Source organism: Copidosoma floridanum, unplaced genomic scaffold (genome assembly GCF_036245765.1).
Source record: "Copidosoma floridanum isolate Cflo_tuat_1 unplaced genomic scaffold, Cflo_Japanese_pri ptg000019l, whole genome shotgun sequence".
Classification (NCBI taxonomy): Eukaryota; Metazoa; Arthropoda; class Insecta; order Hymenoptera; family Encyrtidae; genus Copidosoma; species Copidosoma floridanum.
In genome coordinates, this window is record NW_028321896.1 from 3,208,140 (window position 1) to 3,445,877 (window position 237,738).

General features: G+C 43.3%; 6 protein-coding genes across 13 annotated transcripts; 5 read left to right on the forward strand and 1 right to left on the reverse strand.

Moving 5' to 3' along the window:
• Window positions 1-1,234: 1,234 nt before the first annotated feature.
• Window positions 1,235-213,026, forward strand: LOC106636987 (dipeptidyl peptidase 4 omega). Of its 3 annotated transcripts, none has more exons than XM_089592866.1 (15): window positions 1,235-1,248; window positions 130,669-130,900; window positions 141,150-141,244; window positions 143,652-143,726; window positions 163,307-163,359; window positions 166,001-166,200; window positions 176,108-176,274; window positions 182,588-182,821; window positions 183,002-183,237; window positions 191,454-191,679; window positions 194,574-194,761; window positions 203,797-203,991; window positions 211,248-211,408; window positions 212,530-212,741; window positions 212,873-213,026. In XM_089592866.1, exons 2-15 carry the CDS (start codon window positions 130,675-130,677, stop codon window positions 212,969-212,971), a joined length of 2,367 nt encoding a protein of 788 aa, XP_089448992.1. In that variant the 5' UTR covers window positions 1,235-1,248; window positions 130,669-130,674; the 3' UTR covers window positions 212,972-213,026. The 3 variants fall into 3 exon arrangements, with proteins under 3 accessions (XP_089448992.1, XP_014205083.2, XP_014205081.2); XM_014349597.3 differs by lacking the exon at window positions 1,235-1,248 and adding an exon at window positions 29,432-29,633; XM_014349595.2 differs by lacking the exon at window positions 1,235-1,248 and adding an exon at window positions 76,229-76,373.
• Window positions 213,027-213,741: 715 nt separating this feature from the next.
• Window positions 213,742-215,397, reverse strand: RpI12 (RNA polymerase I subunit RpI12). Of its 2 annotated transcripts, XM_089592867.1 has the most exons (4): window positions 215,304-215,397; window positions 215,014-215,194; window positions 214,114-214,333; window positions 213,742-214,034 (listed from the first exon to the last, which is right to left on the reverse strand). In XM_089592867.1, exons 2-4 carry the CDS (start codon window positions 215,177-215,179, stop codon window positions 214,010-214,012), a joined length of 411 nt encoding a protein of 136 aa, XP_089448993.1. In that variant the 5' UTR covers window positions 215,180-215,194; window positions 215,304-215,397; the 3' UTR covers window positions 213,742-214,009. The 2 variants fall into 2 exon arrangements, with proteins under 2 accessions (XP_089448993.1, XP_014205003.1); XM_014349517.3 differs by lacking the exon at window positions 215,304-215,397 and having other exon boundaries at window positions 215,014-215,275.
• A 2,822-nt stretch (window positions 215,398-218,219) lies between these two features.
• LOC106636948 (uncharacterized) lies at window positions 218,220-220,091 on the forward strand. 4 transcript variants are annotated; one of them, XM_089593047.1, is made up of 3 exons: window positions 218,220-218,282; window positions 218,392-219,163; window positions 219,444-220,091. In XM_089593047.1, exons 2-3 carry the CDS (start codon window positions 219,099-219,101, stop codon window positions 219,997-219,999), a joined length of 621 nt encoding a protein of 206 aa, XP_089449173.1. In that variant the 5' UTR covers window positions 218,220-218,282; window positions 218,392-219,098; the 3' UTR covers window positions 220,000-220,091. The 4 variants fall into 4 exon arrangements, with proteins under 4 accessions (XP_089449173.1, XP_089449175.1, XP_089449176.1 ...); XM_089593049.1 differs by having other exon boundaries at window positions 218,225-218,282; window positions 219,000-219,163; XM_089593050.1 differs by having other exon boundaries at window positions 218,234-218,262; window positions 219,000-219,163.
• A 720-nt stretch (window positions 220,092-220,811) lies between these two features.
• Window positions 220,812-221,850, forward strand: LOC111642847 (uncharacterized). Its single transcript, XM_023389378.2, has 3 exons — window positions 220,812-220,831; window positions 220,963-221,296; window positions 221,519-221,850. Exons 1-3 carry the CDS (start codon window positions 220,812-220,814, stop codon window positions 221,726-221,728), a joined length of 564 nt encoding a protein of 187 aa, XP_023245146.2. The 3' UTR covers window positions 221,729-221,850.
• Window positions 221,851-223,160: 1,310 nt separating this feature from the next.
• On the forward strand, window positions 223,161-227,831 carry LOC106636936 (uncharacterized protein C05D11.1). 2 transcript variants are annotated; one of them, XM_014349495.2, is made up of 15 exons: window positions 223,161-223,288; window positions 223,366-223,542; window positions 223,636-223,877; window positions 224,116-224,284; window positions 224,355-224,518; window positions 224,621-225,130; window positions 225,202-225,456; window positions 225,533-225,706; window positions 225,784-226,020; window positions 226,099-226,279; window positions 226,392-226,641; window positions 226,715-226,901; window positions 226,989-227,132; window positions 227,194-227,504; window positions 227,581-227,831. In XM_014349495.2, the coding sequence occupies exons 2-15, from the start codon at window positions 223,371-223,373 to the stop codon at window positions 227,639-227,641; spliced, it is 3,057 nt and encodes a 1,018-aa protein (XP_014204981.2). In that variant the 5' UTR covers window positions 223,161-223,288; window positions 223,366-223,370; the 3' UTR covers window positions 227,642-227,831. The 2 variants fall into 2 exon arrangements, with proteins under 2 accessions (XP_014204981.2, XP_014204980.2); XM_014349494.2 differs by having other exon boundaries at window positions 223,161-223,266.
• A 214-nt stretch (window positions 227,832-228,045) lies between these two features.
• On the forward strand, window positions 228,046-228,815 carry LOC106636880 (microtubule nucleation factor SSNA1). The gene is made up of 3 exons (XM_014349428.2): window positions 228,046-228,094; window positions 228,298-228,497; window positions 228,597-228,815. Exons 1-3 carry the CDS (start codon window positions 228,064-228,066, stop codon window positions 228,813-228,815), a joined length of 450 nt encoding a protein of 149 aa, XP_014204914.2. The 5' UTR covers window positions 228,046-228,063.
• The last annotated feature ends 8,923 nt before the right edge of the window (window positions 228,816-237,738 follow it).

Sequence of the window (237,738 nt, forward strand, 5' to 3'; positions counted from 1 at the left end):
TTTTAACCGTTAAAACAATAGTTTTTTGCCAGCTTGCATCCGATTTACCGAAAAGAATGGTAATTTGCTAGAATTTCTCTATAATTTTTATTATTATTATTTTTTTCTCCCAGTGAACGATAATAATAAAATTGCTGTTTCCGATGATTATTACAAAACAAACCCACACGACATTGAACACGTACCTCTCGGATAACAAACATGACGCAAAAAGTAATGGAAAAAAAAAATCCAGCAATTTTCCCCGTCAACTTCCTGCCCTCTAGCCGCGCTTTTTCTCCTCTACCCACGTTGTCGCTGTCGCAACCTCGAAAACATCCTGTACTCTCCCACCGAGCGGGTAATTAGCGACACGAGTCCTCTCCTCCGCACGCGCATCTATTTTCTATAAAAATAAGTTTCCATTAACGAAGCTCCCCTCGCTTGTACGCGCATTTGCTCGATCCCATGTGCTTCTTCGCCGCGTGTACTCAAACCCGCGCACAATAACATGTAGTAACTATCAGGACACTCGAGTAAACAACAGCTGTAACAATAGCGGTAGCGTATACGCGCGTGGGTGCGTATTGTGTTCTACTCCTCCGCGGCTCTATAATCCCCCTTCCACGAGCTTTCGTATTTATACAGCTAAACCGGTACATTGCACCCAAGTGGGCGATTATGCTCCTCCACTCCCTCCTTGCACCAAAAATGCTCCAATGATTGTGTGTAACCACAAACATTAATGATAGAACAGGTCGACGTACGCGCGTGGTAAGTCGAGGTTTCAACGATAAAAGAAGCCCCGGCCCCCACCTGCCTTCGATCCCTCGGACCGTACGTACATGCATGTATACTTACATGTAAATACTGGAACATGGGTGAATAAGAAGCTTTATTCGAATAGGTATACGCAAAGACACGCGATGCGAGCGAGCGAGGAAAGACGGACGACTGCATCGATCGGTGCGGTTTGAGAGGTATAGTGCTGAGGGCGTTCCATATGGTGATATGGCAGTTGAAGGTGCTGCTGCGTCCGATCGGTACGCGCGACTGCTGCTCCAGACGAGGAGAAACGTCGAGTTGGGGCGCAAGGAGAGCGGTGCCGAGGACACCGACGAAGACAATGGACAGGAGGAGGAGGAGGAGGAGGAGGATGACGAGCAGCAGGAGCTTGACACTTTGCTTGGCTCCCTGATCAATGGGAAACGACATGATAAGCGGTACGCGCGTCGCGGCAGAGTGACGCCGATTATGGCACGGCGAAAGGTAAGATCGCGTCTATCGACAATGTGATATGGTGTTTTACCTGAGATGTCTTCTTCTTTTTTTCTTCTTTTTTTGTATTTGGCATCAAATACAACTGTGGGACGTTTTCAACAGTTTCACTGAGAATTTATTCGGGCGTGTAAAAAACAACGTCGAAAGGATATCTTCAAAATCAGTAGTAGTTTTGTCATTATTTTTTATCAACTTCTCGAGCTTACATTACATGCGAATTTGAGATTATTTCTTTTTTTTACGATAGGTCGTAGTTTCGAAATGACGTACAGAGACAATAGGTTAAATATATCTATGAACATTACTCTCTTCGAAATTTTGACTTATTGGAAATTAGTCACTTGTGACAAATTGTACTTACAAAAATAATGATTTAGATCTTATTTAGTTGTTAACTGAAGACCTCTGAACTTTTTTCAATTTGGAAATTTAATTTTTCTTACAAAAGACATCCATCCCCTAAAATTCAGATAAAATTTTTTTTTAAATTCATTCACTTGTTATGTATATTTTTAATAAATGATTATTATTATTTATCTGAAGTTACAGTTAAGAGACGTTAAATATTCCTGCATTGTTAATATTATTTTACATTTTTAATTTAATTTTTAACAATAGTAATAATATGAATATAATATACAGATATGTGGATGTTCAAGTGTTGAAAAATCAGTTGTGTAGTTAGGTTTTTACTGCGTTTAAAAGATTTTTCAAAGTATTACTTTATGAACTCGTGGCTGAAAGCTGAATAAGTAACTCGTAACCACGAACCATTTAAAAAAAAAAAAAAAAAAAAAAAAAAAAAAAAACTTATAGTCTACGCGAGCTGTGCATACATCTCCTTATAACTTATTTTATTAACTTATTCATCGAGTAAAGTATGGGTTTGAAGCTTGTTGCCTTACATTACGTATTAAACCCAGTACCGCTGGATCTCGAGTAAATATTCTACTACGTTTGAACAATTTTCTTTTAATTTTTAGTTTTGTGGGAATAGTCTGCGCAAGTACTGTAAAGCTGCATCCAAGTGGCGTTAAATTTATCATTAGCAAGTGAAAAAAATTATTGTGTAGCGTTCATATATTATTGTAACGAGCGATACGACACGTGTTGTATCGGTTGCACAAAAGTAATCGAGAATATAATAAGAATCAAATGACGGTTTGGATTTAATTAAAAATCAACCAAACAGTTCAATTGCTTTACATTCATCAAGTTAAATGAACAGCACATTTTTTAATGCTACGTAAGTGTGAAAATCTTCCAGTAACATTATATGACGAGTACACAGCTCAAACGAAAACAATGGGCATGAAGTTTCAAAGGGATGAAATTTTGACTCGTGATTGATACACGATTCCACGCCGAAAGCTTGAATTTTGAAGTGCATCGAGTTACTCGGTTGGAAATTGGAAAATGGGCGGCTCTTTTTGAATTGCTCGAGAGAAGAGCACTTTGGATGTGTATGTGTGTTTTCGTACGAACGGAAGAGCATTTTATTGAAAATCCCTCGCACAGGAGAATAATCACAAAAAACAACGTACTCTCTCTTGACAACTGTTTTTCCAACGACGCGCCTTCGCTCGAGTTTTCGTGGCGCGACAGCGCTTCAACAAAAATATCGAATTTTATTGGAAGTATGAAAAGTACACCTCTAGGATCTTTATTAGATTTTTTTTTGGGAAGCACGAAAGCGAATAGAATTTCGACGGAGGAGTTTTAAAAGGACAGGCGCACAGGTATATACAGCAATGGAAAGCCGAAGCAAAAATATATAGAGGGAGCAAGAGAGATGCACGATTTTTGCTCAGGTTTCAAATCGATTGCTCTTTCTCGTACTGTACAACAGCAATCGCTATTTTATCGTCTATGCTCTTCGAACAGACAATAACACGTTTTATCTTGCGCATGTGTTTGTAAGCAATCCAAAGTCTATGGAATTTTCAATGTTTTTTTATTTTTATTATTCGTTTTCCAAGTAGAAGATATGATAGTTATATACTCAAGGTGGCTCTACAGGTATACCCTCGAAACCACGGAGAGAGAAAAAATTCATCGAAAAATCTTTTTGGAAGTTGCAACCGTGCCATGGCATACTTTGACTCAGATATCGTTTTTTGTATTTGCCTGAGCCGTGAATAATGACTTACTCATAAAAAAAGCTTAAAATTTATCCAATGATAAAAGAAATTAAACAAAAAATCAAAACATTTATTTTTTCATATTTTTGTTCAAATACGACAATGCATCGGACTGCAACTTCAACAATAATGTTTGCACAATATTATACGGTAAAAATCAAACAAATGTGTTTCCAGCATCGCACACTTTACTGTGTTTGGTTTCCTTTTCATATCTCAAGATAAAATACATCGCTAAACTTATAACGCATAAAAAAAAACTAAGACATATTTAAACACGAAAAAAACACAACAAAAAAATATACACGCTACATTAAAAAACTGCCACACAACTTTTTCAAAATAGTGCATGTACACAGTGAAATAGTAAATTTTACACAATTTAAATTAGTTGGTAAACTTATTGTTGGTACCACTCGAAGTAGTAGATGTGTATGGGTTGTATACAATTATCTTCACTTGGATCAAGATAGTTCGTTGGATTACTGATAAATGTTTAGAATTAAAATTTATATCGACCGGGTGGGAACGAATGACCTCAATTTTTCACTATTCCGCCAATGAAAATGTTGCTAACTTGTGAAAAAAAAAAATGAAAATTTTAAGTTCAGCCAATGGAGATGAACAAGAGGCGGAATAATAGGTGATGCAGGGATCATCAACGCAAAGGGAAGGAGCAAGACTTGGGGGGGGGGGGAAGAAAGGGTTTGGTCTCCCACGGCGGAGACAATAAGTCTCTTGTTAGCTCATGCCTCCAAATTCCGTTTTACTTAGGTTCAATTTATCGTTCGCGAAATCGAACGATTTACGCGAGCAGCATGAAAGCTCAGGGCGCGCACAGGTGTGCTTTCTCCCGCTACCTGCGCACAACACCTCGAACCAAGTAAGAGCTACGAGGCAGCCTGGCATAAATACTTGATGAAAAAGCCCAAGTTATCCAGCGCAGCCACTCGGGGCGGGGGGGGGGGGGTTGAATTAGGGCCTCCCTCGCGATAAATTTGCATTTAGCCCCCGAACTTATGGCGCGCCTATAAAGAAATTTGGTCCACGTAAATAAAGGTTACACCTACGAAGTACGAGCCGGCAACTTGCCCTCAACCCCTCCGGAGTGTGCGCTGCTCTCAACCGAACCGCAAAGCTCAACGTTAAGCACGTAAGGCGCGTGCACAAGGCGTTTTAGAGGAGCTCCAACGCGAGGCCAACTTTCGAGTGCACGAGCTCACTTTTTCGAGCTCCCAGGAACTTTCGTCCCTCCCCCCCCTACCTAAGTTCCCGCTTACATTTATTACATTGTATACAAGTTGACATGGCTTGTGTCTGTATAACGAGACGAAGAACCCAAAGCCCCAATGAACACCGAGAGGTACGTGCGATCAAACGAGCGTCGAGAAATGGTAGTCGCTCGATGAAAATTTTCGCACCGGATGAGGAAAAACGAGTTCCCGGCTTTCCGTACTACTTTCGGGAACAATTCAGAGGGAAGGGGGGGGGGAAGAAAGACATTCTCGCAAAGTCAGGAGGAGCAAAGAGCGGCCAGACTTTTCGTGCGCGCATCGTTAGACTAACAAGATGTATACGCGCGCCCTTCCTCATACCTTTTGCTCGCGAAGCAGTTTTGTTTCTCCCCTCGCGTCTGTATGCATAGCAAATAAAAATACAAGCACGAGATTATTAGACCCTCGGGCCATGAGATATACATATGTATACCCTTACACTTTGTTCGGTATACTTGGGATGGTTTATCGAGTCCTTGCCACACACGGCGTCACATCTCTGTCCGCGTGTTTCGAAATTCATTAAACTTTGTAGCCCTTACGAGCGTATGTTCTTGCCTCACTTTGTTCATCGGCAAAACTCGATGACCCAACGAGGGACTGTCGTACTTTCACGGCGATCGCGTGTTGTTTTAATTTATCACATCCGCGTACGCGCGTGCCAAGGAACGAGAGAAACATTGATCCGTGTTCTCGTTAAAAGCGAGAAAGTTTTTGCTCCCTCGCCTCCTTCCTTGGTCCTTTCACTGGGGGATATGTATTTTATGGGCACGTCGATGGCTCCCCTACCATTTTCTTCAGGGGGAAAGGAAAATGGTATTGTTAGTGTAGCGACAAAACTACCCCTCGCGCTCGACTACCCTCCCGATGTCGCGCATACCGATACACGCACACACCACATGTATACGTTTGGAGGGAAGCGCTGGCCCGGGCTTTGGCATTTCTCTCACATCTATGAAACTTTGGGAGAAAAGTTGTCCATCTCCACCCCGATCCCCCCCCCTCTGTACATCGAAAGAAAGTTGGAGAGTAATTTCTCGACCTACTTCAAATTCAATATAGCAAAAAAAGTTGCTCTCCCTCTGATCTATACTGATCTGTGTAAGAGGGGGGGGGGGCAGCCGTACCCCCAAAAGTTACGCCGAGCACGAAAAATCAGTTAGCTCCCTGTGTTATCTACACGTATAAAACGCGAGTTGGCACGTTTCTTTTTTTTCCCATCTTCGGCCCCACTGCTTGAACTTGTTGAATCCTTTACTTTGGAAAATAATGGGAGAATTTTTCCTCCCATCCTCGATATAAAGCATGTTAACCTTGATTAGACGTATGGTGTATCGAACGGCTCACTTGATTGAAAACGCCATTCAAACGAGTAACCGTGTCACACTCTTTACCGGTTGCAACAGAGAGATTCGTGAATTGCTAATTTGCACGGGAGGAACACCGATAATCATCGAAACATAATTAACCAAAAAAAAGTTGAGCTGATAAACAAAGTGCAGGACGACGACAAAGACACGGCCGGTTTCTCGGAAAGGCGTGATTTACACGAGGTCAAGCTCGTAAACTCGAGAGCGCAACGAGCGATGAAAAAAAAAAAAAAAAAAAAAAAAAAGGTGGGCCGGGTAGCGACGACACCCGGTATAATTGACCGTAAGGATCTCCAGCCCAAGGGGATGGCGGAGCATTATACGCCGAGATTAATAATGGCTCCCTCCCAGGATTCGTTAACACTTTTAATTTCCCAGCCGAGAGAGAGAGAGAGACTAACGACGAATCTCGAGGCGGTGGCTCCTTAGCCAAGGGGTTAAATTGAAATTTTTATGAGCCCCCACCCCCTCCTTAATCCGCGGCGACGACGCCGCGTACCCTTTCGCGGGCAGGAGAAAGTTAACCCACCCCCAAACTTTTCCGGTTATACGCGCTCGCTTCGTCGTTACAAAGTTTTGCCCCCTATCCTATATCCACTTTGCCATAATGCGTAATAAACATTTTTGTAATTAATAACTCGATAAATATATATGCCGCACCAGGTGTATAATGGACTCAAGAGTGGCTGTGGGTGTCGCTTTCTACGCGCCGCTGTTATTAGTGAATGAAGATTTTGCCGAAGGGATTAACTTTTGAGGGATGATCCGTCACCGCCTGTGGACGATCATAAGTATAAAACCGAGGTCGTAGCGATTTTGATAATCATATATATATATATAAATGTATGTATAAGAGTGATGATAATTATCAGCGTTAATATACGAGGAGGTATGTATATGTAAGGTGATGGGCGAGTGTATACGCGGGTGGCACCCGGTAATTGACTTTTGATTGATGGTGATCCACACGGTTTAACCAAGTCTTGGAACTTTGACATAATTCTCTCTTTTTCTCTTTGTACCATCACTTGTTACTTTCTCTCGCTCAACTCCCTCTGAGCTCATCCCTTAACTTTTCGAAACTCTTTTCCCGACTACGGGCACTCGAAGGGTTTCCAAATTAACCGCCAACATCCGATATTCGATTATGTACAAGTATGTGTACGACAGCCACTCGTTGTCGAAAACCAAATGGGCAAGGCGTGAGCAAGGGTTAAAATACAATACTTCGAGGGTGGAGGATCGAAATTGTAAAAACTAGTTACCCCTTTTTTAATTGAATAACGTGGACTATAACTCACGTCGCAGCATCAAGCGGCTCCTTGAGGGCTTGCCGAGGGTGGACTCTATGGTCTGTGGGTGCTTGGTAACGGTGTTGGGTCAACGTTAGGTGATGTATTGCGCCTGCACAGCAGCTCCTTCAACCGATTATCTATAGTTGGCCATCTTCCTTGTTGTAGTGGCTTGCGCATTGTCTTGGACGGGTCGAGCCATATCCTGTGCACTTACTCTTGCACATACGGGTGATTAATATTCAATCGGGTGGTCTTGCGCCCTGCTCGAACGATTTATAATGGATTTTATGACTTTGCTCGATGGCTCGAGGGATGATTGGGTCAAGTGGAAAAGACATCCAGCCAAATTGGAGATCCGTAAGATCCGATCATCGGGGAGGGGCCATCCGATTGATGGGCTTAGAAAAACAATTTGCATGAACCAGTACCTATTTGGTCCATGAAACGACTCAGGAAGTAAGGCACGAAGCATCGTGAAAACCCTACGACTGTACCATAATTTTCAACCACCAGTTGTAAACCTTACGCATGCTTATGTATATATATATATTATGCGTGCACTCCAGCGAGAGGGGTAGGAGGGCCCTTCGCAGCCAATCCGCAACATCCTCCGGGGCGAGTCGGTATCGTGAAATCGTCCGCGAATGAAAAATGCAATATCGATCGTAATCCGGGGGCAGCACGCAAATCGCGTCGTACAGCGCGGGCCGAGAGTAAAAACGTTACTTTAGATAGCGCGTATTTTCCGGACCAGATAAAATCCACGACGCGCACGGCTGCGTATGCAGCAGGGTGAGAGAAAAGATCGGAGGGTCTGCACGGTTCTTCCCTCCTTCCCCGGGGCACCGTTAGCCCCCCATCAGCTGCCAGTTGCAGAGTCCATGAAAATGCCAGGTGCACTGAATTATTATGGCACACGCCAACGACGCATCCCTACGGAGGATTATGAAAAAAAAGGGACTCGGTGTGCGTATGCAGAGAGTACACTTATACTCTCGGGGCATAACGTGCAAGACGTTGGTGCGCGGCGCGATGCTTACGGAAAATGTGAAAAAAACACGGGTCTATTAGCGGGAAATAAGCTTTTCGCGATACTCACCGGTGGAGGGCGCGATCAAAGTGCGGAGGCCGTCTCGCTTCGCGCCGACGTTTTGATCGATCTCCATACGGCTTCGTTTGCAAGCCCGGCTTTTTTTCCCGCTGGCTCCGTATAATTTACCCTGTAAGCGCTCTTGGCGTCTCTCCCCATGGGGCGAAACTTTCCCGTCTCTACCTCCCGACTTTTCGACTTTGACGAATCAATCTCACCCCCCTCCTTTTGTGTGCGCGATACTGCGCCGAACCACCCCCCGCGAGGAACACGTCTCAGGTTGGCGACGAGTAAATTTGTTTCGCCGGAAATTCAATCCAAGTTTTTGGTGCTTGCTTCTCCGTGCTCGGCCACGGGAACAGTCATTGTATGAAATATACGCCATGAGATCCCGGGCCTGTTTTTTCGGCGCTGGAGGCTTCTGAATCGACGCACTGCGCTTTTTGTTTGCTCGCGAGTACGTATACAATACACGGGCGCGAGTATTATCTCCTGTTTCAAATTGTTTCTCCGATTGACGTGGGTTTACTCTTACTTTTTTTTTTCTCCATCGCTATATTCTCGCGCCCATTTTCACCTGCGCTCGCGGACAAATTTTCCGTTGCTCTCGATAATTCGATCCTTCATTTCGAGCTGCCCGCACGCAATGATACGATCCAAAGTAATTTTTATCAACTTTTCTTCTTTCCACCCCGATTTTCAATTAAAACGTTTAATTACTTACGATTTTATAGTTTTCATTCGAAATTGACACTTTGCGCAAAAGTAATTTCGAAAAATAACCACTCGTTGATTAATTTTTTAACTTTAAGGGGGTAGATAAATTTTACCGGCAGAAAGAAGAAACAAACCGCGCCTGTTACCTAGTTAAATTAACATGCCCCGCAACTTTCGAAAACGCTCGCACAAACCGTTCGGCGTGAGCGAGTTGTCATTAATTTTGACGCCAGACTGTACACGCGTTGTTGAACGACGAAAGAGAGGACGCGCCGCTAAATCCCGGGTTGGTGTCAAGCTTTACACGACTCCTGTAAATATAATTGTGCCCTCAACGAATTCGCCCTTTGCCGACTCGAGTTTGCCTATAAATGTGCTTCGGAGGTGGGGCTACCCATCATCGTCTCCAGCGTCAGCGTAATCACACCGCACCTAAAATAATTAACGTGTAAATTTGACAAATCTCCACGCGTGCAACATTTAAATCAAAATGCCACGAAATTCACGTGATTCAATACCCAAGCAAATCTCCCGCTGTTTTATCACAATGAAACTCGCACGCCAACGCCAGCCTACTTTTGGGCCGTATAATTTCACCCGCTCGATCAAAAGAGTTAATCACACCGATCTCATATTTGCCATCTCCTCGCGGCTCAATTATCGCGTTTCAGCGTTTATATACATCGAACAATTAATTCAATATCCGCGTCCTCGTCGCATTACCGGTCCCTGTAATTTTGCCCAAAGCAAACGGCAATTGATCCAAATAAACGTCCCACCACCCGATTTTTTCACCCCACTCCCCCACCCACCCACCTCTTTCTTCTCGTGCAGTCACAGTCTATAATTCAACGCGAAATTAGAGAAGCACGCGCTCACCAGGTGTATGGGACAACAATTTCCTCGTTTGCGCTCGTGGACTGAAATTTCCCTCGCGCTAATAGCATCGTTGGTGACCGCAGTTCCGTGTGTACTTTGTATATTGGACAGAGTTCCCCAGCCTCTGGGATACGCCGTATCGTGACGGACACCCGCGAATGACTCGAACCTGATTGCAAAATCACGCAAATAATGGTGTAAGTGCTGGTACAGGCATTATATGAGCCGTGCCCCGCGTCGGCACAATGGAGCGCGCGTGTATAGTGTATTGATAGCGCGAGGATGTATCATAAGCGCGCCATATGTAGGCCGAGAGTATGTAGGGGGGGGGTTTGTGTCCGGGGGACCGGCGCATATCTCGGGTGTACGGCAGCGGGTATTGTGCCAGCAGCAGCGAAATCCAAGGCTCGCGTAATGTGCCGACGCGCCGAGAATGCGAACGGGCGAGCTCCACTGACTTTTCGTCCGCTGTGCCTATATTATATACTCGTGTATGGGTATAGCGCGAGGTGCCATGCTTATGGGGGATGATTTAGCTGGTGGTGCAGAGCATGCTCGTCCTAATGCATCTGCACTGTTGTATAGGGCTCGAATTGAATTTCTGGCCAACGACGGGACGACTCGAGTTTGCGAACCATGTACATTTGTCTGTGCGTTACTCCATGGTAATGGAATAAAGGATGTTGAGAGATTTTTTTTTTTTTTTTTTGTTGTGTTTTGTACTGTTTTGTCAAATTTTTTGAAGAAATGAGCCCATTTTGCAACATCTGTGTACATTCTACAGAATTTAAATAAAATAATTCCAGTTTATCCGAAATGCCATTCCAAGGTTTTTCTATCCATCCATTCATCCATAAAATAAGCCTACGAGTGAGAGTAGTAGAAAGAACCCGTATTTGGTCAGACGCGCAAGTAGAAACAGCCCGAAAAGAGCAGACGGTTAGCCTGTCGGGACAGTAATTTTATTCTCACGGGTGGAAACGAAAACAAGAAGAAGGAGGACGACAATATAAATCAATCAGTTGATTTTTTTTTTCTCACTTATTGTCGAGACGCATGGGATACAAAAGTTGCGAAAAGTGTCTCATGTGTAGGTACGTGTACGAGCGCGTGAAATATCGCGAATATAGAGATTCTTTCACGAAAAGGGGATTTATCAACACCAGCGAGCGCGCACGTGCGTTTTCTTCCACCCCCCCTCCCTCCCTCCCCTTTGTTTGCGGACAAAGAATGAAACGTGCGAGTATGCACTACGCGCAGTTGAGGGAAATTTAATGCGGCGCAGCATTGTGCGAGTAAACTTTATTGTACCGGTGTTATTTCGAGAGAGTTAATCTTTTCGTAGTTGATAAATTAGAGAATTAGGCGCAATTGTTTTCGGCAAAAATTACAATATACAATCAATGCGCGTGCAGCGCAACATGTAACGATGTAAATTGTAAATGTGTACATCCCTCGTTCTGAGATGGTTTCGGTTATAGGCATGTAAATTTCACGAGGTGAACGAAGCTCGGACACAAAAAACATTAGACTATACGGCATCATGACAATGGCCATTATTAGATTCAAGTGATACTATACGCACATCGATTCCACCTTCCTCTCCGTCACACCTTCACGGGTGCAGCCTTCAGAGTGTTGCGAGAATATCCTGTCTCGCTGTTGCATCTGCTTCCCTCCAGTTGAATTTTTTTCCTCTTCTACGCACGAGCTGCACAGTGAAACATGAAAATAGCTGACCTCATACACCTTTCTCATCCATGGAGGTTCGGTTGAAAAGGAAGAGGAAGCACTAAAAAGCGACCCATACAATCGTTTCTCTGATCGAATATTGTGGGAGCGAAAATTCGCTATCGAGAGGTGATTTTGCTCGACGAGTCTCGCGCAGCGCTGTTGTTGCTATTGTTGTTGTTGTTGTTGTTTAACTCGTGAAATCAATGACAGAGCCATTGGTGAAAGTTTCCGATGAAACATATGCAAGAGAGAGTCTCTCGGCGAATAAAGGCGGGATTAAATTTTGGAGAGCACACATTCGCGTTGGTGGAAATGGATGGATGATCCCAAAGTCAGATATGCACGTAAATTCATGAAAGTTTATTCGTTGAACCGGCTCTACTTTTAATCTCTTCCGCAGCAATTACATGTACATGCATGTTTCGGAGCACACAACGAAAGTTGAAAATGAAGATTTTAAATGAATTAAAAATTCCCGTTGCTATGGTATAGCCATCATGTGTATTTTATTCATAGTCACGAAAGCCAAGTTGACCCTCCCACCTGAATTGGACCGCACATGTGCTGGATACCTCTTCGAGCGTTTTCTTGTCGTATAATTAAATGTTTACAATATTTCTGTGAAACTTCATTCATGGCATGGATCGACATGTTTATGCGGGTGTAATAACTCCTTCGAGTACAACCCTTGATTGGGTAACGATTTTTGGTTGGAACAAATTTGTGTTGGATGTAGATGGGTCGGCCCAACTTTTCCGGAACAGCCCGCGCAAGTCCACGCAAAGTACCAACGGGCTGGTCGAATTTGGCCATCGGCGAAGCGCAGCCGAAGCCAGGGAAAATCGTGCACGAGGTTGAAAACAACAACACTAAGTATCCTCCCTCCCGAAAACGCCGGCCGCACAAAGGGGCCAGCTTCCACTTGCGTGATACCGTGTACGCGGTGCGCCTGTAATCTCTCGGAAACATGCAAATGTCAGGCTCTCGATGGGCTCTACCCCGAGCACTTACTTTTTGCCGCTTACTTCCCCCCAACCCCCACGTACCCGGTATCTGGAAGCTTCTCCATGAATGTGCAATTTCCGGTCATGATGTTTGTTCCCGCGTAAAAGCTTAGGGTTTTTCTTTTTCCAAGGAAGAATGACAAAACAACAAGTTTGAAAAGCCGCATGACTCAACATTCAACATTTTGAAACTATGTCGGTGCGTATATATGCAAAATAAATTCTCCAACGTGTACAGCGATTCAAGAAAATTTGTCCGTCAACTTTTTTCGTGATTTTTCATAGCTCTTCTTGGCACATGTGTCGTAGTTATAGTCGGCGGCTGTGTTTCGATCGTGTGCGACATTTGGCACTTTGTTGCCGTATACCCGTGGAAGGCCCGTAAGGGAGATAACGAAATGCCATTTGGCGCTACAGTGTCCGGAAACCGGGGAGTATCGGCGATTGCACGTGTCCCTTTGGTGCAGCGGATGTAGGTGCGGGGTTGGCGGGGGGGGGGGTCAGAGGGTAGAACGTGATGCGCGTTTCGGCTGTGCCGACAAACAAGGTGTAGTGGAAATTTATGCGCCCACTGTCAGCCGTCGAGAGCCAAGTCTTACTGCTATACGTGCCCCTCGAGTGAACACTATGCGCATGCACTGATGCGACAAGGTTTCCTTTTACATCTGGTTTCATTGCTCCTTCTGATCGTCTCGAATGTGCCGTAATTGGGGAGAAAAATCACGCAACTGCGTGCTACTTTCCGTTATTGTATTTTTTAAGTAATACATATCAAAAGTTTTCCAGATGCGTATGATTGTAAGCTCGACAGAGCTTTGAAATCGAACGTGACTCGGTTCAATGTGTACATTTCTCTCGTTGGATTATTTTGATTACATAAAATATCAATGCAAATACTCTCAAAAGCTTTTGCTATGTAAATACGTACACTCATCTACAAAAGCAAAAGTTACTTAAATCTTGCTAAGGGCTATTCGTAAATCGATGGTTGTACAATATAAAAAAAAATTTTTACATAGCATATTTCATTTAACAGCTGGAAGTACGTTGAAGCCCGTGAAATTTCGTAAACGATTTCTCACGCGTTAGCAGCAAAAATAAAACGTGAATATAATGCTTGAGTTTATTGCCTTTGATTTTTCATGATAATTAATCTTTGATCCGTAAATGTACGGTAATTCCGGATCCACTCGACCGATTTCGAAAGCTCACCACGCATTGTTGTAGTTATGGAAACGAGTTACGTAATGAGGGTCGAGCTCGTACGGCAAGTGTGAAATACCATTTGGATTATTGGTATGAAATTTCCGGCGATGTAGTGCCATTGTAGAAATTTGCAGGTATTTTCAGTTCATCCCACGTCGGAATGTTACCCAAATTTGTTTTATCCTCCCTCCACTGCATCACGTACAATATATAAATTAATAAACCTCGAAACTCGATGGTAGAGTAGAAAATCCCTGACTGAGAAAAAGTCGTTTGTATGAAAAACAAAAAAAGATAAGAACCGCAAGCTCGACAAGGTCCATACAGCGTCCCTCGGATGACGATAAATAATCAAAAAAGCTCTTTTCCGGGGCACGTCGTCTTTGGCGTCCCGAGCGTTCCCGATCCAAAGTGACGGGCCACACGCGGCATCTCACGGGCCAAAGTAAAATCTTCACGTAGGAAAAGCACCTCTATTATTCACGCTTTCCATCACCGGGGAACGAGCAGCTCCTCAACAACCGCCGGGAAGAAAAGCTCGAGTGAGCCGCGGTGAAAGCTCATTTTCTCCCCGACGCGCGCCCCAAGGAAAAAGAGAGCCGCGAAAGCTTAATGACAGCAATACCAGCTGGGGTGCAAGCTCTGATAGAAATCCGGCTTTTATTTACAGCTCCGGGGCCAAAAAGTACAGGGCACCGCGATCGCGAGAGAGAGATATCGCACCCACACGTGTGTTGGGTGAGGTCGAACGTACGGAGTGACGGAGGATCGAGAAACCCAGGCGTCGATTATTAATATTCAGTGGAGGGGGACGGGGATAGGTAATTCAAATTTATGGGACTGCGCCAATAGGTGCTGCCTCTGCCGTTGCTCTACGTATACCCCCCCCCCCCCACCCCCACCCCTACTGTCACGGCTCTGGTGAATTATTGCTTGCTGCAGCTTCCACTAGCTGGACACCCACCCACCCCCTCTGTGTGTGCACGTATGGGCATGCCACGCGTTATTACGGTGACCACTACCACGCGTGCGAGCTTTTCCTTAGGCAGCCTCTCTTCCGTTCGGAGCTTTTTCTCTACTTTTTGAAAGGGAGGGCGGAATTCACGGAGCAGCTGCGCAATTGACTACCGATCGCTGAGTTGTCCTATCCGCGGTTTGATCTATTTCTCTCTGTGTGTGTGTGTGTGCACGAGGGGGTTGGGGGTGGGGGACGAAAGTTGCTTTGCTCACGTTTTACGGGAAAAGAGTTCGCGAGTCTTTTTTTTTTTTTTTCGCGTGGCCGTGTCGTGGCGCGCCATTCGTGAATAGGCCGTAATACGCCGTGAAATTTCGAAATATCATACGCCGGGCCAATTCGGCTGCCATGTATACACATATATAACTCTCGTGCCTGACTTTTTCGCTATTTGTGCGTTTCGTGCTGTGATGTGTTTCGTGCATGTACGACGCGCGGGCAAATATTTTCGTATGCACCTCCACGAGTTGGGTGTTTTTTTTTTTTATATATAGGGGCAAGTAGGTCACGGAGCAGCGAATAGAACGGGCGAACTGGAGGGGGGAAAAACAACGTTTGAGATACGCTCGCGGACGAATTTTAAATTTTAAATATGCGCTCATTACGGGAAAACAATGCGCCTTGCACTACCTCCGATAAAATTATTTATTTTTCACCCCCCCCCCGTCGTCCTCCCGCCCTTTCCCGTCCTTTATCCTGAATGTATACGCGTACCAGCTTTGCTACGAGATTTCGCCTCGAGAGCTTTTGTACGTCCCGACACTAGGAGAGATTTATCCCCCTTTTTTTCACAACTGTTTTGGGCAATAGTGTTTTTTGGATAATTTAAGCCCCGGGTCTGGAAGTACCTTTTCGAAAATCTTGAACCATTTTTAAACAATAGTCGATTTATATACCTACTTCGGCTCTTGGTAGGTGCATGTATCACGAGTTCTCTCGAAGCCTCGATCGGATTTTGTAATTTGTTTTCATTACACGGGTTCATACACGAGGAGAGTGCAAATGCAGAGCAGGAGAGGGTGGGGGGGCTTATAAAGGCATACGATAAACACCATTATAACGCGGTACTCGATTCACATTGGTTGCCCGATCATAAATCCAAAACATGCAAATGTACCGATAAACGAGATCTACCTATATGTATACGTTTATTTGGAAGCAACGCAGCTGTTTAGCATACGTAGAAAGTTCAGTTTAATATTCGAAATAACCAAATTCGCTGAACCCCCGATTCCCTTTAATATTTGCATTTGATCGTGATGATTTCTCTCGATGGTTGAGACAAAAAGGAGACTGTGGCACGAGCTTCTTACCACCTGCAATTGCAACATATCAGTGTAAGGAGCTACCAAAAAGGTCGAGTCGTGGGAAAAAAAAGGCACGAAAGCGCGTATATGAACGTCCATCATTGACTGCGTCCGAGGCGAGAGGGAAGCCTCGGTGAAACGAGTACCACCTTCATACCCTCTCCTCTTTCTCTCTCAACCCCATAGAGAAAAAGATCCTATGGAGCGTAATAATACAGTGGTGCCTCATTAAAAATAATGAGATGCGGAAGTACGGCAAATGACCGGGTACAACGCGCGGGGGTGGTTCCGTATAAAGGGTGCGCGCTAGGGCTTACCCGGCTGCAGCTGATAACTGATGACTCCTGGAAAGTAGCGACTTGCGCGGCTGAAACATCATCATCATCATCATTTTCCAACCATCGAGAAGCTCTCGAGTTGCCAACGTACGGGGGAGCGCTCGCCGCGGATACACGTACCATACCCTGTCTGCGGGTTCGGCAGACGCGGCAAGACGAGGCCGCCAATAGACTGTGCCACCGCATTTGCTCTCGGCGCAGTTGTATACGGCACAGCGAGGTGTATAATACACAGACGCCCCCCCCCCCGCCCTCTTGTTCCTTTAGGTGCCGATGCGACACGATTCTCGCAACCACGAACTTATGCTCGGGCCATAGTGGCAGCAGTGTTTCCGATATCTCACGTGTATATACCCTCCCTCTCTATTTCCACTCGCACGGGTGGATGTGTGTATGTATATGCGGTACTTCCCAACAGACCACAAAGCACGTCTCGAGCTCCTTGTACCTAAAAGCATCGTGTCTCTCCTGCTCTGTTAGGATTCTATGTGGTTGGCAATAGGGGGGGTGGAGGGAAAGAGGAAAAGAACATATTTATACCTAAGGGACGTCATGCACGTCCCTTTGCTGTCTTCACAGCTCTATGTGTATTTTTGTTTCGATTTCTATTATCCTTTGACAAGGTCCTCGTGACACTTTTCATACGTGTGCCTCATCTTTTTTCTTTTTTTTTTTTTTTTTTTTCTCCTTTTTTCAAGGGATACCGGCGATTTATTTTTCATCGGTCTGTCACGTACGTGTTTTTTCTCGTTTTTCTCCCCTCGTGGTGTTTACAACCTTGGAGTTTTTAGCGTATGGGTGCAGTAGTACACAGCGACGAGGTCACTGAAATGATGATCCTGGAGAGGTGCGAATCATCCATCAGAGCAGTAGCTACCACATCAGAGGAAGCATAAGTATACACATGCTATGGTAGCGAAACAGGAAATAACTAGGCAGCTCCTTAAATAACATGTCAATTTAATGTAATACACCTGTATATACATAATATTCATACTACATAATATACATATATAATGTAGTTAGATTTACACGTAATTACAGTTTCTCAAAAATGCAAGAGAATACGATGCAATGCGCACAGAGTTTGGAGTATCGTTACAACAATTGTGTTCATTAAATTCACTTAGAATTGACTTAATACTCAACAAAGATAATCAAGTTGGTACGAAAGGGTAGTAACCATCGAAGGTATACTTGTACGCTTCGACTCGCTCAAAGACCGGCGCTTGTATCATTTACAAGACGGTACTTACGGAGCCTCGAGAAAGCACCCCCTCGACGTTGAATCGCTCATAGCCCCGACACACGAGTCGAGACGTCAGAGAAGGTTCAGCTCGCAGTGGGCCCAGAGCTTGCAAGGGAGCACACGGGGTGTGCTTGCGAAGAACAAAAAAAAAACAGCCAAACACGAGGCTCTGCGGTGTTAAATGGGAGCCGTTTGCAACCGAGAGCCAAGTACGACGATGGCGAGTTTTTTCACACGCGCTCGCAAGGATAACCGAGCAAGGAGACGAAATGAAAGCCGAGAGGCATCACCGTGGAAGAAGAAGAAGAAGAGAAAACCGAGAGCTTGCAAAGACCATGGGCACGCGTAGTATGGCAGCAAAGGCATGCACGCTTTGTTTACATAAGGAACGAGAGAGCCACAAGCAAAGACAGTGTGTAGATACGGGAGAAATACCGGTAGGTGTATATATTAACATAACCGCGTGTGCCGCTCGGGTATGTTCGAGCTTTGAGAGCTTGGTGCACTTACCCCGTGGAATACGTAATGTTGCACGCCGAGCATCAGCTAAAAGGACGTCGAGGGGGGGGGGGGAGAAAAACAGAGGGAAAGAAGAACGGGGACCCACGTCGCAAGGATCGTTCGTCCGTCTTTACACGGATGTATAATGCACATGTATATATGTACACGCGAGAGAGCGAATGATGTCCGCAGGAGTTTATGCCGAGTCTTTCCTCCCGGAGTGTGCGCGGGGGTATATGCGGAGTAGAGATGCTCCTTGCCAACTTTTGCTCCTTCTATCCTCCTCCTCTTCTGCTCCTGATCCTCTGAATATTTCACCGAATCTCGACCTTTACTCGCGTGCGCTACCTATACGTATAAGCGATGGCTGCACGCTACCGAGCTCTCGAGAGAGCAGGGGGGGTCGCGCAAGTGGAGCTCCATCAGCGCGGCGTTTCTCGAATAAAAATAAAGTGTATCCTCGGCCCATCCCCCGCGGAAAGGCGCGTTTATCACTCGGCACGCTCTGCTGACTATTTGGAAAATCCCCTTCTTGTATGCCTCGGGGCGAGCTCCCCCGTTGTATACATGCGACGACGCGCGTCTCCGAGCACCACTTGGCACAACTCTTCTTCCTTCTCTTGCTTGTTTTCTTTCTTCTTTTCATAGCTCCGGCCAAGGGGATAGTAGATACAGACCGAGAGTGTCCGGCACCGCTACCATCTCCCAAGGATGTGGCTTTACGTATGTACCACTAGCCTCTTGCAAAGACGAGTGTCGTTCCTTCTCTTTTCCTTGGTCTATGATTATATTTCTCTCTCGTTTTCCGCCCCATTTGCTGGCTTTTGCAATCCGGGGTAAAGTTTTATTTCACCCGGTCCATCGGAACGACTTTCCGGTACGTTAATTGGAATACAATTAAAGGACCCGAGGTCGTTAGTGGGCACGTTGTGCGAGCAAAAAAAACCAAAATGACATCCAAATTACTCCCCGTTGATTAATTTCGCTCCGGAATGCGTATACTCTCTTTTTTTTCTCCCTTCAAAGAACCATAATTTAATGACCGCGCACTACCGTGTGCAGCCCACCCCCCTTTTTTTCCCCTTAGTTTCGACACTTCATTTTCGGGTGAGGGGGAGAAAAATACGCACTCGCGACCCCATCAAAATTCATCGCGAGCTCTAATCAGCGAGTCATAAATTTGAAAGTGCCACCCCGGAGGAGGAAAAAAGGGGTCTCTACTTTCAATCCTCTCCCAGCGGTAGGTACACGTATCGCACCCGCCGAGGGTATACAAAGGCACATGGGGGGAGGGGGGGCACTCGAGAAATGGCAAATGAGCTAAACAGCCGTGGGCTGCGAATTTTCGCGTGCCCCGCCTCAAAGGCTCCCTGCGCTGCACTGCCGCTACGACAAACACAAGGCGTACATGTATACGTGGGTGTGCGCGATTCTCGTTGCCCCAAGGACGGGAATTAGCTTAGCCGCTCGATTGCCTCTCTCTTTCTTTGCCAGTCAGCGGCCCTTCCGGTGCTCTCCTTGCAAATGAGGCCGCAGCGCAACATGTAGACCATATACTCCCTCGAGCGACTTGGCTCCTTTTTTTTTCCCACCCACCCCCCGCCTTGTACGCTCGCGCCGTCCCTTTTCGCTCGCCTTTCATTGAAAGGCAAAGAGCGTTGTCATCGCCGGCAAAGTCACGGAGATGGAGAGAGAGAGGGAGAGAGGGCTTTTGAAGAAAGAAAAAAAAAAAAAAAAAAGGGTAAGCGACTCTAGAGCCAATATTAACATCGAGGGCGTCCCCCCTCGCCGCGGGGCACTTTGTCATGCAATTCGCTTCGCGGCTATCACGTCATCGTCCTCGCGAATATAATCTTCTTGCAGCTGCAGCGGCGTATTTATATACGTGCGGACGATGATGTACACCGCAAGAGGAGATGAGGAGAGAGAGAGGGCTGCCTTGCTCCACGGCTGCATTTAACGAGTTTCGGGGAAATTTTTGCAGTCGATTTAAAAAAGCTTCCGATGGTTTTTACCACGGCTTTGTGGGGCCACCCTCGTTTTCGATCAACCTCAAATTGATCGTCCTTGTCGTTGGAGTGGTGAAAAATTCGCTGTCTGCTGATGACGCTTTTTCGTTTGGAGGGGTCTCGTTTCCTTTTTTTTTTCCATCACCGGGATTTTGGGAAATACTTTTTTAAATTTTCCGTACCACTTTCCTACTACATGAACAGGATTTTTCATTTATAATAAAAGGAGGTAAGGCGTTTGACTCGTTCGAAGAAATTCAAATTCAACATAATGTTCCGTAAACTGTACTATGCACGTGCATTATCCTATGTCCTTGCCGTTAAAAAGAAACCCAGTATGGGTACTACTGTATTTGGTTTGCCATCGCATACATATAGCAAATGGTTCTTTGTTACTTACAAAAAATCTAAAATAGTATGGCGCTGGACATTCTTATGATCTGACATCAAAGGATAATTTTTTGCTTGTTGCAATATACTTATATCTAATATTTTTACTCTATTGTTAACGATTGATCGATCCATTGAGATGTTCGGATTAATTGAGATTTATGAAAAACCTAAGAGTAGGGTCAGGCTCCTTGGCCAATAATGGCCCATCGATGGCAGCTCGTTATTCAGTCGAGTCGCATGCACCGTTGCAATTACTCGAAAGTGTGTGCGAGTGTTGGTACCCCATTTTCTCACATGTACAAGCTATCCGATTGTTTGTGCTCAAACGTTTGTCTATATGGTTTATACGCCTCCAATAAAATAGACTTCTATAATCTCGATCTGAAAGATATGTACGCGGGTGTGTTTATGGATTGGCCTATAATATTTGTTATCGCCCAAAAAAATACACGAGAAGTGTTTTTGCTAACGCAGAAGTATTTCCCTCAACCACGTTGTTTTTTTTTCCGAAAACTGTAAAATTGAAAAAAATCCAAAAATTGAAACGAAAAAAGTGTGTCGTAGGGGAAAGAACAAAAAAAACCCTGCGTACACACACACACACATACGAGGAGGAGGAGGAGGATCGATGCCCCAGTACCGAGTAGGTACATTACACTACACGAAACAGAGCAAAGGTATCAATATATACCTACCCATCGTCCACTTTCGGATCCATACTCCGTCGCTTACGGTATTGCCGGGATGCAGGGGCAAGAGGGACGGCTGGGATCTTCTTGTAGGGGCCCTGCTATACACGCCCCTTCCGCGAAAAGCACTCAAGATATTGCGCATTACCCTCCATCTCGGCTCATCCAACAGTGGTAGCATAATCGATATTTGATTCAGCCGTCCTCTCTCGCAAGGCCACCTCTCAAGAAGGAGGAGGAGGAGGGTACATAAAACAAGGGCTGTGCCACCCCATCTCTAGATGCTGATCAACCGAGCGACGTGGGTATACACCTCCCATGTATATATTATTACAATAATGCGTCGGTCGCGTGCGCTAATGCACTTTGGGGCAAAGTTTTTTCACTCGACACACACACACACACGCATTATTACTCGCTCGTACATCGATCCTGTAGGTGTATGTGTGTGTGTGTGTGTGTGGATGCTCGTGCTATCTCTTTCGTCCCTTTGAGTACCAAGTTTGGGTTGCAAAAAAGTTTGTGAGTTATTGGGGTACAACGTGCACACCGTTGAATCCAGCACGCGCGACGTGGTTTATGGATATTTAGCGTTTTTATACAACAAGTCAATTACGGAAACGTAGAATTGAAATATTATAAAACAATGCTCATACCTACGGTGTGTGTATACGGGCGGTTGATGGATGCCCCACCGATAAATCACTCGTTTGCGGCACCACCGTTGACTTTTATGTTCCGTTATTTGTTCAGGATTTGCATAACGCCGGTACGGGATGTTTGAAATATACAATCCAATGGCAGTATAATATACATGGGAAAAGAGAAAAGAAAAGAAAAGAAAAACCAATATACCACAGCCAAAGACACACGCGTTTTACCCCCCCCCCCCAATAAGAAATATACATTTATGTGAAAAAAGAGAAAACGAAATAAGAATGGCGCTGCCCGATTTCGCGTGCAATTTGATCCACGCGCGCAAACGCCGAATCAGCATAAGATTGATAAATACAGGCTCTGCGAGATTGCAGGAGCGAGGGGCACGAAAAATGTGTCACCCCCCTCGGGCATTCCGAAAAATAAAAAACTCGGCTCCCGCAATAGCTTAGTTCATAAATACACAAAGAGCAAAGGAGGGGTAGGAATATTACACGTGTTTCTCCCTACGAGAGAGAGAGAGAGAGGCGCATACGTGTGTGTGGGGAGGTGCAGCTTGCATACGCTCGGATATTCCGTGCACGGGTAGCCGGCTTATTGCGCGCAATTTTACACGATCGCGCGGAAAAAACCGCGGTTACGGCCACATCTTCCTCCTTATATGTCGCCGCAAGCTGTGCTCGCTGTACTACGTGGATTTTTCTTGTTGCCCCTCCACCACCCGCTCTTTGGTCAGAGGGAAAAAAATACAGCGGAATGGAGAAGGGGGCGGCTCGCTTCTCGTGTCGCTCTCGCCCCAGGAAGAGGAAAGTTTTCGGATGTAGCGGCGGAGCGCGGTAACATTCTGTTTACCCGCCTCGGGCTCGTAAAGTTCTTTCCCCCCCACATCTCCGGCTCGGCATCAAGATTTTACCCGTGAAAAGTGCGGAAAGCCTTCGGGGCACCCTCCCCACCCCACCCGCCTTTTCATTCTCTCTAACCGAGTCGAGGGAATGTGTAATGGCACATCTCTATATGCGAGGAGAAGAGGAGGAGGTGGAAAAAAAAATATACATAAAAGGTCGAGTGGGATGCGGAGGAAGGGGCGATATGGGCGCGCTACGAGTTGTTAAGTGATGAGCCGCGGGCCAATAATGAAGAGTTACGCAAGTTTCTGGCAGAGGGTCCGGGGAGGGGGAGGGGTAATGAAGACAAATGGAGGTGCGGATGAAGCTGCCAGCGTGCCCCGTAGGGAAAGCAGCTGATCGTCGGACAGCTCGGGGCAACGGTAGCCACCCAGCTCCGGGGCCAATTTCATCAAATGGCTCGTTAAACAGTCATTTGTTACGCGAGTACCAACGAATATCTCCCCCTCCCTCTCTTCCGGCCGTGTGAATCGTAATGAGCCCCAAGGCTTTTCAGATGTGCCACGCACGGCTCGTTTTTCCCGTGAAAGCGAGCCGACCACCACACGAGCACCTCGGATGAATATTCATCCTATAGCCCGAGGGATGATGTATATGCTGCGCCGTATAGTTGTTGCGGAAAAAAAAGATATCAAATATGATAATAAAAAGTACGAGCAAGTGCGGTTAATAACAAGCGATAATTCAACCCAGTGTGGGGGGGGGGGGTGGGAGAATTCTTGATGTCGCTTGGAGTTGGGGGGCCAACCTTGCATTGCGTAGGAAAATCAGAAAATATATAAGCGAGTGCGTGTGACATATATATACACGTCTACGAATCGATTCAAATGGGGCATCAGCAAGAAAGTGGATGGCCTTTGGAGCGCGACGTTGAAAACTCGGCGGTTTTATCGAACGGGGCAAACTTGATACACGTATACATATAAATGTAGGCGAGTCTACGAGTGTGTATGTGTGCACTTACGGTCGAATGAAACCCGAGAGGATCGAGTTTGCCGGGCGGCCGTCGCGAGCAATTACAAATCCAGGCTGTAATTATCGCGGGAGTAAATAATAACAAAGCGCTGCCCGTGAGAAATTAAGGCTGTATTGCGTTTTTCCTTGCCCGTGATGGCCTCGTGACTTTTATCGCCGTGGAAATAAAAGGGTTGGAACATTTACGGTCTACTTGGGCCTCTACGAGAGTAAATTAGGCGAACGCATCATATTTCTCTCTCATCTCTATTGATGGTGGATGAATTTGGAACGTGGATGTACACAATTGTATAACATCAAAGTGTCCTCCGGTTACATTCATTTCGAGATTTTACGTAGGGTTTCGAAAGAATCCGAAAATTCAGAGGTCGTTCAGTCAACCGTACGATGTACACGCGGATGAATTTATGTCGAACTGACACTGGGACTGTATAATATTAAAACAAAAAGTCGGAAAAGAAATCTCGAAAAGTGGGCGCGATATAATTTTCAAAGAAATCAAACCTCAAAGCTTCGATTGTGTACTTTCGTCGATGATGGAAAAATCAGCGCCACGCACTGATAAGCAAGAAACTCCCGCGCTACACTGACCCCGAGACAGGTACCTCGGCACGGAGCAAAAAAAAAAAAAAAAAAAAAAAAAACACGAGTCGTGCTCTTTCATACAAAAAAAACTTTCAAGGCGTATGTTACTACACGAACCTCCTCCTTTCACTTCGACCCACTAATTTTCGGCAGCAGAGCCACGTCGCGCCGAAAGGAGTCGCAAAAGCACCACAACGCGTATAATATATACTCACTCGGAAATTGAGAAAATGAAATGGTTATATATATATAATATACATGTATTGGTTGGGAACGTTTTTCCTCTTGCTCTCTATGTACGCGTACGGAAGCTGCGTCTTTTCTCCCGCCTCGCGCGAGAACACAATAAAATCCCCCTTGCTTTTTCGGCTCCGCGGAAATTGAAGGCTCCGCATGTATACAGGCCCAACGTATAGGCATCTGCCATTCGGGAGGCCCGCCAATGTCTATAAAAGCAGCTGCAGGGTCTATACATGGAATGCACCAGTGGCGCGAGAGTCCATACACTTACATACAAAGAGGGGATTTTCAAGTTGGGCGTACTCCGACCCACACCAAAAACGACCTCTTTTCCCCGCCGCCCGGAGCCAAGGCCCCAAGCTTCGAGGTCAAAGTGGCATATTATGGACTACATGTACTCGCACCTCACTCGTTTAATCGATGTATCCTTTCGCTACCTCGGCCTTTCCCTCCGACACGCGTGACGTTTCGCAAATTACGTAACACGCACATCAGCTGCCGCAACTGCGCTACTAACGCCGAAATTTTCCAACATGCTCCCAGTTTTTTTTTTTTTTTTTTTTTTTTTTTTTTGCCATTTTCGCTCCGGTTACACGCGCCACGTGGATACAAGCGAATTTATTCGCCCCTTTGAAAGGGTGGATGCAAATTTATGACGATGCCGCGAAATTTAGCCCAAGCCCGCGAGGCACTGATTTGAATGAAAACTCGTTGCGCGTATACGTGTACACGCACATGTGGACTTGCAGGTGTGCGCGTTGATTTACGAATTGCTCTGTTTTCACGTGCACGCTTCCTTTTTTTTTTTCTCTTGGGTCCTCCTCGAGTGCCGCTCCATCATATTTTGTTTTAAAATTCCATTTGCAACTCTCAAGGTGTGTCTACACAGCGGAAAGTGGGGGCTGAGAGCCGGCAACCGTATATTATACGTATACGAAGGCACAGAAACAGATAGTTAATGCGTAACGGCGTAACTCTGTCTATACTCTCTATCCTCCATCAGGGCTCGCGTACGTTTTTTTCCACAAGTCCGGGAATTTTGTTTCCCTTTGAACTTGTGGGAGTATAGGATTCGCGTGTAAAAACCACCGTCTACCCATGTCCACGATGAAAAATTGTCACTGGTTACGTCGAAAACAACATGGGAAGAGGAGAAAGACATGAAACCTCGAGAATATATAATTGCAACCGCAAACTGTTGTGTACACTTTTGTTAACGAATAAACTGCACAGAATAATAGAAGAAGACGAGGGCACAAGGTTGGAACGAAGAGAGCGAGAGGCGTCGCACGAAGTGTGATCGGCGTAAAAGTCGAGAGGCCAAAAAGGAAAAGTTGAATAATGCACGAGGAAAGCGAGTGCGCCCCGAACGGCAGAGGCGGCTCGCGAAAAAAAGAAAAAAAAAAAAAAAAAAAAAAAAAAAAAAGACAATGACTCTCGCGCGCTCTCTTCGGTGGGTCGTTGGCGGTGAGCGAAGGAGGAGTGGAAAGTAAAACGGGCGACCGCAGTCGTTTTCTCGGGACGGTTGAAACCGTTGCGGCCCACGGAGCGTCATCCTCGAGCAAAACAAATTTGAAAAAACATCCCCCGCGGCGAGTCCTGCAGCCCCCTGGTCTACACATATACATATATGTATAGGTACTATAGGTACTGGCTCCCTTGTTCCTTACTCCCCCTGTACGTATCGCTCTCGGTGTGCTGCAGGGAGCATATCGGACATGCAACAGGTGTGACGTTTCTCTCGCTTTATCGCACGGGGAGACACACGACCGAGAGCCAGAAAGAAAGAGAGAGAGAGCGGCGCAGCGTAAAGGGCACACGCGTGTGTGAAAAACATAGACACAACCACGACGAGGACGCTCTGCAATGCGCAAGACCGAGAGAGATTCGCGGGGGAGTCGTATATATACGAGAGAGAGAGAAGGAGCCGAATGAGAGAGCGCGCGCCGGTTGGCTCTATGTGCCGCATCAGGGCCAGAGAACAGCGCCCGATCGTTTCAGGCTCCGTCCGTCAGTTGAGCGCCGACCGCCGTCCGGATCGCGACGTCGGTTCTCTCCGTTAGCTCGTCTCTCTCTCGCGTCTATACTCGTCCTCGAAAGGACAGACTTTTTTTTTTCTTCTCTTCTCTCGATTCTCTCGATTTTCCGCCTCTTGCTTGTTTCGCAGCTGACTCGGTGTTTTGGTGGGCTCTGCTGTACGCGAAACGCCTCGACAGAGGGAACAGGACTGTGTCGGCTTCGGTGGCAGGACAACAGCAGCAGGACCCCGTACACAGGCTGCAGCTCATGCTACGAGGTTCTTATATATTGTACTCTTCAACCGTTTTTGGGCCACGGTTTTTTTCCCCCCCCCCATCCTTGCTCAATGTGTATACCCCCAAAGTGTCATTGCATTGTTCGCGAGCGCGTTTGTTTGGTCCTTTGTATACAAGGACGAGAGGCAAGGAATTTTGGGCTCGACGATCCTGTTGGTGAGCCGGGAGAAGGACGGGAAGGAGGAAGGGACCGCGAGGACTCTCTGACACGAATCCGCGCACTTTCTCCTTTCGCCGTCACGTTTTAATTTTCGGAGCCTATAATGTGTACGTGTACACGAGTACACTGATGATAGGCCGTTGCAGCTGTCGTGCGCACGAATCGATTGCGGAGAAAACAATCTTTCTTTTTTTTTTTCTTTTTTTTTTTTTTCTGTCGATTTCTCTTTCTTCACGTGTCAAGTCGTTTTCTCCCTCTCGTCCAACAGTGACACCCGAGTCGTGCATGAAAATTACGATAATGGCAATGCACTTGTTGGTAAAACCAGAGAGCGAAATCGGTACTGGTCGTTGAGAAAAAAAAAAAAAAAAAAAAAAAAGAAAAAAAAAAAGAAAAGGATTCAGTCGGATGGGCGGTACCCAAATGTATTTTATGACTTTGGACGCGGCACTCTGCATACCCCGTGTATGGGTTCATATAATGTATGAGCTTGTGGTAACAACTCGTTGTTTACCGCGCGGTTGCGCAGCTGGCCTTCGTTTACGTAACCACGCGCGTACAATAGCGCCAGGCGTTTGTCGCACGATCCGCACTAAAATGTGACATATTGTATATATGTATATGTACAACCGCGGAAAGTGTGCGAGTCCGTATAATAAGAGCCGAGGAAAAAACAGAAAAAAAAAAAAAAGTGTAAGTTGGTGTATATATGGCTGCGTGCATTGTGAAGCCGCTCCGTGTCGCCTTTCTAAATTCGACGGTGGAATAAGTAGGGAACAGGGCAGGGGAATGCGCAGCGAGAGTGTGCGGATAGTGTATACATTGTCGGAGTGTACGGGCCCCGCGGAGCCGGTTCTCTCGACACTGACACATGCACGCGGGAGAAAGAAGGAAATAAAGAGCGAGAGAAAGCACGTGGTGTACCGCCGCTTAACGACTGGCCGCTACATCCGTTCTCTCGGGCTGGTTTATCGGGATGTATTTAGATTTATTTAAATCAACTTCGATCGGCCGAGCAAATCCCTGCGCGCGAGCCATTTTTGCCCCGCCAAAGGATTATCCTTAAAAATATATGAATCTCGTACTCATTCAACTCGCAAATCTCAAGGACAATTGTAAAAATTCTCTCGATCCAACGATATGATGACGGTAATGTGTGTGTCCCAACGCCGATACACGTAAGACGCCCCAACAATCATCACATAACGATTTTGCCACCGATTTACACGCATACCTATATTTTATGTTTCGTCAACGTGATCACAGGTGTTATTGAGTCGGTCCAAGAAGCTCAGGTTTGCCCCGGTGGCTGAAAAACACTATGTATTCTCGTGGCTGAGGCTCATACGGGCGATGATAAATAAAAAAAGTACATATCAATTACATCGTACGAAATTGCATTATTTTGTCTGATCATGTTGTCTTCAGCACTGCACGCATGCAATCATATTCATCCTTCGCCCAACCAATTGTGTCTATATGTATATTTTTTTTTATTCCCTCCAACCCGTCTCATCTCAAACATACGCGCGCACGTGTCCTTGCCACGGAGGGACAAACCACAAGTAAAACGCTCGTCACGTTATTCCCGCAGGTATACGGAGCAGTAGCGCAAGAGGCACACAAGCACGGTATAATATACATATACAGTTAACAAGTGTACAGCCCGTAGCAGTGCAACGGCACACGCGGACTTGTGTACCTGGGTCTGCGAGATAAAGTATACATACAGTGACTCCGCTCGCAGATTTGTATACGCGGCTGCAGTGCTCCCTTTCTTCTGCACACGGGGGCACAAACGAGACTGCAAGGGACCGAAGAGGGAGCGAGTCGATAAAAAACACCCAGAGCCAAATTGCCGATCGTCAACGCGGATGCTCCGTTTTGGACGGCGCCGACCTCGCCGTTACTTCCTGCACTTTTGGGCCCGCCGTGCCACCCGGATGAAGTAACGCCCAACGAGCTCCTCTGCGCGGGTACACCACCCACGAGTGCGGTGCGAGCTGCAGGTCGTGGAAGAGCAGGGGGGGGTGGGGGGCGCATAGGTCAACGGCAGGAGGGACGGGAGCCGGCATCGACGTGGCGCTGATTAGCTACGATCTGTTGCTGGAGCGCAAGTTGCCGCGTCACAGCTGCTTTTGCGACCACGACGAGCCGGACGGGGATCGGGGGGAGAAGGCGCGCGAAGCTGCCCACGATACCCGCGACGCTAGAACAGGCCCTCTTACTCCTCCCCCTCGTGCAGGTGACAACGCCGGGGACGAGGGGGGAGGCAAACCCAAGGGGAGGAGGACCATCATGAGGGACGGCGTGTTCGACGTCAGCGTAAGTTGTCGCCCGATATCTTCCTTATTCGCTCGTTTGTTGCCTGATGCCTTTGTCTTTCGCACGGTTACTGTATAATTATGCCTATACATGGGTGTGTATATTTATGTATGTGTATGTATGCCATCACGCACGAGAGGAGCATTGTCCAAATGTACACACGCATGGTCCTATACTCGCGTAATTGATGTTGTGTCTGCGTAGATTAGTGAGATCGTAATCCGGTCGCTCCTCTGCCTACATACATTACTCACATGGCATGTCCCAACGGCATGCGTCCGTGTACGTTTCCTTGTGCATAATAACACATACGCACATATATATATATATATATATATATATATATATATATATTGATACGTATATGTATATAACCAAGATATTCGGAAAATCCCATGAGCAATCGAGGTGCATTACTACTACCTCCTGCATGTGTTGTATATGTATGTACCTCTATAGGTACACCTGCACTCCTTGCCGTGTGTGTACATTGTGCATTTATGCAAACTATAATGTACAAGGGTGCGTCACGTTGTCTACCAAAGTTATATATATATATTTATGTATACATAAATACAGGGCTACTGTCCTGTTTCGCCCAACAGCATCATCGGCAGGGCACGCGCTTGTATATACGGTTCACGTGTTCTATATTAGGTGTATGCATATACTCACCTAATAAATTATTATGTACGTATCCATAGTGTTGAGCAAAATCGGTTGAGAAATTTTCCGCGGGTTGCCTATAATTAAAGTTGCCGACGAGGCGACGCCAACTTCTCATTGTCTTTTACCGTATATTTTGTATGCGTATATAGTTTCCCGTGCAGCGTTGATTGTTTATCTTCACTCATCGTAGTGCTTCCGAGAAAATTTGTCCATGCACCAGCTGTGATGCAATTGCAATAGTGATGGATATTGTTTCCTCCCACGTGTTTATCATGTATATTTTTTTAAATGGTACTTTGATTCGCGATTTCGCAACGATCTGTGTATAGCTCGCGCTGGTTAAAAATCATAGAGCAGATCGATCGGATGTATGTGCGCGATGCCGCGTTTCGGGGAATCATATATAAATCAACAATCAATCATTTTTACGGTCGACTCAAACGCGCCGCAGCTCTTGTTTTTACAATTTCGCTTTTTTTTCCGATCCACGTTAAAACGAAAAACTTTTCTTATCTTTTGCCAAACGCAACGGGGGGAGGGGGGAAATGTATATTATCGCAAGAGTACAGCAGTAAACAAAGCTAATTGCACGGCGCTCGTGTATACGTGTATGCGCGTCGTTCAATCGCTTATCTTTATCGTCACGAGTGCATTAATGGTACGGAAAAAAAAAAAGAAAAAATTTAAATTCGATCGGTCGCAATTTCGCGATGCCAATCTATATATATGCGTAGACGTTTTATTGCACGGTAGTAAAAATAATAAAAAGATAATGGCACGGAAGAGAGGAGGGCTTCGCATGCACGATTTTTAATAACTTTCGTCAATCTCTGTGTTATACATGTTTGATAACGAAATATATGCGTACATGTTTGCAAAGCTCCTATATATTGTACAGAAAAAGTAATAATTGATGGTTCACCATGCACGAGGCGCTAAGTTTCAAAAACCCTGAGAAGCTCTGGAAACAACGAAAACTGTACATTTTGATACACGTATATGTGTGGAGGAAGTAAACGGGGAGGAACGATAAAATTGAGGCGCAACAAACCAATAAATCCCCCCGTTTTTTTTTTGTTGTTTTATCGCACGGAAGCGCAGGTGCCGCTGTTCCGTGTATGAAACGCGCGGAAGCAAGGAGCATTAATTCGACAATTGGAAAAAGTTCTCCGATGCATACATGCAGTTGTGTATAGGTATACGGCCCGGAGCATCATCTCCCGCGTGTCCGTTTCTACTTTTACTCACGAGCCATTACACCGACACGGCAACGCTCGTAGGTAGGTAAAGGTACTCTTCCGACTTTTTGCGGAAAAAAGAGACTACGCATCCAGTATACGTAATACCTTATCTATCGCCAAAAGTAGTGCGGCCTCTCCACGTATGTGCGTTGCACACTACCAAGGCTATACTGTTGTCCTCTTGACAGTGATCCCCCGGACACGCGCTGATAGGGGTAGAAAAATCATACGTAGGTACACGGAGGGAGAGTATAGGAGGACTGTTATTATTTGGAGTTTTCCCCTCAACGGTAACTTGGACAATGTCAAAGATCAGCTCGTCCGCGCGATATAAAAGCTTTGGACAAAACCGTCGGCCGGCTGTTAGTCCGATGATCCGGCCAAAGGCTGAGTCGGGGAATAGGGGAGTGCCGAGCGCAGAGGGAGGCGGACCGATGTTTGGTGTAATTAAATTAATTCCAGCATCCATATGGATGAGGCCGCCCCGACGGACAGAGAACTTTGGAGCAAATGAGAAAGTTGGTGCGCCGAGCTTGACGAGAGAGAGAGAGAGAGAGACTGGCAGAGGACAATGGGGGGGGGGGAAATACGCCACCCTTCCGTTGGCAATACACCGTGAAGGTCACAAGTACACCAGCTCCGTACTCGCATCGTAGTTTACACAATAACGTAAGTAGGTATAACCCAAGGACGCAGATGTGGCGACTCTTACGGCCACACGGGACACGCATTTGCATGCATCGATGTTAGGTATACCCGATGTGCGTATAGGGGCGAGGGAGGAGGAATGATCCTTGCTCTTTAGGAGGCTCGAGCAGGATTGTACGCCGCGTTACGCGTATTGCACCTCCGGAATACCTGATGGGTACATGGCCACGCGCTCGCTGCTGTTTTCCCTTCCAGTTTCACCCCCTTTGTGTCGCTGCAGTGCCGTGAAAATAGTACGCCCCCTCCATCCCTTTTCCGTTCTCGAAAACTGCAGGATCATTCAGTGTTTCGAGCGATTGATCCATCTTGATTTTTGCCATGCTTGCAAAGCACGATTCAGCCTTCCCTCCCTCCCTCTCTATACACGCGAGCGTTTATACCCTCGTCCCTTTTTTTCGCGCCGTTCTTGTATATGTAGAGCGCTTTGCGTTCGGTGAAAACTATATATGTGTGTGTAGTTTGGTCCAGTGTTTATCAACAATCAAATCCGATTGCTCGCGTGTTGGTCGGATTACACGAGCCTTGTTCGAAAAACCGAAACGCGCGTGCAGTGTGTATGTTCACAGGTATCGCCGATGATGAGGCTTTCAGGACACGCGCGTTGTTGATGCTCCTTGACAATGCAGTGCGCGATTTCATGCACCGACTTTGGTGGGAAAATTAATTACCATCCGTATATATACTATGCCGTTGAAATGAAAAACTGATACCTCATACATTTTACTGGACACCCAAGGGTACAATGACTTCTCTCTTTTATACGTGTACTTACGTGTGAAACTAAATACAGACTTATTTCTACGCCGTACTTTGGCATTAATTGAGTAACAAGAAAGTAAGATTGAGGCCGTAGTGGCGTCGAATTGCAAATTATGATGATTTACTTCGCAAGTATACGTGTCAAAGGTAAAGTTGCAGGGGGGGGGGGCGGTGGACGTGAACCACGAACTTTGATTTTCCATCCGCACCCAACGAGGGTGGGTATGAGAGTGCGAGCCGTACGGAATCGCAAGTTAAAATAACGCGACTAATAAGATATATCACTCGGGGTATGCAATACAGCCCCACTCGATCCACATCCGCACTTATACATACTTTACGACCGGAGTAATTCCTTCACCGCGCGCCCCGATAATTACGACGCGTTCATCGGCCCGTTATACTTTAACGAGCATTAAAAGAATATTCCGAGCGCCGACGTTCCTCTCGGCTCTTGACGCGTAATAAAGTGCCGAAGGCGGGTGCAGAGTACGGGGTGCCGGGGAACATGGCGAAAGTCCCTTTGTTCCATCCCTTCTTCGTTTGGTGTATAACCCCGAGACGAGGAGGAGGTGGGTGGGAGATATCAAATTATTTTCGCCCCTTCGCGTTCATCTGGCGCATCTGCCGGGACCATCGCGGGGATGGAGGGTACCAAAAACGAACGAGAGAGCGATAGTGCATTTGGATGATTGCTGCAGTGCCCCCTCCCGCATGCATTTGATATCTAGCTTGTGAGTCGCTTTCGTGCAGCGCGGGCTCTCCCGACAGATGAGATTTTGAATATGTGCATCCGCTAGCCGTCGTACGTAGCTTACTTTCCCCTCCATCTCTTTCCTCGGACGGCCCCTTGATGGGCAATCTCGGCCACTGGAAGGGCAAATTGTATTTCCACGGGAAAATGTTTTTTAATTGCGTCCTCTATACGGGCGGCTGTATTGGTTTTTAATTGAGATATGCCACGTGTATGTGGCTCCAGAGATCGATAAAGTATGTACGGTTATGAGGGCAGGGTGCGGAAAAGTGGGTCAGGGTATATATAAGCTTCTCCTTTGTCCTCGTGGATCAACAATATCATCCCTCGTGCGAGCGAGGGAGGGAAATACGGCTCCGAAAGAAAATAAGCCGTAAAAAATTTTCATGTCTTTTGGGATCTCGAGATTACGGTGTATTTTTTTTTTCGTTCAATGACTGGCCACTGGTGCGGATCTTTGCACCGTGGAAAGCTCAATTTTTCCATCGAGAGATGCATCTTCTTTAATAATTTTACATTTGAAACGGTACAAAATCAAGCTTTGTTTTTGTCCCGGTTGATCACCAATAAGGGGTTGTTTTCTTTCTTTTTTTTTTCACTCTCCATCTCGACTGGTTCCTCATGTGTCCAAATGAAACACGTTTTATTTGTTTGACTAGTGACTGTGGAGGATTTTTAACTCAAGCGCGTGGGAGATGATTATTTTTCACCATTCGAGCGTCGAAATTTTTCGCAAACGTTGCATTTGCGTGCAACGCTTTAAATCTCGTTGATTCTGCTATTGTAACAACGGGTTATTGGCAAATTAGCCCACAAACATTCTACTGCTGAGCTGTCGCAGGATACAACAATTAACTGTATGACTACGCGAGTCCTACTTAATTTACAACACTCCCGAATCCTCTGATTTTTCGACTCTGGCATTCAGGAAAATTCATAATGGCATTCTGGAAAATTCATAATCCTTAAGTACCAATGAACATCCGCAAACTCATCACCCGTTGCAGGATAATTTTGGAATTATCGGTGCAATCCCGAGGCGACCCGCCATATATTAGTGTTTCCCAAGAACCGATCCTCTCGACGAAAGCGTCCCGACAGTCCAAGGAAAGCACGATATCCTGCAACTCCTGCTCGGCTGCGTATCTCTCCGCCCACTCGGGGGATAAAAGTACCCCAGGAATAAGAAAACACACACGCCGAGGCCCGGTACCCATAAATCCACAAGATTGGTCGGCGCTACTTAAGCAAAGACAGGCCCCCCCCGCCTGTTTTTTTTCTTCTTCTGCGCTCACTTCACTCCCTATACATGTACCCCCTTTAGCGCGCCGAGTGCACACGGGCCATCTCGTTCTCTCGCAGAAAGGGAGAACTTAATAGCGCAAGAGATGGAAAGGGGCGCCCAGCCAGTGGAAGCCATCAACCGACTGGCCTCTCCTCTTATGAATAGCAAATGAAATGGCACGTGTATATATACCAACGCACTCCTGTACACGGGAGGGGGGGGGGTAGACGAGAAGGGACCGCTACTATATATACCTAGGGGGTTGGGGGGAGGAAGAGCGTCGTTCACCTGTGCGCGTCCGACCCCATCCCTCTCTCGGGTGCTCTGAAAATTTCATCGGCCCAGCCCTGGCTGCAGCAGCGTGTGTTTAATGCGCACATGCTCCAGGACAACGAGGTCCCTCGATCCTTTTTTTTTTTTTTTTTCCGGCTTGCATCATTGCCACATGCATATGCACCACAGGTAGTACGTCTGACTGCGCGCACTGGGATTTGACGTGTTACGCTGAATTTTTTACCTCGAGCCGCGCTACCGCTACTCCCCGAACGAATCGACCCGAATTCCCGCTCTCCTTTTTTTTTTTTTTTTTTTCTTTTTCGTCCCTAACACCTACGCGCGTTACATTCGCGCACAAGCGTGCCCCGGACCGTCCCCCCGCTCGCCTGCGTGATGCATAAATACACTTAAATCCGCGCGCGAGAGCCCCTCGGAATGTCGAAAACGCCGCTTCGGCTGCGAACCAACAAAGATCATGTCTCGTTTAATATCATATACTCATGCGTGCATTTAGAGTTGAATTTTCAAAACGTGAGGGGGGGGGGCGTTGTATTTTTACCATGACCCATTCGTTGCGTTTACAAACAGGGGTCGGAGGGCGATGTAAGGGATCACCGGTGCACGTGTACCCGAGGAGGCATTACCAGCCAGAGAATTGGGGTGGTGAAACGGGAGGACGAGTCCCCTTGTCGTGCTTGTTCGGCGTTGTTTACACGATGAGAGAGGAGGGGTGGAGTAAACACAGGGCGACGAAAGGGTAGGGAATTCGTCTCGCCGTCAACGGGGGGGGGGGTTATACTGTTGTATCGATTGTTTCGAGAAGGAATAACAATAGGGAGTTGTTTCGGGGAAAATGGATGTAGGTGTGCGTCGTTGGCGTTTAATTGGCATTTATTGAGCCATGTGGCCTTGGCTCCGAACGGATGCCGGAAAAACCTCCCTCCCCCGTAGGATGGATGAGCGAATCGAAGAGAGAAAACACAACGATACGTCCAGTGGGAGCTGGTGCCCTTGAAATTTTTGTTCAAACATCGCGAGACGAGCACACGGATGGCTCATATTATTTCTCGGTAAACAAGGTCTCTTCGATGTATATGTATGTATGGAAACTGCTGCGCAACTTGGGTGTTTACAAGGGAAAAGGAGAAAAAAAAGCAATATACAAAAGTATACTTGTACCTGTTGGTATATATACACGATACGTGTAGACACGTACAAGTTCTTCGAGTTTCAGGAGCGGCAGTTGTGTCGGCACGTCAAAGGAGAAGCGCAATTACACGCTGACGGCAAATCGTCGGAACTCCATTATACCCTCGTATACTTACTTTGAATTGTTTCAACAAGTTGTCGCGGCCCATCTTTTTCGGGAGTACAGTTTCTCTCGAGCGCTCGCTCTTCAAATGCTCATCCTTTGTTTCACGTAATTGCACGTCTGTGAATTGACTTTATTAAAAAATACCCTCGTTACTTGAGGCACTTACACAAAAATTCAGTATACGAGGTACTTGAGCGAATATGGCTATGGAAGCATCCATATGATTAATCAGTGCTTTCACAAGTTGAATAAACATTCCAGGTAATTTCCAATGAAAATATATGTGTAAAGGACATACATTGCGGGTAAAAATTTAGTGGCCAACAATATTTGTATCAACGTAGATTCCATTTCGTGATTAAAGAGCTAAGAGATATTTTTAATTAAAAACACAATTTTGACGTCTAGTTGAATAATCAGGAACGTAATGGACAGCATAAGTAAACATATAAATTAAAAAATTAAAACGCAGACGTGCACCCTTGATGGTGACTGTAAGTACTTTCTTTGGGGGTATAATTAAATGAACCCGACTTGAATTGGCAAAATATTTTGAGCTCATGATTCGAGCGGAGGACAAAGGGCTGGTGAAAAACAAAAGGCAAAAACCGCAACAGAGAGAGAGAGAGAGAGATCTGCTCGTTGTCGTATAGTCCCTGTTAATTACAATAAATTTATAAGCTTTGCGAGGGGAGGGGGGGGGTGAGCCGAAAAGGACGAAATTACAGTGGCAAAGGAAGTCGAGCTCTTCCGTCAATGAAGCCAAGAAACGAGAGAGAGACACGGTGGATTTAATAGCTCTATTGACTTTGCGTTCCCCGGGTCCTTCACCATCAACCCCTCCCCCACCCCCTTTTTCTCTCTTACTCCAGCGACGGCTCGCTCTATCAAGTAACAGCTCCTTCCCTCTCGCACCCATGGGTTATTACGGCAATAGCTCACCAGAGGACGTATATATACACCCTCTCGATTTTAGTCCGGAGGAGTCGGTCCTCATCTACCTACCTCCCCACTATCACCCGGGGGCGCTGCTCTTTTTCTCCCGAGTCCCTCCCTTGGGCGCTCCTCTTCCTTCAAACGCTCGCGAGCATAAGAATTGAGTTGGCACCATCTCAAATTGCCGTAGAAGCAGTCTTGGGATGGGTATGCGCGTGTGTGCCCCCCCCCTCTCTCTCACAGTCACTGTAAAAGAGACGCCAAAGGAAAAGAAGAAGGTATAGTATTATACGGGCGCAGTGCTCCGCTCTCCCCAAAGGTGTGCAAGCAGACCTTGGCCCAGCTCGAATTTTAAGCGTATACGGAAGTAAGGAGAGGGAAATTCGGAGAGAAAAAAAAGTATCGTGTTTGTGTGTATGTTATGTAGACCCTTTTGGAGTGTATGTTTATGCACTCGGGCAGAGGAGCCGAGCTCTCCTTTTGCCAGGCGGGCGTGGTTTTAGCGCGCCAAAGCGTACAATATTAAACCCGCACCTGATGTTTTCATACGTCCATTCGCTTCGATACAAAGTTGGAGCAGTGCAGCTCGTGGTGCCCCCTCCTCCTACACGCTACTTTTGCAAATCCGTTTCGACTCGCTCGTCTGAGCTTGCGAGCGGTCTCTCCCCCGATCGCACCGCGTTATATCTCCAACTTTCTTCTCCCTCGAGCTTTTCATGTACAAGTACGTCCCCGCCGAGAGAGCCTCGAATAAATACTATTACCACCGCCCACAAAACTCGATAAATCGGATTACAGCGCCGGGGTTCATTATTTATATAGGTATAGCTCGTTTGGCCCTTTTATACGGACATCGGGGCCAAAACCACCAGCCACAAGGAGTACTATACACGCGTACGTCCTTTTAATTAAGCATTCTTTACGATCTTCGGGGGTTGTCGTGGGAGAATTTATAGAAAAAGCACGGCGTATCTTTCCTATCAATAAATTCACGTAATGACCCCCTCGGGGACTCCCGGCGATATTATTTTCCGGCCTCCTACTGCGTTATGTGTGTGTGTGTGTGTACCCTCGTTTTCCTGCCTTCGGCCATCGCACTCGCAAACACACTGTATGCGCGTGTATGGTTGCTCCGCGCCGTGTGTGTTTTCACTTGCACGGGCGCGGTGTGTTGTTAAAAACAGTGGACGAGTTTTACCGCAAGCTCGATCCCGTACAATGGAATCGGGGACAGGATGGAGCCGATTTTTGGGAGGAAAAACTTTATTGCGGTGACGAGCTGCCGGGTAAGTTGACGTGTCCCCCGCTTCCTGCAACTTTTGCGGGCGCGTGAAAGTCAACCTCTGCTCGTACCTATACTATAAGAAAACAAATTGCTGGTGCTTGACTTTATTTGTTTTTTCTCCTCGTTTCGTGTACAAATGTCCTTTTTCAGAGATCCAACAACGGCATGAATGTATACACATCTTCGGCTGGCAGGTCTTGTTTGTTTTTTTTTTTTTTTTTTTTTTTATCGCCCTGCAGTAATAAGAAACGTGACACTTCATTTGCGTCCCGAGTTGTATAGTCGCAAAGCGTGAATAAGCAAAAAAAAAAAATTACCCCGAGAAAAAGAAATACAAGAGCGCAATCGGGCCAAACTCCCGCGAGATGAGCATGCAAAATCCCTCTTCTCGCATATACCCTTATTTTCGCGCGTCTTTTTTTTTTTCTCCACCATCCCCCCCTCCTCGTGACAGACAGAGGCTTGCTCCCTCGTTCTCTTTCTTTATATTTCGCGGGCCGAGCTTTTCTCGTCCTTTGTCTTTCCCTCTTTTTCTCTTATCCCTGGGACTCGGCTGTCCCGCGGCTTTATTCACGCGCACAGCCGCACGCCCCGACGTGCATTTTCGTACGCCACATCTCGAAGTCTCTCTGTTTCTCGCTTGGCGTGGCAGGAAACAAAAACATAAAAAGGGGAGAAAGTTCCTGCATCAGGCGACGGCGCTCTTTCTTTTCCGGGTTTATTTTTCCTTTTTTTTCGTTCTCATTTTCAACGGTATCTTATTTCATCCGACAACCTGCTCTGCCGCTGAGAGGGGGGGTTGGCCGCCACGCCGGGCACCAGTTTATTCGCGCGCAGTCCTAAGAATTCCGACCTACATCCTTTGACGCGAGCTTTCGCGTGTAATATAACGTTTGCTCGCCACGCGAGGGCTCTGTTTGACGCTTTTTTGTTTCCTTTTTTAATTTTCAGCTTGCAACGCGCGCACGTTTTTTTTTTTTTTTTTTTTTTCATCCCGAGGAAGAAAAACACTAAAAGCTCGATATTGCAAGTCTGGCAAAAAAACTACGAGCCAAACGACTGTGCCCGAGCGACGCGAAAACAAAGCAGCGTTTAAACTCGAAGCGTTGAAATGTGCCCCATTGCGCGTTAAGTAAATCATACGAGTGTTAAGAGAAGTAAATAAAATAATCCGTATAGAGGCAAATCGAGCTGGAGAGACGCTCGCGCGTCTGGCATTGATAACGACCTCCGACGACTCGAGAGCCACAATCACGCGAAATGGTTTATGCAACAGCACGAGCGTGATATAGCCGTGGTGCGCCTGACGCGCTCGATGACCGTGGCTGTGACTAGAGCTAGTATAAGTAGGTACTATGTGATTTATAACTCAAACGAGTCGCAACGACGTCTCTAGCGCTCGTACGTGCAACCATTCGGCTTAGCTCTTGAAAATATTTCATTTGCACGGTGGAGGAGGGAAGAAAAAAAAAACAAAAGCATCGCCTTCCGAAAAGTGCAACTACACAACAACCGCGCCGTACAGTTTGCATGAGCCGGGTTGGCCGCACAAGCAGCCCGTGTATGCTCGTTTGTTGCGCGGTGGCATATATAGTACGCCTGCATACTTGAGCGGCCCAAAAATAACGCGCAACAAACCGCAAAAGCAACGGGCCCCCCCCCATCTCTCTCTCTCTCTTTCTCCTCCTGTTTATTTCGCAAAGCACAAACTTCTCATTCCGTTTGGCCGCCCCCGTAGGAGCTGGGCTTTGCGTGCGTGTGCCGAGCCAAACGCGAGAGCTCCTTTCTCTCTCCGCGGACTTGCGGCAAATAAGCCGCGTCTCGCCGGCCGCGAGTTAAAAATTGCCTTGGCAGACGGTCAAAGTGCAGTTGCGCCCCTTGAGTTCACTTCTTTCTTTCCCTACACGTATACGGCAACTTTTTTCTTTCTTTATGCTCCGTCCTCCTCTTCTTTTTTCCGTTGCTTTGCCTCGCTATCATTTACTCCTCGAGAGAGTATACACGCATCGCATCTGATGGTGGGTCCGAAAATGCCCGTTCGTCTTATCTCGGCTTGCTGGCTCGTCCCGGCGATTTCCCGCGAGATAAGCGCGCGCGCGTTACCCCTGTCTGGGACCGCGATCGCCCTCTCTCGTATTACCGCGTGATCATGATTTTTGAGGGGTCACGGCAGCTATGGGGTACCATATACTTTTTGACCAGTGAATTTTTTAAAACCCCGAGTGCTCCGTGGATGATGTTGTATTCATCGAGTCGATGCATTATTTACCCAGCTATGGACTGAATTGTTTACTAGATAGAGTCACGGAAGATTCTCTAGCTGATGTGGGTGCGTCATCATCAAAAAAGTTGGTGACCGCATCGATTTGTGTGTTGTATTTCGTTGGACTAGGAATATCATCCGCCTGTTTTGTCTGTTAAAATTTCATTACGATTGCCAGTGTACGTGGTGTTTAAGGAGGTGCAAGTGCAATTAAAATTTATACAAGTTAAATTTTTTTTCACGACAAATCGTTTCCTACAACTTTGGTGTACATTGAAAGTCTTTAAGGATGAATTTACGCCAATGCACTATAATTAATGTGGAAATAATTGATTCACCCTTACCCTCAGTGGCTCGTTCAATTATTCAATGTCCTTCAGCACACTTGGGAAAGTGACACAATATTAGTTTCTATAGGGATAACAAAATTAGTGCGGGTCTCTTGAAAACGCTCGAGTTATTAAAATGAGAAAAAACAAGAAGCAACGGACAACAGAGCGGAATATTCGGATGCAATTTTCTTTTATTACGGCGTATTGTCGCGGGACCCTGAGCGCAAAGTACGCGGCGCCGCACAAAAGTCCACAATCGCGCTTTGTTTTCTCCGACAGCTTCTTCCGCGCTTGACGAAATGAATAGGACTCGTTAAAAGAGCGCGAATGGCCGTCTTCATTTTTTAAACCGTTCGGGGTAAACACTCCCATTGCATTAGCGCTCGGTTGAGCTGAAGCACTTTTCATCCGACGGGAAACTTTTTTTTTTTTTTTGTCGCCCAAGTTTCTGGAATAATCGCTTTAATTGGAGAGAGAGAGAAAGAGCGCGCCCGTCACAATTCGATGTGAAAGAGATCATCGGTGCTCCGTCGAAATTTACGTATACACTTTTTTTATAAAATACAACGAAAATTGTGTTTTTGACCGAGAAAATCTTTTGATTCAATGGATTCAATGAGCACGACGCCTGGACTTTGTTTGAAGTAATCGTGTTTACGTGTGCCAAATAAACAGCACGTATTTGCCTTTGCGCGAGCTGTATTTGGGTAATTGTTTTACATTTGGCATGTACGGGCTTGAATAATTAATTCATCTATTTATTTAATTTTTTTTCATTGACTGTAAGCTTTAAAAATTGTTGGTGCAGGTATCTTCGTGAAACGCGTACTCGCGAAAAATGCCCTGGTTTATTGCGTTAGAAAGTTTTTATGAATAATGACCCGAGCGAAATTTCCGCGAAAAATAAAAGTTCATTGAGGCAGGGGAAAAAAATTACCCACCTTGAAATTACAGAAAAAAAAACTACCTCTGGCATCATTAAAGAACAACATAAAATAAGACGTGTGCTCTTTTAGTTCATTTTTATTTTTTCTTGTTTCTTTGAGCTCTGAGTGGTGCAAATGGTCCTCGATGCTTTGAAATTTTGTTCGGTAAGAATTGTCGAGTGGCTCTCAAAATGTCTCGACAGGTACACAAGTACTTTTGACAATTGGTACTGCAACTCGTCCCGTAAAGAGCCAAACGTCAAAACTATAACGGCAAAAGCGTTTGTATACCTTAGTAGTACTACCAGCTCTCAAGATAGTCCAAAGCGCGGTATAAACATACACATTTGAATAACTCAGTTCCCTTTGAAAAACAATTATTCCAAAGACAAGAAGCACCGAGGAAAACATTTTCTATCGTTATGTTGAACGACTGCCCAACACAACACGCGGATAATGCCCGCGTACACGAGTCAGTTATATAAACGGCGCACATCAGACAAGCGCAAAGAAAAGGTACGATGAGAATCGCGGACGAGGCCACCGATGGAGCTCAAACTCTGCTTTCATTCACTCGCGCACGCGAAGACGAGAATTGTTCACGGCACCTGCCTCGCCCAGATGGGGGATTCCCCGTAACGACTCCCGACGGCTCCGCAGGAGTACGCATACACGCAATTTCGTAAAATCAAAAGCTCCTCCAGAGCACTCAAGGGGCAAAAGCGCGGACTGTCACTTTTTGGTGCGGCCCCTTGTTTTTCCTCTCAATTAGATCACTTTACCCGGTCCAAGTTCAAGAAGCAGCTCTCCTTCGCAGGGCTGCTGAAGTCTCCCAGCTATGAAAAGTTTGAAAAATCACGCGATACTTTGGTCCTCCTCCTCCTTGTTTCGGAGAAAACAATTAGGTTGGATTACGGAGAGCACTCATTTGAACGCCCGTTATGACGAACGCGAGTGATAAATTTTTCCGAAGCGCCCCTCGCGACGAAGGATAAAAAAAAAGAAAAGTGCGCGGGAAACACATGCCCGGGCTGTCCTAATGAAATCCCCTCTGAAAACAAAAATCCTTTTTTCGTTCGGTGGCGAAGAGGAGGTAGTGGGGGAGGGGGGCTTAAAAGGATTTCCTTCCTCGCCCGCGCTGCGGCTCCCCATAAATCTTGCAGCTTTCCTCGGAGAACACCTTCGCGTCCGTACAACATAAGTACCAGGGTACTTTTCCGGGTAGAGACGCGCCCCACAAAAGAGGAGATCCGGAAAGGGGAGGCAACGAATCGAGAACGCATCTGTTGATAATTGATGAGTCGCTCGGCGCGGGTGGGGGCAATTACTTTTCCGCCTAATTAACGTAGTTGCGTCCTTGCACGCACGGGTAAACCGATTTATATGTACAGGCTCGGCGCAATCGGTGCAAATGGCCTTTGGGAAGGAAAAATATCGTGGGCTATTAATAAGTAGGTATACTAGTATATATACCAGCGCTTCCCGATACACTCCCTGGCCCGTAGCTGCTGACAATAGAGGAGCAAACAACAGTCGATCGTTTCTCATTCTCTCCGTGTGTGTACGTCTGCTCGTGCGCACACGAGCGCAAACTTACTCGGCCAAAGGTCGAATCGCCCGAGACAAAAGGCGATTGCTTCCTTTATTCTTTCCTCCCCCCCTCCCTCTTTTCTTGCCTCATTCCTACTGCTAAATAAATCGGCAGTAGACCGGCGAGCCGAGATAATTGCACGGGAGAGGGAGGAGGACACAGCTTGCGCCAGCCGTAACTGCCAACCCCGTGTCGTTTGTCTTTCGAAATTACGGAAAGAGCGGGACGGGAAGAATATCCTTTTCCGCGCTCTCTCCTCCAACTTTCGTGACGCGCCCGGCGTTTGTTTGCGCGGCTTCGATCCGTGGTTTCGGTCAGATCCCAAAAGCGACGGTGGACGCAGGGACACGCGCGGCAGTTTACATACATACCTATGTACACATACACACACAAACAAGAGGGACAAGGGAGGAGGAGGGAAAGAACGGCAGAGACGTTCGTTACGGAAATTCAATTATCCGGGAGACAGCTCGCGAGCACGCGGTTGCAGTGTATATACATACAATGTATCGCGTCAGTAAAAATCGCTACCTTCCTTCCGAAATCTCTCGTTTCCCCCCGTATGATACTCTTTGTATGCGTGTGTCCCCGGGTCGGTGGAGTGGATGGTGCGCTCGGTAGGTCGGGCAATCGGTATCGTGAATGAATGCCCCGGCGAGGCTTATCTTTGGCCCTGCGTTGCCAAGCAAGGGAGACGCCACGGGGAAAGAACACCCCTCAACCCTTGTGGGGCCGTTGCTCGGGTCTAATAGAGTCCACGAGCTTTGCAAGGGTACATTGGCCAACCGGTCGAGAGCTTGGAAAATATACAGGGCCGGTCAATCGATTCTTCCTTAAGTATATTTTACAACACTTTTTCTCTCTTGTACGGTAAAACGGTCAATATATATATATACGTTGGATCTTGTTCGATGGAGCCACCCCATCGCGCGTGAAAATCACGGTGCTTGTACTTGAATCGGGCAGGTTACGGAAGCTCGGCGTTGCAGTGAGGGTGCGTATACAGATATAAATATGAGCATCGACGGAACGGTAATGGAAATTAAACTGATTCCTCGCTTCCTCTCTCGAAACGTTTGCCTATACCGTACTTCGATTACCTTGTACCACGCATCATTTGAATAAAAGTAAAAACCGTACGCAAAGATCGTCCATTGGGGAATGATCGACGAAACTGCGAGCGAAGCGTCCCTCTGCCAAAAAAATCAACTAGTTGATTAAAAGCGTGTAAACATTTCGGCTCTTCGGGTGTGCCAAGCTGATCTACAATATCATCCCACCGTTCAATCGTGGCAACGCCACTACCGAGCTATCCCGGATTCTCGATATCCTCTCTAGTGTACTCCCCTCATCGCATGGAAGCCCATTGAATTTTTCATCGTCCAATTACCGTGTGCGTTAGAAATTCAGTTTCCACCGATCGTAATTCCCAACTTTTCCCTATACTCAATCGATCAATCGATCAATCAAAATAAAAGGTATTTTCCTATACGAGCTAAGGACACGGCGCCTCTGGCAATTAGAGCTCGCCCGAGCAGTGCGTATATCAATCGAATGGAAGAAAACCAACGCCCCGTTTATTTTTAGCTCCACGCAGATATACATGTATATATGCTATGCCTGTATCCGGGCATCGCTCACGTGCGCCCACTCGTTGTTTTATGCATCCATGGGCTCGAGCAATCAGCGGTCCTTGGCGCGTCTGTGTACCACGCAGCTGCGACATCAGCAGAAAACTCTCGAGAGGACGAGTAGAAGACGCCGGAGAGGAGGCGAAGATACAATCGACCGAACTCTTGGCTGGGATGTACTGTCCGTCCCCTTTCTCGTGCCCCCATGCACTCGCCAAGACCGTGTGTGTGCATGTACAATCGTGTACGTATAAATAAATATACATGGCACCAACAGCAGCAGAAGAGAGAGAAGAGGAGTATAGAGGATACATATTATATGTTTATTGTTATTTCTCTCATTATTATTATTATTATTATTATTATTATTATTATTATTATTATTGCCACTGCTGATGCATATAGAGTTGTTTCTCTCTCAGCCTCCCATCTCTGTATACAGTATTCCTTTCATCTCGCGTATGCTGATGTATACGTACGCGTGCAGACAACACGCGCTGATTAGTCGACGAGCTGCCACTCGATGGTAGCGTTCTGATTAGGTGCCTACGTACCTACCCTTCTCCAGCAAGTGTGGGCGCGCTTCTCCTCTTGTACGGGGTACTGCGGTTCAGATGGGGTGTACTTAGGCACGAGCAATGGAGCTGGGCAAAAAAATTGACGGGAGGTGACAATGGGCAAAAGCTCAAGCTCCGAGTGAGTACGTTCACGCGGATGATGCCATGCTTGATTTTCTCAGCACTTGTCGCTCGCCGTCTAATATTCTTCATTCATTTTTCTTTGTCATGAACATTGTCATCACCCATCACTAGCTTAAAGCATCGCTTATTCGCTATCATTTTAGTCAAACGACAATAGTTGCCGTGGCAAGTGTGAGCCGTAAACTCTTTGCCGTAGGTGACGTAAAATCAAGCAGGGTTGAGCGAATATGGTCGGAACAGCAACGAAGTAACGCTAGTAGAGTTGATGATCAATTTTTCCGCAAAATTTTTAAAATTTCAAACAAGCACGCAGAGCTGCAAAAAACATGTTTAATGACGATTTTCAAACAGCTCTTTCGTGTACTGTACGCCTAAACATCAAACCCACTGTAAAAAAAAAATGTGGGAAATGTTGCAACTTCAAAGGGCTTTTGTCTCGCGAAATTTCCGCGTTTATTTTTAATTTAAAGGCCCAAGTTTGTTCGAGAGCAAAGAGTAATTGCGCAATCAAAGGCCGAATTTTTTTCCAAGTTACGCGCACTTTGCCGTCACAACGCTGGTCACGATTTTCAAACCCATTTTCACTTTGATCGGCGCAATTTTCTTTCCAACTCATACACAGCCAAGCTGGCGATGCAACTTGTCTCGCCACTTAACTTTTTTTTCCCGCAAAGAAACAAAAAAAGCACCACATACGAAAAAGCGCAGCGACTGCCAAGGTTTTGAAAAATAAAGGGGGATTAATATTTTAATTGAACAAATAAATTAACCCGAGTAAATTCATTTGCCCGCACATACTCGCTCTCTCTCGTCGAGTCCGGGCCGATGATTAAATACTTTTTTAATGCGATTCGCGGGTCGGCAGCTAATTAGAAACTTGGTTCCGCGAAAGGCTGGGCTCGACTTTTTTTTCCCGCCACCAACTTTGCTACCCTCTGCCTTCCTCCCCTCGTCTTTCTCCGTCAATTCCACTCGAACGTAAAATGTGTACGTGCGTGTGTGTGTGCTCACCAAAAGCGCAAGTCAACCGAGAGAACAGCGCACCACCACTGTAGCACCACATACTACAAGGGCGAGTTATTGCGCAAAAGTAATTTGCAGCAGTGCTGGTGGACGTGGTCGGCGCCACCTTCATTACGCGGACGGCAATTACGGCGAAATTCAACATTCATACAAACTGACAAGGTGTTTAGTGTGAGCGATTTTTTTCCTCCCCTGCTTTCTCGATGGTTGAGGCAATTTTTGCCACCACACGCGTGGTGGTAATTGGAGGCTTGATGCTTTTTTTTGTTGCATTCGTGTCCGTCGAGCTGAAGCTCCATCGTGCAGGGGCTATCCAATCTAAGAAACAAATAATATCCACACGAAATTGAAAATGCACAGGTACACTGCCACTCTCATTCTCATTGCGTCATATTGCCCCGGATCAGCTGAATTAGTGAGCGACTCATCGTTACTCGACGCAATAATTCACGATTATCGGAACTCACTCGCGAGCTCGATGTTTTCGACAGCCATCCAGAGCTTGTGAATTTTGCAGAAGCAATTACCAAGGGCTGCAATTCCGGAGATCTGCGATTCGAAAACTGGCGTGTCCGATAGCTTGCATTTTTCATTTTACCGGGACGATTCGGAATAGCCCGAGTCGAGCGAATCGCTATCGTGGCGAGCGGGGCGGGGCAACGGGTTCCCAGCTCAGGGGTGTAAAAAGAGCCGGAAGGACCGTAGCGAGCGAGTCGGCACCGTTCACCCCGATCGCGTTGCGTTATTTCGATGGAGGGAGCTTTTTTGTCGCCCTCCGGCGTTGCTCGCGTTGTCGAGTCCATTAGGTAATTACATCGCCTCGGTCCCTTTTCATCTTCCACTTTGTCTTTTTACTCGTGACAGTGGGACGCCAAAGAGCATCTCTCCTTTTCGCTATCGCAAGTGCCGATCGCATATCGAAAATAAGGGGGCGAGCACCGGAAAGAGAGAGATGTTCGCGGCACACGCGTGCTAAGCCCGGGCTGTGGTCGGGATATTGCCCGGAATCGCCCTGGACCGCACAGTCAGATGAACCGCGGAGATAGGCTTATCCCGATATCGCTCGCGTTAACGATGAGCTCGATCGATCGCGTTTGCGCTGGTACCGATTTTACCATTTACCATTAGCTTTCCATCCGTGATAATTTTTAAAGAATTTGCAAAAAAAATAAAAAAAATGGGTCGTTACTTTTTTCTTCGGGTTACAGGATTTTCTGGTTAATGTGGGGCGTGTTTTAATCGATGGCCGAGTTTAACTAAAAGCCGATAGCCGCGCGGGTGAGGGACTAACGGTGGGAAATATAAAACTGGCCCGTCCAGCCACCTGAAAAATGACGAGCTTTTCAAACTCGCATAAATCTCGCGCTCGAAAACGGCGAAATTTCAAACCAACAGCAGCAGGGACAGCGGCTGGTTTTAAAGCTAGTCGTGTCTCTCCATATTTGGAAATGAATGTGTCGATTTGCGACAGGTGCCACTTTCTTTTTTTTTCTATCCCCTGGACCGAGTCGTACATAACACGTTTGAATAATTTCCAAAAAAAGAGTAACAAATTAATCCAAACTCACGGGTTGTCATTTGATACAGTGCCCATGTCGTTTTTATCTCGTCCAATTTTTTTTTTTCTTTATCGTTCACTTTGCTGGCCGATCGTGCCGGCCCGTTAGATTTTTGCAAAGTTTCCGAACTGCGTCGGAGTATAGATGGAAATTCGCTCCTTATTTACGAGAATACAATTTCATTCACTTTCGACTTGATTCATCGTCTCGAAAAATTTACGGTCTCAATGTTTTGACGGGGCCTTTTTAAACTAATTGGGGGCAAAGTTTGATGAGTTTTATTCCAGCTAATTTCGAAGCCTCCGTAGAAAACATTGTATCCTACCCTCCAAACTTTGTTACTGTCGCTGATAATTTATACCTGCATCACAAGTAAACGAATTTAAAATTTGGTACGCAGTAGGCCGTAAATTAATTTCCTTTCTGTAAATTTATGCTGAATTTTTCATTAGGACAAAACAGTGGAATGAGTGTTTGATTGGTAAAAAATTTAAATCAGTAAATAACTCGTAAGTAGTACAACCACGATATAGTCAGCCACGTGCGCTTAACTTGGTATTAATTAACAATCAAAAAATAATAATGCTTGGAAAAACTCGTGAGGCAATATAAATTGTAAGTAGTGTAAGCACTACACGGTCAGATGTGTGCGTGATACAACATATTAGATACAAATTGTACTGTAGTGATGTATGAAAAGCATTAAATAACTTACAAAAGTAAGTAGTATATCCATGACATACTCGGCCACGTGCACAGAACACCGTGTAAATTGCAATCCATTAAAAATATTAAATTTAAAAAAAAAAAAAAAAAATAGCACATCCACAATACAGTTAAACGCGTTTGAAAAACCGAGTATCAATTGCAAATTGTTACGTAACAATGTTTGAAAAAAAGTGGATTACATTTAAAAAGTTATTGTAACCCTCACTTGGCCAGTCATACAAGTGAAATACTGTATTAATTACAAAGGTTAAAAGGTTTGAGCATTCAAAAATCGCTAAAAATATTGTAAGTAGTATAACCGAAACATAGTCAGGCGTGTGCGATATTCGTTTCAATTTTGAATCGTAGTGAAAGAATGTTGTAAAAGTATCATAAAAAAATAAGTAGTACAAGCAACGTATGGTCAGACACGAATGAAAAATTTAACACAAGCTTTGAATCGTGAAAACTTACTGTAGTAAGTAGTATAACCATTGTATGGTCAGACATAAGCGAAACCAAGTACTATTTTCAAGTCGTAATTTTTTTTCTTTTTTACAAAGTGGTAGATCACTTATTACAGTAAGTAGTATACCCCATTGTATGGTCAGACGTTGGCACAAAATGTCTTAGTAATTTCAAATCCAAATATAATGATGTTTGAAAACAAAGTTAATCACTAAAAATAAGAATAAGTATAGTATATCTGCGATGTATCCAGCCACGACAATAAATAAGTTTTGTTTTGTTCCAATAAAAAAAATTTATCATCTCTAAACAAAGACTTGGGTAATCCTATGCAGCTACTCAGCCTCCCGAAGAATCCGAGGTCACTATATCAGTAAAGAGCATCGCATCGTGTGCCAGCCCATAACACATTTGCGTCTATCTCGAGTATAACGGCGGGTTTTTTTTGCTCATCCAATTCTCGTAGCTAAGGAAGAAAAAAGTCAGTTGTTTTTCTTCCGATAGCCCAAGCGTAGAAAAGCGGGTACTTAACCGACGTGGAAAATCAATAAATCCCGATAGGCTAAGGCTCCGTGGGTGATCGAGTGTATTTCTCGGTCGAGCTCATAATTGTCGGTTTTCGAAGATATATATATATATATATATAGATATAAAAATAAGGAAAAAAGCGACCAAAGTGGCCATAGCAGCTGATGTCATCGAGATAGCAAGGGCAAGGGGGTGCACCTTGGGTGGATTGTAAGGGGAAGGCGGCGGTGCTTTCCTCACTCCTGTCGTGCGAGCGTCATTCTTGCGTTAAGTGGCTGGAGAAGCTTAGTAAGCGATTTCTGTAATCGGAGGCCATTCACCCTCTCCTTTTGGCCCGAGACTTTAATGCAGTCTACCGCGCCGGCAGTGCATATATAAACTGCGAGGAACGAGTTGGCTGCATTTAGGAGCTCCGAGGAGATCTTTTGCTGCAAAGGGGATTCACTTTTCATTGAAAATCGTGAATCTTGATTTTTTCCTTTTTTAAAATTTCTTTCGAAACACGGGATACCAAAGGGCAGCTTCCTTTCAAAAAGCATTATTGTACCCTCCCGAACATAAAGTAAGGGGAAAAAAAATTCCATCGCGGATTGACCTATTTTTCGAACTTTTTAACCTTCGTAGCCATTGAAATTAATTCTTCTCGCAGTTATAAAAGTCCTGAAAATAGTACGGTTCAGTTTCGACTGAACTAACATTGAAATGGACGACTCGTTACATGACTCGTGGTGAATAAACTGGACCAACGGGGGAAAACTGATCCTCAAGTTGAACCCACGCCACGCGTAAACTGCCGTAGGTGAAAAAATTACCATTGGAAGCCCGCAACGCGTCGTACGGATGAAAATCCCGTAATACCGCGTTTAATTGGATCCGATGGTTTTTCACTCGAGCCTCGGTGGATCGTAAACAAGCGCGATCAACTGGCGCCGGTATACCACCGTACACCTCGCCAACGGCCATCTACTTTTCGCTTCGCAGCTCCTCTATTTTCCCTCCTTCTCCTCGCTCGAGTTTCCCGCGTCGCCGTGTAGTCCCGGGGAGAAAGAGAGCGCTTCTCGGGTCATTGACGTTTTCGGAATTTATCGCCGCGTGACATACCTACATCGGGCGGGGAGCTCTGCTGCTGCGACGGACGAGCTTTAACGCAATCACGTACTATTTGACTCGTAGAATTACGCATATCTCGCGTATATGTGTGTGTGTGCAGTTGATTTCCATCCGGCAGATAACGTACGGCTGGATTTTCTTTTTAGGGAATATTATACGCGATGAATGGCGCGACGATTGACCGTGGATTATTCGCTTCGAGTGGATTTAAATTTCACGCTGTGCGCTAAATTTTTCTGGGCTCAATATTTTCGAGGATCCCTTTTGTCGCGCGAGACGATAATGACGGGGGGTGTAGGCGCGTAATCGAGTTAGTTAGCTTTGGCCTTTGTGACCTACTCCGTTCCATCAAAGTATGGGCTGCAACTACTTTCCCCCCCCCCCCTCAAAGTGATGGCGTGTGCTCGGCCACGGAGCTTTTAGAAATTTAAAAAGGCAAACACGAGATCTGCCGATAAAAATAACAAAATGGCATATATATGTACCGTGCGTGCGCGAATAAATTGAAAAGCGAGGAGGAAAAAAAAAACAAATAATAATAATCGTAAAAAATGTTTATCAGGCGTCCGACGCCGTTTTTCTCACTTATTCCGTTTCATGAATTCTCCCTCGCCCGCTATTCCTATTATATTAGAAAACACGCGGCGAACGAGTACACGCTGTTCTTTCGCTGCGCTGTAGCGTATCTATAATTCATAAGTTGAAACTATGGTCGAATAAACCTGTGCGGGAGATGCAACTTTTCTTTTTTTTTTTTTTTTTTTCAAAGAATCATTAAATTACGGCATTTAAAAGTTGCAACGACAAAAGTTACGCGTGAATTCGAGGGCCGTTGATTTATTTCGAGCGCAAAAGTCGTAAAAACAACAAACTTTGCTCGCTGCGTACATGGAAAAGCGGCATTTGACAAAGTTAAAGTAATTTCCAAAAGTGAATGTAAGCTTTGAGGACACCGATATATTTTCCAATATTTGCGATGGCGAAATCAATGATAAATAGACACTCCAAAAGCCATTTGTCCCGATAAAAAATACCTCATCGAGCCCAAGGGTGGCTCCTCTCGCTCTGCACGACGACTCTCGAGCAAACTTGGCAGCGCGCTCATTTGAACATTCTTCCGTCTTTCTGTTACGTTACAACCGAGCGAGCAACAGAGCAGCAGAAATCGGCAAACTTTTTTCCCCTCCCCGTTATTCGCCTCATCGCTATCGCACCCGTTTATGGATCGTCCGCGTCGCATTATTTCCCATCTCCGTACTCGTCGCAAAGAGAAAGAGGGAACACGAAAAAACTCGAGCTACGCGCGAGGATGGCTCCAGGCGTGTACGCGCGAAAAATTCGGACGCTCGGTTTATTTTTTCCAAGCACACTTTGAGTTTTTGCGCGCCGCCATTCCGAGCACGCGCTTCGTTAAGTGCACTAAATAAAATCCTGCTCCTCTCGGGGCCTCGTTTGCGGGTGCGGGAAAAAAGCAAAAATCGTCATCAAAAATCGATAATCGAGTTTGGGAAACTTTTTTCAAAGCCAATGCGGTCCCCTCGTGAACTTTGAACACCCCCTTCTTTCAAACGATTGAAATTTACGGCCGAGCCCCTTGGAGAAAATTCTTCTTTCCCCCCCCCCCGAAAATAAAATCATCCGCCAAACTTTGAGGGGAAAATCCCTCGTTTTGCGGGATGAATTATGAGCCGGGAGACCCTGAATTTTTTATTTTTTCCTCAAACCCCATCCGAGCAAAAAAAAAAAAAAAAAAAAGGATCCTTAGACGCGGTAGATTATTCCCCCAAAAAAACGCAAACACGCGACAACGATGTGGTGCAAAGGCACATGCGTGTACGTATAATCGCACAAACAGTAGCATCTCGTCTCCCAGCGGGAGGTAAAGGAGCTCAAAGGCGCGAAGAAGCCGGCTGGATGATAGGAGGGAGCTACGTGGCGCTCGTCAAACTGCCGGTGGCGATAAGCTGCCTAACGAACGCTCTTTCACCCTCCCCCTGCGTGTATATATATACGGTATTGGTGGGTGCAAAAACGTCGAGGAGCGCGCGAGAGCGTTTAAAAGCTCAGAGGAGGAATCAAAGGTGGTATATTTTGGGGGGGTACGGAGGAGTGGGTGGGGTAGATAGTGGCACAGCGCGTACACCAGGGAAAGCACGCAAGGGCTCCGCAGAGCAATCGATACCTACACCCACCTACGGTACACCTACGTACCGCAGGTCTGTCTGGCAAACGCATCGGAAGGATTTGCCAGAGGAGAGGCTGATTCCGGGGGGAGACTATGCTTGCCCCAGGCTTACCGCGTGCCCGTACACGCGTGCTGCTTCATGAGGCGCGCGTTAATGCCACGGTCTCTAATTGCTCCTGCTCGATTCGGCCCCGCCTTTCTCTCCGCGGCGAGGCGGTTTTGTCAAGTAAGCTCTCCATTGCACAAATATTGCGTGGACACCGGTAGGTATACACAACGCGTGTGAAACGTGCGCTTTCCCGGAGAGACACAATTTTACGGCTACCCGGAAGGAGAGCTGGGCTATTACGGGAGGCTTACGCCTGCCGGGGCTTATTTACGATCGCGCAGCTGCTAACTTTACGGGAATAAAGGCGAGCGGGCTGGCGGGGGAGGGATCGATTTCGGGGGTGGTTTACCCCCTTTTTTTCTCCGGACCGGCGTTTTTGGGCGATCCTCAGCTGGCCGATGACGTTCCTTGGAGATCATTAAGCGCGTAGCCAACGACAGGGATGATAATTGAAAACGATAGCCGATTTGATGTCTGGGCCTCTTGGAATCGCCAAAGGGGCGAGCGGGGGGAGATTTATGGGCGGCTTCTTTTAACTCGGCTGGTTTTAGAAAATGGATTAAATTAAAACGCGGGGTATTTTAATACGGAGGTATGAGGATAACTCGGCCAGTTGGATCGGAAGGGAGCGACGAGGAGCAAAGTAGTCTTGGGGCGGGTGGACAGGAGGAAAAGATCCGGGGGTAATGAGATTGCGCGGTAATAAATTTTTATCAGACAGTTTGTCGATTTACCGAGAGCTTATCCCTTTCTCTTTTGCGAAATGCATTATGAATACGTAATGCGGAGGAAAAATTTATAGGCCCCCCTCCCCCTCCGGGGCACTTATTATCCCGTCACTCATAAATTTCGTTTCGTTGACGGGCCACTTGAACGAAAGAACGAGAAAAAGAAGCTATAATCGCAGACTGGCCGGTGAGGGAAGGGGTAGTCAATTAAAATACAAGAACAACATTTTATTCACTTCAGAGTATGCTTATAGGACGCGCCGCTGGTGTGTAAACGAAGCTCTAAAAAAAAATTGTAAGCTGCAAGACGATAATCGAGAATTTTTTTCTTTTCTTTTTTTTTTAGTTTCAAAAGCGGGGGGAAAAAAGTAGGGACGTGAAAGTTGAGGTAACAAGCAGACAAGCAAGAGGCTCACGTATCCGGTATAATGAAAGGAGCTGCATGGAAATCTTGGCCACGGCTGGGGAGCCGAGGAGGCATCTTACAACCCCTGTCCGACATTAAGCTGTCTAATTTTCGTAATTTGTAGGGGCAAAATATTTCACATGCTCTAACAAGAAGCCCATTTCATCGCCACCTACCGTCCAGGCGAAACGAGAAATTTTTAGCCAACCCTTTCTTCTCCTCCCACGTATACAACGTGTGCATATACATAGTTGTAGATGAGAGCGTCTGACCTGGTGAGCTTACTTACCACCACCTTCCCTCGCGCGCTCTATAATTAAGGGCACATCATGCTTTTAATGCCTCCATAAAGCTTATCTGTCAGCTGGGGATTGCTTTACTGTGGTTTTTATTTTTTATATTTAAAAAAAATTTTTTTTTAAGTAAATTCACCAACCATCACACGTTGTGAACGCCTTCTAAAAAGCTGTATCGTCATTAGACCTGTTATTCAAACTCTGATACACTGTATGTTACATTTTTCGATATTACCTCAGGTGCGGGAGTTGCAGTGCAATTCTACAAACGAAATCTCACATTTCAATATTATTTTGTACACAATGAAATTTCGTAAGTACATTGAAAGCAAACTCCATACCGTCAACGAAACTCTGGGTTGATTGGATGTACAGGATTTCATTACCCAACGAGTATCGTCAAAATTCATTCATTAAAATTGATCACTGAAGTGAATTCTGTAACGGTAATTAACGTTGCTTACCAGTGAAATCTTATTGGGATTCACCAACAATCATACCAGGCCAAGAAAAAAGTCCAGATCAAAAAAATTAATCTTTTTAACCCATTCGTTTTATCGGTACCTAGGGCACGTGTGTTCATTACTGCAGAGTTTAAAGACAACGCCAAGGCGTTTACGCTCATGGATGTATTGTTTTCTTTTTTTTTTTTTTTTTTCCAACAATCGCGATGTCAACAAGGGAGCCATTCAGACTTTGGATTTCTGTGGCGGTGACCCGAAAAATGATTTCCAGTGCCCAATAACGCGTGGTATTTTCTTATGTCCCGCTTTTAAAACGTCCACACAAAACTCGAGGGGTAGAAAAAATTGATAATTCAGCTCTGCCAGAAGTTAATAACTCAGTTAACAGAAAACTCTTTGCTCTCTCGGTCCGTTGGCCTCCACCGCTACCCCCCTCCCTCCCCCTGGTTTAGAAGAAAACTTCCTTTTTGCGCGACTCCAGCGAAAAAGTTTATATTGGCCTGGTCCGTTGATAGCGCGATAAAGCTCCGGTACAAACGCGCCTCATAATTCGCTCGCGCTCGAAAGGTAGACATATACACCAGTCGGCACGCACATACACATAGGCCACGGAGAAGATTCAACTTTCTTGTGAAGGATGGGGGAAAAAAAGTGGGGAAGGGGGTGGGCACACGCACAATCAGCGTCGAGCAGAAACTTTTCTCATTGGCGCACGCAAGTACGAGACGTCTGATCGCTCTCTTTCAAGCCACCTTTATTGGGGGGAGAGTTATTATTCATTCGCGCAATCACGAGAGAATAATTTGTGATAAAAGTGACGAGTAGAAGCGTACTTCGTACAAGGTTTTTTCTTTTTATTTGTCAATCGCAAACAACTTTGAGGAGGCGAAAGCCTGATTGCGTATAATTCCGCCACGGCGTTGAATTTCGATCACTTCCAAAGGATTTTCGTCCACTTTTAGCTGAAAAAAATGTGTCGATAGCTTACCGATACTGTATTGGTGTAGGATGTTGACAACCCGTAGGAAAAAAATCTTTATTACGAGCCTGAAACTTGTTATAATAATGTTTTGGTGAAGAAAGGTACCATTTCAAAATAGAATTGAAAGCTAGATTTGAAAAAGAACTTTTATTCATTATAATATACTTGTATAAAGTTTATTTCTTAATCAAACTATAAGTACTAAATTTCTTTTTTAACTCTTGCAACGTTAACTTTTCTCACCCAAGGTAAACAACAATTTATCATATACGCTCGAGCCGTTCTACAGGGAAGGGATTTATTATAAAAATTGTGGACTTTCGTGGCCGATTGTTATGCACTGCATTAGGTATTCACTGTTACCGATCAACTGTATATACCAACTCATAAGTGAACGTGTCCCGTTAAAAATGAACAGTAAAGCTTGCACGCAAATGGCAGCAGTAACCACGCACGGCTCGATAAAAAAATACGCATGCCAACCTCTGAAACCCCCCAATTTGATTTCTCGCAGTCGTAGCCGTCTCTGCTCATGGCGTAATTTCGTGACGCGCACATTGTCGTGCACACATATATCCGCTATACCTACACCACGGCGTGAACATAAAACACATCCATTATTCGAGCACGCTCACACACACACGTGGAGCAGGGCTATTAATCTGCTTTTTTTCACGACGTGCACTGGCACGCGGGTGTCACAGGTTTTGATTGGAATATTCAGCGAGTCAGCGGCCACTGGCTCTCGCCGTGCGTGTGTGCGCCATATAATACACTCGTAAATTATGCGAAATTTATGACGTGGTCCTTCCAGCACTACATGGGATATTTAATTTTTGCTCCACGCGTTTATTATGAATTTTTCCGTCATTATATTCCTTCCACTGGCAGTGAGATTATTTTTTTTTGTTTTTAATTCTATATGCCTATCACTTTTGAGCACTACGTGTATACGCGTCGGTCGATTTTTCTCGCGGGTCGAGGAGCCCCCGTGAAACGTTCCCGAATGGGATTTTTATCGTTTCTCGTGCACCTACTAAAAATGCTGATTTTCATATCGCGTGATGCGATAAATCATAAATTCCATTTCCCGATGACAATTGGCTTTCGAAAGAATTGTCGCCCGCACGTTTGGGGTGCACCCACGATTAGGCAGTGTATAAATGCACTTTGTTGGACAGGCAACCCCCCCATGGTGTAATCGTCGCGATTGTCGAGCCTAGAGTTGAGCTGATCAAGTAATTGTGAAAAAATGCTTAAAAGATTATTTGATGTTCCCACACACATGTTCCCTGCCTTGCTGCAGCGTGACTCCGCGTTTGTTCAAAATCTCCTGTTGGCTTTTGCGAATGTGTACTTCTCCGGGAAGTGATTCTCACCCCAGAATTCGACTACAAATAACGTTTGAAGGATGGTGCCGTTGTGCGGGGTGTAAATAATTATTACATAGTCCGTGGCTTCTAAGCGGATAATTTTTCTTGCCCGTGCACGAGTTGGTTATTAATTAACAGGGTATTTGTACGTGTCTGTTTCAAGGAGTTATTTTGCACTTTGGGTGCACGCCCAACTTTGTAATTGGGTGGCTCGATCGTTTAAGCTTCCCCTTTCCCCCCACTCCTCTTTTCGCTAGGCTGCAAATTTACCCTTCACACTGCGCCCCGATCGGTCGAAAAGTGCGGGCGCGGTGGTTTTATGCTGCAAACCTGGGGTTCGATGTGACGAATGAAAAAGTTGAAAGTTTTCCACTTGCTTCTGCTGCATCTGGGGAAATTCGTTCTTTCGGTGGGTACCTTCGTACCACACCCTGATACCTCCACCAGACGCAAAAGCTCGCAACTTTGGCGATTACCCCGCTCATGAGCGAGCTCGATGGAGCTTTTTTTAGAATTTTAAACGATTTATATCGAGAATCAACTAAATATAACGGGCCCTAAAATTTTTCAAAGTGAGTTTTAGTAGTGATTGGTCGAAATAAAAAAAAAGTTTTTTACTCTCTTAATTGAAGTCTCACTTAATTCAACTTCAATTAAGGAAATTCGCGTGATTTTTTGAGCTGTGACTGATCCAGAGGTACACATAACTGTTTGCTTGTTTCTCTGAATCAAATTACACGAGTGTACTCGCTTTTTTTTACAAAATTTACTGATATGCTGAAAAATTGGGTCACAATTTTTAATTAATACCGTACAACGCGATACTTCATTTCAAATAACGAGTGAAAGAGATGAATATTATTGAAAGCACAAACGAAATTACTCGCAACGAAAATACGAAATGGTTTGTAAATGAAATTATGCGCGAGTAAGGATGAATGATAATTTCAGTGAGCTTCTCGCAACTTTGAACGACTCGAGAGAAACTAAGACGTCAAAAGGACGCGCGATGATGTGCGCATCCTCGAAATTGAATAAAAACTTGCCGAGGAGCTTTCGTCTTTGAGCGCAAACGTAGAAACGAGGGTCGGGAAACTTGCCCCGACTGCAGGTGTAATGCACGCGGGGGTGAATTACACATGCACAGTAGTCGCGATAAGTTAAGGCGCAGCAGGATAAATTGCGTCAGAAACAGACCCGATCAAACATTAAAATTTTCCGTCGGACTAACAAGCTCCAAGTTTTCATCCCCGGCGTATAGTATACTGCCGCTTGCATCCCTTCCACGGGGAGGCGCGCACCAATCAGGCAGCCGCAAATGGGAGAATAAGCCGATCACAACTAGTTCGTACGGGCGAAAAGTTATAATGCGATTTTACGTACAAATTATTTGCATAAGCGCAAATTCAGACCTCCCACCCTCCAATGCTGCTGTTTCACGACGCGTTTTCAAAGCCGAGCAATATATTTCAGTCACTCGCGGAAAAATTGCGGTTTCACAGCCACCTGGGGTGGGGGGCGACGAAAAGGACGTTTTTCATCTTCGCGACGCCCCGGAGTGGTCGGATAATTAGCGAAGGCCCATTGAAAAAATCTCACCTCGATACCCCACCAGGAGCGCGTACACGTTCGCGGGGAGGCAATTTCTCACTCACAATAACCACCAGCAAGTGGCATGGAGCTCCCTGCTTTTGGCTTTGACGGGTCGAGCTCGATATTTCTCGCTCGAGTAATTTTTCACCCGCGTGCATGCGAACCGAGTAAAATAACAAGATTTTCCCACCCCACGGAGAAAGGACGAACAAGAGCTAATCGATACATACGCTTTGGTGGCGGCTCTCGTTTTTCATGCCATTGGCCGTAAGGAGCAACCCGCGGAGCCGTATTTTACTCGTCGAGGGCGATACAAGCGTGCAGTGCCCACGTAGAGACTGTCGCTTTAAAATTATCATACGGAGTGGCTATCGACGCCGAGTTTTACTTGGACGGGAAAAATATCTTGGGGCGTTTTGTTTTTTGTGTTTGTTCGACCTCGTGGTAAATAATGGGTAGAAAAAAAAAAAAAAAAAAACCCCACTTAAACTGTTGGGAGATGTAAATTTATCCGTATAGGGTGTGGGGGCGAACCTAATGTTTCTCACTTGAATACTTTATGGTGCATTGAAATGGTAAAATGTAGAAACGAAAAAGATAATACGATCAAAAGTCGGAACAACGTCAATAACTAACTAGTTGGTAAACGTTCGCGTATACGAACGAGAGTTGACAAAGCTCTGGTGAAACAAACACGCAGTCCCGCAGGTAGTGGCAATAATTTGTTGCCAGATGGCGCAGTGGTTGACGGAGAACGTCAATAACTCGACGGGGCAGTCAATTATTTTGGGTTGAAAGGCAACAAACGGATGTCTTTTTTAAAAGGAGCTTTGGATTCTTCATCGTCGGTTGCGCGTGTTTGTTTTATCGTTGGTCGGGGGGAGGGATAAAAGTTACGCGAGCCAATATGTACGAGTTCCGGCATGTGGCCAAACAAATAAGCGTCGCTTCGGTCTTTTCCTCCGGGGATCAATTTTAATGTGTGCCGAGGCACGGCTGTGACTCATTCGCTTTTACTTGTCAGTCGTGTGCGACACGGGGAAAAAAAGTGATTTCACTTGCGGGTCAATGTGTTTACATCGCTCTATTTCTGGCTTCACGCGAACCCCATTAGCACCGAAAAATGTGTCCAAATATATGTTTTTTTTTTTTTTTTTTTTTTTTTAAATTGCTATTAAAACATCGACGGAACGAAAAATCTCTGCAGTGATTGGTTTCATGACTTGGGAAAAAAAAAAAAAAAAAAAAAAAAAAAAAAATAAGCACGGCTTTTACTTACGGAGTCTTGGAATATCAAAGCAGGCATATACTTTGAGTTTGAAAAAATCGTTTTACGGCCTTATTTACTCCGTCGTAGTGAAAAGTTTTTCTATTTCAAAGTGTAGTTAATGCTCTTAGGCGCAGGGAGTAGGGAAGAAGTTTGGCGAACGAAAAAAAAGTCAGCGCGCGAAGAACAAGCCAAACTTGCAGCGAAAAAATCATATTCTCGAAAAAAAAAAAAAAAAAAAACAAAACAAAAAAAAAACTATCGTCACTCCGAGCGTGGAAAAACCCCTTCGATCCCGTTGTACGACGGAGCCACACTGCAAAACCGCGAATAATTAAAGCCGCTCCCTGGCGTTGCTCTACCATCCATATTACACACACGCACCGAGGCTGCTAATGGAAAAGCTCGGGAGGCATCACCGCGCGCGAATGCAGCGCTTAATCAGCTCTCAGACGCGTCTGGTTACGAATTAACGCGGCCCCACCTACGCGCACAAGGGAGGGAGACATGAATCTGGGTTAAGCGAGAGACGCGCCCAAACATCACGCGACAACGCTGTCTTTTTAAATAGCCCCCCCACCCCCCCGCTGATGGCCTGCCTCGTCGTACAACGGTATGATGGCGTAACAAGGCCAGCCCGGCTGTTTGTTTTCCTTAGCGCGTAATATAGCACCGCCAAACACGCGCAGCCTTCTGTCGTCAATAAACAACGCGTCCGTTGGATTTCACAACCACGAGCTCTCGTGGCTCCGTTTTTGCACGATCGTCTCGAAGACGGGGGCGCGTGCGACGCTCAAGTACACATCGACGGAGAACTCGTGGGGCTTATTAATTATTAACCACAGGGGGCTGACGAGCGCAGCGGGGGGAGACGTGGCACGTGGCCACTTTGGACGCCTGAAAAAGAAATAAGCCCTTGGTATGAGGGGGAGGACCTTAAGGGTGAGCTGACAGAGGGTAACGCAAAAATGGGAGGAATGTCCTTTTTTGGGGGGTCTCCCGATGGTTGCGGGCGTTTGTACTTTTTTCTTTTTTTTTTTTTTCTTTTTCATCCCCCTTTTGAAGGGAGAGAAATTTGTTGTCGTCGAGCGACTCCTTTTCCGACGTGAATTTTTGAAACGCCGCGCGAGCTCCTCCTCCGTCTTCTCTGCGTGATGGGATCGTACATACGAACGGCACGAAGGCATGGAACGTGGGAAATCTGCTCTGGCTGTTGGAAGAATCTTTCGGGAGGATGAGCAGCACACGCGCGGGGGGAAGTTTGGGGGGGGGGGACTCGGGTGGGATCCATCCATCCGTACACGGCGGGATTTATGGGGTCGAACTAATTGCTTGATACATCATTGATGGCGCGGTCGAATAATAACTTGAATATTTCAGCGCGTGTAGCTGAGAAGTAACGACCGGGCGCGCTTGCAGAGGGAAAGGAAAATGAAAAAAGTTTCATCGTGTCTCGAAGTTTCGTTGCTCCGTCCGAGCTCAGCATAAATAATACTTTTTTGACGGGCTATTGAAATTTTCATTCTTTTTTTTTTTTGTTTTTTTTTTTGTTTTTTTTTTCCATAGGCATGTATCATGACAAATCGGCGTTAAGTAACTTTTCATCAAAAAAAAAAAAAAAAAAAAAACAAAAAACAAAAAACAAAAAACAAAAAACTTAAAAAGAGTGTATCAATTGTCGAAGACAAACAGTAATCGTGCCGACACTCAGAGCCGAGAGTTACTCGTCAACATGCAAATATTGCCCGGGTGTGCTATGTCTCGAAACTCATCAGCGTTAGAAAGGAGGCAGGGTTGCAAATTCAGCATTAGAGGAAATATACAAGCCAGGGGCAATCTAACGGTGTGCCGTATAGGGTGCACGGGTATATACATACGCGCAATATTTGGATGTATTACGTAGCTCTTACCTTCCTCTGCTGTTGTTCCATGGATACCGGCGCTACTCCCTTCTGTCGCTCCATGTATATACACGTGCCACCCGTGCTATGCTGAGTTTGCGGAGCACCCCGACCATATCCCGCGTATGCCCCGCACCAAGAATTACCACCGTCGTTTCCACCACCCCCCCCTGCTCTCGCTGTACTCCCCATTCGCGCTAGTTCTTCGAGGATTGTAACTCTGCATGTATGGGCGCGACCTCACCACCCGTCCAATAATATATACCAACGAGAGCTTCCGAGCCGACTGACTTCTCCGCTCCTTCTCAAGTGTTTCGGGGTAGGCTCTCTTGCAAGCTTCCTGGTCCTTTTCGCTTTTGTTCGGAATTCACGGGAATCCACTTCAGGCCCCACTTTCGACTGTAGATTATACGTACAGCGATCCCAGAAAGTGGTCGTCTTGCAATTTATTTCTACACCCCACCTGAATTGAAAACACACCGGTGAATGTCGCACAATGCCATACAATATCTTGGGACGGTGGGCTCGGCTTCTCGAAAGTTTAAACTGCTGGTGGTGGTCATTCTTTGGTAACTTGAAATGTGTGCTTTAGAGTGAAATTACAGATACTTTATACTCCATTGCGGGAATGGTTGATTCATTATCGAAAAGAACAAAGTTTCCGATAGTTTCGGAATAAAATTAAACACCATGTACATTTTTTCTTTTGATTTGATGCTGATGCCATTTGGTTTTGGGGTGCAAAAACTTCCCTCTTAAAATATGCGAAGTGATTAAAAGGTTTGGAAAGGTTTGAATATGAACCTCATGGGGTTTGATGGTTACAATGATAGGACAATTTCGTAATCCGGATCTCTTATTCACGCTTTGGTGTACAAATATGATTTTTGTTATTACCTAAAGTTGCGCGAGTGACGTGATCCCAATCCGTCCTGATCCAAATCCAAATGACAAAACGCACAATCCTCGGGGGCAGGCTATTTTCATAAAAAATCGCGGGAGTGAGGGAAGGGGGGGGAATTCGTAACAATCATCCGGCAGCGAGAGAGAGTGCAAATTATAATTGGATCACGAGTCGCGTGCGGAATCGCAAGAGAAAATACCAGATGCGTGCACCGGAGCTCACGTTCGGTCGAAATCATTGCCGCGCGCATTGGTGATTTATCAATTACCGGTCGTAGTTGGGGTAGTTTCAGGTGGAGGGGAAGGGGGTGTTTGTCGTAAAAAAAAGTGTCCCTCCCCTTGGTCGGATTGCTCGGAAGCGCGTATTGATTCAACTTATTATTCAGTCCCAGGCTGCCTTCGTTGCATTATTCCATCGTTTGTTTGTTGGCACCAATTCTGCCGATTGTCATTTCATCGAGTGCTCGGCGGTAATTATGTTGCCTTTTTTTTTACCTCGTGTTGTTTTGTCAATTCGGGGGAGAAGGACGTGTTACTGCGGTTTTGGTTGGTAAAGCTTTTTTTTCCCTCGGTGTGTACTATGAATTTTACACTCGAAATGACAGCGAAATTGCGTGAACAGGAAAGTATTAAAAATATTGTTTGAAAATTGCTCCCATCTGGACACTCAATGGTTTCGTGTGGTGTTCGGTGTTCATTGCAGGCAATTCTTTTGAAAAGTACTGAGCGGTAGAAGCCGCAATAAAATTTAAAAAAAACGTTGAATGTTCAAACTTTGCTCGAGTGTATTTTTTGCAAGAGATACAATTTTTTTTTTTGTAAACGTGCAAAAAAGATTATATACGTTGTCATCCCGTTGCTTCAGTAATTTCAATTCACCAATTTATTTATTATTTTTGTGGTAAAACAATTCTTGAAAAACCAAAAGTTACAATAAGAGGGGAGAAACACGATAATTGAATCGTTAGGGAAAAATCCGTGGGTGGCTTTCGGTTCAATTTCCTCGAGGCCATAAATGCGCAACATCCGTTGTTTTTCCGGCAGCCGAGGCAGTAAACGAGGAAACGTGCGTTTCCTTTCTCTCGAGACGCTGCGAGCGAGTGGGAGGGGGTACACGAGGAGGTGATTTCGTCGCTCTTTTATGCAGCAGCGACGGCAGTCAGAGCAGCGCAGGAAGAAATGGGAAAGGAGAAAAATGCAGCGGAAGTGTATACATTACGTGCAAGCTCGTACGGGTGCGCATGTATACGTGTGTTCACCAAAAAGCCCAAAGACTATTATAGCACAAGAAGGAGAGGCTCGCGTGCCGGTGCACAATTGGCTTTCTCAAACTGTACGCACAAACACATGTATATACATATATGTGTATGTATACTGTTAAGGGGTACCTTGGACCTTGGCCAGTTTGCGCCTGCAGTGCTCATTCTCATTGGCGTTATTGTCTCATTCGTTACAACTCCCCGTTGATGTTGTGTTTTTTCTCAAGTTTCAAGCTGCTCGGAAGTCGCTGCGTGTGCCGTGCTCATTGCTCCGTTAAGTTTTTTTTCCCTCAAAATAAGAGCCAAAGGCTTGGATTACCAATCAAACGGTTGTGCGAATTTTCATGAGTAACGTGATTCCAAGTGATATACACGAAGTCGATCGTTCGAGGCGGGCTTCGTTAGTTAATTAACATAAGATACGTTTATTGTATTCAGACTCTATCGATTTATTTACTATTATTATTATTATTATTATTATTATTATTATTATTATTATTGTTTCTACCTAATAAAAATTCGCACGCAGTGCCAATATTGTAAATTAAATTAGAAAAACGGAGGGAAAAAACAAAAAACCTCGAAACGATAAGAAATATATTCACGTACGCAGCTTCCCTCCCTCCCAGACGTGGTGAAGGGGGTTCTTTCGTCCTAATTCAATTCCTCCGTAGAGCCCCGCAAGTTTCTCTGATGCGCTCCACGAGGGTACATACGCAAGACCATCAGACACCCGCGCAGCAACTTCCCTTGTCCTTTTGTCTACGTGATTCTCCTCTACATTGCGCGATCCTCCCCTTCCTCTTGTGCGCAACACTACGAAAATACCTGTTCATGCGTAGTCGGGGGCACAGTATAGCCGACGAAGAGCAGCAAACGAGAATTAGCGCCACGTCCGAGTATTCTCGGTTCTCTTGGCCCATCACCCATATACTTGTCCCGCTCCATCCTGGAACGCATAAACCTTTATACTTTGCGGGCTGGTGTCGTTGCCTCGAATAATTACCCTCCCACGCGTGCCCTCTACGACCCAACACACCGGGACGCAGGTATCACGTATCCGCGCGCGAGCAGTCGAGTGGGTCGCGCCGAGAATTGTAATTCCATACCTCCGGCGAGGATGAGCCGCGCGCGCACTCCCTCGTTGCTCTCCCCGGTCGCGCCTCAATAATATGCATATGCAAGAAACAACTGCAATGGGGCGCATGTGTCGTCAGCGTACGTGCCCGCGTAATGTGAAATCCCGTCGTTTGCGCTATATGTGGACCGCACGGCTGCATTTTAATACCAGCGCCACGAGTGTGGGAAATCGTTGGCGAAAAAGACTATGCACTGCACTGATTTTTCTTCGCCTACGCACTTTTTACGTGCTTTTCTTTACAAAGAAGAAAAAAGTAATCAACATAGACGAGGAGACAGAGCGGCCAATCCGGCTGGTGGTGCAGCGGAAGCCGTCTCGATTCTATATAACCAGCCGCGCCGCGTAATTGCGGGGATATCTCGTAAAGGGCGCGCGGCTGTTTGGTCCCCGTTTCTCCGGGCGGTGGCTCAATTACACCAAAGTAATAGCCGGGAGCGAGGCTATGGCTTTTGCGGCCCCGTCTTTCGCGAAATGGAAACTAAGCGGTTTTTGGTACCCACGCACTCGAGCACTCGAGTTATTCTAATGCCTATAACGTGAGCTCTCATCTGCGCGCTGCTCCGGAGATTAGCGCTATCGGGAATCGCGGGTCTTGCGAAATCACCCGGGGGTTGCTGCGGTAAAAAAAGACGCCAACTGCACCGATCCGTGGCTTTGATTGTAGCTGTACGCAGGTACACGTGGTTTTGTTCTCGTGATTTATCCTGAGCATGGGATGTATATCTTATTGTTATCGTTCGCGAGAAAGCATCGTTGCGTGAAGATAAATGGCAGTTGTACTTACGTATGAAACATTCATATGAAGGTCACTCAGATAACATTACAGCGTTTATACTGTGAGTGTCCACGCGAAACAAAGGAAAACTAAGTTAGTTTTTAGGTTGACTTCCGGTCGCTTGGTAAATTACATCGGTGCTTCCCAACGAACTTGTCTCTGAAAGAGCCTCCCAGCGCACTCATTTCGCGAATTACCATCAAAGATATACAAAGTGTAAAAGCCCGAGCTGCGTGTGTGCAAAAAATATAGGGAGGAAAGGGGAGCGGTCAAAGACCTTTTAAGCGAACAAAATGGTAAAACGCGCGCATAATGGGAGAAAATTTTCGTTGCGGCTTCCAAGCCATGAAATTTCGTTGAAATGTAAAATTGCGAAACTTTGGTGGATATTTATCGTGGCACAAAGCTTTGGCAATATCATATTTGAAAAATTTTCATACAAATTTCTTTTTTTTTTTTCCTTTCCCCATCCCCGAGCCGTAATGATGAATGACGCCACGTCAAGTTTTATCGAAAAATAAAAAATGCCACAGGAGTTACAGCGCAAGCTCATGCGAAATTTTATTCAATAAATTAGCAAGCTTTTAAGTTTACTTTCCCATCAGGGTGTACGTGAACAAATACGCGAACGAAAAGCCTTTCAGATTCTCATACATTAATTATAATGAACATTGTACGAAGCCATAATACATTTAATAACGCAACAAAATGACGAGGAAAAGGGTGAGACATTGACTGTTTTATCGTAAAAATATTGTTGGTTGTCTTTGCTCGGTATAATTTCGTAGCTGGTCGCAAATCCTGTTAGCTGCAAGTTCATCGGTATTGCATTATGCGCCTGTGGTGAGAAGTGAAACCAATGAGATTCATCAATGGCAGATACAAACGTCAGCAGTGGCGAAACCTGCCCTGCCCTATAAAAGTCAAAATACACCCCGGCGCGCTCACGCGAGAGATATAAACTGCAGGGGAGCATTAAAACAATAATATCGCGAGGCTGGGTAAAACTTTGGTCCGCTGTTTGTGCTCGCCCGGCAAGCCAACCGGACCAAACTTCCCGGCACTGGCGCGTACAAGAGGCTTCTTGCACCGCCGCTTACTCACTCGCGCGGGCCCAAGTGTGGGCCAAGAGTAACCCCCCCCCCCCAACCCGTTCGACGCACGGCTCTACATCTGGACGGCCCGCGGCTATGGGAGTGCACATATACACAACGCTGCTTCGACCGAATCTCCTCGAGTTTATATCGCTTTTGCAAACTATGGCCCCCAAGAAGAGGGATACGAGTGCTGGGGAGGGGGTATAACTGAAAAATGCTATAGAGCCTTATTCGTGGAACTGCCGTTGAAGGTACACAGCTGCCCGTCCTTGTAAACTCTCTCTCCCTGTATCGAGCTGTACTCGCACTTTGTGGATTAATCGCTGATCATCCTCTTCTCCTTCCTCGATGAGGATGTCTTTCGACCCCGTTGCAACGCTCGCTCTGTTTACAGTACGGTCCCATCGATGCATTTTTTTTTTTGTCTATCCTTTACGTAGGTACGAGCTTTTGCTCTCTCCCCTTCTTTCGTTCGCCCAACCCCTTTTTTCCCAAGAAAAAGTCCCCCTCTGGATTTCCCAGGTGAAAAGCTGAACTTGCACGATGCTAATTTTTCGAATCCCGAGTCCCGTGAACTTTCACGACACTCTCGGCACAGCATATACATGCTCCCATTGGCCCGATTACACGCGAATTCTAATTAACGCGGTTGTCGGGCGCTCAAAGAATTGCTCCGGCTGGTAACTGCACGCAATTACGCAACAATTAAGAAAGTTGCGTGTGCTCGTCTCCTTCCGTTGTTCCCGCGAAAGCTCGTCAGCCACTCGGACGCTTGGGGTTGTCCGGGGAAGCGCGTGGGAAACCTAGTTTCCGGAGTATAGGGTATACGCAAACTCCGCCGTCGAGGATGACGGGCTCGGACGCGGGGGAACTTTGACAGATTTTCCACGTATATTCCGCGTGCAGTGGCCAAGGGAAAAGTAGGCTCTCGGAGACGAGACGAGGAGACACACCACTCGTTTTTGTTTCTTTGTTCTTCTCGTGGTGCGCCTCGGGCGCTTGCCTCTCTTGAAACTTGTACGGAGAAATGGTCCACTCGGACTCGAGTTTTGCCGTGGAAACACGAGGACCACCAGAATTCTGTTTGTACCTTTTCTCTTTGTCGAAGAAGCTTCGGTGCATCGTTAACACGCGAGTATGGATGATATGGTATGCAAACTCGACCAATTAGGGCTCTGCTTCTATCCATCCCCTTCAACTAGATTTTTTAATTTCAAACTGGATACCATACTTTTTGTTTTGATTCCATTTTTTTTGTTGCACCGTTGCTCTACGTCTCGTGATTTTTCGGAGATTGCGGCAAGTAGTTCCGGAAAAAATGTCCAAACAAGCGATTTCATTTAATTTGACTCGCGAGGGAAGATCCTTCGATCAATTTATCCGAAAAGTGTAGCTGGAGGCAATATCCGCAGGCATTGTGCTCAAGGCCAGTGAATGGGTGGGGTGTATGTATATAATGATGTTGCGATGAGATGGTGGCCCTACTAAATGTATATACAAGAATCGGGGGATAGTACAGTTGGCCGACAAAAGACGAGCCATGGATGAAGGGAATCGCAAAGTTTACTTTGTACCTTCTTTCGTTCTTCTCTTTCTCACTTCCAACTCGTTGAGCTTATACCCCGCCACCGCGGCACACGGCCGATTTACCGCAATCCGATTCCCAGTGCCTCCCCCCAATGTATCCAAAGGTCCTATCATGGCCCTCCATTGTTAACTTTTCAACTCGCCCTGCTGCTGCTCTTTTATACCACGGCCCGGCGCTCGCCTCCTTACCTCGTGGCCCCGTGCCTTCTTTTATTCCACTCCACGCTCCACTCCAGCTCCCCCTCGTTTGGCCTATCTACTCGCTTTTCAAGATCCACGGGAACAATGCCTATGGATCTCCTTCTTACTTCCTTTTTTCCCATCTTTCTTTCTGGTTTTCTTCACTTTTTTCTCTTCCGTAAGATCTCGTGATTCGAACGACTCCCGTAACCGATGAGCAGACTAGCTAGTGAATCAACAACGCTTGGCCTTTTTATCAGCTCGGGCATCGCGCGCAAAAAAAAAAACCTTGGGGTGGGAGTATTCCGCAGCATCATCCATTTTAATCGCACTGGGCTGTAGAGTCATCTGACACGTGGCCATTCAATTTGACGAATGTTTAATGTGATTTTCAGGAATTTTTCTGGTATGAACATTTGTAGGGCTTTGATAGCAGGGATGATGAGAGAGACTAAGCGTTTTATCAGACAAAAAAGGGTGTGTCGAAGCTGGCTTCGCCGAGAGCCACGCACTTCCTTTGTGAAAAAGGTACTTGTCCGCGTTACAACTTTTTAAACGTTTATCTGGATTATTTAGGTATTCCCGAACTTGATTCGTTATTTTCCTTTGAAAACTATATTTTTTTATAAAATAAGTTTCACTGAAGATCTACTGGTATGAAAAATGAGGAAGCTTAACGACAAAAAATTTGAAGAAAAAAAAAAAAAAAAAACCAAGTAATACTTTGCTCCGTGTATTTATTTTTTGAATCTCTAATCCTCTCATTTGCGCTAGAGCTCTTGAAACATACATCGACAATCCGAACAGCTCATGAGTCCCTCACAGTGAGCTTTGCTCTCGTCAAAAGAATATTAAGCAGTATTTTTTTTTGCACCCATGTTACTTCGCGATTCGCAAAACATCAGTAAAGTCCTACTTTGACTCCACTCCTACTCCCGGCTGGGGTGGTGTGTGCAGTCAGGTGGACTCGGAGCCCGATAAATTAGCGGTGTGCCGCTTTCGCGAGAAGGACGAATAAATCAAGCCGGTCACTGCTTTCGCCCGATGGGGGAGAGGGAGCAAGCTGCGCTTGATGTATGCAGCACGGTATCGGGCAACTTTTCGCTGCACCGACTTTCCCTTTTTCTTTTCCTTCCTCTCTTCCCCCCCCCCTTCAAAACAGTTTCCCGCTCTTTTTTTATATCTTCGTGCTTGCCCGTCCGACCGTCTTCTTATTCCTCTTTGTTCTCGGCAGTTTTGCGTCACTGCAGCAGAATCGCGGAGAATGTACCAGAGGGCCTCGCCTTTTTGGCTTGCTTTTGTTTTTTGCCCCACTAAAAAGTTATAATGTTAGTCCAGCGAGCAAGGGTAGATAAGAGGAGGGGACGACTATAGCCCGCGGCACGACCTTGCCTACCATACTCGTGTACGAATGCGGCATTCGTTTTCCTTTTATCCGTGTCTGCGAGCTGCAGCGCCAGTAATGCCAAGCATTATTTTCATTTCTCGGATTCCCCGCGTGACTCGGCGCATAGTTACTTAAAAGACCAGCGTCAGCAGAGAGACGGAGAAACATGCTGGTTCAACTGCTTACGCAGAGTAAATATTATTTGCGGTTGATGATAGAGTGCTCTAATTGCTATTAATTAACTTGCTCAACTATTCGCTAAGAGTAACAAAGTATCGCGGTTTTCCCTCAACTTCGCGATACGTCGTTTGGTTTGGGGGTTTGAATTTAAGAGTGTCCGATCAAACACTGACTGCAAGTACTACTTTTTTTCTTACTGCGAAATTAGATGTATTCTCGTAGTGTTTAGTTAGCAATCATGGAATATTTTTTGTCTTGTTAGCTGAGAAACAAAAATTGTGCAAAAAAGCATTTATTTAGTTTACAAAAATTAATTTTCACAGCATGATTTAAAACTTACAAAAATTAAACATGGATGGATATGAAAGATTAAAGTTTTATAATTTTCGAGAATCTATTTTTGAATTCGAGCCTGATATCTTGCGCCTGACTATGCTTTGACTGTGACCACTTGATAGAGGAGCTGATTTTATCGAGCTTGCAACTGATTTTGTCTGACTAAATACTGACTGTGACTACTTACAACAATTATTGGATCGGAGTACTTGTGCCTAATCAAATCTTAACTGCAAATTAGACCTTACGCATTGTCTGACTGAATATTGACTCTGACTACTTGATGAACAGAATAATGTAAAAAACTTGTGGCTGACCGAATGTTGACTGTAACTACTGGACAATTGAAATTGAGCCTAAATAAAGATGCCTGACCAAATACTGACTGTTTCTACTTGATCACTTAAATGGGATACCTGAGAAGGTTATAGTGTGTGACTCGATACAGACTGTGACTACTTAACAAACGGTATCGTGTACGGATACTTACAGCTGACCGTATATTGACAGTGACTACTTGGCAAACTAAATTGAGTCCAAATTATTTAAAGTCGACTAAATACTGACTATCACTATTTGTCTAATAAAAAAAAAAAAAAAAAAAAAAAAAAAAAAATGTACTAAACCAAATGTATTTAAACTCTGTTCACGATTACTTTATTCGGAAAACTGGATGAATCGAGAAAAGTAAAAGAATCGAATTGCATCTCGTAAGCCGTGTGCAGTGAGAACGGCCGTTATCAACAGGGGACTTTAGGAGGAGAGTTACAGTATAATACATACAACTTTACGCCTCTTCGCAAAGTTGGAACGGACGGATTTCTCCCGTATCTATTCCCCCCGTCCCCCCGAACCACCGCTGTGCTTTCCTCCGCTACTGGAAATTTCTCTCTCCAGTCGGCGAGGACGATAAATTCAGTCGCGAGACAAATATTTTCGGGATAAATTGTCCGGAAGATATCTTGATACTTTCTCCTGGGTTTCCATATCGAGAGAACACGAACACACAGTGAACGAACGAACGAGGCGAGGCCATCAGTGCACAACTACTCTCCGAACTCGTACGAGCCCGCGAACGCTCAAGTGCGTATCGAATTCGTCTCCCCACGCCCTACCTCTTCCCTGACTTTCCTTTGCTTCCTCTTTACTTACGCAGGTGTCTATACACACTTTTCTCGAGATGCCGAGAGAGACAAATTTCCATCGCATCTGCCTAACCCGGTACCATATTTGCAGTCAAGTCAAGCGTAAATCTGCGCCCTTCGATTATTCTACTCGGAGTTGCGCGCACTTTCCCTCTGCTATGCTTGTCCCGCCTCTTCGTGGTGGCATTTATTCTAGTTTTCCTCTCTTCCCCTCCTTGCCGGTCGCTTTTCTCTCGTGCCCACCGTCTACATTACCATTCCGTGGAAGAAATGGAATCTCGAAAACTACTTCGTGGAACGGAAGCGGAGCGATAAGGCTAATTCCATTATTATTCCTCGGTGCGCAGTTCGCTGGTTCAATATTTTCCAAACGATTTTGGAGCACTTAGTGCCAAGTGTACCGCATGAATTTCGGTCGCTTTGCCACACCACAACAAAAGGGAACACGTGTTATGGAAAAATTTCGCAGTATGCGCGACCTTAAGTTTGCCTTTCACTGGGGATTACTGTTTTCAATCCAATAGGTTCATATAATATTTGTCAGCACTTTGTATAGGTACATAGATTAAGTCAGGCAGGGGCTAAATCAAGTTTTCTTGACAAGTTTGAAAGAAAAAATAAAAATTAAAAAAAAAAAAAAAAATAACCGTAGAATCACCTTTTACCTGAATATCTTGAAGGTTTTGATTCAATATTTTTCAAGTACCTACTTTTAGAAGTAATGCACTTGCCCGCGCATAAAGCACTTGTGTCGCTCTTGTGCGGGTGCCGAGTAGACATTTGTAGTACCAGCGCTGTTCGTCATTTTTATGGTTACGGGGTAGCAATTTTCAAAATTTATGATTTCCCGAGTCTTTCAGAAATTTTTTGAGCAACTTTTCGCGAAGTAACTTTTCAGTTCAAGGATGAAAACTTCAAGCACGCCGTTTTTGCTTAGTTTACATTAGGCTTAACAACAAAAAGTCGTGGAAAATAAAAATGCAGAGTTTTCACGCTCCTCCAACTAAATTATCATCTTTTGCCGTATAAGGTGTGGGCAGCATCGAAGGCTAGTAGCTACTCACGCGAGGTCCCCTTCACTCCTGCGATCCTCGAGTAAAGGAAATTGGGTAGCCTCCTCATCCTCCCGCTCGTGTACCGCACTCGTCGTTAATAGGACAATGGGCGATGCCACGAGTCCGCACAGTTCTCTCCTATTCTTCTTTCTCTGCTCTGCAGGAGAGTGCACTCGCTCGAGGGTTCTCGTCGTTCTAGTTGAGCTTCGAGAACACGGCAAGTCAACGCGGTCGAGAATTGGGAAAAATCAAATCGCTCGAGAGCGCCTCGCGACGCTAGAAAGCAGCCTTGGACCGGGTAAAACGAGACAAAAAACAACACGCTCTCTCTCCCTCTTCTTCTCTCGCTTGCATAGCTTCCTTTTCCGAAAATTCTCAAAGCAGCCCCCCCCCTTTTGGAGCGTCGTGTCCTGTATCTCCTCGGCCCGGAAAACGAGGGTGCCATAGATAGACGGACACACGACGGGAGAGCTACGGGTGGGCAAAAAGAGGAGGGTAGTGTAGAAGAAGTGGACCGGCATAAAGGAGTGATGGAACAAAAGAAGAATGGCCCAGAGCTAGCTGTCTGGCGCGTATCAGAAGATCGAAAGGAGAAAGAGAGGTAGGGATGGGGCTGAAGAGCGGAAAAAAGGTCGCTAGCGCCGGCGGCGGCTCTTCAGAATAGCCGATGACAGCCCGGAGCGCAATAAAGCTGTGCAGTGCCTAGTAATAAAAATAGCAGCAGCAACTCAGGAGAAGGAAGAGCAACGGGGAGGAGCAATAACTGTGAGTGTGCACACGGGCATCAATTTTCCCGGCGAGTCGTCAAAGCGGACAACAAGGACGGGTCTGCTCATTTAGGGAAATCCGCATTAGAGCCGCGAGACGAATCCCGGAATAAACGAGCTCCTGCAACTGCTCCGGGGGGTGAATCTCTCGACGTACGAGCGCTTTTATTCATAAAATCAAAGCGCCGTGCCTCCCTCCTTCTTTCCTGTCAAAGAGAAAAGGGAAGTCCTTTCGGAAGGGCAGGAGGAGCTCACCTGATACTGCGTGTGCCTGACACCGGAATAAATGGGAGGATATCGATTAACAATTTGGCAGACGCGCGTTGCACGGCGCCGTTTCAAGAAGAAGAAGAGGAGCAGGAAGTGATTGCCTCGCTATTTTCCCTCTCGACTGGCTTCGATAGCCGGTCAATTTTTCGAACTACCCCGTGCGTGTGTGTCTCCACGTGCCAGGGTGATCTGGGGTAAATGCGTTTCAGATTTTACTCGGAAAAATTGGTTTTCTTTTCTCTTTTTTTTTTATCCTCGGTGTACCGGTACATGTTTATACACGCACGGTATATTTCCAAGGTGTAGAGCGAGGGGGTGGGGTGAAACAGTGTATTTCGCGCCCGATTGCGCCTCACCATGGGAATCGTGAATAATGCAATGACACGCCGTTCCTCCAATGTTTTACTGCATAAAGTTTGCGATCGAGTGGAGGTTAATTTGCGATTTATGCGCGACACTGTCGTGAATGAAAATCAAGCACAATCCCTCATTACGTATTGAAGCGCGTGTCCCAATTGCATTGGCACACCGCAGGTGTATGTTTATATATATATTAAATACCAATGCAATTTCGGCTCGGCTGATTTCGCGCACTTTAATTTCAGGTCGCGTTGCGTAATTTGTACGCGTTCTCGATTGTTTGATCATTGATTTTCATCCGCAGAGTATCAAAGGGACAAACATCAGTCGCTTCGGACTTCGTTGATCAAGTTGATGCCACGAAGTCAAAGTTTCTTGCTTGTAGTGAGAAACTCAACTGGCGTTGGCGTGTACAGTTCAGTTAGGTGGAAACTGCACTTTAACGCGAAACCAAACAGATCCAATGTAACCTCCACTCGTCTCCCTTTCCCCTGTCCATTTGTGCATAAGCATAAATTAGCAAATGGAAATTACAGCAGCCCCGGCAGTATACATAGTTGTAAAATCTCGAGAGCTACGAAGCACAGCAAAGTGAGGGGGGGCGGCGGTATCAGCCGGGGCTCGCAATCGATATTCTTTGGCGGTGCTCTCGCGTGCGGAGCAGAAATTTATCTCCCGAGAAAATCGGCCAATAAAACGAGCGACGCTTTTTTTTCCTGCGGGTATTGCAGTGGCTGTCGAAGACGAGCTGGTGGTCCCCCACTTCGATGCAGTGCAGCGCGAGTCGGCGATAATTGCCGTCGAGGAGCCGAGGAGTAGCTAGCGTTTGGTCTTGGGGAGGAACAGAGGACGAAAGGTAGAGGAAGAAGATGGCAGTGGAGACAGCCAGTGGGATAGACATCTGCATGGCGAGCCAATCCAGACAGGTAATCCATACGGTGTACATGTTATACTGCATAAAGGGGGGAACGATTGGTCTCTGATTTTTCACGAGCTTTTGCAAAAAAAACATTTTTTTCCGTCGATCCTCCCGTTACGTCAGATTGAAATTACTGGTTAAAGTACATCGAGGGTTTTACGGTTGCATTCAGAGCTTCACGAAAGTTATCTTGGTATTGCATTTTAAGAGCACTGTGTTAACAACAACTTTTGTTTCTTTATATTTTTCAGCAGGGCATAATATTAATTTATAGTTTTCAATTGATGCTACACCACTAAAGTGTAATATGATTTATCGCTAATTATCATAATATTTTCTTGTTTTTACAAAACATTGTTATCCTTAACTTTTCGTAAACAGATTTTATTACCACACGTTAATACTATCAATTACAATTTTGTATTACATTAATTTGTTGGGGCTTTAAATTAATCAATACCAATTGGAGCGAAGTACTTGTGGCTGACCAAATATTAACTGTAAATTAGATCTTACGTATTGTCTGACTGAATGTTAATTTTAATTACTTGATAAACAAAATAATGTCAAAAAAAATTGTGTCTGACCGAATATTGTCTATAACTACTGGACAACTGAAATTGAGCCTGAATAAATATGCCTGACCAAATACTGACTGTTTCTACTTGATCATTTAAATGGGATACCTGAGAAGGTTATAGTGTGTGACTCGATACAGACTGTGACTACTTAACAAACGGTATCGTGTACGGATACTTGCAGCTGACCGTATATTGACAGTGACTACTTGGCAAACTAAATTGAGTCCAAATTATTTAAAGCCGACTAAATACTGCCTATCACTATTTGTCGAAAATTAGACTTGAACACTTTCGTTGGATCGAATACCGACTGTAACCACTTGATTTCCTAGTTTTTACAAAGCGTTATTATTGTTAAGGTACTTTATAGTAGACAATTTATAATTTAGGTACATGTCAAAAAAATGTTGAAACTTTTCACAAACAGATTTTATTACCACAAATTAATGCTATCAATCACAATTTTGTGTTACATTCACTTGTAGCCGCTTTAAATTAATCAATATCAACTAAGATTGTTATCTTTCATCTAATATAATACTCGTCAAGTTTAACATTAATTGAAACAGTCGTCACAATATTTTTGTGAATAAAATTTTTCACCTACACGCGGCAATGCAAAACACTTGCGACTCTGAACAGCGAAGACCGTATTCATCGTCTCTTTATTTTCTTCCAAGACAACACAATATTTCTATCAGCAAATGCGTGTCTCTATTCGTTCACGATCCGAGTTAGGGCTCTCAAGGTATCTACGGACGAACCAAAGTTTTCGTCACCACGAGGCTTCCCCCGGGTCTTTACGAGAGGCCGCAAAGATTTACAGGCACGTCACACTGGCCAACCTCTCGGTACCCCTGGACTTTTTTGTTCACATGCAGGGCCGTTCTCGCTTTACTTTTCGCGCATTTTACGACGACGAGGCGGGACATGAATTTGGTCGCAGGCCGGATATTGGCGCGTCCATCACGGCCCATGCAGGCGTATGACGCAAAACCGCGATAAAGAAATGGAAGGCGGGGGATGAATTTGAAAATTTTCCGTGTTCCCCGCATACATGAGCTCATTCGCGTGATGTACAGCCACGGAGGTTGGATGCAAGGGGCTCGCAATCGGCTCTTCAATTATCCGGGTCCTGTAGGCATGTAGCCTCCTCGTAGGGGAGCGTGACGGAGGATGACGGAGGGGCACAGATGGAATGCAATTTAGCGATTGGGTCGTTCGCTCTCGGCAAGCTCAAGAGGAATGGCCTCCGAGGAGACGCTTCTGGTATAGGTAAGAGCGAGTGTGTCAAAAGCACGAGGCGTACGTGCGCCGGGGTCTAACGGAGGAGTGCGAGCTCGTAAAGCTCCGGTACTTAATGTCACCAGTATCGCGGGGCTCGTACGTAGAAGCCGTGCAAGAAGTTACGGGGGTGTACGCGTGCCTATACCCGTCTACTCTCCATTGATGGGACTAAGTGTGGGTTGTAAAAGATCGACTATCAACGTATGTGGGTCATTTCGAGGAAACTCTTAATGCTGTGGCGGCCCATAGTGCTGTAAGCAATTTTGGAAACGAAATGGGTGAGCTTTGGATGGTTCAAAGATAAATCCATCATTGTTTTACTATCAAAACTGTTCCGTAATAGGATACTTGAGATCTGACTTGTTTATTTTAATAACATGCAGGTGCAGTATAAATTTTGCAACAAGTATAAAATATTTCCATATGACGCGTTGCAATGGAAAACCATCAAACGGAACCCTTGGGACTTACAAGTAAATAAAAATAGTCAACAAATTCAATTTAAACGTAGCAAACAGTGACAAAAACTAAATTGCTTCTAATTTGAATTTCCGTGACACCCGAGTAAAACTTGTAATGGCATCGCGTTGGGCCAAACTTTGGATATAAAATGTACCAGCTCGAAGAATACACTTGGGCACTCGAGCGCTAATATGAAGTGAAGATTAATAATCCTGACAAGGATCCCACGAGGTTCGCAACGAAACTTCACCCTCATCTGCGAAATTCACTCGGCACGAATCAAACTTTCAAGCTCTTGCTCATGACCACCTATTCCTTGACTCGAAATTGTGGAAATAAAGCCCACATTACTCTTGTACCAGTATAGGCTGATGATGAGGGGCGTGTATCGCGTCTCGCCTGTGTATTACCAAGACAGTATAGGTACGTTAGGTAGATGCGGGGGAAAAGAGAAAAAAGCTCTGGAAATCGAGGAAGAAACACGGACACAACGAGTAAAAAAGAGAAAGAGCAAAAAAAGGGGGAGGGGGAAGAAAGATAAGGCTCATTGCTTTGGCGTGTGTCGTTGCTCCCCCGGAGAAAGGGTAAGAACCACAAGCGCACCCTTCCCGAAACTTTGTTTCATGTATATATATACAGACGTATCCCAAGTGCGCACGAGCTAGCAACGTTGATCTCGCTACCACACGCGGGTTATCAGCTTCTCGTCCTTCGCTCGTTGTTCTCCCCCTGCTACTTGCACGCCAGAATCCAGGAGCATCCCCGAGTAGTTTTACCAGATAAGCAAACTACTCCCGATTCGCGTAGGGCAGCCGTCAAAATTTCGCCTGACGTGCCGCTACAGCGTACTTTGCTTCCACGTCGCAGAGTCCCCGGTCCTCCTTCGGGAGGGTGAGTTTGCGGGAGGTCGATTAGTTTGCCGGAACAATTAATCACCTTAACGCGTTTGCGCCTATACCCGTCCCTCGAAGCCCCCGGACGTGCCGGTACGTGCTTTATCTGCCCACCTCTCGAGCGTGTACGTACAGGAGGGACAGCTTTGTGTGGTCGGCTTTTCCTTTTTCCCTCTGTCCCCTATTATTTCTTTCGCCCGTCTGATGCCCGTCTGTCTGTTTGTGGCTCCCCATGCGGGAGGGATAAGACTCCGCGTGACTTTGGCTCGCGGCGGAGTCGATGGTAATTTCTTACTTTTTTTTTCTCCCCCTCCTTTTATACAGACGAAAGTTGTTGCTGTTTTATGATAAACGACTCGAGGGGCTGCGGGATGATTCTTCACGCCCCCGGCGTTTATGCTGATCCGTCCCGCGTAGCGCATAATACAGAGTCGAAGGTCGCATCGATATGTGATAGTTGTTATGCAGGAGGAGACTTTTTTCTTTATAATTGACCTGGTACTTGCTATCTTCTCCCAAGTATGTGCTTCCATGATGACTAGCGTGTCGCACCAGCTCGTTTATTCTTTCAATTAGTTCGTTTGAATCCCCTGCTGTCGCGCGTTGGATCGATTTTTAATTACTCAAAAAGTTCTGATGATATACGGTTGTGCCCAGTTACAAGTTGCGCGAGAAAAGCCGAAGAAACACAGAGAGCAAAGTCATAAGGAAAAAGAGAAACACGAAATGAATCATCCTCTTGGGATAAAGTATATACACACGCTGGCTTCTTAGCATTTTTTCCGAGTCCCCGTTTAATTGGCTCATCCCCCCCGCCCCTAATCCCCCGGAAGCGCAGAAGCGAATGTTTATTTCGGACGGTAAATCTTGGTAATTCGAACGGAAAATATCCTCGGGACTCTCGAATTAAACATTTTCCCCCTCGACTCGTGCAAACGGATCGTAACGAGCACCTTTCTCGAACGCAAACGCCTCTTGAAAAATTCCAAATGCGCAAGTAGATCAAAAATATTTTCCAAGCAAACTCTCGCGGAAACTGGGACTAGAGCGCGACTCCGCGATTTCCAACGATTATTTCCTCTTGCTATGAATGCACACACGAGAGAACGCACAACGCACGTCGGTGCGCAAAGAAATGGTTCACCGAACGACAGCATAGAAGCAGCAAAAAAAAATGGAGACAGTCCAAAGTTACGGGAAAAAAAAAAAAAAAAAAAAAAAAAAAAAGAAGGAGATAAGTGTAGTAGGTTTCATCGTGAAAATCTGTGCGATCCGCGTGCACGCGGAGAGGACCTACATATACGCGCATAAACACACTCACACGATGCTCACACGCGCGACAGTGAGAAAGAGGGAAAAGTAGAGCGAAACGGTCGTGGGAAAATATGTGGGGATAAAGCACGTCGCCGAGACGGCAAGAAGCACTTGGTACACACACGTATAGGGCAGACGAGGCTCGGAAAAGCGCTTTCCCCGTTACTCTCGGGAATCTCGGCACCGGCTATGGATTTTCGCTACGTGACTAATACCGAATGCCGTGGGCCTCCTCGCTTTTACCCCCCCATTGCCGTTATACGTTATAGTTACGTACATACGTACGCCCACGTATGTATATATCATAGAGTGTCATACTCACGGGTAATGCGTACACGTATATACATATATACAGCTACGTGTGCGTGCATTAGACGCGACTGCAGCACGCGATACACCGAATGGATGTTTTATGCATCGCAATATACCACTGATGTGTATACCTATGCAAATACCACGTATATGTATATACATATCGATGACGATGGTGGTGTTGACGTTTCGATTGCGTGAGAGTGCGGGTAGCTTTTCATGCAGCGTTACTAGGCCACTGGGCCTCACTGCACGTACGTATCGGCTTACTCACCCTTTGATTTTTGCTCGACTCTATACCGTCATTTCCCCCGTCTCGTCACCCCACTCCAGCTCTTTTTCATCCCACTTTTATCAGCCTGTACTAGAACGTTACGAGCCCAATCTCCGCCACCATTTCTCTCTCTCCAAAGACTCAATTAAACGTCCTCGTATCATCTTTCCGAATGCCAATGTCCTCCAGTCCGTTGAAGCGCGTAGGCTTTTTTTTTTCTCGTCGCACTACACGAGACATCGGCCGATGTATTATTCAAATGAGCTCGGAGTTTTTGCTCGCGTTTTTCCTACCGGGGGCATGTATATACGATGCAAATGATCCCTCCCCGACATAGGCACGAGTACTTGGATGTCAACAACGGGCGAGAGGTCATTTTTTAGCCACTTGAGTTTTTTCGAGCATCAATATACACGTGACCGCGACTGCCGATCGAGTACGTCCGGCTGGTTGATATTATTTTCCGCTCAAATAACGATTCGACGATGAACGGGAATAATCGTGGGATGAGGATTAAACGGATTTTGATGGCACGCAAACGCATAGTTATCCTTACCAATTACCTATGAGTCTCGATCGAATGGCAGGATAGTTGGTTATGTACTAAAAACTGGCAGGCGAACTGGCACAAGTGAAAGGGGGTAATTAGCTAAGCCGGAACATTACGCAAATCAAGCGGCATTCGTCAACTGTATGTCCATGCATTTGTGTATTTGTTGTTATGCAACGTTTAATTAATGATGGGTTGTATGAGTGCGACGGGGGGAAGACTCGGTCACCACCAAAATGTTTGATGAGACTCTTTGCCACGTACGTACACATAGAGTTTTTTTACTTTTCTCAATACCCTTTTCAAAACACGATGTGTATGTTTGATCCTTGATGAAAATAAAACTTGCAAAAATCCATTAGTGGTTTCATGGAACGGATGTACTTATATCGATTGTTTGATCAGCACGACCCGTCAAACAGCACATCACACACCTCGGTAGTACAATCTCCAGCTGTCACGCAATTAACCAGGCCTCACACGCAACGAAACATCGTTGGCGTTTAACGCGCTGAGTACAACACAAACGAGGGAGTAAGTATCGCCCGTCAGTTCCCGAAATGACACGGATAGCGGCGGAACGGGAATTGGGGTCAAACAACGTCAACGAAGCCTTTGTCGTTACAAGTACACATCGGAATGTTCGTGCGCGATCGATACCTCACGCGCACTGCAGAAGAAGGGGGGGGGGGAAACATCAGTATGTGCTCGCGTGACAGGGTAATTCACAAAGCCCCATCATACTAATTGATAATCGGACTTGTAACTCTTACGGTAGAGCCCGAGCTCGAGTGGCCCATACGCATACAGGTATAGGTATATAAGGGGGTTGGGGGGTAAGGGCTGGTTTTCAAGTGCCAGCAGAGCGAGGAGCTTGGACAGGATGTACAGCCCCGGCGTCGATTAATTAAGTCGTCCATTCGAGGCGCGAGCCCGCCAAGCAATAACGCAACTAATAACTCTGGCCCCTGCCTTCCCCCCTGCTGCCTCCCTTGGACTTCCGAGGCTCCTGCAGCACCTCCCTCATCCGCCACTTGTACGCCCGTATATCACGCGGGCACACACGTGCGCGCGCGGGGGTATAACAGAAGAGAGGAGGAATTGCAACAGCAGCAACGAGACCAAGAGCGAACGAGCGACGACGTGATTACATCCGGGTAACATGCGTTGTGCTAGGAAACCCCTCCACCCCGTCTCTGTGGCCCGGTGATGTAATGCCCGTGCTTGCTTCAGTGAGCGCAGCAATGACCGCCCCGTCCATCTCACCCCCCCCCTCCCACATTGGATGACGTGATTTTGTTGCGGCGCATCCGAGTTTGGTCGATCCAATTTTTCCTCTCTCTCCCCCGTGCGCCCCTGTAAAGGAACAATTCACGGTGTTGTTATTGAACGGGGGCCACGGGGGCCAACATAATGAAGCTGGAAAGGAGTAATTAACGGTATATCATCGACAGCGCTCGATCGGCCACTGATTCCAAGCCTCGTTTCGAATAAATCAGCCGCAGAGAGCTGGCTAAGCACGGATAGCCCGATCCATCGATATCGGGGGTGCGTTTGATGTACGCGTGTTGGCCCGGTATCTCCTTTGCGGCAGAAGCAGCTATTGCTCGCTGTGTCCACCGAATTGCCATTAAAGCCGGGACTTGATTTGCGCGCCTGGGCTTTTGATGTGCGTCTCCGATCGGTGGCGTTTCCAGGCAATTGCCGAGATTGACGCAGCCAAAAGGGGGGCACCAATCGACGCAGTTGGTTACGTTTTTTCCTTCCCTCGTCAGACATTGAACGCCACTGGGGAGGGGGGGTGAAGCGATCGGTCGAAGGGAGCCAATGGTAATTTTAGAAAAATGTTGAGAAGACAGGGGGGTGGCGAGAAAGAAAAAAAAAAAAAAAAAAAAAAGGAAACAACTTTCTCCAACGCAAGCGAACCCCCGGATTTAATCGCGAATCAATAATTATGAGAAGCTGAGGAGTGGGGGGTGGTAAAGTTAATAATTAAATTTTCAGCCAAGGGAAGATTGAATATCGCCGCGAGCTTTTGGGTACACGAATCATTTGAAACACGAGGCAATTTTTCAAAGCCATCGGGAGCGCCGAGAGGGAGGAGCAAAAAGATTAACGATGATAAAAACAGGCGGCGGAATTAATTTTCGGTCGACTCGTGGAGAGACAGGCAATAGGCCCTTTTGCATGCGTGTACACTGCGCGCACATCAACTGCAAACGCAGCACACACACACATCGTTAACTCGCACATATCCAGATGTATCCGATGGTGCGATATCCAGCGTCAATCAATCAAATGCACGTGATTCCATGTATGTGTACACACACGCACACATAGAGATTCAGACACGCGTGTTTATAATATAGTGGGTGGTGTGGCGGTGATTAATCGCGCTTGAGAAATCGTGGGTACGGAATCTCTCGCCTTCTTATTCTGCTTCCGTAGGTACCCCTCGTTTTTTTTTTTTTTTTTTTCTTCCCTTCACCGGAATGTCGGCTCTTGCGGCTTAAAACCATACACCCACCAGCTTTTTTGCCACGCCACCACCGGCCCCTAAGTGCATGCGGGATCAACGAGGTCGGCTTAATTAAAGCACATGCTCCTTGCAGCACTGCCTGCACGAGCTCGCTGAAGCCTACACCACACACAGAAAGAGCGTACAGGTATAACCTACGCATGGGTCCTTTGACTTTCAGACCCGTGACCTTAATAAGGCTCTTTCTTTCCCTCATCCTGAAACATGTGGGGTAGCAGTATATTGGGTATGGAGCATTGAAGATCGATTTCGATGACTAGCTCAAAGTATACATATACTATATGCGGATTAGCACAGTGGCTCATAAGCTGCAGTTATTATACAGCTCGGGGGCTTAAGATGTATGCTCGCGAGTCAGAGACGGGGGCCTCATCACCGACTTGGGCTCGCACCTCTGGGAAGCTTATTCCTCGTGTGAGTTTTTCCAACTGTGGTTCCATGGTTCGGAAGTCGTGTAGGATGTATATCGGCCGTTGCTGTGTAAGTGATTGATTCCAATGACGGTAGCGCATGTACACAGCAATGCAAATTCGCTGTAAAATTAAAAAAAAAAAAAAAACAAAAAAAAAAAAAACCAAACCAAGTCAATTAGGAGTAAGTCCCATGACTCATGAGGATATTATACATGCTATAACGTGTATTTAGTAAGACTCGTTTGTACGACACAAGTGTATATATATACATCAGAGTAATTTCCAAAGTAGATATGTTATACAAATGTTAAGCTACACAGCGCGTGTTACATTGGCCCTGCGATTGCAACTAGTTTGTATTTATGCGGGATCTGCGGGGTCCGCTCAAACGAAACAAACTACCGGACTTTCCGACTTACCTACTTCATGCTTCCTTGGCCGTTTTTAAAGCTTTCCCCCGTATCGAGGTATTGTGCCCGTGTATATAATTACATGGTTTTGCAAAGGGCATAGGTATAACGGGGTTAATTGGTTTTTTGAAATATACCCACATACGCGGAAAAAGGCAAGGCTAAGCAGGAGCTGATAGATTATTTAAGTTGGCTCGTAACTCGATACAGGTATATATAATAGCGGATACTCGGTCCGGGGGAATCAAGTTCCAAAGCTATTTGCCCTGTGCTGCAGGGATCCAAGTTGTTTTGGGCGTGGCTCGTTCCGATTCTCTTAATTGGCGGTGAGACTCGATTCGCGGGACATGGTAAGTCTCTCTGCCTCTACACGCATCATTCTCATTTGGTAGTTGTGGTACCCTCTCTGTATCATTTGATTCGATAGTAGTGGTAAAAGGTCGATGGCTCAAAGTGGAAATAAGGTCGGACTATTACGACAAAGTGAGCCCATCCACAGCGAGACGTACGCGAGAGGGTAAAGAAAACTTTGGGATCTCGGCTGGGAAAATGAAATCTAGACGGCTCGATAACTGTGAGCCGTAACAACAATTTTCATCGCTGATCCTGTTATTGGGAATTAGTACTTACACCCTGTAAATATATGATGTAGCAGCAACGTGTAACATTGTCCCACGGGCACGTTGAACATACCATTGTGTAAACGACAAGTTTCAGATGTCGGGCTAAAATTACCAGTCCGTCATTTGCTCCCGGTCGCAGTTGCTACTGTTTACGTTAATTAAACAAAGTTAATTCAAATGACCAGCTGGTCCGAAAACTGTAATTGCACGAGCGTATATGCAAATCACCCCGTTGTGCGTAACCGCCCGTATCAACCGGAAAAGCATTTGCACTGAAACACACACAGGCTCGCTTGCAGTGCTCCCGAAATGCACTTACCGATTTTTTACTAGCAAAACTTTGCTCAGGGCCGATAAAGTTTTAATGTACCTTCGAAAATCTGGGAGCAAGACGTAATATAATTGCGAAGGGTAAAAAAAAAAAAAAAAACACCTTGCTAAGTGGCGGTGGAAAATTACCTCGTTCGGAATTCCCGAAGTGTAATTCCGATTGTACGGTAGTGCGAAGCAGATATTTTCGGCAGGGGAATAAAACAATCGGCGCAAGTATGTTTGTACTTGTAGTCGCGTTGGGGCTTAATGGGCTACGGAGGTGCAGTGTTATACGGTATAGAGCCACTCCTGCGAGCAAGGGCATCGGGGAAATCAATCGAATTCAAATGTGTAGTGTTTCCCCTCGGCCAAATTAACTAATTGGTCCTATCCTATTGACCAAATGTACACATCCATTGGGAGTGATTCGAGTTACGTATCGATAATTTTAAAGCAACACGATACTCCAGCGCGCTCGGCGAGAGCAGAATTTAAGGATCGAGACTCCGTCGTTGCCGTCAGCCAAACAATATGATTCTCAAAGTAGTTTTTACGTGAAGAGGTTGTTTGGAAATGACCGTGTCCATATAGGCGCGACCTTCTCCGATGGAGGAACGAGACAGCTAACCCTCGCGATGATGTATATTACAGCGCACTACCGATGCTATATGTACATCGGTAGAGGTGAAAATACAGGATTATAAACTCGTGCGTTGCACGAAACGCGTACGCGGGAAATGAGAACAGAAGCAGCAGCGTTGGCTGATAATAATGATGATGATGATGATGATGATGTCGCTATTGTGCTTGCGTTTCGAGCTTGCGACGCAGCTTTAGAGCAGCCGAAGCGAGCCTCGTTCGTTTCACCCTGCGCTCGTCGTGTGTCTTATCTGTACCCACCAGAGGAATAAAGGGGGGGGTGGGGCGATTAAGCCACTGGCCCGAATTCAGCGGCATTCATCCACCAGTAGCTCGGCAAAGCGGCTAAATGTACACTTTGACTTCTCTCATACCCCGGTTTTTCCTTTTGACTCCCCCCCCAACCCCCTCTCTTTTATGAACGTAAGTGCATGGACGCCGACTCCTTGTCGCTTGTGTTTTCTTTTCGCCGTCCACGCCCTCTCGTCGGAGGGGCTCTGGTTATTTCGGACAAAGTTTTTACAAAGTTCTCCCTGCCTTTGAAGTCTGAATTTATGCGACCGTTTATATACCAAGCGGGAACTGGTTAAGTAAAACGGCGGACGCGAATGGCACGTACAGGACTTACCTCGTTAGAGTTTCCTTGATGGCGTAGGTGGGTGCGTTTGAGCATCCGTCGGTTACGTGACGTGAGAGAAGGTTTTTTTTTCGGAGATAAAGTTTTTCCGAAAAATCGACTTGCAACACGAAATTTTTTTTTTACATTTTTCGTTGGGTGACGGGTACACTCAAAGATGCGACATTTTTATTAAAATTTGGAATTTAAAAATAAATTAAAAAACTACAACTACACTAATACTACAGTGTTTTTGTTGTTGTGAAATAAATTTGGGGTGGAAGATCGTCCTCGATAGACGAATAAAAGAAAAAAATAGGTGTAGTAACAATCTAAATAAATATATATATATACATATATATATATAGATTAAGCTCCAATTTCCCTTATCGAGGGATGACAGATTTTAGGAAAAACAAACGAGTCGGTCGATAGTTTATCAGATGCCATCAAAATATTGTTACTCTTGAACGAGCATGAGTTACTTTTTTTTTTTTTCAAAAAATTTAATTAAAATTATGATATGGAAAAGTATACTTGAATTCATGGAATTCTCGTCAGAGAGGATCAGAGGGGCTTAAAAGCGAAACGAACTTCGTTAAGAGCACAAATCACGTCTTGCATCCCCCCCTCCACCTGATAGGAATAATCCATCGAGAGCATTAGTTGAATCTGCCAAAGTAGCATTGAGAAAAAAAGGGTTCGCAGATCGTTAATCCAAGTGAAAAAAGCTTGGTGGTATACGGTAGGAGGAAAACAAAACACAAAAAAAAAAAAAAAAAAAAAAAACGAGTTGGCAAAACACTTAAGTAACGCGTAAATCCGTTTGACTCGTAAATCCGCGAGCAAACATACAGGCGAGCACGAGCTCGGGTACAGCGCATATGCAGAGCGAAAAGGGAATCAATGCAGTGCAGGAAAAGAGCTCGCGTTGCTGTTGTTCCATTTTCGCGCTCGTTCGGATACGCGTACACACGCGCGAGCCGGGGCTGTAAATCTCCATTTCCGAAAGGGTAGCGGCTGTGCTGCCGCGTGTTTGTTTCTTCCTCTATTTTTGCCAGCGCATAAACATCGTCAAAAAGTCAACTAGACTGAAGGGAGAGAAAATGACAGAGTTACGAGACGCGTGTGGGACCCCCTTCCCTGCAACGTCGTCATTTTCCTCTGGTTGTAAATTTGTATACACGCACGAATTCACGGATTAATGTTACAGCAGTATACTCTAGTGCTTTGAATTTTCAATTTGGAAAATATTCGCTCGTGCTTGTTTCTATGATTAGAAGTAGGGATTTACAGCTCACTTGTGCGTTTAATGACATTATCATACATTATTCATTCAATTTCCTCTGTGGTATATAATTTTTTTTTTTTTTTTTTTTTTTTTTTTCATACATAACTACATTTGAAAAATTTTTAGCAAGTGTAGGATGTGTGGGTGGGGGAGGATGTAGTTGTGGGATTATTTAAAATTTATCTCATGAATATTAATGGAAAATAGTATTTTTTTGCTTCAAGTAATAAAGCACGTTGAAAATATAATTTTTTTCAATTATACTTGTTATATATGTGGAGACTTTACGTAAAGTAACGTGTCTGACTCATTCGACTGTTTCTACTACTCTACAAAACATTACTTGTGACTTTTGCTGAAGTTTTAAGCAAATTCGTTAATTGGTCAATAAACATATCAATACTTGTGTTACGTGTGAGTTTCGATGATTTCATTATTATTATAGCCCTCAACGTACTTATAAATAATAAATAGTTTTTATCGTTATACTACTATAAATGAAATGGCTACACAACATAATGGCTCTATTTAATTGAATATACGTAAAACTCTGAATATCCTAAAACAGTAGAAAGTGATGTCCTAATGCCAATTTTTAAACACTTGCTAAAAAAAATAGTTTTTTTCATGCGTAAAAAAATGGTACTTTTATCAATATTAGTGTTGAGAACAAACCACAAAATGTATCGGCAAACTTCGTACCAATTAACTCGCTGAGGATTTTTCGTTTCCACCAAATAACACATATACGGAAGAAGAAAAAAAAAAAAAAAAAAAAAAAAAGAGGAAAAAAATAGTACATCAGCTCGCTGCACTTGGCAGTTCTTGCAAACGCGTATGGCTCGATTACCTAGATTCGCTAATTAATCAAGGAGTCGTTTGCACAGAGATTGGGGCAAAAAAAGCCAAGCCACTCCGCTATCGCTGCTAATACTGCAGAAGCCAACCTACAGCGAATAAGTAATCTTTTTCGCTTTCTATGTATCCTCCTTCCTCTCCACCAACTCCGCATAGGAATGGAAAAAAAGATCTTCGCTTTTCTGGGCTACGTTGTGAGTACAATATACCTGTATGTACGCAAAACGGGTCCTTAAAATTTTCTTTTTTTTTTTTTTTTCGCCACTCGCGACTCTTTGCGCTTAATTCCCATTTAGACCGAGCTAAAGCCCTTCTTTATTTTCACTCGCGGGTAGAAGAGCCCTCCACCCTTCTTTCGCTGCTACGCGCGCCCTTGTTACCTCTTATACACACCCAGCCCGGCTTTCCTTTCCATCTCTTTCTCCCATTGCTGCTTATCCTTCGCTCTTTTTCACACCCACGGCAGCACGCGCTATAAGCAGCTATCTATCCCTCTTGCCCTTTTATCTCTCCCCCTGTGCGCGTCTTATCTCTCCTTCTTCGGCTCCAGAATTTCCCGACTCCCTATCTCTTTTCAGCCCTGGCTTCTATTCGCCGCACCGAGCTCCGCTCCTTCTGAATTTGGTTAATTTTTTCCTCTCACCCGTTGCCCCGCCCCCCCCTTTTTTTTTCCTCCCCGGCGGCTTATTCTATTTCGCCTATTGCCGCGCTGCTACCGCGCCGCTTTGGGTGTATATAAGGACCACCGTTTGTCCCCCTTTGAGTATTCTGTTATGATTTAAATAGACTTCCTAAACTTTTCTCGGCGCGCACTCGAATTGATAAGGGAAAAGTTGAAAGGACTTTTTCTTGAACTCTCGGAGGTGGGGAAGGGAGAAAAGGGAACGCTTTCGGGAAAATGGGGCTTTTCGTATATAATATGTTAATTTCTTTTTTTTTTTTTTTTTTTTCAGACTACCTAGTGTGTGTATATATACTTGCGCAAAACCAACTTTGCCCGAGCTCTTGTGGTGAGATTAAAAAACGTTTTGCAAACTTAAAACGAAAGTAGAGTTTTCGCGGCCTGGGACGGGGTTATGGGGTGCTTTTGGAAAGAAATCAGCGAATCGATGACACTGAAAATCGCCCCATCCATTATATGAGTAACGGGGCGGGGGGGGGGATAGAAGGACGCTTTTCGAGTTAACCTTTTTTGCCCGTGAATGGAGAGATTGTCGCGTCGTGACCCAGAAAAACGCAAATGGCGCAGGAAAACGATGCCGATTTGGCTCGAACTTTCGGAAGATGCGAAATGTTTCCCCATATGCGACTGGGATTGATTTTTCGGATATCAACAAAGACGGTGGATATAAAGTCGAAAGAGGGCCATTTTTATAATTTCACTGCACATATATACAAGGAGGCTTTCTACATTTTCTACAAAAACAGTATATCCATCGAGGGCACGTCGAGAGCCCAGGTAATCCAGAGAGCATACATGTATAAATAGCCGTGCAGCGAAAGTACCCCTACATAATATACATTCCGGGTGGATATACGATGCCGTATCCATAACCTCGTGTATGTATATGTACGCATTCGCACTAACCCAATGCTACGACGCAAGCATCGCGCCATCCCTTCATGTCGTTCCTCATCAATCTCTCCTGCTTTATTATTATTACGTGTGTATACGACAGCCCGACGACATCGGCCTTCTTTTTTTATACACTCCGTCCTCCGTCAGCACACTTGAACGCACGTATATACGTACACGGAGAGTGAGGGAAAGAGAGTAGATGGTATGTCTTCGGGGCAGCTCTTCTTATGGAAGCGCTGCAGACAAAAGGAGGGAGGCAGAGTATAAGTTGCTGCAGTGTACGTATTACGAGTCTCTTCCTCCTGCTTTTCATGTCCTCTGTCTCTCACCTGCTACACACCCGCACGTGCATTTCTTCTCGGTTGTCGTCTCCATTGCAAAGGATTACCACTTGGCTGTGCGCTGAATGTACACACCCACACCCGCGAGCGTCTCATCTTTGGCCTTTTGGTATTGTATGCCTGCGTATATTACAACAAAAGATAAACTATACGCACACACATCTAAAACTTACCTCTCTGGTCGAGGGAGCGAATTACGATGTATTTATAGGTATACGTACACACCCGTTACGTGTTGAAATCCCGTCAAACCCTCCCTCCTATTTACTTGTTCAACCCCCTGTCCCCTAGAACGCGAGTATACTTTGAGAGGCTTTCACCTCATGTCACATTTCATTATCTCCCCAAATGTACTTGCTATTTGCCAGTTGGCTCGTTTTTTTGGGAAAAACAATGATGTGACGATACTATTATAGTAGAGCAAAGAGAAGCTCTTTTCGACATCGAATTGGTCTCGGCTGATCCTTGAGAGGGGCCCTGTATTTTCATCGTTGCGTAATAAGTAGTTGGAACATGAGATCGGATATTGAAATTTTCTCAATCGCGCGGAGTAAAGTTACTTAGGGGAGTAATTTCAACGTAGCTAACAACACGACTCGAGAAGGGGGGGGGGGAAACGCTACTGCGATCGCTAGGGTATTAAAACTCACCGTGTCATTAAAGTTGGAATTAATTGAAAGAACGAGATAAGAGAAGGTGTATAGGTACGCGGAACGAAATGACTCGGCACGAAATCTGTATACCCCTTGGCCTCGACAACAGTTTCCAAAGGACACGGGAAAGCAAAGAACAACGCGGAGAGCCGAGAAGGGTAGGGCAGGTGGAGCAAAGGAGGCTCGGATTATGCATGTAAATGACTCGTTTTACGTTCTCCGGGGCACTCGGCCGTGCAAAAGAAAGGACCAAGAGACGACGATGGCTCGTAACTGTACCATCGTCCTCGCCACCATCTGCACTGGCCCGTCGAATCACCTCACTCATCGGAGGGGGCGAGAAAAAGATATGGTTAGAGACCGCGAATCGACACCAGCGCAGAAGCCATTCGCGGGGGCTTTGCAAGCGCCGCGAGACTCTGTTCTTCCCGAGCCATTTCGCTTTATTTCCTCTGTATCCGGAGACTTTTATGGCCCACTGCGGCCTGAAAGGCTATTTATTAGCGGTTACGCGCTGCGGCACTCAAGACCGATGGAACTGGTGTTAAGTTTGCGAGCATCTGCGAGGGGGGGCTTGGCAATTTTTGCGCTTCGCCACAATAACAAAGAGAGTGCAGGGATTACGCGCCCAAGTGATGGATGTGTTTAATTCTCACGGCTTTTTACGGACCCCTTTCACCTCACGCGGGTAAAAACTACCGAGAGGATATATAAAAGATAATGGGGATTGGAAATTCAATCCAGTTTGTAAATCAATTTATGAATTGTGATTATGTATATTTATATAGGGTTCGCGTTGATCGTACTTGTATTCCCCAATTTTTGGTTGGAGGGGCCGATCACACGCCCTACAATGAATTGATATTATAATTATGAATCAACGAAAGCACGGCATGACGATTCGATCGACCAATCAATCAATTATTTATAATCCACTCGCTTGGCTCGCAACTTCGCATGAAAATTCAAACCTCGGTTATCAAAGGATCCCCTCTAATTAATTAATACTTTTAATAACAATACCAGTGTGCTCGATCAACAGATCCACAGAGAGGTAGGTTGTGCCCCGTGTATCGATGCCGGGGCTCGATGGCGCCATTAATATTTCCCATTCAATAATAAGCCCGTATAAGCTCGCCACGGGGAGGAGGGAAAAACATTTTCAATTAAGAAAGCTCCGGGGCTCGTGAAATACATCACGAGGACGCGGCAGGACAATGGCAGGATCAGCTCTAAAGTGGTCGGCGCCATCGCAGCTTTACGGTGTACATGTATGGCCGATCGATGCGAGCCGACGACAAAAGGCCCGGTTTTCCCCACACCGGACCTCGTGAGCCACTTGTTACTTTCACGAGCGCTAGTACCCGAGTTTTCTTCACTCCGTACCACGCACGTGTGCGACAACGGGTTGTAAATTCGAGCGAGACTCTTCATTTACGACGACTCGAGTGCCGTGGCTCGGGGAAAATGCTTGGCCGGTGCAGCTTTTACGATTACATCGCTCGCTGCAAAAGATCCGCTGGGATATGACGAGGCGATCGTTCCAACGTGTATTGGAAAGAATGTCTTTTTACCACCGATGACACGTAACAACGACGATACAACGGTTCCTTGGCTGATTGGGGAGAGGTTTTTTCTTCGTACCTCGGGGATGGAAATTTCGGTACAAAGGGACTCATTAGCCGGTCAAACATTAGCATTTCGATCATCGGACGCGACGATGTTGTCAAAGGGCGTCACGCGAGTTCGTAGGTCCTATACAATATGTTGGCGAAACCAGGGATGAGCTTTTTGAAAGGCGGACCATTATTTGGGACGGACGATTATTAATGACCAGCGAGGAGGGTATGCAAATTCTGGGGAAGGGGGTAAGGGCATACGTTACGGGTGGGTATTATACACGGGCACGCCCGCGCATGGGTATATAATACGCGGATTGTAAACGTGGAGGGGAAAATTTAGTAGCGCAAAGGGAGGAAGCCGAACGCCCTCGCGGAGAGCGACAGGTATATTGTATGCACGTCGGGCCCCTTAATGCGCAATGACAACGTAATCACGCGATTAGCAATTACAATTATCGGACGCGCGTGTGTGTGGAGCTCACAGAACCGATTGACCAATTAATCGGCGATCGATGTGTGTGTCGTGTGCTCATATACGTGTGTTGTATGTGTGCTCAGAAATTTATCTCCCACGCGTATTTCTCCCTCCTGTGCTCGCTTCGTGCAAGTGCTTTACTATACAAAAGGGGGGGGGGGGCTTCTCGCTTTATCGGCTGGGACAACAATACGCACCGGCTCCGAGAGTTGCCACATTGAAAATTACTTTGATTTATCGTCCGAGTTTTGCCCGGGAAGTGGCATCGATTCTGCGGCCGCGAACTTTCGACAACGGCGGAGGCAGGGGGCCGAAGGATGCGACTCGGATCGGTATCCTCCGTTATGTGTGCTAGTGCATCGAGGGCTCGTTAAAAAAAACTTTCGGGAAATTGTTTGCCGAACTTTACGCCGTGACCTTGCGCCCATGAAATCGAGTGTACCTCCGGAGAGCCGGGGGATGACAAAGGGTTCTTCTTTTGGCCCGAGTTGCCGGGATTAGCGGATACCGGCAACGAGAAGTGCGGAAGACGATGGAAAAAGAGCAGACAAGTAAGGCGAAGAAGAGGAATGAAGGCCGGAGGTACACTTTCTGCCTCTCGGGCTGATGCGTACGGATGGTTTCGCCCTGCATGGATGAGGAAAGACTCCAGTGGCCGAATGGAGTCACGTACGTATGATGGATCGGAAAACAGCGGACTCGACTCAAGAAAAACCCCCGTAATTGTTATTTTGTTTTCCCACACACGGGAGGCTGAAGAATGCACGCCAGAGATGAGAGAAAAGTCGCGTGCAGGGTCCACTTCCCAGGTATAAGCTTGTAAAAAAAAAATTATCGGCAACAAGCAATCGTCTCAACTACAAGCTTGACTTGTAAAAAAATGCCAAATGACCGACGCGACCAGAAAAAAGAAGAAAAAAAAAAAAAGAAGCATTTCCCAGCAGCGCGAGTCGTCCCCTCGATATTCAAGCGCGTGGAGCGGTAGATCCCCTTGATTCGTCGGCGTGATAAAACCGGTGCACTTCAAGGCAGACAGCTCGGAATTTCATGCATAAGAAAGCAGATGACGGCGTTGTCGAGCTCACGCCGAGCAAAGCGTGCATGATAAATACATCCTCGACGGGAGGGAGGGGTGAAAAAAAAAACAAAAAGGAAGATGCAGAGAGGAGCTGTCAACATTTGAGACTCAGCACACGTGGTGAACAATTAACGCTCGAGACCCGCCGACGTGTGCGGATTCGAGGGGGACGGGAGAGGCTTCGAGATACGCCTGACGAACCGAGGACGAGGCGTGTAACGAAGAGTGCGGCTCTTCGAGGCTTGGCTGCAGGGGGGGGGGATAAGGAGGGAGAAGGACAGGAACGAAAGGGAATGCAGGGCAGGTAACTGGCTTGGGGTGTATTAATCAAGCAAGTCCACAAGCTCGGCTTTTTCCGAGCGTAGATGTATTATTATATGTACAAGTTGGGGAAAAATTGAATCGCCGTCTAATGCGGGAGTAATCGACCGGGGGAGCGATCAAGCTGTGTAAGGGTGGCCCAAATTGATGGGGCAAGAGACACGAGGGCGCACACGTTGCATAAGTAATGAATGTACCTGCTCGAATGGGTAATTATGCACGAGATTACACGAGCGATTGGCTTTCACGTGTCACCATGGTAACCGCCGATGCAACCGATAGGTACACGTGTACCGTGGATTCCGTATTCTTGTACGCAGCTTCAGTCATCGCTCCTTCCCCGGCGAGCTTTTGGCGTTTTATTTTTGCCCGTATACCTATCGAGGATACCCGATTTCGCGTGACTCTCACGTACCACAGTCTCTTCTTAGCCAAACACGCTCCAATGCTTTTTTTTCTTCTTTTTTTATCAGATTTACGATACGGGATACACGAGCTCCGTCTCGATCCCATATCCTCCCTTGGTTAACTTGGTATATTTTTCTGGGCTAGTTACTGGCCATATCTGTGTAAAGCACGACATTTGCTTAAACTGTACGAATTGTTGAAGCTTCAACTTTTATTGCACGAATATTGTACAGGTGCATGGCAGCTGTTTAAATGAGCTTGGGAATGGGACGAACGCTGACAGATTGGAACAATTTTCTCCTCCTTGTCCGGAGAATATTAAGTTTTGAAAATAACCAAGCCTTGGCACAACTGCGGGAAAATCCCTTGTAATTGCCCGAGAAAATTAAAATTTAACTTGATTCGCCAACTTCTTAAGAGGAGATTAGGAATGCCAACTTTTTTTTAAAATTATCCTTACGGCACGCAACTTTTTCCTTTTTTTAAATGTAGAGGACAAAAGTTTTTTTCACACCCGAGTAAAGTAAACCGAAATAAAAGTTCCTGCACTAACAAAATTACCAACTCTGAAATATTTGAATAACACGATGCCTTTTTTTCTTTTTCAGGTGAGTATTTCGACTTGTTTTGACCACACCTACCTGACAAGCAGTATCAGTAAGTTTTGAATTTTTTCCTGTCTTTTTTGATGTACATCATCGTTGAAAAACAGACCCAGAGAATGGAGCTTTATTTGCTATTATATTATCACCATTGGCTACGAGAAACAATGTATACCTACGTTCCCTGAATAAACATTTATAATTTTGAGAGTCAATTGTTTATACTTTTCCCTCTTGAAATTTTACATTTCAAGTAAAAAGTAACAAATTCTAGCACCGTGCATAAAGTAGTCTATTTGCTCACTCGTATGGTAAAAGTAACCATTTCATATAACTTTTCACTTAAAGGAAAAAAAAAAGAAAAACCACAAACACTCCCGCTCAAATTGAACCAATTTGTTCCTCACCGGTGCAAAGACGCGCACAAAATTTAAATGCCAAACAGTGTCTCGCTACTTGACACGAGGGCTCTTGGGCTAGCCTGCCCGCGGGGTCAAAAGAACGTCATTTCGACGCTCGAAATTGAAGATCGGCGAAACAGAAAAGCTCTGTGCTGTGATGAAGTGCATCGGAGCTTGCGCGTAGAGAGCTTTTTGTCACGGTTCGCAGAAATCCTGAAGAGCCTGTAACGAGATGCGCGCTTTCTCGTTGTGACGCCTCCTCTCTTACCTCCTTCCTTCCTTCAATTCTTTTGTTGTACGGCTTGGTGGTAATCTGCGACGGTGACGTTAACGCGCGATATACTTTCGTATACTTTGTGTACGTAGGTAATGCTGAATTGAATAAAAATGGAAAACACTTGAGATAATTTTATCGGAACAAGCTCCCGAGTTGCTGTTTCAATATGTATACCTGAATAATCAGCTTTACTCAAAAGTGGGTATAAGAAACAAGGAGTATTGTCTAAAATATTTACGATCAATAAACAACTTTCAGTATACCACGGTGGGTTGAACGCGATCGCATCGGCAGGAAAGAAAAATAAATGCTAAAAACATCGGAGCTTTCTTTTCCAAGTCTTCGTGGACGCTTGAGGTGGTTCATGCGTAAAATACCTAATTGTCGTCGGAATCTTGAAACAAGCTTGACGAAAGCCGAGACTTAAACATGGGGTCTTGCAAGAATGGCGATATCTTTTTCGTGAAAAAGAAAAAAAAATTTCATCCATCGGAAGTAAATAAAAAAACCAGCACAAGGGAGTTTGGGCAATTCCTCGTAAAATACCTAAATTAATGGCAGAGTCAAAATACAATTTCACAAAACCTTATGAAACTGTTCTCGGGAGTATAATAATTTAAACTCTTGTACGGGCGTTTCGGTACATTCAATAAAAATTATTCCACGAAATTTTTATAAAATTTTGAAAACTTCAACAAAAATCACTTTATACAGTCGCCCCTTTGACTCGGGAGTCACGCGTGAACCACCCCAAAATGAATAAGAATCAAGCGTATGTTTACAATAATTTTGTTGAGAGTCAAACATTGATAATTTATTGGCTTACCAACCAAGCACGCACTGCAGATGAATATACCATCGGACTCGAAGCAAAACCGAGGCACACGAACGCGCGATTCGTCATCTCGATCCAATGTTTTTTCAATTACCGATTTTAATAACCCCGCGAGTTCTAATCAGAGATCGACAGGCGATTTTCAATCATGCCAACCGCAAGAGCCATCTATCAGCCGCGCGCAGTTTGCACAGCGACGCATAGCGCGGCTACACCGTCCCCCTGCACGCCTTTTCCCATTCCGAAAGCGGTATACTCTCGCACACACATAAAACTCGTCACGTGTCAATCGGTTCGTCAGTCGCTACGCGGCCGTAGGGCTATATCTATAGGGCGCACAGTTAAAATCGACTGCGGGTCCTTCGAGTGGCGGTCGGCTAACGCCACCCCCCCGAGCTCTCAATTCCCCGACAGAGATTAAACATACAAGATTTACCACGCGAACCAGTGAGCAAAATTGCACCGGAAAAGGAAAAGGAGGATAGGCTAACCCTCTCTCTTTCGCACCAACCATCTTTTTTTTTTTTTTTTTTTTTTTTTCTTTTCTATCTACTCTCAGATTCCGTCCTCTCTGCATGCGCTTGCCTCGTTCAACGCGTGGTGCCCTTCTCACTCGTTCGAGTTTTCAAACACTGGTGGTGAAAAAATAACAAAAGAGGCTATAATTGAAGGAAAACGCACAATTTCCACCCTCGAGTTTCAGGGACGAGCTCCGTTCCGTGCTTTTTTTTTCTCTCTTCGCGCTAAGCTCGAATCAAATGTAAATCCTCTCTTGTGCTGCTTAAATTTACATCATCTGTGTTTCAAGGGTACGTTTCTTTATTTCGATGCAACGTGCGTGCTCCTTCCCCTACCCACCACTGTAGCGCTTCATTACTTTCCGTGAATTTGCAACGTTCAAAAAGTAAAGGATTTAATTACACGTGCAACTCTTTTCACTACATCCAATATGTTTCATTGCAAGGGGCTCTGGATTCAGTGTTGGTCGAGTAAACTCAGAGTAACTTACGTGAATTGAAAAAAAATTTTTTTTAATGTTAATTTAAATGAGAGCGGATATGTGGAAGTTTCAAATTTGTACTACCCTGAACTAATTGACCATGTAGCCTTTGCTGACCAGATGAAGATAGGATACGGAATATTAAATATTTCCCTTTCAGGAACACAGTCGGAATGCAATTAGTTTGTTCCTCCTTTTTTTAAAAAAAAAGCTTTCCACCTGCACATCAAGCTCCGGATTAAAAAAACCATACTTTTCCCTTCTGTCCAGCTAAATAACAAACCAAATAATGTCCAAGAAAGTTGCCATGAATTCCATACAGTTACAAATAAAACTCGCGCAATTTATCTCAATTAGGGTAGTTTCGTGTCCTCGCAGTGGGCTTTTCCTGTACAAAGAAAAAAAAAAGAAACAAAAACTTGACAAGGATATCAAGTGACGAGAGCCTTTCGATATTGCTTTCGTTCGAGCATCGCACGCAATACACGTGGACGGTCACATCCACCCGACACTTTCTCGATACGCAGTGAAAAAAACAAAAAAAAAAAGAGCACGTCAACCGAGTCTGATGAACCTGCAGTTGGGAAACAAAACGCTCGAAAAAAAAAAAGTATTGCATCGGCAGGAGAAGGAAGCCGCGCGTGTTTAATCAATTTGGAGTTGAAACTCTGGCCACTACCAGCCCGTACACGTGTACATAATGCATGTGTGTATGCACGAGGCGTGGCTGCTTTGGCACCCGAGCTACGAAGGGGCTAAAGGGGAGTAAAAAAAAAAAAAAAAAAAAAAGAGGCAGGTGGACGTCTCTCTTTTGCGGCGTTCGTCTGTTTCCCCGGTTAGTTCAAGTGGTGGGCGACACGCGGGCGCAAATCCATTTATACTCGGTGGCAGCTGCACCAGAAGCTTTCCGTTAATGCACACGGGTGTTGTGCACCGACAAAAGACAGCGGTGGGCTGGAGACGAGTGCAACGATGCCGGCAAAAATTCCCACATATACAGCTTTTCAGGTGTATTCGGGTGCTCTGTCGATAGTTTTTTCGCGTCACCGTGTACAACGCGACACCTTTCTCTTCCGTATTCTTTTCGAGTTGGCCATTGTCGAATGCTTCGCAACGACAATTCGTCGCGTTTCATTCATCTTTACCTGTCCATGGAAAAGACAGAAGCTACACTCGTCCCCGGTGCTTTTGAAGTTTCGTCGTACGATTGATTTCGTTTTTTCCGAAATGCATAACCACCAAACGGTGCTGTGACAAAAGCTTGGAAATATCGCAAAAGAAGAGAAACCACGTGCTGGAAGATTCGTGTTGCCACCAAAATGCGAGAGTAATATGCATGTTTACGATGTAATTTGAATACTACAGTTTTTGTATGATCTGAAGTTGAAAAAGACCTTAACAATTTTTCTCTTTCCATAAAACAGTGTAGCAGTGGAAAATTGCCATCAGTCGCGAGTAGTCGTACTACAGTTTTAATTGCGAATTTCGCAAAATTGATCGAGTCACCGTAACTTTTTCTCCCATCTACAAAGTGTCTGTCAAAGGCTCCGGAGATGGAGATTTTTAATTTCTCGAACTTTGTTGAAAAGAAGCTCCGGCTGATGCGACTATACTGCCCATATATATATATATATATATATATATATATGTATACACACAGCTGCTGCGAAGTGTACGATTTAGCGCGCAATATTCTTTGATTATCCATTGTGGTAGAGAATGCCGCTCTTTAGCATCGGTCTCAAGAGAAAAAGTTTGATTTTTCTTCCCTGTACTCGCCAGAGTTCATGAACTTTCAAGATCCCCATTTTTTCTAACCAAATCACTTTTCCCCTCCAAACTGAATACCTCTTTATTGCCGGGGGAAAGAAAAAAAAAAAAAAAAAGAAAGAAAAAAGTTGAAACTCTCCCCCTGGACGCGGTAACACCAGCCACCTTTTTGCGCAAAGTTTAATCAGGCTTTAATTAGATTCGCAATTCACTCTTGGCTGCCGGCAGGTGTCTACAATCAGACTAAATTTCCCTCGCACGGCTTTTTACACCGAAGACGTTTTTTTTCACTCGGGGGATAAAATGAAAAAAAAAAAAAAAAAAAAAAAAAAAAAACATAGAAAGTCCCAAGTCTCCTCGGATAAACGGTCCGCGGGTTTTGCACCAACTTTTTTGCACGCTCCGCGTGATATATCCTCCTATATTATTCATCAACTTTTTCTTCTTCTTCTCGATTTAAATGGTCCAAAGTAGCACAGCTCACCGCTTGAATAAAAAGTTTTAAAAAATTCGCGTAAAATGCACGTAGGCGGCCGATGGTGGCGATTTGGTCATTACACGGGTCCGAGAAATAATCACCTCCACATTGTACACGTGCATCCACACGAGATGCCCGTGTGTCCAACGATGCATGGCTTCACGTATGGATCTTTGCGTGTGATTTCCATCGAAACGTGACATATCGGTTGGCTGGGTGGTGCTCAAAGGGGAAATTCAACTTTCCGGGGGAAAATAATTATTTTCCGAGTCGTAATTTTTTCTCGCGTCTCGATGCACAACAGCCCGGAAGCTTCTGGCGAAGACATAGTGTCTCCTCGAGAGCTCGGCAGCTATAGAAGAACGAGAGGAGTAAGAAGATTTTTAGCGAAATTTGAATATTTATGGACGCGCCGCGGGGGAAAACGGGGCGACGGGGCTCGTTATTTATGCGCCAAAACTCCTGCCAAATGGCACTTTATACTTTGCCCCTGCACCCTACGTCTCCTGCGCGTCGACGCGCGTTACTCGACTAGGTATTTTACCCTCCCTTTGGTTACATTTTTCCGTGGACTCTTGACACACACGCTTTTACAATGTAATGCACGGTACAATGGAAAAATACCGCGAACCCGACTTTTAACAACTGCGGTGGACATACGAAGGTCGAGCTCGGAGCAGTTGATTAGTAAGATCAAAGCACGTACGCGCAAAGTGTACACGCCAATTAGCCTCTGCGTCCAAGAAACGAGAGCGAGATGGAGGAGGATAAAAGTTTTCGCCGTCTCTCGCTGGCTGATGCATTATGCGTTTGTTCTTCTCGAACTTTGCTGGCGCGAAAATACCCGGGACTGCTCATCCCCTCTACTACCACCAGTGCTTGGGTATACATACGCATAGGTATACCGATTCCCTTTCCTTTCGTACATAAATATACCGTGTACCTGTCATTCAAAATTCAAGCGAAGCAAAGGTAACCGATGACGAGGCGCCCGTGCACGCAAATCTCGTTTCTACACGTTAGGAAAGCTCGACATCTATATGTACCTGCGTTTGTACAGTCATAAAGAGACGCACACACAGCTGTGGCATATTGCATCAGCACTTGGTGGATCGCATTTAACGTGCATGGCTTTGCCCGATATAGCGAAACGTACGTTTACACATGTATATATGCGTATACTGTGGCAGAACTCGAGCTTGCAGTATATAAGGTGTAACTAGGTAGTACGTCGGGCAAACAGACCCGCAAGCCCCGTCTGACGTTCTGCCGGTCTTAATTTACCATGGCGCTCTTCGAGGATGTCTACGGGTGCTTTTGCTGCCGGTGCGAAGACGGAGATCATACATCACGTTTTGGCTAAATCTTTGTGCTCGGCTTACGCTAACGGGCGTATAGCGGTGTAGTCCTCGGGAAGGGGGAAGGACAATGAAAAATGTCGGGAAAACGCCGCTCTCGTTGTGCGTCTGTGTGGAAGGTGTGTGTTATTGCCACTTGTTTTTGTATTCATAAAGTGCGCTTACACGTGTAATACGTATACCTACTCACTGGCGCGGAGGAGACCGAGTGTTATTTTATTCCGTTATACGCGTGGTAATTGCACGGGTGAAGCACTAGTCGTTGGTTTGAAGTGCGTTTGCAAATTTTTACCAACCAATTTGTTACATACGTTGAACATTTTTTTAATTGTTTCCTCTCTTATCCCGAAAAAAAAAAGAAAAAAAAAAAAAAAGTCTCAAGCTCGTATGGCTTTGTAAATTTCAGCCAAATGATTTCATCCCCCGAATGAGGGGGAAAAAGAAAGAAGATGAATTTGCAAACACAAAAGGGTGCGTGGGCTGTGCATGTGTGTGCATGAAAAATAAAAGGGACGAAAAAAATAGAGGTAGGGCGAAGAAAGCCACGAGCGAGCTTAAGTAAATTATTGGCTTTTTCGTTCTCTTCCTCTGTGGGCACATTACCTCCGTATTAGATAATTTTTATTTTAATTAACAATTTTCATGGAGAGGAAGAAAAATTAGCTCGTTAAAACGATTTAATTTCCGCTCGAAGAAGCTTTAATTACAATCATTTTTTTTTCTTATTACATTTTTAAATCTCCACTAAAAAATACTTATTTTCCATCCGGTAGATTTAACAGGTGTTGGATTTTTCACGTATTTTAATGGGCGGCAATTAAATCAGTTATCAGGATAAATTTGTTTGAGTAGTTACACCACTCTTTGAGCAACTCCTTTTCCTGACAACATTACGAGCCTGTCCAGATCTTGGACGCAAACAAACATTAACATCAAAGAACCGCCGTGATAACTTGATTCGCATCATTTTTTTGGTTCCCTAGGACGAAGGACCTGGGAGGGGGAGAAAAAAAAAACATCAACAGCAGGAAGACGGATGGGCGCGAAATTACGAGGTTCCCTTACATAACAAATTGTTTGCACACTCATACGCGCGTACGAAGACGAAAAAGAAGATATCTGTACCCTCGTGGATGCCATCGAGTAGACGACGCGTTAGCTCGCGCGAAATCTGCCATTTGTCAGTGTCGCTATTTTCACCGGTGGCGCGCACGTATGCTCGCCGGACAAAATAAAATGCTTTCTGAATATACATTATTTATAACTCGACATTTGGACGGTGCATCCCCGGGAAATACGACACGTCCCCCGGAGGGAGAAATATACGACCCCCGAAGATATAGAGGGCAGGTGCGAAAGAGCACCAGTGACGCTTCTGTTTATACAATTCGCCGACTTCACCAATGTCTTTTTATTCAAAGCGTGTACTTTAGGTGCCCGTATAAGCGCTTCCGAACCGATGATGATGCTGTTGTTGGAAAACTTGAGAGAAACTCATGCAAGGAATGCACATACGTACAGTGATTAAAAAAAAAAAAAAAACCAGCGAGAAAGCCCGGCTGTTGTTTTTCAGAGAAAACACACGCGTGGGAGTACGTCTCGAGGACTTGTTTTGCGACCGCGTTTCTCGCGCGATGAAACACGTCGTCCTTTAAAAAAGCATCCAAGATATTTTTCTCGCGCCACTGACTTTATACACGTACACGTGTGTATATGTATCTTTGACGCATACCCTGCAGAGCTGCGATAAATCTCGCCGACGCACTCGCGAAACGGGGCGGTAAGTTTATTTTAAATTTATGCAAAATTTTCATCGCCACGAATACGCCCACTTTTTCATTCTAAAAGCTCGAGTTGGATATCGAGGGTTCACGTGACTTTTAAATACTCAAAAATCGTAAGGAGCCAAATTTTTCACGCAACAGCGTAAAAATCCAACAATCAATCAGCGGGTGTCGGGACTTTTGTTCCACAGCGCGGCACAACTTTGGCGCCTCTGAATTCCCATACACGTATGCGTACAATATGAAGAGGCAGGGAGGGATTCCGGAGCACTTGGAATTACTTCGGTAAGAGGATCCATCAATTACTCGGAAACTATGTGAGCTCAGTGAATGCCGCCGCGCATTGTCGTAAAATGCAGTCTGCGAAATTGGCCGACGATTCGTAGGTGTATCTTCGAGCTCGGGGGAATCAAACCCAAAGTCTCGCCAAACGGGGGAACAAAAAGATCATGTGTGTAAATACACTGAGAGAAAAATATCATAAAAATTACTGTGCTAAGAATGGTAATCTGTACTGTTCGACCATTTATAGAGACTTTTTACTATTGGAACAATAATTTTTAGTGTTTATAACAGTAATTTTTGTTGCAAGTATAGTGATTTTAACCGTTTGTACAATAGAAATTACTATCCAAAATGGTAAGAATTAGGTTGGAAAAAGTAAAAAGTCCCTGGACGGCAAAATGACATCAGATTACCATTCCAGCACAGTAAGTTTTATTCTATTTTTCTCTTAGTGTATACATCCTTGATTATTTCACGTCAAACGTCTTACTGCTCGCTACTGCACAGGAGCGAAAAAGCGCTCTAGGCGAGCTTTTCCATGTATTTCCGTTTCAATCGAATCGACAGCGGCAAAAAAAAGGAAGGAAAGAAATTTAATAATACATCCTCGTTGGAAGAGTATAGCGAAAAAAGCCATTGTGATGAATGAAAAAAAAAAAAAGAGGGCGAGCACAGCGGGCGCTCAAATCGTAGCTTTTAAAAGAGGACAGGGGGGAGAGGCTCGTCAAATGAAATACTTGGCAAGCGCCAAAGTCACGAGCACCGGCAATTTACTTATCTCCTCTGTACATTTGGGCAAAGGAGCTCGGGAGATGTCTCGTCCTCCTGAAATCGCCAACTACGCGCCCCTACATTTTTCACCCGCCCGGGCATGGACACTCGCAAGAGGCTGCAGAGCTTAAACCCCCGAGCTCTCTCTCTCTCCCTCTCTTATTTTTCATAAAGCCAGAGGAGCCAGCTCCACCTCCGGAGAAAATTACTCGCGCCCAAGACAACTAGCTCTCCGAGATTGCAATCGCGCCCGGCGCGGCAACGGGACACTCGCGGGTCATTTAAACCAATGGCGCATGCGTTGCAGCCAGACGTAATATCGGCTTTAATTAAACTACCGGTGTACCGACGCGAGCACGTGACGCGAGCAGACGAGGGAGAAAAGATGAAGGCGCTAATTTCATTTTCGCGCTCTCACTCGCGGTCGTATTAAATTTTGCGGTCCCAAGGTGGTGGCGCGGTAGTTGCCCAGAGTTTAATTACCAAGTAGACTTTGGCCGCGAGGCGCAAAATCAAGATGGTTGGATGGACTACCACTGCCGAGGGAAACTGCTAACTAGCGCGCTCGTGTACACGTCTTACGGTACTCTCCCGTGTGTCCTGGTTGCCGGAGGTGTGGCGAACTACTACTTGGGAGGGGCCTGTTTGTCAGGTGTCGAATTTATCAGTGCAGCAGAGGCTGCTATACTTTGGGCAAGCCTTGACGTCCCCCGGTAAAACTAAGTTTATCCGGCCCGAGCGGCTTCGATCTCTTCGTCTCCGTCCTGACGTATACAGCCGTGCTCTCTGCGGCTGAGATGTCGATGCGGGGTAGCTGTGGCAGCTGGCTACCAAAATATTTGTGTGACTGTGACGTCGCGGTTTGTGGGGGTGGGGGGGGGGCTCGTTACCGACAGGGAGCTTGATGAGATGGATCCGAGGGTTTCGAAGAAGGTGTCAATATTGACGGGCGTTCCGTGTACATGACGTGTTGTCGAGCCATTTTTTTTTTCACAAAAAAGAGAAATAAAATTGTAAAATGTTTAACTACTTCTGTAATGCGTGTGCCGATCGATTTGATTTGGGTAAACTGTTTACTTTTAATTGGGTCGGGATGTTGCATCGGTTGTTTGCCGCTTGTTTGTTTGATCGCGATTGGGGTTTACCTGTAGGTTCTTTACCCTGTGCAGAGTCATCAAATCAATTAGGCTTATTTGACAAATACCAAGTCTGCGATTGATTTGTCGAGCTTGAAGAGCGAGTGTGTACAATAAGAGTAGAAATCAAAAATAATAACGATTTCAGTGAATTAGTTTTGCACTGCTTACCTCAGAGTAATTGTAGGACGATCTCTAGTATATGTACTTGACATTATACGAGAAGTATTGGCTGATACATTTCCCTGTTGTACCATTAGAGGCTCATTAAGAATAATCAACCGTGGAGTGTTGTTACGAGAAACAAAAACCAAAGTCTTGCAACGAAATATTAAAAAAAATGAAAAAAAATAAAAAAGTCTGTAAAAGAATCACGTCATCTCGTTGAGCAATGAAACAAGGTTGCACGGAATAGCGCAACAAATAACAATTTTCTCGCAGGAATCCAGAAAGAAAAATCACCGCCGCCGACTTTATTAATCGTAACAGGGGAATGCAGAGGCGTGGCACGAGCGAACGGAAGAAATACACAAATCACTGTATCTCAGAACCGAAATTGGCGGATAAGCCCATAAAAAGCAGAGGTGGGATGAAACAATGTTTTTCACGATAACACCCAAGCGAACATCAAAATACGAAGCCAACAAACGAGGAGTACGTATTTGTTTGGTACAAAAAAGTGCACCCTCCCATATCACGCAAGTATACGTACCTACTTTGCCTTTAGCTAGAGATCGAGTAAAAGGTGCGGAGGGTATTTATACGCGAGCATTACGCACTAACGAGCTCACGCGCGTGCAAAGCCAACCTTTCGCGCGTATACAAGTATAGACATGCCCGCAGGCAAGCCCCTCTGACGGCGCGATAATGGAATCGTTTCCGCTATGATAAATATCTCTCGCCTCCGTTTTCACCGATGGACACGCCGTTGTGCCCTTACACCTTTGAAATTCAGGCCACATCCCGTGGTGATGTAAGCTGCCTCGCAGCAACGGAAAATCCACGCGGCCAGACCGTCACGCACACAACTCGGCGGGCCAAGTCGGTCTTGTTTCACGCTTGTTGCTGATTATGCTTTTTTCTCGCGTCGTATATTTGCGCAGCTGTACAAGACAAAATAGCTATTTGAGGGTGCTACTACCTCACTAGATTTAAGTATCATCATTGATTGATTTTTTTTTTAAATCATTGGGCGTAAGGACTTGATAATAATAGTAGCGATGCAACAAAGGGAGGAAAAATTTTGGGAGCTCAGAAAAACTCGTGCTGAACAATGAAACTAAAGACTTTTTACGGATGAACTGAGGACTACCGTATACAAAGTCACATTACGATTGAGACTGAGCTCTATTTTTCACTCTGAGCTTGCATGCTCTCACTGATTCGTTTGTTTCAAGCGTTACATTTGCCAAACGCAAAAAAAAAAATCTGAAAATAAATTAAACTCACACGAAAATTTATTTTCAACATTCACGTACTTACAAAGATCTGCGACCGTAACTAAAAATACGAACTTGAAAGTATGATATTATTATTGATCAGAATACATCAGTTTCTAACCCTCAATTAACTCCGTCAAACAAACAGAGTAACACTGCATGTAAACGTATGTAAATACATTACATTGGTGCATTAATATCACTGTGAAAGCTCAAAGTACTCATACAGGGAGAGAAAGGGAATCAAAAGAAAATGATTAAATTCGTATTACATTTACAGAAACGTGCGCTCGCGCAATATTATTCCGCATACGCATGATGAACTTAGCGTAGATGATTGATTTTCATAAATCATGAATGGAGAACTATATCAACAACATACGGAAGATTGACTAATTGATTGAATATATGAATTATGAAGTATAATAAATTTAATTTATTGGAAATACGATCAATGACAATCCATACGTAAACAAGCTATGAAACACAGGGTCTTGAATTATGGGTACAATAAGAATTGTATATTTATGCTAGGCGCGTCTAAAAATACCCGACACGTATGTTCAGCTAAAAAAACATAACGTCCTACGAGAGTTTGAATAAATTCAATTAGCTGTGCAAACAAGGCTCGTAAAAACACGCATTTGTGTATATATAAAAAGGACGCATAGTTTAATAAACCTGTCGTCGTCGTAGTTCATGGCGCAAAGGGACACACAAGAAGGAGCAGTCAGGAGGGGTAGCCGCCTGTCCCGGGCAACAACGGCACACGAGGGAGAAAAGACACGGGGGATAGCGGTCACGTCCGATCTCCCTTCCCCTCCCCCTAGATCTGTAAGGATTAGTTACTCGTTTGCTCTCTCGTGTAGGGCTCCATGAGAGGGTGAGAGGTGTACGCTCGGCTAATCGGCCTGAACTTTGTCAGAAGGGAGGGGGAGAAAATCACGCGGGAGACGGAAGACTCCCACAGGACGGCACAGACGCCTCCCCGACTCCTTGGCTACACTCGCGCTGAATATTTAACCAAGTTCATGGAATACAAGTAACCATCGATCTCACATTTGTTGCCCACCGTTTCTCTCCTTCCCTATCGCGTGCAGAAGGTTGACGGCAACTGGGACGGGTAGGTGTATTGGCGTGATCTCTGCGGATTGGTTTTTATTCACGAGGGTGGGGTGCTTTTACTTTTTCAAGGAGACGACTTTTTGTCATTCCGTCTTTGCCCTGTGCTGTTCTCCACGAGGAGAAAGGAGACTTTTCGATTCTTTTTCCATCTCTGACCTATTTTTTCCTTTGGGGGAGAGCAAAATAGAGCCTGATGTTTCAATTGCCGGGAACTGTATTGTTGTGTTTCCCAAAAATTTCATCAATTTTATTTTTGCTCTAATAAAGGTAGGTACGGGGAAATTTTTGATGATAACAAATTTTTTAATTTCAAAAGATTAGCGACGCTTCACGGAATTGGAAAATTATTTCAATCAGCCATCATATTTAATTGAAATTCATGCTGTTAACAGTGATGGGATTTTCCATTTACCAGTAATTTTGTACCACTTTGAAAGTATTTTCATTATATTAAAAGAATATTAAAATTCTTGTATTTCACGATTTTCGAAAACTTTATGATGGAAATTTCTTTTTTCGCCTAACTTTATAAATGAAAAAACATGAGCTTATAGAATTTCATACAAAATTTTTTTTTCACTCTTAACTTTGCTAGTAAAGTAATGATTCGCCGTATTTCACGAGTTTGGAATTTCATAATGAAAATTTATTTTCTCCCTCGGTAGTGGATGTAACACAAAATGTTGATTACTCAATTGGCACGCAGCTTCTGTTTTCCTTGCAAATACTAAAAATAACAGTTTATTCCCATAAAAAAAAAATCACATAAGAGATTACGTTTTCCAGTTTATATTGCAACTGCTAAAATTACATCCACAGATTTACTGTGTGTCTGACTAAAATCGTATGTTTCTGTTTTGATGTTAAAGTATAATTTAGTTATCAGTACTTATGAATTTTCAGTACATTTTTTTCTTCTCCTTCAACTTTAGTAACAAAGTGTTCCGTAATGAATCGTTGTATTTCACGAATTTGAAATTTTAAAACGAACATTTCTTTTCTCCCACGGTAGTTGATGTAATACAAAATTTTGATTACTCAAATAGCTCGAGGCATTTGTTTTTCATGCTAATACTGAAAGTAACAATTTTATTCTCTTGAAAAAAAATCTCTAAATTGTAGCTGGTATAGTTACATCCACAGATGTACTGTATGTCTGACTAAAATCGTATGTTTCTACTGTGATGTTAAAGTGCGGGTTGGTTATAAGTACTCATGCATTTTTAGTGAAATTTTTTTCCCCTTGAACTTTATTAACAAAATAAGAAACCACTGTATTTCACTAGTTTGGAATTTAGAAACAAAAATTACTTTCCTCCCTCGCTAGTCGATAGAACGCAAAATGTCGATGACTCTACTGGCACGAAGCTTCTACTTTCAATGCACATACTAAAAATAACGTTTCCATCTTCATAACAAAAAGTTCCGAAAAAGATTACTTTTTCTAATTTAGATTGTAACTGCTAAAATTACATCCATCACAGATTTACGGCGTGTCTGACTATACTCGTATGTTTCTACTGTTACGTAAAAGTATATGGTTTAGTCATCAGAATTTATGAGTTTTTAGTAAATTTTTTTTTTTTTTTATGTCCACAGAAACGTAACTCTTTTTAATCAATATGTCTGGTTATTCATACGCATACATTAAACTTTGTGTTTGTTTAAAGTAATGAAATTTCTACGAATAACTTAAAAATTTGATGCACATTAGATTTTAAAATTTCTCATAAAACGAATAAAGTACAGTGGGTATTTTACGAATTTTATGTGACACCTAGACTTCGATAGTCAATGCCAGTGAAAGTTATGAAACTATTACGTGCAACAATTGGACCGTAACGCAGCTTCGATGTTGCACCTGTACGATGTTACTGAGCCATTCGGTATGAATGCAACTTCCTGTCGCTTAATATTGTTCGTTCTCTTTCTCTTTGCCTTGCCCGCGCCGCACACCTGCGCAAAACATCTGCCTAAACAAATACAATAATAACGGCACTGATGCCCTTTCGTGAAAAAAATGGTATTGGGAAGCAGCACAATGCCGCGCGTAAAAGTTTACTCGGTCGTTACCATGTGCCACTGCGTATTACCCATTTTTTGTTATTCGATATTCTTTCCCTCATTGAAAATTAAACATTCCAAAAATCCAGGAAAAAAAAGTGATAGATAGCGTGTAAAAAATGTTTGTATACTCGTGAAAATAGCTTTTGAAAAAAAGTTATTCAACAAACTACAAAAGTGAAAAAAATACCCAAGAACAAAGGATTTTTTTTTGTAAAATATAAAAAAAGTGTTTTTTTTTTTTTTTATTTTTTTTTTTTTTACTTGTCCCGCAACTAAACCTATAAAAGCCGAATCGGATGTTGAAAAAGCCTGAGTTCGTAAAACATTTTTTAATTTTTTTTTTAAAGGTCTCTTCGTTACGAGGTGGACCTACTACTCATATTCCGGTATACTACGCAAAATATTCCATTAAAAGCATGATTCGTACCAGAAAGATTTTTTTTTATATTTTAAAAATTGTTGTGCTCTTAGTTTCGTAGACATTTTTACTTATATTCACGCTTAGCGACTAAGCTAATTTCATCTGACTGTTCTAGCTCTATGGCAAGATGGCCAGTATGAAAATACCCCACTTTGTTTTTATACCTCTCACTTCACTCGCGAATTTTGTGACACGATCATCAAAATCTAATGTCACTCTTCTAACGAATTTCACCTAAAAAATAAAACAAACGCGCTCAAAACAAGCAAAACAGCCAAGAATACGACTCCATACCCACAGAGCACTTATTTTATATACTCAGATGTCGAGCCAACTCGAGTTTTCATCGGAAGCGCTTCGAAATAAAAGGGAAGCCATATCAAATTTACTGCGCAGACTTAAAAATATTTGAGTAGCTACCGTAGCTACCGTGACAAAAAACACACACACACTCGCACAGGCAACAATAAAAACGACATCCTCCACTTCCTTTTTCGTGAAAGCGTCGGGGGAATACCTGAGTGGGAAGCCGGTGTATCAAATATAGGTATAAGAAAAAAAAAAAGAAAAAAAAAAAAAAAAAAAAAAAAAAAAAAAAAAGGAACATCTGTACAGCCCAAAAGAAAGAGGAAGAAGAAGGGAGGAAGAGAGTGGAAGCTCCGCGTGACGAATCAATATGCAGGCCTTGCCGGCATCAGCTATCGCGAGCAAGTAACGGAGGAGGAGATTCCCTCCCAGCGGTGAGGTGATTTTATTTCTCAATTTTAGTTGCACCCTCCTCTCGGCTGAGAGCGTCTTCTTCCGTTTCCCGATCTCTGGCCTTGTGTTTTTTCACGAAGGGTGGGGGAGGGGGGGTGCAGCGCCAGGAAGAAGGAGCCACGAACGACACTCGACGACACTCGAAGGAGAAAGAAGCTCCAGGGGAGGTACGTGGGGAGCGAGTCGTCCCGGCATTTGGCTTTTCTTTCGCGAAAAATAAAGGAATTGTATTATCGCCATCTCTTTTTCTGTGTGTGTGTATACTTGCGTGCATGTACTCTGAAGTCTGCACCCTCGCGCGGTTCCTCCCTTTCAAAAGAGAACGAGGCCAAGGGGGAAAGGAAAAATCTCCCGGATCGCGAGGAATCCGGCTTTGAGCTTTTCTTGCCCTTTACAGAGTTCGTATAGACATCACGAGGGCGAAACATTTTCAATAAGGAAAAATAGAAAGAGAGAGATATTTTTTAATCGATATTTTCATTAAGCCTCGGCTTCTTGGATGGTCTTGAAAGGGGAGGTGTAATAAATGTGTATACAATACGGCAGTGACGAACAAGGGAAGGAGCGGGGGACCAAATAACGGGCGAGTATCCGCTGAAGCAAGTTTTCCCATAAATACGCGTTTATTCGATTATAAACGTAGCTATTATAGCCACCCCCTTCTTCCTCTATACTTTTATTTTCAGTCTTCCCATTCGAGAGCAAAGTTTTCGCGCTCGATACCCGGGAGGGCACCATCTGGCTGTAAATGCACCAACGCGGGTACAAGTGAAGAGGCGAAGAAAGATGGCCCGAAACAGGTACACGAGGATTGGACAGGCGTGGATATACGGTTCACTGCACGAATCGGTGGTGCACTTTTAAACGGTTAGTTTATTGAGAGCTAAAGAGACGATGTTTCGTCTTTTACTACTTCTCTTCGTTGTTTCCTTTTTTTCTCTCTTTCTCTGCCTTTTTTGGTCACGAGGAGTAAGCTTGGTGAATTTCAAGGTTGATTTAAAATTATTTACTTTGGCGTTAAAAAGTAGTACGTCAATGACACACATACCCATATCGTCGGGGTGGCTGCAGTTAATTAAAAAAAAAAAAAAAAAGAGAGATCGATAACCATACTCACATAATGTTGTTAAAAAACTCGACTCAAAATAAAAGAAAAAAAACGTTTAATCAACGCAATTTAGCGAGCACACTTACCCTCCACTGCCACGTATACACCGAGTTATACCGTTAAACTTCCCGGAACAAATTGAACCAACGCAGAGATCAAAATAAAAGCGTAAAACCCCAATATCCCCCCTTTTTTTCCCTTTTACGCCACGTGAAAATTAATTCTTTCGCCCGATGTATTTAGCCCGCGTGCGATTTTTCCCAATCGAAATTTATCGAAGCGGGAAACTGGGTGGGGGGGGGGTGAAACGAAAGGAAGCCCGCGATGCTTTTCGTATATACAGCAACGTCACGGGCACGCCGAGCGCCGCACTACCCGGGAAGCAAAGTGCAACTGAAACTCGCGCTTCAGCGACAGCGGCTACGTCACCTGTATAGTACAACAGTTTGCCTCAAAGTTGCAACTTGAACGGCTCGAGAGTCATCTCTCGCGCCCGTAACTCCCCAGAGACCGTAATGGACTCGGCGTGCGAGTGTCATCGGCAGAGAGCAGGCCTGCGAGGTACAAGGGCTGGGAGCATCGAAAATCAACGCTTCAAAACATACAATACTGTTGGTTCCACTCTGCGTGTATCTACTTTCTTGCGCAAGTAGGCGGCTCGCTGTGCACGGGCAATGTACCGCAGTATAGTTACAATGTACCTCCGTTGCATGGGCGCCGCGACTTTGGCCGTGAATCATTTCCGCCCGGGCGACCTTTTACGTGAGCGGGTGGACCAATTGCGGGGCAGTCTCCCTCTTGTTATTGGCGGCGGATTCTCGCGGGCAGATAGAGCGCAGGAGGATCACGCGTACGCACGGGGCGAATTGTACAGTGGTGGGAAAATGCCTGGGTGTACCTTACACGGGCCGTGGGAAAAATAATGAGGGTAATTAGTATAATTCAGAGGGGACGCGCCGCGCAGCTGCACTGGATTTTCCTATTCGGATCACGGACGACCCTTCGGGAGGGGTGTTGTCGGGGCGATACGGGCACTTTCTGTCGTCGTAGTTGCCGTTGTTTTTGTGCCGAACGTTGGCTTGATTGTTTCCTTCTTCTCTCTTGGCTGGGTATATCCATGAGCTACAAACTTATTGACGCTGGCGTTAATGGGCGATCGTTATTTTCCGCTGTTTTGAGCATGGACTGGCATTATTATTATCGTTACCATTTCATCACTTGTAATTGACAGCGTGAAAGGTTTTTGTGTGAAATACGGACTTTATTGACGATGATGATGAAGCTACAGCATTGTTTGTTGTCCGACTCGTTTGTGCAACGCGCACTTTTCATTCGTGGTGCTCGTTAACTTGCCGATCTGGACGAGGGTGGATCAGTCAAGCGTTGTACTTATTTGCAACTATATAACCATTTTCACGATGATACCCAACTTGTAATTATTATATATTACCAAATACGGCATTCGTCATTTCAAAACTAATCAGCTTTTCCTCGTGTTTCGTTTGTTTGGTTCGTAATATCATTGTATGAGTGGTGAATCCAATAACGCACTGTTACAAGAGTACACCGAGTTGAATTTGTTATTTTTGCGAATGCATTGTTGTTGTATCGACAATAGTTTTATAATTTATCAAGAGTTTCAATCCCCGTGGCCTTAGTTGTTTATCGAATGCTCATTAACATTGCTCTGATGAATTGCACAAGGGCCCGAAAAATTCAATAACACGCCTGGATTCAGCGTAAAGGCAAAGGGCAGATGTTGTTTCGCGATGAGCCGATAAAATATGTACATCACTGATCGATAGCCGTAAACGAAAACGTTCTCCTACTGCGTCCGATTCACCAAACGGTCGAGGATAAACAAAAATACGGGAAATGAGATGTAACGCGGTGAACGTCGAGGTACGAGGTGCCCCCAGTTTTAATTTCGTACTTTGAAAGGTGAAGACGAGTACTCCCTCTCGCTCGACTGCCTGCACGAGAGAAATTTTATTAATTTTACACTTGACAACCGCAAGGGTGATGATGTATTTTTTTAATGGCTTGAATATTTAATGCTATTACGCGCACAAAAAAAAAAAAAAATGAACCAATTGAACGAGTTGCGCTGTTACAGTTTATCAGCTTTGATGAAACACTTTGCCATCAGAGCATGTTTTTTCGAGCTCGAGTCTATGTGTTGATAAAAGGGCTGCGTTATTAAAAAAATATCCACTGAGCAGAACATCCAGTTGGGAGAGTAAAAATAATTAATCCTTCAATTCCTTTTCCTCGGCATTCCTGTGAAAGTTTCATCCGTGAGTAGATCAAATTCCACCTGTTTATACCCTCATCGTCTTGTACCAAAGCGCTAAATTTTACGTTTCAATGAATCCCAAAGGCTAAATCGATTTCTTCGATAAAAGAGGCTTGTATTCTCCCCTTGAAGGGAAATGTATACATTTTTAGCGTCAATAGATATTGAGAAGTGCTGTAGTAACTCGTGGGAACCCTCTTTACAAACCCAATTTTTTTCTTCAATAATGCTATAAATTTTTCACACAAAAAAATCACACCTCACGAGCGCCGATATTAGAATAGAGTCAGCGTGTATCTTTTAGCCCGTTGACCCCGTTCAATGCCACCCTTCGACCCTCCGACAAACATACAATGACACGCACAACGCCGTTCTCTCAGTCATCCTTTTTTTCCCCGTCCATTTGTTGAATCTGCCTAGTCCCCGTACTCCGTAGTGAGAGGGGACGGGGAGGAGGGTCGATAAGCCAAGCGTGAAAGGGTGGAAGCAGGACACAGGCCGAGGGAAGAGAGGGACAACAAAGCCCGACAATCCTCGCATCATTTCTTCATTTTTCTTTTTTGCCCGCAGAGAGATTTCGTCACGCGACGCGTGGCCTACTACGCTGATGCCTGCAGGCGTTCAATCCGATTCTCGTCGCAGATACAAAGCGCCGACTCGGTAGCAAACGCTTCTGCGTTTTAGCCCCCTACCCCCTCGTGTATCACTTTTTTCTCTCTCTCTCTCCCTTGTTTTTTTTTTTTTTTTTTTTTTTTTTTTTTTTTTTTTTTTTTTTTTTTGGTGAAACTATTTTAGAGATTGAATATAGCCATCGTTTGTAGCGAAGGGAAGAAGATGGGGAAAAATTGAAAATAAGGAGTTATAGCTGCCTGGCGGAGTTTGCGTGTGAAATAAAAGGGTGCGGGGGAGGAAGACTTATGCCTGTCATTTCGAGGAGTACTGCCGTGATTTTTATCATCTAGTCAGACGGGGGATTTTTTTTCTTCGGAACAGTATTTCTAAGAGTGTTTTACCGGCAAATGAACGTCCATTTGTCTTGCCAATCAATTAAGCAGACCGAAGAAAGTTGCGAGGGGGTGGAATTTGTTTTGTATTCGGACTCGCGATGCTTTATTCTGATTAATTGCCGAAAGCAAAGAGATTTTTATTTCTGCGGGTAATAACGTGAAATAATAACTGGTTCGCTTCATTATGATTGGTTATTGGTGCTATTAGCCAGCACTGGTACGCAGCTCTGAAAGATGAAATGCTATTTGTTTTGTGCTTTTCTCCAATAATGGGTGATTGAGAAGCGTACGTGGAGGAATTGATGACGTGGAAGTCCATAGAACGAGCAGAAGTATACTATCTATATGTTAAATTGTCGATTTTTTATAAAATTAGGATTACTTTTTACAAAAAGTGTGATTATAGTATATTGTATGAATTTGGCATCTCGTTGATACTTGAATTGAGTAAAAAATGTTTCCAAATAATATGAATCCTGTCTCTGTAATCGAGGGTCTCAGGTTGCTATCTAACGATGTAAATGTGGTGAGTATTATTATCAAGCGTGTTTTTACAAATAAATCGATTCAATGACTATAAGCTGTAAAAAACCAAAATTTGATAAATCACACTCTATTAATAAGTTATGCTACGATAAATAAAATCCCCGACAATTGGGGCCATATACCCTACGAGTGCAAGTTTGCATTTCAGTTAGACAAATAGCTAGAGGAAGAGAGAGAGAGAGAGAGAGTATATGTACGAATGAACGCGTATAGAGTGGGAAATATGAAAACCCCGAGCGTCGTTGTACTACTTAGCGGAATGGCTCGATGGAGCTATTTTGCTATTCCGGCGAGTTCTTGTTGTTAAATATATACATTACCTCAGAACAATATGATGAAAAGCTCCATTGCTGATGGCTCGTACGATAGGGAATGCCTTGATGAGCGACTTTGATATGCTAAAACGTTTTGGACAAACTTTGCAACGAATCATGTGCACCGTCGAGTGTTAATTCGGAAATAGTTCGGGTTCCAAAAGTTATTTTCAGTCAACAATACATTAAAGATACGTGAGACGGGAAGTTGAAATTGAATACAGCGTTTTGATAAATTTTCTAGTGACTGCTAAAACATGCACTATTTTATGTGGGCCATATAGAATCACAAAGTTTAAAATTATCAAACTTTTCGATTCTCCTTCGGTTTTTTTTATCGTAACTTTTCTCTATAAGGTCGTACGAAGTCGTTTAAAACAAAAACTCAAGTTCTGGAAATAAGTCTGGATTCTTTTTTTCAACCTCCGAAAGGATGGTTGGCGTCAAAAGTTATTACCAGTAGTTGGGAAAAATTTTTGAAAATCTTGTAATCCTCAAACTTTTGATTTTAAAATGCTTGCTCTTTTAGAGCTAGCCATTTTTTGGAACGTACAAAAAAGTAAATATATGTTTTCTTCTTGCACTTTATTTTATTTCTAAAAAAAATTTCTTACAATTTGTTGGAGTAAAGTTAATTGCAAAAAAACAGTTGTAGAAAAAAAATGGACAAAAGTAGATTGACGGTATTTTTTTTTTTTTATTACAGCTGTGCCCCAAAATGTTAGTTTTAAAAATAATGTACCTCAAAATATTACTTCACTTGATGAAACCATATATTAAATATACACCCGGTTGACACAACAACGAATTAAGTTTCCTTTCTAATAATACAGTTTCTGTGAGAGCAATAAAAACTTTGGTACGCATTCATGTTTTCGGAAATTTCCCAACAATGAGCATGTACATAAAGTTACAGAAAATATATATGCTACCTTTAGTTTACAAAGTCACAGAGTCGTGTTTTCAATTAGTATGGTTAAATACATACAATCACAAAGGTGGTTTGTTCCAGAGCAACTGTACAAACTCGAGGGAAAGTTTTTTTTTGCAACACACACTTTACTCCCAAAAACTTTGCTTCAAATCGTTATCCATTGAAATGTTGAAACAATAACTACATGCGACTGAAGTACAAGTTTCCGACTCGAAGCAACTAATGGCAGAGTACAAAAACGTACAGTGAGTACTGACATCGGTTCGTTACACGTGAAGTATAAAATCTAAAAATGGAAGAGATTCCAGAAATCGAGATTTTTATTTCCTGCGTAGCGAATCGATGACTGTGCTTGTGTGTATAGAATCTACGAAATTCTTTCTATCTCTCGCGAGAATAATAAAGTCACCTCGAGCAGGAAGGAGATTTATAGCGTTACTATTATATTTTTCAACACTGTAAAGAACGATACGTTTTCATCAATCATAATACTACAAAACGAAAACAAAGTGTCCTTGTGAATGTGCAAATATTCGTGAAAATCTCGAAACATTCGTTTAAGGTTTTACCTTTCTCAGTGCGCTTCCATTCCATGCTTACTCCCCTATCTTCCCTATTTCGCTTTGAAACGCATAAAGGCATGCACACGCACACACACACACACACACACACACACACACACACACACACTTACACACACACATAGATCGACGCAACCGAGCGAAAATGAAGTAGGCGGACTGAAAAATACCGAACGACTCAAAGGGAGAATCAAAATCGATATAATACCTGAGTACGAGCGCGCTCGTCGATAGAAGAAAGACATGCCCTTCACTGCGGTTCGGTACTACCTACTCCTTTCAGCGTCAGCTTATGTGGAAAACGCGATTTTAGCGGCTGGATTTAGGGTTGGGCAAAAGAAAGAAGGGACAAAAAAGAAGCACAAGAGATCCCGGCACTTATGAGGATCGATTCTCTCCTCATTTTACTTTGTCCTTGGCTCATGCCTTGAGTTATATAACTTCGGGAATCGTTGGCGCGAAACGAAGTGTGTTCCAGTATATTCGGAAGATTATATATACTTTGCGAGAATAGAGAGGAAAAAAAGGAAGGGATGTACCTGTGACCGAAGTGAAGCGAAGCGAAAGATATGTGTGTATACCCTGTAGATTCACAATATACTCGAAGCTCCGAAATTGTATGTTTGTCGTATAAACAAGCAGGATTTTTCTTTAATAAAATTCGGTATAAAAGCCAACCCAAAACACTCATATGAGCTTTTTCCTCTTTTATGTTTCCCGCGTACGTGTGTGTGCGATAGGTATGTTTTTTTACTCTCCCCTGCGTTTGCCCCATCCAATGATCTAGCTCTATCATCCCACTGATCCCTTTTTTCACTTTGCTTTGATTCTGAGTGCGCTTCACTGGGCAGAAAGCTCTTCTCCCTCGACGGCAATGTTTAAATAGCCGGTTCAGATCTCTCTTTCTCCTCTTTTCTTTATTATTTTTTTTCTCCCTCGCTTCAGTTTACTCTCTCTCTCTCTCTCTCTCTCTCTCTTTCGTTCACGATAGCTTCATATTACTCTACTTGATCCGGAACGGTTCGCTAATACTTTTTGATGAAAAAAGTTTTACGTGTCTTTTCATTGATACTCCGTGACCGACAATATATGTACACACGGGCTGCGCTGTTTTTATAACGTCATTTTTTCCCAATTTCCGCGTGGCTAATTTCACGAAACAGCAACTGTACTATTGATACTGTGAAGCTTTTTTTTTCATTAAATGTTATTAGATTAGATTTTTTCTCTTTTTTTAAAAATGGTATTAGGAGTTTTTGTATGGATAAAAGTAAGTCGTTATAAAATTAAAAATTTTTATAGACCGTGTCAAGGTGGCTCAGAACTGATTTTAAAGTCAAAGACGTTTGTCTGGCTAGAGTACTCTAATAAGGTTACTTGAAATACATTCGAGTTAATCAGACGCCCTAACAATTCTTTCAATACTCCCGCTATCATTAAACAGTCATACGAGACAAAAAAATTAAGTAAAAACACGTGTAGTGCACTGTACCTGTGGTGATGAATCAAGTAGAAACATTCGAGTTTGGTCAGACACACTAATTTCTCATTAAATATTCCCACTAAAACTATTAGAAGACGTTCGAGACTTAAAAAATCTAGAAAAAAGCAAGTGTAGTGCATTGCACTCAAGGTAATAGATTCAGTAAAAATATTCGAGTTTGGTCATACACCCTAATTTTACCTGTGATAATTCATTCAGTAGAAATTTTCGACTTGGTCAGACGCCCCAATTTTTCATTCAATATTCCCACTATTATTTAACAGACGTACGAGACAAAAAAATTTAGAAATAAGTAGGTGTAGTGCATTGTACCTGTGACTACAAATTCAGTAGAAATATTTGACTTGGTAAGACGCCCTAATTTTTTATTTAATATTCTTACTAATATTAAACAGACGTACAAGACAAAATAATTTAGAAAAAACAAGTATAGTGCTCTGTGCCAGTGATAAAAAATTCAGTAGAATTATTCAAGTTTGATCACACGCCCAATTTCTCTTTCAGTATTCCCACTGTCATTAAAAGGACGTATGAGACAAAAAAAAAAAAAATACGTGTAGTGCACTACACCTGTGATAATAAATTCAGTAGAAATATACGAGAATGGTCAGACATCCCAACTTTACTTTAGTTTTCCCACTGTCATTAAAAAGGCGTACGACATAAAAATAATTTAAAAAAAAAGATGTGGGGTGCACGGCACTTGTGATAATGGATTCAGTAGAAACATTCGAGTTTGGTCAGACGTGAAAATTTCTCATTAAATATTTCCAGTAACATTATTGGAAGACGTACGAGATTAACAAATTTAGAAAAAAGCAAATGTAGTGCATTGCACTCAAGGTAATAGATTCAGTAAAAATATTCGAGTTTGGTCATACGCCCTAAATTTCCCAATAATGATACATTCAGTAGAAATATTCGACTCTGTCAGACGCCCCAATTTTCAATTTAATATTCTCACTACTATTACATATACGTATGAGACAAAAAAACTTTTTAAAAAAACAAGTATAGTACACTGTGCCTGCAATAGATTCAGTAAAAATATTCGAGTTTGGGCAGACGCCCCAATTTTTCATTCAATATTTCTACCGTCATTAACAAGACGTGCGAGACAAAATAATTGAGGAAAACAAAGTATAGTGCGGTAAACCTGAGATAGTAGTTGCAACATTTAACAGTTAAAAGCTGCAAAAAATACGTACGTAATGATTATCTCGATGCTCAGCACTTGCCTCAAAAGTGGGACTCCCCACCTTTTATATCCAACATCTCGAAATGGTTTACGATAAACAGCATACCAGATGGATCATTTTTTAAATAATACGTACATTTGAACCATCGTGGCTATGTGCAATGAAATTCAAACGAAAAAAAAAGGTGAAAAGAAAGAGCACGCTCGCACGCCCGGTTGAATTTCACTCTTGGCACCCGTTCTCGCTGATAATAGAGCCTTTCTCTTTCTCTAGCGTACGCACTTGTATAGTGTGCGCAAGTTACAGAAAGGCAAAGAGAAAGACTGGGGGGCAAAAAGAGAGGGAAAGAGAGCATGTTTGATGAGCTGAGAGTCTGGCCATATACATGGAGTGCAACGCGTGCCAGCGGCACGGCAGTGCCGGCGGTCCTTTTGAATTTGCAATACTCGTTACGGCAAACGAGAGAGGGGACAATAAAAGAGAGCGACACAGGCGGGTGGAAAGAATTTGTAGTGCATCCAAGAGATGAATGAGGCAAGCTGCACTAAAGAACTTTTTATTCTCCTCCCCGGCTATGAGCTACCACTGGAAACTGGAAAGATAGCTTGCACGCGTGTGCGCACCGCATCGACGAATTTTATTTCGTCGTTAAACTGCGTGTAATTGCAGTTTATGAAAATAATCTAGCATGGGATGATTATTTTTTCCTCCACAGCTTTTTTTTCTACGAACATGGAATATCGCAATGTAGTACCGATGAAGCGGGGCCGAAGCGCTCTTTAAAACTTCACCATCTGATACTGGAGTATAAGTAATTCCATTTATGCCCTTTCACGGATGTTCGAGCTCGAAGCTTTTTTTTTCTCTTCGGCGCCGTACCCGATAATTTAATCGGTTGGATTTATACGGCGATAGCGCGCAAAAAGTACTTGTTTGCGTAACGCGGCGTTTTTCGCGATTGACAGCTAGTGAGTTAAACGTGAGTTGTGGAGTCGCGATGAGAACGGTATTATGTATATGCTCTGCAGATTTTGGTAAGGTCCATCAGACCGACAGTAAGGTTGTTAAAAGGGCAGCTTGTTATATCGATTTCACTTCCAGCTTTTTGTTTCTCCAGGCTGGTTGTTAAAAATGATTACTGCCGATGATACTTCGTGAGGCAAAATCTCTTCAGCTGAGTGTACGTAGAAGCGAGCGGGGAATGAGAAAGATCAAATTCTGCGGAGCGGTAACTGTATCTTTTCCCGTTAAGTCCTTCGTATATACGGAAGAGCAAAACGACGGGAGAGGGGGTGGGTAGGAAGGGAAAAGAAAGAAACTCGCAAATGGCTCGGCATTTATTCGGCGAGCTGCAAAAGCAGGACAGGACAAAACGAAACGACGAAGCTTACACGGAGGAAAGAGGCGGAGGAAGGAATTAAAAAGAAGATTTCGCTCGTGGTAGTTGCAGGAGCGACGAAAGAACGGGGAGAGAGAAAGAGAAATGTACCCACGTATATACACAGCAAAAAAAAAAAAAAAAAAAAAAAAAAAAACAGACAAAGTAAGACCTTCTCGGTATTTTCACGAGGCGAGAAGACAGTGGGGGTTGGGGGAGAGGCTGCAGAAGGAACGGCGGCGTCGGCGCATAATCCAAGTTAATTACGGCGTTATTGCGGTAAATACGGAGACTAGCAGTTACGGTTGCTAGCTTTGCAATTCATTTTCCGTGGCAGCCTACGAAATACGCGAGCAGTGTCGTCGTCTCGCTAAGGAAGACGAGGACTTTTTTTTTTTTTTTTTTTCTTTCCTTGCTTGCGCGTCGACACTCTAATCCTCGTCGAGTGGCAAACTTGACTCGCTTTCTTCCAGCGATTCCCCGCGGGTCGAGCGCCGTACCAGCAAATCCCGGCCAGTTGGATTAAGGTGTGAATAAGAAGGCCCTCTCGTCTTCACTTTCCACACCACCCCCTCCTTCCCCGTCAGTTGAGAAAAAATACGCTGGCAGTGCTTTATGCACCGAGGGCGCGGTCGTCGATTAAAAGTTGCAAGAAGTGCCTGGGCTCCCTTTAGTTTCGGCGCTCGCCTTTAAAACGGGAGGGACGAGGAGACGTGGCAGAGCGACGGCGCGAGATAACGCGTCACGCGAGTATACTCTCCCAGAGCCATGCTCTTTAACAAAATTAAATAAACTTGTTTACTTACGACCGAAAGCGCGAGCGCGAGTTGTGGCTTTTGCTTTAGGGGGAAAATTTTGCGCTTGCGCTTATCAGAGATAACGGGAGATTCAGCAGCGACTTGGAAATTTGAGAGCGCGAGTTAGGCGAGATTTTGAGGTTGGTTAATCGTTGCGAAAGGGCCTTTGCTCGCTCGCATGAACTTTGATGTACATTTTGAAGGTTGCGAGTTTTTTGGGCTCCAGTGTATTTGCAGAGAGATTTTTGGTAGTTTTGGGAGGGTACAAAGTTGAACCGTCATACACTACGCACATGTACGAATGTAGATGTAAATACTGTTAAGTTGAAATTTCATAAGTAGCTTTCGCTTCATGTTTAAATTTAAAATTTTACAATCCAAAAGATTCCGCAGAAAATATCCAATATTTTCACTTCTCTTGTATATACTTTATCCAAGTAGTGAAGTATTAGACTTTAAGCACTTGATACGTTTAATTTAAAAATGAAATTTTATCACGACGTCTGTGGTTTTTTTTCATACTGATTGGCAAGTAAAAAAAAAAAAATTATAATAATAATAAAACGCACTTACTTTTTAGACGTTCTTTGTTTTGAAAAGAGTCAGAAAAAGTTGTCAAGTATACAAATACAAATTGTTCGAGGAATGTCGTCATTAGGTTCATTTCGAAAAATGTCAGCTTGAAATGGTTTATCGTGGTGATCATTTTTTTGCAAATATTAATCTAAAATTGTATTTCCCATGATGGCTCCCCACCATCCTCTGATTGCGTCCTCGAGAAAAAGGATTTAAAATATAATCAGCTTACATTTTAAGAATATCTTCTTAACTTCTTAGCTCGGAAATAAAAGAAATTGATAACAGATCACCTCGAACGTGAAAGATGGAAAATTACTTTCAAATCACGTTCAAGGCAATAAACCACAACTCAACTCGATTCCACCTTTACGCATCTCTTTAAGTTTCTCGAGTAAAATCTCCCGCCACCAGTACAGTATACTATAATCACACGGACAAGGAGAGCAAGGGGAGAGGGGGAAACAATATTCGCAGATGGAACTCCGGAAAAAGGTGGAGGGACGAAAAAATTTCATAATAGCCGGAGTAGCGCTGTAGTAATCTGCTCTTTATCAAGCTACTGAAGAAGAAAGAGCGCGGACCATTTTTCAACGGTAGCGGAGGGGCACACTCTCGCTCCTTCACATCCGCAGTTTACTTTTCTCACCAGGTTGCGTAGTTGCCGCTCATTTAACTTTTCGCGCTGTAATGAGCAATTTCGCGCAAAATAAAAAGGTCACCTCGCAAACTGCCCGTCCGCTGCGCCTTTCCACTCGGCATAGCTTCCGAGGGTCAAAGCTATACTGCTGGTACTACTGTCCAGCCCACAATTTCGGTTCTCCCGAGTGGAAAGCCGCACAGTGCATTTGCTGCCAGCTGCGCCGCCGTTCAACCCTCACCGCTCCAACCACCGCCAGCTCTGGCGCATTTATTTTCCGTCGGTCTTTTTTCATCGCGAACGATATTTTGCTTGCGCTCGCGGAGGACCATCTGCTCTATCGTATACGTATATGCTTTTGTACTTGCAGCGGTGACGCATTTTTTTTTTTTTTTTTTCGTCATTCGATTTTTTTCAGCGCCGACTTTCATTACGACTGAATGAACATTTTATCGCTCCTTCTTTAATTTGTTTGCTTTTCCCCTACAATCAATTTCATGCCATGAAATTTAGACCGTGTAATGCTCACAACAGCACACAGCAAACTCAATGCGCTCTAATTATTCGGAAACAATCTCACGTTGTACGTATACATTCAATCTCGGAGTGCCAGTGACTCGAAGTATCTTTCGCTTAAGCCACGCGTCTTAGTACAACGTAGCTTCAAGAACAAACGCCATACTTTCCTCCACTCCAATGGTTCTGCAGGAATTCCTAAATGTTTACTTGTAGCTCAAGATTATACGAGCTGCATAATTGCACGTACACGTGGGCTTTTATAATCCAATGGCTCGACAAAAGTTAATATACGTTGTATAAAGTGTGATTTATCATACTATCAAAGGAGCTACATCACTATGGACGACCACATCCCAATATCTGGATGGTAATGTGACTGATGTAGGCAAACAAAAACATCTTTCTGTGAGGTCTCGATGAAAACAATTTACAATTTTCAATTAGTCGTTAAGATGGATAACGAGCTTCAACTCGTACCAATAATTTATCAAATCTAAAGAGTAAAGAAAAGAAAGAAAAAGAAATTCAATAAACCAGCCTGAAACCTAATAACGTCACTGTCAGTAATCCTCTTTCACCGCTACTCCTACTGGTGGTAGCGAGAAAAAAAAAAAAAAAAACTCGTGCTAAACTCCCGTACAGTCCATCATCAATACAGGGGTCACTTGGTGTGTCCTCTCGCCACCCCCCAACCACGTTTCCAGAGCGCTCATTAATTTATTCAGCAGACAGTAAAAGTAAAAAAAAAGTTGGAGGGGGTACCTGGCATACGGGAAGGTTAATTCGGCTGAAAGTCTTCTGTTCCCATTTTTCTCGTTTCGCGCAAAGTTTCGCTCGAGCGTTGTAAATTAGTCAGCATTACCATTCGAGCTTGCAAGCTCCCCCCACCGTGTGAACTGAAAGCGGTGGCAGTGGGAGTTATAGGACCGGACGAGCGATTTCGCGTGTTTCAAGAGCTCCGGCTGAAGTCCAGAGAAAGCTTTGCCACGCACGTGTGTGCTTGCGAGCGGGCGCCAGGGGAGAGCTTGCGGGGCGTATGTGTGACGCTCGGGGAAAAGCCTTAGTGGGTCCCAGAAGGCCTCCTCTCTCTATCTCTAGCTCTCTAGGTACATACTTGGCCTTTGGAAACTTCCGTAAGATTAACGCCACCCCTGCGCTCGGGATTTATATAAATCGGTATCCGAATAATCGACGCGATAGGCGCGGCAGCCGCCACCGTGTCTCAACGACTGTTAATTCTCGTTGTTATTGCCACGCACGTGGAGATAGAAACTTTAACTTCGATTTTGGTTTACGGAGGTTGCACGTGTCCGTTATAAGTAGTTGCTTTAATAAAAAATTCAGAGAGAAAGCGATAGCTTGAGAACAGAAAAGGCGTAGAGATTGAATTGGCCGACTATGCAGTTAACACTTTCGATCCTCGATTCGGGAGATTAAACTGTTTTGAATTGTGATTGGAAACAGGAAAAGTTTTCAAAAAGAAAACCAGAAGAATTTCACGAGATGCAATTCTGTGGAATTTTTTTGGGGATTTTTCGAAAGTATAAATTTCAAAACTGTCGGTACCGTGGGTTTTAAAAATAAACGTTGTATCCTTTACTTTTGTCGATTTTAAATGTCATACTAATTATTGTGTCAGCCAATCGAGATTGATGGTTGAATTATAATTTCATTGCAAATAAAATTAAATACTCAAAGACTGATCCACGACACGATTTTAAAAATATAATCGTAAACAAGAAGACTAGTATTTTAAATATTGGCAAATTCTGCACGTGAGATGAAACGATTTAATAATTTTTTATTTCCTCGCCAAAAAATGAAATTTCCCTAATGTATAGACAGCACGAATATTCCCAAAGCTGGGCAGTGACAGGAAAATTCGAGCGTATCAATTTATCGTGACGATTGCCATTCCCGCGTACGCCCATCACTTTTAATACCCAATTTCACCCACCTCGCTCATCCGACACGGGTGTTTCGGCAAAATCGACTCCAGCCATCAAAAGTGCATTGTACGCAACACCCCGAGTAAAAAAAGTAGGAACGAATGGTTATTTTGTACGATTCTATGTATCTCCCATGCAGTAAAAAGCACAGGTGCTTAATTTCTCCTCCACCTAGCACCGACCGGAATTCAATTACTAATCATCCGCTGCATGTTTTCCTCGTCTCCTCCCCCAACCACGCGGTTCTTACAAGGAGGACAACCCGTACATCGCAGCAGACGTCCAGGGTAAAATTAAATTTCCATCGAGAAAAAAAACACACACACACACACATACAAATGAAGAGTTCAACTTTCCCGAGACTTGACATCTCCTCATCCCCTTTCGATCTTTTCCTCTTTGCCTCTTTTACTTTTTCCCGCCACTGCGCAGTACAAGTCACACCGATTGCACGCTCGCCCCTGGACAACTGTTATTTTTCCGGACGTAGTTGAAATCCAATTCTCGATAAACTCATACTCTCGATTGGTCCCCTTTCACTCGGCTGTGCCGGAGCGCCGCCGCCTGTACGGAGGAGGCGTTATTACCTTTATTTTTATACGCGCAATCACGAGCGGCTCTATCCGTCGGCCCCTCGCTCGCTCGGACGGGCACACAGTCTTAGGTTTGTAGTGCGCGAGGCATCGATCGCGCCGCGCCAGAGAGGCCGAACGTAAAATAAATGAAACAGGTGTCGCGAGGGGGTAATCCGCCTCCTACTGCCAATGGAAAAGTCACAGACGCCCCGTTTCCGAATAAATACAGCGGAGCTTTTAATGTATATTGGACGACTGCCTCCTTGATTTTGGAGCCGTTGTTTTCGGGGCATTGACGATGTTTGCTAATCAATTTGTTCAACAAAGCGCCAACTCGTTAATTGTCCAGAGAACTATGCCGATGGGTTATTATAATTATTTTATTGGTACATTTATCGATTGGTAAACTCTTTCGATATTGTCAACAAATGGCTATACCATCGTCACATATTTTGTTGTACCAACGACAAGGTAGATTGGACTCTATCTCCGCGATGGGAACATCGACTAATGGAATTATTTCAATGCAATTCGAATCACCGGGGGTGAATTAGAGCTGTCAATTAGATGAGCAGTTTTCATCACGACCCCGGCCATCTCTTCCCCCTCGTTCAATTTGTTTCCGACGATTAACAATAACACGCGAAGTTGCTTCGTCCGAATTATAACGTCAGCTTGAATTTCCGTCCAAAAGAGAGCCAGTAACTCACAGGAGTAGCACGGATACACCGACGGCTCGGTAAAATGAAACAATCAACTACAATTTCGAGAAAATTTCTTCAAATTTTGTAGCGTCGGTATTGCTATTTTATAAAACTCTCCTGGCTCTCGTTTGTTTTACCGAGCCGTCGGTATGCATCGATTGTATCGGGGTGAGGGGGGGGGGTGGAAAAAAATGAAGGAGATGAGGGGAGGGATAAAAAAAGGTCTTTCGCGAAGGAGAGCGAGAGTAAGGATTACGTCAAAGGAGGAAAAGAGAGGGTGGAAAGTTAATCAGACGTGAAGGAGAGCCGAGTACGTGCCAGCCGCAGATGCGTTGGGTCCCGGGGTTGAGGCGTTAGATGAAAAGAGAAGAATCGATAAGACGATGGCGTGCGGGGGAATGGGTGCACACGCGGAGGGGAAAATGATAAGAGAAGAAGAGCGCACGGCTGATTTCTCATGTGACTTTGACGCCGGGGCACGTGTGGGAGACGCGCGCGAGTCGTCGCGGATGAGATTTCATATTTATTATTTCGGGACGTGTTGATGCGCGGCCGATGAGGTCGGGAAGTGTGCCAGCCACGAGGGTATTATTGTTATTTACGACCGAGGCCCTCGAGGGCATTATTTTTCTCCTACCGAACACGAAGTGCTTGTGGGGCAAATGAATTGGATTTTCGCGTGATTCAATTGAATGCTTTCTCGTCAAATTCTTTCGTGCCTGCAAAATTTAAAACAGCCCCCTACACTTTACGAGATTGAATGACGCGTTTGGATTTTGATTACAAAGATTACACTTTTCTTCTTCTTTTTTTTTTTTCCTTTGCTATTTTTAAAATTTAATAAATATTCTCCGTGCGCAGTAACACCGATAACTTTTGGACGTGAAAGAGCTGGGATAAACATTTCGAAAAATGAAAAATGACGTCGTCAAACTAATCGTAATGCGTGCGTGACGCATCGGCCCACAACACGCGTATCTGCCGATCGAGCGTGCGTAACTCGGTATTGAAAATATTTGCTGCTCAAAGCTCGTCCCCCCACAAAGAGATATTCACGGCGATAAAAGTACCCCCTCCGCGGCTCAATGAAACCGGCCGTCTCATACTGCGAGTATTAATCTTCAATCGCCCACCGCGCGCCCCATCAATGTGTGCGCCATTACTATGCATCTCCCGGAATAGCTGATAAAAAAAAAAAAAAAAAAAAAAAAAAAAAAAAAAAAAAAAAAAAAAAAAAAACCACGCTTCCCCGAAAGAGCGATAAGGGTGGAAAAAAAAAAAATAATAATAATAAATGATAAAACTTTATTTTCCAGGAGCTGATGACGAAGAGCGCGGGCTGGAGCACGCGCCGGTTGTTGCTGGCCGGTCTGCTCACCGCCGTGCTGCTCGTGCTCGTGGTCACGCTAACGGCAGCTGTCGTGTTGACGGGCGCCAGTGCCAGGGACGCCTCGAGGAGCGAGGCTCCGGGCCCGAGCGGCATATCGCTCGAGGAGTGGCTCGACGGCTCGCTATCCACCAAAAGCTTCAACGGCACCTGGCTCAGTGGTACGTAGACGTGAAATTTTTCATCCCCCTTTTTTTCCCCTCTCTCTCTTTTTCTCTCTGTTTATCGTGTATCGTTCTTCGCCCACATGTCTTTCCGATACCCTCTTTTTCACGTGCACGCGGTTTCTGTGCTGTAAAATATCGTAACCAATGGGTGATGGACGAATGATTGTTGGAGCCTCCCTGTGATAAATATATAACTTCCGTAAGCTCGCCCTACGTCACTAAGAGTCCTGCTCCTCTGGCATCTGTACGCTTTCAGGGGTATATCTCGGGTGAGGGGAAAATGGCTTTTTCTGCAAGGCCGCTAATAGCTTTTCAGCCAAGACGGGTAATCAAATGCGTTTTCGAGCTCACCGGGATTATGACTTTTGAAGCAGGTGCTCCCCCCCCGACCATGGCTTACTATATAAGAAGTAATAGCGTGCGTTTCCTTTGAAATAGACGATCTCGTTCAGAGAGGAGCTTTTGAATTTTGTTTATCTTGACGAAGCTTGGTTTTTTTCCTTTTTTTCAAATGGAAACGTTGTGGAAAGTGAATTTCAATGGATGCTTTAGTTGTTGTTGGGTAAACGTTCCTTGTAAGTCGATCCGTAGCGTGAGAGTTATTTGTGAGCAAGCAGTTGGTCGCGTAAATAACGTTCAGATGCATCAATGATATACGCAAAGCATGTGCCTTAAAAAGTGGCGTTTTTATAACATTTTTCAAGATTTTTGTGTAAAATAATAAATAGTCACGAAAAGGAAGCCTATTTGGATGTTTTTTTTTAAGAAAATCTTTCCCCCCTCAGCGTTTCTTCAATAACATGTATCATGAGATGGCTATTGCGGTATAGTAGTACACTTGTTTCATTTCACGCCAAAAATTCCACTGATAAAAATAAATAATATCTCAGAGAAAGCTTAAACAAACGAATCACCGCGTCACTTAAGCACCTGTAAAACCGTACAAGCGCGTGAGCACACTCAAAGCGCGAGAGTTCAAAAATTTTCGCAGCTTAAAGTTCCTTTGCTGGGAAAAATGCAATATTTTCCCTTTCCACTCGACTCGGCAAAACAGCTCGTACCAAGAGCCACCGGCAAGTTATATCACCGTGGAGCGCAATAAACCGAAATTAAAACGCTGTAGCAGAACTCGACCCGAGCTTTTATCAGAACTACCGCTATTACCGCCGCCCGTAGCTGCAAGCACTTTCTTTAAAGAAACACAGCAACAACAACAACGACAGAAAGTAAAAAAAAAAAAAACAAAAAAAAAAAAACAAGAGGAATGAGTAAGGAGTTGTGCATCAAGATAAGCACAGAGAGATGAGTAAGAGCGGCACCAGCGAGATCCTAGAGTTAATCAAACAGCTCTCCTCTGAGATTAAATTGAGCACCACAACCATCAGCCCTCTTTCTCTACTACCAGCACTGCAGCCGTTGGTGCTGCTTCTCCCCATATCACGGTTCTTCAACAAAGACAAGGAAAAGGGGGGGGGAGCGAGAGAAGGAAGGAAGGGAGAGAGGGCAAGGGGGAAAAAAAGCTCAAAGCTCCGAGAATAGAGGAAAAGCTTGCTCAGCTCTCGGGAGATGAGACGAAGTGGGGTTGCATTACCACCGAGAGCCAGGCCGCATGAAACGAGAACCGACAGCTGTGCTGATCCGACGATACGGGAAAAGGTATGGTATACGTTCGTTTGCTCGTTGTTCGCTAAATAATAACTGACGGCTCCGTGGACTGGTATTATATACACACTCGTGGGGCACGTTCTCGACAAGTGACAGGCGACACGTGTGGCTTGCATTTTTTATTGACAGGTAGCAACTACTGCCGGCTGCAGTATGGGGGCCGACGGAGAGTGTAGGCGATGAGTCTTCGCGAAACAACCCACGCTGACAAATTTCGGATAACCGTGGTGGGAGCAAAAGTTTTGCAATTACATTTTTGTCTCTAATTGTTAAAAAAAATGCCTCGGAACTTTTTGTGGGATTGTTCATTCATTTATTTATTCGAATGTTTATCTTTGCGTTTTATTCTTTGTATAAATTTGTACTATTTTTTTATCCGTTAAATGGCAGAATGGCACCTCTTTGCTTCGATCAGAGTTAAATATAAAAATTATAAAAGTACAAGAGATCAGACAGGATTAATCCCACATGGATCAAGTCAAAAGCAAAGATGATAAAACAGAAAGTGTGACTGCATATACCAAGAAAGTTCATGGCAGCGGCTAAGGTAATACTGATAGGTACTGTAAGCGAAAAAAAGGGGAATAAAGTGTCGAGGAAAAATAAATTTATTAGATACATTCACTGTAAGATAGAAAGGAGCAGCGGAGGAAACAAAAAAAGGTATTAGGTTTCACTTATCTAACATCATACATAAAATAAGGTATTAATAAGTAATAGCACGCAAGTAAGTGCTTATAAATGTAATTGAGAAAACGTGGATAGAACAGTCCTACGTTAGTGCAATAAACTGAAGGGCTACGAGAATAAGGAAACAAAAACGGTAAATTAGATAATTACGAAGGAAACATCAAACTAATGCTAAATAATTAATGATAAATAAAATACAAATGACTATAGCAAAGCATTATCATTTTATTGTCCTACAGTAAAGGCCACTGTAATTCTATATGCCTAAACGTACTTTGACCCACACACGGATGTACCTATACTCGGAAACATTTATCCACCCATCCATCTATATGTTGGCGATTACGCGAAATGGCATACCAACGCTCGTATGCATGTTTACTGGCATTGGGGGGGAGAAGGGGTTGGGCAAATTCTTACGCATGACTAGACACTCCGATGACTCGGTCGAAAGAGCGGTAGAGTAAACGTGGCTGTAGGTACACGTATACGACAGTGCTTTTCAGAGATGGTCGCGCGAGTGTGCAGTGCACGCGCGACTGACTGCCCCGCTGCCACTGAGGCTCAATCGACCCGGTAATGGCAAATTGCTCTTGGAAGATTTCCATGTGCTATCGCTACCGACATCGTCGACGCTGTAGATTGTATATGTCATGCATGGAGGTATATATGTTACATCGTCGAGAGACGGTATAGCCGCGCGTGTTTAATCGTCCGATGCACTCTTTATCTCTCTCATTGCATCTTTTGTTTGCTTCCATTTGTTTTGATGCTCATAATATTCGGTACATACACGCATACGTACACAAAGATTTTAACTACTGGCTTGCAATGAAACGCTCACTTTAATCCTGGGGTGATTATAAAAATTTTTGGTACAGTAGGTAAAAAGAGCTCCGGTACACTCAAACGGCTTTTGAGATGATTTTTTCAGCGCTTGAGCACAAAGTCCCCCCTCCCCTCCGAAAAATCTTAAACGCGGAAAAAAATCTACCAACGCGCGTCCGCGCCGTCACAGAGCAAACGTCAGCGGTGGCTTATTAATTTCAAATGCAAGAAACGTCAGCGGGGAGAAACACAAAAATACCCAGCTGAAGTTTTAATTTGGCATCAACTCTCGAGAGCGCCCCATCTCCTCCCATCGAGATGGTTTTTCCAAAAAGAGTGGAACAAGAGGGGACAGGGTGGAATAAAAGGATCCGATCAAAACGACTGGCTCTATCTCCCTGCGTAATGAAAACGTCGAGTTTGTTGGGGAAAAAAGCTCTCGTGGTATCCGATTTCTCCAAACAAACGCTGCGCACGAGGGACAGAGCCATTTGCGCGAATCATAGGCGGCTGTTGGGGATGTGACGTGGATTAATTTGAGCCTGAAAAGTATCTTGGACAGGACGCGAAAAAAAAAAAAAAAAAAAAAAAAAAAAATAGGGAGGTACAGTGTGTGGGGCAAAATTATTCGAGGGGGCATGGGGTAATTATGGTACAGCTGATGAGTGTTTTACGCTAGTCAGGACCGCATCCGCGGTAGGCGTCTACTCCCCCGAATTGAGGTAACTCAGTGCGAGCGTGCTTGCATATGGGCGTTCATCGATAAACCCCCCCCTCCCCCCGCGGCTATCGCGTACAATGAATTACCCTCCCTCTTCCCTTGGTCCTCTGACATTGCCATCGCTTTGCGAATTTGCCAACGCCAGCACAGAGTACACACACACACGTACATACGTACATGGTACCGAGCACGCTGCCCGTCCAACACGCGCATAGGATTCCTTGTCGCCGCAAAAGGCAGCTATATGCTGAATATCGCGTTAGCGGTAACAGCGACCGGCAGCGTTAATTTCGATCTTCTGTATGATTAATGAAAATTCGCGTTCGTTTGCACGCCTCGTCGTTTCCATTCTCAGGCGCGTATCCTCCCTACCACCTCTCGCTCGACAATCACTCCGAATTCAATGTTATATCCCGAGCGAACGGAACCGACTTTGAATTTCCATGTTTTCCCTCGCCCACGTGCGCATTCGGCCTTCGACTGTCAAGCTTTTCGTTATCAATTTCTCTCGCTGCTCTTTTTACCCCGCCGCGCCGAGCTGGCCCCGATAAACAATCGAGGCGAAATTTCAATGGCAACTACGTACCCGAGAGTCGCAAGGGTTTGTTCACCCCTGGATAAAAAAAAAAAAAAAAAAAAAAAAAAAAAAAGAAAAACAGAAAAACTTGTTAGGGGCGAGAATTTTTTTCCCCATTGGGACCGTTGCAACGACAATTAGGCTTTGTAGCGCGTAATTCGATACAAACGTTAGATAAACTAGTTGATGTCGCGCACTCCAAGATCGGGGAAACAGCGGAACTTTGGAGTATGGGGTAAGGGCTGCACTGTGTATGCTTGTCGAGGCAAAAACTTTGCCGCATCCGCAAAGTTGTCCGCGAAGCTAAGAAGCCTCTGCACACGACCGACTTTGGCTCGTGCATCGCGGAGTAACTTTTGCGTATACACTCTCTCGTGTACATACGTAACTTCGCGATTGAATTCATCACTTTTTCACGGCTAGGAAGGGAGGGAGGGAAAAAAGAAATTGGCCCGGTGGATTAAAAGCCGGTCGCGCGCGTATTTTGCATGCTCTTGAATTTTTTTCCCCACCCGTAACGCCCCCTCCAGGGAAATGTTCCAGAAGCTCGGGCGAAGAGGGAAAAAAAGAACAAAGAAGTCGGGCGAATCGGATTAGGAGCTCGACGGTCATCGCTCGTGGGATTAAATACTCGCTGAATAAATGATGGCCGATAAATATGGATGAAGCTGTGTCCTCTCTCATCGGAGGGTACAGTACACACTTTCTCTCGTGGCTATCGGGAAAAACTCTCGTGGAATTTCATACGCATAGCCGATAAAAGACGACAAGCCGTAGTTTTTTCTTTCCTCCTTTTTTTGCGAATCCCACGGGCGCTCTGTCCGTCTCTGAATACTTCCGTTAATTGTTTTCGAGCGCAATGTAACACTAGAATAGGAAGAAAAAAAAAAAAAAAAAAAAAAAAAACATATTTACCCAACAAATCGTTCCATTGAACGTGCTACAACAGTATACACACAGCGGCGCGTTGCAAACACATTTGCGAGAAACTCGGGTGGAACAAAAGTTGATCGAACGACAAGTCCATTCAGCTGCAGTGGTAAGTGGAAGAGGGCTCGGTCGAACGTAATAAATTAACACCGGCATTGCCACGCCTGCGGTAGGTACATCGAGAATCGATCGATCGGCTTTAAAGCCAACGCCACCCCGTCGCGTTAATGTTCCATTAAATAGTTTTGCGCGTGTTTTTACAGCCACTCCCTCGATCCGCTCTCGACCGCTTTCCATTACACCGATTTTCGGGGAGGACGCGAAGGAGCACCACCGGGATTTACTTTTCGGAACTTGCTTCGAGCTTTGTTTTCTCTTGATAGAAACTGCTACCCCTACGCGTAGGTATAGTACACGCGTTTACTTGGACGACCGAATTCGCTCTCGAGTTTCTGGTGTATTTTTTTACACGCACCCATCGAGATTTCAGATTTTTCGTTTCACTCGAAATGTCCGTGCAAAAACGTCACATATGAAAACAGGAGAGCACAGCTCACGCAGTTAACCTGTACACTCGATACGGGATCATTGTTATCACCGGGTAACAGCAGGGCCCCAGAGCCCACTCGGGTATAATCGCTGCGGGCTACGCTGCGTACGTGCACTCTAGTTTCACGTACAGCGCGCACGTGTGTGTGCGTGTGTGTGTGTATGCGTACTTTCGGGGGTGGACATTGGACGTATATAGGAGGGCGACAAACTCTCGAGAGCCCCTCGAACTCGTTTCCGGGGCTAAGCTGGGCCGGTGAAAATTTTTAAAGGAAAACATATCGCGCGTTGGGAGTTTTGGAGCGGGGGGGGACACCGGGGTGATTTACCGTCGCGCTTGCCTTTGTTATTCGCGTCGCGTTCGCAAAGCTCTTTTTGTTGCTCGCTCGCCTCTATCCTCCCTCGTAACGTTTTTTTTTCTTCACCCTCCCCCTCCTTTATTTTCGACTTTTTCTTTTGTTTCGGTGTGCACAAGGGGCTCACGCGCTTGAAAAATATATTATTCGCACCGACGGACGAATCGGCATGTACAACTACAGGCGAGGTGACTCAATGATTATTTCCTCGTGTAGTATTTTTGCAGTTTTTGACAAGTAATTTTCGCACTCCTCGGTCCAACCGTCATCCCAACGTCGTGTAACTTCTCGTCCAGTGCAGCCCTTCGATTGTTGCCCTTACATTCCTTTGTACGGTCGCTTTTGCGAGGCTAGTTTTTTCTCCCTTTTGAAACTTCGATGCTTTCGCTGCCTGTGACCTGCGGGACTCTTTGTTTCGTGCTTTGAAACTGACTTGTCAACTTCACGCACTTTATCGTTTTTCAAAGTCTATGGTTTAAAAAAAATGTAAACATAATACAATTCCTCAAATATTTGTAATAAATCATCGCGCAGTCCGCGTTGCTCTAATAGTTGGTGTTTTGTCGTGGTATCATGTATTCGTACGTCGGATGTAAAAAGTAAACCTAAACTAAAATAAAAAAAAAACAAAAAAAAAAAAAAGATCCACGTGTCCGAGTGAAAAACTCCCGAGCGAAGATTTATCCGAAGCGTTTAGAGACAACACACGGCCGAGCCCTTCGCCCGTCGTCCCTCAGCCCCTCGTGTCGCGTCAAGTGCTACCATCTCTATCCAGCGTTGCAGCAAAATTGACCGTGGCCTATTCGAGCTCTACTGTACGATGTACATGCTCTGCTGCTGGTGTCTATAGGGTGAAAAAAAAAAAAAAAAAAAAAAAAAAAAAAAAAAAATAGAGAGAGACGAAATTTACACGCACTCACACCGACTCATGCGAACTCGGCGACGAGTACAAATAACAGTGGCCTCGTTACGCCATCATGTACACATACATATTTCGTTTGCTCGATTTATATACACACGTTACGTGACTCGCTGGCATTAGAAAGTCGTTGGTAGGTATAATTAAAGGATCAGAGGTATAATAATTGCTGCCACGCCATTGCCTTCGCTGCTCTGTATGAAAATGTATGAGGGAATTTCGCGATTTGCATTTAATGGATTTTTTGCCCTCTCTGGTCGTTTTTCCCTTTTTTTTTTTTTAAATTTTTTTAGTTGAAGGGAAAAGGAGAAGTTGAGACCACGTGAACAACTGTTGGGCTTTTTTAACGATAAGCCGTTGCGAGTGTGCTTTTTTCCGAGATCGGATTAAGATTAAACTTGAGGTGTTTTGGTCTAATAGGGCACCTGATTTCCAGGTATTTTTCATTTACACCCAAGACTTTGTACGTGCATGTAATGTACACAAAACTTGTGATTTGCGGACTGTAAATGAAATTATATTATTTTTGGTGCACCAACCAACTGCAAAAATAAAAAAAGAGTAATCAGCAGAGTGTCGTTTGGAGCTGTAACGTGTAAACAAAATCATCGGTCGTGTTGTTAATTCATTCAATTTGACCGATGGCCCTTCTGACGCTCTTTCGCGTTACGGGCTTTTGATAAAATTCCTCTGGGTGTTTCTTGACGTCAAATAATGATAGCAGACGCTGGCGATTTATACGTGTAAGGTATGCTTGCAAAGCGAGGAGCTATTCCGGGGATGCCTAATTTTATGACGTGAACTCGATTTTTCTCCCTGGCAACGGAAGTAGTTGCACGAAAGGTATTATTTTGACCCAAAATCTCGGTGTTATTTTTCTTTCAAGAATAAATTTACCATTTAATACGTACCATTGATACTTGAATAAATTTTTTGCTTAAGTAAGATAATTTAAAAAAAAAAAAAAAAAAAAAACAGACTGAAAAATTTAGATTTTACGATCAATAAACATCAGTCCAAAGCCAATCCAAAAGAGAATTAACAAATGGATGTCCCATTCGTTGTTACGGCAAAATGGAAGATGTCAAAGCGGAAAAAGGGGTTTTTTCAATCACTCAAACGTATAATCCTGAAACGTAGTTTATTGAATTGGTGAACAGGAAAACCTTTTAAAAGTACCGGCGAAAAATGTGGAGCTCCAGGCAACACCTGCTTTAAAAAGTACAATAGTTACTGCAGTAGAACGTGTTGGGTGATAATACTTTGTAATTAAAAGTTACGAAATTGTTATCCTTTCACGAAATTGAAACCAAAACTTACACAGTGCACGGTTAAACGAAAAAAAGGGGGGGGGGAGAACTTTGCAAGTCTAGAGTTGGGAAACAAAAATATATACAGTTTCGCAATGCAGAGTCATTTCGGAAAGAGACGAACGAAAAAAGAAAAAAGCAAGTGCAAAGTCGAAAACCAAGGAAAAATCCAAGGGAGCAAAGAAGAACAATGGCCGAGTGGCGAAAAACGCTCTCTCAGATTTAACGAGTTCGCTCGGGGCTTTTTGCCTTAATGGTACACTTCTTCTTCTTCTTCTACCCTTTCTTTCCCTTTCGTTCTCCATACACGCGGAACGGCGAAAAAACACACGCTCACACGTACCTAAACATCTAGTGCTGGTAAAATAAAAAAGGTGATCCCGCGAAACGATCACAAGCCGGGGACGAAGAAGAAGACCAGCATTTCGACGCTTACGTATATATAGAGGGAGATGGGTGTTCGACTTACCTATCATCCGCTCTTCAAGGGCATCATCATTGTGGGCTTCACTTCATGAGCTTCAATGGCTGTTTATGGCCCCTGACATTCACCGAGTGCTCCCACGTTAAATCTATAGCGATTCCATCGTAAACTCGGTCTCCAGGGCTTCCCATCTCATAAAAAGTCGGGCACATTTGGGATCATTCATAAATTCCACCCCCAGAGCATGACATGATAATGCTTTTGAAGGGACCTTTAGTTGTGGTGTAAGAAATGGTTATCGTTTCCTTTGCAGTAAGATACTATGCTGATTACCACCACTATAGGGACCAACCAACCAGTCAAATCGTAAGCTTTCATATCACGGTAAAATCGAAAAATCTAGTCCCACGAAAAAGATCACCGTGTATACTCGTTGGAAAACACACGAATTAGCCAATGACACCCCGCATCATCCACACGTCAAAGGCCGTGGCCTTAAACTGGTGCGCGACAACCAACGCTCGATTAACTTTCTCGCTCTCGACACCCCACACTCGGCATATCATACATGCCAAATGAGCGCGAGAGACACACGAGTAACCCCATCCCCCGAGTGTATATACATGTACGTACACGCGTAAGGGGTATATACTGTTATTAGTGCAGTAAACTCACGCGGGAAGCCGGGCCGTCACACATGTACGCACGCGACCAGGGGGATTACGTAACCTGTTAATATCCGGATAAGCCGAAACGGGCGCACGCGACAGCCAGCCAGAGGCGATGCTTGTATATGTACGTATATATATACTGCGCGCCCACGTCATGCATTGATGTTTCGACATTTGCATGGGAATCCAGTGCCGCGTGCTGATTTCACGCTCCGGCAGAGCTACTGGCTCGGGGTGGAGGTGAGATGGAAAGCGAAACGACGGCGACTCTGTATCAGCCGTACCTTAGAAGGGTGGATTATCCATGGGGGAGGGAAGGAGCTCAGCTAGATGTGGTTACATATCTCTCCCCCGGCTGTATTTGTCATCGCTGGTAAGCGAGTGTCAAAACGAGCGAGCGAACGTACGTGCATGGGGTTGAATAAGCAATTGCGCGCATACGGCTGCGTATCAATTATATTATGTGTTTTTAAGGGTGGATCGGACGAAGAAAACGAGGGTTAGGGAGAGAGGGAGAGAGAGTAAAAGTTTGCACTGGAGTATACCTTTAGCTTTGTGAATAATCGTGGACATTTTCCATCCCCTGTTTTTTTGTTTTTCCAGGGGACGAGATACTTTACGAGGACGAGGGCGGCAACTTGATGATCTTCAATGCGTCTTCCCGACAGAGACGTAAGGTCCTCGACATAAGCAATACCGTAAGTAACCGACTCTGTTTTTTAACGTCCGGCCCCTCTTACCGATGTATATAGTTGCTGCTGCTTTTTTACCCTAACGTTAATAGAGAGTTTCTGGAAGACGTATCTCTCTTTTTTTTTTCTTTTTTTTTTTTTTTCATGAGACTTGTTGAATCGAGGCGAGATAAGCTGTAAGAAAAAATGAATTGTGTGCTTTGAATGTACATAGAAACTAGTTGAAAATAACTTAATTGCTTTTGTTTTTCATTTTTTTTTTTAAATGTTTTATTTTTATAATCAACCGAATTGATAGAAACATTTTCTGTAAGTGTTACGTTTTATGAAATCAAAATTTTTGCAAGTCTAAATTAGTACGGTTTGTTAGCAGAATATTTATGTATAGCATGTGATAATATTGTCAAGTCGAACATGTCGAGACACGATGACTATCAATTAATCACTGATTTTAAACCTATTCTTCAATCCGTTTATCCAATGGTCACATTTTCGAGAATACTGGATTTACTGTGAGCTTCGGTACTTTGCAATTTCATGAAAGTAATGACGAATATAATGGCAAGTTATCACGTTTGTTTGACACATACAGGAGGGCAGATGAAGTAGGTGAGGTCAAATATTATTACAGTTTGCACGGAGATCGCGATAAGCTACTGCTTCGGCAGATTATACGGCCCACATAATATTATATACAGGTATACCTACGTACACCACCGCCAACAAACTCCTCTAGCAGCATGTATCCGTACACATGACTCCATAACTACCTACGGACCTCCAAACTGACGTCACTCGTGAAGCAATTCCGTTAATTACCCCACCGTTTCGGGCAATTTCGTTAATGAGCGTTTCAATTTCTAAACCCAGGTCAAACTTCTATCCCTCGTGTCCCGTACTTCATTATTATGCTTTTTTTTCATTATTATTATTCCTGTTATGACTCTCCTGCGAGTCGTCTTATTTCTTCTCCTATTTAATGTTTTTTCCAAGTGCAAGTTAATCTGCATAAATTATCAACTAGAACTCAATTGGGACATCAAAGTGAAAGTTAATTTTTTTCAATGAAATAGTAACGCTTCTCCAACTGAAATTTCAAAAAAAGCTACTATGATGTATTCATAGGACCTTCTTTTCCGTAAATAACGAAATTACCCGATCTCATCGTGAGTTACTTCGCTTGTATTTTTTTTTTTTTTTTTTTTTTTTTTATCGACTTTCCAGTGCACCCTGCGTCACACAACCTGTCATTAAATTATAAATTACCTCGATGCCGTTTACCGCGTGAACTGCATAATCAAGAGCGCGAGAGTATGCGTGCGTGTGTATACAGGACGAACCGCGCACTTTTGACAATAATCACCCCGTTGAATTTGACCCCCCGACAGCTCGTTACTCCCAAGAGACTTGAATTATGCGCGCGAGAGATCATCAATCGCGGTTGTGTGCACAACCATTGTCGTCCCTCCCTCGAGTGGCGCGCCAATTATTACCCCAACGCGCGCAACAGAGCCGTCATTTTCCACTAATAACCGTAAAGCACACTCGTTACCCCCTTTTTTTCATACACGCGCGCTCGATATCTCCGTTACGTCGAGTAAGTAGATCAGTGTTGTTTTTTTTTTTCCAACAACTTCATCCTACTCCCCGGGCAATCGGAAAATAATTCACAAGGTACTTGGCACAACTCGGCCTCGTGATAAGTGTTTCACGCTCGCTCTTCCGTGATACATGTGTACATGCCTCGAGTGTTTACTTACGCACGAGTTGTTCTCTCCGTTAAAAAGTGGTAAGGTTTGTCTCTGTACATACCTCCTCTCGCACCTAATCTCGTGCAAACACGGAAAGCCGCGAGTATACGCACACACATCTCTTGGTAAATACCAAATTATCCACGTGTGTAATCTCCCGAGCCACCTCGTTTACCCTGCCAGCTCCGTTCTCTTCCTTTTTTTAAATTTTTTTTTTTTGCGGCCAGGCGCGCTCTCCAGTCGTACGCGTCTACCATTTGCCTTAATCAATCCGCGTTAACCGCGGAAAAGCTGCTACGTACAACTCAACCCACACGCGCGTACCTTAGCACGTGGCCGAGCTTTCGCGGTTACGTGCACCCTCTACACGTGCACGCAAACACGCGCTTACCTCGGCTCGTGTTAAACTTTCAGGCGGCCGACTACTTTGGCACACCTGTAGCAGAGGCGTTGCTCTTACGGGGCCCTTTCGCCGAGTCGTTTAATTTTTACGAAGCCCCCACCCCCTCCGAAACCAGCGGGACTTTTTCTTTTTTTCTTCAAGTCGGACGTAGAAGCACAGAGACGCGACAGTAAATACGATACGAGCGACCGTAAAAAAAAGGGCTCAAATTTACAGGATTGAGTGCTAATTTTTTCCACCCCCGTGTTTTCTGTTACAGCCACTCATCACGAGCTTCTATCACCAGTTCTCGGCGGACCGCAAGTACCTGCTGTTGGCTTTCAATTACCAGAGGGTGAGTACACATATACAGTTGTATCGATAGCTGCGGTCCTCGTTATTTCTATATTTACGAGGGGGGGGCTACCGAGGTGGGGAAGAGGCCATTGCCGCCGTCTGCACGTATATATAGGTTATACTGGGAGCTAACGAAAAACACCCGCGGCTATTGAGGTATTTTCATTGGCGTTATGGCCCGTTATGTTTTTAACGGCGTATAATGAAATTTCACGGGGTCGAGCGCTGGATCTGAGTGCTTGGCTCTCGGAATTTCGCTTCTTATCGGGTTGGTTGGAACAGCTTTTGCCAACTGACACTTTACGGGAAACGATCGAACGTAAAGAGTTGATGCTGGCATCAAGCTATACCTCGAGAATTATTGCAAATTAAGGACAAATGTGGGGCTCGCGATGATAAAGATCTTATAGATTTTTTTTTCTTTCATTCGAAACAAATTCGCAATGGCAACGGTGTAGGACTACAGACGTTTATCCCCTGGAGATGAGTCAAACGCTCGAGTTTTACGACAAAATAATAATTGTCAATCCACCGGCCACACGAAAGTAAATAAACACGATGGAAAAACATTGCTCTGGTGTAAGGGGCTGTGGTATAAGTTGTAAGCTTTTGTCCCGAGTGTAAAACACGAGTACACGGTTGCGAATGTTTTGCGCGCAAAGCCACAGTCTGCCCGTGGTAGTTGCAAGAACACGCTTGTACTCTTGTATGATATACCCTTGTGCAGTACTAGACTGTATACTACAGCTGTTCTCGGATGGACCGAAAAAAGCGAGTGTTTTATCTACCAGCGCGATAATGCGACTCGTGTGGCGGAAAGTGCCGTGGCTCGTTAAAACGAGCTCTCTCTGGGGGGGTACATACTTTGGTGTGTTTTGGTATTCCAACGCCTCGTTTACGACCAGCTACGAAAGAAAGATTATTAGATCCCCCCCCCCCGCATTCGGCGAGAAAGTCCCACTTGTTAAAACTACGAAATCGCGCTTCGTTAAAAGTAGCGCTGTGCGCTTGGTCGCGTTAATCCCCTGATTCCTTTGGACTGTTCGCGCGGCTACGTGTATACTGCAAGTTTAACTGTCGCAGCCGAACCATATTCGTGTAAGTTTTTCGGGAACGAGCAAGTTTATGGTGCCCATGTCGTAACATATAGGGGAGCTGCAGACGCGGGCCCCGTTAAGCACCGGCTAAATTTAATTATCCATTCCGCTCTCGCGTAAAGTCGCACTTTCACGTTAAAACTTTCACAATGGGTATGTTTCTTCACCCCCACCCCCCTTATTGCAGTGCCAGGAGTCATTATGGATGAAAAAAAAGTTTGAATTTTTTTTTCATTTCGAAGCAATCATCATAGGGGTTATTGCTGTTCTCTTTTGGTCCCGGGATGACGTAATTTGTCACGATACTGGAGAGTATCCGACAACCAATCATGCCGCAGGGAAATTTGTTGGGTATCCCCGGAATCAAAACCAATCTGGCAAAAATACACAAACAATCATAGCAAAAGCACGCGTCAATCACTTTGATACTGATATGTAGGTAGTAATCGAATATTCTAATAAAATTTGTAAGTAATCGGAGATGATTGCCGAAAGTTGGGCATCATTGGTACGTACAAGGTATATATGTATATGTATGTTCCCGAGCGCAATTGCACGAATGGGATGCATTAAATCGAGGAGTGCGCCCAGCTATCCCATCAGCATAGTAATAGTCAATTGATGAATCGACATGTTAACGATGAACATCGGCCTCTCGGGCTCAAGCGCTTCTCCATCGACGTGGTTCCGCGAACTTTGAAGTTTGCGAGAGCGCATGTATACATATATATAGCTTTCGCGTCGTTAAACATCATGCCTATACCTGTAAAAGCATACCACTCGGCGAGTCGATCAATTAAAGTTATGGTATGCAGTTCGGTTGTCGTTGTAAGTACCTATCATAGCCAATAGCCTTGAAGCTGCAATATCAAAAATCATCGATACTAATTTGTTGACGAGAGCAGCATTTTATCGTGACATCTCCTACTTCGTTTTCAACAAGTATTCGTTTTACATCGAGAAAAGTAAATCGGAGATAAGCTAAAAATTGGACTAATTTGAGATAAAATGAACATTAATCGTTTGATATATCTCACGAACAATAGTACTTTTACCCCTTGTCTCTACTCCAAATCATAAAACAATCCACTGCAAAAAATATTTTATGTACGTCAATTCCTCGGTTCCAGCAACACTACAAATGAACCTTCGTTTTGCATAAATAAATACACACACTTTACGACATTCATCTACTCGCGCGCATAAGTAGGTATGTATACATATACGCTGGAATCGACGTAAATCCGTTAATTCGTCGACGCCGTTATTGCAGGACAACCCACCTGCTCTCGCTCGCGTGCTCAATCTCCCCACTTTGTATTAATCCAGGAGTATCGTGCCCGTTAATAAACCAAAGTGGAAGCCCTTGCTCGCGCGTGTAACGTTGCCAAGATAGCCTGCGTGCGGCACGCATAATCTCTCGGCTGGACTTATTTATGCGAACCATATACATATGTACACAAAAGAGGACGAGCGCGTTCGTGCGTACGAAAGCAGCGCGAGGATTTCCTCGATCAAGTAAATAAAAGTGCGGGAGCGTTCATCCGCGAGCCACGGAAACGTCGATCACGTTTCGCGCGCCGTCGCTGATTAAACTTTGCCCCCCCCCCAGTGCAACATGTCCTGGCGGAGCAGGGAGAGCCAGAAGTCGCATGTTGCGGCCAATATTACGTCGCTCCGTATCGTTAACACACCGTATGAATTATCGGTGTGCACCCACGACTCGCTTAAGAATCTCCCGAGATATGCTGGTGTTTTTCGGGGCCCGCCGTGTGTATACGCATTTAACGATCGCCGTTAATATCCAGACTCACGTGGGCACCGCGATACGACCCTCATCAAATGTACATTACCCCTCCTTTTATGCGTACAGTTATTAAGGCCATCTTGCCAAGCGCGGTTATGATGACCCCGATAACTCACGTTTATGTGTATATACATATATACATACATACCCACACGTGTCCCAAGGAATTTCTTATCTTTGCTCGTTACTGCTGGACCCGATCGCCCCTTGTGTGCATGTGTCGTTTGATTCATGCCGTTCGATAAAACACCGGGGGGGTGTCTGTTTGTTTGTTACCCTCTTCGTTTAAAACATTTCGGGGTGATTCGTGCGACCGTAGCCTCATTTTCTAATGTATCGAGTCGCCGGCTGTTGACCCGAGCTGTGCAGCTCTTGTATATTACAATCGGCACTCGTGCGCTATCGTCGACGACAACAACAACGTACCCGTGCACCCGTAATTTGGCCCGCGAAAACTTTTTCCAATTTTCAATCGGCTCGAGAAGAACCTCGTTTACCGGGCTGCTCGTGGTCATTGTAGCTGCTGACGGAGTTTCGACGGGCGATGTTTGTGCCTTTGTTTCTCGGGAGCTTTTCGCGCCGCTGTGCGCCTTTTTGCTCGCGCTTCGAGGATATTCATTGGGTTCCGTCTCCATTGAGTTGTAGGAGAGATGACTTTTTTTTCTCCCCCTCCCCCTTTTTTCACTCTTTACGGTTACGGACGAAAATGAGTTTGGCGCGGAGGTGACGTTGTAAACGGATATCGGGGGGGTACGTATAACGCGAGGTAGTTGACCTAATTATCGCGAGTTCTGAAATATGATGTTGTCAGTTTCACGGGCCACCCAAGGTGTATATACAATATCTATGCACTCGTGCGTAGGTATATAATCTACCGCAGTAGCAACCGAGCGCCAACTTGGTTAGCTTAGTTAGCAAAAGTTATTGCCTGGTCAGCACAATTTATATTACATTATACATGCAGTGGTTAGATTGCGCGATCCGTTTAAGCACGCATCGCTCGATTAGAGACCTCCCGTTCGACAAATGTATGAATTTTCACTCCGATAAATATGTGGAGCATCCTTAATAATTTACGAGTTTTGGAGATTGGGATTTTTAATGGTTGCTTTGAACGGTTTTTTTGCTGATGCAGTGTGACTTTTGAAACAGAGAAGCTCGTCCCACTAGAGTAAACAAAGAAAAATAATTGCGATTTTGGTCATACAATGGCCTCTTGATAACAAAGACAACATTTTGTGTGACCACACATGTCACAAATCGACAAATTTATGGTTAATGGAAAAATAATTTTCTAAAGTCAGCCATAAAATACGTTGGCAGTTTGATGAATTTTTCATTGAAATACCACGGTAACATTCGCGACAAAATTTCCAATTTAACCTTCGAAAATGATTAACAGTGAAATGTAATTAAAAACTTGATTAAAACTTGATCAGAATGAATTACGTTTTTCCAATCACGAAATAAATGTCGTGAAATGTTTGAAGTACTTTTTCGATCCAATGTTTATTTCAGGTCATGGAACGCAACTCTTTCGTAAATAAAAAAAAATGCAATTTTCTCTCTCATTACCTTTCAGCACAATCAATTGAAATCTTCGTTAGACTAATGGCGAAAACTGATACATCGGTAAATGTCCATAAAGCAGATCCCAAGGAACATTGTACAGTCCAAAACTTCATAAACTTTCAATTTTTCCACCCCATCGACTACAGTCTGACTAAACGTCCAGCGACTACACGCGACCCCTGGCAAAATCTACAATCGCGCTAATAGATGGAAGCTAGAGAGAGAAAAAAGCTGCGAAATAAAAAAAGGAACTCGAGAAGAGAAAGCGATGCGCAAACTGGCGCGCGAATTAATTTCCTCGCTCGAGTTTCGCGAGCTCCGACAGAATTTTACGTCCGCGCGTAAAACTCAATGCCCCGCACACACCCGCTCGTCCCCCACTTCCACCCCTCGACTTGTCGTTCGCGTACGTGTTTACAGCACCAATCTCAGTAATAATGTATTACAGCGCGTCAAGCGTCCCACCCGCCTTGGGGCAAACTCATTTAGGAAGGCTCGGCTCCCCCGCAGGCTGTTGCTCCCCCGTATCCATCTTCCAACGCGTAAAGTTTTAATTCAGCGTGACTCTTTTGACTCCTTTGCCAGAGGGTGAGCCGGGAACCCCCCCCCCGTCGTTTTGCGCGCTGCTCACAAAGTCGCGAGAGCCCCGTATCCGGCGCGGATTAAGCATCGCCTCTTTCAGTTCTGTACCCTTTTTTTCTTAACATATCTCTCTTTCTCTTTTCGTTTTTTTTTTTTCGTGGCAGGGGGTTGTTTGCGCCTCTGCTCCCGAGGCGAGATTCCGTTTTCACTCTGCAACTTTTTTTCCTCGCGGCCGACCCCCGTTTTCGCGCTTACGCGTTTCTGTGTCACTTTATCCGCGGAGCACCTCTTCAAATCGCGTCGAGAAACATGAGTGCGAAAAATGTTGCCCCTCGTATCCGACCGACACTTGGAAAACATATACTTCCATCATCTCGCAATGATGTTTCACCACCTCGAGCTCGACTACAATAAACACCTACCCCGGTTTCGTTATAATGTATGCCAGGGGAGAAAGGTAGAGGGGGGAGAAAAAAGGAAGGAGAGCGTACCGCGCGACGCGGAAACTCCGAGAGCAGCGTTTGCCCCGCACGTGTGCGCCAACGATACGAGCCAGCGCGTGTTTTCACTGATAATAGGGGACAACTCCGTCTCCGTCTTAATTTAAATTCGCGGGACAAGACGCGGTGGGCTCGCGCTAATTGAGTCAGCGTTCCCGCAGCTTGGGTTTGATTGTGTGTTGATATGCTAATTGAGTTTGCGACTCGGGTTCGTTCTTTGTTTGTTTTCTTTTATCTCCGCTGGAAAATAACGTGTGGAAACAGAGAGCCTTTGATGTTTTTGCTGATTATTCGTTCCGATGGACGTGGTTTTTCTCTGATTCGGGGGTGGAAAACTCTTGTGCGCGTGATAGCTACAGTTGTTTTACATTAGTGATCTTCGTGTTTCGCAATAATTTTTACTCATGTATTTCAATTTTTAATGTAAAAAAAGTACCCTACGTATGATGGAGACGTTTGATTCGTCTACTTTCGTCTATATTCGTCGAGGAAAAAGTTTATGGAAAAAACTGGCAATTCACAACTAATGTTATTACCAGTGAAGATTACGTTATCCCAAGTGAAATACGCGAAATTCCGGCTTCAACAAACTTTAGTCGTTAAATCCGTAGCAGATGCTGCGATGTTCTCCGTATGTGTTCCAGAATGTACATATATAAGATGAGGTGATTTCGTTACGCGACTAAATTAAACAAAAGCATGTCCATCCAAATAATAATTTAAAGAGTCACGATGTCCTTAGAAAAAAAAATGTACTGAAAAACTTTCCTTCCACTGCTTCGCTGATACGTGTACGTGAGCACTTATTATTTTTACAAGAAAGTAAAGCTCTTACACGTGGACTCTGGTCCGAGATTAAATTATTCGTGTAAGATACAGAGTCCACTTTAAATGAAATACGAAAGACCGTGAATGTGAAATTTAGGGAAGCAAACCCATAGAAGGGTAAATTACCTTAACGAATCACTTGGGCTCATGAATGAATGAAGGAAGAGAAAAGGTTCCCGCAAAACATATACCAGCAATTCGTTCATCCGAGATACCACCATTGTTCAGTAATAAAGCTTTCGGATTAATTTTACAGAATCGTGTATAATGTACTTTTATCTTGTCATGTACTTTAGCTTATTTATTTGCGATAATAAAGCTGAGAGTACTGTACATGGAACAGTTAATATCAATCAAGCTCCCTAAAAGTAAGTCGTACTAGTAGTTAATGCCCCCTTCAATATTGGTACTGATTTTCGAGTGGGGATTCAAAAGGGAAATAAATTAAAATCAGTAGTACAACTCATGGTATGTGCTGACAAAAGATTAAATACACATCAGAAGTTTATAATCCTAGTACGATAATTTCGCAGTCATCTAAGTTCAAGATTTTCCAAAAACTTTCATTACGTGAATTTTCAATAGTTAGGAAAAGTTGTAGTATTTTGACTTTTATTTAAAAGTTGTACGCGAACATTTATATTAGAGTTAGCAATAAAAATGAAGAAAAGTCATGCCTAATAATAAATGACTGATGATAGGATAACCCAGCTCAAAACTTTTTCCGTTTCGGTAAAAAAGCGGTTAAGTAGTGCAACTCAACGTTCGATCAAACATGCGATAAACTTAAGATATCGTCAGTATGCTAGAAAATGAAACCTTTCAACAACCAAATTACATCAAGTGTCCGAGCAAGGGTGATGGTATTCCATTCGATGGACTAGAAAATAAGTTTTTCAACCTTAGCGATGATTTATCCTCTTGATCGAACGGCTATTCAATGACACTGTAAAAAAAATATTTGATCAATCGTCATTCTAACATCTACTGAACATGTATAATAGTAATCTAAATGGAACGCTTAGTTTATTGTACAGTCAGTTTTTTCTTTTTTTTTCTTTTTTTTTTTTTTATTAGAAATATCGATCTTACGAATAATTGGCTCACGATGATTGAGCACGATACAACGCGATGATAAGCTTGTAAACGTCAGATTATAGATTGATGAGATAATTGTATTTGACAGATTGGAACAATGAACAAGAAAAATATTTAATACAAAAGCCCTTGTTGTTGGGGATATCGGGATTTTTGTCTGCCATCCCATACGTTGACCTGTACTACTGAAATGCTGAATTGAATTGTTCAACCTCGAACAAGTACACGAATGTATTTCAAGTCGCTCGTCCAAGTATAACCCAACATCACGCCAAATAGATTGATCAAACGTTGTCCTTTGACTACTTTTATGAGCCATATTAATTAAAAGTACCAACACAATGCGCTGCGATCCTTTTTCACTGTTCACTAGCCACGCAAGAATACAACTTAATTATCTCGAATAATAAGCCAAGCTATAGCATCAGCAACAACAACAACAACAACAGCAACGAAGCTTAAGTTGGCTCTCAATTATCGCATTCAAGCTCATCACCAACACCATAACCGCGAGTGGAGTAACGCGAGCGTAATCAACTCTAAACTGCCTCTTGACTCTAAGCCCCCCTCGGCTCGGCTCAGCGTATGCAGAAAAGCCAACACTCGCAGTTCAGCCCTTGTGTTTTCCCTGTCCCGTAAAATATCCGGCTATGCGCTCCCATGCACACCCACACATTAAGCACGCAAGAACCACTAAAACGCGCGACAGTTGAGAGTCCTGCTGTAATTACATACGCAAGCAGGGCTGAAAAGAGCATGGCGTTATAACGTACACGCAGTTGGCGAGTATCGGGCCTCACGTCTCGCAGATAAATTCCGCGGTAGTCCCGATGAGGAGGGGAAGAAAGAGTCGGGCTGTCGTAGCGCCCAGCTATTACGTGGCTCGTAAATGCGTCCCTCCGATCGTGCGTCTCCCGCGCTGAATATGCATATATACTATGCGCACCGGGAATTTTGTCCGCTCCCCCCCCCCTGTCGATATCCGAGTGCCTCTTTGGCAGTGTATAGACCACCTCCTCTTTCCAGTCTCGAGCATTGGCGATCGTTAGCGCTGAGGGTACTACATAAAAAAGAGAGGTAGTTTGGTGGAAGATGAGGGAGAGAGGGGAAAAAAGTAGCTGCTGACACTGCACGTTACGCCCTGTCGAGAGCTTATTTTGCTCCCAGTCGATGTATAATATGTACCTGAACACCGAGTATCCAAGAATTATGATTCTGCACAGGGCATGCGTACAATCTACACGTGATATCAATATTCAACTTTGAGTGGGGAGTTGTATAATTATGTTTCCTCCCCTCGGATGTCCAAAAGAGGGAGGTGAAAGAAAAGGTAGGGGGTGAACGTGCATGAGCCATCGGGCGAAAATCGACTCTCATCTCTTCTTCGCTTTTCCCTTTCCTGCGGGGGAGCTTGATTTATTTTTCTCAAGGCCGCGCTTCTGGTATCTTGCCAAAGACGAAAGGGGACGGAGGAGCCACCGAGTTTGTTTTCTTCCACTCCGCGTCGGGTTTGCTCCTCCCGACCGGGTGCAGCTGAATCAGAGACCGCCACTGCCACTCCGGCCCTATACACCTCTCCATGGGAAATGACCTTCTCCCCTTTTTTTCTCTCTGTATTTTCATCTCTCGCTACGGCTTCTCCTTCCTCTTAAAGTCCCGAGAGTGGCGGTGTAGTGAGTCCTCATCAAGCCGGGAAATTGAACCGGCTTCCGTCCGCTCCCTCGACCCTGGAGCTGCTGCCGGCCGCGTTCGACGACGAAGAAAAATTGTTTTTATTACTCGTCGGCCGTTTCCAGGACGCGCTCGCCAACCTCCGGTAAATTAGTATTTATTGCGCACTGCCCCGGGAGTTCCGGCAACTTGTACTTTTACTTGGATGAGAAAGTGGATTATTCGACGGCTCAGCTTTTCCCGCGTCTTGGCTCCCCCAGCTTTTTTCCCCCCGCTCGTGATTAGCTCCCTCATTAGATTCGTACTTTGGGACAGCTAATGCTTTGTTTGTTCGATATAAATGCTCGAGAACTAGATTTGCTTTGGTAAAGAAAAAAAAGGAGGATTAACGAAAGGTTCGTGAATTGCTAATTAAAACTATTATATAAGTCAAAAGGCAGTTATATAGGGTACCCGAACATCATCTCATCAAATTGCAATTAATATTACGTCGATTTATCGAGCTTCCCGGCGTAAATTTAAAATCGCCCCCTTTCCGTGTATCGCGTGCACGCCTTTGTGTGCGCATCATTAAATTTGTTTGCAATACAGGCATAAATTTACACTGTATCGCGCGCACTCGCGAAAAATCGTGCTGATAAACACAGCTTATCGCGTTTGCGTTTAATGTATTTAAAATTTACGTGCAACATGGATGTGGGCAATTGTTTGCATAAAAAGAGCTTTTTGTACCAAATACTCATTTACATTTTAAAAATGTATACACACATTATAAAAAAGCTGTACAACGCTTTTGTGCGCACGCAATTTTTAATTTTACCCCCGATTGCGGAGCGAGCTTTAACGCGATGTTTTGTTCTACTTATTGGGGATTGTAAGAGCTCCTTACCCGTGAATATGCAGCATTTTTAATAGAACTCAATTGCGAACTTTTTGAAGAGTACACATACATTTAGTAACAAAATTAAAAAAAAAGCGACCGTAGATCTTTCAGTTGACGTAGTTCAGCTGGTTACTATCTTGAAGTACGACTATGAGCTCGGAAGTTTTTTGAGATCTTTCTCTCAAGGCTGAACTTAAGAATTCACGACTAGTCCCGAAAGGGGATTATGAGGATAAAAGTATATATTGGAAATTATGCTCAGGATTAAGGTCCTTAGTACAGTGTTATCGGAAAAAAATTAAATTGTAATACACATCTAACAAGAAAAGTTCATTAGAAAAGTAAAATCAATAGTACGAGGTATTTTGTTGTATTTTCGTGATCGTGTGATTAAAATTTAGTACTGTACTTGGCACGCAAATGAGCATTTAAGATTTGCGGCACTTGTTTAGATATATTTTTGCATCAACATTAATATTTTACTACTATGTAATAAAATTGTTTATAGTTTTTAAGTTATGATTCATTAGTCATTTTAATTTACATCAAGATAAACAGTAAAGAAAGGTAATTGGAAAAAAAAATTTTCATTTAAAAATTTTAGATGAGATTCTATATTAAGTACTAAAAATTATTTTCATCAAAGTTTTATCAAGCTAAGAACGAAATCGTATAAAAAGTTTTAGTTCAAATAAAAAATACGTGAAAGTACACCGCCACAGCAGATCCTGAAATTTGTTTAAACAGCTGGCATTTCTATCGTAGGCACCTTTCACAGTGGCTCTTTTTTCAATTCATTCTTCGTAATCAGCATCTGCGAGCAAGCCGCTTATCCTCGAATCGACTCGAAATAATGAAGGAAAAAAGGGGGAATGCAATATGACCACCTGAGCTTTAAAAGTCATTTAATTTACCCCTCTAGTAGTATAATAACGGGAATTCATCTCGGCAGATCGATCGCGTAATTAATGTGCACCTCAAGGAGGAAAAGAATCCCTTCGATGAAAATGATTTCTCATCCAGCAGTGTCTCGAGGGAGCTATTTTACATCTGATTTTCAGCGTTAGCAGCTCATTTCGAAGACAAACGGCGTCCGCGCGCAGATTTTCACTTGCGGCCGGCACGTACGCGATGGCCTTCGATATTTCACCATCTTCGGAGGTGCCGCGTATATGTACCTATATATATATACATAACCCCGAGCAGCTAAAGAGCCGATTCTCTAAAGTCTACGGAGCCAAAAGCAGACGGGATAGCCCCACGGTCGTCCATCTTTTTTAACGAGCAAGCAACGTCGATTTCGTACCGGGAGTCACGAGTTCTTTTGTGCGTTGGTCCACGCGCTCGTTCATTCGAGCCTTTTTATATATGTTGCCACCCCCAACTTTTGCACTCGGACGGCAGGTCAAGCGTATTTCTTCCCAAACGTATCCCGCCGTGAGCTTTATTCTCTATTTAACGGAGCAGTGACTTCAGCTTGAAAAGTGAAAAAAGCTCGCGGAACAAAAGCAAGCTTTTGCATTTGAGAATTCACGTCGTTAATAATCTTCAGCCCTAAAAGAGATACAAGTGCACGTTCCAACGAGAGAGGGATTTGTACAACGTGCTCGCAATGTGTGGGAAACGTCGGTCGAATTACGTGGCTCTGAGCTGAAAAGTAAATAATCCATTCAGGCAGATCCACTCCAGAAATTAGTGAGCACGAAAAACAAAAAAAACCACTTAGCGCACTCCAATGATGAAACATGTTTTAGAGAAGATGACCGAGTGCCGGGATGAGCTAATGCGTGCTATGAATTCTTTTTTTTTTTTTTTTTTTACCTTTCAATGATAATTTATTTACTTGCGTGCTTACATGCACTACAGAGAACTGAGTCATAATAGTATTTAAACATTTTTTCTTTTTTTTTTTTCAATTTTACACAAATAGTTGTGTTTTTTATGATAGTGAAATACATTATACCTAGAATCTTAATAATTTAATTTAAAATTTGGTAAAAATTTATGTAAAAACTTACATACAATTTATTGCAAACTAATAACTCGTAACGTATGGATAAATATTTATTTTTTTCAACAAATTAAATTTTTTTTTTTTTAAACTAATGAAAAATTCTAAACCCGTTAGATAACTTTGAAAACCCTTGAAACCTGTTAATATAACTAAATTAAAAATAATTTTCACGGTTCGTAAAATTTGAAACTATGTTTCAGAGCTTATTACAAAACTTTTTTCGCCACTGTTTACTTTATCAATCTACTCTTTTCAGAGGATTAAAGTTTAAATTTTATAATTACGTATGCAGAGAATCACAACATCGTCAAGTTCTATCGTAATCCTTGTTACAAAAATAAACTGTGTCCAACAAAAAATAAAAATTATTTTGATTTCAAAAAGATTAGGTTTGAATTTCTGCTTTGCTCGGTGAAACTACGCTTCATTAAACGTATTCCAAACAGCGTTAGAAAGTCAAATGAAATTCCACTCCCCGTAAATTCAATTCCAATAAATGCGTAGTACACGTACACATTCATACATATGTACATACACACACAGACACACATGTATGAATTTCGAGATGTATTAAAAAACCAAATCAATCGAGAACAGTAAAAGGGAGCGACTCCCTATCTCACTGAAAACCACCCCCCTTTCCATTTCTTTATTTCTATCTCCATCTGCCTTTCTCTCCCTCTCTTGCTCTTTAAGCGTGGCCCATCCTTTGCTGCCTTGCATTTGGAAAATGGCATTTGAAACGACAACCGCGCCCTCGACTCCACCGCATTTTATGCAAAATTACTGCGCACAGCCATCGCCCCGTTACCTGAACTCACTCAGCAGAAGTAGTCGCGCAGTCTTCAGGCCCTCCCCGCCCCTCAAATACATATGTACCTATACACATGCACACGCGTCTTCCTACAACTAACGATGCGATGCCGGGGTCGACTTTTACAACTCATCCCACCGCTTTCCAGTGAAAGGTACATGAAACGCCACGTGAATACCACGTGCGTACGTATATATTTATTTATTTATTTATTTGTATGGACCTATCGTCGTTACGTCTCTTCGATATCGGCCGCTATTCATCCGATCCAAATCAATTCATCGGCGAAGCTATACCGTTACAGCGTTAATCCGGTCTTTCATGTGAAAAAAAAATGTTTTTTCTCGACTTTCAATCGTAAAATGTTTATCATCTAAACGACCAAGATCCGTTAAATGATCAAAGCTCTCTTTGAGCTTCGTTTCCTTAATTTTACAAGCCATTTGATGTCACACCCCGTAGTAGCTCAAACGCGTCGAGCGCAAATCCCTCGGCGTGACCGTGCGACTGTCTCGATCAGAGGGGCAAGGAAAGCTCTGGGGCGTAATGGCCAGGAGTATACACGGGATGAACGTCACTAGGAGCTCGGTCGTAATCACAGCATCGGGACATCGCAGTATACACACAGATGATACTCTCTCACAGGACTCGTGATTACCTTTTTCTTTTGAGATGATTTCACTTTGGTTTGACCTACTTTTTGGATGATGTTGGATTCGTGTTTTTTTTTTTTTTTTTTCTACAAAGACAAAGCTTGTGTCACAGGAGGCAGGCGAGAATTTCAAGATTTGCGCTTTTCTATGAAATATAAGCTATGTCAGATAAGCTGAAATAAGAAATATTTTTGTGAGCACAAAGAACGTAAAGGACAATGGTGAGAAAAGAATGAGAGACACAATCAAAATGCATGAGAGTAGAGGAGCAAATGTTTGGAAATAATGTATAATAGATGCGTCGACGTCGAAAAGGAGAGAAATATACCGTACGTGCCCCTCCAGCAAAAGAAAAAAAAAAAAAAAAGTCACCAGATGAAACGGGATGCAAACGATGATATGAGGAAACAAAGGCTTGTATTTTTTTTTTTTTTTTTTTTTTTGATAGCGTACCATTCAGCGAAAGAAACGTTTTTTATACATCGCCTTTTCATAATTACATCGCGTGATACTAAAATAGTTAAGAGTTGGGCATGATACAGTACGAATGAAATGAATAAATCTTCATGCCCGGAAATACATTTGCTTTTTTAACATTTGTGTCATTGTTTCCACTCACGTTATACACGTAAAATTTAAGTGTTTTAAATTATATACGCGTGTGCAAACTAGGTATTTCGTATACGTAAAATATATAAACTCGCGGGTGAGCGATAAATTTGAACATTAGTCACAAAGTTACCCTAAAATGGCTCGTATAAATTCACGAAACGTTTTGCGCATGCAGCACTTGGAAATGAAAAAAATCCAATAATAATAATAATAATAATAATAATAATAATAATAATAATAATAGTCATAACAAACGAGGGAAGCAAATCGACGACCGAGTGCTTTAAACTTCGTTTCCATTATTTATAGCCACCTTTTTTTTTTTTTTTATCTCTACACGCTACTCGATCAACACTCAGTCCCCTCTCTTTCGATGAAATTGAAATAAAGCTGATAATAAAGAAATACATCATAACCAGAGCCGAGAGGAGCGAGCGAAAATAAAAGCTTGTCTTTGGTTTTGTTGAAGAGCCAAAAGTGTATGTTGTAGCAATTGATGCGGAACCATCGGTGTACGCGGTGGGCAGTAACGTTCGGCGAATAAACGATGCGCATCGACGACGCCGGGGCACAGTGACTTATACACGAGTGTCAGGGGCAGAGGTGGCCGGTGCACGGAAACCCGGCACGTAGTAGCCCACTTTATTTTCCGCGGGCCGTGTCCCGCGCCAGCGATGCACGACAGACAGAGGAGCAAAGGCCGCTACCTGCACGTGCGCCTCGCGGTGGTGCGGTCCGGAGGGGAAGGGGGTGTCAACGCGGGTGGAAAGCTAAGCGGTGGCGTTCTGCATTTCCAAGGGGCGAAATTAATTTGGCGTTCGAAATGGCTTTAAAAGCCACCTTGCTGCTGCCGCCTAGTCAACGGTGCAGGCGCGAGACCGGAATGCTCAAGGAGCTCCCTTAAGTGACTCGAGCCGACGCGCGGAGGGAGAGAGAGAGGGGCTTTTTCGCGAGCGGTAATTGGGCACGCGACGCGATTCCGCAATCGCATGTACGAAACGAACCAAAGAGCGAGAAGTACAGGGGAGGTGAAAGCGACGGTTATGCGACTAACAACGCCCGACGCGCTTGTAGAATGTGGGTTTGTGACGTTTATGTTGCAGTTGATGGTGGTTTATAAGCGGTTTCAGGTAAAACATCGCGAATCACGAGGGTGGAAATATACATGAGATATGATTCACCCGATGCGAATTTATAATTTCTTTTTATCGAAAAAATTCCAGGCATTGCTTTTATTCGCTTGTTTGCAATTTTATCGCGTGAAATAAATTAATTCTATCGTGGGAGGTAAAAAGCGTCAATGACCAAAACAACTGTGAAAATCGTAAAAATAGAAAAAGAAATGGTAACGGTACGGAGTGGAGCCGGTAATCGCTCAGAGCTCGGGGGGGAAGGAAATAAACAAAAATCACATGACTGGTGGTACCGAGCCGCAAATCCTATCGGCTCGCGGGTAAAAAGCACAAAGCCTCCCTCGGCGTGTTCTATATACCTTATACCTTGGATTCGTGTAAAGCCAGCCAGCCAGCCGGTGCACGCACGCATCCTGGCGAATCCAATATAATTCGCGATTATACAAAGAGTCGGCTGAACCAGCGGAACCGAGGTGATTCCGAAAGCAATGGAAGACAGGAGGAGGGGAAGAGGCGTTGAAAGCGATTATCGCCGTTCCCGTCGCGCGTGTGAATCCGCCCGTGATGCAGTGGGATGGTCGTTCAAATTGAAAATGAATCGAGAAACGGGGGGAAAAAAATACCCCTACCGGTGTCCACTGCTTTTTCGGGGTGGCAATTTTATTTCTTGCAGGATTTTCCGGGCAGTTCTCTTGTAACGAAAGAGTTGAGGTAATACATTTTTTACGGTCCACTATTCTCTTCGTCAAATGTTGCGTACTTATTTCAATTTGACGACCTGAAATATGAATTTTCATCGAAAAGAGATCTATTTTACTGGATATTTTTATCTGTACTGACGATTCCTGTAACTACGCCAAAGTGGACGATGGAGTTCCTTAATTGGGCACAACCCAAAGTTTGTAGAAAACACAGTGGAGTTATTGTTTAAAATCTTGAGTTGAAGTGTTGATAGAAAGAAAAAATTTAAAAAAAGCTCGGTGTCTCCAAATACTCTTTAAAAACTTCAAACGTATTTTGCAGTGCAAAAACAGCTGACCCGGAGAAACATTTTTTCTCCCCTTAAATTTTTTATTTTGATTTTTGTTGGGAAAAAATTAGTACTCATACCTAATTATTGTTAGTCCCATCATAACTACGGTATGAGAAATTTTCACAAAACGATCGAGTCGTATCCGTATTGAGTCCTTCAAACAAAGCTTCGATCCAGGCATTTATATATACTTGCGCGCACACGCGCATCCTCTCTCCCCCCAACCTCAGCAAACGCGTGCCCACTGCAGCCGTAATTTCGCGCAATCGGCCAATCGAATCCAATTTAGCTCCTGCTGCCTCTGTACATTTGATTCTCTAATCGAGGTATCGGCGAACGAGTGAGCGAGCCCCACACTTCCAACGAGGGAATTGCCGATCGACGACAGCAAAAATGTTAATTGGTTAATTTTCCCCTGATATTATTGTCAACTCGCGTACTATCGGCTTCCATGTGCAACGAGCTCGGCCACACTCTGCGCGGAGTAGCTCAATAAGTACATTTTTTCATCAAACGATTGCCCGAGGCGTTTGAAGCATACAAAGCTTTCGACGTGCACTCCGATTGACCGGCAAATTATCCCTGTTTTCGATAATCACTGTACTTCTCTCTGGATCGTACGAACGAGTGTTTCAAATACCAAATATTGCTTTGCAAGGCAGCGCAAAAAAGAAAAACAACTGATAAACACGAAAAAGAAAATACGATCTCCCCCGTATACGTGTAAGCTCGAAAGCTCTCGAAAATAGATTTTTCCACGCTCGCAGCCTCTTCGGTACTATTGGCAATATCAATACCGATTTTACAACTCTTTGAAAAAATATTTTTCAAAAAGTACATCGTGGCACAATAGCAGAAAACTCGGAATTATCAAAGGTACATTTATTTTTAAAACCATGGGAGCTTTTTTTGCTACATCGCGCGTCGAGAGCACATACAGAGAATCAAATTCGGATCGACCGGCCTCGAGATGGAGCGCCGAATGGAAACCGAAAACCCCCGGAGGAACCCGAAAAAAAACACCGTTGGGAAAACAACTCTCGGCAGAGCATCGGAAATTCCGGGCGATTGGTCGAAAGCCCTACAGCGCTCTGGCTGACCGTGGGGAAAAAAAAATTATGTAAAAATAAAAAGGAAGGAAAAAATCGAGCACATCCACGCGCCAGGCACGGAATGCAGATACCGTCGAGGCGGAGGGGGAGGGTCGAAAGAACAAAAAGCACCCTCGATCGATTCCACCCCCCCCCCACCGCGGATGGCGACAATGATTCGCACCGCGTGAAAATGGCGTTATTCCGATCCTTATCGCAGCTCGGCGACGTGATTTATGGCGCGCCGCTGCGAAAGAGTTAATGGAGGCAAAATAGCGCGCGCACCATGAATCCTTCGAGCTCACCGATCCAACCCACCCCCTACCCCCCTCGGCAGCAGCAGCTCCAGTCCTGCACGTATCGACGAATATTATTGATGATCCTGACACACCGTAGCGCCCCATATCTCGTAAGCTTTAAATTTATTGGAGGGAAATCGGTGGGCCGCGTTTATCTGGCGCCGCCATCCCTCTCATTCCTCCAAGGTTACCATTGCTTATTAATAATATTTTTACTTCTCAAAGTTTGCCCATCGATCTGCGCTCCCTCGCCACAGCGATCCCAACACTTGACCCCCCCTTTTGTCTGGAATATTTTACTCGTGAGTAAGCCAGCAGTTGATTAAAAGTATATCACGGCACCGTGAAATTCCCTCACTCGAGATCTCGTTAGATCCTCACGGTCCCCCGGCTCCGAGGATCGGTGTAAGACACGCGGTGCACAAAGTTTTCGTCTGGCAAACAAAGGAGCGAATCCTCGTTGGCGCGCATGCAAAGGAAGAGCTCATCGGCAAACAAGCACCCGCGCTGAGAGCCGAGGAAAATGAAAAAAAAAGTTTTTTTTCCGAACTTTGCACGTTCGCCGTCTCTCTGTTTCTCGTATGCATACGTGCGAGCAAACATTTAAATTCGGCGTCATCGTGCACGCAACGGCAGCTGCCGTACGTATCGCATTGACGCCGTGGGGCTTTGGATTAAGCCAACGTATACTTTTAATTGAAAGCGCTGGATAAACCAAGCCTGAGCCGGGCTGGTAAAATATGAGGGGATGAATTGTATTCGCGCGGAGTTGAAGTAAAACGACACAAAGGAATGTTTCGTATCGTGCAGATAATTGACGCTTCGCTGCAGGAAACGCGTATTTTACTTTCATAAATTAGGTAACACGTGCTCTGCACGATTGTTTTCATTTTATTTTTATTTTTTTCTCTTGTTTGGAGTGAATATAAAAAAGTATCCCAACAGTCAGTACTCCTTCTTCAAATGGTTGAAGATCTGTTGAGAGCTCTATCAATTAATTTTCAAATCAAATAATTTAACATTGACCGGATCTTCGACATGACTTTCCATATTCCGATCTTAGCGTCTATTGGATGAGTTTAGTGAGTTGTATATAATTGATTTTAATTTAAAAATTAGTTGATCGAGCTCTTAATATATCATTTATTTGCCTATTCAACGAAAATCCATCCACGTTATTTCTTGTACAATCGACCATTCAAAAATCTAATCAATTTCATTCCTTATGTGAGCTTGCTCGTATTTTATGTGTGCTAATGAGACTTGATGGATTTTTAATTCAGAAAGTGATAGTTGGAAAAACATTATAGTCTCTCGAGTAATACATCACGACGATCGATTAAAAATACATTAAAATGGGAGTACTGGCATCTTTTTGTCACATACGCAAAAGGAAAAAGATCAAGACGTAAGTATCCATTGATTCATCCCCGCAACGGAATATCTTATACAAAATTACAAGGGACGAGATAAATGCACACGTATATTCGTTCGCCCACCAAAAAGCAATGAAGGGTTAAATTGAATCAGTTATGATAATACCTCCTCGGGTAATAAGAAACGAGAATGGAATTTGCGACGAGGTCTGGAATACTTAAAAAAAAAGTTTCCGTGTCATTCCGCCCGGGGACGCGGCTACTGTGCTCAGAGAGAACCCAGAGGCTTTCTCTCGACACCGCGGAGGAAAAGAAGAAGAAGAAGAAAAAAAAAAAAGGCTTGCGCAGTAGCTTTGGTCGCCTAGTCTGAGGACGAACCGGTGCAGGGGTCGGTGTCATATTACGAAAATGCACGGTAGCGAATTTCAATGAGAATAAAAAGGGGGTGGGTGAGGGGTTGAAAAAAAGCTCAAAAAGCCACTCAAAGGTGTCGTTTTTTTCTCTCTCTGTTTCAGCTCTTCCGTCACACGTTCCTGGCCCAGTACAAGATCGTGAACCTCGAGACTCTGTAAGTAAACGAGCCGCGACTGCTCATCGCATTCACTTATACACCTCGTAATCATATTTCAGACTTATTCCACGCGAACTCTGGAAAATTTAGATTTGCATTTTAATCCCGAAGACCACCACCACCGTTGAGCGCAAATTACAAACCGTACCCGCACGCGAATTTAATCTAGCTCTTTGGCCGAACCTCTTGTACAAACGCACACACCCACCTTTTCGCCCGGAGGAGCAGAGCGACAGAGGTTCCCCCTGAGAGGCTGGTGTTCCCCAACTTTCTCCCGTCCGTGCAAAAATACGTGTACACTTGCGTAGGAAGAGTACGCGCCTCGCTTCGTCCCCTGCCGTTTCTTAAACGACGTTACGCCTCGGACTTTAATTTTCACTAATTCCCCCGAGTTTATTTTGCGAGGCCGCGCGCACCGCCGATTTATCACTTGAGCCCCAGAAATGACTTTTCCGCGCCGGCTCTTCCCCCAGTGCGATTCCGGAACCAATTTTCCAAGACGACGGCTGCCCCCTTTGATCCGAAATTGCGCGGGAGACTCGTCCGGGAAGGGTCAAAAATTTCGTTACCCTTCCTCGAAATGAACTCGGACTTTCTCATGGAAGATCAAACGCTCGGGGGCGTTTTTTTCCGGTGAAAACGGGAGCTTCGAATCGATCGAGCCAAGCGGAGCTTTGGTACAGGAAAAACACTAATTCCCCGGGATCTTCGTTACGAAAGAGGGACGGCCGTACTTAACCAACAGCCGAGGATAAGAAAATCGGCAAAACACGTTGCGAGCACCCCTACCTTCCGTCATCCCGTTTTTTCCCCCTCCCCCATCGAGCTCCTCCTCCTCCAAGGAAACGAGCGAGCGAGAACACGTACACACACCCGCGTCCGTGCCTCACTCATAAATCGTCTTTTTCGAGGTATAAGCCGGCCGGAGCTGCTGCTGGTGGTGGTGGTGGTGGTGGTGGTGGTAATAAAGGTATAGTCCGTGCGCGGGGGAAGGAATGACCATGACAGCCGCAGTGCGAGCCGTTATTGCACCGCCCAAGAGCACAGAGAGCCCGTATCTCAGTTCCTCCTTCGCCCGCTTCTTCTGCCGCTGCGGTTCGCAAGCTCCACTGTTCTTGCCATCGCTTATGCGAGAAGACGAGCTTGCGTCTTGTTAGGGCGGCCTATTCGTTGTTTTGGTGTGTGTACCCCCGTTGCTAACTTTTACTGTGGATATTACAAAACTGCGCTTTTCTTTGGAGATAATGACGTCTTTAAGGTCCGAGCCTTTGATAATTTCATCTCGAGATGTCATTTCACGTTGATGATACACTACGTACACTGTAGCACTAAAAAGCAAGTATTATGAAACGGCAATCACATCGGCAAGAGAAAAAGACAGACTTCGAGTTCGATTTTCCAACAAAACGGAATGTTGAAAAAAAAAAAAAAAAAAAACAAAAACAAAAATAAAAAAACAGGCCACCGCCGTCTTTATTATTTTCCGGAAAACATTCCTCCCGACCATGTAATTTTCTCGTAGCTCGCGGGCTCCCTCATATATTAACCTCGGTATCAATGTCTTCTTTGCAGAAATAACAGACGCGGAGTAGATACACGGCGCAATGCAGATGGAAATATGGTCCTCCTCTCGAAAGTAAACACCTCGATGGCCGGTGGTGCAGCACCAGCCAAGCGATTCGCGGCAGCTCGTTTTCATTGGCAACTCGACACTGCGCTATATGTCCCATACGGAGCTCGCGAGTATGAAAGAAAGAGCCCTCGTTTTTCTTGTCCGAGGATTCGGACCTCGAGAACCACCCCAGAAAGGAGGTTAAGCAGCAGGGTGTAGGTAGCGGGACAAGTGATCCTTTGCGCAGGAATTTCCAGGACACCGCAGTTGTTATCCTCTTTTCCCATATTCGCGCTTATATCACCCATACGAACTGCGAACTGCACTGCAAGATATATTGCACTGTACATGTATGGCTTCAAACGTCCCACACGTACGACACTTGTCGCGCGGTACAACGTCTTGGAAGCTATACCTTCGCTTGCAGTCGTACGACTAGAGGTACACGCCGAGCGAGACAGGCGTACACATATTATGTTATCGTCACTGGCATGTTGAGCCCATCATAAACCGAGAACACATCCCCTCTGATATACGTATGCGTGTGTTTTATAGACCCATGACACCCTCTTTTTACAGCTTACGTGATTTTATTCATAGCTCTCCGATGCAGCGGTGAATGTTTGTCCCACCGTGTCTTTTACAACTTTTTACGTGGGTCCCCCCCGATCCACCTATATCTCTCCGAAGAGCTTGTTTTGGGGTGGTCACGCATTGATTCTTGGTCCATCAGAGAATTCGTGGTGATCCGAGAAATCTTGCATTCCAAAGTTGATTCAAAGAAATTACCAAGGGATGTCATTTTCAGTCAAAAAAAATCTGAAGAAAAAAAATGTCCTGAGCGATTTCGCGGTGCGTTCGTGTTGCGATGGTTGGTAATGTTTATGCTTGTTTGAGAAATTCGTGTTGTTTTTCCATCCCAAGTACCCGACGTATGCATTCATCCCGGTATCCAAAACCAAATAGAATAAAGTAAAATAAAAATCGACTAAAGCACACTCGAAGGAATAATAATGATGTTTGCAGGCAAGAAACGCTGCTGAGCGACAACGAGTCAACGGGCTTGCAGCTGGCAGTCTGGGCGCCTCAAGGCAACGGCCTCGTCTATGTGTTTCAGAGCAACATTTACTATCGGCCGCAGGCCGAGTTGCCCAATAATTACCAGATCACCACCAACGGGGCCTTCGGCAAAATCTACAACGGCATACCCGACTGGGTGTACGAAGGTTGGTACCGACCCTTATCCGTTTTTAATGGTGTTCATGTATCCATCGTCTTTTTTTTTACCGTTCTGTAATGGGAAGAAATAACGTAAAAAATTATTCATCTCACCTATGGATTCTTTGTATTTCTGCATCTATATTTCTTCAAAGAGAGAATGAATATATAAATAACTTCTGTTGGTTACCTAAGGACTGCGGTCTAACTGTTGCATACAAATTAATGCTCATGATAATTGTATAAAACAATTAAAGTGAAAAAAAATTGTACGCAAATTTCAAAGGTAGAGAGATGTTGGTTTTTCCATTGTTGTCCAAAAGTACAATAATGAAAAATCTTTTTGTGCTATCTGTACACGGTCCATTGAAAGTATGGTAGTCAGGGTGGAAAACAATAACACATAAACTTTAACGTGAACTGTCGACTACAAAAATTATAACATTAAAGTAGCTAATAGTACAATAGATAATAAATAAGTAACTTGCATCCACAAGTCGTCAACTACGAAAAAACGTATTTTTATTCAACCAGCTCGTATGGAGGTCGTCTTCTCGGATCTTGCATAACTGACCGACCATCGATCAAACTTTGTTGAAAAAAAAAAAATTTGTACATACATTTTATGTTTTCAGATAGTGATGTAGGCTTATAAATATGAATACGGGGGAAGTACAAAAAATCCGGGCATACAACGGTGACAGCTAAAAGCAGCGTTCAGACAAAAAGCTAAAATGTAACTCAATACAAAGCTGGGGATCCCTTTTCGAAAAATATTTCATATCACACGCTGTTCGATCCAATTACGTTGCTCGCAATAATTACATATTATGTTTTTAAATTGCAGTTTTTTTTTCAATACATACGAGTGTATTAGTCATTCATCCACAAAAATAAAAACTGCATCAAATTCATCGTTTCAATCAAACACACAAACAAAGGGAAATAACGGGGCCCGTGAAAAAATACCATCACGCACTTCCATTGCTCTTTTTACGTCAAAAACACCAACCGTCTGATGAAAAAAAGGTGGCAATGAAAAAAAAAAAAAAGAAAAAGAAAAAAAAACCAGAGCAAAAAACACCCCCGCACCTGCAGTGCGCCCAATCAGTTAGATCGATAAACTACCGGCTCAAGTCTACGCGTATGATATATTCCTCTTCGACCCCAGACCAGAGACACAGGCAAGAGAGAAAGTGTGGGAGCTTTTTTTCCCCGACATTATTAGCTTACCCGTTTTTACGTGACTGTCAATCCGCTTAGATTTACGCACATGGGAAAGATTGTGCTCTGCTCTTCCGCACTGGATGCACGTACTTTTATCCCCGTTTGAAAGACAATAGGATTCGACAAGTTGTAGCTGCGCTGAAATTTATTCGTAAGCTCTCTGTGATTCCGGGCTTATGGAATTATTATTCTCTGGTTATCAAAAAATCCTTTTTCTGTATTGTCATCGCCAACTTCACTGCTGAAAAGGGCAACTTATATTATTTAATGAATGATTTATTAACCATAATTCGAGGCTTTGGATTAACGACAAACGAACGTTTACTGAGTGTTAAATTGCAGTCAATTATAGTTAATGTACGTGCATTCGATGTCATAAGCATAATTTTTTACAACCACCGTTACAAATTGTTAAATACTTGATTTATGAACTGTTGACGATTGACTACTTACTTAAATTAAAATCCAAATTTATTACCTACCAATGACTGTGGCTTAAATTCCAAGAGTCTCTCCTATCAGTGTTTCAAAGAAGACATTAAAGTTAAATTTACAGTTTGTCGTGCAGTTGGCCTATGATTTACCTCTCATCTCATTAAGGAATGACCGTCTGACCAAACGCAGTTTATACTACTGAAACTCGCGCAATCGGCCCTTGCCATCTGATTTCCTCGCGTGTATTCAAAACAAAAAGACTGCGCTCACAGGCCAACGCACGGGATGATGCAGTAAAGACAATTTTCTCTCACCACTACCGGGTGAATCGTCGATCTGAAAGCGACACATGCTCCGATGGATCCAACAGAGCGCATTACTCGGTAATCCTGGTAGCACTGAATTTCCATCAACTCTACCCAGCTACGCATCTGATCTTATTCGCATGCCAAAGCAAAAGGACTTTTTTTTTTCTCTCAACCACCACCCCTCTCTCTCCCACAAAAAAATCCAGCCGGATGTGACGCTGAAAGTACCCAGGGGATTTAGAAAAATACTTTGGAAAATCCCCCACTCGCTAATGGAGTCTCAGCTTCTACTTAGAGTAACACTCTGAATCCACCAAAACGTTTCTCACCTCCTATCATGCACTGATCCTTATTCGGATGCTCGACTGCACGTTCGTGCACCAAAAGGGTTATTATTATTATTATCATCATTATCATGGTATATACGTATAGGTCGCAAGTCGAAGGAAAATTAAAAAAAAAAAAAACTGGTATCAGCATAATCGCGAGTAAGAAAAAAGTCGTGCTGGATCGATCGATATCAATGGTGGAGGGAGAGAGAGAGATGATTTTATTTTCTTCCTCCTTGGTTATACTTATGTGCACTTACCTACATCGCCGAGACTCTTTAAGCGTCCGGAGTGAAAAATCCTATGAACACCGGCGCAATCGGACGAGTGTTCGGCTCTGTCTCGAGAATTCATATAGAAAACCGGTCAATTCAAGCTCGGCATGGAAAAGCACAGCGGGAAATGAAAACACGAGACGATCCAGGTATGGCTCGATATTTTTCCAAGTACCCTCTCGACGCTGTTTTTTGGTGTTACGGTATGAGGCGAGGACGCTCGATCGTCCCCAGCATCGAAATCCAATCATACGATCCTCCGAGAGATTCGCATGTATACCTACATCCATCGATCCTCAGGCCGTTTTCTCAACTTTTTCTTACGTTTTTTTTTTTCTTCTCTCTTTGTCATACGAATAAGAAATGAATGGCGAAGAAGATGGAAGACATCGGTATTTCGGACACGATTCTGATTTAGGATTCTACGCTCCCCTTATGCGCTCGCTGAGAAGCAGAGAGCTCTCACAACTGGCCGGGAATATGAATGAAAAGTGCGCGGAAGACGCGAGGAAAATAAATGGCACGCAGCAGCCACCAGGGGAGGAGGATCAAGAGACTTTGCGGGACATTAGCTCGTTGACTGTGTGTGCAAACGATTCAAGAGAGAGTGAGAGAGATAGAACTGGAGCTTTTCTGCGCCAAAGATTTTTAATCTTCGTTTGCGAGAGAAAAATGATTTAATAATCACCAAGCGGGTACTCTTCGGGAAGGGACATGTTCGTGGATTCGTGCACTTTTAAGGGATATTAAGCTCAATTTAAGAGACTCGAGAACCGAGTTTAATATATGCGATGCTACGCATGTTAGTCGAGGAGGCCTTTTTGAACTTGTTTTGTTTCTCATTCTCGCACCTTTCAGCAAGTTTTTTGTTGGAGGAATCGACACGTGACTTTTAATGTTGCGAAATGTAAATTTTGTTTGTAATAACCATAGCCTCCCGTAGTACCATCGATAAAATTTGAAAACCAACAGGATCTGATGTTATATTGTAAAAAAAAAAAAAATTATATCACGCCCATTTTTGAAAAATCCAGCGAAAAGTAACTTCGTACGCGGCTCCAGCTTGTACTTTGTTCATCGTAAGGATGAAATTCAAGTAAACTCAAAGTTCCAAAAAACTTTGCAACAACATGGTGTAGTACAAATCCCACCCTCCGACAAAGAGGATTCGAAAAAAACTTGGAAAACATTGGGAAAAGCTTTTTACCTTGATTTTTTTTTGCCATCCCGTAAAATTATATCACGTGAACTCCGCCGCGAATACTCGGAAAATCCGACCAACTCCCCCGAGAGCGCCTTTATTTTTCTCGGATTCATAAAAACACGGCACAATGATACGCGCCAAAATTCCGAATACAAATCACTCGTGCGAGCAAAAATCAACCCCACACGTCCCTCTTCCACCCTCCTACAGCCGCGCAAGGGCGCGAATAAAATATGCACGCCCATAGTTGTTAATGCAGCGCAAAAACTTCCTTCCGAATAACGAATGCAGGGCTCGTGGCCCGAAACCGAGAGATGATCGGGAAGAAAAAAGCACACTGTCGTCGCGTTGGAAAAAAAAAAACCTTACCATCCGACACCTGTTCCCGATCGCGTTTACGCCGGCAATAAAAACAAAATATAAAATAAAAAAAAACAAGGGAGAAGGGTTCAAGGCGTTCCCTTGCACCGCACTTTTGCTTTCTCTGACCATCTCTCTCGCTCTCTTCAAAATATCAGCAGCGCAATAAATCGGAAAAAAGCAACACCCGAGTCGTCACCAAGCGTAGGAATTGAAATGGAAGGTACCTGTATACTTTGGAGCCAAAGCACGCCTACATATGTATATAAGGTCTCGGGTGGAACTCGAGTGCCGCCGCGTATGAAAAGACAGAGAGAGAGAGGCAAGGCCAAGACGTGGAGAAAGGCCTGGAAATCAGATGGTTTGCTGACGCGACGCCCTCGACACATGTAAATCAACGTTTATTTCGCGGGACTTTGAAAATCGCGCCAGTAGTCGTGCGGAGGGATATCCACCGCAGGTCTGTACCAGGGAGTATACGATGGGAGGAGGCAGGAGATGGAGCACGGCAGGGGGTGAGAATGGCATAGCTCATTCGAAAGGACTGTCAGCGTCGCTAGCTATATCTCTCCTCTAGCGAATATAACAGCACGGCAGTAGACTGCAGCGGTGGCGGTGACTGTAAGTTACAGCACACGGGCGGTATAAGGCCTCGAGGGGTCCTCGTCTTAGAGCTGACGCGAACGAGAAATATACAAGCCACCGCCGCCGCTTCCGAAAGTTCTTGGCACGCGCTCGCTATTTCCTGCTACCATCTTCTCCCCCCTATCTTCCCTTTTTTTTTTTTTTTTTTTTTTTCTTTTTTTTTTTTTTTTTTTTCCTCCTGCTGCCAGTAGCAGTGCCGAGTGTGTGCAGTAGATCGACTTTCCTTTTACCCGTACGTACACGTGTACGCGCGTGAGCCGTGCCGCAGAACAGGTATCGACAGCATTACCGTATCAGGAGACTACATCTGCTGCTGCCGTATAGGATTCGATAATGTAGTTCTTTCGGCGGGGAGGGACCCCCCAGTGGAGAACGACAGTGCTGAATTCTAATCGACTCTCTCGAGAATGTAATCTTCGCCCTTGCCAGCGAGAGCCGGTCTTTCTTTCTGCTTTTTCCTCCCCTTCCTTCCCCCCCCCCTCCCCACTTCCGCTACCCTTCCTCGGGGGTGATAAAAGTTTAACGCGCCTGCTGGCTCCAACTCCGCATTTCAGGGTGCACGCCGAGCAGCTCCTCTCGAAATTAAGAAATTTCCCGCCCGTAAAATTAGCCGGTTTTCCCACGCCACGCGCAACACATTGTGTTCTCTTTGCGCGGAACCAATAAGGGCGCTACTGATGCGCCCATCGGATTTCGAGTGCGGATCGATACGGACAATCTAATTACAGTGTATAAGTAGTAAACGTAAGTCATGTGGCCATACAATACACCTCCCTCCCTCCCTCCCTCTCGTTCGATGGACAAGAGCTACGGCTGTTAATACCGCGATTATGGAGCACGCGTATTGTGAACTCGTGTACCCCATTCAGGGCGTTAAAGGGTATGGAGAAGTGCGGGTTCTTTTGTTCCCCTTCCCCGGATGAGGACAGATTTCGTTAGCCCGTGTATTATCGCCGAGTCGTGTATTTCGTGAAACGTTAATTAAACTCAACGCTTATGTGTCGAAGCGTGTACTCTATGGGGCTTCGCTATACAAGCTTATTTTCAAATATATTCGTGATTGCGTAAGTGTGTCTTTGTAAAAATAAATGATTCACGACCTTTTTTTTTGTTTTTTTTTTTTTTCAAGTTCTTGCCACGTTTTCGACGATGCTAGTGTCACGGCGCCGGTGGGTTGAATTTCCGCGTTCAAAGAGAGAGAGAGCGAGCGTTTAATGTATGCGTTCATGAATATTTAAACTTTATTTATGACGTGTTTTCAAAATTTCAAAACTCATGATTTATACCGCGTGAAGTTTCCAAAGTTGAGATAAGCTCTGAAATAAGATCCGATCTTCGAACAAGGCCGTATAAATTGCAAACAACCACTTTAGCGGGGCATCAAAGAAGTAGACAAACTATTTGGATATCTTGTTTCGAATTAAGAAAGGAAAGTAAAAAACTTTGGTGAAATTATTCTTTCCGGCCTCCGACGCTGTCGTTTCGTGCGTTATCCCGTGGTGGTGAACTTTTTCTCCGGGTCAACGAAATATTAAAAACACGGCCCAAGGCCGCACGTCGCCATACGTACAGTTATCGAAATGATTTCAACTCTTGTTCCAGTTAATTTATTTAGCTGCCACATCTGACCGATGCAGGGTTTGCTGGTTACAACCGAGTTACAACAGCGCAGTAGAAAATGTTTTGAACAATATTTACCCAATTAAAAGCTTTATTTGCATCATTTTAATTATAACGTGTCGTAGAAACCGTGAGATAATTTGGTTGTAAATTTCATACGTGATAAAGTTTAGCTTTATTTAAAATTATTTCTGATGAAGAAAAAAGACCAGCATACGTCACAAATGTTATTTAATTTGTACACTCAACTGTTGAGTTACGCAAAAAAAACTTTATCATCCCACCTGCCACATAAAAGTACATAAACAAAATGTATATATTTGAGCGTCCAGCTGCACCATGCATTCCGACTAGAATTTCGTGTTATTTTTAAAATGCTAAAGTAATGTGAGCCTGTCAATTACGACCATTTCTGTTAACGCAAATGTGTACAACAAAGCAATAAGTATACAGAGGAGGTAAAAAAATTTAATCTTAAAAACGAGAATTGATATTTATAAAAGTTCTTTCTTCTGCAAAAAACAATTCTTAATCGATTTCAAAAAGAAAAAAAACCGAAAAATTGGATTTTTCCCCGATTGTGGGTCATCAAAAAAACCTAAACATCCCCGTCGCACCCGAGAACTCGAGTTGCCCGCCACAGACGTTGGCCTCTTTACCTTTGCTAACTGGCAGTAAAAGAAACAAACACGGCAAGAGACGAGAGGGTGAATCAAAGAGGCTAAAGAGACGCGGGGGAGGCAAGAACTACTCCGTGAAAGTCGAGCAGTGGGGGAGGGAAAAAACTCGGAGGATCGTGGCATTCGGCACGAGCGAGTGGAAAAAAAAACACCCATCCCACAGAGGGACGAAGACGGGGATTCGTATTTTTTTTTTTTTTATTTCCCTCCCGCGAGTCTTGATGAAGCCACCGACCGAAGGTTTTTTTTTCTCCCTCCTCCTCTGGGGTTACCCGTACAGAGACGTGCATGGCGTAAATACGTGCAGCAGCGACGGGGGACGACGCACGCGTGAGTAGTTGGAAAATACTTGCTCCAGACAAGTTTCACCCCGCGCTAAAATGCTCTGGAAGACTGGAAAGCCGACAGCGTGTGCGTGCGACTCGAAGAAGCTTTTGCTCTCCCTCCCTCCCTTCGCTTCGAGTCTGGGACACGGGGAGCTGGGGAGGGTCGAACACGTGTTATAACTTTGGGAGCGGGCTGCGGTCACGCCAACTGTATCCTGACGTCGTTACCGAACTGTCCTCGCTGCTCGTGTACGTGTCATCCGAGTAATAGTTTGTGCGTCAACAGGAACAAGCAGATTGAACATATTTACTTGGCAATACAAGCTTGTGTTACCGTTTCGTGGAATCTAGTTGCGGCTTGGCAGTATTTTACTGCAAAATGACAGAGTAAAAAGGGAGGGGGGGGGTTCATCCAACAGGACAAGCGTCGCTGCGGAAAAAGTTGTCAATTTGACGGGTTGACGCTGAGGCACGTGTGCATACAAGGGCATCAATAATCTGTTTGTGTGTCGTTGGTAAACAACACGGAGTACAAATGTTTGCGTTACACATCGGGTATTCCATGTTTTATGTAGGGAAACAACGAACGAGTGTCACTTTGTTGGAATTTCGTAAAAATGAAAACGAGCGTACGAGTTGAGACGATATAATGGACGTGACAACGTTTCAAGCATGCAAGTTCTTAATTTTTTCAGCCCCGCGTCGAGTATTCTCTGTAAGTTCTGCCCGTTAAACTCCGTGAAGTTTAAATACTGTCACGAGTCGTTAATTATAACATTAGGTGCGCTCATTAGCATAGCAAAAGTAAGTTCCGCCGTATCGAGCGGCTCTTGTTACGCTCAACGGGTAATGCACAACTTTGACGAGTAATACAAAATTTCCTCTACATTACGTACGTGACTCCATTGAACCACGAGGCAAATCTCATGTTTCGAAGAAAGTAATGTGACGTATCGATTTTATCGAATCACCTGCGGCATTCGTGAAGTTTTAAAGTAATTTGCGACTCTGATTAACAATGACGATGCTTCGCTCCGAACTAATTATAACAGTACACGTCAGTAATTATAATTTCCGCGTCAACGAAATTTCTCACGCTTGACTAAACCAATGTATGGCTAGATCACATCAAGGATCGCTGCAAACAACTCTACGTGCAATTTTAGCCATCGACTATTTTATTTAACTAAAGCACGTATATGTCTATATTATACATAGAGGTAATTATTTTTTCCGTCTTATGATGTAAATTGTATCACGTTAATGATTATAGTTTCATCGATAGAATGTACGGAGAAGTTCATACATTTGCTCTGGATGATAGATGAATAACAAATATTTATACGTGAGCCGGGCACTCTCGAGCTAAAAAAATATTCATCCATGTAGACTCACCACAACACATTATTTACTTGAAGTAAGAGCTCAATTTAACTGGCTGGTTCAAGAAAAGGGATGCGAGCTAGGCTCAAAGCATCCATGGCCCGAGGTTACTTCCCCTGTGAGCGCTTATAGGATGGCGTTTACTTGGGTGCGTGTGCAAGAGCATTAAGGAAGGTGCAAAAGCGACGAGCGGCGCATTGAGAGAGTGGTATTTCACTGACCTAGTGGCGAAGTTACGTTGCTAAGTGCATCCTGGAGCGTAAATGCTTTTGAGCGCCCTTCCCTTATATCCTCTCTTTCTCTCTCTCTCTCTATGTTTCTCTTTATCTCCTTGCTTGCTGCATTATTCTCTCGGCTGTAAATAGCTAGCTGTGTATACTCGAGGCCACGAGGTACACGTGTTTTCCGCAATTTCCGTCGGTAAGAGTGTACACGAGCAGCGCTGTGTGATGGAATTTTTTTTTTGTAACATTACTTTGGTAAAAATAATTTGAAAGTGTCCGAGAATGCTTTCGTGTAATGGAGTTATTGTTTACTTGTATTTTTTTTTTTGACACGTTTTCATATCGCGTCGAAATAATCGCACGTGTTTCAAATTTATCATGTGACAAGGTTTGAAATGTTTTTTGCCCAAGCCAACGCGAAAATGTTTTCTTAAAGCTATTTGGATTTAAATTTATCGTGAAATTGATGTCTTTGAGAGGAAAAAGAAAATTTTCCCAAACATCACGAGGCCCATAAGAGGATTAGAGTGGCCAGAAAGTCTTTGCTTTCTTATCTCATCGGCCAACACACCGTAATGTGGAAAAATAAATTCCTTGCCAACTGCTCTGGCACATCATTATTTCTTGAGTTGAAAAAACTTGGTCAAGAGGGTGACTCAAGCAGATATGTTTTTATTAAAAAAATGTTGTTGACGGTAAAGAACTCCGTTATTAAAAGTTGCGCGAGAAACATTTCATACAGTTTTTTCATATCAAGTAAATATTTTCGTTTCATTATTTGGCTGATGAAAATCACATCATAACATTTTATTATGGTTCAATCTATATGTGATGATAAACTTTGAAAATTTTTTCCACGATAACAAGGTACTCGTACAATAATTTTATTTCTTTTCCAGAGGAGGTATTCAGCTCTAACAAGGCCGTATGGTTCTCTCCAAGTGGCACTAAATTGGCCTTCGGCCACTTCGACGACTCGCATACTCTAATAATGAACATCCCTTACTACGGTTTTCCTGGCCTGACTTTTCAATATCCCAGCGCCATACCAATTTATTATCCCAAGGTAAGCTTATTAATTAACACCTTTAGATATTCCCTTAAGGTCATTAACTGATCAATTTATTTACTGTAACAAATTTTACTTTAAATAACCAAGTAGTAAAATCAATATTTGCTCAGCCATATCGATACGCCTTCTATAGTTTACTACATTGGTTTTTTATTTTATTTTATTTTTTAACCTAATTTTTTTTCAAGTTAAATCAACATCAATATACAATTTTTAAACTTTAAAGTTACGGATTTTTGACTCTTTTTACACTAATTAAGTAAAGTGATGCATTCGCAAATCGGGAACATTAAATGGTTGTGTATAGTTCAGCAAATTTTCTAAGGCATATTACACTATTATTTTAATATTTCATTAATTTTTAAATTCAGCGTGTCTTTTAAATGCTACATAAAGCTACCTGTTAAGAAAAAATTTTTTTAACTCGCACAAGAGATAAGATCAAGGTTTAGTCAGACCTTCGAGAATAATAGCAGTTAACTAACACGACTTTAATACATTCATGTGACATTTGATTATTCATAGGACTTTGTACGACTTTTTAAATTGCATGGCAAACAAAGAAAATTGTTTTTATTCATTAAATTAACTTTCTTTTACACTTTACGGCGTAAACACCTATGTGTGGTCAAATCAATTCACAAGCGAAAATATTATAGCCAATTGACTACAGCGTGCACTAAATTATTTTCAACTAATATATATTTTTCGAATGATACATGTAAGCTATACGGTACGTAAAAAATTTTTTCGCGAATCAAGTAGTAAGACCAAGGTTTAGTCAGACCAAAAAAATAATGATTATTCTGCGAGGTACTAACACACTTTTTATACTTTAATATGATGTTCATAAGTTACTTGTTTCACTGTTCATGTAACTAAATATTTTTACACTACACAAGTGATTAATCATTATCACGTAGCGTAACATTGTCTTGTAGTTAAATAAATGTTAGTGATAATATCAAACAACGAATGTACTTGAACATAATTTTAATATTATACTAACTCTTATTTTTCAAATAATACGTCAAAAATGCCTATCAAAAAAAAAAAAAAAAAAAAGAAAAAAATTGTGCGAATCGTACAAGTAGTAGAGTCAGTGATTAATCAGACATGCAAGTATTACGTCGATTCCGTAATGCATCTCCGTTAATTACTCGATAATACGTATTATTGAATTACTTTCTATGGTATGAAAGCTGGTTTTCTGTTAACGAAAGGATCACGTAGTAAGATCAGTATTTAGTCAGCCAACCGAAAACGGCTACTGTGCAGCCAAGGCCGGGTTGATTAAGTTTCCCATTAATTAAAACTTGATTCAGCCTCAACTAACGTTACAGGAAACCATAAAATACAAATACTTGGACCGTCCTATTATTATCCACAAAATTCCCGCACGCATCGCCAAGCATCAATGTACCCAAGCTAGCTCGACGGTCTTCTGGATAATATTAACGGCTCCCTCCCTCTGCTGTATTAATACAAAGCATGACAGTAATCAAGGCAACAATGTACTCGTGAAAGTATATGGCAAGAGCGTCACAAACAGCTTACACTGTGCCCATTAAGGTGGCAAGAATTAGTATTAATTGTGGCAATTACAAGCACCCCGCTCTCACGTATAAGTACGGTATGGTCGTACAGCTCGTGCACTCACTTAATATTACACAGCGAGTGGAAGTGAGAGAAGCCACCGAATAAATTAGTAATAGCATTACTAAACACAACGGAGTGGAAGCAGCGGCACCAGGCAGGGGGTGACTTTACGACGCTCGCCATTATCTTTCTCTACCGGTCTTTCTGTGCGCATTTTGCACGACTGCTGCTGCTCTACCGGCATAACGATTCGACCGAACACGTGTAGCCAACCAGGACTTACTCCGTGTGTACGGGCGTATACTCCACTGTGTATGGCGAACAGCAGCGACAGCAGAGCTTTTGCGGCCAAGCCACCATCACCAGAGGAGAAAGACATAACGCGTAACGCGAGGATGGGCGCTGCGTTCGTTCGCAGCTTGCATAATATAAAAGCTCGTAGGTGCGGACACCCATTACTGCTGCTCCTGCTGCGGAAGGAGTCATCGTAATTGCGCGAGCTTGGGGAAGGGGTTGATTCTCACGTGTGCAGGATGTGAGTCTAATGGGTCGGCTACGTCCGAAGGTCAATTTGTGTGAAATTTTGCTACGATGTTCGCTTGGTCATGAAAAATCGCCAGAGTATATACACTCGTGAATTTATTTCTCCGGTTCAACAAAAACTTGGTTGAATTAATATCGAATATTGGCAGGTGTCAGCTATCAATTCACGGTCACGCTGGTGTTAATCAACAATCCCCTCACATGCACCGATCATCCAATCTTTCTAAAATTTTCCAATACTACTGTCAATAAACGCGCGCTATTTCATTGTACCTGACAACTACGAGTCGTTCGATCCCCTAATTGAGAGATTCAGCAGAAAATAAAAGCTGCAATGTACTTCCCCGCCCGACTCTTCCGTCCAATTGCTGTCCGAACACTCGTTTCCCAAAATAAAAGAGCTCGCAGAAACAATCCGCCCGCAATTATCGTAACAGCGGGTACAAGGGCTCGTTACTAAAAATAAAACCACTCCCTAGCGCGTCTCGTTTTGTCGGTGGAAGGTAAAATAAGGAGCTTTTATCCGGAAGAGAAGGGGAGGTTCTACGAGGCTTATCCCTAGCAAGTGCGACGTATAGGGAGAGCAAGGACGAGCGGATTGTTCTTATCCTTCGGCCAGAGAAATACGCCTGTATCTCCAGCTGCAAATTGGACGTCTCTGTACCCTATACACGTCTCCCGAGTGGCCCGCGTGTACGTGTAGATCTCTCTTTTCTCCATCTAGTCCTGCAACTCGCAAAGTCCGCGGCAATCGAGCCAAACAGATTTCAATCTCGGAGCTTTGCAGCATCTCCCCTCCCTTCGACTACTAACTCAAACCCTCAGCCAAGGCGGAACTGCTTCTCCAAGGACGAAAAGCCTCTTCGATCCGGAATTTCAACGATATGTACAGCTACAAATGCAGCAAATTTACGTGTACCTATACCCAACTAGGCCACCGTAGCGAAATCCTCGGTAACCCAGCGACCGACAATTGCGGAAAGGGATACAACCGAGGTTAGATATGGCCGTGAGTAGGAAAACACTTGTCATTGATTAAAATGGATTGACGCTAATGAAATTTGTAGAGCCGTTTACATTCAGTGGAGTATCGCGTGCAAGAAAAGTACGAAACAATTTTTTCCACAATCTTTGAAGGGATATGGTAAAATCGAGACGAGTCCACTAGTGTGTATGCATTTGTAACACTATCAGTAAAGGATGGATCCTCGAATGGTACTTGCAGGACTTAAATTTTGTGAGTCCAGGCAATTTAAAATTGCTTCTAACGAAAAGTTATACCACGATAATAAGCTAATCAAAATTCATTTCGAAAAAAAATCTTGTGCTTACACAGTTGGGAAGAACAAAAAAAAAAAAAAAAAAAAAAAAGCGCGAGATACTCACATCTGTGGATAAATTCAAGGCGAAGTAAAGAGAGCAAACGCCAGTAGAACGAAATAATGAGAAGCAACGGTTTGAGTAAATCAGCCTCAGAAGTCGGTACAAAGCCCGGATAAAAAGAGGAGACTTTCCGCCACTGTTGTTGAATTGATGTCGAGGAGGCGGTGGCTTAGTACTAAAGATGCGGCGGAGAGACAGGTATCTCTCTCGGGATAGCAGTGGTGGCGTCGCCTATATAGGTGCGTTATATTGCCGGATCTTCATCGACGGGGCATCGTTTGTGATGGCTTCCGATGGTAACTCTTTGAATTTATTTCACCCTCCCTCTTGCTCCGGAAAGGATTTTTCAAGTCGCGAAACCTTAACGCGCGCAGACAGCTGGATTATGAAAGTGTGCGATCACCTGATAACGCGTGGTTTTACAATACGTGTTTTCTGGATGCGTGAATTTTTGTATCCATCGTACCTATTTTTGAAATAAAAATAAACAAAAGTATTGTCACAATGTATTTCGTTGTGAAAAATAAGAAAAAAGATAGGAAAAATTTTTTGTGAGCCTTGCAAACAAATCACGCGAGTTTCGTTACTGTAACTACACTTGGCGCACAACAGGTACACGGTTTTACACCACTTCACTACTTACTTTGTAACGAGTTTCGTCGGCTAATCAAACTCGCAGCGCAGACTCGTTCTCGCGAAGGAAGTTCATCACGGTGCTGTTCTACGCTTGTTTTCCAAATTTTGACGAATCAAGGGGCAATGACGGAGCGAAAGTTTTGATTTCGTCAACCTATAGTATCGCGTGCACGCCCTTCCGAACAATCTCGAGTAATGCGCACTTGGGGGCAATTGCTTCATGGAATTTCGAACCCTTTGAACTTGAACGCCTTTCCAAAAATGCGCATTTTATTAGAGAATATAGTTTATTATATAGTATTTTTCGTTCACATTTTTACTTCTTTTAAAATGTGCCATTCACTACTAATTTTCTGGAAAACATTTTATTAAGTAAACAAGTTGTTTGACAGGTAGTAACGAGAACAATTTTATTCCAGTACAAATAATGTACGATAAAAAAAAAAAAAAAAAGCTGCAAAACAAGGTATTTCATAAAGTATCAAAACCCACGTCTGAATATACACGGACAAAGAGGAAGGACTATTGAAATTCCGTGTCAAGCGATTCTGTAGCTGTGTGGATGAAAAAAAAAAAAAAAAAAAAAAAATGTTTTTGTATAAACACAATTTCCCTTTGACGCATCGCATGCATGTGACACGCGAGCAACTCGAAAACACCATTGTACCGAAAGGCAAGTTTGGAAAAAGAAGAGAAAAGAAAAAAAACGTGGGACGAAGGGAGAAAAGGCTCTGGAACCATTAAAAACACCGAGAGCAAAAGTTCAAAAAGGGAGCCGGCGACAGGACCGTGACTGCTGAAAAATCTGCAGTCGTAAAAATTAACGATCCACGAGTGCAATTGCACCAGCCGGAGGATGGAAAGAGAAAAAAAAAAAAAAAAACAAACGAAAAAAACATGGGAGGAGGAGAGAAGGAGATCGCATTTTCCAGAGGCACGCGGAAGGATTCTAAACTCAGCTGCCGACTCAGCAGAGGCTACACTATACTTACACCAACGCAATGTACATGTATACGTACACAGATGGGTATATATACAGGAGCGCGATAATTACAGCTGGGGCCACAACAAGTAATGCTTGCCGAGGGAGCATCCGGGGCAGCGATAGCAATAACAGCGTTAACTCTTGCGTGGAGCGGAGAGAGACGCAAGAGTGTCTCAGCGCGGGAGAGGATGGATGCACCGGCTTCCACCCAGGGGATAAGAGAATGAGCCGCGAGACGCAATCCGATTATTATATCGCTGTCTACTCTCGTTATTATGTCGCTCGCTTGAATTATAAACCGCTCGTCACCCGCCCAACGTGTGCAGCGGTGAATGCGTTGTTCGCGCGATGGAAAAAAAAAACGAATAGAACGTCTCACTACCTGGCGTTAGCATTGTTAAACTTGAAAACGAGTGACTACAGGAGAATGATAATTACGCGGTGGCTTCGGAAAGCCTTAGTCAAAGGGGTAGTTCGAGCAGCCGTGTGGACGCTTTACTACGCGCATCTTCGAGCGAACGAACAGCCGCAGCCATGCGTTATCGATGTGTCCTTTGACTCTCCTTTTTTCCATACCACGACTGAGCTGCCACAAAAAAAGCCGGAACCCGTACTCGATTGACTTGTAAATCTTACGGGCACATATAAAAAAAAAAAAAAAATTGCAGCTAGCAGACAGTATATGACGCATGTAAATAGGTGCGAGTGTAAGCTCGTCGATCATCGGCACAATAGAGACACAAAACAGGTAGTAATATACATACACACAAAGACGAACACGAGCAAAGGCTGTGCCTCTCTGGTGTGCTATCCTTACCAGCACGAGCGCAATAATCCGAGGCCCGACCCTCCCCCCCCCCCGGCTTTTTGCCTTTCGTGCAGGCTCCTTTCAGCGCTCGTCGGAATTTTCGTAATTAAACTACCTTTTGTTAACTCGGCTAAGTGCGAGCCTACCGGGACTCCTGTAATTATATCTAATGAATTTATGAATATGCATGAAGCATCCACGGCTCTATCGTCAAGTTATTAATTTTCATGACCAACGAAATATCACACGCAAAGTGGGAAATGTGTTTTTTTTTTTTTTTTTTTTTTTTTCTTTTCTCACGACTCATCAAACTTAATTATTTATACCATGGAAATATCGTCTATGTGTTTCAGAGCGGCACGCAAAACCCGACCGTAAAATTGTTCTACGTCGATCTGGAGGAGGTGATCAGGGGCAACGTGAGCTTGACCGAAATAGAGTGTCCGCACAAGCTGTCCTTCTCCGAGCGCATATTGGCGTCGGTTTCCTTTCCCACCGACCATCTGGTCACCGCCATTTGGATGAACCGAGTCCAGAATCAAGCTTACTTCCACACCTGCGACGTCGTACATCGCAACTGCACCACGGTTAGTATACCATTCGTACATCATGGGCTGGTGCAATTTTGTGCATTGATCCGCTCGTGCGTAAGACTGTCGGATAAATGTTGCTAAATACGTGGTATATGGCAAAAGCATTTCCTTGATGATGTATGAAAATAACGATGCGTTGTATTCTTTGGTATGGAACAACATTTGTCGTTGCAGGCTCTCGAGTACAAAGAGAGAAACGGCTGGGTCGAGCAGTTCGTGCCGCCGCTGTTTAATAGAGACGGGACGGCCTTTGTGCTGATTTTGCCGCAGAAGCAGGGCAATCGTGGCGACTGGAGGCACGCGGTCATGGTGTCGGACGCAACTTCGTCCTATCCGAAAGTTACTGCGTTGACAAACGGACTCTTTGTCGTCACCGAAATCCTCGCTTGGGACGAGGACAACCACTACGTGTAAGTACAGCTTTTTTTTCTTTCTTTTGTTTGATTCGATAGTTGTGTAACAAATAGCCCGTTGTTTTTATTGACTCGGAGTGATTGGGAATGTGCAATTATATCAACGTGGATCCAACAAAAGCGTGTTTTATTGAAAAACGTTTGCTTGTAAACACGGCTCTTCGACATAACGTAACAATCAGAGTGAAAGTGGGCCTTTTTCCTTTATGTTTTACGATTGTACATGAGAGGAAACACTGAACGGTTCGGTGAATAGTTTTCGTTTTTGTAGTTTGTTTGGTTGAAAAAATTTCAAAGCACAGTCTCATACAAGACAATTTGGCGTACAAACGTAAATGTAATAGTTGATTCGCTTGACTTTGGCGAACTTTTGCGCCGAGCAATTTTTCATGCACGGCACAAATTTTAGAGCTTGTCGGTGTACTAAAACTTTTCCGTCAAACGGTTTGTTCATCGACTGAAATGACTTTTTAATTAGTTGATTTATCTCCCTTCACCCCGCAAACTTTATGAGTTTTCGCCACTCCCATTTTATGGGTTATTTTTAATTGGACCCTATTTACTCGTAAATGCGAAAAATGTACACATAGATAAACACGATTTTTTTATATTCTTCGCCATTAATCGCTGATTTTTTAATTCATGTTAACGACTGTAGTTTATTTCTCTCAACCTTTTCCTATACACTTTGATCGATTTACTTTCAAACCTGACCAATACAAACATCGTGGATCCAATTGTTATTCAAATTTCTCTAACATTCTAGGATGACAGCGTTACCTACAGCGTTTTTGTGCCAATCGTTTAAGGAAAAAAAAAACTTTGATTGTTTTGATAAAGCTAGGAATGGCATCGATTTGCTCGTCGTGCAATCGTTTTTATGTTCCTATGATAAAAAGCAAACCAAAAGCATTGCACTCCTTGATCAAAAGTGGGTTGGCGAAATTTCGAAGTTTCATCCGAAAATCAATAAACTTGGGTCCCCGAGCCAAAAAGTATTCTGCAAGAAGCCGGCCAAAAAAACCTCAGGCCAACTCGACCGCTGCGCCAGCAGCCGGAACAAGGAAACGTGACTGGACCTTAAATTTTAATTGATCGCAGCGCGCGCGGAATCCCAAACTCCGACCGCCCAGATTTTTCTTGGCCCAGTTTTCTCCTTCGACCGGCGAATACCCAAAAAGACGACTATGACCACGCGAGAGCAAAAAGCAACTCCAGATGCGCTCGAACGAAAAAAAAAAAAAAAATCCAACACCCACCCATTTGGGACACAACGACGGGATGGGGGTGCGGGAGAATCTCGCACAAAGTGATTCCCTCTCTCAACTCCAAAACACTAGTTACGCGCAACAGCGGTGCACGCGATATTCACAAGGATCCTCGGGTCGTGGAAGCAGATCACGCGGGCGCCCACAGGGCTATATCGTACCCCTGTGCACACACGATGGTCCCGGGCCATTTATATCGGCGCAACTTGTCCACGATACGGTAGATGCCGAACAATTGGCCGACAAATGACCAACTGCGAGCACTTGCCCGACGACTTATTTGCGCATAATGCGAGCTCGGGTGGCCCGGTCTTGATTGTACCTCGAGTCATTGACGGAAGGGGGTCAAAGGGCTCCGTTGGCGCAGTGATTAGTTTGCGCCATTGTTCCAACTGCTATATGGGACTGAGAGCTACAGTGACATACCGACGACCCCACACGGATCAAGTAGTTTAGTTGTACAGGTATACGTACAGTATACACGTAAAGGGGCTAGCTATCGGAGAGATTCGAGTTTTTGACATGCTAACGAGTGTTATCGACGAGCGTGTGGCCACGGGGCATTTGTTTGCGAAATTAATTAGTCCGAGCAAGGATATACTATACACGTATAGACGTTTCGAGTGCACGGGAAGCCGATTACATAATACAACCTCGCGGAAAGGAAATTTCTCATTTTCCCCGTTTATAGAGTAAACCCGGATTTGATGGAAACAATTTTAAATGTTTAGGCGTACGCGGATCCATTACATTTGCGTGTGCGCGCGTGTGTAAAACCTTTATCTCTTTGGATTGTTCGACGGGACGATCGCACAGCTCGAACCACTCGTTCAATGGAGCGTTGGCGAACTCGATCGGTTTGTTATTGAAGTTTAATTGAAACGCAGAGTCTCCATTACCGCGTTAATAATCGATCGCAACGCAGAGAGGCGGGGGGGGTGGTAAAAGGATCGGTCGTCCGACGGGTGGTATCGATTCGATGTGATTGAATACTCGGGCTGCGATTGTCGTTCGCTCGATGGAAATTAGAAAAATGATGGAAAAGAAGACGTTGGGCCCTTCCTCATCCCTTTAAGAGGGACTGATCCACCTTTTATCATGCTCCCATTCATCCGGCGCGTTCCCACCGAGGCATAGCCCATATAATCAGGCTCTCTCTCGGTTTCCTCCGACCGAATGAAAAGTTACTCCATTAAGGGCCGGCTTAGCGGAATCCCAGTAGTGGCGGACGAGTAGTTACGTCTGATTTTTCTCTCCTCGTCCCGTGGCTTACTCTTGTTCGCTCGTGGCTTCGAAAAGAAAATCGCGGGGTAAAGAGAAAAAGATACCCCATCCGAAGACACCGGCTGTACGTACGTACAAAAGCTCAAGGGTGTGGCGATCGATGCCAGGGGGGGGGGAGAGCGCTCTGTTACGACGAGGTATTCGAATTCGCGGAATTACCTCTCTGCCTTCCTCTTCGAAAACTTTCGGGGGCTTACGCGGCACCTATTCATGAAACGCATAACTCGGGTGCTTCTCCCTTTTCGTGGAAGATCGAAGCGATTGCCGAGGGAGGAGGCGAAACTATAGCGATCGGAGGAGCAGGTATAGGGAAATAATTAATCGACAGTTTACGGGGAATTAAGAAATCAGGGAAGTTGGTTGCAGCGACGAGGTAAAGTTTTTGGAAATCAGGGGGTGGTCTGGCGATACGTGTATAACACAGGCACACGCGGTGCTCGGGTGAAACTATCGACATTGATGGAAGAACGAAAGAAAGAAAAAGGAAAGGAGTTGTGGATCTGAGGTTCGTTTTATTGGCTTCGATTTTTAAAACTGCACATTATCAGTTTACATACTAGTAAATCTTAAAATCATGTATCACAGGTGAATTAGTAAAAATAAGACGTGAAAAATGAATAATAATTTTTATTGGTACAAACGGGAGTGAGAAATATAAATGAAAAAAAAAAACAAGCTAAAATTACTAATAACAATATGTGGAGAAAGAAAGGGAAAGAGAGAGAGAAAAAATTAAAGTAATAAAAGAATGGCTTTTATTTATTCGTGCAAGTCTTTGCTCTGAAAACCATACCATCACTCATCGCGTGTACTGCTTTTCTCCGAAGCATCAGTACTTTTTCATTTCTTCAAAAAGGGCTCTATAGGTACAGAACACGAGTGTATACCTCCCCACTGTATATTATTCAAATAGCAAAAAAGTGCGAATAAAAGCTTATGAATCCTTAGTTTTACGAGCGCAAAGTTTACGATGGATAAAACCGGTGCTATACGTGTGGCTCTCGCGTCCGTCTCCCCGGGGAGTACATCGTACATTATTGTTTTTATTCCCGTTACGTGCGATGATTTCTTATTTTCCATTCGAGCGCGATCGCGAGACTCTCATCTTTGGAGGGAACGTATACACCAAGCCCAACAAGTATAAGTAAATGAAAAATTCAAGGCGGACACTCGCGCCCTCAATCTCGAGGCCCGAGTAAAATCCGATGCTCGGAGCAAGGAAAAAACAGCAGCAACAGCGCCACTCGACGTGAATCGGTCCCGCGCGGCACCGCAGCATCGAACCGCTCGATTACAGCCCAAGGCACCCACTGCAATCGAGCCACGTTGCCATCCCCCAGCTATACGTATAGCCGCTAAATTGCAGCGAGCGACGCATTCCCCCCGGAACAGAGAAAACAGGGGAGAGGGCACACGTATACGTGTACATATAGAGGAAGCGCATCCCAACACAACGTGTCCGTGGCTCGCTCATCCGGTCAAGATCGATCCATTGACGGAGCGATCGATCCCTCGCACCCGGGGCTGAATTAGCGCGTGGGCCCCGCGAATTAATCCAGCCTGAATAAGAGTCATCCGTCTTCCGAAAGCTGCCGTGCCGGCCAACTTGCCCGCGACTAGTCCCCTCGGCTTCTCCCCTCCTCTCAAAACTCCAAGGCCATTATCTCTTTTGCTGCGCTGCCGGACCCCCCCCCCCTCCGTCTCCTCTGGTTCTCGCTTCGCGCACACTTATCGAATTACCCGGAGCCGGGCTCTCTCTACCGGAGAGCGTCTTTTTTTCCACCCACGAGCGCGTGTATGCTCAAGACAGATGCGTATCGGGGTAGCTTCGTCGTCACTTTCCTCCTCCCCCAACCTCTTTCTCCGAGCACTGTCACTTGCCACGCGTCTCTCCCTCCCTCGTTCGCCACCTCCGCAAATTGTTTCGCCGCCGAGGACGTACTCTGGCGCTGCCACGTGGAAAAGATCCTGTAAGGAGGTAACGTGTGTCTATACGTGGGTGTGTATAGATGAACAGATGGATGTGTACAACGGAGGTAAGGTGCAAGAGAGAGAACGTACACGCCCGGGCGCTAAATCCAGATAGAAGGCCCTGTCAGATTTTTCTTTTCCCCGTCTCTGGGCGCTCTCTTATCGACACCGCGCGAAAGTGCGTATGTAGCGGGAGGTGCGCACTGCAAAAAATGGGACACGATACGTGCGATAAGTCGGATTTGTACAGCTTTGATCCTCGGTATACCTGTACGTACCTCCGATCGTTTTCATTAAAGGCGAGCCCGCACCTACACTCCTACCTTCGTCCGCGGCTGATTTGGCGACGCAAAGTTACGCAAAGACAGACAGGCGTCATCTACGACAGACCGCTATCTCGTCAGACTCGAGTTGTAGTATATGTAACTTACCCCCGAGCTATACGGGTAATTCCAAAGCGCACTCCCCAGTGAAGGGTAAGTGGTGTATACTCTTTCGCTTCCACGTTATTCCACGCTAAAACTTTCTTCCCGGCGAGATGTTCAGTTCTTGCAAGTTGAGGGGGGGGAGGATGGCAAGGAGGCCAAAGTCGCAAAGTTGAAGTAGCCTGGGCGCGCATGCACGGGAATTCCTCCCCGTAGACGGTGTACATGAATTGTACGCGCAGAAAAGTACAGCGGCAAAACAGTGGTTCAAACTTTGCGAATGCCCGGGCTATGTTGTATATAATTAAATGCCGAGGGGGCGGGGGGTAGTTTCTGTCGGTTGATGCATCGCCCGATTCGAGTTGGCGCGTTACACAATAATCGGCCTTTGAAGTTCGCTCGCGTATGGTGGGGGAAGAAAAAAATGATCGAGAAAAGTGATTGCGTTGCGCTTTCGATTTTCACGGCACAGTTCGAGCTTTTGAATTAACGCTCGGAATATTTACCACTCGTTTGTAGATCGACGCTCGCGCCCATTGGGGTTGTTTGACGTAACGAAACTCTTGGGTGAAATATCGATGGAAAAAAACGAAAATGCACGATGTGAGCTTATATTTTCAAGTAATGCGCGACGCCGAGTTACTTTTTGTGTCATCCCGGGAATGGGGTGAGGGCGCGGACAATGGAGCCGAGACGCAGCGTACGACCGACCGACGGAGAAAAATTGCATCACGGAGCCGGGGCCTCTAATAACAATGCCATACTCGCGCTCAGCCAACCAAATCGAAAGTTATCTACCTACCAGTTGAACAAAAGCGCGCTGGGACATACTGCACGTCCCTTCATTTCAATACGGAGGGGGAGGAGAAGTGAAAAAGCGCGGGAGATATTGCGAGCACAATACCCGTACGTGGCGACAGAGAGAGAGATATATATGTATAGCAACGGCGAGACGACCTATACTCTCGTAACGCTCGGCGCCCTTGAAATACGCTAATTCGCCCCTGCCACCCCCTCTGGGGTCTCTTTTTATTTGCCACCCTCTGGTCGGGCCAATAACATTTTTCATTTCTCGCGCGTCTGTTTGCTCGCTCTGGCGGTTTTTTTTTTTTTCTTTTTTTTTTTTGACGCATCGCTTTACACTACAAACGCTCACAATGCGATTTCAATGATAAAAGGGACATCGGCTAATTATGAATTTACGATCGGAGCTCTGCACGACGCTTCGGCAAATGTTCCCTCTCGCGCGGTAATCTGTTGCGGGATTTGTGACTTTAGCTACTTTATGGCGTCCGCTCGTGTACGCGTGCACGTGTTTGGTTGGCTGTAAACAACCGGCAACAGCGATTGGCTGTGTATTCGCATTATTGATCAAATTAATGGTAATGTTTGTAAAAAGCTGTCCTCGGTTTCCATTACAAAGAATCATGTGGCTAATAATTTTTGGAGCTCGAGCGCTTTGTAGGGTAATGTCTCATTCTCCTATAACAACTGTTCAACAGTGCGAACGAACATTATACTGATCGATGCTTGATCGATTTCAAATGGAAATTATGACTTACAGAATTTTTGTATAATTATTGTAATTGTAGAAATTATCGTGATTGGTGTACGTAATGCAGACATTGTACTATTAACGCTATACTCTTTCTTTAAGTAGTATAACCCGAAAATGGTCAGCCCGTCTTCTAGTTGACTTACTTTCGCTCTTCCACATGCTCCGACTACCGTCTTGGAACTCTACCTTCTGAATCCTGCGTATTACTCGTAAAATAACTCTATTACTAAGTATTTTTGACCTTCTGTATATTTCGATCGATAAAATTTTTGTTTCTGTGTACGAGTACTATTTTCACATTTTGTATCAAAAAATTACATGACGACTGTGCACGGCTGATTCTTCCCTCGCTTCGCTCAGGCAAAAACTCTTACTACTCATAAAAAAAAAATTACTCATTTAGTATATGAGTTGTGTAATATATTACTTCGTAACAATCGTATTCGTCGATATAAATATATTTCGTGTACTAAACATAAATATTAAACCGTTAACAGAAGACTAATCTAGCTTTCAGAAGAGTAAATTGCTTTTATACGGTTACCTATTTACATGCTGTTTTTGAATTCATTCAAACATGAATGAAGTATTAAACCATTATCAGTAGTAATAACTCACTATGGTCAGGCTAGATAGACTTAATAAACGAATTATGTTACAAGTCGTTAAAGCTTAAACATAAGTTTTTATTATAAACCTTTTTTTAGTATATTGAATATGTTTATAAAAATATTTGAAATATGTTTTAAAAGTTAAACCATTACCATAAACCAAGTCAATTTTCAAGTAGTACTGCCGGGAAATAGTCAGACATTGGCATAATCAACTTAACGCAATGGGTGATAAAAATCCATTTATATACTCCCCATAGCAATAAAAAAAGTAATCACAAACACATTTCCATAAATTTTTCAGTGGTAATATCCAATAATGGTACGACGTTCTCTGAGCTCGCGTAAATGGATTATATCGATCCCCTTGAATGCGATTATTAATGAGCTACTTTTTGATGTTTGTTATTGCTTTTAGCTATTAAGATCTTTGTCAAAAGAAAAAAAAAATGTTCTTACTATTTTGTTTGTTACTTTTCTTTTTGAAAATTCGGAGTGATAATTTCGAATGTGCTATATACTCGTAATTAAAATTTTATGAGTCGCAGGAATACAAAATCCTAAATATTTTTTTGTTTCATCTTATACTTTTTATAAAAACTACGATATTTTATAAAAGTAAAATTATACCGCAAAAGCGAGAGAGCAGATATAGAGATGTATTAGAAAGGTACCAAATTTTCGTCTGACATTGAAAAAAAAGTAATACCTATCCTACGTAAAATCTGAATGATAACTAATTGAAGTATACTAAATTTTCCACGAACATCAAGTTCGTACTTTTATTTAATCTGAACAATACTTATTGTCTTCAATAAGAAGTTGCTGTACAAACGAAATGTTAAAGCGTTGTTCCGTGCAGCAATTCTAACTCTGCGGGAGAAACTTTTTCTGAAACCGTAATAAAATCCATGTGTTGTACAATTTAATGTGACCAAATGATGTTTGAAAACCTTAAGCTATAGCTGTATCTCTCGCTTCTGTACTCGAGTTTCGAGTCGCATTGTGTCAACCGGAATCCGAGATATGGAATCTACCGATGCCGTAACATTGTTAAAAGGCCTTTGACGACCATTTGTGGTATCTGTGTTCGCAGGTACTATCTGGCGACGAGTGAGCGGGACCCAGCGCAGAAGCACTTGTATCGGGTCTCGGCGCTGGATCGGAACCGGGGCAGTCCCGATTGTCTCAGCTGCAATATCAAAAGCGAGAACGATGGCAGCTATTGCCTCTACAACTCGGCGGAATTCTCCAAGGACAATTCGCACTACGTACTCACGTGCGCTGGACCCGGAATCCCCGAAATTACCATCCATAACAGGGTAAGCCCGAACACTTGCATGACTCTTCACCCACGTATGAGTCTGCGTATTTGTGCACGTGTGCAAGCGTATGGACCTTGCATTCTCCGTTGTTCCAGACTTGGCTGTACCTACTCCGCGGAATTCACTGCTTTTCAACTCAAAAGGAAATTATGGCTTTCACTACGTTTACTTTTCGCCCTAAAGGAGATTCGTTGCTTTTCGCTTTGCGTTGACGAAACAAAAGATTCTCGAGCATTAAATTCAGTACAAGGGCAAAAAATTCAATTGCCAAGTTTCTCACAAGAGATACCAGTATTCACGAACTTTGTTACAACTTATAAAGGATTTTGCCAAAGGAATCTCTTGTTTTTGCGACATAGTAATGATGTAAGATTTCAATGTAGGGACAATATACTCTTCTTGGGAAAAATATGAAATGCTGAAATTTTGGATTTCCATCGTTACTTTTACTTCGCGTTTATTCGGCCTTTGAGTTTGAAACGAAACGTATCATCGAGTAAATGTAAAATGTATGTATAAGAGCTTAAAACGTCCAGAAAAAAGAGAGACTAGTTTACCCTACTCGACGTCAGTTCCGCAATTTCGTCCTAAAAATAAATTCAAAGAGCTTAAACAGACTTTAAGCTTGAGATAATCCAGAAAAACTTTGAGCAAACTTTTTAAATTACGAGGTGTTAAAAAATGGGGCTACGCGCGCCGCAAGAACGAAAAAATTATTCATTCCCATCCCCTCGACACCATGAAAGAAGCAAACAATAGTTTTCCCGCACTCTTTTCTTTCCTCGTGCTGCAACAAGATCCCCCAGATTAGAGTTTCGCTTGTGATGCTTTTGTGAAATACATCGAAAAATAATAATGAAAAAAAAAATAAATAAAAATAAAATCCAAGATAGAGAAAAAAGGAGGAAAAATATTTCCCGCATAAAAACTTCCAATGTAAACACAGCTGTTTTACGCGAGCGTGATGCGCAGGAAGAGGGGAAGAAAAAAAACGCTAGAAAACGCCTTTGCTCGCTTTGCCCCCAACTTTCTTCCTGGAAGCGTTTATGAACCTCTGCGAGGAAAGGAGGAGGCGTCGCGAAAGTGGTCACGTAAAAGCTCTCCGAACGTGCCTCGATCGTTATACCACCCGGTGTAGCATCTGATCAACCCTCTGAGCTACACCGAACGCAAAGCCGATATGCTTGTACATACCTCTTTCGCTCAATTTTCAGTTTTCCCGTTCGCCCTTCGTACACACATTGATCCTCCTCCGGTGCACTGTGGTGGTGCGAACGCGAAAATAAAATTTGCTACTCGAGCGATCCCTATTAAATTCTGTTATCCCTAAAGTTGTTGTTGTTGTTGTTGTTGTTGGGATAGGTGTCGGTAGTTTATGGAGCGGCATGCCCCGGTGGGGCAGCTTTAAGCTTTTGCACGTGGAACTTCGCAGGTAACAGGTGCGTCGGTGGAGCTTCGCGTGTGATCTACGATGCGTACGTAAAAAGATAAGCTGAAAATGCCGGCCGGGCAAATATACGTGCACAGGGATTTTAGGAACGCACGAGTTTCGTAAATTCAATCCGAACGGCGAAGTGATGCGCGCTATTAGTTTGGATTTGCCTCGGGAGACCGACATTTCATGCGACTAGGGGCTGATTTCTTATTTTTTTATTTTTTCAAATCCAGACATGTCCCTCTTCTAGCAGATGTATTTGACTAATACATTTTAATTGTACATTATCAATGACGAGTTAATTTATGGAATAATCGGGCAGGCCAGTAATGTAAATCCATTGCTAAATTATTGATTGTAGCCTCTAATTAGGAATTATGAATCCTCGCTTTCGTTGTTTTAGTGATAAACGTATATTACAAAGGGTGTGGGGCGCTTGAACTGATAATAAGCACCGACGAGAAATAATAAGCGATAAATTCGTGATTTCAATGCCCCACCTCTTGTAATTAAAGTTTGTACAGAAACTCGGGCAAAACAAACTGTCATGCAAAACAGCTTGCCGTGCGCTCCATACAATAATTCAAACGAATTTCTTGTACCTCTTCGGCAAACGTGTCACGAGAGGCGAAAGGAAAAAAACATTTTCCCCGTTATTAAATACGTATCGACCCCCTTTTCGTCTACCAATTGATTTTGCCTCAGACGAGCCTGTGTAGATACATACACGTATACGCACTCGAGGTGCCAATAACTTTTTTCCCCGATGCTCGACCAGTGTGCAACGGAGGCCGACAGTATTGCGCTTTTTCACGCGTTTAAATATTGATACACGCCCGCACACGCCTCTGTTTGCATTTGACGAATCATTCAGCTCGATCCAAGGGTGTGGGGTGGATGAAATTCGAGGTGACACGAAATTTTCGTATTGTACGGGGCGTCGAAGAGGCGGACACGTTTTTGCCCGAGCTGCTGCCTCTCGGCCAGCAGCTACGAATTAACCACCTTTTTTTGCATCCAGCGTGCTAACTATAAACAAACGCGCTTTAATTTCAAACTCGCGCCTCTATTGTTTGTCGCTTTGCGCTTTTGTTGTACGATTCGTGTGTTCCGATACTATTGCAAAGGCGAAAATTGAAATTTTTAAGAATTTTAAAAATGATTAAATGTATCAATTAAATATCGCATTTGCTGATAAAGGGAATGTAAGATGATTCATAAATGCATTTGCTAATGGACAACGAATAATACACGATACGAACATTGGTTGAGGTCTAGATCTCTATTTGTATGTATAGCTTTTAGTAGGGAGTCGAGCTTGAAAAATTCGGACTTGCAGTGAGTTTTTAACAAAAATATTCACCGAAAAATAAAAGTAGCTCATAATAAGCCTTTCCTAATTTAAAAAATAAACAATCTTCTTCCTTTTATTCAAGCGAAGTATCGTTACTTTCAGAATTCAACGAAATTGTTTACGTGGGAGAGCAACAAAGCCATAGCAGAACTCATCGCCGAAAAGGCTCGTCCAATAGTCAAGAGGTTCACAGTGCCAGTGCCTGGTGGTTTTGAAGCTCAGGTCAAAATGCTTTTACCACCGAACGCAGACTTGTCCGGAAAAACCAAATATCCCATGCTCGTTTATGTGTAAGTACGTTTACTACGACTAGATGTTAACTTTTTTTTTCTTTTTAAACACCGTTAATATCATCGATACTATACTAACTTTAAAACATTAAACGTTCACTTATTTTTGTTCGTTAATACTTTTAATTTCCACATAAGTACATATTGAACAAAAGACTAAGAACTAAGAATAATATGAGGTATGGCTGACCAACAGTATTACGATTTGTTAATGGTCATCCATTTGACTATCGATGTTGTCGACAGTAAAAGCTAATAGCTTTGAAATTTCAAAAAATATAAATTCAATACCTGCAGTAGTGATAACTGATTATAACTAGGTATAATTATCTCAGGTGAAATTGAAAATACACACTTGTTTCAAATATGTCAATCATGGGATGTACATTAAGCACACTAGACCAAAAAAATAATTATTTTTATAGCATCAAGATGTTACTATTTTTTATGATTAAAAATTTTTTCAAACCACATCGAGATAGAATGAAATTTCATTAAGTAGAATTTAATAAATGTGATCAGTACTTATAACCAATTACGGTTGAGCGTCATATTATCTGTTCTGGGTGCTTTGGGCAACTCTTGGTGGTGCCAAAGCACACCAGAGAATGCGCGTTCTCAATCAAAGCAACTTTGAGGAGCTCTGGGTGATCCGAAAAGGAAAGTTCCGTAATTAGCTGGATTAGCATAACGTGATTTTCATCCAATCACAGCACCCCTCACCGATTTATCTAGAGCTACTTAAGTAAACCGAATAATTGACTATTATCAGTAATATTTACTAAAAGTAGTTAGGCTGTTATGTATTTAACTCGTACAACTCATACTTTTTTAAAATCAAATTTTGTGTTGATTCAATTCATTGAACACAATAGAGCTACAAATACATAATGGATCTGCAGGTTAGTAGTATTGCCTAAAAATGGTCAGACGAACACTGAACCAAATATTTTCATATTAAAATGACTGTTATAAAATGTATGACAAATCAAGTAACAGATAAAACGTTTTTTTTCTTCTCCAAGTTTTTCAGTAGTGTAGTATTAATATTGTCAGACGTTACTTGGGATGAAAAAATACAAGTATTTGATTTTGAAATTTGAGAAATTTAATATTTACTTTAAACAGTCAAGATGTTATCTATGTAATTCGTGCTATTGTTATTATTTTTTAATTCAAATTTTCTGTTCACTCAATTATTTAAATATAATAGAGCGATCAAGAGCATCGTGTATCTGCAGATTAGTAGTATTGCCTAAAAATGGTCAGACGGACACAGAACCAAAGATTTTCATATTAAAATGACTGTTATAAAGTGACTGACAAATCAAGTAATAGACAAAACTTTTTTTTTCTTCCTCTTCAATAATTTTGGTAAGATAGTCTAAATATTGCCATACGTTACGTAAGATGTAAAAATACAAGTATTTGATTTTGAAATTTGAGTAATTTAATATTTTCTTAAAATATTCAGAATGTTATCTATTTAATTCGTGCTATTGACATTATTTTTTAATTCGAATTTTGTGCTAATTCAATTCGTTCGATATAGTAGAGCTATCAAATGGATCATAATCTGAATGTTAGTAGTACTGTCTAAAAATGGTCAGACAAACACTCAACCTAAGATTTAAATGTTAAAATGACTTATAAAGTGTATGAGAAATCAATTAACAAACAAAACTTGTTTTTTTAACATTTTCAGTAGTATAATCTAAATACTGTCAGACATTACTTATGGTAAAAAATACAAGTATTTATTTTTTAAATTTGAGTAATTGTTGTAAACATTATGAACATCAGTTCATTACAATTAATATTGTAGATGAGACAATGGAGCTCTTCGAATAAAGTTTGAATGAAATAAATTCTTGATGATCTAATCGATATCTTCAGTAGTAAAAACTGATTGTGGTCAGGCGAAATATCATATGTACTTTTTGAGAAATTACATTTAAAAAACCAATTAATAGTTATTTTTACAGTGATATACTGTAAAATAATTTTGTTAATACTATGAAAGAAATCTCATAAACGAAACAAATGAGAACAATTGATGGTAGCAAACTTTAAAAGAGTTATTATCCTTGTTTTTTATTTTATTTTATTATTATTTTTTTTTTTTTTTGCAAACATTTATACTTTATAGCATGCCTGACAAAGTTGTCCGAATAGAAATTAGAGCAATAGAAATAGTCAATAATGTTAGTACAAACAACTAATTGTAGTCAGACATCACTCAATGCACTAAAATTGAAGTAACAAAAGAACGCGAGTTGTCTTTGACAAAGAGGAAAAAAGCTAAGACTCTACTCCTTCTCTCGTTGTTTTCAAAAACATTCATACCCATGCAAGATAAGCTAACATCTTACATGCCAACAAACAAGGTCGAGGCACTTTTTTTGCATGTTCGAAGCCAGCTTCCTCCCTCCCCCCCCCATCCATTCTCCGCAACCACTGCACACTCATTCGCCGTAGTATTGTGGTGCTGAAACTCAAAGTTTCGTCTCGAAGGCTAAGGCTAAGAAAGAGGGGTAAGGGGGGTGGTGTTGGTGCCGAGAGTGGGACGCTCGCATACATCACTTGCTGCTGACCTGCGCGCGTGATTTCAATAGAACCACTTAACTCGCGCTCGTTCTCGCTGTATAAGACCGGCAAACTTCGAAAAAGCCCCGCGCCAGATCGATCGAGCCACCACCTCTTCTGCCTCACCCCCCCGTGCTTATCTTTTCTTTATCCTCCTTTTTTTAATTTTTTTATTTTGTTTTTCGTGCACATTGCAAGTGTCCCTCAGCAGGTATACAAACTGATGAAGGCATGTCTCCCTTTGAAAGTTACTTTACACAGACTTTCACTTTCGCTCGACATTATGCATTTTTTTCTAAATGTCACTGCGTACACATTCTCATTTCCACCCCAAAAATCCATTTTTATCCAGCTTCATTTCGAAAGCTATCCTCCCAGCTGATTCTTTCTACCTCATCCAACTCCCATACAGCTGTTCTTCCAGACCCATTAATAACGTGGGGAACGGCAAAGTGATATGTATATATACAGAGAAGAGAGAGGGAGAGGAAAAAACTCGTCACGGGCGACGGTGTTGAGCGCTCGCGTGTGTTCGCGATGTGCTCGAGATTGCTGTAAGTTAATTGACTCATAAAAGCCAAGGTTACCGCTGTAAGCCAACCAATGGAATTTGCAAAGAAAAAGTAACAATAAATAAAAAAACCAAAAAAACATGTATGAAGCATGAGTTTAATTAAAACTCCAATACTCTACGCTTCTCTCCCTCGAGATAAAGTCGAAATTCACTGCGTTTTTTCAACTGTTTTGACGGTGAGGATGAAAGTAGCTTGTCGTTAATTTTTTGCTACAAAATCTTCGCTTGAATTATCGCTGTGTTAAATATACTTGCAGGATGGAAGATTTAAAAAAAACGTAGGATAATAACCGGCTACTCTTTTTTTTCGCGAATACAAGGAAAATACAACAAAGAGTAGTTTCAATTGAACTTTTCATTCGTGTTCCACATGAATTATGAGTGAAAGCAAATTGGAAAATTCCAATCGTATTTAGTTACAATTCTCACGAGTATAGAAAAAACTCCCATAATCCAATACTACAACTGGTGCAATATTCGTTTGCAGTGTTCACTGTTTGTATAGCTACATAGGAAACCAAAATTCACCGGTTCAGGGGAACTTGGCCATTCGGCTTCCAACCTCGGGTTGAATCCAGCAGTCTCCCGAGCCTCCTCCAAACTGCAAGGGTATGCTGAAAAAAATGCTCCTCCAACTCCAAAAACCTACCTGAGAGCGTGAAAAAAAAGCTCAAAGGAACAGTCAAAGACTTTGAAAGCTATGTGCAGCAGTACATCGTAAAGAAAAAGGGATAACTCACTCGTTGAGTTACGTAACCCGGAATTCCGGGAATTTCGTCTATGAGGAGCGCGCAAGCACCCCCCGTTTGCGAGCTTACTCCAAAAAAAAAAAAAAAAAAAAAAAAAAAAAACGGCATTACGAACGAGAGGACGCCGGGGCTCTGCATTTGATTATGCGCGAGCGGCTTTTCGTGTTCCCAGCGACGCGTTTCCTCGAAAATTTACGCTCGAGCTTCTTCTCTCTCTCGATGGATAGGTAAGGCAAGCGAGCGTACGCGTAGCTGTACGCGTTTATCTGTAAGGGAGGACGGCGCCGCGGCGCGATATAACTTCCGGCGTAAATCCTAATAACGTCTAATTTGTAGACGGTGGCGGTACCGACTCGGGAACGACTTGAGGGGGAAGGGTTAGAGGGACGTCGTGGGTAAAAACTTAGCCCGGATGCTTCGGGGTGGGGGAAGGAAGCGGCGTTGAGATATTAAGAGGTCGTTTGCGCTCAATTAACGTCCCATGGCTAATTTGTCAAACGAGTTTGTTTTCGGTGTGTTATTTAATTATACCCGCTAACGATCTCACTGCTTTCTCGTTTTCCGGTGACCACTGCCTCGGACCCCTTTTTCTCCTCTACTCTTTCCTTCGTTTCATTAATTGGCAAACAATGTCATTTTTACCCCATCTCGCTCGCGCATGGCTTCTGTACACTTTACACGCTCCCGCTTATGTGGTTAAAACGGGGATACAGCTATAAGTTACCGCGTCGACGATGGGGCACTTGAAACGAAACGTTGCTTGTATTTTCAGATAAAATAGTAATACCGCGGGTTTTATCTAAATTATAAGCAAAAAAAAGGGTCGCGTTTGTGGACGCGAGGTGCAATTTCGAGGACGCCAAATAAAAACTCTCCGCAAATATGTACGGTACCGTGCCGGTGCCTAGTAGTAAAATTGTATGGCTCAACAGCATTAACTATATTCGCATACGAACGAGCTCATGTATTTCACAGTTTGCGATTCATACATGCGTGTAAAATTTATCCACAAGTAACGTTTGACGCAAACGCAAATTCATCGTGTACACCTAATTCTACAGGCTGTACTTAATTCACAAATCGCTGCTCCATCTTCATCCCCAAATTGAATATACATAAATGACCTGTCACTCCCCATGTATTGGTATAATGGCCGATCCATCACTTACGTTTCACGAGCCATTCTCTGCCCACCCCAAAACGTATTACGCAACCCCACGCGTTCGCTATTGGTGAAAGTAAGTCCATGAGGGTATGATTTTCCCAAGCCGACCAGCGTCTTGTACAAACACACGGTTATCCCATTATGCTTAAGCTACGTTTGGTTGGTTATTGAGGGCGGCCACCCACAGCGAATTCGATCCGCTGTAATGGGAACTAGAAAGGTTCCGGAGGCAAAGCCAATTTCGAGCTGTCGAGACAGAAAAAAGAAAAAAAAGAATCGAGGGAAGGGAGCTGCGTGTAATATGTAAAGTGACGATCGAAGGGTCGTGTTTTATTATTTTTTCCAGCCTGGAATCTAAAGGCGAGTCGAAATTTTTCTTTGAAGCGGTACTGGAGAAGTAGCCTTACGAGGTACGACGAGAACGAGAAGGGTCCATTTTTTGGCTGATATGGTTTGATTGTAGCTTTTTGGATGGAAAGGGGAAAACAAAGCGGTCCAAAGGAAGTGCTGTCAAGTGACGAAACAGTTGCCGGTCGTCATTTCGAAGCTTTGCAAGACTTTGGGACCTTTGATTACTTTAAATGACTGCAAATGACCTTTAATGACTTTAATAGTCCACTTTTACTTCCCTTAGGAATGAGTAAAGCTAAAATCGCAAATTCTCGGTAATTTTTTGGCTTGGGGGTTATCAGGGCACGAGAAAAATGTTAAAAGGGAAGGTTTAGCGTTACGTGGTCCTTACCAGTTTCCTCGAGAGCCTGCCTTGACAACTTCCACCTGTGTGTGCACGAAACTAGCAAAAGTCAGTTTAGAGAGCAAAGAAGACACCAAAAAAAGTACACAGGCGGTGGTGACAAAGAGCAGTGAGCGCTGAAATGAATAAAGTTGCGACACTAGAAAAAGGAAAAAAAAAAACTTCCAAGTCGTGCTCGGTGAATCCGAGGAGGAAGAGAAGAAAGAGGAGTGCACTTTTTGGAACTGTGATCGATGGCTGCGCGAAAGCACGCGTGCCCACAGTGGAAAAGAGGGAATCCGAGGAGGGGTAGTCAAGAGCCCTCGATTACCAGCTAGCCAGCTACGAAATTGAATTCCATCGCGCACTCTAATTCCAAAGGCGTTGAATTCATTGTGCATCTCTCGGAGAGACAGAGAGAGAGAGAGAGAGAGAGAGAGGCTTTGTGCTGACAATTTATAAATTTTTAACGAGCCAAAGAACTCGGTTATATTAGTTCTTCTGTTTGAACGGCGTATCTTTGAAATGCAGCTACGAACCGATGAACCAGTCGATTTATATAGGATCTCTTTATTAACGTCAGTACTTACCCGATGCTGTTAGATTAGCTTTGCCATAAATTCTCGTCAAAATCTCGAAACCTATTGTACAGGTTTTTAAACGGAAAAAAAATCATTCACAAAAGATTTATAGCCGAAACTCGCCACATACGACTGGTTAAAAAACAGAATGAAAAAAAAAAAATATCAGTTCTGAATTTTCATTTCGGAAACGACAATGGTCGGGTCAAATTTTGAAACACCTCCGAAAGCAATTAATGAAAGTGCCGAGCGGAGGGTCCCAACAGCTATTTGATTAATCTAATGGATACATTCAATTCAAGGAGGAGCTGGTATGTATAATCCAACAGAACGGGAATTATCATCTTCTCGCTCGTGTGAATTATCAAACGAAACAAATTTAACCATGTGGGTGGGAATTTTCATTTTCGAACCGTCGATGGCGCATGTAGATTTCGATGAAATTAGACGAATGTACTTCTCTCGGAAAAAACGAACATTGCTTTTAGAATGAGTCGCCGATACTCCGCTTTTCCAAAAAATCAACGCCAGTTGAAGCTCCGCGTGTACGTTATATACACTACACCCATGCAGTTACAAAACCGAGTATCCGATAAGCTTTGCAAGGTTATTTCGGATCAACAGCGGCGGAGAGCCGCAGACTGGCCTTATACGTTCCAAATCCTTCTTAAAGAGCCGAGAACTCAGCTTTTGCTTCCCTCCCCTTTCGTGCGGATCGTGCACGCGGTTGACGCGACTTTTCAGAGAGAAGATCGCATCGGAAATCCAATCGATCGCTTAGTTCGGTATTCACGGGTACATGTCCCTTCGTCCTTCACGACTTTTTACGAGGCTCTTTGCCGCCACTATTCCATTGAACCGCGTGGTTGTACACACATTCACGTATTACGAAAGAAAAAATCAAAATAATCCAAAAAAAAATAAGCTGACGAAGCACGGAGCGTGTAGCCATTGCATAAAACCACGAGTACGGAACCATTGTATCTCGTGCACAGGGCGAAGAGATTCGGTAATTACTCCGAACCCCCTGAAACAGCACCACCGGCGGCGAAGTGGCGGTCCATTAGCCCAAAGTTTCAGAGCAATCTGTACAACTGCGGGTGTGTATACCGCACGCAAGGGCACGAGCAGCCGTAGGGCCACGGTCGCCCTGGATTTTCGAGGTGCAAGCACAAACGGCTAAAGGGTCCAAGGAGTCGCTGTACACCCCCCGAGCGCCAATGGCCTCCTTACTCGTCGTGTCCTTTTTCTCGTAACGACGTATACAATAATCTGCAAGTCTGGCTGGATAAGTTGCGCGCTGGGTGTCCCCCGAAAACATGTATATATGGGCTGCCCGGGTGAATATTGATGACGACGACGACCCTCGAACCCTCCCCTTGGGAAATAAGAAACAGTTGGCCAGATCGTTTATTATGCATTTTCACTCGTACACCCGAATTATACATCGTACAGGTATATTGTACATACACGCACGTACCGACGTTCGGTCTCCAATTACTGGTAGCCGTACAGCCGCGTAGACGGCACTCCGAGAGTCAAGTAATGCCTATACCCTCGCTCGCGGGGAAGGAGGTTGGCAAGCACACGGCGTGTATGCATATATACATATATATATATAAACGCGAACTCGCGAGGCTATGAATAATTTCGCGGGAGGCGCGAGGGCGCATAAATCCCTGGATTTGCCGAAAGACAGTAGATGTGCGTATGCATACATGTGTTCACCCAACGTGGCTATATATACCTACACACCGTATGTTGTATTTGTGTACAAACGCGTGTGCACCGGTGTGGAGCTGTGCAGCTGATTACGCACGTATCCCGAGGCCCCTCGTTGTTTTATTTAGAGACGGAGTTTCTTTGATGCTTACTCCGGGTAATATACCTGTGTGTGTATACGAGGAAGCGAAAGGGAATCTAGAAACAAGCTATGCTACCTACCAGGGAGGAAAAAACAAAATCGGAACGTCTGAAATGCCGCCGGAGAGCGGGACCATTGCGAGTCTTTAGGTTCTGCTCTCTTTGATCACCTGTTTTTTTTTGTCCGCAGAAAAAAGAGTTTCCGTGCTCGCAGGTTTTTATATCTGTGTACACATGGGTAAGACAGAGTAATAATTTTCCATTGTCGTCCGCGCAGTTAGCGTACCTCTCGTGAGTATGTGTATTTTTTTTTTTTTTTTTTTTTTTTTTTTTTTTTCATCCGTCCATGGGAGTCACATGGATATAACGTCAACTGCGGCAATTTATTACGCTGGAAGACGAAATGGGAATCGATTTGGGGGGGATGCGAAAAATTCGGATCTCTTTCTTTTTGTTTCATCGTTCCCCTTTCCTCCTCACTGCTGCAAACGGGAGTGTTCGTTTATTTTACGAGGGGGTCATGCGCGCTTCCTTTTAGCGTAATGCATCTCTTAGAATCGGGTCTTTGCGACAATACTTTTAGCTTTAGTGCGTCCCGAATCCTTCGTGTGTAATTCAACGCTACTCTGTATCTTCTGGAAATAAATTCCAAGAGTCGGTAAATCGGTATCGAGGCGCTTTTGCGTTTTTGTCTCCCTATAGTGGATCTTAGGAAAATTAGAAAAACCAATGTAGACTCGTGATTGAGCGCAACGTGTTTTCACGGCTTTGTCTTGTGTTTCAGGTACGGTGGGCCCGACACGAACGAGGTCACGGAGAAATTCAACATAGATTGGGGAACGTACCTCGTGACGAACAAAAGTGTTATCTACGCGTCCATAGACGGACGGGGCACTGGACTGAAAGGCAACGCCATGATGTTTGCGGTGTACAGGAACCTCGGTACAGTCGAGGTCATGGACCAAGTCAACGTTACGAGGTAAGCGTGTTGTTATGAATCGCGTTGACAAACTTTTTTTTTTTTTTTTTTTTTTTTTTTTTTTTCACAAATAGATAAATCGATACCCCTTGAAAACAATGAAAATCATAAGACGATCATGAGCCTGGTTAGCGTGCAATCAAGTTAAACGAGGCATGTGTAAAAAGCGCGAAGCCGGTACCACGCGATACACACCGATGAAACTTAATCAGCTTCTCGCGTAATCAGCGTCGGATTAATATTGCGCAATCAATAGGCCCCCAGCCTCTCGCGTCTTACGTTGCGTAATCCCGGGCGTGTCACTCAAGCCGAGAAGCAGAGAATGGCGGGGCGAAAACTTTCATCGATCACAAAACGCGGTACCTGCTGCGCCGTGCTATATATACATCACGTGTATATTCATACAAGCGACTCTAATTCTGTCGCTCCAGGGGCTGGGTATAACTCAGACGGAGACACAGCCCCTTTAATTAATTTCGAATTCACGCGATTAATGACGTCGATCCCCGTATCTTTGGGCTGCAGGTCTAATATCAATCGTATCCACCTTCTTCGGTTGACGGCTTGCTCAATTCGATATGAAATTCCATCGACTCCCGATACTTTAATATCGTCAGATTTTTAATACAATGAAAAGCAGCGAGTGACAGATGCGAGGTGAGACGTTAATTTCAAAGTGTTCGTCGCTTGTCGTCACTTCTCATCGTGTATCGTGAGCAATAAATACATTATTTATCGTTTTACTGCAAATTCAAGCGCTTTTTTGTCACCAAACGATCGAGTGCACAACAAGAGTACAACAGTGCGTTCCGGAAAAAGTTTAACGCAACGAGTTTGTTTGAAAGCCATCATTTGTAGGGTTAAATTAAAAAAACGCTCGCGTCTTTTAATCTATTTAAATAAAATGCTTAGGCTTTGGGCTTTAACTCTTATCTTGTCCCTAATTTTACACGTTAAAAAAAACACCTCTTCTTACGACAAAGTTAAAAACTTAAAGCGCTTGATATTCACAACTCAGGCATTTTCGTTTGGAGTACGCGTAGTTTCGAATGCTCAAAAGCTTTCAAGGTATCGAGAGCCGATGGAAAAAATTAATAAAAACGCTTTAACTTTAGGGTATACAACACTTGGATTTATTGTACATAGTATAGATAGAGAACGTAAGAAATAAGGGTAGGAAAGAGAGAGGGGGGGAGAGAAAAAAAATTGATTAAAACTAAGTACCAACCAGAAGACGGTTGCGCAATATTTTTTAACCCTCTTAACGAAGCTAACTATAGACATATACCTGTGTATGCCTACGTATTCAGAAGAGGCTCGCAAGCACCGAGCCCCGTAATCTCGTTATCCCCGCGGAGTGCAACTAACTTCCCGTTCGTTAAACCGACCCCTTCCTCTTGTTTTTCACATCCCCCTCTTTTTCCTTTTTTTCGACCCATCTTTCGACTCTTGGGTGCATAACATCCCGTTGTCGCCCCTTCTATGTCCTTTGCTCCCCGTAGCAATGCAATAAAAATAACGTTAACGAGAATTAAATTGCTTGCAAACTCATCGAACGTCAAAGTAAGAGTAAGCCCACCCCCACTGTCGGAAAACAAAAGGATGAGAGGAAAGCGCGCGAGACTCGAGCTCTCCATAGTGAGGCGTTGGCGCGTCAAGCGCACATTAGCCCCTCTGCCGAGATAATTCGTTAAAATAGGCGCTCGCAAGAGAATCACCCAGGGAGTTCGTTCGCATGTATATATATATACGTACACGTTACGGGGGGGGGCACGCCCACAGATGCACTTGCGGAGGAACACACTGATAGACATCTGCTCCTTTTCAAAGGGAGGGGTGAGAGTGGAAGGGCGCGTATGATATACATATTTGTACACACGCGGCCCCTCGTACCCCTTTCGTTCTCCTTGTTTCTCCCGAGACCCGTCGTCCTCGACCTCGGGAAAATTGTCTTACTATTATACCGATGCCCGCGGATTGCCACGGGTTTTACAAGCAGACCTTCTCCCACGTCACTGTACACAGTGTAGAGCGCGGCAGTTGCTGCGTGCTCGTTCTTCAACGTCTTCCCGGACGTTGAGGTCTATTATCCATTTCTCGGAGGTGAAGTTCTAGCTGGGGTTCATTGGGTCTCTCGCACCGCACGGTATGCATACGTACAAACTCGAAGGATTCGGGAAGGCACGAGTTGGTCATGACATTACGAGTGATAAGGCATGCGATATCGGTTTGGCTGTGGTGCACGCAACGTGGGCGCTCCGAGGTAATGAGCCGATGGCCCAACACTCACATAGCATGAGCCTCTTGGCTGCACCCTCTGGAGGGAAAGGACTCGTTTATTCTCTATTTTTCCGTTTTCACTCTCGTGAAGGATCATTTCGGCAGGGCTCGAGGAGACGACTCGGCAAAGTGCCCCTCTCCGCGCGAGGCCGTGATTGTTCCACGCAAGGGACGGGGGGCGGGGAGATTGATGTTTGTACCCGCGGAGGAGGTAAGGAAGGAGGTATGCTAGTTATTATGACCGAGCTGCCTCGAATACTTTGCGCCTCGTGTGATGTTGGACGGTGCTCGAGCCTCAGGGCTTCTCGCGGGCTTACGTTTTTCCTTTTTTTTTTCCCTTTGACCTTTTTCTCGCGAATGCAGTTTGTGTGTGTGTGCTTTTTTTTCCTCCAAGTGAATTTTCGAAGAGTGAAATATTACAACTTCTATGGTTCAGCTGTTGGAATGAAATCGAATATAGACATTAAACTGACGAAATGAAAGTATTGCAATTACACTCGTGTCGAAGAAAGGGTGGGAAATTATAGTATAGCGTAGTTGGACAATGATCGAATAAATTGGGCATCCAACGGTAAGTTAGAGCACCGAAAGCTCTTTTGTCGATGCCTGACTCTTTTTTTCTGAATTTTCACGTCACGTGATGCGAGTGCAGCACGATCCACTGCTGGAATGGAAAAGCTTTAATGTTTACCCTCTTTCTATGGTTGGTGAAAAAAAAATGAAGAAACAAATTGAATAGCGTGAGCTGTTGCAAGAGATGGTAAGCTCATGATAAGAGGAACTCGAGGGAATTGTGAGCATCAATTTGGTCTCCCCAAATTTCCATGCATGGACATGAAATTAACCGCAGCCACGAGACGTCGTGTATACACATACATCAGGTTATTATCATCATTATAATCACTATTGTTGTTCCCCGAGGGGCAAAGGTATACCACAACGCGGGGAGAAAATACGTTTGACGCGCGCGAGAGAGACGTGGGCTTTCCACATATGCTCGGCCCGTGAAATCAGCTTACGGACTTGATAAGACGGTGCACGTAATACGCCCGCTGCGGTAAAATCAGGAGCAGCCACGAGGGCCAGAGGATGAACTTGCCGGGCGTGCGCGAACCGAACTTGCACCGCTAATGAATAGTCTTCCATCTCGTCTTGAAATTACTTGCAACGCCGCGAGAAACTGGATGGAATACACCCTCGACACGTCAAGTAGTGCTGTATCCGCGAGTATATTCATGTTTTAACAACAAATTCTTGGATACCATAAAAATTTATTGTGCTTATATTCGCTCCGTGTATATTCCGAGTGTCCTTCACGGGCGTATACATGCCGTGTACTCACGACTTACCAACTTCCGTCACGGACTCGTGGATTCTTTTGCGTTACTAAAACATTCTCGGTTCAGTGAGCGCAGATACGGTCGTATATACACTTCCGGAATGAAAAGCATTGTTTTGAGGAATTCCCCTACGTAATCCATCCCCGGAAAAATTGACAAAACGCCCAAAGCTCTCCCGGAGAGTCGAGTCACACCCCGACAACTGCAGAACAAAACAGGCTAGGGTGTGTACAGGAGAGGAATGACCAAGACGGAGCACAGTAGTGAGTATCAGCGATCGGTCAGCCGGTGCCTATACGTACATTATGTATACACACACGTACACACGAGTGGGGTTCGCGGTATTTGAAAACGAGGCGAAGGGGAGAGTAACCCGGAGCGACACACAGTACACCCCCCCCCTTCCCCCGTGCCCCATCGTCCGCAATTGCTTGGCCGCTCTCCAATTTCGCGACTGACTTTTTGCGCGAGCGGAGCCGGGAGTAGAGAGGGACGCGACGCGCCAGCAAAACAGCAGCGGAGCCCAGCCACACACACACCCGCGCGATGCTGCCGCTGGCGTGTGGGTTACGCCCCGAGAAGAAGAGGATGACTAGCTCTGGCGCACAACGAGCACCACTACGTACACACATGCCTGAGCCTGCCTCAACGTCAATACATACCGTACAGCGCGCTTGTGTGCACGTGAACTGAGAAGCTGCTATTATACGTACGCCCGCGCCTCGGGTATACTCTACCCTCGACTTGTACGTAGAGCAAGTGCATAGCCAAGAAAAGGATATATCATATACACCCACGTGCCTGTATGGAAGGTGTATATACGGCTGCTGTTGTGTACGGTCGGCGTTGGCTGGGCAAACCGACTCGGGGCATGGCGAGCGGTTTCGGAAAAAAAGAATTGCCCTTTTGGCGAGAGAAAGGACCGGCAGGGGAGGGGGGGGGGCTATTGAGAGGAGGAGGGTGACGTTTATTTTGTCCCACGCTGCTGCTGCTCTTCTGGGTTTTCATTTTGCAGTCGTCGTCGTTGTTGTTGCTACAGCCGGTCTATCCCAGCCGTATCGTGAATATCGATTGGCGTTGTACGTAGGCGTGCATGCGTGTGTGTATATATGAAAGAAGGGGGGGGGGGTAGGGAGGCTGGAAGATTTATTAATCGTATGGGCCATTTGATAAAGGGTTTTGCAACTTGGTTTGAATCGCAAGCTCTTCGGCATTGTCGAGAGATATTTATTTATTTATTTATTGGCTTATATATCCTGCACGAGTGGAAAAACATTTTATTGTTCTAACCCTTTTTTTTTTTTTTCTTTTTTTTTGTGCGTGTACACGTTGGCTGGTATCTAGGATAAAAGGCGATAGAAGGAAAAAGAAAAAGGGAGGGACCGCATGCGAGACCACGGGGTGGAAATAAAAATTGATCAGCCGCAACGCCGTCCTGCCTCAAACTAATGCAGAGATTATCATATCTCGTGTAGGATAAATTTGTAAAAGCAAATAAAATTTTATCTTCGGGCGTAGAGACATTTAAAAAATTGGTTTCTGTACAGACATACGTGTACATGCGTAGGTCTCGTCGGTGCACGCGATTCTCGAACGTATCTGCCTCTACAAAAAAAAAAAAAAAAAAAACGCAAGCTTTTACTATACCATCAAATGAATGATAAACATTGTTTTTGCGAAATTTAATGAAACCAACAAAGTAAGTAACCTAAGTTCAATTTCAATGAAAAGAAAAAGAAAAAAGGAAAAATCTCTGGAGAAAGGACGCATCCACAGAGAAGGATACATGTATTATACCCCACGAACCGCAGATCGCGCTCTTTTGGGGCGACGATTCCATAATAAATAGCTCGGCCGTAACTCCCGGACGTCTGCGGCCTTCTTTCGTCCCATCCGAGTCGTGACACACGAAACTCACGTATCTATATGTATGTGTTCCAGATCGTCAGCTCCGAGAAAACGTTGGCTCGAGCGTGGCCCGACCATCCCTTTCGCGATTGCATGGAATAGAGAAAAGGCAATTCGAACCGAAGGAGGAACGTCGAATGGGAATCGACTCGTTCAATTTCGAGGATTTCTGTGTCTCTCACCCCTTTTTTGCACCCCCTCCCCTCATCCCTACCTGCGAATTGTATGGGGACGCGGATACTCGGGATTTCACCACCTTTCAGCGCCGAGCTTTGCAAGAGTACATACATAACCGGTTGGCTACCGCTGTCGTTGCTCTCGAGGTTTTCGCCTCGAGATCGGACGAACCGCGAGAGAAGGTCATTGATTAATGCGCTCCTGTCAAGAGCCGAGACGGCTGGTCGCTGGAATTCGAGAGGCTATACAGGAATCGTAAAGAATTTTTTTTTTTTGGGGAGGGGTGCTAGTACCCGCTTTTATAGCTGCAGGCTCCTTCTTTTTTTTTCGAGTGGGGCTGTAAACTTTTTAAAACGCACCGACGACTGTACGATAAAACTTCGTGACGCGCGCGGATGGTTTAATTCCAACGAGAAATCCCAGTGTTGTACGTATATGTTTATAGGTGGGGGGGCTTGAAAATTTGATTTGCCACGCGAAATATGACCGAGATATATTTTTCTTTTTCAACACCCTTTGGTATTACCTCGAGAGGGGGAGATTAAACTTATTTAATAAGAGTTTGGTTATCGCTAATTCAGACGGCCGGGCTGACTTTACAAGGTTCGACAGCGATGTAGAGGTGAAGGGGAGGGGGCGAAATTCGGGAAACTTATTTTAATTAATCCATTCGCTCTCTTGGGCGCGTTTTATCAACGCTTGTATATATGTTATTGTCCCCATCCCCTTCCTCGTTTCTTGTCGCCAAAGATTCGGGGGTCTCTCGAAAAGTTGATTTAGTTTCAATTAAAATCAATCTTTTTTTTTTCCTTTTCCAAGCACATCGGGAGTTTCGACGAAATTCAACGAAAGTGTTTGATCACCGATAGAACTGATGGCCGAAAATAGTTGGTTTCAAGCAAACGGGAATTATTCCATGAATTTCATATTTACGTGGCTTTTGATAAAACTGACTTTTTTTAAATACATAAACATATATGGAAAAGCTGCGAACAGAAGAATCGGGCTTACACTATTTGCAAATTTACGACATGGGAGAGCATGTATGCAAACGAACGATTTTGATTAACAATAAATATTAACGATCAATCTCATTCGTTGCGAGGAAACACTTTCAGTACAGCGGGTACTATATACAGTGTAATGAAAACTGAGCGCGCTCCGCAAATTTTCCAGCGTTCGACCGTCAAGTGCGACAGCATGTTATCGGTAATATATTCCTTCCGATCAGATCCACCCTTAGTTGCGTACTACACCAACAGGGTAATTTTATGCCCTTGAACTTTGCTTGTTATTCGCATCGCGTTCGCAATCGTACGATATTTTAGGGCAAGCGATAAATTTTACTTAACATTTTTTCGTCACGTTTATTCTTGGCGAATCCCATGCGCCGTTTCATCTTACGCCACGCCAAAACTAAATTGATGTTTAAGTATAGTGACGCACAAAAATAACTGTGACAAGTCAAGCGATACTTCAGCCCAACTATACTATATGTAGTAAAGAGAAAGAGAAAAAAAAAAAAAAAATTATAATGGAAAAAACTTGCAGGTACATACAGAACAACTTCGGTTTCGTCGATCGCACGAGGACAGCGATATGGGGCTGGAGTTACGGCGGCTACGCGACGGGCATGGCGCTGGCAATGGATTTAGATGGGATTTTCAAATGCGGCTTGTCAGTTGCACCAGTGACCGACTGGACGCTTTACGGTAAGAGCACCGGCCTGCTTTTGATGTCCCCCCGCCAAATGCGGACTTGCAAAGTTTCTCCCCAACCACCCTTCTGTGCATCTCAAAACCACAAACTCGCTCAACACCTGGAGAGTATATGGTAAAAGCCGAGCCCTTTTTTGCTCGATTGTGCGTCTACAAAAAAAATAAAGTACCCTCCGTTTAAATTACATTTTCAATTTCGCACTGCTAGTCCATTACGCAGAGTTTCCCTTGTTTCTATTTTGTCAAACGTGTGTAACGTGCGAACGGAAAATCGGTTTAACATTCCACGCATAAAATCGGCAAAACGCACGTGCAAGACTCATATTGATTTATCCCGTATCTATTTCTGTACAACAAACGTGAAATAAAGATGAAATCACGACAAAAGCATTTGCCTCGATTTGTTTTCTTCATTACATTTGTACTGGTGTACCTACCCGAGGCGAGGGAAAATTTAATTAATTGCGCATTCGCAAAGCAAACCAAGAACAGCACAACGGAGTAAAAAAAAAACGGAGAAAAAATGAATTCTTTCTTTCATTGTTACAAGCTTTGCTCGAAGCTCGGGCGAGAAAATAATAACAGAGGTGCCAACGGTACAGCACAAGAGCGCAGCAAATATGTATAAGTACACCTACAGCTTCTTTCGAATCCGCGTCCTGGAGTGAAAGAAGCCGCTTGACAACGACTAATTACACTTCGAGTCTATACACCGTAGCCTTTTCCGTATCGGTGCATGGTATAGTATGCATTTACAATAGGTACCCATCCACGTACCCCCCAAAACACAAGGAGCTATGAGTAACGGAGCGAGGGCAAGGATCACAAAAGCAGAAAAGCCAAGTGGGAAAAGGGGCATCGTCTTTTGTAACGACAAGCAAGCTGGGCGCCAGCATCACGTCAAAGTTCCTCTCATCATCTTCTCTCGCAACTGTTTTTCTTTTTTTTTTTTTCTTCTCCTTTTACCTTGCTCGCCCCCCGCTTGCGAGAAATCTCATTAATCTCTGCGCTGCAACCGGAGCAGCGCGAGCAGTCCCGCGTATACGATGTATTGCGCGGGGGATGCGCCCCAAGGTAGCGCTGATTAATTAATGAGCCTCGCGTTTTAATTGCAGATTCCGTTTACACGGAGAGGTTCATGGGCCTGCCCAACGCGGCCGACAATCTAGCCGGCTACGATCAAAGTCTGCTGCTCAACAAAGTTGACAACATCAGGAGCAAGGGCTACTACTTGATCCACGGTACTCTCGATGACAATGTGCATTACCAGCAGTCTATGCTCCTCGCCAAGATGCTCGAGCAGAAGGATATCCTCTTCCGTCAGCAGGTAGGTCCATTTTTTGGCAAAAATTAAACATTCATTCGAACGACAGCTTTTTTTTCTTTTCTTTTTTTTTTTTTTTTTTTTTTTTTTTTTGGTGACACGATTGTGCAATTAAGATGTATTTACTTTTGCAGACGTACACGGATGAGACCCACGACATCGCTCGAATGCGGCTGCACTTGTACCACTCGATGGAGAAATTTTTGGACGAATGTTTCATACCATCGTCATGATCGGAGAGTGGCATACATCGTTGTTGAGGTGCAACGCTGTATTTTTTTTTTTTTTTTTTTTGTACATAGTCGCGTGTACAAAATTGTAACATGAATGTTTGTGTAAATAGAAACAAAAAAAACAAATTACGAAAAGAATAGCTTTTCAAAAAAACAAAAAAAAAAAAAGAAAAGAACAAACAAATCATAATACAAAAACTGACAGAGCAGTCGTTAGCCGTTGAAGAGCGTTTTTCATGTGAATATTTTTTATGAGACGTGTTTTATTCAAAGAGAGACGACGCAAAAATTTGGTCCTATTATCAGTGAATAAATTTTTACTGCCCGAGTTACACAGAAGAGTACTTATACGCTACGATAATTAACTTACAAAATATTGAAAAGATCTGCTTTATATTCGATTTTATAAACACGAGAAAAATAAAATTTTTAAGGAGCAAATGTATATTTACAGTATCAACTGTTATGATTAAAAGTTATTAAAGTTAGACAAATGCTTTATTCAAACGTTTTATCAAGATTTATGTTTCATTTTTCTCGTTGGTAAATCTTATTAGTTCACAAATTTCTCTAATATTCTTCTATTTGTGATTCAAGTTGAGACTTTTAACTTGTGTGTTATCAAACTTTGTTATTGTAATATTAAAAACTCACATGAATGTGTGGTATACTGCACAGTAACATATATATGTACATAAGAAAAAAAATATTACAGATTTCAGCGACTCAAAGTTTTTTAATCCAACATGGACCATTACAACATTTTTAAGGATTAATCAAAATGAATTTATTATATAAAACAACTTGTTAACTTTTAATATTTGAAATCATTTAACAGTGTACATACAAGGTCATTTCAATTAAAAAATTAATCAAGGTAGGATTGGTAGGATCTGCATCGGCAGACTTACAATAAGATTTAAGAGCTGCTTGTATAATCATCATTAATTATTTGTTAAATGTAAAACAAATAAAGCTCTATGTTTTATTAACAAATTTTCTTTATTTTACAAATAAACACAAACCCTTAACACAAAATTATGAATTTTCACTTTCTTTATATCTAAAACAAAAAAAAGTTTAAATTAGCTTATGGCTCACATTCTATTAATTTTATGTATAATCATGTTAGTGGTACTTACTTGCATTTTGTACATGTATAAAAAACTGTCTGTCCTTCATCTGCTGATCTCAACTGTAATGTAGCGTAAGACATTTGCTTATTGTTACATTTAGGACAGCGTCTATCAATAATTGGTCCATCTGCATCATTGTCATCATCTTCTGCTGTTTGTGTTGCTGATGCATAAGTGTTTTCGTCCTTAAATTTAACTACGTGTGAAAACGCCATATCCCCAAATACTAAAAATAATATTAAAGTTTGTGTGAAATCAGTATTTTACCAAAAAAAAAAAATTCTTATAAACTGTCATGTATCTTTTAGTGTCAGGCTATGAGAATAATTAATAGCAAATGATAAACAATGACCACTACGACTACCAGGCATATTAGTAACTACAAAAATTAACATATAAAGCTATCTAGAGCCAGTAAAATTCTATGATCCAGTTCATGCTAATTCATTGACATTAAATAAAAAGGAATGCTTTATAGAAACCAGTAGTGAATGTACGCTGTAAAAAATATAAAACGAAATCGAATGAAAATAAAAGATTTAGGTTTTATTACTATCAATTAAAAAAATTTTCACTGGTAAAACCATTGACAAGTAAGTACTTACAGCACTAAATTAACAAAACACACATTAAGTTCCGAGCAATATCAGGTAAGTAAGTAAATAAGAAAGTGTCCGACAAAAAGTAGACATCCAAAAAAAATGTGCCAACAAAAGAAATGGGCATGCAATCAGCAAAAATTAAAGTGAAAGTAATATTGCCCAATCCCTAGGTACAAATTGATATCAAAATGGCAAGCAAATACGGGTTTAAACAATGTAACAAAATGTACCTAGTAGTATATTTAAGTGTTTAACAAAAGATACTTAATAGAAATAAAGCCAGTTTCAATAGGTAAGTACTCACTTTTCGGTCCCCACCGTCGTTTACACGCGTAACAAGTCACACCACCATCTCCGGTGTCGTCGAGCAGTGGCAGAATTGACCCACAATCTGGACAAAAGCCTGGCGACGTCGTAAACGAGGCGGTACTGTTATCCTCGCCAACTGTTAGTGGATTTCCATCTAACATTTTGTTTTTGTTTACCTATTCGAGTGTAAAAACGTAAGTTAGCTTTAGGTAACCTCAAAATTCTACTGGTTTTGTTTTGACACCAGATTTGCAAAATAAATTAAATGACTACTTGTATACGTACTGAAGAAGTAGAATACCTACACTTTTACACGTCGATTTTTAGATCAAAGATAATTTGTAAACTTGCCGCAAAAAACACAGAAAATTTAAACTTTTTATTGTTTATCTATAAAATCAGTTGCGGCTGGTTTATATTTACAAAAGCGGCTCTACTGTTAGATAGTAATAGTTATTTGGATCAGCGCCATCTAGCGGTATTAATTTTTTGGCCAAAAGTGGCCTCTAAAATTCTCGATCAGAGCAATCAGGATTAGAGCCATTTAGTCAATTATAAACCAGCCGCAACTTATGATGAAGCTATAAAATGAAAAAATAACGATACGTGTGTTTTTGGCGGCAAGTAAACAATTTATTTTCTACAAAAAATCGACCTTCTATGTATTTATACTTTTAAAAATGAATTTTCTAATAAATGTGGATTGATAACTTGCCGCCAAAAACACATGTATCGTTATTTTTTCATTTTATAGCTTCATCATAAGTTGCGGCTGGTTTATAATAGACTAAATGGCTCTAATCCTGATTGCTCTGATCGAGAATTTTAGAGGCCACTTTTGGCCAAAAAATTAATACCGCTAGATGGCGCTGATCCAAATGACTTATACTTTACTTATAGTAAAGCCTGTTTATTAACTATAAACCAGCCGCAACTAATCTTGTAGATTGACAATAAAAAGTTGACGTATTCTGTGCTATCTGCGGCAAGTTTACAATTTATCTTTAAGCCAAAAATCTACATGTAAAAGTATAAATATTCTACTTATTTTATGTGGCTTATAAAATTGACCACATGAAAAAAAAAATACAATACCTCAACCCTTTTACCATTAACTTATGGAAGTATGGCCCTTGAACGTTATAGTTTAAATAAACAGTTTACTTATATCTGATACGTATTGTGTTACAAAAATCTTGAAAAACAATCAAATAACTACTTGAATTTATCAGTCTAACAGAGATGACAGGAGAAAAAAGGCTCAAAAATTATGTTCAGAGACAAGAAGAGTCTCATAAGAATGGAGCATTTAATCTCACTAAATCAGAGGTGTTTAAGATAAAAAGAAAGTGAGAATTCATAATTTTATGTTAAGGGTTTGTGTTTATTTGTAAATAAAGAAAATTTGTTAGTTAAACATAGAGCTTTATTTGTTTTACATTTAGCAAATAAATAATGTCCATTATACAAGCAGCTCTTAAATCTTATTGTTAGTCTGCAGAATTTGATCCTACCAATCCTACCTTGATTAATTTTTTAATTGAAATGACCTTGTATGTACACTGTTAATTGATTTCAAATATTAAAAGTTAACAAGTTGTTTTATATAATAAATTCATTTTGATTAATCCTTCAAAATGTTGTAATGGTCCATGTTGGATTAAAAAACTTTGAGTCGCTGAAATCTGTAATATTTTTTTTCTTATGTACATATATATGTTACTGTGCAGTATACCACACATTCATGTGAGTTTTTAATATTACAATAACAAAGTTTGATAACACACAAGTTAAAAGTCTCAACTTGCATCACAAATAGAAGAATATTAGAGAAATTTGTGAACTAATAAGATTTACCAACGAGAAAAATGAAACATAAATCTTGATAAAACGTTTGAATAAAGCAATTGTTCAAGTTTTATAACTTTTAATCATAACAGTTAATACTGTAAATATGCATTTGCTCCTTTAAAATTTGGTTTTTCCTTGTTTCAATAAAAATTTGTGTTACACAAATCTTAAATTACGATCAAATATATACGTAAATTAATTAGTCGAAAAGAGACAACTGAAGAAAAAAGGCCTAAAAAAGAAGCACAGTCCCAGAGAGAGTCTCTTAAAAGAATGGAGCATTAGATCTTACTAAATAAAAAATACATTTAATACAGATAAGTAAATTTTAAGTCTTATAAATAAACAAAGAACCCAACATTCTCTGATTATGTGAGATCCAATACTCCATTCTCAGGAGACTCTTCGTGTGACTGAAACTCTTTATAAAGCCTTTTTTCTTCGGTCGTCTCTTAGACTAAAAAATTCACGTATGGGCTTGATCGTTATTCAAGATTTCAGTGACACAATACATATCATATACTTAAGATAACTGTTGATTTAAACTATAAAGTCAAAGGGCTGTACCGCCTGTGCTTCCATAAGTCAATGGTAAAAGGTCTAAGGTATTGTAAGTTTGTGAATATGGTTGATTTTATAAGACATATAAAATAAGTAGAATATTTATACTTTTACATGTAGATTTTTGGCTTAAAGATAAATTGTAAACTTGCCGCAGATAGCACAGAATACGTCAACTTTTTATTGTCAATCTACAAGATTAGTTGCGGCTGGTTTATAGTTAATAAACAGGCTTTACTATAAGTAAAGTATAAGTCATTTGGATCAGCGCCATCTAGCGGTATTAATTTTTTGGCCAAAAGTGGCCTCTAAAATTCTCGATCAGAGCAATCAGGATTAGAGCCATTTAGTCTATTATAAACCAGCCGCAACTCATAATAAAGCTATAAAATGAAAAAATAACGATACATGTGTTTTTGGCGGCAAGTTATCAATCCACATTTATTAGAAAATTCATTTTTAAAAGTATAAATACATAGAAGGTCGATTTTTTGTAGAAAATAAATTGTTTACTTGCCGCCAAAAACACACGTATCGTTATTTTTTCATTTTATAGCTTCATCATAAGTTGCGGCTGGTTTATAATTGACTAAATGGCTCTAATCCTGATTGCTCTGATCGAGAATTTTAGAGGCCACTTTTGGCCAAAAAATTAATACCGCTAGATGGCGCTGATCCAAATAACTATTACTATCTAACAGTAGAGCCGCTTTTGTAAATATAAACCAGCCGCAACTGATTTTATAGATAAACAATAAAAAGTTTAAATTTTCTGTGTTTTTGGCGGCAAGTTTACAAATTATCTTTGATCCAAAAATCGACGTGTAAAAGTGTAGGTATTCTACTTCTTCAGTTAGTATACAAGTAGTCATTTAATTTATTTTGCAAATCTGGTGTCAAAACAAAACCAGTAGAATTTTGAGGTTACCTAAAGCTAACTTACGTTTTTACACTCGAATAGGTAAACAAAAACAAAATGTTAGATGGAAATCCACTAACAGTTGGCGAGGATAACAGTACCGCCTCGTTTACGACGTCGCCAGGCTTTTGTTCAGATTGTGGGTTATTGGGTTGGACTAACAGTTGGAGAGGATAATCTTTGCAAATCCAATTAGACTAAAATTTTCACTACAAAGATAATTATTTTTCTAACAGAATCATTTATAACTATCAAAGAAAAAAGAAAAAACTGAAAAAAATTGAATTGTCCTGAATACATCGCATTTACATGTACATTAAAATTATAATAAAATTTAACAATGGCATCTAACGAAAGTACAGGATGTTTTTTTGATAGCTCTCAAATTTGTGCATACGGTATTTTTGTATTATCTTGCATGTTTATGTATTGATTAATTCTTGTAATACAAATCATTATCCAAATGACAGATTCAATCGTTTAGTACGACGAATCGTATGAATCTGTATTGATAGAAGGTTGGAAAAGGTTTCTGAATTTAAAATAAGAATCATAAAAATAGCACCGTTATCTCTTCTCTGCATTAACTATCAGTCGAGATATTAATAGTACGAGTACACTCAAGTGGCAGAGGAAACTACGTTTTTCAGATTACAATATAGAAACCAGAGGTTCTTCAGCTCATAGACAATCATTCAAAGTCCCTGACTGGTGTTGGAAAGCCTTTTTGGGTTGCACGTGCGTTGAACATGCGTTTTTATCATCTGCTCGCTGGACTGCTGTTGAGTAGTTCAATCATGAAGCCAACCAACGGGTAACACATTATCTCATAATACATTTATTTGTAATCTAAAGTGCTTATGAACCATATACTTCCAATGTTCCAATACGTTTACTTTTTAAAACACAGAAGCGTTTGTTCTTATTTGAGGCTTCAAGTGTCAAATCGTCAAGCATGAAAGCATATTATACACTTGAAATGAAACGCCTGAATGTTGAAAAAGCATACGGATGGAACTGTTGAAAGTGTAGGTGGAACGAGTAGGTGTCAACATTTTCGGGAGGAGACAAAAAAACGTTTTATCGACTTGCAGAGCCAGTGCAACGACACTGTTCGACTTCACAGACCGGAGCGCGAGCGTCGCCAACTGGACCGAGATCTCAGACGTGGTGCGCGAAGTCGGCAAGTCCAAGGCCGTGCTGAGCCTGCAGAGCACCCAAGTCTTCCAGCGCGCCGTTTTCTTCAGCCTTCTGAACCCCCAGCTGAACGGCGCTGGCTTCGCTGGGGTGCGCGTACCCGTGGAGTGGGACCTGAGCGGGTACAAGGAGTTGAGGATCAAGTGCCGGGGTCAGGGCCAGAACTACCACTACAAGATCGTCCTGAGGCACAATCATCGGTCGGCTGACGACGACGTCGAGTACGAGCAGCTGTTCGACGCGCCCAAGACCTTCGACCACGTGAGGCTACCCCTCACGGAGTTCAAGCCGTACTTCCGGGGCAGGGAGAACAAGACCGCCCAGCCTCTGGACCTGGCCCACGTCACCATGTTTGGCTTTCAGATTTACGGGGGCGTTTACTCGCCCTTTAAGCAGCAAGGAGTTTCTGCATTGGAGATCGACACGATCGAAGCAACGAGAGCCTCAGAGTAAGCCCTCCTGGACGAGAGATACTGGCAGGGATTAAGTAATTGCAAACCAAGGTCTTTGTTGTACTCCTCGAAAACAATAAAATGCACAAAGCGCTGAAGATATACAATCGGGCTTCTTTTTTAACTCTGTTTTCCTCCATTCCTATCGGTGTCGCACGTATATAAAACGTGTGTCACACAACATTCTCGAATAATAAATAGGGAATTGATCAAACTTGCGGCTGACGCGCGTCCCTCTTGCATCGTACCACGTGAAATAAACGGGAAGGGGGGTAGAAAAAAAAGGATTTTCGATATGTACAAAGATTTAGTTTATTATTATTTTACCCGTAGGTATACTTGCACCTTGGTAAACATCGCCAAGGCAATGTTAAATAAAGAATCAACACATTTTAAATGCCATACCGATCATCCTTTGACGTACGACATGTATACCTGTAAGACGTATGGTATATGTATACGCATAGATGTGGGGGTACCCGACTAATAAATCGTTGAGCTTTCATTTTCAACGACTAAAGGACACGCGAGGAGGTGACTTGAAGAACCGGTGTGTCGGGGGATCGATGATTTGTGCTCGAAGCGCATAAATTTTTGTTTTCGAGGTAAAGGGAGGGTGGGAGAGAAATAACTGAACAGTACGACGATAAGTAGGTGTACCTTTACGTGTGCACTTTTCGTCATCGATCTCCCCAAGATGACATGGCACACTGTTCCGTATATTATTTCCAGCCCTTCACGACCGCGATCACGTTTTATTTTTTTTTTACTTTCTCTTCTTTCCCAGTGCCTTAGTTTAGCTCACGGAATGACATGGTTGGCACGGCATCGGGGTGAGTCCATCCACGATTTTTTTTTTTTTTTTTTTTTTTTTCATTTTGCTCTCTAAAATGACTTTTTTTCGAAAGTTTTTTGTTCTCTCATTTTCATTGTAAATCCTCTTTTGCATCGACGACGGGGGTAGGAGTGTGCAAACACTGTTCGATTTCACGCGGCTCGACGAGCTGAGCGGCTGGACCGAGCACTCGGACACCGTCAAGCCGAGCGGCGCGTCCAAGGCCGCGCTCGTGCTCCAAAAGTCCCAGCTCTTCCAGCGCGCCGTTTTCTTCAGTCTCTTCGCACCGAGGATCAATGGCACCGGCTTCGCGGGTATTCGCGCGGACACGAGCTTCGATCTCAGGGAGCACCAATACATCGCGATCAAGTGCCGGGGACAGGGGGCCAATTTCAAGTACAAGATGCTGCTAAGGCACAAAGGCCTCGGTCGCGATTCCGTGATCTACGGCCAGATTTTCACGGTACATATGTGTATACACCTTGTCCAGTACTTACACGGGTTTTTTCTTCCAGTACACCAATAACGGAACTACAAAGTTGCCAATCCGAAACTATAATCTATAAAAATGCCTTTATGATGTATATGTTACGCAACCGATCGCATTCGCGATTCGTTTTGACGCAAGTGGACTTGTGGGGGTACCACATAAATAATGATTACCGTGACAAATTGATACTTGCAGGTGAACGAAAACGAATTTTCTACGGTAAAACTGCCCCTGGGGGATTTCAAGCCTTACCACCGGGGCTTGCCTCTGGCTGCGGATGTCCACCCCTTGGATTTATCGGCGATTACGAGTATCGGCATTAAAGTGGACAATGGACCGTATCTGCCGGATAATCAGCCTGGAGTTTCGTCCCTCGAAATTGATTGGATCAAGGCCGTCAAATGATTAATCGTCACGATATCCCTGATTCTCGTTATCATCGTCCCCCTGCATGCTTCCCATTACTATTTTTGTTATCGTACATATATGGCTTAGCTCTTTTATTATTTTTCGATTTGTCGCCGATTTCGTTCGTACTGCCTGTTGAAGTTTATTAGTCGATTCATTGTAAAATTTGCTTACGGTTACACCGTTTGGTTAGGGGTTTGCTTTTCTAATTGATGGTGTATACGTTTTTTTTCATACTTATTTCAATTTTATTTGAATTTTGAAAAACGTATTTAGGCCACGTTAATTTTTTATTTTATGTGTGAATTTATTCAAGGGTTACTCGTTCAATGCACAACAATCAAGTTACGATACTATAGTATGTATAGAATGTATATATACATTCTATTTTGTAATTTTCCTGTAAATTGCAATGAGAAAAAGTGATGAGTTGCCCAAGAAATTACGAAAATATTATTGTTTAAAATAATATAGCTCAGCTACCGACGTGTCTTTATTATCTAGTGATGTTACAACAAAATTTTTTTTTATTTGTATCCTATGAATAAAATTTTATGTAACATTATATTACATTAATGTCAATCACATGACGTGATCTATTATTTCATAGAATAAATTCCATTATTGTAAATTGCATTCATAATCCATTATAAATTATCTTAAGTTTTGTTGAAATAAATATTAATTTATTCTTAAATACTGTCGATATAACTATAATCACGTGATCTCGTTTTATAATTTATTTTAAATCAATCAGTTTATGCCAAATCATAAATTGTTATAGGATTAATGTTGTATGGATTTCATTGACTACAAATAAATGAAAAAATGATAAGTCGCACGTATTTGTTTTATAATTATTTTTAAAAAAGCTTACGTAGTGCATATTATGTATGTACGTAGTTCACATCATGAACTAGTTCTTTTTTTTTTTTTCTTACTTACGATGTTAATTACCTTTCCTTATTCAAATTACTTTTGTAATATTTTTTTACTCTATAACTAAGCATTCAAATGTAAGATAATGTTTATCTTTTTCTAATGAGAAAAAAGAGCTGTACTAAAATAAAAGTTTTCAATTTATACGCATAAAGCTAAATTTTTCATCTAAGAATTTTTGTATACGATAAAACTTTTTGACTGACGTACACGCATTATCTGCATGCTGTTTATTTTTAAACTTTTAAAATGTATAAAGTTTTAAAGTTATAAGTTGTGGAGTGAAGGCTGAATCGCTGAATATTAAATCCATGAGGCGGCCAATTTCAAAAGCTGACAGAATGGACTCTCGAACTTTAGCGCCATCCATGTTACTAAACGTTGTGGTAAACATTTGAAACTTTTAAAGTGGGCTCTAATGATCCCAAAATTCCATAGCTGTATATGCTATACCTATATACATACTCTACACAGTCAGAGGTCAGAGGTGAGAGTGAGAGTGAGAAGATAAAGGTATACTACTGTAAAAGTAAAACTGTCTTGTCTGTAAGTTGATCAAAGAAGAGTAAAAAAGTTACTTCACCAGGGAAAGTTCAGTGAGTTGCATTGAGAAAATTCGTCAGTAAAGCTGGCTTACGTGTAAAATAAAAGCCTCGTTATTGGTGCTTCATTGAAATATTAAATATAACTTTCAGTGTAAATGGCGCCCGTTGACAACTCGCCGACGTGCAATATGGGTAACTTCGAGCTCATCTGCACGGTCAAGTCCAACGATCAAATACCGGTGCACAAGTATCGCTCCACCAAGACCGGCCTCACTGTATTCATCGCTGAGGTCGATGGCCCTGTCGTTGGTGGCTACCTAGCCCTAGGTAAGCAGCGTCCATAACCTCCTTCAGTTCCGGCTTTCGGCCTCACTTGTTTTTTTAAAAACATTAGAATTCTTTTTCCTTTCCGTGAAAAAGCAACCGAAGCTCACGACGACGATGGCTTGCCTCATACTCTGGAGCATCTTATATTTATGGGCAGCGAGAACTATCCGTACAAGGGCATTTTGGACTTGATGGCTAACAGATGCCTGGCTTCGGGAACAAATGCTGCGACTGACACTGACAATACTTTTTATACAATGGAGACCATTGGTAGCGAAGGCTTCCTCACTCTCCTTCCAGTTTACATTGATCACGTTCTTTATCCTACTCTCAAGGTATGGTTTTTTAATTATACATCGATACTTAGTAGCAGTGATATGCATAAGGGTATCCAAAAACCATAGAACCAGTACATGGAAAATAAGTCTAGACAGTACCTACTGACATGAAAACTAATGGCTATACCATGCCTCCTGCAAAGTACATTATTTTGGCTGCCTCTATACATTCACTTTCAATAATAAAGTCATCATGATTATTGGTTCCAAAAACCATAAATTGTCCTTATGTTAGGATTCTGCATTTACCACTGAAGTTCACCACATCAGTGAAGTAGGGGAAGATGCTGGAGTCGTGTATTGCGAAATGCAAGCATTAGAGAACAATGGAGAATGCATGGTAGATCTTGAAATGAAAAGAGCCATATATCCTGGCCAGTGTGGCTACAAATCTTATACTGGAGGTAATAAAAGTTCGAGTTTCTCTATTGAGCGTTACAATGTACTTTTAAAATGTTCTCCAACACTTGACAGGTAGTATAAAGAATTTAAGAGAGAGCACAAACAATGACAAGTGCAGAAAGTACCACAAGGACTTTTACAGGCCAGAAAATTTATGTGTTATTATCACTGGTCAAGTAAAGCATGCGGATGTGTTCAAAGCCTTACAGTCAGTAGAGGACAAAATTATTGTAAAGGTAACGTTTGAATACATGGATTTAGTCAATTTAAAATTCAAAATCTTGAATGCGTTTTTTTTTCAAGCAGATAATTTCACAATGTATATATATTATTTCTAGGGTGATAGAGGTCCTTTTATTAGACCGTGGCAGAGTGAAGTACCACCTTTTGATAAAAGCGTAGAAAAAGAGGTTTATTATGGAGTCCATGAAGAAGACAATGGAATAGTAAATATTGCGTGGCGAGGTCCATCTGCTGTGACCAATCGATTTGACATGATTGGTTGTACTTTATTAATGAAGTATATGACAGACACATCAGCTAGTCCTTTGCAGAAAGAATTTGTTGAAATTGAGGATCCATACTGTAGCATAGTTACGTTCTGTCCGATAGAAAATTCCATAACAACGTTTTATTTACAATTTTGTAACGTCCCAAAGGCTAAGATTTCTCAGGTTAAAGACCGTTTGGTAGATGTTTTAAAAAAATTTACCATCGACATGCAGCGCATGAATACCGTCATTCACAGACACATTCTTGAAACTATGAGTAACTTGGAAAGAAACCCTCATGATTTTATGGCTTTTGCAATTATTGGAGATTTTCTGTTTGGAAACGGCAAAGAAGACGTAAAGTTTTCAAAATAACTTTTCTCAAAAATTTATGGAAAAATCTCTTACGAATTGTAATGTTTTTTCAGCTTGAAGGTAGACTGAATGAAATTGAAAGCCTCAAAAAACTTCAATCAAAACCAGCCGATTACTGGATGGACTTGCTAAAAAGATATTTCATTGACACTCCCTCTGCAGTTATAAAAGGCCATCCGAGTGTAGATAAACAAAAAGAATTAGAAGAATCCGAGAAAAAGCGAATAGAAGCTCAAATTGAACGATTGGGACCGGAAGGTTTAAAAAAGAAAGGAGAAGAACTTGAAAAGGCTATAAATGAAAATGAAGTATTTGAATAGATTTTTTATTTTCAATTGAAGTTCATTAAATAGTGAGTACTAACAACTGCTCTGTTATTTACAGACGCCAATATCTGATGATATTTTGACAAAAGTACCAATACCAAGCACCGATTCTTTCAATTCCCACCCCATAAAAAGCTTTGAAACTGGATCTCAAGATCAGCACCCACGATTTGACTGTAACAAATTGCCTTTTTACACTTATTTAGATCACGTTAATACCAATTTTGTATATGTAAGCTTTTTTCATATAGAAATGTCATTATTGCTATACTTACTTTTAAAGTACAGAGGTAATTATATTATTTTCAGATGTTTATGGTAATGGATACATCTGAAATTCCTGTAGAAAAGAGACCATACCTGCCTATACTATTAGAAGCTATTTTGGAGTGTCCCATTCTGAGGGATGGAAAACTTATTCCTTATGAGGCAGTTGTTTCCGAATTGGAAATGGATACTATTGCAGTTGGCACAAGAATGGGTCTTGATTGCAGATCAAGATTTTCTGTTGGTGCTTATGGACACAATGCAATGTTAATCCTTCAGGTACTTTATTGAAATCGAATTGATAAAAGATTTTATTTTAAATATACATTATGTTACATTTTTGAATGATTTCTGTAGCTTGAACTCGCCAAATATTCCAAAGGCATTCAGTGGATGAAAGAACTTTTGTATCAGTCGCAACTTGTTGCAGAAAGACTGAAAATCATAGCAACCAAGATTATTAACGACGTAGCCCAAATGAAACGTAAAGAAAAGAAAGTAATTGACGATCTCATGACGAGTCTATTGTATAGAAAAGGTAGTTGAAAACAAAAAAGTGGCTAAACTATTAGTTCTGATTAGCAGTTATGACTACAAAGATTTAATGAAAGAGAAAAAGTTGGAACTGTAAATCTGTAATTTACTTTTAGAAAGCAATAATTTCAACGTCAATATGCTGCGCCAGCATCAATTTCTCACAAAAATGGTAAAGGAATTAAATTCTCCTAGCGGGGGAAAAGAGGTTTTAGATGAGCTTGAGTTGGTCCGAAGTATCTTAACGTCACCGAAAAATATTACATTAATGGTTGCCGTCAATGCCGATAAATTGGCAGCTCAAGTTCCCGACGTTTACAAGCCTTGGACCGAAATCGTGGGCCCTGATAGTTTTGAAAATCACAAGTAATTGCTTTTAGATGCTTTCATTTTTTGCTTTCGAATTTTCTTTTTATCGTCAATTTTCTCATACTTTCAGTTTGAACATAGTACCGGACTACAAACTCATAAAACCTCTGTCAGAAATCGAGATTGATGGATGCGTGGCAGGCATGGGTAGCACCGAGTCGGCATTCTTTTTACAATGTTGTCCTTGTATAAATGATTTTGAGCATTCCGATTTAGCACCTCTTTTAGTGTGCTTGCAATATTTCATTCAACTCGAGGTAACGATTGTCTTAACGACTTTATTTTCTATTTTTTGAGTAAACGAACACACTAGGTAACTGTAAAATTATTTTCTTCAATTTTAGGGACCAATGTGGGTAAAAGTAAGGGGACTGGGTCTTGCATACGGTTATACAATCTTTCCAAGACCGAACGAAGGTCTTTTGTACTTGCAATTTTACAGAGCAACCAATCCTGTGGATAGTTATAAAGAAACTAAAGGCATTATTGTAAGTTTTATTGGAGGGAAATTGTATTTGACATGTTTAATGACAACATTTTAAATTACAGGAAAACATGCTCTCAACAAATAGCTGGGATCAACTTTTGTTCGAATCAGCCAAGTCTTCTTTGATTTACCAAATCGTCCAAGAAGAAAAGAGTGTAGGGGACATGGTGGCCAAAGCTATAGCGAGCCATTTCAAAAAGGTGCCGATCGATTATACAGCCAGGCTTGTCAAGAAAATATCAGCAGTGAAAATCAAGGATTTGGAGCGCGTGCTTCCCACCTACGTGAAGCCACTGTTTGATCCAAGCAAATGTAAAACCACTATCGTTTGCAAACCTGCAAGAACTACCGAAATCGCCGAGGCTTTCAAAGAGTAATTTTAATAATCCCTTTAATAACAACTAAAATGTAAAATTAATTTTTTAATTGGAAATTTATTGAATTTGCAGAATGAACCATGATTTGAAAATTTATCAGTCCATTGAAGACACATACATGAGCTCCTGGTGAAGCTTGAGAAAGCGTCCTAGTTGAGCACAACTTCTACAGGAGAGTGCGGTCTCCAATGAGTCTAATTTCAAAGTTATAACTACTCAAGACTTCTTGAAGCCACTACATGCAAATTTTTCGTACTGAAATGTATTACAATGGTATCTTTTACCTAAAAATACACTAAAAATACTTCATCAGATAAAATGATACATTTTTAAAAAAAACTTCTTATTCGAATTTATTTGGTATTCTTTTCCCTTCTTTTCGTTAAACAAAACAAATAACAAAACAAAAAAATACCACGCGACCAAGTTCAGGGATTACCAGTCTCAGAACCTCAAAATTTGAAGTGAAAGATGTCCCGTTATCTCGGGGATTGCAAAAAAATCAAAAAATAATTTCTGCTCTAGTAAAAGTTGGTCATTCGTTGCGAGGATACGATGCAAGCCTTCAACCAGGAATTAATTCAATGTATGTATGATTTTTCGTTGATTTCCTCGCAATGACGCCGATAACAAAATCTCGCGTAAAGAAAAATTTTCGTTTCCCAAAACAAGGAGAACTAACGTTCACTTACTTTTATTAAATAACATTTTCACAATTTGTGCAAAGACTCGATCCTCTCTATTGAAAAAAAAAAAAAAAAAAAAAAAAAAAAATTTGGTCAACAAAAGGTATCGAAGAGCTGAAGACCACGAAATCCGGCCTCGAAGCCCAGATCGAGGCCGAAGAGTCCGAGAAGAGCCGGTTGCAGCACGAGGTCGAGCGCATGAGCAGCAAAATCAGCCAACTCAACGAGAGCCTCGGCAAAAAATCGGCCGCACGAGTCGACTACGAGCGCACGATCCAGGAAACCGAGTCCGCCTACATGAAGGTGGTGACCACTTCACCTGCGTACATTAAACCCTTTAAAAAAAAAAAAAAAAAAAAAAAAAAAAAAAAAAAAAAAACCGTCGCAATAAAATTTTTACAGATCCTCGAAAGCTCGCAGCTGTTGCTCAATATGGTGAAGAGGGAGGCAGCCTGCCTGGACCAGACGCTCAGCAGCAGCAACTCCAGTGAGCTCGACGTGACGAAATGCAGCAACAGGTGCACCAGCAGGGAACCACCGACGTGCGACACGCCAACCCAAGCCTGCCACAAGACCTTGGCCATCGACCACGTCAGAAAAAAACGCTCGATCGAGACGTGATTATTACTGTCCTCGTGTTTTTCGTGCCATAAGTCGTGCTGGATGAAACGAGTAATCGAGCAAGGGGGCTTTTTTGTTTAATTGAGAAAAATAAGCAAAAACAACAAAAAAAAAAAAAAGATCCTCGATTGTTTCGGTACGAGGAAGAGCTTACGATGCGGCATCTATTGATCAAGTGAAATTGATTAGTATAGACAGTTTAAGGAATACACTTACGCGCACACAAGTAGAATAAGTCAAGTATCGCAAGGCTAATGTATCGACAGCCGAACTTCCGAGTACTTACTGTAACGATTCGTGGATCCGCTTATGGCGATGTAATATGTTTTCTTGATTCGTAAGACTCGTTACACGTAATATCTGGAACGATGGACATTGACGGTACGCATAGAACTCGTTACAAATGTGCATAGAGCCGCATTCTCGTAGACTCTTTCCCGTACGATTGAACTTTGACCGTTCATATATTTTTGTTCTACGTTTATAAAGACTTTCACTGGTGAGAAAATAAAATTGTACGTGCGTTTGAGAAATCGTTTTGACTCAATCATGCGCTTTTTTTTTTTTTTTTTTTGGCAATCTCATTTTTGAACGCGAGCCGTAAATTATCACTGGATACCTCTGCACCGTCACTCGCGAGAGAACCATCGATCCGTCATCATAAACCATGTAATTATACCAACCTGGTTTTTCAACACTACCCCGTCGACGAAATCCTTTTGATACTTCGCGTGTCTGCGGGTCGTTCAACCTCGGAAAGAGAGAGGGGCCATTTTGGCCCCGATGCGATTTTCCTCGTTTCGCACCTTTCGTTTCGTTGCTTGTATACTCGAGCATCTGTTTGTGTGGAAACGTCGATCGAGGAAAACTCTTTTGTCCTCCTTTCTCGTCCGAAGCCAGACTCTCGAGCCAAACAAGTACAAAAAGCCAGTGGCCGGCTTTTTTCGTTTGACAGGAAACAAAGCGCGAAAAGTTGAGCGGGCCATTAGTCATTTTTGTACCCCGTTCTACATGTATAAAATGTTTGCAAACGGACAATCACATATGTAACGTGATCTGAGAAGCGGTCAGTAGGACGCGCGAGCCACGTCTCACTTTGAGTGTCTAATCCAAGTGCAAACGGGATGGCGAGTATGTGCTTCTTAATAGCTACCATTACGGCCTCGCTTGGGCCTTTTTTTTCAATGCCATTTCAATCACCTTTTTTTCTTAGAAAGGAGTTGGACAGAATTTATGTTTTATTTTCCGAGACATTTGGTTGCTTTGGGAATTTCTTTGGTGTTTTTTTTTTTTTTTTTAATCAATAAAACAGTATCGCTTCGATTGGATGGCAAAAATTTATGGCTTTTGTAGGAAAAAAAAATCAAGTTTAAAATATATGACGGTTCGGGTGTCTCTTGACGATAGTAGTAGTTCGGATATTGGGAAAATTCTTCTATTTTCAGCTATGGATCGATAAATAAACGCTGATATGCTCTTGACGTGTGAGCTATATTTCGTGAACATGAAATCAAATCCAAAATTGAAAAAAAAAAAAAAAAAAAAAAAAAAAACATGTGTGCTCTATTTAATATATGCCTGTGGTATAATAAACAGGTTTTTTTCACCTCAATGGCAATTTAAACTTCGTGGTTTGGTTTTTTACACGGCTCATTACGTGATTTCTATTCGTTCGATTGTCGCCAATGCCATCGTGAATATACAAGCCAACTTCGAACAATCAACATTTGACCTGGTGCGATGCTCATTATCGTGCGTACCCATGTACCAGTAATTCAGGGTCAAATTACACGAATTTGTTAAATTTATAAGCTCAAATTGCTCATATTTTAGTGTCATAAGTTTTTACCCGATGAAGAAAATTATGATGAAAAATGTACGAGTAGTTCGATATGAGAGACGATGCAAGTAATTGAAACAAATTAATCGATGAAATAGAGAAAAAGTAAACAATATGTTGGAAAAAAACGAAATGTAAATATTCGTATGGTTTACTAGACGGTGCAAGATTATAATATATTGTGCACTTGGTACAGAGTCACGTAAATAAATTTATGATGGAAATAATGATTTTTGGTGCAAGGAACTTTTTAAAAAAATAAAAAAACTTTTCTAGCTTGTTTAATACATTTTCCAACCATAAAGTATCGTGTGCATCGGAGTGGTGGGTGAGAAGAGGAAGTGTTTGCAAAAAAAAAAAAAAAAAAAAAAAAAAAAAGATAGTCAAAGTCGCTTCTGCAGTGATTGATACTTTAGCGGCACGGCACGCGCCAGTCCACTTTTTGGGCGATAGGCGATAGGCGATATTTGGCGATAATCGAGAACCTCCTTGAGAAACGATACTTGAGTAAACTTTTACTGAGAAGCATCGGACTACCTTACGGAGAGTAGGTACTGTTCGGGCTTATATACTAACTAAGCTGAATTCCGTGCACTTGCGGAAAAGCCAAACGCTCGCCTTGGACATCTCGCGGTTCGCGATTCGCTAGAATTCAGAGCTTCTCTCCTTCTGTAGGTACGCAACGATCCAGCTATCGCATGTACGAACAAGAGACGCGAACGATGGCGCTTAATTCGCGGGTTGGATATAGGTATGGAGTGCAGGGGGAGGACAGTTACGCGGTGGAGTGCGCGTACATGTCTAATACCTGAGTACAGATTCCTGCTCTCTTCGGTAAGCGTCTCGATGGGCATCGTGTTGAAAAACATACTCGAATAGTTGGCTTCAAGGTGGTTTGTGTTTGATTTTTAATTTTTATTTTGATTTTTTTTTCATTCATTTAGAGTTTATTTAATTATAGCTTACCAGAAACACCGGATCAATAACTCTGTCTCACTTAAGAAATATTAAAATGTATTATAATAATTCGTACACAAGTTTCTTTTTTTTATTAGTTTTACAATAACTTTTAAAAATACATTATTATGAGCTTGTATTGTTTTACACAGATTTTAAGCTTCAATAACTTTGACAAACAAATTTATTTATCCCATTCGAGAAAAAACAAAACTATTTTTTTTTTTTTTTTTTAATTAAAATTAACTGACGAAACATGGTTTTTGACAAAAAAAAAAAAATTATGTATATTATTGAATAAAAATGGTTCACTTTTTACTTTTACTTTAAATTCCTACCTTATTTTTTCATTCTTTTTTACGTTCGTTGCGTTCTTCTGTTTTTTCACTTTTTTCCAAGTACTTTAATAAACTATTATTAGGTTCATCCAAGCTTTTACCCGCAAAAAGAAAAAAAACTCAAAAAAGTTTTTTTTTAAATTGCCAAAAAATTATGGTACCAACCTAATGTAAACACTATGCATAGAAGGTATTTTTTTCCTGTGAAAACAATGAATAAAAAATTTTGATTGTTTCAATCGGGAATCGAACCCTCATCCTCTTGGAGAACTAATGTTGCTATATATATCGACGAGCATGGTAAAGTTTTTCTACAATAAATTATTTTATTTTATCTTTTACACAATTGTATATATATAAAACTGTAAAATTGTTTCTCTTAACAAAAAAAAAGAAAAAAAATAATAATAAATAATTACACAAGGGTTGTATGGGTACTACATAAGAGTGAACAATTATTTATTGGTTTAAAAAACAAAAATTAGCATAAAAAAAGATAGTTGCAACCATTCCAACGGTAAACAAAAAACCATCTTCATCGAAATGTCATTTTATGTAGACACGTAACGTCACATATGGGTTATTGTAGCAATATAAATTGTTTCCCAAGAAGCATCGGACTACCCAGTCGTCGAGCTGCAACTTCCCGCTTATATATAGCGATCCTTGTCTTTTCCGTCCACCTGCAACAATTGCAAAAAAAAAAAAAAAAAAAAAACGTTTCGGCCATCTGTCGAATGAGCCACGCAGCGGATACAACACACCTACTATTCTCCCCCCTGTGCCACGACCCCTTTCCTAATCAATATTTTTCTCGTAAGCGCGTTGCAAGTTGCTGCACGAGCAAGCAAACGTTGATTCGCTGCAGTCGAAATCAGTTTTTTCTAGATTAAACCGAGATAAAACATTTTTGTTATAATTATCATGATTTTACATTTATTAATTTCACAGTAAGTCGTTAGACTCGACCGATACAGCCTGGGGAGTCCAGGAAAAGTTAATACATTTATTATATATTTCTTCACTGAAAATTTCGTGAAAGTTAATCGAACTGTTGAATGAAAAAAAAAAAAAAAAAAGAAAGAAAAAGGTGAGTATTAAAAACTATTGCTTAAACTAAATATTGAATGTATATGTATATATGCGCGCGCAGCACACACGTAGCAGAGCTGGTCATGAACGTGAACTGCAGCTCCTACTCCCCGCCTTTCTCGCGTCCCGCCTCGCTTGTATATTTGCGAATAACGTTAGTCGAGGTAAACCGTTAGAGCGCTAGCAAGAGCAGCTCTTAACGGCATTGCTCGATTGCCGACTGTATACTTACGAGTCGCTGCAAATTGAAGGCGTAGCTTTTTTTTCCAGAGTAGCTTCCCGCCTGCTGTTGCCCTCCATGATTGCAAGGATGAAAATTAAGAAATGTGGAACAAACACGGATTTTCCCGTAATGAGTTGACTCGAATTTCTTTTTTTCCTCCTTCGTAGGGGATCGCGTAAGTAGTAACAGTCGAGTGTAGGCAGACGCAGTTTTACTGCAACATCATACTACATATCATCTAATTGTAGGTATACTATGTGTACTCAATAAACACATTCGAAGAAATACACTGCACCTAATGACTAACAATGTATAGAAACCAGGGTCGCCCAATTGAGTATTCAAACGTAACTTGGACAACTACTAATTAAATTTCAAATTAACTGCATTATTTTGTAAAATATCGATAAGTGGTAGAGTTACAAAGTAATTCGAATGCAAAACGTGGCAATCGTTTATTAATAAAATAGCGTCAAAAGCCGTAGCCTGGACGAAAATCGGAACGACTCAATTGCTTCGCGGAATAGACAAAAAATGGTACCTACAATGAGTCCCCGTGAATTTTCTCGACGTGTGACGACCACCATCATACTTTCCTCGGAAGCTATGCGGAGACACTCGATTTCATTACGCAATGCTCGCCAGTTGATCTCAACGAGCCCATCGAAGCAACAGGAGATATAAATAAATAAAAAAAAGAACCTTTATGTAATTCAATCAACTTTTCGCTTAGAAACGGCACTCGCGCGTGTGCAGCTCAACGAGGAGTGCAAGCAAAAAAGAGAAAACTCTAGTCTGTTTTCTAATTTCAGCGTAATAATTGCTCCCGTGTCCGGTTGCCGTATCAAGTGAGGAAAGTGGTTCCGCCGTACTGACGACGCGATAATACGTACGTCTGTTGCCGTTGCCATTTTTAATTTAGCGCGCCGATGACCCTTGCCTCGCCGAAGACAAAAATATGTACGATTCATGAATATTCAAGTGAAAGAGTCTCGAGGCAATTGAATTCGCAAAGATTTACCGCAGAGGATGAAACCATAGCAGGGTTGTTGCGTAATTTTGTTTGATTTTGGCTTCGTGTGCGAGGGGCTCAATTTATTATGCAAATACGAGTGCTAGGCTCTGTTGACTGTGCTATATGTTGCATCGCGCAATAATTGAGAAAAGCCATTTTTTGTTTCTAACGATGATGCGATTGCGTGACGTAAATCATTGCACGTGTGTTTGTACATATTTTTTTTTTTTACTTGTGATTATTTCTTTTTTTTATTTTTTTATATATATTATAGTGCTCTATGTCCGGCTCCTTTAAATAAGGGCACTTACTATGGGCATTAAAAATACTTTCGAATTATACTTTGATTATTAAGTCTAGGTATATTAGAAGGTACCACTTGGAAAAAAAAAGAAAAATACGTCACGTAATGTATTGAACTTGACTGATACTCGGTTGAGATAAAAAAAAAAAAGTCACTAAGACAAATCGGTTACCTTTCGATGACTCAAGACGCTACTTAATATTTATCCTCTTTGTTTCCCGTAAAGTGAGCCCATTGAAAATCATTACGGTGTTCTAAACACCAAAGAATCTCTAGACGTCACAAAAACGTGGTAACATCAATTAGCACAAGGAACCCTCGTCATTCACCGTCCATTGACGTTATTCAACGCGTGTAATACTTTTCTCAGCTATAACTGTAAACGAAAGACATAAGTCTACATATACTACCGTATGGGTACTTATACTGTTTCATAACGACTCAACGCCGCACCATATGTAAGTATACACTTTAATCGCGAACGGAACAACATTTCAAATCAAACAAACAGACCGAAGCGGCACGTCTGGCGGTGTATAGGTGTCGAAAAGTACACGATTTCCGGGAAAGCATAACGTAAGCCTAGAGGACGCTTGAAACAAAAATGAAGGAGGAAAGAAACGTGCAATTATTTCAAATCAGCCGTATATACCTACGCGTATGTGATTGCCTGTTGTAGAGATACGCGGATGAACTCGCGTGGGGTCGTTGCCTTTGGCGGAGCGTGCGAGACGTGCCGAACCGAGCATGGGTCGACCGGCCAAGCCGGTTTGCCCGTATGCGATTTGCATTGAAGAGACTCGATTCGTCTCGTGAAAAAGATGCCAACCATCGTGAGGTATACTAATATACATATTGTCCAAGTGGTCGGTGAATCGTGTACGAAATCCCGCAGGTATAGCAAAGAGACGCTTTTCAATTGAACGATTTGTGAAACATGTACGAATGGAGCATCTTGGTAGGTATAAACGAGCGCGCACTTGTGTGGCCGAGAGGGAAGGAGCAAGCGAGCCTTGAATGTGACGCTAATCACTTATAATTTCATGTAATTTCCAGCCGATTGTGCAAGGTTTGGTGAAAAAAAAAAAAAAAATAACAATTTTCCTACTCCGTCCCTGTGCTATATTGTGGACCTTTCCTCTTCATTTCTTGGCTCGTGTACCACTGACTATACATGGACGCGTACCTTATACTTGCGATGAACTTGACTGAGTGATGTATTACAGTGATTTGTAAAAACAAAATGCAAAGGTGAACTCGTGTAAAAGAGAAGAAAATATTCGATCAGAAATGGCCGTGTTTTTGAGGATAGAGGGGAAAGAGAGAAAATGCAAATTTCAGCGAGTGAGGAAATATTAAACTTTTTCTTGCGTCCCGAGTCGCAGTGCACGATACCATCAAGACGAGTTGCGGCTTAAGCACACGCAAAGAGAAAAAAAAGAAAAAAAGAAAAAAGTGAAATTATCCTTGTTTTTGCCAGACTTTCTCCAACAGAAAAAGCAACGAGCCGGTATAGTCTAGAAAAATAAACCTACTTCACAAAGGCAGCAACGGCCGCATCCAAAATATCGGCTCCAAGCGCTTTCTCTTCTCGTGGTCGCGGGCTGCATCGGTCGAGATGACCGGCCATCTTCATCACCCCAAACGTGACAAATTGCAACGAAACGCAGATTGCGCGTACGCGTACAAGTGCATATGTATATATATATATGTACATACAGGCCCCTGTTCGTCTCCGTTTCTCCGGGCGCGTGAAAGTAGGATGCAGCTGAAGCGTGCACGGCTCTCGTACCAAAAGGCATTGCGCCACGGTTGGAGAGACGAACCTTCATCTGAGTGTTTCGCGATGCGAGCCGTTCCTCCACATCGCGATGATTTTGAGCTTCTTTTTTTCTTTGTTTGTTTTATAGCCGAATCTCTTTCCAACCGGTTGCTGAATATCGTTATATCCATCATCGAGTGTAAACAAAATATGCGAAGGACAAAAAGAAGGATTGTTTTTTTTTTTTTTTTTTTTTTTTTTTTTTTTTTTTCTTGCAGTCCATTGAAATCGATACGCGAGTACATTTTGGTCGGAGTGATTGGACGAGCCATGAATATTTACGGACGAATCTATAATGACCAAAGCATTTTGGAGATGATTCGCGGAGGTCGTACAGGTACTTTCAAATGGGAGGCCTTTTTTTTATTTAGGCATGACGCGATTGGTTCGAGTTGGCCTTGCATTGAATGGTTTCGAAACTATCGGTGGGTACGATCGTGCTTTGGCGGTTAAAATATTTATCTTCAAATTAGATGCCTATATATACTATAAAATTTTATGAAAAGTAATTTTAAAACAATCTTACGATGAAACTTTTTTCTATAATAAAATACTGAAAAAAAAAAAAAAAGGATATATGACGTGCCCCAGTTGAAAGTAATCTAGAAACTCATTTGACACGAGTTATAAATGATAAATGACACGCACTCCAATTTCAATGCACAATGAGACGAAAAAATAGCCGTACGGGCAAAAGAGGAGAAAAAAAAAAAATCACCACTCGAGCTCGCATTCACAACCTTCGGGAGTAAAAAAGTTGTATTGCGTGCGTCAAAGTACCTGCGCGTGCGACTTGACACGTCTCGTCTAGCGCCTTTCCTCGCTCGATTGAGCCCCCCCTCTCGCGCTGGTATCTCTTGGCCAATCATTTTTTGCTATTAAAAGCGAGTTACCATTTTTTGCGCACTTACTCGCGGTCCATTCATAACGGCGGTACTACCAGTCTTTTCTCCAATTATTGTTGATCGGGACAACCATCGTGCGACCTAATGGTAATGAAATCATCTTCAACACTTTATGCACAGGTATTCTCTCGTTTGCATGTGTTGTGACCTTGAGAGACACCCAAGAGGCTGAAGGAGTCGTTGAAATCGAAAAAAACACTTGTAGCGACAAAGATCAGTCAAAGACCAGGTTGTCTTTTGTCGTGAGAAAAAAAAGAGAGTAGAGCGGTGCACGCAAGGGCAAACCCATCAACACTTTTTCGTCGTGTGGTGGGAGAATATTTTACAAATGACCTGCTTTTATTACCTGTTTTGAACATCTACGTAATCGCCTTTTCAAATAGCTGAGATAAATGCTGTGGTCATTTGCACTTTGTTGCGTCTAGAT

Bases quoted from the DNA above. Each gene is read 5' to 3' on its own strand.
- LOC106636936 (XM_014349495.2), top strand. From the start codon at position 223,371: ATGGCGCCCGTTGACAACTCGCCGACGTGCAATATGGGTAACTTCGAG. The intron at 224,285-224,354 runs GTAATAAAAGTT...AACACTTGACAG, and splicing joins CTACAAATCTTATACTGGAG to GTAGTATAAAGAATTTAAGA. The intron at 225,457-225,532 runs GTATTTGAATAG...TGTTATTTACAG, and splicing joins AGGCTATAAATGAAAATGAA to ACGCCAATATCTGATGATAT.
- LOC106636987 (XM_014349595.2), top strand. From the start codon at position 76,317: ATGGCAGTGGAGACAGCCAGTGGGATAGACATCTGCATGGCGAGCCAA. The intron at 163,360-166,000 runs GTAAGTAAACGA...TGATGTTTGCAG, and splicing joins ATCGTGAACCTCGAGACTCT to GCAAGAAACGCTGCTGAGCG. The intron at 182,822-183,001 runs GTTAGTATACCA...TTGTCGTTGCAG, and splicing joins TACATCGCAACTGCACCACG to GCTCTCGAGTACAAAGAGAG.
- RpI12 (XM_089592867.1), bottom strand. From the start codon at position 215,179: ATGTTAGATGGAAATCCACTAACAGTTGGCGAGGATAACAGTACCGCC. The intron at 214,334-215,013 runs GTGAGTACTTAC...TATTATTTTTAG, and splicing joins ACGACGGTGGGGACCGAAAA to TATTTGGGGATATGGCGTTT. The intron at 214,035-214,113 runs GTAAGTACCACT...TTTTTGTTTTAG, and splicing joins TATACATGTACAAAATGCAA to ATATAAAGAAAGTGAAAATT.
- LOC111642847 (XM_023389378.2), top strand. From the start codon at position 220,812: ATGGTTGGCACGGCATCGGG. The intron at 220,832-220,962 runs GTGAGTCCATCC...CGACGGGGGTAG, and splicing joins ATGGTTGGCACGGCATCGGG to GAGTGTGCAAACACTGTTCG. The intron at 221,297-221,518 runs GTACATATGTGT...TGATACTTGCAG, and splicing joins TCTACGGCCAGATTTTCACG to GTGAACGAAAACGAATTTTC.
- LOC106636880 (XM_014349428.2), top strand. From the start codon at position 228,064: ATGCAAGCCTTCAACCAGGAATTAATTCAAT. The intron at 228,095-228,297 runs GTATGTATGATT...GGTCAACAAAAG, and splicing joins CAACCAGGAATTAATTCAAT to GTATCGAAGAGCTGAAGACC. The intron at 228,498-228,596 runs GTGGTGACCACT...AAATTTTTACAG, and splicing joins CCGAGTCCGCCTACATGAAG to ATCCTCGAAAGCTCGCAGCT.
- LOC106636948 (XM_089593047.1), top strand. From the start codon at position 219,099: ATGCGTTTTTATCATCTGCTCGCTGGACTGCTGTTGAGTAGTTCAATC. The intron at 219,164-219,443 runs GTAACACATTAT...ATCGACTTGCAG, and splicing joins ATCATGAAGCCAACCAACGG to AGCCAGTGCAACGACACTGT.